This window comes from Lutjanus erythropterus, chromosome 1, assembly GCF_056507025.1.
Source record: "Lutjanus erythropterus isolate fLutEry1 chromosome 1, fLutEry1.hap2, whole genome shotgun sequence".
Lineage (NCBI taxonomy): Eukaryota > Metazoa > Chordata > Actinopteri > Lutjaniformes > Lutjanidae > Lutjanus > Lutjanus erythropterus.
The window spans coordinates 27,609,863-27,883,849 of record NC_139317.1 but is presented as its reverse complement, the minus strand read 5'-3'; the positions used below and the strand labels follow the sequence as shown (position 1 = coordinate 27,883,849).

Here is a 273,987-nt window from a genome sequence, read left to right as displayed (position 1 = left end):
CATTTTCAATTCATTATACAAGTAACATAAACAAAAAGTTACACAAAAACAAAATGTATATTTAGGGATGTAAAGGTAGTTCACGTATGTCCAGGTTCATTATGCATTAAAGTCATACAAATTAAGTAACCAAATTAAAAAATCCATCTTCATCGATCTGAATTTAAATCTCTGGTTAAATTGTATTTTTTGTAACAAGCGCAAAAAAGACCAAGATTGCAGTGCATGGTCAAGATGGTGAGTTGGGCCATTGGGTGCGATCAGATATCAGCTGTTCCGTTGTGTAAAGACGTCATTATGAATGAAGGCTGAGCACATCTTCAACAAGCCTGCTCATCCTGCACCGAGCAACTGAGTCATAAAGGCGAGGGAAGGTTTCTGCAAAGGAAAATAAGAACAGCAGGTTTTCTGACTGTTACGTTAGAGGGACAGTACAAAAATTTAGGATTTGATGTTCATTAGTTTGTTCAGGTGCAGTGATAATCCTCATTAAATACTAGTAGTTGATTAAAGTTGCTGTAGAGTTTGTTCTCAGGATTCCCAGCCCACTGCATGTTTCTGTGTGTGTTAAGGAGACTGCAGACATTGTACATTTTTATCTGTTTTATGACCAGTTTGTGTATTTTTGCACCTCAACCATTCAAATTTCCTTATCTTTGATAATGAAATTCACTTGAACTTGAACTTTTGACAAGTTGATGATTCTGGATCTGGATCACATCCTCCTTAAATGCATACCTTGGTGAATGTCTGAAATAGATGGTGTCAGGACTAATATCCTGTTAATAGAGAGAATATTTCAGCGTGTTCATGCAAACACTATTTTTCTCTTTCAAATAGCATGGATAAACATCAATAGTCCACGGTAAATCACACGTGTTTATTTGTGTGTAGCAGGATTTTGGTGACCTGAATATGAAGCTTATCATGAATGGAGGCTTTACGTGGAGTATAGGCTGTTATCTGTGATGTTGTTGCAGCTGTTATCTTCAAATCTAAACAGATTTTCTTTCTGATTACTTAAAATGAGGTCTGTTTATCAGTTGCATTAATATTTACAGCTGGTCTTCCCTGCTCTTAAACATCTTTCCTCCTTTCTACTTATAACCTATACCCTTCCACCTTTTTCCCCCTCCTTCATTTTTCTCTCTCTTTTTTCCTCTGCCCTCCCTCTGGTTTTCCCTTCTTCTTCCCTCTCTTTCTCTGCCTCTTTCTTGTCTTCCTTTCCTCCTTTTTCTTTGTCTTTAAAAGCTCACGACAAAACTTAAATACTTAAAGCCCAACAGTTTTAGTACTGTCATTTTCATCAATTGAATGAATTCTTACTCTGCTGAAGGCCATTATATCGAAGGAGCACGACCAACAGCGATTAATCATATTTTGTTTCTTATTGCTCACCACATTATTCACATTGATTTTAACCCAGTTGCCAGTGCTGAAACTGAAGAATTTGCAGTAATGTATCATCACCATGATAGTCAAGGATTTTTAATAAGCAGTGGTTTGTTATGCTGATTTAAAGAGGATGATTGAATCTCTGAATTTTCACATTAAATGAATCCCTTCCCATCCTATCTCTCCCAGACTTCTAACTAAATGAAAGGCCCTAATTGCCAATTATTCCTTTAATTGAGTAACAGGGTCACTACACATAATGTGATGAAACTATTACCCACAAATCAGTTCTCCTTCCTTAATCCACGACACCTGAAAGAAGTCAAGGGCCTGTTTTGGTGGGTCTACACGTGATAAACGTGATTATCTGATAAACTAACTCCAAGCCCCCACCTGCAAGGAATCAAAGTACTGCCAACCCAATGTGAACAACATATTATGACCTTCTCAGTTCAACAAAACTCATTTGTTCATAAAGTTAGTCATCTATTCAATCACTCATTCACTCCCTCTCATGCTTAAATTACCTGAAAAATCAAAATTAATAATAATTTCCCTTTACCTCTCCTTGTAGTGCTATTTATCCATCTAGATTTCTGGTATGCTTTGGCTTGTGGTGCTGTAAGTGTCAAAAAATACATTAGAAAAATTCAACACCAGTGTCTATATATGGTAGACCTCTAATGAGGTTTTTTCATAATTGTTTTCCCTGAGAATATATTAATGCAGATTATAATCTTGTAATTACTGGATTCTGCCACTTATTATGGAAAATAAATAAAAACAGCAGCAAAATGGATTCAGTAGAATTAGGATTAAATGAAATGATGAAATGACACCTTATTTTATTGTAGGTGTCACGTGACCTATACAACCAAAAGCTATACTGGCACTTGACACCAAACAATTAAGCCATCTCTCTTTATAGTGCCACTCTTACTGTCCTTTTTACAGACACCCAAGAGTCAAACTGTTTGTCACAGGAAGCCACCAATTTTAAAGCACCCGATTTCCAATTATCTGATATTGATACAGCTGTCAAATATTAATATCAGGGGCTCCCAAACTTTTTCCCATGTAGGACCACAGGCCAAAGACAAACACCTATTGTATTGTTAAAGGAATGGTTCTCGCCAAAATAAAAAAGTATTTTATGCCTGGCCTGTAGTTCTATTTCTCCAGCCGGATTGATCTGGTGTGAGTTACAGAGTTTTGCAGATATTGGCCGTAGAGGTGTCTGTTTTCTCTCCAATATAATGGAATTAGATGGCCCTTGACTTGTGGTGCTCAAAGTGCCAAAAAATACATTTGAAAAAGTCTATATTGTTTCTTTCCAGAAATTATGACCCAGTTATTTAAGATAATTTACAGGCCTTGTTGTCAGCAGTTTAATGTAGGAAATATTATTCTATCTCCCAAACTACACCTCCCAACCAGATCACTTTGCAGAAGGAAACATGCATCTACTCATAGACAAGAAGCTCGTGGTTGTGACAGTATGGGATGTAAACATTAGTGGCATCTCCCTGATCTGTAATTTCTTGCCCATGAGTGGATGCAAGGTTCCTTCTGTGCAGTGATACAGTTGGAGGCACAGACACAAAGTGTGACACAAAGTCTATTGTTATTGGTGGTCATTTTTGTTTACTGATGCCACTTATAACATACTTTAAGAAAGTAAACAGGAAGTCATTATAATATGAACACACAACATGACTTACAGATCACAAGCCAGTTGATAAAATAAAGTTCCATGAATAATGAATGAACATGGATAATGTTAGTGTTTATTTCCTTTTCACTTTTTTATTACCTCTGACTTCTCTGTCTTTTTCACCACCACCTATCACCCTGCCTCTTTGTCGCTCCTTATTTCTCTCTCTCTCTCTCTCTCTCTCTCTCTCTCTCTCTCACACACACACACACACACACACACACACACACACACACACACACACACACACACACACACACACACACAGTTTCATTTTTAATTACTTTATTGGCTGCGATAGAAACAGTAGTAGCAAAGTAATTCCCATTCAGCCATCCATTTTCTAGTTGCTTATCCAGGTCATTTTCTAGTCATTTAACCAGGACAAAATCCATTCATTCAGTGGCTACAGGGTAAGAACAGAACAGCAGCACAGATGTCATTTTGTGAGAACCTTTTCCACCTTTTACTGGAGGATTCAGATTCACAGTCAAGGTCATGTGGGGAATGGAGCTTCTCTAGCTTGTTCTGGCCGTCCCTCAGAGCCCCCTCTCAGTCGACTGGCAAGGCATCCTTAACTTTTGCCAGAACTGCTTCAGCTGCATTTAGTTGACATCAAGTTCCTGCTGTTCATCAAACATCTTTCATTCTTACTATCATCAAGCCTGAGACCAGTCACACCTATCTCACCTGCTGGTATGATGTCTTTTTGTCTACTTATTGTCTTTGATTCACACAACTTATTTAGCTACCTTCTTTTTGATTATATGAGAAAACACTTCCTGATCTTCTCTCTGTGAGGCAGCTGCTCATCTTCATGGAACAAGAAAAAACACCTAATCTCAGTCGTGACGCTGTCAATTCTTATTTAAGCAAATCAGAGTTTGTAAACACCTAAAGGGGAATCCTAGATGACAGTCTGTAGAACTCAGAAGAACAACATCATCTGCAAACAGCAGAAATGCTAAGCTAATGTCACTGCTGACTTCCTTGCCATGTTTAATACAAACAGAAGGAAAAGGCAGGGCTCACCCTTATCAGGGTCCCCTGCCTCGCTTGAACAAACTTGATGGCTCTGACACACTATTCTTCTGCAGCATCTTCCACAGACAACCTTGGGGTATAAAGTCTTAGGTAGGACCCTATGAAAAATGTTGTTTCTGGACTCCTGTTTTGTGAAAAAAAAAAAGGTTGGGGGATTCCAAACCGTCTAAAGTCCCCTGGGGTTAGACCTTTAACATTTAAATGCATGAATCTGGTGCACTTTAAGAGAAAAGAGCCTAGATACGTGAAAACACCTTAACATCTTTTTTTTCCCTTTCCGATTCAAGTCAAATATGACAGGAAAGGGGGAGAAAAGGTAGGGAATGACATGCAAAGGGCCGTATGCAGGAGTCAAACCCACGGCCGTTGCAGAGAACTCTCTCTCTCTGCTCTACCAACTGAGCTACCTGGCCACTGACCCCAACAATATCAACCTACAAAATATGATGATAAATAGGAAATCACTGGGGCTTCCCTGCATCAGAAACTCTTGGAAACTTACATGATTTACAGAATCTGCATTATAACATCCAGATAAGACAGATGATGCATTGTTCTCAAAATGTTTATGTAAATGTTAGGAACAAAAAAATATTAACATTTGAAAATAACCCTTCATAGTCTGCGTATAGCAAGAAATGGCCCTGCATTTAACAAAGCCCCAAAATATACTTACCTGTAATTTACACCAGATGCGGCTTTGTGACGTCACATGTGTGCTGCGGTTTTGTTCCGTCATATGAGCGACTGCAATTTCCACCAGCAGCGTTTCAGAAGCGTTTCAGCAGCGGAGCATTATGCCTGTCTGATTAGGTTTTGCTTGCTCTGATTTTGTTGATCAAGTCCTCTTTCCTTGCTCTTTGTGCTTCTACCATGGATAAGAAGGCTATGTAGTTACATTTTTAAATTTTCTGTCTGTCTTTATGATCGTGAGTCTGCATGGGGTCTTTTATTTTGAAAATTAATCGGATTCTCCCTGCCTTTTCCGTGCCTGACTTCCTACCCGTTCGACCTGCTCTGTGCTAACTGACGCGCCAACCGTCAAAAACAGACTTGCTGCGTATTCTCTGCGGAGCGGAGCGCCGAGTCACTTCTGGGACACAGCGCATCTGGTGTAAACAAGAGCATTGACTAGAATGGCCACAAATTGGTTCAAGTGCTGCGGCGCAAGATTAGACAAGATTAGCAAGTACCTATCACTGCTGAAATAACTTGACGTGAATAACACAATGATCCATTTTTCCATGACTGAGCCCACATTAGTTGTCATTCTGTAAATGTGAGGCCTAACAGTCAGGCAGAAAGTTTTCTCTAGCGCCCTGACCTTGGTAGGTTTCCCCAGAAAAGGTTTAGCTGTATAATTCCTTGATCATTTGAACACGCCCTCCAGCCACCTTACTGAAACTTGGGAATGGCTGCCAATTCAAAGGGCGCCACAATGGGCCTGCAGCATCCATGGATGAATCTTTTCTGTCCTCAGTGCCTTGCCATGAAGAGTTCAGTGACACCTGCCAAAGAAATAGGTCCAGATTTTTTCCCACCATCTTTCTGACCCGAATCGCTTCTTTCTTCTCATTTGTTCTTCGTTGGTGTCACTTCGATACGTTCTCCCCTTTAGGTTCCCTTTTTCTGATCATCACCCGCTTTGTCTCTTCCCTTGCTCCCTTTTTGTAACCACCTGCCCTCTCTCAGTCTCTCTCAGCCGCTTTTCTCCATTTTCAAACACCTCTCCTGTCCTGTTATTACATTTACATTTTAAATTATGTTTACTGGCTCCGCATTTGTCTTTGTGTGTGTGCATATCTGTGTGTGTCTTTCTGTGTGAGTGCGTGGGCGTGTTATGAGATTAAAAGTGCCGGTGTACCAGGGTTTTGCACTAAGCACTTGGAATAAACAGCTATCTGTTGTGGATAATGTGCTTCCCAACTTTTCTGACTTGTATCCAATCATTTATTTTTACAGCGCCTTTTTGTCATTTTGCAGATGCTCACATCCACAGGGACACGCAATAAGTGCAGCAGTGGAAATAATGTATTGCCAGCAATACAAGCAGCCAGCAAGGAGGGCAAGGGGCTGGAGCAACAGTGGCTGGACAGTAGAAAGTTATTCTTGTGTCTTTGTGATGTCCATGTATCACCAAAAAGCTAGTGGTCTAATAATAGAGAAATGCTCCAGCAAGCAGAAATACCTCTCTCCTGCTCCTGGACTCCCTCCTCCCCCTCTCCTCTCTGTTTTGTGACTCGGCCTCTCTTCTCCTATTGTCTACTCCTCTCAGGTGTGTCAAACCTCTTCTCTCCTTCTCTCTTATCTCCTCTCTTTTTTAAAAAAATTCTGCAGCCTCTCCTCTCTGCCTCTCCTCCTGTTTTGTTTTATCCTCATGTGAGTCCTTTCTTGGTATGAAACTTTCATTTTCTTTTCCTTTTATGTTCTTCCATCTCATCACTCCTCTCCTTCCAGCCTCACTTGCTTTCTCATCTGTCTCTATCCTTTGCAACCTGGTGTTTATAATGTCCAACCTCATTTAGACTTGCTTCTTTGCGCTCCCTTGTTTAACTTTTGACCTCTCCTCACGGCTTGTGTAACCTCTCTCCTCCTGTTCATTTAATTTCCCGCTCTCATCTCCTCCCCTATGTTCTTCATCCATCAGTCCCTGTTTTCCCTCTGCAGGTTTTTCTCTATTCTGCTTTCTTTCACCTCCTTCTGTCACATTTCTCCTTGTCCTATAACCTGCTTTATCCATCCTGTCCTTCATTATCTGTCTCTCCTCTCCTCCCCCCTCATATCTGTTATTTTCACCAACTAAGTCTGTCTTCTTTCAAACTTTTACCAGTCTCTTCTCTCCTCTCTTCTCATTTGCTCCTTCTCCTTCTTCCTCATTCTTCCTTTCTGCCCATGTCTCATTCTTCTCTCCTCCTCCTCCTCTCTGACCTCTTGTCTCTCCCTCATTCCAATGTCAGGCAGTTGGCCAGTCCTCATGAATAATGGAAGACATGCAGCTCATCTCTCACTTTTTATCTGTTTCTCGCTCCACTTTTCATATTCCCCTATCTTTTTGTCCTTCCCAACATGCAATGACTGTATTGCTCTGATTTAGTTCAGCTTATTTGTACATCAACATGCATCCTTGTAGCTCTATCCTTAACTGAAGTCCTGACTCTATAAAAGCCATTTGAAGGGGGCCTGTTTTTCAGCAAGCTCCCTTGTTAAAGCTGCAATAATTGATTTCTTACCACTGGAGAGCAGGAAGGAGACACCAAATCACCAGAATGTGCAAAAAAACACTCATTTATTAAAATACAGAGGCTAAACAAGAACAAATCTTCCAAAGCACTATGCATAAAGACCTCCCCTGGGAACGACTTATCGCTCTTAATCTTTTTGAAACCGTTGAGTTGCTGGCCATTAGTGTCTGGCAACTTGACACACCGAATGTCATTTCAGCACTTACTGGGTCACGTGACGGGGCAAACTTATCCCCAAAAACCTTTGAGCTAATCAGGTCAACCAAAAAGGGAACTGGTTTCCCTTAATCGAATTATGAGGTGCATAAACGGGTCTTTAAAATTGGATTATATTGTTGAGACATTCATTGTTGAGGCGTATCCTCATGTGATTTATCGGAACAGACATACTAAAACACTTGTACCTAAAATTAGTAAATTTGCAACAATATCACATCACCACCGGCGCTTATAAATAGTATTTTTGATTACATAACCACCATTTTGCAGAATCAAAAGTCCTGAGGTGGTAACTACAAAACAAGCAGTTATTTCCCAAAGTAATACTGAACAGGCAAAATTGTTTCTCTTTTGGACAGAAATGCGCTGGTAAGACCTCACAATCAAAAATGAGTCAGCACCACACATATTGTTTCAACTAAATCAAACCACATCAGAAACAGAAACAGGTTTATTGCACGTACAAGAAATTTATTTGAGTTTATATCAAATCACAGAATATTTAAATAAATACATAATATTTTCATACAAATAACATGGTATGATAATGTCATAATAATGATCAATAATTTCTGTGGAGAGGACGCATTTCTAACATTATTAAGGCATCAATCTATGATCATCACGACATGATGCTTTAGTCATGGTCAACTTAACAGTGTTGTCCATCTAACAAATATAATAATAAAATAAATAAATAATCTTAAGCCCTATTCACATGGGACTATTATTACCCAGGGACCTCTCATAATTTGTAATAGTTCCAAAGGTCCTCTGTGACCTTAATCCTGTGTAAATCTACCATATCTGTAATTTGTAAAGTAAAAAATTCCACAGCAAATTACTAACCATTTTTCACACAGAGGTCATGTCATATTATTATTCCTTTGAGAATTGTTGTATTTTTAAAAAATCTTTTTTCTGTTGTCAGACAACTGACCAAGTATGAAATCACAGCTCAAAAAAGGGGGAACAGCAGTCAACAGCTGTGCTGTGAGATTAGCTATAGTGATGTTAGTTGAAATTAGTGATGGTGATAGACAAGTTTAGCTGCAAATAAATGCACAGCGTCGTTAAAACAACTATTTTGTTAATATGGCTTCTGAAGAAAAGATGCTCCACTTCAGTAACGTGTTATTTGGAGCCTTGGCATCATGTCATTTAAGGGATAATGTCAGTAAATATGAGTAAAATACAGACTTTGCTTATCATGTGTGAATGTGCTAGTCTCATGTAAATAAGGCTTTAGATGTTTACAGCAAGTTGAAGTTTTTTGTAATACAGCGTCATCATTGCCAACCTCGACTTCTTTCACTGTTGTTGTCAGTTTACTTCCATTTTTACACGACTCGACTATGGAAAAACCTGAACTTCTTGAATTGTTTTTTCATTGACTTTCACATTTTCACTGAAATATATTCAGTTGTTATCCCAACTTTGATTTAAACGTAGACTGACTTTAGTCTGAGACAAAACAGCAAAGTTCAAGATTCTGTGGTTACATAACAGTAAGCCGCTTCACCATATAAATCTTTTTATACCAGACAGTTTGTCTAAGAACATTTTCTTTTACCAGCCTGATTTAGCAATCACACACTTATGTATGTACCCAGGGTAAAAGTGCACTGAATTTTGAAAAAAAAAAAAAAGCTCTTACTAGACTAAAAAGCCCAATAATATAATACTTCATTGCTGCCTGCAGGGATGTACATCAGTTCTGCTTGAGCACCTGCCCAGGGAGGTCATAGGTCAGGCTCTGGGGCAGAACGTTTGCTGTATCAGAATCACTGCCGACAGCTTTTGCCCTCTGTTCACTGTACGCATTTTTTTAAGTGTTACTTTTGTGAATCACATAATGGCCTCAAATTCAAATAATTTTTCCTCTGGTTTTCAACCTAATAACTCGCACATTATTATGTAATACCGCTATGCATGTCTGTTTAATCACGCTAACTGTTAAAGGCCAGTAGTACTCTGCTGTATTCTCTTCACTGTGTGTACTACAGTTAGATTGCCCTCAGGGAGACAGATTGGCAGTGCTTTTGTTTCATCTGACACACCGGTACTTCATATTCTTTTCCTCTGATTTTCTCAGGCTGTCTCTTTCACAGATGCAGAAGTTTGTGTCTCAGATAATAAGCATTCAGTAAGGTTCTCTAACAAGTGTTCTTATATATACATACACATATTTTTGTATGTATATTTTTAACACTTATATATATTTTTTTTCTGTCCTTTTCCTTATCTGTGTTTCTCCTCCCTCACTGTCTCTGTCTATCTACTCAGCACACCTGCGGCATTATTAAAGGGCAGTTACAGTGGCTCTCGTTGCTCTAGGGAGATGGTAGAACATTGGCTTCCAGGCAGTCTCTTACATCATTTCCTTTTTTGTCTCTGTGCACCATTTCCCCCACATTTTAAATTTTTATTTTTACCACCGCCTTGGTTGCCGTTGGTAACGAAATGCGAGAGCGGCTACAGCTGATGTAAGACTTACCATAGGCAACCAACTCGTCGTCTCAGCGGTGATGCTTTGGAAACCGTTTTTGAAGATGTGAACTTTGCTGACTTTCTACTGCCTTACTATCTTCATTTACCTCTTTTACTTCACTGTTATTCTTCTCTTTTCTGCCTCTGTTACTTTTTTTATCACAAATAGCTGTGACACATTACAGTGGAAACCTCTCATAGTGCTCACATCTGTCCCGGTCAAATTTATCATTGTAAACAGCTGATTATTATATAACTTTTTGGTTTTTCTTTCCTTTTTTCAAAAAAAATATTTTTGGGCTTTTGACTTTATTGAGATAGTGACAGTTGAAGAGCAGACAGGGAAGAGGGTAGAGAGGGGGGATGCCATGGAGGGCAACAGGTAGGAGTCAAACTGGCAGCCCCTGCAGAGGACTGATAACCTCAGTACAAGGGGCGCACACTCTACTAAATGAGCTACAGGGGAACCCTGGTTTTTGGTTTATTTCAGCTTACCATCTAATTCATTGGTTCCCAGCCCACAGTCTGGACCCGCTTAGGGGTCAGCAAAAATCACAAGGGGTATCCAAGGCTGTGTCTGCTCTGAGGTTGTCAAAATTAAATTTCATCATGTTAACTAAAATCACAGTTTATACAGAAGAGTGTGTGTGTGTGTGTGTGTGTGTGTGTGTGTGTGTGTGTGTGTGTGTGTGTGTGTGTGTGTGTGTGTGTGCAGGATGGGTGGCAGAGCTTTTCTTAAATAGAAGTGTGGGGGGGTACCAAGGATAAAAGGTTGGGAACCACTAATCCATTTGTATATTTATTACATGAATAAAAAGTAATGAAATGGACAGTTTCACTATTTACAGAGTTTTATCAACTGTTTCAAAATACAGGACACATTAAATTACTGCACCATGTTCAGTCTTGGAGTAATAGGTTTCTGTAATTCTACTACTTTTGACTACTTTTTTAGTAAATAGGCATGTAATTAATTAGTTTTTCAAGTTAATCCAGCAATTACAATTAAGGTTATTATGTCGTGAAAACATACTTCATGTCAATGTCATCTTGTTTTCATGTATGAATAGACCCACAATGAACTCTGAGGACTACTTGATTACTTTATGCAAATTATTTAAACAGCTTTTCTATATGAATGATTCTGTTGCAAGCTTTTGATCAATATGAGTGGTTGATCACTGTAACCGTGATCACCAAACAGCTTCCACTCTAATTTATTTTATTTTGAGCAAAGAACCCTATTCTCAAAACCCCAAACCATTATATCATAATTTAGACAGCTTCACAATATGGCTTTCTATTAATCAGAGCAGTTTTTTTTCTATCGTTGGATAGATTTGCTGAATATTCCCCCAGTTGAAGTCGTGCTTAGACGTGGGAGTTATACTGTACCCAGTACAACTGCAGTGCTCTGCTTCTGGTCAGTGGTGATCATTATGGGAAGGGATAATATCACTCATTCAATTCCCACATCCACACTTTCCAAGCCAGCGGAACAAATTGCCTTTCAACTAAAACCTCCTTAAATTACAGCCAGCCTCTGCACCTCAGAGGACAATGCAACGTGACATCAAAATCATACTCTGAACTCTCTGGAAAGTTTTGCTTCAGAATTGGGATTTTTTTTTTATGTACAGGCCCTCAGATGAAGCAATTTGGATCCTGGAGTTGTTCACACTTCTGTGTTTTGCACTGTATGCTATGCTGTATTTACGATTGTTTGTGACGAGTAATTTCACAACAGTGGTTGGTCGTGCTGCAATCTATAATGCTGCAATCCGTAATTACATTGCAGCAATTTTAAAGCACTTTTCCGCCAACAACTGCATTTCGTTTTCGCTGCCTCAAATTGAAATATGTAAAGCTCATCTTCCATGAGCATATTCATGAACTGAGTGCACGCAAAGAAACAAAAAAAAGTTATGACAAACATTGTACTTCTCTGGCAGAGGACGTAATCTCTCTTTCAGTGTGATACTCACCAACAATGTGGACCATACAGAAGCATAGAAAACATTACACAGTAATAACATACTGCAACACAGTTCATTCACTGGAGAGATCTTGTCTCTAAGTGCAGAAAGGTGAATGGTGTGGATGTACAATAACAACAGCCAGAGTTTCATTACATCATACAGACTCTATTTCACATCTGCCTTGTCTTTGTCTGCTGTATTCTCTATAGTATAGCATAAAAACACAAAGGAACAAAAAGTAAGTTCAAGTAAACTAATGTAGAAAGGCTGACACATTCCAGATAGAAAATCAGAATATCAGTAGGTATTAAGTTTTGCCCCCACTCTTGCCTCCATTGCCTCCACTCTTCCTCTGCTTCTGTTTGTTTTTTGTTGTGTTTTTTATAAATAATTTCTTATTTGCTTATTTCCAGGCTAACTGGTACAACTCTGCCCTCACCAGTGATATCAAGTAAGAACTGGCTTCGGATACATTTCACCTCAGACAGCAACCATCGAAGGAAAGGATTCAGCGCTCAATACCAAGGTATATCACACTCTTTGAGCCTCATTATGCTGGGCTCACACTGCAGGAGTTTTGGGCTGATTTACCTCAGATTCACCCCTCTCGAGAATCAGAGGGGAAGCTGGAAGACCCAGACCTCAGTTGGTGCTGAAATTCACCCTCGGATTACCCACTAATGTGAGGGGTTTACAGATCCAATTAACCCAGCCAAACTGGTCCTAGACTCACTGGGTCCACCCTAATAATTTTCAAACATTTTAAGTTAAGATCTGAATGATTATGTCAGTATGGAAGTGAAAAAGAGGAGTTGCCAAGCAATGGTAAACATTTTAGCTTGTGGTTAACTACTGTTGACAGATTTAAAAACTGACAATTAAAATCTCACCTCCAGTTCTCTCTCAAAAATAGATAAGCCATGTCTCCCCAAACATTTTTTCATCTAGGCTTGTTTAACTTGTGCTTTTGCTTTTTTTCTCACAGCAAAGCATTAATGTTACTACAGCAAGTTGTTCCGCTACATCTGTTTCCATTGTTTGCATCTGCTTCCTCATTAAATCATGTGAAATTGTGCTCTCTCCTCTGGCACAGTAATCTTGATATTATCCTATAGTATGTGATGTGCCATTATTTATTCTGTAGCATGTGCATGTTTGAGATTAGACAGAAGAGAATCTGTAAAGTTTCTCCTCGTGTGCGTGACGCAGCTAGTTTTCAAAATTGGTTAGGATTTTAAAACTCCTGTAGTGTGAGCCCAGCATTACTTAACTTTTCTCTGCCTCCCTGTCAGGTTTCTTTAATGGTGATTTCATACCTATAGTTGGGTTCATTTGGTCCAGACCATGGGGGGAAAAAGGTACCTTGTTGTATTTTAGGCCTGTTCTGGTTCCTGTTCACACTGATGTTTTACAAACAAACCAAGATGACTAAACATGGAGTTAAACAGGCTGATGGGTAACTTGTTGATTGATGATCTTTTGACCTATGAATCAGGGGAAATACACGCTCCGATGTGCATACATGTTACCAGGGGTACCAAGTGATTTGCATAAATATGTACATGGCTTACACAGATCAGTTACTTTACATAGGATCCTTTCCGGAACAGATTTCACAATCAGCAGATGGATTTATTAGTAGTTCAGCTTTTGAAATCATGCTAAAATCACACACCTACTATCATAAAATCCTGTGGTTGGTTCATTTGCTTTCACACCACAAATGAACAGCACCATTTAAAATCCACTTGTTAAAAAATCTTTTTAACAGATTTAAAATCCACTTGTACCCAGACCACCTTTTCAAGCGTTATTGGTCTGGCTGTTCGGTCCAAACCAGGTTTCACTTATTTGTATGGAAATATTATGTATTTATTCAAGTATTTATTTAGTTTTTTGGTATACACTTAGTTTTTTAACTGAACCAAACAGGGTAGGTGTGAAAGCCCCTTAGACACATTCACCGTACAAACAGATCTACACATAAAAACACAAACAAGACAGTATTTGGAATGCAAGGTCTTTGGATTGGTCTTGCATTATATATTCATATACTGTAATTGAGAATAGCAATTATTGAGGACAGAAGTCTGAAACCACCTGACTGGTCTTTCTAGACCTTTCCTGTCATCTAATTGACTGGTTGTATGACTTAATTAGCATATTAAAGTGCATATTAGTTTCCACGTGGCGGCTCAGATTTAATTGGCTGCTTCCAACACAAAACACAGGGATCCTAGACCTGTCTCTCTCCCCGCACCTCTGCAAGAGAGACGGGTCTTGGATCACTGTGTTCTGTCCGTCCATCTCTTTTTCTATTCACTTTATGTTTTTTCTCGTCTTCCTGACTTATCAGTCTCTTGCTCTTGCCATTGGTACTTCTGTCATTTCCTCTCTGTCTATCTATTCTGCGTGTGATGTCTGTGTGTGTGTGTGTGTGTGTGTGTGTACGTGTGTGTGTGTGTGAGTGCTTTTCATGCCAAGTCTGTTTCTCAGTGGAATGTAGTTTGGTTGTAGCACAGATTTTTCTGTTATCCTCTGCAATGCTGCTACTTAGGATAAAATAGATGGAATAAATTTTAATGCTGCTTCACTGCTTTGCTCTTCTCCCTCTTTTCTCCTCTCTTGTCGCCACTGCTCTGTGGCTTTTAATGTCTTCTCCTTTTCACTGTTCTAATTTTCATTTTTCTGCCACTGTTGCATTTAGTGTAGGTTTGTTATAGGAGGAGGGAGTGTGAAGCACTTACTGGATTGCACACGTAGTTGATGTGTACTGTATGGCAACCCTGATAATAATAATCAGTTAAAAGATATACAGTAAGAGCTTATAATTAAACTAATAGCCTCTTCCTTCCTCCGTTTCCTGCAGTGAAGAAAGCAATAGAGTTGAAGTCCAGAGGGGTGAAGATGATGCCCAGCAAAGACTCCAGTCACAAAAATGCTGTCTGTAAGTAAACCACTGTCTGCTGTGTGTGTGTGTGTGTGTGTGTGTGTGTGTGTGTGTGTGTGTGTGTGTGTGTGTGTTTGTAGATAGTGGGACTGTATGTCTTGTAAACTTGAAACCCATTTGGTTACACACATACACACACACACACACACACACATACTGTATATACACCACAACACGTGGCCTGCATCCATCTTTGATGTGGCAAGGGCAGTAATTTCATCTATTTTTCACTATGGTTGTGCTTCTAGGAGAAAATATTTTTTTCTGTCTTTTTTCTTCTTCTCTTCAAAGGGTCAAAGGTCAACATTAAACCAGTTCTATAAATAGAGTTTATTTGTGTTTACAGAGGGAAATACATATTTAATACACACTTGGTATTGCAAAAAAAAAAAATTTTAAGCTACTGTAGTCATGATTTGAGTCATTTGAACTATTCTTGAAATTCAGTTCATTACAAACCAGCCAGCGATGTATTTTTTACTCAAAATGCCACAAAGCCATGAAACATATAAAATCTATATATTTTTTGTTGATACAGGAAGAAGTGTTTTGTGTAAGTGTATTTTCTGCTTTCCTGCTTGGTAATCATGTCAGTGTGTCAGCTCCCTGTACAGCCATCATGATTGGATACCAAAAGGCATACTCGTGAGCCTCTGTTTTGTTTTCTGTTATGATGGTGTCTTTCATTTTACCTTTGAAGAGATGTCTTTGTCACACACAGTGAACCTCCCTGTGTTGTTGTCAGGATGATAATCTGACTACAGTCTATAATAAACTCAGCACAGCTCAGTGACTCACTCTCTGTTGGCTGGAGCTACTACTTCCCAGAGGATAAGTCCTTGTATTGTCCATTTCAGCTTTTTATTATTTTCTAACTTTCTAAATTTCCAAAAGCTAACTGGAGGCGTTGTGTTGGGATTCTTCGTGGCCAATGCTGGAAATACGCCCACTGCATCTTATTCATTCCCTCTGGAGGTGCAGCCAAGAATCCAGAAAGAGACAGTGTAGTCTCCGTCAGGTGAAGTTATTAATGGGTACATTTTTGACAGCCCACCTCTGAGACATATTGTACAGTAAGCCAGTAGAGAAATGATGCAATCCTGTAGTGAACTTCAGTGATGGACTGTTTGCTGTATAATGCAATTTATGGAGCATAAGTTAGAAAGTGCAAAGTGTCCCTTTAGTTTCAGTCTTGCTACAATATTTTCGACTCTTCTCTTTCCCCTCCTGTCCTCTTTTCATGTGCTCAGCTCTTTATTAATTATTAATTTTTATATATTGTATAAAGCACATACTGCACATGTATCATGTCCTACATGGGGTTTAAATGGATGTTGTGTTGCTTTTCACCACAGCTTTTGTGACATGGTAAAATGCACTTCTTGTACTTTGAAAAGTATCTATATAAAAAGGAGAGTTTTTAATGCAAACCATGACTATATGTCAACATTAATCCTTAGATCAATATGCATTTTTGGGCTGTAAATGGTTAAAATAATTTTAGCCGTAACTTTCTGCTCATCCTTTTATAGTTTCATTTTTTTCTTTGACAGACTGAACATTGAACACAGGCTACATTACATGCATAGACAATGCATATGTACAAAACACAAGTGACATACAACAACAACATATGTGCACAAAACAAACAAAAGAATATAGGGGTTGGCATCAATAAATACTTTTTTTTAAAACAAAAGATCACTGAAAATCTTGTAGCTTGTCATATCATATGTCATTACACATAGTCCAGTAAGGAGTTCATACTGTATCCAACAGTCCCTCTAGACCCGATCAAGGTGCCCTAATGTGACGCAGCTCATTCAATCCCTGTTAAATCTATTAACTCTTTCAACCAACTGCTGAAGCTGAAACAGGTTGGAGCTCTTCTTGCTTTCTCATCCATGTACAATAAATAAGAGTGAGTTGCTACTGTAATTTCCTGTTGTTCCTCTAGTAAAAATATCATTAGCCAACCAGCTAACCAAGTAAAAATAATGTGATGTTTTCTGCAGTGATGAACAGGATTGACATTGTCAACCAGGGAAACTGTCCTTGCAAGAAAAACAACAGCAAATGCCCTAAAACACATCACGTTTACGTTGACTTGACAAAGCCCTCCGGCAGCTGTTGTGTTGTCCGCTGGGGCAACGTCCACAGAGGGAGGACGCTGGGGTGGTTGGATGGGTCAACAAAACATCTGATACTGACACAAAAATAAACTGTTTGCTTCCTGTTTCCTTCTGACGGTCAATGTTGGTTTGTGTTAACTGTGATAAGAATTTTTACACAAACCACCACTATGCTTCTATTTTATATACCATGAATTGTGTTATTTTGTTGTTGTTGTTGTTGTTGTTCATTTTTTGTTTGATGTAGCTCAGAATTTTTGCCTTTGTTAGCAGACAGTTTTGAGGCAGACAGCAAATGAGACATACCCATATAGACATAAACTGAACAGGTACCAATTACAAAGAAGTGTAACAAGGAAAAAAACAAAAACAAAACAAACAAACAAAAAAAAGTGCAAAAGAGGCCCGGATATTTACCTGACTGCACTGAGGAAATGGCTGAGGCTACTTCTGCCTGGGATATAGGCTCTTCTAATCTCTTATTTAAGTCTAATGAAAGTCTGGGCATATTGAGACCATTTAGAAAGTCAGAAATTACACTACAGTCAGCCTGAGATTCTGAGGTGTCCCTGAATGCTTCATTAATTTGTGAGTGATCCGCGGTTATGTGGCCATTTGGCAGCTGAATCTTAGAGATATTTTGTTTTGCTGTAAAGCCTTTGAGTTGATTGGCTAATAGTTTGTCAAATTCATCTCCATATGTATAAAACATGGTTTTACTTTTTAGAAGTGATTGTTCAATTGAATGAGTAGTTAGCAGGTCAAATTTGGTCTTGAGTTCCAACCGTTTTTTTTAAAGATCTGGATACTTAGTCTGGGCGAAATGTTTGTCGATCTCTCTGATTTGGTGGGCAAGGTCTAATCGTTCTTTGTAGAATTTTTGCTTCATTTGAGTGGTGTAGGCTACAATCTGTCCCCGGAGATAAGCCTTAAGGGCAGCCCATACAGTTAGACTAGACATGTCTGGGGACACATTAGTAGTAAGAAAAAAGTCTATTTCTTCCTCCAGTTTGACAAAATTATCATCAGACAGCAAAGCTGAATTAAATCGCCATTGCCTGTTTCTTTGAGGGAGACCAGGAAGGGACATAGTCAAGACGACAGGAGCGTGGTCAGAGATGACAATACTCTGGTAAACACAGGAATGAACCAGGTGAATAAGATTGTTATCAATAACAAAATAATCGATCCTTGAATAAGTGTGATGGACATGTGAAAAAAATGAGTATTCCCTGTTGCACACCACACATCACAAACACCATAGTTGAAGAGAAAAGCTTGAATAAAACGGGCTGACCTACCTACTGTGCTGGGGTTGGAAGAGGATCTGTCCAAAACCAGCTCTAGCCAACAGTTAAAATCATCCCCAAGTATAAGAGCATGCATATTAAGGTCTGGAAACAATGAAAATAACTGTTCAAAAAAACCTACGTCATCCACATTGGGAGCGTAAACATTAACGAATACTACTAATGTGTTATATAACCTGCCAGAGACAATCAAATCTCGGCCGGACCTGTCAGAGATCACATTATGTGGTTCAAAAGAAATGTCCTGACTGATAAGGACCGAAACTCCCAGAGCCTTGGCCTGGAAAGAGGAGTGAAATCTCTGCCCCAGCCATCCTGACAGCAAACCGTCATTGTCTGAACTGTGAATATGGGTTTCTTGCAGGAAGGCTATTTGTGCTTTAAGTTGTTTTAGATGTGAGAGAACCTTTCTTCTTTTAATAGGGTGATTTAGACCCTTTACATTCCAACTCAGTAGTCCCAAATGTCTATTCATACTGCTTGACACTGAAGGTTAGGACATGAGCACAGTGACCAAAGCTGTGGACTTTAAGGAGATTGAGAGTGGCTAGAGCGTTGTACTAGATTTAAAAAGATGATTAAAGAATTGCTGGCAGTGACATATCCCCCTACCCCACCCTCCCCAACCAAGACAGCTGCTAAACAAAAAAGCAGCAAGCTCTTCAAGACAAACATTATACAACAACACCTCTTCCTATCTCACTCTAAACTGAGCGTTGCTCCAGTGTCCTACACGTAAGTAGATTCAGCACCTCAAAAACAACACATAGTCCTGAGCCAACAGCCCTTCACAAAATAGAACTTAAAAAACCAGAAATGAGCTCTGAAATGTGATTGCAGATAACATAAAGCATATATGAAATTCCAGGCCTTAGTATTGTATCATTAAAGCTGTCATTTAAAATTATTTAAGAGCTCACAGGTGCAAAACTTATTACTGTTGCATTTTTAAGGCTTGCAATGCAAAATTAAACTGGATATTAACAGCACTCTCCAAAGGACCAGGCTATACATAAAAAACAAAATAAAACAGAAATCGTTTTTTGGCACATCAATTGTGCAGTGTAGAAAAAAAAAACATGGAAGTCGCTTGTCCATATTAATTATAGTCTGTAGTAGTTTTCTGACAAGGGGAGCAAAGCGAAAATACTCACGTAGGAACCGAAGGATTGAACATGTTCACCAGTGTAAAGTCATTAAACAGGTCACAGTGACGCTGTTGATGTACAGAGACGGAGCCAGGTGGGATAGAGCGGAGCAGGCCTCAGACCCAATTTATAAAGTTCTGCCATTACGTCTTTGTATTCTGCTCACAGGTTGAGAATTTCGGGACTGTAGTCCTCCACAACCCGAACCGGCTGTCCGCAATACTTGAGTTTCCTTCTCCGCCGTGCATCTCTGATGAGGAGATCCTGTTTGGTAGCGGTGTAGTCGGAGGATGACTGGCTGCGGTCGCTGTCCAGGGGCCAGTTTGGATGCTAGGGAGTGATGAGCCCTGTTGATTTCTGGCGGAGATGGCAGTGCGTCTTTCCCAAATACCTCTTTGAGAAGAACTCAGTGGGACGTCCACTTTCGGTGGACTCTGGTAGACCTAGTATACGTATGTTCTGGCGCCTGCTTTGGCTCACCAGGTCAGTAACTTTAGCCTTCAGCCTAGCATTATCGTCACTCAGAGTAGAGCAGATGCTCTTGAGGTCCAGAGCTCGCTGACTGAGGTCCTCTGCAGTGAGTTCAAGGGACGAGACACGCCGGCCATGGTCCTCCACTGCGAGCCTGGTTTGGTCAAGTTTCCAGCTGGCTGAATGTTGTTCAGTGCCACGCGGTGCTGCTCAAGCAGTGTAGTGATAGCTTCTTTTTTGCCCGACTTGCTGCCTTTCAAAGCCATTTCAGAAACAACAGGGCTTGTTCAGGCAAAACAAAAGGACAAAAATAAGAAAGGACAAAAAAAAATTCTGGTTTGTAAGTTGGAGGGCTGGGTGGTTTTAAAAGTTAAGTGTTCACCGGAGCACCCACACAACACGCCTACTCCATCTGCCCGGGGCCTTTCTGTGTGTTCTTCCCTGTGTTTGCATGGGTTTCTGGGGATGTTAATTGTCAATTCTTGTGTCATGACTCTCAGAACTGGAGCTAATCCCCTGGTGCTGCCCAGTGGATGCCCACTGCTCCTAATACTTAGGAGGTCTTAAAAGCAAATAATGAATTTCCCTCAGTCAGTGATCTTTCTCTAACCAGGGTATTTTTGTACCTAACCTTAACCAATACTCAACCAAAAACTATAGCAACAGAAGATCATGTAGAAATTTTATTTTTGCAGCAGTGACTTGTAATGGTTTTGTAAAGCACAAGTATATAAAAAAAATCTTCCTGCTGATACAGTCGTCGGATCAGAGAATCCTTTTTTCTGTTGTTCTGAAGGGCAGTTACAAGTGATGCATTTTGTCATTTAATTTTGAGGACTCTCATCTTTCTTCTAGGACAGATGTGACTTGGAAAACTGTATGTTAAAATATGTTCAAATATCGAGTAACTATAAAATGATTACAACACTGATACTAATTCAAAAACATGTAGATTTTAAGATTTCCAACTAATGATGGTAGTTTTACATTCGTTAATTAAAAGAACTACATCCATCTTTGTTGATTCTTCCAGTGTACAGAATGTTACAGAAACAAAGCTATCTCTCTGTCACTTAAATTTTTTTCTGTTAAATCAGATTTTTCCCTGATCTCCATAAGCCAATCATACTGTTGTTGTGAAACTTAAAGTCTTTCTCCTCCTTGTTGCTGTCAGCTGTTGTTTTCGAGAATTATCACTGCCTCTCCTCCACCTCATTCACCTCCTCCACCATTGTGTCCAGTGCCAGATCGAGCTCATCTGAAGACCACTCCTCATCATGTTTTAAGTGTTTTCTTCCTCTCATCATCATCACCAACACCAGTGTCCACATATCAAATAAACATATATGTTCACTCAGAAAGAAGTCACTCCTGATTGAAGTTAACTTTGAAATAAAATGTTTTTAGTTATAGTGAGATATGAAAACTCCATTCTGAGTGCCTCAAACCTCAAAAATACAAATCAGTTAAAGTGTAAAAAAAAAAAAAAAAAAAAAAAAAAAAAAAATTGGCACTCCATCAAAACAATCCATGCCTGTAGAGCTTCTCGTTTTATGAATATAAAGTAATAGTCGTGTTGCTGATGTGTTTTGGCCATAAGATCGTCACAGGCAAACAAAAGATGAAATGCTTTGTGTGGATTTGATCTCACATCAAACCATTAGTTTGATATGAAGAAAACTGTCTAAAGTTTCATGGTTATCTTAAAAACTGCACAATAAAAAAGCAGAAGTTTAGTCAGAGAAGGTCTCAAGATGATTCATAACTAATACACCATTAGTTTGTTTTGGTGCTGGCAACTAATGTGCACAGTAGGTGTCAATTTTTGTGGTTTATTTTGGAATTCAGGCCATTAAAATAAACCTCTTTGATGGCCATATTTGAGCATTTAAGTATTTACTCAGTTTCAGTTTCTTTGTGATATCTTCACACCTGATGGACCATCTTTGCTACCTACTGTTTGTGCAGGGAATAGAATTCATGAGTTGTTATTTGGAGAGTCACATTTTAAAAGCAAATAAGCTCCTCCATTAATACTGGGAGCAGCTGAAGATCTGCTGTGTGTACAGTGTTTGTGGTCGAGGCTTACAGTGTTTTTATGTGGACGTCAGGAAAAATTGTTTTCACCTCAGTGGCAGCTAATGAGAATCTAAATAAACTTAAACATTATATTGACCACAAGGCAGTAAAACGATGAATTAATTGATGAAAGTGATAAATATCTCTACAGTCTGGGGTGGCAGACATATTTCTTGGCGACGTCTCTAAAACAGTATTCAGATCATGTGACGGGCTTTTAATTATCACAGAAGCACAAGCTCATACCTCATCTATTTCTTAGCATTTAGCTTCATAATAAAACCCTCATCAATAATTCTGCTGATTTACACGCTCAGCCAAGCATGTGCTGCTGCAATTAACATTAGTACGGTGTTTGTGTCTATGTGAAAAAGAAAATCTTATGTGCTTATGTGCTTCTCCATGTGTTGTGGCAATTAAAATGAAAACTGGTTTGCTCCATGTGTGTTTGAGTGTGTGCATGGATATGTGAGGAGTTCCCAGGGCAAGTCAGTTTGTTATATTTGTCAGTGATGTGGAGGCTTGTGAGCACACACATGCTTTCTTTTTACTCTCGCTTACACAAACTCAGCATGCACACACAGATGCACACATATATGCAAACACATTGCATGTGAGAGAATTGCCTGAAGTCAGTCTGCTGAGCCCAAAGTTGTTGTTACAGTAAGGGCCAAGCTAACAAAAACATCTTGCTATGAAGCAACTCTATTACCATGGGAGTCTGTAGAGGTTTCTCTCTTGCTGACATGTAAATGTATTATAATAAAGCTTTTGATATGCGATGTTCTGTCCACCTACTAAATAAATATTAACCTAAAAAACCAACTAACTCTGCAAGCGGCTGCAGTTAACCTTATGACTTATAGTACACATTTGCTCAGGGGGTCCAGATCTCATTGCACAATGCCCTGTGTGGATTTTATCGTGATGTAAAATCACACTGAGCACCAGTGGTTCTTACGTGTCTGCTTAAACTCTCTCAAAAGTAGCTATCCCACTTGTAAAATTATTTCTGCACTGTAGAGAACCACGCTTTGTTATCTGTTATCACAATGTAGAGCCAAAGAATGATGATAATGACTGTTAACTCTGTAGTCCAGGGATCCCTTAAGCTTTCACAGCCCTGGACCTAAATGAGACATTTAGTTTCTCACCATGGGGCCCATGCTCATTAAAACATACGAGCATTTTTATCATGGGGACCAAAAACTGTGGGTTTTCAAACCTGAAGGCTCAGTGAGGTTACCTCAACACGGTACACTGAGGCCATCAGGCAGGGAACCAGGATCATTAAAACATAAAATAGGTAAAGCCAAGGTCCACTTCTGGTCCCGAACCAGTCTTTGAACAACACTGTATGAGTCCCAGTGGTAATATTATAGCTGTATGGCAGAGAATGTGCAGTCTTTATGCAATATATAATCATTACAAAGAACCAGAGAGTGATGATAATGAGTGTTACCTGTCTGGAGAATGGAGTGCTTATGAATCATAATCTAAAAGACCGTCTGTAACAGCCTCTAGCCTATATTAAAGCACAGGCTAATAGATACACACACACACGAGAATAAGTTTAGATCAGTTAACAGTCTGTTTATTGATAATTTTCAAATTGAATATTCAGTAAATGGATGGCTGGATAGATAGGTAGATAGATAGACAGACAGACAGATACATACATACATGCATCTGTGCATGCACAGATACTTACATAGATCGATACTTACACACAGTAGCTACATAAATAGATATTTAAGTGACAGTCAATTACAGACAAAGAAATAAACTAAGACTTGTAACTAGAGCAATTTAAAATGGCTCGACTGAAGGCACCCCATCCTGTGGTTACCCTCTCTCAGCGGTAACATTAGCTTACTGCTGAGGATGTGTCATAATTATAGAGAGGCTGAGAGATTGTGATTAAGGAGTTTTACTCCCTAGACAATGACCTAGAACTGTAATGAATCATCATTGTGAGAGTGTGATTTATAATCAGTGTTTTCTTCAGGATTGTCAGGCAAGGTGGTGCTGGGTTGCAGTCTATTCAAATGAAAGTGATGTGACCACTTGAAATTTGGATGATGCACAGTGATGCAGCACCACAGCTAAATAGTTTGGTGGAAAATCTCACAGTAATGTTGTCATATGAAGGGATAGTTTGGAGTATTTGAGATAGTACTCATCAATAGTCAGTATGCTGGTTGGCACGCCCCACTAATGAGAAACAGAGAGGGGAATCAGCACTGAAGCTAAGCAATGTATTAGTGTGGACAGGGTCAGCAACAAGAAGGTATTTTAGTCACTTAAAAAAGGTCCTCCTTAAAAAGATCAAGATCTCTTTTAGTGTACACTATATTTAGAAATGTTACCTTGCAGAAAATGGGAGTTGTTGCCTCAATTTATTAGTTACTGAGTGACTAGTGAAATGGAACTATCCTTTTAAAACACCAAATTCACACAATAACACAAACTAACAGATTGAAGCAGTGGTAGACCAGTAACACCCATGTTCTACGAGGTAAAATTACTGAATTTACCTATGGAGTTTGGTTGGTTTGGAGAGAGCAATATTTGGCTTATATAGCAATGCTGGAAAAGCAAAGTAGTGGAACTATCCTAAATTAAAAACTGACATTGAATTTTGAACATATACATTTTTAATGGCAATACCTTTTATTGCTAACCTGTCCACAGCAGTACGTTGCCTAACCTCCGTGCTAGTGCCCCTCTCTGCTTCTCAAAAGTGGGGGGTGCTGACCATCATCTACTGTGGTGGCACATGCAACCCCACATCAAATAATACGAACCATCCCTTTAACCATCCAAATTTAATTTTATGCACATATGCTTATGTGTATTTACGCTGAGAATCTTGTGGGCTCGGTAAAATGATGCTGGGAATATGGCTGTAGACTCTCTAAACTCTTGGCTTGATTGACCTGTGAGCATGAGAAGGTGGGGGAGAAAGAGAGGGCAGAGTGGATAAGAGGCAATGAGGAGAGCAGCGGAAGAGAGCATATCAACAAACTGCACTTCACACATTTCTCTCCTCATCCAGCAGGCATCTGAAGAGCACCTCAAAAGCTCTTACCTGAGACACATGTCAGCTGACACACACAAACAAATACTCTCCCACGCTCCCCGTGACTCTCCCTTTCTCCTTGCACCGTCCCTCATTGACTTTTTGACCACATTTTCTTTTTCATGGTTCATCCGTCCGCTGTTATAATAACTGAACTTTTGTGCTACACGGCTTTGCATTCTCAATGCAAATGTATTTTGTGTTTATCCATCTTTACGTTGCCCTCTAAGCCAGCAATTGCCTGAGCCAGTGGTTTGTAACTCCGTGTCTTGGGAATTTCAACGACAGTTTCACAACAATGAAGGGAACAAAACTAAGAGCAGAACATACATAAAACTTTATATACGCCCTTATAGATATACAATATACACATTGGTTATGACCTTGTTTCATAAGCTTTACTCTGTTTTAAGACTCTATGAAACAACTTTTTTTTATTAATTTAACTCTGAATTAAATAGCTCCCTGTACTGTAATGTAACAGTGCCTGTAGTACCGCCTAACCTGCTACTGTATGTGTCAACACCAAACACTGCAGCCCTGTGCAGCAGACTGATTAAACAATGGAGACAATAGTATTTCTTCATGACTTTCAGTTTGTAAATTAAATCCGCCCTCACCAGCAGAAAGCCTCGGAAAAGGTTTCCAATATTATTTCATCACCAGTTGAAAATACAGTGATGCCTTCCATACTTTTAGGAAGGATAATAAAATAAAAACAAAAAACAAAAAAAAAAAAAACATTTTCAAGTATGTGTCACATCTTCCTGAGTATGTATGATGTTCAGAGCTAATAGCTCATGATAAAAACAGGTGTCATGTCTAATCTGGCTGCATTGAGGGCTAATGGTGATGGCAGCAGCCACATAATCTCTTTATGCTTGTTGGCATGTCAAATACTGTTGTAACACTGGCTGCTCAGTGGTCTCTTTCATTTCTTCATTTTTTAATCTTTATGAAAATAACATCACTTATCTTGACAAGTCATATGTAATAAGCAAATTTCAGTATCAGTGTCAGTAACACAGAGAAACACAGGGGAATAATTCAACAAATACAAACAGCAAAGGGACTAATCTTAGTTTTTCCATGCAATCTAAAAGGAGACCCCAAACTTTACAGAATGAGGAATCTTGTCTTGTTAAGGGGTATGACATTAGCTCAGTGGTAGGGGCGGATTTTTTTTTTTTATTATTTGATAGGACAGCTGAAGTAAAGACAGGAAAGAGGGAGAGAGACTTCGAGGATGACGTGCATCAAAGGGCTGCAGTCTGGAATTGAAATGAAATGAAACACTTGAAACAAACACTGGCATGATAAACCCTAAAATGACAGACACCATCTTTAGGAAGAATTTATTTGATGTGTACCTTGATGTGTGGTTTGGCCCAAATCCTATCCATTAACACTGGGGGGTTAAGATTTATGACCTATACTGCAGCCAGCCATCAGGGTGTGATTGAGATGCTCTGGGTTTACGTTTGGGAAGCTCTCATGTTGTCTGTTTATGTATATGTCAATGAAAAAAAAACAAATTTTTCAGTAAAAAAATGTCTCATGTTGTCTCATGTGTAATTATATCATTGGATTATTATTAGCAGCACATTAAAGTTTAAACTTCAGTTTATGTTGCAGCCAGTTAACCTATATACTCTTTGGTAGATTCATCTAGAGATATGCATTGTACTTTGTACTTTTGCAATGTATTGTGTAAAATAACTTTACCTATTAAGTAAGTTACTAAGTAACTAAGTAAGTTAATTCCAGCTGCCTCAGTAAAACTTCCTGTAAAACATGGGACACATTAGATACATCAGAGTGAACGCAACTCAATTAAACATGAATGAAACTTTCATATATTACCTCGTCTGTGAACATAATTTCTGCCTGAGTCACATCAAATACATTTTCATTAGCAGTGGTGATTGACAATGAAGACAACGACTCCCACACTACATCGCAACATCATCAAACTAGGGTTGGGCAGTATGACAAAATTTTCATATCACCTTTTTTTTTTTTTTTTAATCATATCGGTTTCACAGTATTTGATGGTATTTTTTTTTTCATGCAACAGTGTTCTTGCCCAAAGTGTGGGGACATTTAATCGCATAGTCATCCCCGCCATGTGATGATAACCATACCTGATACCTGGCATCATGCATGAATGAAATATCTGTTGCCTCTAAGATTTTATGCAGCTGCACGTGACTAGTCGGGGCTGCTAACGTTAGCCACACTGTGTGTCAGGCTGGCAGCTAACGTTAGCTCTGGGTCCTTTACCCACAGACACCGTGACCCTCTTTGGTCTGAAAAGGTGAAGCGTTTATTGAGTTGTTGTCATATTTTGTACATTAATGTGTAAGGTTTGTATTACACAGCGCAAAGTAGCGCGCATTTCAGCTGCATTTAAAGTATGATTTGGTGATTGTAGACTGTGATTAATGGCTTCAAATGGCTCTTAATAAACAGTATTTTTTTCGGACAGTGTTTAACATTATAAATTAATAAATTCTGCTAAATTTTAACTGCTTTCTGAGTGTTTTCTTAGTATCAGACTAGTCGACTAGTCTAAATTAAATTTTGTGTTTAATCGACATGGAAATTAGTTGCCAGGAACATCCCCAGTGCACACGCTCAAGTAAGCACGCCTGTGGTGTTTGTGTGCAGCAGTGAAATGGGTCCCCGCTGAAACACTTTCCCACCACGCACATTCTGGAAGTTGTTTGGGCTATTCACCAGTATGGCAGTATATGAAAAATTAATATCATGATGAAAATAAAGACCGGTTTTCGGTACAAACCGGTATACCACACAGGCCTACATCAAACTATGTCTTTTGCTATTTTTTTAATATGAGGAAGACCCCTAGTGGTAGAATCTACATAGTTCATTTAGTGGTCAGTGTAAGATATGCCTTTTAACACTCCCCTTCAGAGTACTAATATAACAATTTATGGCATAGAATGTTACTTACTCGTAAGGATGATTGTAGGCAGGAAGAACTGAGTAATTTAGTTGGTTAAATATCTGTCTATAAGAGTGGGTGACTGATGTGAAGTGATGGTCTATTACAGAAGTCAAAGATGCCAAACATACTTGGGCACCAATGAGAAAATTAATCACTTTTTACGAATTCCTAAAAAGTTGACTTGTAAGATGAAAGGTTTGCTGAAGACACTTTGATGATATGGAAATGACATTATGCATTATAAGCTTGTGTTTAAATGTTGAATGGTCTTTTAAGTGCAAATATGGGATTAAGTCAGCTTCAGGATTTTTGACATCAGCCCAGCAGTGATATTTGGCAGCTTTTTTTTCCCCCTATAACAATCTCATGTTGTTTGCATGAGCTGGATTTGTTTCGGCAATATGAACCTTTGTATCCGGTGCCAATGAAAGCCATTTGAACACGAGTGAGAGAGAAAGGGATGAGAGAGTGCACCACAGAAAGTGTGTTTTTGAGTGTGTTTGTGTGGTGATTTTTTGGACAGAACATCAAAAACACAGCAGAGCAACAAGACAGCTTGTTCTGTTTGCATCATATCTCACACAAACACGCATAAACAGCGTCTATACACTCACAACCCCTCAGCACACATAACACAATCACACAAACGCAGCAAATCATTCATCCATCTTTTATGCTGGGGTGCACAAAACTTCGGCATCCCTTTGTAAATTGCAGCTAATGTGTTGAGAGAGGAAAGAGCGGGGTGAGCAGGCAGAGAATACAAAGGTAGAGAGAAGGAGCGAGTGGGAGCAGAGGCAGATGATGAAGACAGGAAGAGAGACGCGAGTGAGAGAGATACAAGAAAAGAGACACGTTGAGAGGTCAGATGTTGCTCTTTCTCCAGGTCATATTTTATAACCCACTTTTTTCCTTTGTGCTATTGTAGTCCCTTTCCAGCATTCTCTCCATTTCTATTTTATTTATTGTCTCCTTCTTTCCCCTTCATTTTTGATTTCTTGCTAACCACCATTTTTCATCAACAGAGTTCCATTAAGACAGAGCTGGTCTGAACTGGTTTCTGTCATGTTGTCTGGTCTCATTTACATTTACATTACGTTTTAGGCGTGCAGCAGATGCTCCCAGCCAGAGCGGACTCTAAAACCGATGCAAGATCCCAAATATGAGCTGGTCAAAAATTGTTGTGTGTTTTGCTTTGGAGTTCTTTTTTGTTTGTTTTGGGGGTTTTTTTTAGAAACAGAACAAATTGTGCAGATAGATGAGAAAAAGGGAGGGAATGAGAGCCTGAAATGTGACAGTTCATTAAAGCTAGTTTTCATATCCACAATGACAGCTGTGCCACCATTTTGCAAAACCTGTTTTTTATAAGTTTCTCCCCAAAATTTCTTATCTTCTTTTAATTTTCAACACTACATTATGAATATTAATGTGTAATATATTTACAAATATTAGACATTTCAAATATTTAAACTTGACTATGACTATGCATAGTTTATTATAAAAACCAGGCAAATGAGGCATCATTCTTGAAACAACTGGTGTTAGTGCACACATACTGGAAAACTTTAAGGACCATGATATAAAAATAACCCATTTAAACTGAAAGTCCTGCATTCAATATTTGTATCTTTGGCTTATCATTATTGATGTATCAACCTGAAAAACAGTATTTTAAAGTAAAAGCAGGAGATTTTATGTAGCTTATAGTTGGGTAATTTTGTATAAAGTTCAACATTTATAAGACTTTCCTGTATTTTTGGATATGAATTTAAATCTGTATAATGAGTAGTGAGAATAAATAAGGTGACTGAACATAGTTCTGAACGAAAGTGCAAAAAAAAAAAAAAAAAAAAAAAAAAAAATCAATAAAAAATTGTTAAACAAAATACACGAACAAATAAATAAATAAAGTGAAGCAGACAAATAACATTTTCCATATGAACTTTAGTTGAGTTTTAACAAAAAAAGAAGCAAAAAATGTAAATGCCAAACACAAATAAAGAATCTTGAAGATTGCTACAGTTCATGAGTAAAAGCAGGCCTCCGGTACTTGTTACATATTTTCTGTTTTTTAATCTTAGAGCATCTATCAAGTGTCTCCGTAACATGTGGCAGATTAAATTAGATCTCTGTTCAGCAACAAGCTAAAGTTCAAAAGGTAGGACCCGTTCACAGCTGTTTAGTAAGGCAGTGAATGTCTCACAACTGTCAGCTCTCATGTTGACCTGAGGCTCGTCAAGCTATGGTTACTGCACGAACGTTAGCATGTAGGAATGAAGAAGAATGGCTGAAATACAGGACAGAGAGACACTAAAGAAATGTAAGTTGTTGCATTTTGTACAGAAAAAAACGTGTTTTCAACACTTACTAATCTACTATTTGTCTCAAAGTTGTCTTAAACTAACGAGTAGTCATCAAAACGGGAGCTAATGTCATTGCTGCAGGTGTAGTTTGACTGCCTGTAACATGCTAGGTTTGCAGTTAGCTATGTACGTTAGCGTTATTAGCGTTTTACCATCGTACTGTGAGCACATTAGCCTTCCGAAGTAGCATGCAAAGGCTTTTGTTTTAGTGGTGAATAGAGGCTGATTTTATTTTTCAGGAACCTTAATTCTTTTTGTTGTCATTTTACAGTATTTATTCAATTAGCCATTCAGTTATAAGGTTAAGTTAAGTTGTCATTTGGTTGCTCTAATTATGTTGATGTGAGGACACTGATGTAGCGTTACATTAGTGTGTTTTTTGCTAATTGGCTGCATTTTATTCATGTTATTTTCTAATATTTTCCCCACATTACTGTAGCTTATACTGTGTAAGAGAGCAGGAAAAATTACAATATTGGTGATCTACACGAACTGTTTTACATGTATTTTATTAAGTGCAACAAACCTTCCCCAGCCTCTCAAGCTTTCTCACACCAAACATTTTGACTTGTCATAACAGGAGAAGCTCAGGTGTAGTAGACCTTTTTCACTGCAACCGCTTGGAAATGAAATTGTAGGGTAAATCCAGGTGTTACCAATGATACTTATTATGGTTCTGTTCCATTCAGGTCAAACAGAGTCAGGGTGCTGCTATTGTGCATGTTGGCTCACTGGAAAGGCTCTGCTACACTAAATGGAATACAACCTGAATTAGTATCATTAGTAACACAAGTGTTTACCTCACTATTTCATTACAGTATGGCTGCCCTGAAAAGGCTCTATTGATAACATTAAAAATGACTACATTCCATTTAGGTCTGCTTCATGACTTTGAAACACTTAATGGAACAGAGCCGCCATTCTTCCTGATCTGACAAATCAAAATGTTTGCTGTAAAAAGGTATCTACTCAGAAATACTAAGGTGAAATTTAGTTTCAAGATTTTTGTCAGAACAAATCACTGCCCACACTGTTCAGGGTTCTTACTGGTACTGGAAACACTCAAATTTTAATAAAGTATTTTTAAGGTTTGAAAAGTGCTTGGATTTTGGATAAAGTGCTTGAAACCTCTTGAAATTGTAATTGTACTTCTTTCATAATAAATCGCCGTCTGACAGAATAAGTAATTTTTTACATGAAGAAATGAAATAAGTTTGAGAGCTTAGTTGCTCTTGACTTTCACACAAAATGGAGATGACTCTGCTCGAGCCACGGACGCCACTCTGCATGTGTGGCTACATTTAGTGTTATCTGTCAGACACTGTCGATGTGTGCCCTCTTCAAAGAACAGTGAGTGTGAGCATAATAAACAGAGCAAGGTTGCCAGGTGGTTGCCTCAAAAATGTAAAAATTAAAATAATAAAAAAAAAGAAACACATTTTATTGAAATTGAAGTTATCTGTCTAGTACTTGTTTTAGTGATTATTTTATATTTGCTCAACTGTGTCATATTGGATACCAAGTCTGCTTATTGGCTGTTGACACATTTTTAAACATGAAACTTTGTTGTGTTTTCTTTTAATTTGTCATCCTTCTATAGCATTTCATCATAAGGTTGCTTAAAGTACAGTAACATCTGATTCACTGTGATGAAGGAATGAAATAGGGCCTAATCATTTTGAGCATATATATATGAATATGTTATTTTATCACAGCTGAAAGGTGGCGGACGAGGCTTGAATTTGACCTTTGAAAAAGTGTAGGAACCCTGACTGTTACCTCATTTTTTCTTTTTAAGGAGGGAAACAAAAAACACAGAGAGATGTTTGAGACTTGTTTATTTTGTATTTGATGATCTCCGTGGACAGATAAATTACCAACATGCTGATCATAGTGTAGGTGTCCATTGCTGCTCTTTGATGTGAAACTTTTTATCTTTAAATCTTTTGTATTATTATTATATCTGTCAGCTAGAAAAATGAACACAAAATGGAAAGCTCTTTGTTTTCATATTGAGGCCTGTATATTTTTCATGTTTGCGAGTCAGCCGAGAATAGATCTATTTTAAAATTCAAAGGGTGAGTGCCTCATTTTGTGAATTCTCAACAACAGTTGGGGATATTTCTCACAGTTGGAGTTATCCTTGTTTTGCTTAACCACTTGACTGTCATCACATATTGAAAAACACTCAGATGCTTGTGGTCACAATGACAAAAACGATTTTTTTGCCCCTGTCACTTTTATCTTACTGAAAAAAGTGGTATGAGGAGAAGTTTAATGATTTTTCTGTCAGCATAATATGATGCTCTGCATGCCACAAGCGATTACGAGATATCCCTCAAGTGTGAAAAAACATTCTGATCAAATTCACATCCATAGCCTCAAAAAGACAGACACTGCTTACCATATATTTTTCCCTTTTTTCAGTGAGTCAGAGCGGTCTTGCTGGTGATGTTTGTCCAGATCCTGGTGTTCCAGAAAATGGCAAGAGGATGGGCTCCGTCTTCCAGTAAGTTCACTTTATTCCCAACAAATGCCTTGGATATTGTTGATCTTTTGACCAACACAGGGGTTATTGTATGTGTATCAGACATGTAGAAACCAGACTACAGAAATGATCTCACTCAAAGGTCTTTTCCTACAATATATTACATTTACAAGCCTGGCACATGTGAGACATGTGAGAAGAGGGATGAAGAAGAACCTACGCTAGCCACAAAACTCATGAAAAATGTGAAAGGCCCTCTCTAGAGCCACTGTTGGTTTGTCCGTTCTGAGCTACTGTAGAAACACTGTGATACAACATGACAGCTTCTGAAGAGGACCAACACCCTCTGTAGAGCTCACGCTAAGGTAATGAAATACAGCGATTCTTATTTTCCGATGATACAATTGAAAACACACCTGTGAATATTTTATTCCATCTCTGTCATATTCTACAAACAAATCCTTGTAAAATTTGCTGCAAAAATCACTTTCTCCCTCTTTCACATTAGCAAACGTTATACACACAACACGCTACAACATGCGATTAGTATATTGCAGTGTTTTCTGACTTACCTTTGTCATCTGGACTAAATACATTGTACTCCCACGGCAGAGGCATTTTTCTAATTAGTCCTGTAACTTTATCACCCAGACATCATGTTTCTCAGCTCAGCTGTGTTGCCGTGTCTACCAGTAGAGAGACTGACCATCACCTCAACACAGCATTTCTGTATCGGTTTAATTAAAAGATGGGTGTCTGTATTTATGATGGTATTGAAAATCATATAGTCAGAATTTCTTAATACCCTGCTATACTCTAACACCTTTATACTTCCAAAGTGTAGGACAGGGTTGTAAAAAAGTCACTTAAAATATTTGATGTCCCTGTAATGAGCTTGTGATTGTTTGACTAAAGATTTCTCCGTCTTCTGTATGGTTTAAGGTGATCTCTTCTTTGCTGCAACTGTCAAACCACTTATTACAGTAGATGGCCCTCAGTGTTTTGATCTGACAAAATGATGGACAGCCTTCAGATTTTTCCATCATTGTTAAAAAAAAAAAAAGATGAAAAATATTGTTATATGTCCTGCTTGTTTGCACAGTACAACCTAGTTTACTATGTGAGTTGCTTCCCCTCCCACCCTGCTTTGACTTTACAAAATACTTGTCTATGCTACATGAAAGATTGACAGTTGGTGCAGCGGGGGACTAAACTACAGAGCTTAGTTTAGATCTGATGACTCACTGACTCTTTATGTTTGAAATGGGACTCTTTGTTCAAATTATCTTGAGGTTACAGACATTGTGACTTCAGGGCCTATTTCAGAATCTGAGTTAGATCTTCATAAATCACGATGTGTTTTACTGCTTGATTCCACTGGGCACGGCTGTGACACGTTCTGGCTCCGCCGCGGCCCCCGGAGCTGATTGCGGCCATTCTTGACAATGCTTATGATTCCACCAGAGCCGCCTCAGAGTGTCCCAGAAGCGGAGAGGAGAGGGTCTGTTTTGACTGAAGCTGCGTCAAGCTGCACAGAGCAGATCCAGCCGGGCAGGAAGTCAGACGCAGTAATGGCATAGAGAACCTGGTCAATTTTCCAAATAAAAACTATGCAGAAAATAAATGATTTAACTACATAGTCTGCTTACACATTGTAGAAGCACAAAAATCAAGGAAAAAAGACCAAGTCAACAAAATCTGAGCAAGTCAGTATAATCAGGAGAGCAAACATGCTGCTCTGAAACGCTGATGGTGGGGCACGAAGCTGTGTGGAGGATGGATCAAAACTGTGTTGTAGATGTGATATGTGATGCGGAATCAAGGCCCTAGTTGTCCCTCTTCTCTTCTTAGCTCATGGGCATCCTTTAACTCCCAGGCTGAGAGTGAGTGCCACTCCGCCCCTGTTCTGGTCCCTGAATTGGTCCACTGAGCAAGGAACTTCCTCACCAAATTTCCCCTTCGTTTTTCGTTGAGACTGAAGTGTTTTGTGGTTTATGTATCATTATGAATAATTTATGTCTGTTGGGGACCTGTCGTTACAGCGCTGGCTTTTTAGATGTGAAGCACCTTATGTAACTGGCTTGTAACAAACTTGAAAACTCATATATTCACATTTGCAGTCTTTTAGAGCTGAGCTGTTCAGTGCTTGTTGGGTCAGCTCCACACCTGTCAACCTGTGTAACCTTATAGGAAAGAAAATTATTATTAGCAGCACTTTCAACCTGCAGACATAGACATACACACACAAGACAATGGTAATTACTAAGAGAGTTTAGCTGCTTGAATTTTGCATGTGTACCACCTGCCGGAAAAAGGTGTTACATTTTCCTCTTTTATAGCTGCTGTTTTCTATGTATGTATGTATTTGGAAGGACTGTGTGTTCATCCTTTGCCCAGGGTGCCATCACTCCATACATCTTTACATAGCAAATTATTGTTTTCAAAATGACATATATTGAATCTTGGATCGTTCTTTTAACTACAGGGAATCCAGTGATCCAGTGATGAATTCCAGCATAGCTTTGTCCGCTTTCAACCTGAGCACAGGTCTAATCAGCCAGAACAACTGAAAACACCTGTGTGGGTGTGCAGGGCCTTTAATATTGAGCTTGGCCTTCTTGACAAATGAGCATCATTTTCTGTAGAAATAATCTCTCCTGCGCAAAAAAAACTATTCTACTACAAAAACCAGCATATGCAGTATTTAATGGATTCTAAAAATACCCAAGGTTATATATACTCACTTAGCTAACTTCTTTCTATAATTCCATCATCTTTAGCTTTTTTTTCATTTACAGGTTTAAAATGTATTTGTACCATGTCAAACACAAAAACAAACTAAAATTTCAGCAGCTATTATTTTATTTGCCAGCAGATTAGATCTTTAATGATTATTCAGTTAATTGATCACTTGATCATAGGAAAATTATTAGGCATCTATTTTTAATAAACAATTGAAGAGTTTGGGAAATTATTATCACATTTCAGACATTTTTAACTAAAACAATTTAACAGTTAAACAATCAGCAGATTAGTAAATAATGAAAAAAACACTGCGAGCTAAGGAAACATGTCATTCACTCTGGAAACTGTAGCAAAACAGTGCACACTGTTTTCAGGTTGATCGTGCCCCAGGTTGACAGCAGCATTGGCCCTCCCCACAGCTCTGATTGGCTAAACCCTGCGTTGCTTATTGGATCTTTTTTTTTTTCACAAGTGGAGAAACCAATATTTCATGTCATGATTCCAGACAAATTAGTGGGTAGATTCAAAGGTCTGGACCCATGTAAAATAATTGTTAGTTGGAGCCCATCAGTAGATACCGTACATGTCTACATCTGCAGTTCTAAGCTGCTGCCGCTGTTGTCAGTAGGTGGTGCAGGTTGGTCTGTAACTGTTGGTCCAGAACTGCAGGTCTGAATCCTCAGTTCTTCTCAGCCAACATAGGCTGAGCCTGTTATGCATTATTCAGTGAGTGTCCTTGATTATAGTCATTTTGAATCAACATCAGTAGCTCCTCTGTCGAGAGACATGCTATTAACCATCAGTATTTACCAATTTACATTAATCACCCTCCAGGTATTTATAAGTGTGCTTACACATATAGGGGTTATACACAGAGAATGAGAAGGAATGTGTCAGAGGTAGCATCGTGGCTAATAAACAAGGTCTTGGTGGACACAGGGATTTTTAAGTGCTTCACTCCATGGTGTCTGTCATCATATCAGTAGAAAGGGAGCCATAATTTCATTTAATCAGGAGTGAGCAATTATAAAATAATCACCTCTCCCTACGACTCATCCACTTAGCATCAGTGGCAGCTAAATCGTCCTTATGTTTCTCTCGTGATTATGAGAGAATCAAAATGGGCATTGCATTTTTACCTTTATCTGAGTCTGTTTTAAAGCCAAAAAACTTTTTAACGATAACCATCTTTAAATCCCCAGCTCCTGCTCCTCCTCTTTACCATTAGCAACTATGATTGCACAAACTCTGTAGGACTATTAGTGTAGACGGCTGAGTTAGTTAAAGGTCATTACCTCCATGTGTGTTTGTCTGCGAGCGTTTATGTGTAAGTGTGCATGCATGTTGGCATGGATTTGTTGTGCGTGTGTTACAGATTTATATCTCATCATCATTAAACACTGAGATGCAGGAGTTGGAGCAGAATCATGGTGTGATGAAAGAAAACAGGAGAAATATAGAGAGAACATGAGCTGCAGAGAAAACAAAACAATTTTCACTGTAGAGCAGTGCAGATGTGCAAGATGGCTGTAACTTAGTGTGTCACCGCAGTTTCGAATCTCAGACAGCCACATACACAACTGCGATGGAAAGTTCTTTTCAAAGCAGTAGCAATAACAACAAAGTTTTCTTTCCTGTAATTGTAAATTTCACAGTGAGCGGCTGGATGTAAGGTATTTTCAGTGTCATCAGCATCGCCAAAGTAGCAGAAGCTGTAAAGTGAATGACCCAACTCTCCGTGACAAAGGCACTAACAGAGAGATTTGGCCAGGCTGTGCAACTCTTCAGTGTTTAACAACAGGGTGGAGCCACTGAACAACCAGAACCCTACGTAGCGAATGTTTGGCCAGGTGGTAGACTGTGGTGTGTGTCAGCGGGGAAGAGACATTAAGCTTTACAGACAAGACACCATGCAGACTTCCACTTAGATGGCTGAATGTCCCTCTCACGTGTTAGACAGCAGGATGCTGCAGAGAATGAGAAAACAAGAATGATCAGAACAACTGATGAGAGACACGGCGAGAGGAGTGGAGAAGAGAAAGGAGAAGAGGGCAAAGGAAAGCAGGAAATAAAAAAGGCACCGGTGAAGAAAAATACAGGGTCTTACAGAAAGAGAGGAATTATAGATCCTAATTGGATGATCTGTGGTGACGGTTGTCTTCCACAGGGATCTAAAAGCCTCTGCATCATTAATATCATGACTATGATTCATACATTATTTCTACAATTATCTCCTGGAAGAGCTCAGTGATGTAAGAGGTTTCCACATGTATCACAGTATCACCTGTCTGTGACTTCTATTTTTTACAAGTGTTTTTACCTTTGTGTCTCCTTAATTAGAATTGGCTCCAGTGTCCAGTTCAGTTGTGATGACAGCTATGTACTACAAGGATCTAAAAGTATCACCTGTCAACGAGTCACTGACACACTGGCTGCCTGGAGTGACCACAGACCCATCTGCAGAAGTAAGTTTCAACTGTCATTCTCTGTGAAGCCTGTTATGGCTTGTTAGTGTACGTGCATAACAATGAGAGAAACGTGGTTTAATATGGTAAAAAATTAAAGGGATGGTTGGGATTTTTTTGAGTGGGGTTGTATGAGGTGCTTCTCCGTAGCATAGTGACACGTCCCCAGTTTGGAGAAGCAGCAGGAGTACCATTGTAGGAAGCTAAGCTATGTAGTGCTGCGGGCAGGGCTAGCATATATATATGTATGTATATATGTATGTATATGTATAGTGACAGTTTTCTGTCAGAAGTGGTTGTCTTAATGCAAGGGGAAGTGGTTAAAATACTGTAAATACAGTGTGCAGTCAAACTGATATTGATTTCTTTAGATGGAACTTTTTTTAGGGGATTAAAATACATTTTTCTGCTCACGCTGTCCACAGCAGTACTTTGCTTAGCTTCCTTCACTGGTACTCCTGTTGCTCCTCCATACTAGGGGTGTGCCGACCACCATCTACTGTAGGTGATACACTGACATTCAGGGATTTCACAGTTCTCCAAATCAGTGATTCAATTGAACTTCAATTTTAATTGATTTGATTGTCAATATAACCATATATTTTTTGCACTGACAGCCATGCCATTGTTAGAATATAGAGTTTTGATTTGTAAATGTTAACAGACCATTGGCTTTATACCCTGACAACTGCCATTAACATTTTCTAATTATTCTTTAAAATTGTAGAAAAACTACTGGGAAAACTGCTGATTCTGCTTTTGATTTTGATCCATTTTGATTTAGAATTGAAATTGTGACACCCCTACTGACTATGGATAAGTACATCATACAACCCCCTTCAGAATCCAAACTATCCCTTTAAATATCAGCCATCACTACATTTATATAGTACATTCAGGCTGAGACTAGTGCAAAGAGCCTATCTGGGATTCAGTGTTATGCTCAAGGACACCTCAGGGTGCTGTTAGGAGGAGCCAGGGGTTACACCATCAACCCTGATGACCTACTTTACCAACTATTATTGAGGTTCACAGGGTCAAAAAGCCTGTCATCAGAGATCTCACTGCTGTAGGCGATGTAGCTCTCAAACTAGACTTGCGTGTCCATTATAAAGCAGGATAATGTCACCCAAATGTAACATTACGTATTTTTAATGACTTCTTAATAGTTCTTAGATAACAGCTGATTTACATGGCAAGGCCATGAAAGCTTTATCAAGATTTGGTCACACAGATAACAACATATTAGTGAGATAAATTAATTGTTAGTTTAGTTTCTTTAGGGGATTTGTTTATGATAATAAAATGGTAAAGTAACATAAACTTTATCCTTTATAATATGGTATTTACTGCACCGTGAGAGACAAAGTCCAAATGGCAAAAGCCTGTTCATTAGCCTGGACACTGATACAGTTCCTCCAGCAAGGAATCATCTGCTCATGTGGGATGAAAAGTTCAGAACAAGCTGGGCCATGCAAAGCCATAAAAATAATCAATAAAACAAAACAAAAACATATAAACTAAGCCAATATAACCTCAGAGCAAGGTCATCTTCCTGTGCTGAAGCCAGAAAAATGGTGATAGAAAATGATCGAAAATTTCAGAAAAGTCATAAACTAAGTTGAAAAAAATAACAACTCTTAGATTTCCGTGTTTCTTTGTTCAGTCTGAAAAACATGAAATGCTCCTCGCAACCACTACTGCAACAGAAAATGACAAAAATGTACACTTGGACAATCTAATGCAATCCTGATGCCTATTTTAAAGAAAGTATAACATTTGTGGTTATGTTATTTAGCTAATGCAGAGGCTCTAAAAGTAATCACGGACAGATAATAAATATTACTACTGTGATATACATTTTGTTGTTTGTTGATGTGTTAAAATCATGATTCACTTTGTGACTGACTTGGCTGAGTGACTAAATAAATAACTGCGTGAGTGGCAGTGCAACCATGCAGGGGCTCTCACTGCCCACATGTTTACTGACAATACCCTGTTGGGTTTATTGCTCCACAATGAAAAGGCAGACAGCTAGCATACACACCACAAGTGTGTGTGCACACAATACACACTTACATTGACAGCAAGTGTCCAAAGGACAATGTCACATACCTCATAGCTGCAGCAGTACTTGCCTTGAGCTGTGTGTGTTTGACAGACAGTCAGTCCCAGTGCTCAGACACGCACTATAGGGTCCCTGTCACATCATATTATGGTGAACGTGTGCGTGTGTGTGTGCCTGTTTTGTGTCTTTACAGTATGTCTGTCTGTGACTGCGGGAACCCGTCTGACTTCATGATACTGGCCACTCTTGTCTGCTAGAGACAATAGAGATGGAGGAAGAGTGAGACACTGAGAGAGATGGAAGGACATGTGGATGTTATTTCCACAATTAGCCTCTGAAATGCTCCTTTACACTTCTTGTGTTTTCATGAGATAATAATTGTTACCGATATTTGGTGCTGTAAAATCTTTAGAAATAAAAGAAGAACATCTTTTTCTCACTAAAAAGAGTAAAAATGGCAAGAATTCAGAGGTATGCCACATGGATTTCTTTTCCATTTGTAATCCAAATGAAAATAAGACTGTATTAACCAATATTTTTAACACAGAATAAAATAGAACAGGCTGAACAGTTTTTCAAGTGATTCTCTGTGCAACGAAGGATGTGTAGAGTTTCTGCTGTCCTGATGTTGGTGGGGGGTTCCACCATTGAGGAGCTTGGACAGTAAACTGTCATGAATAAAACCTTAATTATCCACAAGACTGGAAAATTTGTCCATCTGGTAGCATTAAAATATTTCTGACAGCACTGATGGTATTAATATTCAAATTGATAAGAAAAGATTCCAAAAAGTTTAAAAGAAAAAGATTAAAATCAACTTTGTATGAATTTAGCAAGCCATTTGTTTATGGTATAAATAACTTCGTATAGACATTTTTTGTAACCATTGCGTCAAATGGATCGTCTCTTATTTAAAAGTGTTTCTGTCTATAAATCACAAAATATTTTTAATCAACTTTTCAGCTCTATGGAGCTTTCTAGCCTCTTTTTTTTAAATGTGCAACTCTGTGACACATAGATAAAGTTATCGAGTGATGGGTGAGCATAGTGGGGGTTTTTTGGAAAACATTTTGAGACATGGAATGGAGATATAGGTCACAGCTGACTTTACTGTAAAGCAGGGGTGTCAAACTTACGGCCCACTAGAAGGTCCAGTCTGGCCCACGGGATGACTTTGCAAAGTGTGTAAATTACAGAGAAGACATTAATTTTAGGGTTGAAACGATTCCTCGAGTAATTTGAGTAATTCGATTACTAAAATCTGTTTAAATCTGAACAACTGTACAGCACACTGTGTTTCGCATATGGGGGTTATTAAAGACCAGAGTACTGATGAGGGCTGACATTTAAATTTTGATGTAATTTATCATCACACAGCAGCATCTCTCCTCTCTGCGTCAATGCAGCTCCTCCATACACGCACGTCCAGTACAGACACACACAGAAGAGGTCAGTAAGATTCTCTTACCCTGTCTGTATCTGATCTGTTGACTTTCTTCATCAGCAGGATGGTTTATAAAGCCAAAAAGACAAAACCTAACCACCATTTTTTCCCTACATATTAATCCACCCGCGATTCAGTTTTCACAGCAGCAGAGAAGCTGCGTGTGGAAGAGACTTAATTACGGTGTTTATTACAACAGTTGAAGCTAACGTGATGGTTAATGACGTCGATACCAACCAGATGCACTTATAAAATTAAACAACTGTCTGTGTTTCTCTGTGAGAAACTTTCAGACCTTCTCACAGCAGAGTGAACAGGTGAGGGAGGAGAGGAGGACAGACTGATCACTAATCAATCGTGGATGCTGTCGTCCTCTCGGACTGATTAAAAAATAAAAATGACAAAATTGGTGACAAACCAAACCTGGGTGTCCACACAAATAAAGTCTTTGTGTAAAACACTGCAGAGTGTAACATCGTGCTGTTTACAGACAGTCTGCTGTCAGTAGTTTGACAGAGAGACAGAGAGGGTGGTGTCTAGAAGGGAACCCTAGACCCGCGAAAGATCGCGTGAGTTTGATTATTTTAGTAGAAATAACGAACACAAATCTCGCAAGAGTTGTGCAAATAAAGAGTTCCCTTCTGTGCAGCACCAAAAATAGAAAATCCTGTCGTGGTGCCGATGTTTTTAATGTAAATAAATAAATAAATAAAACAGTATTCACTGATCCACAGAGTCACTGAAATACTGATCACTGACCTGCTGTGATGGAAAAAATACTCTGATTTTTTTTTCTTCAGTAAAAGCACTAATACCACAATGTAAAAATACCTAATTACAATTAGGATTAAAATCTTGCATGTTATTGTTTCCTTTTTTGAAAAATCAACATTTTTATTGCTGTTGTTGTACTTTATGTATTCTTATCGTTATTTTTTGATGACTAAATACAGACCTGCAAACTCATAAGAGGAGAAAAAGGTGTCATGTTGGTAAACCAGTCCCCTGTTGGGGGTCTGGGAGCGTCTGTCCTGCTCCAGAAGAAAAATGTTGTGATTTTAACATGTTAACAAAATATTCTGGTGACTGTTTCAGTTATAAGAGTTAGTTCCATCTTCTGTTTGTGGTTTCTGCAGACATTACTACCTTTACTTTTACCGTTGTACTTGAAAAAAAAAGTAAAAAGTAAAGTAAAAACAGTAAAAGTAAATCTACAGTAAAAGTAAAGTTACTTTACTGAGAATTTTTACTTAAGCAATTTATAGTTGTTCATTTAATAGACCTTTCTTATCTTCTCTTTTGTATATTGCCGTTGTTCTTAAATAAAGCAAAAGTAATGTAATAGAAAAAAATGCAGAACACAAGATATTTCTTATCTGAATACTCGATTAATCGCCAGAATAATCAATAGATTATGCTTTAATTTTACTGGTCTGACCCACTTGACATCAGATTGGGCTGTATGTGGCCCCTGAACCAAAATGAGTTTGACACCCCTGCTGTAAAGTAATGTACCATTTGCCCTGTTACCACCAAGCTATATCTTGCTGTTGGCTTATTATTATGAAGAAATTTCATTAGGAGAAATGTTGATAACTTTAACTTTGTCAACAAATTACATGGTGCATGAACAGTGCTAAAACAAAGTTTATTTTATTTCACAAACACTGTATTATAGTTATTAATGTCATGTAACCACAAGTAAATACACCACCTCATCGCTATGCGTCCTGAAAACAGCTGTGTTTAAAAAAAAATACTAAAAAATAAGCTTTGTCTTTCTTTCACTTTCTTTCAAAACAAATGCATGTTCTAGCCGGAATTAAATCTCCTGCTTTGTCTACAGGTGCCATCAGAATCAACACAAAATAAAATTTCTTTTTAGATGCTTTAAATTGCTTCAAATCACACTTTATACAATGTTAGTATCTTTAAGCACTTCAATGCAGCTAGACTCACTGAAGATCCATTTAAAAGAATGTGGTGTAGAAAAGCATTGTGTAAACCCGACTTATAATTATAGACTTATATAGTAGATCCAAAAGTTTTCAAATATGCCTCATATATTAAGCCAAACTAGAAGAAAATATGTTTAAAGATATTGACAGCAGAATATTTCCATTTGAATAGTTCTGCAGCATAGACACTCAATAAGCATTACATTTCGTATTCTTTAAATCAAGTAGTAAAAAGAGTAGACAGAAAATATGTGTCATATTTCTGAACTGTAGAAAAACATGTTTTTCTTACCTTGAAACTAGAGAAGGAAACATTTTAGGGGAAAATCATAATTCAAGAAGTGAATTTTCAGTTTGACAGTGTACCACAGTTGGAAATTGCACATTCAAAGTAATGTGTTTGACAGTTATTTATGTCTTTTGATATTTTTCACATAAGTGTCCTTAATTAGATAGAGGGATAAATACAGAAAAGATGGAAAAAAGAGAAAAGAATAAAAGAAAGCTTTTAACACGCAAACAAGTAGGCAGGCAGAGGTTAAAAATTGCTCTAACTCTGGTGTATTGTGTTATCTAGTATGATCACTCTCCTGGGATTCAAACCCATGAGCCTCTCACATTCTCTGCTGAGACTTTAATGTTAATTAGAAGCTGGTCTCTGGGATGAATCGCCATGAGTGTGTTTCTTTGTGTCCGTGTGTAATCGTGTGTGTGTGTGTGTACCTGTGTGTATCACAGTGTGTTTCAGCTCTCTTTTCTAATTAACAGGCAGATCAGTCATCTGAGGTCCTCCTCTCTCTCCCTTTCTCTCATGGTATTTTGTGTCTCCATCTCTTTCTAGCCTCTTGCCCTTCTTGCTCCACTTTCTTTTCTCTTTCGTTCTCTCATTATTATCCTTTACCCTCTCACCTCTCTCCACTCCTCACTTTGGCTCTCAACCTGTCTGTATTTGCAAACTTCTTTTCTTTATTATTTGCACCCTTCTCTCTCTAACTCCTCATCTTCCACTGTTATTCTGCATTATTCTTATGTTCTTCTTAGAGCATAAGAACCTCTTAGATACCCTGTCTTGTCTCAGATGTCATTGGCCTTCCCTCCTGCTAATGGCAGTGATCGCCTCCAGCTAACTCATTATGACAGATAAAGGGCAAATATATGATCAGATAAAACTTCCTCCGCAGTGTGACAGTGCTTGTTGACTAAAACTGACTGAAAATGTCAAGTAAGCCCTTTAATATTACTGCGCTCGAGAGAAGGTTTTTTAAGGGGACTTTTGACACCACACTTTTTTTTTTTTTTTGCCAAATATCCCTTTAAGGCAATAACACATTGGTGACTTTATGAGGTACTGAAGACAAGAAATATTACCTTGAATATCACACAGGACAAAATCAATACAGATAAAATAGAGCACTAGGAAGAATATTATGAAAAATGCTGTTGATAACAGGGATATGCAGGCTCTTCAGGAGGAAAGGTGCTGAAGGTTTTAGCAGCAGAGGGGGAGGTTTGGGGGTCATATATTTTAAAAAATACCCATCTTTATCTGTAACATACCTATTTCATGAAATAGATAAATCAAATTGTTAGCAATTTTAGCTATGCCAGCAGCATGCCAGCTGGTCAGTCTTTCAGTCTGTGGTGAAACAGTTACTGGCTGCAGCTTATGATTATTTTCATAGTCGATTAATCTGTCAATTATTTTCTTGATTGACTTCCCAATTGATTAATAGTTGTTTGTGAAAAAGTAAATTGATTTTTTCTAAAGAGGAGTATAGAAACAAACAAACAAACATAAAAATCACATTTAAGAAGCAGAATTTTTATTTATTTTTTAATGGAAAATTACTCAAAACAATTACTTGATTATCAAAATAGTTGATGATCAGTTTCATAATCATTTAATTGCTGCTGCTCCAATGGGTTGCTCTAAAATTTAGTACAGACATACTGTGCATGGACCCCCAAATCCAAGGGATTTTGATGATCCTGTGACTTTTCATCTAGCACCATAAAATGATCAGTGATTACACTTATCCAACACCCTTACCCCTGTACTGATGTCAGGATGGGTGAAGATCTCGAGTTCACAAAACACTCCTGGACAAAAAACAGCATTGCAGCTAAATCCAGTACAATTGAAGTGAATGGTGACCAGATTTAAAATGTAAAAAAAGAACACAAAAAACACAAAATGTCTCTATACTGCTGATGTGGTGTAATCCAAGTGTCTGTAAACCGCGACATTAGAATCTGACCCAAAAATACACCATTTACACCATGTTTTTAGCCTAACTGTCGACTGCAGCCTCTCAGACCAAATCCACATGCACATGCCTGAGGCAGGTACACAAGCTCTCTCAAAATAGCAAGAAGCATCAATAAAAAGCAATAGGCAATAAGTAAGTAAACAATCAATATAAAGAAGAGGAAATATAACAAATGGGAACAATATAAACACAAGGTAATATACTAAATGAAATGTTTTTATATAGTGTAGTTTTCTTTAAGATATGTAAAGTCGGGTAATGGTATTGTAACTAGGGATGCGCCGATACCGAAACCAGCATCGGGTATCGGTCCAATACTGTCCTCACGTACTTGTACTTTTACTCATAAAATTACTCAGATACCCCACACCCAATACCACATCACGAAGAGTAGCCGCTCGATACAAGTAAACATATAAAGATCCAAAAGATGCAGAGTTCAAGGAGTTTGCTGATGCTCTATTTTTGGACGCGCCAACATCATCAGCAAGAGACTCTCTGTCCTCAACATCATCCACTAATGACCGTAGAGACTTTGGAAACTGTCCATAAAATTCCATGCAAGTCCATGTAAAACTGAAATAAATGCACAGAGTGCAGCTGTAGACCGCAGCCTGCCGCTGTCCTGGTGGGCATAAACTAGTTGAATGCCTCTGCAAATTAATCCGAAGACGAAGAAAAACACCACTGCCACTAGTCTGCAACCCTCTTTTCTTTGTACTTGGCTGCTACCATTTCTCTTTGAGTACTTAATCTTCACCAAAACGGCCTGACAGCACAGTACACGCAACTTCACTCTTCGTGGTTCACAGCAGGGTCAACAAAACTCTTGCACACATGGCACCACACTCATACCTGTCCCCCCTGAACAATGACAGGTAGGAACTAATTAGCTCTTATATATAATGTAAGTGCTTGTACTTGTACTCGGTCTGAAAAAAGTGGTATCAGTGCATCCCTAATTGTAACCAAGTGCCCTGGATTCCCCCAACTGTAATAAAGACACAAATAATAGAACAATGGCGGCCTGAGTTCAAATCCCCAAGCCAGCTGGGGGGCTGGGGAGTTTGTGGCTGGGGCAGGGCTTTTCTGTGCGGAGTTTGCATGTTCTCCTTGTGTCCATGTAGGTTCTCTCCAGTTACTCCAGCTTCCTCCCACAGTCCAATTACATGCAACATAATAGGTTAATTGGTGACTCCTGATTGTCCATAGGTGTGAAAGTGAGAGTGAATGGTTGTCTCTATGTGTGAGCCCTGTGATGAAGTGGTGACTTGTCCAAGGTGTACCACGCCTCTTGCCCAGTGTCAGCTGGGATAGGCTCAAGCCCCCCTGCGACCCTTCAAGGATAAGCGGTTACGGACAATGAATGAGTGAATAACAGAACAATAAATCTTAACTTCTAGATGTAGAAATCTTAATTTTTGGAGAAATTGTCAATACTGAAATTCTGAATCATTTACACTTGACATTTCCTTTTTATAGGTGGGAGCCTGCATGTCCCAGTGGTTGCTGCGGTTAATGTTTGGCATAGAGCTGTTTAAATCCACCCCCAGTAACTAAATTTAATTCCAACAAGTAACCAGTATCACATTTAAATTTCAAATTACAAAAAGATGGATAATATGGGAATATTATGACACTTAAATACAGTTTGGACTTTGAATCAACAAGAGTCTCAGCTTCCCAGTCATACACAATTTATGCAATTCCTATGCACAGGGACCTCAGTATGCAGGAATACACCATTTTTAGAATAGACCAAAACAACACCTTTACACTACGTGCAAAAAATGTATTGAATACACACAAATTGGGAATTTCTATAAAAAGACTCTTGTTTACCCATAAAACCCATTTTCAATCAGATATCTTGAGGTAAGAGGTCAAGGGACACCTTTGAAAATGGCTATGACTGTTTTAAAATCTCCAGTTGACCGTTATTTAGCCCCCTAGGCATGGCTGGTAACAAGGGATGCTTTAGGTCTAGTTTCATATGATACCAAAATAGTTATTCCAGCTTAAAAACTGAGGCCTCTACAGGCTCTGAAAGATGGACAGATGTACTGTCACACTAAAACACGGCCACATATAACCAAGCACATGATTCTCTCCAGGCTTAAATCTGGGGAAGATAATAAGTTGTATTATTGCCATCAAAATGGCTTCAGACCCCCCCTGATTGTCATTATACAAATATTGAGCAATATATTTTGTATTACTGGAACATTCTTCTTGAGAGAAACCTCAAGTGTTTTTAGGTGACCTGACATTTGAGTTAATCCTGGATTGTAGTTCTTGAATTCTGTTCTTTACTTTTGGGGTCATTGTGACCTTACAGAATTTGAACATCATGAGGACACTTTGTTTGCTGGACTTGACCTGACCCGATGGCAAATCTGAACATTTGGTTCAAATGAATCCCCATATGATGGATGCTGATAACATTTGCCTCATCGTTATCATGTATGGCAGCAGATAGTTTGGACCAGAAGGCTATGGCTTTCTCCAGCACCCAAATTTAGATGTAGGGAAAGGGATGGGAGAAAAAATCAGACTGCAGCCAGTAGTATTGTTTCTTCCGTTGCATAGGGCTGTGGGTTTTGTTCTGATTCTAACATATACATTTTTGTGTTTGTATCCTATGCAAACGGTTTCTGAAAGGCAGCACTCCTGTGAATTCTAGATTTATGGTACTCATTTCCTTTTTGACACAATTGGATCCACTTCCTGCAATATTATTCTCTCGTTTCCTCTGTGGCATGAAAATATGGCAGGTTGTCCTTTAAATTTACATTGTCACAATAATGCAATTTAAGCTTTTAGTAAATTGATAGTTGGGAGTTACAATTTTGATGACCAATGTGTTATTTTTGTAGTTCCAGTGGTAATCAGCCATGATAATACTACCATTAATACTACTAATTAACTTTATTTATGGAGTACTAATCAAAAGAGCGTTACAGAGTGCTTCACAAAGAAAAAATAAAATACCAGGAGAGAGATGAACTCCATTAAAGGCCATGATGTCATTTTACTCATCAGTTTCATTGCTGAGAAATGGCTTTATGTTTGAGTGCATTAGGTGATTGCAATAAGATTTGCACAAAAGAAATCCCTCAAGAATAAGGAAATGTGGAAAAGGAATATAATGTATTTGATTACAGGAAAATATGATATGGAGATAACTATGTATATGTGTCTGCCAAAAGACCTGAATTGTCTACAGACCATTGTTTCAGTTTTGGTTGCATTGTATGCAATAATTTGCCTTTCCCTCTGTCACTGCCACACCCTCTCTCTGTCTTTCCTTTTTTAAGGTAAGAAGCCTTTTGCAATCTGTGAGCGTAATTTTAATTACCCCATAAATCTTTTTTAAAACTCTGTGTCCCTCTGTCTCTCTCTTTTGCTGTCTTCCTCTGTAGCTCGTACCTGTGGCAGCAACCTAAGGGGGCCCAGAGGGATCATAACTTCTCCTAACTACCCTGTTCAATATGAGAACAACGCACACTGTGTGTGGGTCATCACTGCAATGGACTCTGGGAAGGTGAGCTCATTTTCATCATTTCAGTCCTGCTTGTTTCACCAGGCTTTTAGATCAGAAAAAGTGATTATAATCTGTTGTGGGGAAAATAAACTACACATATATCACATTATATCAGTTACAATTTTTTTTCTGTCAAATGTTGGCCAATCTGTGTAATTTCATCAGTCAATAATGTGTAGTATTGCCAACTTAAAGTTTAGTATTGTTCTTGAATCCTTATACTGCTTGTAATTCAAAATGGCTAAGATATCTACATAGTGATGAGAATATTGTTTAATAAATTTGCCCCTGAAAGAGAATGGATTACTGATTCCTGCAACCACTGGATATTCTCTGTTAAAGATCTTTGGCAAGAGAAGCAAATTGTCCACAAGATGGATATTAAGAGTGTGCCATTTTCACTCTTTTGTTATTATTATTATTTTTATTTGCTTAGAAATCCAAGGTGTGAGTGAGTGTATCTACATGACTGTGAGGCAGGATATTACTCGGAATTGAAAATGAAAACATTATTGCATTCCTTCCTGTGGTAAATAGAAGGGAAGCGCAATCATGTCGGCATATCATCTGTATCGGCCAATAAAGGCTTGAAAATTAAATATTGTATCGGCCTGAAATGAACATTTCTGCTGGTATAACAGGGCAATAAGATGACACTTTAATTATCCACACATGACACAACCAGGTCTGCAGTGTGGAGTTTTTTTTAACAGTGCCTGAAATGAGAATAGCAAAGTTGCTATTTGCAAGGATTGGTCAGTGGTGGTCATGCGTGGAGGAGCCAAATCACATTCCTTCAACGCTATATATTTAATTGCCATCTTAAGATCCGTCATCTGGATCATTACCACTAATTTGTGAAGAACAAAAGAAACCAGCCCCAATGAAAAAACCTGTCAGCAGTAGTTATTTTTTGCCCAGTGAATTTGTACATGTTCAAAAACATTATATTTTATGTCTGCATCTGCCAGTTGGTCATGATTAGAAGAGATGGTGTAATAAAATGCTAACTTTGCTACAGGAGAGGCTTGAGTTACATGGAAAAACATATGTGCATATATCTGTATAATCATGGGCAATCGACCAAAATGAAAATGCCAATAAAATATTGGCATATTGGACATCAAAAATTCAATATTGTGCATTGCTGGTAAATAGAGATTTAAAAATGCAGTGGAGAGGGCCAACATGACTTGCAGTATAAAGTTGTAAGCTGGACTAGAAACTACACAAATATTCTCTTATGTGGTCCTGTGTTGGGAAAGTTGAAGGGCTGTTTCTTGTTTTCTGTCTGAATTCTGTTTCCATTGCTGAGCCCATGGTCAACACACATCCCCAATTTTGTGAAAGCAACTTTGTTGTGAGTCATTGTTATATAGACATGAATAATTCATCTACCTGCGGTACAACATCTCAAGTTTCTCTATCTACAGTTTCTTTTGTGGTATTATCTTCTCTTCATGTCTCCTCACATATCTTGTCTTCACTTCGACTCCCCTTTCCCAGCTCCTGTGCTCGCTGCTCTCCATTCTTTCCCTTCCCTCTCCCCCCTACCCTGTGCCTGCCTCTCATTTTTTTCCCTAACATCTCTGTTCTTTATTCTCTACTCCTCTCTCCTCACCTCTCTCCCTCATCTACTCTGCTCAGCACCGCTCTCTCCCTATCTTTCTCTCATTCATCTTTCTCTTTCTATCATCTTCCTTCCTCCTTTCACTTTGATTTGTCTAAAATGTTAAGTTTGAAGATGGTGAAAGTAGAGAGAGGGAAGAGCAAAAAGAGAGCAAGATGGCACTGAGCTCATTGAAAACTACAGAGGAAAATAGAGCATAGAGGAGAAAAATGGGGCTGAATATTTAGCTAGCTACTTCACAATTAAAAAGTGAGCGCCAGGAAGAGAGGAAAGGGGAAAAAAGACTGAATGTCCAAGCAGGTGCTTGACATGTGACACTGAAGTTTTCTCTAAAGATGGATGGAAATGGAGTCTACTCACCTCTGAGCGTCTGTGGGCGTAGGATGGAGAAATACTGAGATATAATTGAAGGGAGAGTCCAAAAAATAAAAGGGAGCAAGAAATTGTCTTTTTGTTCTCGTCTCTGTGTCGCTCTGACCTTGACAAAAAGAAATAGCAACATGAGATGACCAAGAGCTTGTGTAGGTCTGTGTAGATAAATCTCATTCACCTTGCAATGATTTTGTATTTTCAGAGAAGTTTGCACTTTGGAGAGTCTTTTCAAATCAGCATCTGGCAGTTGAGAGTGGTCTGCATCTGAAGGCATTTCTGTTGAAGTGACATCAGCTTTGCAGCCATTGTCACCTGTTCTGTTTTTAAGTGTCTTTCAAGAAATCACAGCTGTAGGTAAAAGGAATTTAACTGACACGGCTGCATTTGTATGTCATGACAAATGTACTACATATTATTAGTGATTTTGCTTGGTTTCAGGTGACTGATGTAATGTCATCCTTGTCGTGTGTGTGTGTGTGTGTGTGTGTGTGTGTGTATGTGTGTGTTTCTTGGGGTTTAAAATAGAATACAATAAAATAGAGCATAATAGATGTACTTTGCTGTAGCTTATGACAGATGGAACATCTTTTATCTGCTCTGTGTACAGTCTGTGCATGTGTGCGTGTGTTGAAAATGCTTGAGGTTTGAGAGCACTTTAAGAATGTGCTATAATGACAGATTATCAACTACTACAGCTGCTGGCATTTGCAGAATGTCACTATCTACATACACAGAGGGAGAGACAAGGACAGAGACGAACTGGAGGATAAAGACAGTTATGGACTAGAGTAGACTGGAGTAGAAAAGAATCGAAGAGAATAGAATCTAAATAAATGACACTGTAAATAAAATTAAATCCAATCCAATCCATTCACAATACTGAAACATCAGGGCACTGTATACAATAATATACTCATATGTTGAACAATTGTTTTGGTTTTCTAACAGTTTTGCTTTTCTAATTTAATAATAGAAATTAAAAAAACAACCCATAGGGTTCAGCCGATGGACAGTACCATCGTCCATACTGATGGTGGACAGTCATTGACCGCTGAGCCCTCTACCATCTTAACATTGTAATTCAAAAGTCTTCTGTATGGGTGCTGAAAGAAAAGTTTCAGGCATCCTACTTACTACTCTTGAAATTTAGTTGGCTTGAAATCAGGCTTAACGTTTCTTACACAGTTTTCTCTTGACTGTCTCAGAATTAAGACATTAATCCAAATTTGCCCCAGCCCATTTAAAAACAACTGAATTATGCCTGTGTAACTCCAGCAGGGTTTTGTGGACTAATAAACTATACTTGACCTTCAATCAGCATGATTTTTGAGTAGATAATGACTAATTTTTCATCTTTTGGGTGAACAGTCCCTTTAAGACCTGGATACACAAATGTGGGAGAGTGGCCATTGCTTGTCAAGGCAAATGCTTTTATTTGAGGCTGTGCCTCTGCTCCTCAAAATTCACCAAAGTTACATTCTATGCAATGAAAGGACACAAATTTGTGGCCACTCCCCTTTATTTGCATTTGTGTGACAGGGCCTTTATAAAACTAACAACAGGAACTGTCTGACCAAAGAGCGTGTTGACCAACTGATCAGAAAGTGTCAGCACTATTCAATTGCATGTTCCTAATTTGCATGTTTTCAATGGGCCACTCTGCGCAGTCAGAATGACTGTGACTGTTGTGTTCATAGTGTATGGATCAGTTGACCATCTACAATGCAGAGCTCACACAAAGGCAGCTATTTTTTGCAACTCTACCATGAATAGAAAGTAATGAGAAAAAAAAATAATGTTGAGTTGAAGATGACAGTGAAGTTCATATTTTATATCCCAGCAATATTAAAATTACAGTTTTAACCACAAAATGTGAAATACTATAATAGTAAATATAACCTGACTGATACAGGATTTTTGAGACCGATGTTGATATATTGGCCAATATTAACTTTGTTTACCCAACACATAACATACATAACAAACATTTTTGTATTGTGAAAACCAGACTGTGGAACTGCTCAAACTGCAAGACAGCTGACCAAAATTTCTGATGTAACAGTTTGTCCGAGAGCCAGATTGCTCAGGGTTTTCATCCAGTGTCATGACCCCCCTCAAATCAGTGCAGTGTCTGCCAGGCGTTAGCCACACAGTTCACAGAAAGGTTTCCCAGTGTAAGAAAAATGGCATGACCATAAAAGTTTCTTAACAAGATTTGCCCTGATCCTCGAGACTTTCTCTGAAATGTGGAGCAGAGATTAGACTCAGACTTGTTGGCTCTGTTTACCACTTTGGACAGTTTAGTCCTGTACCTTGATATTACTGTATTGCAAATGAAGAAGATGTCATTTGGGTATACAGATTGAAATCTTAATCTGAGTGTTTTAAAAGGTAAAAACTTGAATAATATTAACAATAACAATAAAGTTAATCTGACAGGTTTCTAAGAAACTACTGTCTAGGAATATCCCTGTGTCGAGGAGCATTCCTTAATATATTCTAATTATATAGTATTTTTGTCTTAATGATCAACAGAGCCTCAATTATTTAGGTGTGAAGAGTCCATAACATGTTTTTTAATCAGCAAATCTTTGTGCGGACACCCTGCTGAAAGGCCTTTCACTTTTTTTTTTTTAACCTGCTTCCCAAGTGCATCTTCCTTAAGTAGAAGACATATGTATTCCTGCTTGAACATTGATCTTTAATCACGATTTAATTTGTGTATACAGGGAATGAGACAGGTGATTAAACACACCTCTTCAAATCCTAAGTGTATGTTCCCCAGAAAAGAAAAAAATATGTTTGTATGTGCTTTCTGTGGTCAGTTCAAGACAAAGTGCAGTTAGATTTAGTGCAGAGAGAATACAATATTTAAATAGGGCAAATGAGCATGAATTAAGATGAGTAACATCATATTTCGTCTTTCTGTCGACCTTTCTTTTTTCTCTTTACATTTCTCTGATCCCATCTCAGACTCCTGCTCTGTCGCTCTTTGTCTCGACTCCTCTTCTTTATTCCCTCTCTCGTTTGCGCAGCCTCTGACTGACCATTATTTCAGATGACTTCTTTCATCGATAACATGTTATACAAAATTGAGATAAAGACGAACGTTTTCATTGAAGTATGCATGCCTTTTGTTCCTTCTTTGTGTAGTTTAACGCACACAAGTCTCAATAGGCAATAAGTAATTCTGGCTGGTTGTGTGTCTGTTGTCATTCTGTTAAGTTCTGACTGAAAGCTGCACAATCAATATAGTTTGTAATGGCCTAATGGCCTGTCTGCAAAATGCTGTGAGTGTGCTTTGTTTGTGTGTGTGTGCCTGTGTTATTATTTGTAATTGTGTGCACAGACAACAGGGTGTGTGTGATTTTATGAATGTTGACTGTGTATTTTGTATCTGCCAACTTAATTGCTAACTGCCAGAGGTTGTGAAAATATGTTGTAGGGTAAACTGTCAACTTTCAGGTAGTAGTGAGGGAAAATAGCAGAAAAAGGACTCAGTGTGTGTGGGTCTGTGTATGTATGTGTGTGTCAGTCATTTGATTCATCAGTATCAAGCAGATAATTATTTTGTTCAAGTCTGAACCATGCCTGACTGCTCACACACGTACACCCTGAAACGCATCGTCACACATGCCCATTAGGCCTCTAATCATTGCTGTCTTTTTCCTGATGAATACATATTAGTGTGTGTGTGTGTGTGTGTGTGTGTGTGTGTGTGGTATTTCGCCATTGGATGTTGGGTCATTCTCATGCATTGATCATCATCATCACTTTAGTGTTGGCAGGACACATTCTGTGACGTTCTATCAGATTCTGTTAAATTTTACTTGATACAAAAATTGAGGCCAATAAAGACCGATAAAAACCTCAACCAGAATGTTAAAGTCCTGTCTGATTCTCCAGCAGAGCATTGTTTTGCAACATGACTACACAATTGCTCAAACTGTTATATGATGAAGACATAATACCAGATATTCAGTGCATTATCATAATGGTATGAGTGTAAAATTAAAGTAGACATAAGTTTTTACAGTTAAGTTTGGTGTATAACTGAACTTAAAGGGAAAAAAATGGTTTATTACAGCTTGTTTTTGCAGCTCTGGCCATTTACTCTATGGGATAGGTCACTTTTTGCTGCAACCAGCAGTTCTATAGTTTGTTCTGTTGGTTGGTTTGTCCACAAAAATTTCCCTACCCTTTGATGGCCAGAATTTTCAGTTTTGGCATCAAGGTCAAGAGCGTTTATGTTCATGTCAACATCAACTCAGTAGAGTTCCTGTTTCATTTGTGACTTATACTGTCACCCTGTAAACTTAAGCCATGCCTAGCTGGTAACAGCTATTGCAGTTTTGCACTTGTTTTAGTGATCTCTCTAAAAATAAGTCCAACAGGGCAATAATCACAAGTTCTTTCATGTTGTAAACAAGCCAACAGTTTTGTCAGATTAATGATTGTTATGACAGACAGTTCATAATTGGGTCATAATTTTACCTTTCATTGTATTTTCTCTTCTAAATAAGTTGTTTTACCTGGGGTTTGTTACAATTACAAGATGTCTAATCCTCTGTTTGTTGTTGCCCACTCGGACCTATTTTTAGTTATGTTGCTTTTGGAGAGTTCAGCAATTGGAGAGCACAATGTTATCATTACAGCTAGAACAGATAACCCAAGCTACAAAAAAGTTGTAATAAATTTATTTTTTCTTTAAATGATGTGGGACTAACACCTGAATTTGTCCTTTGAACTCCTATATTTTACAGAGTTACTGTAAGTTTAAGCTTGGTTATTCCCTATTGTATATCCAATACTGTACTTCATGTCTTGTTGTGGTGGTAGGACTTCATTACTACTACAGTGATTTATTATGTAATTTCTGAATCATTACAAATTATATAACATACACCTCATAGCTCAGTGTGGAAGTTGATCACATAGACTGAGCTAAATGCATCAGTAAAGTGCAGAGTAAATAACCATCAGTGTCCATGGTAATGGAAAGACATTCACCAATAGCTGCCTAATTAGCACATTATCTCAATTCAAGGCTTTTTGCTATTCTGGCTTTTGACTGTAATTTGGCACTCTGAATGACCATAATTCACTGTATTAGCTCTGTCTTTGGCTCTCGTTCCTGAACCCTACACCTCTCTACCAAAGGAGGCTGTCCCTGGTGATGCATGAATGTCCTGAGGTCACGCTTTTTAGTTCTGTGCACTGGCCTCTTCTAATGGTGCTAATACATAAATTTGATTTTATTTTTAGAGCTGTAATGTGAAACATTGCAGAATAAAACATCTGCAAAATCCCCCCCCAAAAAAGTCGGTCAGGTAGATTTCTGGTGTATTACAGAACATTTTATAATGCGGTTGCCACAGAGCTGTCACACAGCTGTTGCTCAAACATAGTATGCAGTTTATTTTCCTAAATTGTCCAGCCAACAGGTCAACAGCACTCAAAGGTGCAGTAACACCTCGATGAGGGAGTTATTTTATCAGACAGCAGCCGTTTGCTTTCTTACCACTTAAAGCAAAGGTCACCTCGGGGCAGGACTGCAACACATAAACATGGCACATCTGGGTACTTTCAGGGTACAGCCAACAGGCTAGCATCCTCGACAGTCTATTTTTATCATGACTGGTACTTAAGTTTTTCCTGCATGAAAAATCTCTTGTCAGAACACGTAACAACACTGAGACATAACTAAGCTAAAAAAAAACACTGACATATAAACCTAAGATGGAACAATCACAAAAATTGCTGTACCCCATACACCATAACAAAAATATTTTATTATTGTGCAGATGTAATGACCATGCATCACCTCTGAGGAAATGAATCTCTTGTGGCCACATGTCAAGGACTTCAGTCATTCTTCCTTTTATCTTTTATCTCTATCACCACTTTGTTCTTGTCTCCACTGAGCTGAGATCAAGTGGATATACTAAAATCTTGATTGGCTGCACGGGTTCCCAGGGTGTCAGTCACTACAGTTTGGTTAGAATTCTGCATCACATGATTTGTTGTCATTTATGAGACTTTTTTGTTTTCTTCTCCCACTTTTGTCTGAATCAGAAAACATTCAGCACCGTCTTCAGTGGTGTAGACAGGTGTTTAGATCTGAGAAAGGCACAGTGTCTCAGAGCAACAGGGTCCTGGGGACAGTTAGCAGACCTAGCCTTCTATCTGTTGGTTTCATTTTCTCCCTGTGCTGCTCTGTGTTTCCCCTCGGTGATCCTGTTTCCTGACACAGTCCAAAGACATGCAGGTCAGGTAGACTGCTAATGAGTGATTTTATATCTATGTTAGCCCTGTGATTGCCCGGCCATCTGTCTAGGTCACTCTCTGCCCTCTGGTCGGTGCATACTGAGACAGACTCTGGCCCTCAAGACCTTGAAAAACAATAAACATCTAAAGAAAAAAGCATTGAATAAATGCTTAAGGGCTTTACACACTGAGAGCAGCAAATTCACACCTCGATTTATTTTAATGAGAGGCTGGTAATAGACCATGGGAACCACCCACATTACAATTAGTGTAAGAGACATAACTTCTGAAACATTTTATTACTTAAGAAATAACAGTCTGTCAACTAATGAGTTGACCCTACAGCTAATCTACTACGGTAGCTCATACTCTCACCTAATGGACTGCATGTGGCGGTGGCATTGGACTTATTGTACTAAGACCTCTGCTGCAGCAGTCATTTCTTTATAAGTGGTCACAATGCCAGAATTTTAAACTTTGATAGGATACTTAGCATAAAAATGATACTGTATGCCTCTTTTGATAGTACGACAAAAAGAAATGAAGGTTTGAGGCAAACAAAATAAGAATATTCTTTTCTTCTTTTAATTAACTACCTGGACATAGTGCTGGTACAGAAAGAAGTCACTGAACACTGTCAGGTTTTGCTGCAGTGTAAATTTCAGGCTGGACAAAAAAGACTGACCTGAGGTCTTGAATGAGCACTTTCACGTAGATCTTTTATAGGTACTTTTGAGACTATAATTAACGGATATTGGGCCTGATTTACTAAAGGTTCGCATGTGTAAAAACGTGTGTGAACTTGATACCACCCGCAAACAAATGTGCAATCTGGTCTGCTAATGGTACTCACTGAGGATTGTGTCTTTCGAATGTGCAAGACAGCATGCACTGTTCATTTAAGTAGTAGTAGCGCAGTATGGGGCATTTTCTACGCTAATGTGCAAAATATAGGGAGGAGAAAATGCAAATAGGTAAATTTAGCACACTCACTGCTATTTACCAAGCCTGAAAATAATTTGCGGTGATTGTGACTGCATCTGTATTTAATACATTCGCTAATCAGCCCTGCAGTGCGCACTGATCACTGCTGTTATTGTGGTGAGGAGGAAACACTCTGACTTAAAGTAATTTCTGATCAGCTGTTTGTGGGAAGCATTTATTTTTATTTTCATTTAATAATCTGTAACGCAGAAAAACATCATGATTAAACAAAAATTTATTACAACCTATTTGCAGCCAACAAAACTGAACAGTCACAACCACTGTACCCTGAAGAAAATTAACTCTGACCTTTACTATCTCTTCCTATTTCCTTGTTTTTGCCAACATTCCATTTTGAACTGTTTTTTTTTTTTTTTGCCAGGTTGTGCGTTTCTGCCCCTAGCGCACTCCTCTCTCCCACTATGCTCTACTTTGGGACTGCTTACTTACTTTTTAGATTGAGAGACCTCACCGCTCCCTGTGCCCTGTCTTCGATCTCTCTTGCTAGGGCATTTATGGCCACAATCAGACCAGATACAGTGCTGACCAGCTAGCTTGCGTGTGCAACAATGCCCCAAATCTATTCATTTTTTTCTTCTTCTTCCTCTTATCATTATTATTATTGTGTTTGTTTTGAGAAGGAGAAGTTGAAGAAGTTTTATTATAATTTTTCTTTTGTTGTTTGCCTTATATCTTGCCATCTTAATTTCATTTATTGTTCTTGACTTCTCTTACTGTAGCTCAGCAGTATGTTTATTTGCCTCTTTCACTAACACCTCCATGGAATCGAATTTCATTTTGCTCTTGCTGTCATTCTGCTTTCCGTCCAAACTCCCCATGGCGGAAACCTGTAACCTGTTATGTGCAAACCCCTCATTTAAATACTGCTGTCTGCACAGTGTTTACACCTGCTGTAATTTTAAGTAATTATTCTTAGTTGATCACCTGCAAAACGCTCACCAACCAAACGTACAATATGTTAGAATACACACAACACACAACGCAATTTTGTACTCTTTATTTGGAATCTTAGTAAATCAGGTCCTGAGTATCATTTTAAACACAGTATTGGAAAAATATTAAAATATATATACTTTTGATAACCTTACTTCTTTGTGTTGGTCAACAGTTTGCAGAGTCTCTTCACTGCTGAGCTAAATGAATTGTGTGGATGAGAATCTGCAAGCAGTGGCTTGGCGTGCGTCCCGCTGCTGTGTTTGCCCCTCATTGCCCAAGCTGCACGGTGTGAAGGCATCGTAAAATTCACTGTAGCTGCAAGATGCATCACACTGTAAAGATTATTTATAATGCTCTCTTGAGCTGCAGTGAGCAGAAAAAGTGCTGCTAAAATTCTGATTAGATCGTCAATGAAATGTGCTTAAGAAGTTGAGTATAGAATAAAAGACAAAATGGAGTAATCTGATAAATCGTTGATTACAGGCAGTTTGTTTTCTGTGACTGATTACATTTTGAAAATAGCTTTCCCAGGCATGAAGGGTGTGCTGTGGGTCATGTCCTCAAGCAGGGTTTCAGGTTATTCTACACTTGTTTATTTGGCTGAAAGGCTAAAAGTAATCTATTGGAAAAAAAGGCCCCAAACTGCCATTGTGGCAGCTCACCAATGACTCAACATAGCTGCATAATCTCAGCAAGGGAATTCTCCTGCACTCTGCTTTCAGGACAGCTGTTCCCTCTCTGTACTACTTTTGACAAGAGGTCACCTCAGTACGTAGTTTTCAACTTTTTCTTGACAGTTTATTTTTGACTCAGGGTTATAGAAATGCATCAAAGCTCCAGTGGGCTCAATGTTTATGTAAAAATACACCTCTCTTAAGCCCAATCCCACTGGGCCTGCGGCAGAATAGAGTTTTTCAACCCTGACTCCACCCCCGTTAAGACGTGTACGTTACTGAAATTGTGGCATTAGGAATGGTCTGTAGTGTGACACTATACATATGGATAGGAAGGGAAAAAACTGATGAAACAAGTGTCCTAACAAGAGGAAGTCATACAACATGATTTTGCCTCGCTTGTCTGTGTAGCACCCTCAATCTCAGACAATCCAAGTTTGCAATCATCAGTGCTGTGCAGTTTACTGATGCCATGTTGTATAATTTCTGGGCACTTCGGTGTTTAAATTATAATGCCTTACTTGTCAGTTGGGGTTGCCAACTTGTAAAAATGTGCAATCTAGCTTCAAAATATTGAATTTTCCATTTTAATTTTGCTTCTATCATGCTTAGAAGTTTGGGCCTGTCTGGTGACACACACACACACACACACACACACACACACACACACACACACACACACATACTTTTCAGTTTACAGCTTTTCATACCCTCCTACTGTTACAGTTCAACAGGAGGAAGGACCCAAAAATGCAGACAGGAACGGAGGAGGCAGAGTTCAAAAGGGATTTAATAGTGAACAAAAATGTAACAAAAGCACAGGCTTTCTTGAATGACGTGGGTATCCCAAAACACAAAATAAAAGTTGCAGAATTCCAAGGCAGGGTTGAAAAAAGTCCAAAAAGAACACGAAGAAACGCTGACAGGGCTCAGGACTTCACAAGAGACAACAACAAACTCGCAAAGACACAGAGAAACACAGGGACTAAATAGACTAAACTAATGAGACACATTTGGGCAAACAGGAGAAACACAGGACAATCAAAAAGAGTGGGAAAAGAACAAACACAGGAAGTAAAGACTTGACACATGAGGGAGAACCAAGACTACCAAAATAAAACAGGAAATCACCCACAAAAACCAAATACATGATACTTGAATTCCTTCAATACAATTGAGTATCGGAAAACACCCTGTCATTTAGTGCAAAATTTCAGTGTCAGTGTCAGTGAAGCTACCTGTTTGTACTAAGATCTAATAATGCTGGTGATTTACGCTCTAACGTTAAATGATGTGGAGGCATGCAGGAAAAACATTATGATGTATTTGGAGAGGCTTGACTACAGTGTGCATCACCAGTGTGCCTCTGTTTTATCACACTCCATGCCAATAGCATGTTGCTGTAAATAGGTTTAATTTGTAAAACTGCTTTGAGTTAAAAAATGCCAAAGTGCTGAAAGATAAAAGTAAATAGTTGAAGCAGACAACTTTTTGTGGTGAATATGTTTATATTTTTTAATCTTATCAAACTGTTTTGAGTGAGCAAAATTCCCAAGGAGCTGAAAAATGAAACTTTTTGCTTGTACCATAGTGTAACGGAATTGGTATCGGAAAAAGTGTCATTCAGGAATCGTATCAAAGTCAAGGTACTGGTATCAGTACCAGTGATGAATACTTTTGAGTGATGAAAAACAAGAATGACGAAAACAATTCAAATTTCAGTGTACTTTTTCCTTTTTTATTTCATTTTATTGTTTACTATTTTATGGTATCTTCTGTAGCATATATTTTATGTATGGGACTTTTTGCTATGGCAACGTGTTTGATCCAAAACGTATTACCAATAAAGCCAATTAAATTGAAAAATAATACCAAGCCCTATTTATGGGTTCTGAAAATTCTCCTGCTTCTTAAGCTAAATTAACACTTAAAAAGCCCTCTTGGATAAGCTGTAAAATGCACTGTCACAAACCTGAAAATAGGGATGTTTTTCTACCAATGAGAAGGCTTTGCAGAGAGTACATTCACCGCAGATTTTCCTTTATTTAATAGGTAATTAATGACTGTTGCTCAGTCAGCAGCTCGTCTCATCCCTTTGCTTCTTAAACGATTAGCAAAGCTCCTCCTGTTGCAGCAGGAAGCCCTTGTCCTGGCACAGGGCCTCCTTCTACACTGATGAATCTTCTTTTTTTTGAGAGCCTCCACAACCTCCATGGCCTCCAGTTTGTAGTGTTCTGCCAGAACCCTTAAGGTCTTTTCTTTATCCAGCATCTGAGTAAGCTCCACGATGTCTCCAACAGGAGCTTCGCGCCACTTTTCCTCCTTCTTCAGCTTGTTGGCGAGCATCTGGCTTTCAGCTGAGAGCTTCTCTGCGATCATTTGGGCCTCCTCCAGTCTTTGGAAAAGAACCTTTCCGATTTCAGTTGCCTCCAGTTGGCTCCTTTATGCCTCCACCCTCAGTTTCTTCTCTTTCTGGAGCTGCTGGTCGACCTCTTTACAAAAGGCCTCCTTATACTCAGAGTTGGTGATGTTTTCAGCCTCTGCTTGGTACCTCAGGTCCTGTTCTCTCTGGAGAGTTTGCCGTGGCTCCAGGATCTTGTGATGAAATCATGATGAAAGCAACTGGCTCTCCTCTGAGACCCTCTGCAGGCCTTCCAATTTGTGGAAGAGAGTCTCTGCGACCTTCACAGCCTCCAGTTTTTCGGTCTCAGCCTGGGTCCTCAGGACTTTCTCTCTCTGGAGTTCCTTGTTGATATCCTCCAGCTCCTGTTTGGTTTCAGCGAGCTTGGTGATTAGCATCTGCCTTTCAGCTGAATGCTTCCCTTTTTCCTCCTCGAGCTGTTGAACAAGTTCCTCCACTTTGAAGGGACATGCCACCTCCTCTCTGCTCAGCTCATTGGTGTTCATGGCTTCAACTCTGTGAAGCTTCTTCTTCAGCTCCTCCTTTTCCAGGAGCAGGGCTTCCTGCTCCCTCCTTTTAGCTGAGGTCAGAACTTTGTAGTGGTGTTTCAGCTCCTGGCTCTCCAGCTGAAGGGCCTCCATGTACTTGGAAAGGATGCTAATCTCCCTGCGATAGATGGTACAGAGTTCACTGTGCAAATGTTTGGCTCTCAGTTTCTCCATCTCTGATGTGTTGAATTTGTACCTGTAACTGTGATGAGTGTTTGTCTGTAAAGACCCGTGATTCTCCTACTCGAAAGTGTCACAACTGAACCAGATGTTTGCATCTCATGTACCTCCCATAGAACTCTAGAACATTACATCAAAGCATCAAACACACACTTACTATACATCATCACTGCCTGCTCCTCATTTCAGTGAGTCGGTTTCGTAAATGTGCATTTCGTTGGAAAATAATGTACAATCATAACCTCCTGTCATGTCCTTAAAAATCTGGACCAAGGAAATGCCTCAGCTTTATTAAAGATACATTTTGTTTTCAGTAATTGATACATTTGATTGACCTGTCAGTTGACAGATCAATCAAATCCAGACTGAAAACACTGACTGTGGTATTCAGTTAGAAATCACTGTGTGATGTGAGGAAAATAGACTGTTTATTGTAGTTTTGTTGGGTGTGATAGTAATAAGGAAGTTGGTGTTACTGCCACCAAGATTGAAATAAAACCTATACCCTTTTGTACAACCCTTGGCAGGGGTCATCTCAGCTTATTCTGTAGTTGAAATGGCTGACTGAACATAATTCATTAGAAGTGCACAGAGTGTTGACATTTTAACAGGGCCCAAATCAAATCTTATTTTTTAGGAGAACATATGGGCTGCACAACAGCATAAGTATGGTAGGGAGACTGCGCTCTGACCAGTAAAATAAATAACCAGAGAAGAAGATGAAGACCAAGAAAATAATCATAATTAAACAACAAGTAGTTCTGACTAAGCGATCTGGTTGGTCAACTCAACATTAAGAACATGGTCATCACTAAAAATATTACTACGCCAAGACAGGAAATGTTTCTGAAACATTTTTATTCATGAAAATACACCATTAACCACAGTGGGCCTGAACAGAGTATGACCTCCTGTTAGGCTGTTTTTGTCAGCTGCTGAAGTAACATTTATAGAATCATTAAATCAACTCTTAAATTTATGATGCTGTTAGATTGCTGCAGACAAATGGGTCACACAGAAACTTTGTTTAGCATCCTCCATCAGCTGTGCCAGTGAGTCTGTGACACAGTGCTACTAGCTTGAAAATACATGTGATGTTCACGGATGGGAAATCCCACAGTCTCTAGAACGCATGAACGTTAGCTCAGTTCAGCTGACTGACTCAAAAGGGACTAGAACTCGTCTTGTTGCGAAGTTGTTATTAAGGGTTGGCCTACTTGCTGGAGTGGTAAACGAGGTTCATTACTTAGGGTCATCATTACATAGTCTACTGATGTGACTGATTGTTTTCCCGTTATCAGTCAGGCCCAATATGTTTCCAGGGAAACAGAGATAACACTAGCAGGACATATTTTTTTGTTTTGAAAGTGATTTGCCCCACAATATGAATACATTTTGATTACATTTTTTGATTTTGTTAGTTATCGTATAATCAGTGTTACACTCGAGGGTAAGCTTTACCGCCACTATTGGAACAGCAGTGATGCGGTCAGGACTAAGACACCCTTTTGCGTACTATTGTCTCATAGTACTCCTTCTACTTCTACAGAGAAGCATCTCTGAACTGAAGTGCCTTTGAGCAGGACAATAAACCTTTACCAGATTGTCCGTAGCTGAGGATGGCTGTATAGATAGTTAAATAGATAGGCAAACAAACCGTCAGAAACACAGGTTTAAGGATTTATATTTACATAATAATTTCTCCCCTCCGTTGCTGCTCAGCAGTGACTCAGCACTGCTGCAGCCTCAGCTCACCAAGGGAATTCAGGAACTAGTCCACCCAATTATGGCTGTGTGTTCTCCTGCACTGCTCTGACGTAAGGTCACAACAGTGAGGCCAAGATCAGCAGGCAGAGTAGAGTTTTTCAGTTTCAAGATTTTTTTTTTTTCTGGGGCAATGGAGGGAGCATCTCAGGGTAGGTACGCAACCTAAAAGGCTATTGTTCTGCATAGCTGACTGAATGGGTAGAGTGTGCATGGTGTGTAATGTTTATAAGACTCTGTTGACTGACAATAACCAGCAAAAGTATGACCTAGATTGTTTGACCTAAGTGGGAAAAGAATATCTGCTGTGAATTTAGAACCAAAGAGAAAGATTGCCACCGGTTTTCCCTGGCTGTGAGCGTGCCCTGAAGAGACCCTAAAATTCACGGCACTACAATTTTACTGGCTGACTGACTGAAGGTATTTCACTGTAGGTTTGGATTGCACACTGCTCTTAATGTTTAAATAGCCTATTGAGCTGCTCTTAGCGGCTCTGCTGCTTGCTAATGACCTCAAAGTGATAACGCTTCACTTATCCTTTCAAAGAGCATCCACCCTTAAACAGAAACACTGTTTTTTTTCTTTTTCTGATCTAGGATCTGTATGATACCTAATTTGAACATGAGAAACACTGTCCTGAAATACTTGGTAAGCACTGCAGGAACTAAATGATAGAATCAAAAGAAAAAATACAGAACTGCAGACATCAAACTGAAAGCAAATTTGTGTTTACTGTCAACAGTGTCTCAGGTGAAGATTTGTAAAGGCCTAGATTATACTAGATTATACTTCTGTCCTTTTTTCTTTTTGTCATGGTTGCTTCCTTCCTTCCTTTCATTCTTTCTTTTTTCTTTGAGAAAATAAAGATGCTAATCTAATGTAGTTTGAGGTTGCAGGCTGCTCTTAATGTCTTTCTAAATGGGCCCATTTGGATCTATTGAACAGCACTGAGCTTCTTGCTAATGACCTTAGTGTGATACCGCTTCAGTTGCTTCCTTTAAGTCTGCTGCTACTATGCAATCTGGCTTGACTGTCTAGACACACATATACACACAAGCATATAAATAAAGACAAACATGTAGGCACAGCCACACTGTGCTCACACATTCAGTGAAACTGGCGTGCCTAAACATCATTCTGCTTCAGTTGTCAAGACAGATATACCTGAGAAAATCACCTCCTATGCACAGACAAACAACAACACACATGGATCTGAAGAAAACCAGTCTGTTTCTGATTCTGTTCTGCTTCACTCCCTTTCTTTATGACCACAAGCTGCTGTACAATCTTAAAATGACCTTAACTACTCTGACACTGACACACATACAGTCTGCAACACCTCATCTTTTACTCTTCTTAGTCTGATTGTTATGTTTTCACGTGGCTCGATTGAAATCCAACTAAAATCCCTGTCATCTTTTTTGTAGTTATCATGCTTCATGCCCCCCCCCACCAAATAAAATGTTTTTTTTCTTCTTGTGCCCTCAGTTGAATGTTGAAGCTTCACTCTGCAAAATGATATATGAACAGAGTTTAACTCTAGAAGGTTTACTCATTAGTAATGCTCCTGAAATCTCAAAGCTTCTGAGTGGACAGGCACTGTGTACAGGTTTAATTAATAAATAAAAAAAATATATTTCTCCCTTGTGGGCTCTTAAAGAAAAAGAAAGCAGAAGACATGCAATTTACAAACAAGATATGTATGCAGTAGCCGCCCCAAAAACAAAACAAAACAAGCAAAACAGAACAAAACATGCATTATAATTTGGGCTTGGTTGTAAATGTGTTTATGCCTGTGAAAATGTATTTCCATTTGTTCATACACTCTTGAGCTGTCTGTTATGTTAGTTATCAAACCAATAGTTTGACTTATGTTTGACAGCCAACAAATGGTTTCTGTATCCCTCGTAATAAACGTCAGTAGAATTTAACAGTGATGATGATATATCTTTGAAAAATCTACAGAAACCCATGTGAACCTTCAGATAGAGTGGATAAAAAATACAGAAGCACATAAAGTGCAATGGTTTATTAATGCTCCCTGTGATCTGTTGTTAGCCAGGAGTTAATACCTCACAATGTTGTTTTGCATCTTTTTCTAATTATTTGTAGCCATTTGGAAGACTAAACATTGCCACAGGCTGTAACATTCAGTGTATAATAAGATAGTAAAATGCTTTGTACAAGTGTGAGTCTCATATTCATTGAGGTGCATCTTGAATGTAAGTTACTGATGTCAAAAAATAAACATGTTTTTTCTTTTAAAAATTAGCCTTTTGACAGGCTGTGAGGTTGCCCTGTTGTGGAGATTCTGTGTGTGTGCATGAGTGCATTCATACAGATTTATACAGCCATACGTGGCCTCTTTGCCATTCCTGTCATTATGGCAGTTAATCCCTCAGATAGCTCCATATCCTTTTACATTATTTGAACATTTGCTCACCATTTTTATTTTTGACAAAGCACGGCCAAAGGCTTAGCTATGCATTGCTGATTCTGGCGTGTTGAAATGGTTTCTACATCCTTATCACCTGCGGTTAGGTTTTTCTTCACTGTAGTGTGATTTGCCGTGTGATGGATTCTCATCATCCACAGTACCACATGTTCATGTTTCATTTTAGTCCTCTAATACACCACAAACTCACTGGTTCAGACCAGCTCTTTTCTCTTGGAGGTTTTCTGAACACAAGTCTGCCATCTCCCATTCTGTCAGGGATATGATCTACAGCTAATAAATAATGGACAAGCAGCAAATAATAGAATACCAGTATTACGGCATTTTAGAGCGCACAGTAGATTGATGATCCTGTGCTATATGCATGCAACTACAGCCACGAACGTGCCTGCAAGTAAGGCATTTAACACCAAATTTCTCAGTGCTCAACAGCAGAGGGGCATTTTCAGGGTGCTGTGTGCAGTGTGTGAAGCTCCCAGAGGTGGTTTCTGTAACTATGATTGTAAAGGAGGATGATGCCAAACAAAAGCAAGGGTGCTTTCAGTTTTAGAGTTTTGGTTCTTTTGCTCTTCTTCCTTTTATTAATGATGGATTTTTAAAAAAAAATGTCTGTCAAATTAATAGTTATACCTATGGCATAGCAGCTCTAATTAAATAAGATGATGGTAGGGACTTTCACATGCTGTTTTTTTTAATTAGTAAATCATAGTTTTAGAATACAGTATTTCCTCCCATACTTGTTGTCTTCACCTGCCTTCATCACCTTTTCTGCTCTTTCTTTGTACTTGGAATAAACAGGATGACTGTGATTTCCCCTTTGTATGATTCATTTCACTCTCTGGCATATCGGGGGTCCATCATAATTTCTGGGTTTGATGATGCTATCAGTTTTCAATACGTTTTCTCTGTTATTTTCAAAGAGTGTATGCAAATGCACTTTCAACAAGTAGAATTTAGTGCTTCAGAGAGTGTTTTAGTGCAGTACCATTTGTTCACCCGTGAAGGTAAGCCCTTTATTGTGAACAACTGTGAAACTTTAGGACTGTTTGGACTGGGATAATAGAAGCCTGCATCCTATTTTCTGCTCTAAAATTATTTTCATTCGTGCTGTAATTAACTGTGAATGGCATGAAGTCATATTTAATTACAGGAGTCATGAGGTCATGAGGTTGGCAGAAGCTGCCACTCTTTTCAGGAAGGACCTTTATTGTTTACTAAATGCTGTTTTATAATAGATGTAAATTTGTTGTTATTGACATGCAGCCCGTAATGTCATGTAAGAATTTAATTGCTCAAAGGGCAGTTGTTTGTGAAACAAAACTCCCATTTCAATACTATATGTAAATAGAAATTCTAAGAGGGAAAAACACAGGACCATCCCTGCAGGAAATAATAATAAATCTCTTACTCTACATGTCTGTGTTTATAACTGGTTTATTGTTTGCTTTTTGTGTTCTTCTAGGTGATAAAGCTGTCATTTGAAGAGTTTGACCTGGAAAGAGGATATGACACACTAACTGTGGGAGATGGAGGGAAGATAGGTGACACACGGAGAGTACTCTATGTGTAAGCATCACTTACTGTATATGTTCTGGCCTATAATATAGTAACATCGACATGCTGTATTGAACAAGCTAATGGTTACGAACTGAGAAACAACTGGAGACACCTGGATGCTTTCCTACAGGTATACATTATATATAGATGTTGGGTTGCGTTATCAATTTGTGATGTTTTGATGGAATTGTTGGAGTACCGATGGTACACTACACTACACACAGAACAGTAGGAATGTGGACTTTTTACAGGGCTTAAAAACAATGCTGTACATCAGTCATATTTTAGGCCATCTAAACATTGGTATGTTATTTAGGTATGTAAATAGTCTCCTTTGAAATTATAATGTTAATGTAACAGTTCCACATCAAAGTGTCTAAAAAGGCAAAACCTATGTTATATATTTTGTTGAGTTGTGTTCTTGCATTTTTCCATATGTTTCTGATAATGTTCCAACCCAGAGAAATCATTAATTTAGTCAAAATAATGGTAAGTTTCCTACTAAGCACATTCTATAACTTCCAGGAAAGCACAGGATGTGTCGGATACGTTTGCCTTGCCATGTCAGATAGATTATCATCGGCAATGGTGGTCGTTTAACAATGAACACAACAACTCCCGTGATCCCAAGTTACTTCATGACGTCGTCGAATTACGTCTTTTTTTGATGTTTAAATGTAAAGAGACTCCTAGTGGCAGAACTTAAAAATTGTGCATTTTAGCCAAAAGTCGAAAGTGATAAACCTCCTTATTGATTGTTGATCCTTATCGACAGTTTGTGTTAATGTGAATATTGTGTGTGTGTGTGTGTGTGTTTGTGCGTAGACTTACTGGCTCCAGTGTCCCTGACCTCATCGTTAGCTTGTCCAATCAGATGTGGCTACACCTGCAGTCGGATGATACAATCGGCTCTGCGGGGTTCAAGGCTGTGTATGAAGGTATGGGCTCCTTTTCATAATGAATACAGCAGCTTTAACTGAAACATTTCAGCCATTCTTCTTCTCTCCTTCTCTTTGTTTCTGAAACACACACACACACACACACACACACACACACACACACACACACACACACACCCCGATACTGTATGTAGACTCACATAATGGAGTGTGAAAGTCATGGCGTTGCTGACGTGGTGATTCAGTAGTAAACACAACTGGTGTTGTCCGCCCTTGTGAATACATGTGAATGTGTGTGCGACTGTGCATTACAAGAAGGTAATAAATGAATTATGAGTCAATCAGTTGATCGTTTTGCTTGGTTATTTTTCATATTATACCAAAGCTGACACTGATAATAGAGATAAAGACGGTGACAGTTACAGTCACTGAAGGTGAGAGGGAGAGATATAGTTATTCCTCTAAATACTTAGTATTTGGAACAATCCATTTATTATATTTATATATTTGATTATATACTGCATCTTACCATGCCAGTGCGGCTCTTTAAATTGAATTGAACTAAATGGAAGTGAACTAAATCTAATTCACTTGAGACAAAGAGGTGAGACAGGTAGAGAGAGAGAAGTAATTTGATAAACTTAGAGACAGAGGAAGAGGGACAACAGGAAATTGACAGAGTGGGACAGAAGGACACAAAATGACAAATTGAGTGAGAAGAAATAAACTGTCTCAGAGAGACCAAGGGGGTGTGAGAGAGCGAGATGAAGGTTGTGCTCTTGGTTCTGCGTAGCCATGTTTGATGTAATGATGTTGCTTACGCTGTTGTCCAGGTTCAGTTACTGTTCAAGGGACAGTCTAGCTACAGAAACGTGTGTGCCTGTACGTACAGCTATAACTGTGAGGAGGTGATGTTCAGCGTCATGTTGCAAAGCTTCCTTGGCTTCAACATGAGGCTAAGATGGTGCTGAGCTTAAAAGAGGTCTCCTTGATTTTGTGTGTTGAAATGTACAACAAGAGGTTTTTAACAGGTTATGAAACAGTCTCAGTTTAATACTGATGCCTCTTTATGACCTACATAAGTAAACAAGACCATCAACTGAAAGATTGGCTATTTCTATGTAGTCATATTTAATGCCTGCCACTGGGTTAGATTCTCATTGAAATTAGATGAATTGCTTAACTGCATGCTGACCATAGGAACCTATGTTTACATTTTCCTATTCAGTTGTAGTGAGTAATGTGTTAGCAGCAAAAAACGACAATCTTAATATGTGTGTGATGTACCATTATTTTAAAATCTTGTAGTCAGTGTTTTATTGACTACTATTTTTTGTGTATGCTGTCAATTATAGTTCTAAGAAAGAAAGAAAATCAGAAATGGCCAAAATCTTAATTGGCAGGTCAGCCTTAAAAAACTGGAAATTGGTATTGGCCCTGGAAAATTGCAATTGGTGCATCTCTGCCATTAGGACAAATATTACACAGAACAGTAATATTGTATTCACCTTGGAGGCCATCATGGAGAAGAGTTGTAGCGTTTTTTTCACCGGCATAACCACAAAATATTGAGTCAGGAATATAATTTAGTATGGACCTTTTTATCTGATGTTGTACGTTTTATCAAACACGTGTACATATGAAACAAAGACAGAAATAAAGCAAGAAAAAAAAAACAAATAAACAAACAATATTTAATGACCTCTAGTTGATCTTGTAGTTTCAGTGTTTTCCCTAGGATAACCGAACAACCGCCTGGAGTGTGTTTTGTGTGTGTGTCCTTGTATATACATATACGTGATGCTGTCACACTCTATAATGTCACCATGTTACACACTTTGATCAGTTACCCCCGGAGAGCTCTTAGGTTTTCAGCCCTGCAGGAAAACCCGACATGTGTGTGTGTGTATGTAGCTGTCTTGTTTTTGAAAGCTGTCATGTTGCACTTGTTAATAACTGGAGCTCTCTGTGTTTTTTTTTGTGTGTGCATGTTTAAGAAAAAGAGAGAGTGACAGAGAAAGAAAGAAAGAAAGAGAGAGTTAATATCATAAACACACACACACAGCCCATTATGATAATTGAGGCTTTCAGTGAAATGCTGCTGCCAAGTTTTCAGGCTGATGGCAAGTGGTTGTGAAAAGAGTAACGATGTAAATAATGTATTTATTTTTTTTTTTTACCTCATCAAAGGACTGAAAATAAGCCTTAAATGTCTTTAAGATTCTTCTGTAGAATCAACAGTATCAGTATGCAAAACTAGTACATCTAGATACCATCCTTGCTTCATAACTACAGATTTAAAACCTTTATTTTGACTTGACTTTGTTGTTGCAAAAATCAATCAAAATGCAAACAATAAGCACACATTAGCGTTGTGAAAAAAAAAATACTTTGGTAGTTGTTTGCAGTGCAGTGATTGCTGTTTGACAGATGATGCTCTAGTTTTACACAAGCAGTGGGATAAACCAACAAAACACTTTCACGTGATGATAGCAGAACTTTGTTTTGTGACCTACATAAGCAAATCAAATCATCACTGAGAAGGTCGGCTATGTTGGATTCTTCTTGGATTCTTCCTGAGTAGTATGTTAGCCAGTTAAAATGAAGCAGGAGGAGATTTTTCTTCAGATAATTTCATTTTAAACATTATATTTTGTGGTTATGGCAGAGGAAACACTGCTGCTTTTGTCCACAGGGCCTTCTAAAATCAGCATAAATTGAAAGTTCCTGTGTAGCTTTAAGACTGTAAATTGTTCACTGTGATTGATTAACTACTTCAAAGAATTTCCATTCTCTGCAAGTTGATTTTCATACCGTACTGGCATAAACTGAAATCAAATGTGGCTTGAACATATTGAAATACATCTAAACCTTAGTGCTATGCCTGTGAATATGGTTGGCAACAATGCAAAGTTTATATGATTTGTAGTTAATGAGCTAAGAAAGTAGGTCCCTTAGTATCCATCAGTGTACTTTTTCTTCCTTTTGCTTTATAATATTTGAATACATTTATCGTCCCTGTTTTTCTTTTCTTTTCTCAGAGATGTAGATTATGTTGTATAATATGCGACTGTTGGACAGGAAAAGAAAAAGAAGAATAAAATGTTGCTTTGAGTTGTAAATCTATAATCTGCACTTCAGTAAAAGTCTTCAAACTTCGAAAAGACAAGGAAGAAAAAACATGACAAAAAAGAAAAGAAAGGACTAAAAAAAGACAAAGAATGAGTGAGGGAGGCAGTTACCACCATAATGACAGACTTACCAGGGGCTCAAGATTGCTGATATCCATCCTGACACTCGTCAGCTGTGCGACAGCTAGCTGTGGGCCACACACACTCACACACACATCCACATACACACACATGCCCGCCGCTTCTTTGAGTATTCTATTCTTGTGGGGCGTACTTCCACCCCAACAGATAGTAAAAATGTAGAACACACACACGGGCACACACTCACACATACATTGCTCACCTTGAGATGTATTTGCCCAAAGCGAATCCAGGAGCATGGTGGAGCATGTGTTACAAGATGACAGACGTCTGGTAGAATGTCAAATTTTAAAGGAGGCGAGCAAAGGAAGAGCAGTGGATAAAACCACACTGCCATTAAGGGAAGAGGGGATAAAGAAAAGGGTGACAAAATGAATGGAATATGATTGCAGGCCAGTTCGGCAGTACTGCTAATGTGACACTCATGCCAATAAAGCACAGTGTACTGAATCAGATTGAGAGAGTGGGAGCGATAAGAAGAAAATAGAGCACAGTGGGAGGGAAGGACAGAGACAATTTAAAAGGAGCACAGACAGAAACGAATGGATAAAGAGAGAAACAAGCAGAGAAACGTGTCTGAAAATGTGTGTATATGGAAAGCAGTAATATTTTACACAATGTCACAAGCATCGTGTTGCTCTCCTCGATTTTAACCTCCTGCTGGCTTGTTACCTGTGTGCCTCCACTTATTGTTTTGCCTTTCACAATTAAAGCTGAATTACACTACAATTATCCTGATGACAATTAGCTGTGAGATGGGAAACAATAAAATGAATTTCTCATAGGTTGAGCTTCATGTCTTAACTGGCAATTTAAAATAATAGACTCCACAGAGCCGGATTCGCTCTTTTAAGACTTGTCGGTTCTTTCTATTTGTCAACCTGTTGACAATCAGGACTGCTGCCAGCTCTCTTCCAAAGAAAGCAGGATACATTTTAAATATGGCTCCTATCTTCTCTGATCGGATGATTTTGTGCTCCAGCTACAGGGACAGTCTAGTGTGAGGCTCGAGAAAGATCTGTTCTCTGGCTTCAGACTCATTCAAAGATACGCCCATATTAATCTTAATCTTAACCATAACTTTTTGACACAGGCAATGAGTCCTATCTTATACTGATCTGAAGCACAGGTGGAAGGTGCGAGGCACAATAGATTTAATTTATTCAAGGTGTTTCCAAATCCACCATTCTGGGCTTGCGCCAGGGGCGCATGGTTATCCTGTAATGTCCCTCCACTTGTGCCACCAGGTCCACAAATGGCAGACAGATACCTGTGAGCAGCAACCAAGATTTCAACATTGATTTCTAGTTGGAAACTGATTGCTATTCAGTCTGAACATCTAAGACCTCTTTTCACCCTCTTAGGTAAAACGGAGTTACAACACCAATCTGTCACAAAACACAAATTTGTTTAATCATTTTCATAATTTGTGCAGTCGTTGGTTGGAACAGATAGACTGTCGATTAGTATGAAGGTATTTCTCCAAAGTCATATTTCACAAGTAGGTGAAATGTGGTCCACATGAAAGGATAATTTTGTGGCATTTAATGTTAATGTCATAAATATGAACTCTGCAGGCTGTGTTCTGCGTACAAGAAGCTTCCAGGACATCATAATGGGAGAAGTTATTAATGTAAAATAAAGAAATTGCACTTCATGCTGTATCCTAACATGCATGTGCAGATACTTAGGTGTATCGGTTATAGCTTCATCTACTCTAGGATATATGCATTGGGATGTAACAAAGAATGACAAAGTGGCTGTGATGAACAAGATGTGGTGGATACGTGGGTTAAACACTCATCCAGGCAAGTCGGGTATGAGTCCTTTTTGTGGCAGAATTTGTTTTCTGGCTTTCAACAGAGAAATATGTATCCACTTTCTTGGTGAGGGTCCAAAGTGACAAGATGCCTTTACTTGCACATTGTAGTCCGAGTTTCAAAATGGCAGTGTTGCAAATCCTGGTGAAATACGGTCTAAAGGTGAATGTTCAATCAATGCCTTCAAATAGTTGGTGAAAAACCTTTTGAACCTTTTCTGAACATCTTTTCATTGGTGACCATAGTCGTTTCAACAGAAAATGCTCACTGGAATCCTTTGCATGGCCTTGGTGTGATCAGCCCTTTTGAAATTGAGGTGGATGTATCACAAATATATCAATATCAGCTGTGCAGTATTCTGTTGCCTAGTGCTTTTATTAGTACTCATGGTCCAGATAAGTCCGAAAAATGCTGGAAAAAATCATAGTTTAGTGACAAAGATCTAAAAAGGGCAACCTCGGGAGACAGAAATATATGAGAGAATTAACATAGCTTCGTTAGTATAAACACCACATGCATAATTTTACATTTCATTATCTAAAAATCAATGTATGCACGTTTTTGCCATTTAACCCCTCCACACAAACAACAACAGACCACCCCTTATCTGAATGTCACCGTGTCACATGTTGACATTAATTATCAATGTAAAAACATGATTGTCTTTTGGTCGTGTGTGTGTGTTACAGAGATTGAACGAGGAGGCTGTGGTGATCCTGGGGTGCCAGCATTTGGTCGCCGTAGTGGTGATCGCTTTCAACACGGTGACACGTTGACCTTCTTTTGCCAGTCGGCCTTTGAACTAGTGGGAGAGAGGACTATCACATGCCAGCACAATAACCAGTGGTCTGGCAATAAACCCAGTTGTGTCTGTAAGTTCACACACCTTTTATGTCGGCGTTAAGTTGTTTTTTTATGCCTTTTTTTAAAAAATCCTGTATTCTTTTTTCCGTCTTACTCAGTTTTATATGTCTGTCTGTGCCTTTCTGCTTGCATTCTTGCCCAATTACCTTATCAGCTCAGTCTCTTTTCTTCCTGCCTTTCTTCCTTTCTTCCTTCCTGTTTCAGTCTCGTGTTTCTTCAACTTCACGGCTCCGTCAGGGACTATCTTGTCCCCAAACTACCCAGAGGAGTATGGGAACAACTTGAACTGTGTGTGGTTGATTATCTCTGAACCGGGGAGCCGCATTCATCTCCTGTTCTCTGACTTTGACCTGGAGCCACAGTTTGACTGGCTGGTGGTTAAAGATGAAGGTAATTATATCTTAATTTTTCACCATATTTTTTAAAACTTAGTTCCTATGTTAAGACTTAAGGATATGGATATACGCATTTTTTATTGTGTAAAAGTGGTTGGGTATGTGTCTGCAGCCTAAAAATGGTCAAATAATTTGGAGGGTCAATTGAGTGGGTAAAGAGAATTTCAGATTGATTTGGCTGATGAATGGCTGGAGTGAAGGCTGGATGAATAATTGTCATGTTTTTTTTTTATTGATTCATTGTTTTGTTTTGTTTTTTTAATCATTATTTTTACACTACACACAGACCATGGGGCAATTAGATCGCTATTCCCCATTGTAATAAAGGTTATTGATTTAAACTGAGTCAAGTAAAGCCCTGGTTTGACTGGCTGGTCATTAAAGATGAAGTTGTGTGTAATTGACTGGCTGTAAAGCTGTCTCTCTGCAGGGATGTTATTTTGTAGCAGCGTTTCTGAAAATTGCAGGGCAATTAGTGCTGTTGGACTGGGCAAACTGAAATGAAACATGTCACTTCAAAGTCTTCCAGTTTGTTCCACTTTTGATAGTTCACTGCTGTCACATGGAAATGTATGTTTTCTTTTCAGAAATTAGAATTAAAAAAGTGTTCTGTAACATGTGCCCTGTCAAAATTAATCAGGATTTTAAAATCTTTCTGATATTTTGTTTCTAAAAGACTTGTTTGTGAACTTTATAGTGAGGTTACGAAAGTAAGGTGAAAACTGCAGGTGTCTTTCTGTGATGTAAGAAATATTGCTTCAAAAATCATGTGAACTTTTGTAGAGATGCACCGATTTCAATTTTCTTGGCTGATTCTGATTTCCAGGTCTGACGTGCTGATTCTGATTTTCAGTTTCTAAGAACTATAATTCACAGCATTCACAAACATTTTTAAACTTTTCTTGTAAAAATTAAATTGAATGTTCATAACAAAACACTTATTATTAAATATTCATTAAATACTATTTTACGTCTTCTCCAAAGTCCTCCAGGTTACAGCTGACTAACATTAGCCTGAAGAGCTACAAAGTTTACGGCTGTTCTGCGACATTAGGTGCGTTTGAGATGAGCCAGGCCTATGAAGAATCGATCAGCGATTTGGTGGTTGGCACACAATGCATGCTGGTTACATTTGTGTCCGACTTGATCCTGACTTGCTATGACGTTATGCAGACGTGGGCAACGATATTACCAACACCACGTGTTGTATATAATACAAATTTTCTGTTTGATTGTAATATTTAACACTGGATATATTAGTCTTCTGTTGTGCATTGAAGTTTAAATCTGTCAAGATATTTTGTGTCAGATAATAATAAAGGTTTTATGTATTACTTATCAAACGAACAGTTACAAAGTGCTTCACAAGGGAGATAAAAGAACAGATGTTACCTGTAACAGAGGGGGACTCTCTTCTATTTCAACCTAAATCATGGGGGGATGCTCCCATAGCTCAGTTGGTGGAGCGTTTGCCCCATGTGCTGGGGCTGTTGGTACTCTGCAGCGGTCGCTGGTTCGATTTCTGCCTGTGACCCATTTACTGTATGTCATTCCCCCTCTCTCTGCCCCCCTTCCTGTCATATCTTCAGCTGTCCCTATCAAAATAAAGGCAAAAGCCCAAAATAAAGTTCGACTTCAATCAGCGACCAAGCACATATTTCATCTCTTTAGTTTAGGTCTGCAAACTACAGGAAACCTACAGGTGATCTAACAGGATGTTAGTGTCTCTTGCTGTACACTCTCTTAAGTCTGTTGGAATCTGTCCAACTTGACTGCAAATTTTCGTCACCGCCTTGTGCTGCAGCTGTCTGATCTCGTCTACCCTCCAGGCGAGGCGCAGTTCATCTCAAACGAGCTTATTGTCAGCTGCTCTGTCTCATTGTAAGCTGCCTGTTTTTTCTTTATCCCGTTCTTGGAATCTGTCGCTGACACCAACTTCATGCAGGCATGTGTCTGAGTGTGTGTAGCTGTGATCAGCGCTGTGGTAGGTGTGATATCGTGGTCAGTTTGTCTGCTGCACGCATGACATGACCATCGTGCAGAACACGTGTGTGACAATGACCAGTACAGAATTGGATATGTGACACTGATCGATCGGTGCATCCCTAAACTTTTAAGTAGAATTTTAAGAAATCAAATGTAAGTGAAGTGAGAGCCACAAGTGCATTTACTGAGTTAAGTATGGCAAAAGTGGTTTCTTTTCCACCGACTAAATCAGCCATGATATGTTGGTAAATAGGATCTGTATTCACTAATATGACACCCATTACAGTAAATGATTACTGATTGGCCTTGAGAAGGTTAACTACTGTATGAGAGTGCCTCATTTAATACTCTGCTTTTCAGAATCACACAGAATATATTTATAAATCAATTTGAACTTAAAGGCTGCACCACACTTCTCAACAGGCTGATAGATAAGAAAACTGGTTTAAAACTAATACAAGCTGGCACTGTGATGGTACTTGAATTTAAATCATTGATACAAAAGTAAAAAAAAGAAGATGGTTATTTGGGAGTTATTTGAAGAGGCAGTTGCAACTAGATAACTAGATCTCTTCAGATCATATACATCAATGACTAACCGACATTATGTAATATTCTGCCTTTAAGTTACACATTTGAAAATAAAAACATTCAAATCCGTGTAATCAACAACTTTGCAGTCATGCAACCAATGTGGTGACCCACAGTCCGCTAGTATGCTTTTAAAATATGCATACATAAAAGAAAATCAAAAGAGATGCTTTAGTCCAGGAAGAAAATAAATCTGCATCCAAAAGCAATAAAATAAAAGTTTCTCTGCTTTAAATACTGAAAAGCTTTTCCATTCAACAAGAATTTTATGTGACCTTCATACTCATGACTTTCTCTCATTTCCTATCCTTGATAATATAACATTGAAATACAAACAAAAGTGAACAGAGCAGCCACAGTAATAACTCATAAATATCCTGAGCAGGGGAACAGTAGCATGAAAAAATCTAATAAAGCATCAAGGCAGGCTTTTAAAAACTATGTATAGTAAATGGTTAAGATAATCAGAAAGCCATTGTTGTCATCTAATATAAGAGAACATAGTGATAGAGTGTCGCAAAAGGCTTTTCTCTAAATCTCTCCTCTTAGATAAGACAACATAGGACCTTGTCACTCTTTCAGCTATTGTCGCGTTGATTCTCTTTTCACTCCTGGTCTCTTGCCTATCAATGCAATAATGACTAAGTGAAAGAGCTTTTGGATTGCTGAAGAACAAAGAGACTGGCACTTTGAAACTCAGTCGCTGTGTGACTTAATTGCATCTAAGTGCATGGGATCCAAAACTCCAAAGTCAAGGAGAAAATAGAAAGAAAACTTTCTGTGCAAGTGTTGGTGAAGAATCCCCACCTCAGATTAGTTTTATTACTGAAGTGTTCTCAAAGCCCCTCTTCTGTCCCTTGCAGGCTTGTCAACTCACACTGCTTTCATTGCACCTTTTGTAGTTGGATTCATAAGAGGATTTTGAATATTACTTTCAATAGAGTGTGTGTGCTTAACAGTGTAATCTAAAACATATTGCAGTGGATCATACTGATTGCTTTCTGTTATGTTTAAAGGATTGCATCTTACCTCGGCAGAGGAAGTAGCACATGAACAAGTGTGTGAAGCAACAACTTAGATACACATTTTTTCTGTATGTGAATGGATTAGTGAGAGGGAACTGAATGATTGTTGTTAGATTTTGAAAAAGACATGATTGGAGATGCCAGATGGTGAGTTTGAGCATCACTAAGATGACAGATTTTCTAGAAAATCTGAGAGTGGCATTGTCAAAGGTAATCAATGGCCCTCTTGCAAGAAACTATTTACAAACAAATTTTCTCTTTTTGTTCATATCCATGTTTTGTTTGTATTTTGTTAGTACACATTGATTTCTGGGATTTACCAGTGTTTTTAAGAGAAAAACATTTTTTCACAGTCCACTAATTGTTTGTCCACTGCAAGGAAACACACGTTTAAAGAATATTTGAGTGTTTATAATTATTGTTTATACTAACAGTTATTATTATTAATTTATATTTTTGGTTATAATTTAGTTGTAATTATCTATAGTTATATAATAATAAAAAAAATAAGTGTTTCACCGAGGTGGACACCTTTAACAGTTAATCGTTAAAGGTGTCATATTTCACAAGTCTTTCTGCAGCTATTTACTGCTTCATACATTTGCAGCTTTTATCTATTTTATATAATTTGATATGCCATAGTTACCAGCTGATGTGCCATCAACTGATAAAAAATAACAAAAAGCTTTTAATTTCTTTTCCTTTACCACCAGCCACTTGCTAAAAAATAAATAACAATAAAACTAAATTTATTTAATTCTAAGTCTTTATTTTTTAAATGGCTTCACTTCTCTCACCTCAGTTCCTTTGCATCTCTCTGCTGAGACAGCTTCTTGATAGTTGGTTTTCATTACTGGTTTAGTTCTTTTTCTTACAGCTTTTCATCATGTTGTCTCTCCAGTTCTTGGGCATGAGTCAGAGTAGTTGCACATGGCACAACTCCTGCCCTTACATAGTGTTAAGGGGACATTGCCTTCTTAACAGAATATTAAGAGAAAATATAAGAGACAATTTGAGAGAATGTTGCTGCATGAGGCCCAATGAATGAACCAGAACACAAGGTACACACATCAAGCCGCGTGGGTAGGTGGCCCATAGTGGGTGAACATGGGAAATGTCTCCATAATGAATAATCACTAGTGCTGTTTCTCCTACCCATGCAAAACTGCAGGTGTTTTCTGATGAATCACAGTTCCTACTGCAGCACCAATCTGCTAGACTCCTGGTGGGCCATCGACAACAACCAGCATTGTGTTAATTCTGGCAGTGCCCCGGAGTCGTGCATGCCAATAGCTTGTCAGCATCCGTTGACATTTATAATCACCAATCACACTCAAAATAAATTTCCAATCACATTCAATCAACACAATAAGGCGGTTTTTATAATCCCAAAATCTCTCTCACTTAGTCCTGATCATTATGGCGCTGCTGCTGGTGGTTAATCTATTTATTTCTACCTGCTACAAACTGCTGTTGCTGGCTGTGGCGATTGATTTCTCTATCAACCACCTCAGCCTCCTCCTGTTCAAGTGTCTTATTACCATATGTGGGGATGGCATTTCTTTCTGTCTGCATTGTGTATACTCCATATCTCACTGATATGGGCCTGCTGGGTTCTGTTCTGTGTGGCTCTTTAGGGTTTTATTGCGCATCCCACTGAATCTGTCGCTGCCGGTTGGATCATTGGGGAGCCCCCTCACGAGCCGAGTGTATTCTGCCAAACAAAAGTGTACAGCCATTTGTAGCAGTAAATGGTCCTATGCTGTGACACAAATGTCTCAGACAGAAATGAGGTGATGCATGGTTACAGCTGTACAGGCCAGTGGGGGAGGTGTAATGGTTTCCGGCCCATTCAATTGGTATATAGTGGGTCTTTTAATGGCTACAGAGCGGTGCCTTAATGCCAGAGCTCACCTTAACATAGCAGCCAGGTTCAGCCATTCATTGCAATCATGTACCCCCAAGGGGATGATGGGTACTTTGAGCAAGATAATGCTCCCTGCCATGGTAACAGGATTGTCCAGGAATGCATGGTTCATGACGCATACGGGTGAAATAATGTTAATAACCTGGACACCACAATTCCCTGATATAAGTCTATTTTGGATTGACTCAAATGCAGCATCTGTAGAAAAGAGAATCTATGCATCAACCTTTACCAGTTGTGTGAAGCGCTGATGCCTGTCTGGTTTACTTTAACACCAGAACTGGCTGGCAGGTCCCACGCTGAGTCACTGCCAAGACATGTGGAAGATGTTATTAGGGCTAAAGGTGGTCCAGTGGTCCACTTAATAGGGATCTGGATTTTTCAGGTCGCTGCATTTATATTTTATCTGTTTTAAGTTAGAGATGAAATTAGAGCTAGGGAGGTCAAATTTGATTCATCCCATGAGTTGGTTCATGAGACAGTCCTGTAATAATGTACAGTTATACAGAATAATTGTTTCAGTTCTCTGTATATTATTAGCACTGAAACAGAGTGAATCGCTGTTTTAGAGACATCTAAAGGTATATTCTTTATTGTTCTGTTTTGTTCATTTGTTTTTCTTCATTTGTAAGCTTATACATGTTCACTTGAAACAGCAACTGTCATGCTTTAGTAGGTTTATTTGTGGTTACGATGAGTATAGCTCACACAAGCACTTTGGGCAGCTTAGAGGTCCTTTGGGTAAGATGCAGGAGGGCACCTGCATCATTCAGTAGATCTAGCTTTTAGTGTGCAGCCACGTTACATTGATGCACTTGTGTTATTATATTTCCAGTTGAGCAAAAGTGGTGAAAAGATGTGTAAAAATAGCAAAACAGATGTATAATGAATCTGTAAGTGTAATGGACTGTTGGCAATACAAATATGAGATTTATATCAAAATCTTGCATGTGAAATACAGGATAAAAAAATGAATAAGTATTTCATGTGGTAGTGTTTCATCTAGTGATTCACTAATAAGGAAATCAGTATCACCTGTAGACTGCTAGAGTACAAGTACAAGTTTGAGTCTGCAGAATATTGTCAGTGTGAGTGTGTCTTGAAGGTTATAGAGTACGCAGACATTTTACTTACCATGTAAGTTCAAAAGTGAATGTGAATCTTCGCAGGGTAAGTGATGTGCCTGTGTGTCTGTATTTCCAGAGTGAAATAAAGGGAAGAAACTGTTTTAAACTTATGCACACTTGGAAGTCTGTTCTGTGTCCAAGAGTGAAACAAAGTGCATCACTTTGGATGAATGTCTGATTATATTTATTTATGAGTTAATATAGACCTAATAATGTGTAATACATCTCTTGAGGTCTCTCAGGGTATATTTGGTTCTTTCCTTTTCAGGAATCCTTCACTTTCCAAATGTGTTCTTGGCCTAATGTTAAACAGACATAATTTGATAAGCACCATTAAAACATGTTTCTAAAATATTGTTTAAACTCTCTGTTCTATTTTAGGCCTGTCTGAGCCAACAACATTCGGGACGTTCTCGGGAAAAGACGTTCCATCACAGATTGCCTCAAATGGACACATCATGAGACTGGAATTTCAGTCTGATCATTCTAATACTGGAAAAGGCTTCAATATCAGCTACACAAGTATGTACTACCTACCTATTCTACCCACCTATCTCTGTCACAGTCTGTCTATCTGTTTATATATCTTACTGTCTGCCTGTGCTTCTGTTTGTGTGTCTGTCAATTAGATTTAGCAACATGTAACGCAAAACTGCCACAGATTAAGTCAAAATATATTATTTACAGAAGATTTAATCGCATCATGACCATCACAGTGCAATGTGGGTGATGCCATTTTGCAAGTTAGTCCTACTGAATTCAGTGCATCTTGTCTGAGAATCATAAATCTGTTGCCTTAGTCACCACAGTCTTAACACTGCCAGAGTATTCAACAAAAGCCTCACCAGCTTTCAGTCAAAATTGTTTGTATTTGACTTTACTGTAGCTTTTTCTATAGCTAGGCAAGTCTGCTAGGACAACTTTAAATGGAGCTGTTAGTGCACAATCACATGCTCTGAAATCAAACTTAAATGCATCTTAAAATTGTTTAAAAATAGTTATTTGTGACGTGGCATTCATTTGTATGCCAGTTTTGTTGTGCATTTGTGTATTTTCTTTATTCCTGCAGTTATCCAGTCAATCGTCAGCATGACATCATGTTTGAGATATTTCCAGAGCAGCTACAATGGAGTTTTGATTGCAGAAAATTGTTCAACAATCTAAAAATGACAGCAGTGAACATAAACAGCAGATTTTTGAAGTCAGCTCCACAGAATGGATTAGAAAGGGCTTCTTGTGAGATACAGCAGTTTGTCCTGGTGTATGATCATACAGAGAGATGGAAACAAAAGAATCAGTTCTCTTTATTCCAATGGAGTCAATGTAATGACAAAGTATATTTTGAATGAGGGGAGATGATCTCACCTTTTCTTGACCAGAGAAGCACATATAGCCCAAGTTTTGGTATTATTTTCTGGCTGCATGTGCATGAAACCCACAGTACAAAGGAACAAGTTAATACCTCTTCCTTCAGCATTACCATGAGGCATTTTGGCAAATGGATGAAATTATATGTGAGCTAGAAGTAGATAGCTAGGTAGAAGCTGGGTTTGAGTAAGGACATTATAGTAACAAAGTGATCTAACACCCTGCTTAAAGAGAATATATGATGCACTGGTTATAAAAATTGGTATCAAGCTATATTCAGGGGTGAGTTTTCTGTTTGAATAAAAGCTCCTCCGTAGATCACACATCAGTCATCTGAATATAGCTATCTAACTTTAGAAAACTTTGAGAAACCTTAAAAAAACAAAAACAATTTGAAATTCTTTGTTGCCTTTATGTTTGCCTAGTGAAACTTATTATTAGGCAATAAATTTCTGACTATCAGCATTTCAGGCATTGGCTTGAAATGTCTGTATAGCTTCTATCGCTATATAATATCCATTAAAGGCCATTCAGGCACACATATTAAATAATACAGAAGTACAGTAATTGGCTCAGGTTTAGCATACATTAACCAAAACTAAATAATACTTAGATGACTAATAATTAAACACCCATGCAAACTGTTAGTCTTCCCTCCGTCTGTCCTGAGTTTGCCTGGTTCTGCTTGACTGATGCTTCACCCAGTTAAGCCCATTGTCAGGTTTGAACCTGACTGCTGTAGCCTGTATATTTATCTGCTCTAAGCTGAACTTGTTCTGCATGACTCATTCTGATTAATTCCCTGTGATTTCCATGCGGTTTTCCATTTCACACACTGCCTCCCAACTGACCTTGTCTCTGACTCTTCCTTGAGAGGTGACTTTTGACAAATGAAAGTAGTAAGTGATATTTTGCCTCTTCAGCACCACAGCATATGTCCTATCTCTAATCAACACAAACTTTTTTTTCGTACTAATCCTAACACAAATTGAAGTTTTGATGCAGCATTGGAAGCAAAGATATGCCTTTAGAGTCACTCTCAAATATTTCTAAAGGTAATGTAAGGATACATAACGACATAACACCATAAACCATAATCTCTTTCCCTAAATGCAAAAAGCCACAGCATAGTGGTTTGCTGACCTTGTCTGAGTGAGGCCAGATGTAACAGTTGGTGCAAAAGTACAGCAAAATTCACCTTGTCCATGGGAAGAAATCAAAATACAAGAAAAACTTTGTACACGGGGGAAAAAAAACTCCTCACCCTTTGCCAACACAAACCTGCACCTTGTACAGTGCTCTTGCTTAAAGATGACAAAAAATGTGTGACATGATGGAGTCAAAGTTTGAAATCATCTCTTAATTTCTCTGTCTCTGTCCCAGCCACATTCTCTGTTTTTCTCTGTGTTTTCTCTCAAATCCATCATGTCATCTCTGTCTCTCACTTTGACCTCCTCTCTGTTGTTTCTTTTTCATTCATTCACACAACCTTGTTTCACACTCTCACTATATGAAACAGTCAAAGCACACCCTCTCTTCTCCCTCCCCAGAGTTTACAGATATAATTTGAATATTCTGTGTATCGATATGATGATATACATGTATGCACCTCTCGCCTCTTTTTATTTAACACCACTTCCTTTTATATCAGGTGTGCGAATGAGTGCATGGTTATTTTGTATGCAGTATCTGTCTGCTCTACATGTATATTTGAACACATGTATGCAAATGTTTCCATCTATCTAACAGTATGGTCCCTATCTTATGCTGATCTAAAGCACAAGTGGAAAGCATGAGGGACGATGAATTTAATTTATTCAAGGTGTGTCCAAATCCATGTTTCCCGTCTTGCGCCAGGGGCCCAAGTGGTATTTTGCCCTACCTCGCCACCAGCAAGTGGGATACACCTATCAGGTGTGCCTAAGGGCCCTCATTAATTCACAGGCGAGTTTAGACCGAACATGCAATAAACCAATCAGAAAGTCAGCTCTCAACACCTTTAAGAGGCAGGTGCGCCAGCAGCGCAAGCGATGGCAGCATGAGGGCAGATTAACCAGGAGGAAACAGAGAAAAGGTTTTCAAAGCAAGGAGACAGATCTCCTGGTTTGAAGAGTGAAAGTGCGAAGGCGCACAATATATGGAGACAACAGGACGTCTCCAAAGCAGCTTTATGTGTAAATAGTTTACAATAAATAAATGGCAAATGTCATGCAGATATGTAACTGGTTATGTTTTACACTGAAGCACCTTGAAATTGTGTTGTATTTTATAATTAATTATAATCATCATCATCATTATTATGCAGTTCTGCTGGCTGAGGAGCGGGAGAGAGATGGTGCAGTAGAGAGGGGAGGCAAACCAATCCAGTCTAGCTGCAAAGCTGCCCAGTTCCACTGGCCCACCTGGGCTGGGTGGAAGAGCAGTTACATGGCTGTCTGTGCTCCTTCCTCTTCTCCTCTCCCACCTACTCCTCATCTCCTCCTCCCATCCTCGGTCCTCTGTCCCGCAATAAAACAATCAGAGAGAGTTTCTGAAGTTTGAAGTGCACAAGTTACGCACGGATATATCCAGTCAGCTCTGACAGAAACACACATACCTTTTTCTCTCCGAGTCGGGCCGGACTTGTGCGGTCAAATATAGTGTCTTATACATTTTGTTCGTTTTAGATCGTAATTGATTAATCCTTGTTTTTCTGGATCACAACAAACATGCAGAAACAAACACTACAGCTGCTCCAGCTGTCATGCTGACTCATCTGATAAAGGTGATCTGACAGCCGTGATCCCGTCCCGTGTGCACTTTGCAGGTCTTATTAGATTTATTAGGCTTTATAATCATAAAATAATTTCTTTTTCCTTATTAGTGAGTTTATCTCTAAAGACACACATGCGTGCATGGCTATTTAACATTAATGAAAGGTGTTCTGTGATTGTGGAGGTGTGTGTGTTTCAACCAAACACGCCGGGTGCTATCTTGTGCTGAAAGACCACAGACTTTGTGCTTCAACCAGGTTTTAGCTGGTCTAAAGTGCAAGTGATTTTTACTCCAATGTGCCAAGCACAAGAGAGCAAACGTGCCGTACCACGCCTTCGTTTTGCCTTCATGTTTAGACCTCCTACTCACACTCACACGGAACAGGCGTTTAAGATAGCAAAGCCACTTGCGCCAGTGGGGCAATGACTTTGTGCCAGGTGTAAGATAGGGCCCTATATGTGATATTTGTGCATCTACGTTGTGTTTGTGTATCTGACATTTCCTCTCTGGCTCTCATTTTTTTCTCTCTCCTTCCTTTTCTTTCTCCGCTCTCATTTCCTCTCCATCAGTAGCTAATCAACCTGAGACATGTCCAATCACTGGGTGTGTGCTCTGGGTAGGATCAGGTTAATCTCTGGAATAAGAATAATATAAGCTAAACATGACAGGGTTGAATCCACGTGAAGATAATTCCATTCCCATATTTCCATATCAGTGGAGATGTCACATTCACTGACAGAGATACAGCGGTGCGTTTTTCCCCTCTGGTAGGACACAATTTCAGGTATTGAAATAAATTGAAAAAGCATGGAACAATCAAAATAGGAAATACATTGTTTTCTTTTCTGTCACATTTTCTCTCTGCTCGTTCAGTTCCTGAGTCATTTCCCTTTGTTTCATACGGTGTATTTGATTTGCTGGCTCCGTTTTGAATTTGTCTGTCTTTGCTGTGTTTCTGTAGCCTTCGGTCAGAATGAATGTCATGATCCAGGAGTTCCTGTCAATGGTCAAAGGTATGGAGACCAGTTTCAGCTCGGCAGCTCCGTGGCTTTTCGTTGTGATCAGGGATTCATTAGGACACAGGTAAAAATCTGACATCTATTCAAATCTACGTTAATATAGCATTATTTACGCAAGTTAAATACCAAAGTATTACGTTATTGGCATGAATATGTCTTTTAATATTAGTCAGTGTTGGGGAACGTTACTTTAAAAAGTAACTTAAAAGTAACTGTTGTTTGTACTGAGAAACAGATTTACCTATTGAGAAAAGCAACTTGTTGTTAACGTACTTTTGCAGTATCAGAAATGAAAATCCCTTTGTGATTCCTTGCACATGTTGGTTCTATTGTCCTGACACCAAACTGGACAGAGGCAGATCACACAGCTGCCTCTATGAAAACAATAAAACAACCCACAGTACATCATGTTTCAAGAAAGGAAGTAATGAAGTAAAGTGTCATGTTACTCGTAATCGTTATCTGAGTACTCTAATGAGTTACTTTGCAGCATCTTAACCCCAGCACTGATAATAGTAGTAATAGAAGGTGTACTAGCATAGATGGTAAAATGATACTTACTGTGTACTCACCTGTACTTAATTTATATTATATTCTTGTACTACTGCTACAAGTACTTTTTAAATGGTTATGAAACAGTTTCAGTTTATTACTGATTACATATAGATAGATTACTGTAAAGTTCTTCTTAATGCCTGCAGCCCGGTTGGATTCTCTATGAATCGGATGAAAAGAGCCAGTGTTTACATTTTCTCAGCCAAAATCAAAGTGAGCAATACAGTAGAAATTTAAAAAGAAGCTTTTTATTTAGATAAATTTATTTTTTATGTTATATTTTATGGTTATTACATTGGAAATGCTACTGCTTTTGTCCACAAGGGCCTACAGAATCAAGACGATATTAAAATTTGTTATAGTAGCTTTAAGGTGTGGTTATCCTAATGACTCATTTCCTTTCTTTTGTTTTTATCTTAACTTAAAACAAGTTCAATACCTCATTATCATACATTCATATCTTATTTCCAGGGGTCTGATCAGGTTACTTGCATCATCCAGGATGGAAATGTTGTTTGGTCTGCGGCTGTGCCTCGCTGTGAAGGTAAACAAACTGTTTATTTTATGTATGAGCAATGGGTAATCATTGAAAATGTTCCACTTGCCAGAATACAAGGTGACAAAGCATCCAGCTATTCGGCCTTCTCCACTTATCTTAAATGTGCGTATACACCTTTGAAACTGTATAAATTCCCTCTTCTAACTGCTTTAGCCTTCAGCCTCCCCACACTTATTCAGCCTGTTTGCATGCATCTGTCTCTTCCAACAATAATCTTAAATAAGATTGGCACAAATTCTGCTGAAACGCATTCAGGGAGACATGTTCATTATGTGCAGACTCTAATATACAAAGATATATCCATAGTGTACAGATAAGCTAATATGTGGAAGTAATAATGAAAGGACAGTGAATATGCTGTTATTTCAACACTTTTGAAAGTCCAGTGGCAACCACTGGCCTGTGAGTATTTGTCTTTTTTTTGGTGTCCCCTCCATCTTGATTGTATTGTTTAAATGACATTATCAAATGTTGCCTGTTGTTAATAAATGGGATGGAGGAGACAATCAAATTGAATAGGGTTGTCACATTATTAAATATGTGAGCAAGGGAAAATATTATTCCCCCCTGCTGGACAAGGAAGGATAATTATGTTTTATTTCTAGAATGACTTTCTTCTCCCATCCATGAGTACCACTGCTTCTCTGTGCACAGAATCAGCAAAAGAAAAGTGATTTCTTTTAAGCTTACAGAAAGTCTGGAATTATGAGCGCAATTAGAAGGGCAAAGGTATCAGATACTTGAGAACAGTAGAAATGGTAAGAATGTGAAAGATATGCCGTTGCAAATTACATTTTGTAGAAAGAGCAGTGGATGTTGTCGAGATCATGAACTCTGTGTCTGAAGTTTTTTTCAAGGCTTTTACTCTACACCAGGCCTCTTTCAATGTCTTTATCATTGAATAATAATAATAGTGATAATAATAATAATAATAATAATCATGTTGTTGTTGAATCCAACCCTTTAACAATGTCAGCCATTTCATCATTTCTAAATATGATAAAAAGTATATCATTGTGATTCTGATTTAAGTTGTTTATTAGAAGATTGTCATTTTATTTGGAGGCTAATTAGCCTGTTCATTTAGGTGAGTCAAACTGAATGAAAATGATGTTATATGCAACTTCTAATCTAGGATTACTAAGGTGCATTGTCTCTCTTATTTGTTTGTACGTTTCTTTTCCCACTGTGAACACTAACAAAGTGGAGAAAAAAGGCACATTGCTTTACATGTTATTCCTACCTTTCAAATCCTGCTCATTAAATTTTTACCTTTGCAGTTCAGATACTGGAAATGTGAACTTCTGGCCTCTTGGCACTCTCAAATCTGGCTTTCTTAAACAAGTGATTGAAACGACTTGCTCTACATGTTAGCTTAATGATAGACAGACTGCAAAAGGAGAGAAACTGTGAAACCCAGTGCTAATATAAAGTTCTTGATTAAAATGGCATCTAAACTCAACTAAAATAATTCTCACATTTTAATGTGCCATAATTGTGATTTTGTGACTCTAAGTTAGTTATAAATTAGTGTCAGGATGTGCCAGCTTTGTTGCCTGCAGCCCTCTGAGTTGCAGGGAAATGAGGACCCATTTCCTGGCATCATTTAATGCGTAAATATACTTGATTTCCCCTATAAATTATCACGCTATAATTATTTTTGCCTTTTTCAAACATGAGCAGCTCAAAACTATTTACTGTAGCACACGGGTGGTGCAGCACATTTTCTGAAGGTAAATGTTTATGTATGAAATCAAAAAATTCAGAAAGGATTAGAGAGCTAAAATAAATTGAGCAGATGATGAATCTGCTAACTCGGTGTAATATGAGCGTTGTGCTCATGCCGTAACATAGTTACAAGAAAAAATGATTAATTTCTGTGTGTGTGTGTGTGCGCACTCGTGTGTGTGTTTTTATTTCCCTGTAGCTCCATGTGGAGGCCATCTCACCGCTCCTACTGGTGTTCTGCTCTCTCCTGGTTGGCCCTCCTTTTATAAAGATTCTCTGAGCTGCCAGTGGGTGATTGAAGCACAGCCAGACCATGCTGTGAAGATACACTTTGACAGGTTAGTGATTTTGTTATGTAGCCATAGAGAGATGTTTTGTCAGATTTGTTTAGGTTGGCTCATCAGTTACTCAGAAAATTACTCAGATTGTTGCATAACATAGTCATGAAGTATGAAGTCATTTTTCCACTTCTTGTTTTTCATCCAGTACATAATTTAGTTACTCAGCTGGTCAAGTCTTTCAGAATCATTATAATTTAGTCAGATATAAATGTAGCTGGTGAGTTACTGCAGCAGTAAATGATTAATGTTAGCTTTTTGCACATTTTTCTGGAAACAACCCATGAGCAGATGCAGCATAGCTTGAAATTGCTATAACTGAAATTTGTCTTTTTGGGAAGTGATGTAAAGGCCAAGTTATCTTCATCGCCTGTGAGGTGATTCATTTATGTTGCATTCAACATTTGCATTGCATGCAAATTGAGGCTGGTTAATTGTTCAGTTAGCTGGTTAGACATTCACACTGTGTCACGGTGTGTCAGTGGTTCCCGACTCTTATGCTGTCTATCCCACCAGGCAGTTAATTGCATTCATATGATGCCCTTTTTGTAAATCAGTTACTGCTGCTTTTGATGGGTGAAATTATACCCAGCAGCACTCAGAGTCTTAAGGACCAAGTGGTTCTCAGGGCCCTGCAGCCACAACTGTAGGTAATTGCTCAGTCAGTCAACAAGTCAATTTATCACATTGGAGTGCAGACAGACAGCAGAGTCAATTGTCCAGTTAGTTAATTACACAAGGTAGTTATATGGTTATTTAAGTGCTCAGTTATTTGTGGTAAATAGGCAGGTAGACTTGTGATTTTAAGCTACATTGCGTATTCCAAGACGGGTTGTCAGTCTGTTATTGTTCAGTGTTCTGTGCTTACAATGGGTGCCTTTAATAAAATGAACATTGCTGCAGAGTCCTCTTCTAGCGTTAATATTGTGTTTATTATTTTAAAGGGAAAGTTCACTCAAAATCAAAAATACATGCTTTTCCTCCTACCTGTAATACTCTTTATCCATCAAGTTTTTTGGTGGGAGTTGCTGAGTTTTGGAGATATCAGCTGTAGAGATGTTTGCCCTCTCTCAAATAAAATGGAACTAATAAATCTAAGTGGCAAGAAAACATATAAAAAACTCAACCTTCTTTCCAGGAATCATGATCCCATTACTCAAGATAATCCACAAACCATGTAGGAACTATTTCTGTTCTACTGAACAGCACCCTCCAATTGTATCACCACGCAGAAGGAAATGTGCATCTACTCATGGACACGAGGTTACAGCTCAGCCAAGGACGGCTTTAATGTTTACAACACACACTGTCATAAGCAAGAGCCTTTAATACATGAATAGATTAATGCCTTCTTATGCATGACAGTATAGTTGGCAGATGGTTCGTCTCGCATAGTCAGACCTCTCTCCGCAGAGCTCAGCGCTGGAGAAAGGTCTGGCTCCACACATAAACATTCTGCTATAATAGGAAAAATACGACTGCCTTGTTTGCATTTTTTTAAACCAATCACAAACATCTTGGGTGGAGCTAAGCCCAGGATGCAGCAATGGTGCTGCTGCAAAGTGGCGATGAGGAAACTTGTCTTGGTGGAACATTTGCATGTCAGGAGGTGAGTTCTGGCATTAAAATAACTACATCACTGCAAAAGAAAAGGTAACAGCTCTGTATGTTCATATCATTAGAGTCTCGGGCACTAATTTACCATTTTCGGAGTGTAAGTTGCAGCTAGGAGGTTGTTCTTGATTGCCGGGAACTTTGAAAATGTAGATAGTAGATGCTGTGATGCGGCTTGAAGCAAGTGACTTATGACAGGACTTATGACCACAACGTGTATCCAGTAAGTCAGACTAGCAGATGGTAGAAAGAAAGTAGTTCCTACACAAAACTGCTCAAAACAGGGTCTGTGGATTATCCTGAGTAACCAGGTCATGATTTCTGGAAAGAGGCGTTGCTGTTACGCTCTTAGAAATCTATTTATCTTTTTTGTGCTTTGAGTTAGGGCTTGGACGATTCGTCAGCATTTCACAAGCTGCAGAGAGCAAGACTCTCTCTGATCATCTAAATGTGTGGGAACATGTGGAACATGTTTCTGTTCGTAGATGTCACTTTAAATAGATTTTCTAGATGTTTTTACATCACCCCCATGTTAAAAGTGATGTCTTCATCGCTGCTGTTAACTTTATATCATGTGTCATCTAACAGTGTTTTGCTGTTTTTTACTTTATCAGCCACGTATGAGTCAGAAATTGCTAAAACTAACGTTAAAGGTTGTGTGTAATTCATTTCAGTCTCAAGAAAAACAGCGAAAAGTATTTCTTTTTTTGCCAGCGATCATCTTATCTGCATATAACTCCAGTAATGAAGTAATTCCATGTCATAACCAGCTTAAGTCTTAAGTCAAAATACTGATTGTCCAGTTCAGTGAAGGGTTGACAGTTATCAGTTATTAAATTAATATGCGTCACAGCTTCTTTTGAATTTGAGTCTCTTAAATGGAGTGGAAATTAGACATACTTTAAAATAAGCCAAATTTAACATTATTCTAATGTGCTTTATGTGTCTATTTCACAGGATTCTAATTGAATTAAATATTGAAATATTAATGAGACAAGTTTTTGATATGTTTTAGGTAAATTAATTGTTACAATTGTTATAATTGAATAATAATTAAACTAATTATTGATTAATTGATAAATTAATTGTGGATAAATCGATTAATCAAAGAAGATAATCTATAGATTAATTATTTAGAAAATAATTGTTAGGTTTAGCCCTACTTTGAGCACCACAGGACTAGTGTCATCTAGTTCCATTGTATTGGAGAGAAGGCAGTCATCTCTGTGGCTGATATCTCCAACCTCACTTGGCAACACTGAAAACAATCTAGATGGATAAATAGCACTACAGGTATGTTTATTTGTCTTTTTCTTTTTTTGGAGTGAACTGTTAATGTTTTTGCTGCTGATCGCAAAAAACTCATTAGCTGGTGTTTGAGGTATCCTGCACACAGATTTTATATGCCAGTCATATAAATGTTATCTCTGTGTATGTCAGTTTATTGAGCATGTTTTGGCGTGTTTGTTTTTTGTGTGTCTGTCTAGGTTCCAGACTGAGGTCAACTATGACACACTGGAAATCAGGGATGGCCCCTCCGCCTCCTCTCCCCTGATCGGCGAATACCACGGCACCCAAGCGCCTCATTTCCTGATTTCCACATCCAACGTCCTGTTCCTGTTATTCACCACAGACAACAGCCGCTCTGCAGCAGGCTTCAGCATCAGATATGAAAGTAAGACTGATTGACTGACTGATAGAAATGTGTGGTAGATGCGCGCTGAATGGCCAATTGGCGACACTGTTTTGCTGGTGTAATTACCCCATACACGCACTCACCCTCTTGACTCTGTGGTATTTCCACTTCTGTGATGTGATTCTCAGGTGTGAAAATGGAGTCAGACTCTTGTCTCGATCCTGGTATCCCAGTCAATGGTCGTCGCCATGGCAGCAGCTTTTCCATTGGCTCCCGTGTGTCATTTACATGTGATCCAGGATACACACTGAGTGATCAGGAGCCAATTGTTTGCGAGCAGAATCATCAGTGGAGTCACGCTCTTCCCAGCTGTGATGGTGAGAATCTTTCTTTAACACTCTTGATGAAGACCTGTCGGAAAGTTAAACCTTTTGTGGTCCTTTCCATTATATGAATGAATTATGTTACAATGTGTAGAATGCATGAATCCGTGTCACGTGGAGATTGAGGTTCTCTGAACACAGGGAACAGTGAAAAAATAGGTGATCAAGGAACAGCTGAAGTTGGTAACACTGTAAAACCTCTTTCAAGAAAATGGGGAAAAAAAACAAAGTGGTACAGCAGGTCAGTGTGGTCACCTTGTTTCTTCTCCTCAGAGGACAAATACAGTTTGTTCGCCCAGAGTTGCTTTAAGCGGCTGAAAACTGCTGAAAAGAGGTTTGTAAATACACAAAAGCTGCAAAATTAAGTCATCTTGATCTGAATTTAATCTTGGACAAAAACAGTGGGTCTGATTGATTATGTAATATTTAATTTTTCCAGCTAAACACAGCAACTAGGAAAGATTAGCTACAACTGACTGTATGGTATTTTGGGGCCTGCTATACACTGTATATTTGAATGTGTTATTTGATAAAAAATAATCCAGCACTTCAGAATAACAGTGGGACATTGACAAACATTGCAGTTTGCTTGATCATGACATTCATTTAGCTCTTTTCTTCAGATCCATCCACTTACACATGCAGGGTCACAGAGGGGTTGAGATGACACAGGGTCAGTACACTGTGGACAGGTCTCCAGTTTATCACAGGACTGCCACATACAGACAGACAACCAGTCATATTCACAACTACCAGCAATTTAGAATTCCCACTAATGTAATACACGTCATGGGAGCATGTGAAGGAAATCCATGCAGGCAGAGGGAAGAACAAAAGGCCCCATCTGTCAGTGTGTTCCAACCCAGACCCACCTTGCTGTAAGCTGATAAAGTTAACCGCTGCGCCATTCTCACCCCCTCTCTTTTTTTGGAAAATACAAACTTGAGAAACTACTGAAAATCAATATTACATTATTAGCAAAATATTTTTTTAAAATAACACTTGAAAACAGTGTGTAAGATTTAGTGGCATCTAGCGGCGAGCTTGCAGATTACAAACATCTTGCGTCACCCTCCCTTTCTAAGCGAGTTAAAGAACCTATGGTGGCTGTGGAACTCACCCAAATTATGAAAGGCTGTTTCTGCAATCAGTGTTTGTTTTTTTCATTTTGTCCTCTTCAAACATGTACTGCTGCTGCAGAAAAAAAAAGCTTTGGTCCTTATCTGACAGAACAAGTTTGAAATTGGGATTGTCAAGGCAATTTGACGTGCCTCAGGATGCCTTTAGTGCGTCTTCTGACATTTCAAACAATGGGTGTATTTTGTGAGCATTAGTCGCTTTTGACATGTTTGGGCTTTTACTTACAAATATTATAGTATCTGAAATTTTGTCATCAAATTCTGTATTTAATCTGATTTTACTTGACACATGACATCTATTGCATGTCTATCCATCTTGGCGGGGTGAGATCCTTCCTTTGTAGCTCTTCCTTCAGTCTCTTCCATTTTTTTTTCCTTGTTTAAAGGGTCTTTTGGTGGGGAGTTTTTCCTTACTCATTCAAGGGTCTAAAAGTCTAAAGGACAGAGGGTGTTGCACAAATTGTACAAATTGTAAAGCCCCTGAGGTAAATTGTGATTTATGATAATTGGCTTTATAAATAAGATTTTACTTGACTCATATTTAATTTCTGCTAATTTCTGCCAATAGATCCCCTGTAAACCTCAAACACTGGACCTGTAAAATAAATTGCCTTCTGACTTGTTTTGACGGAGTTGCTGATGGTGCCCAAAATATAAAATGCCACAAGTCACATAGAACTGGAGCCCAAATACAAAGACAAGACACAAGGCAGATGCAGTTAGAAGCCCCTTTTTATGGTAGTCAGACAGGCTTATATTTGGCAGTAAGCAGGCAGAATCTGGCAAAGAGCAACCAGCACAGCAGCAGCGTCATTATCACACACAACTGTGCCCTGGCTTCACCACAGTTGCATTGTCCACTAAAAATGATTTTTCACAATTCCCTTTTGCAAGCCGCCAGCTGTGTGGTTGCTGTGTGTGAGATAAGTTATGACATAGTGAAGTGTTGTAAAGTAGTTAGTTTATTTATTTAAATATCACAATACAAACATATCACGTAACTTTATATGATCAAATTAAAACATTAGGTCCAAAAAATATTCCATATACAATAGAATTCTGTCACCTGTATAACCAAATCTTATTTTATTTTATTTTAAAATTATAAAATCCACTACTGTGATTAAAGATTGAGATTATCCCACCAATATTGATTTCTAATCTCTTCCTAAATTAAAATATTAGTGCTGAAAAAATGTTCATTTTACTCAAACACATACCTATAAATAGTAAAACCAGAGAAACTGATCATTTTGCAGTGGTCTCATATACATGGCATATATACGTATACATAGAGGGCTTTATAGTCCACTTCATTTCCCATTTCCATTTTTAACTGGTTTGAGATGGCCCTGAACATGTTTCTCCATGAACATAAAATCAGAAGTGGAGTGAAGAGCACAAAATAGCTGGAAGAACCAGAGGCTCAGAAGCAGAAGGGGTGGGAGTTGATGCAGGTGTTCCCATCAGTAACTTCTGTCATCCATATGAGGATATCAAAAAATGCTATTCCCAGTCCTCTGCTTTTTACCCATTTCACTAGGTGTAACTGGCAGCCATTGTGTTAACTGTACAATCAGTCCCCACTCCAAAGTACACACCACCACAATGGCCCAAGTTGGACATTCAGCCTCAGTGAAATCACGAGGGTCAACAGGAACTGCTGAAACAGATACTTACCGGCCACTCGCAGGCCTCGACATCCAGTGTTTGCCCACAGCTGATGCTGTCATGGGAGATGAATACACAGGGGCTGTGTCAATCTGCTGGCTGAAAAGAATCCAATTTGAATGCCAAAGTCAGGATGTTTCAGCTTGGGAGTGAGTTCATACCAAGACAATCTATCTTACAAAAGCGGCCATATAACATAAGCAGTTTTGAACAGCCACTGTGACATTTTCAGTATTCAGCCAAGCATGCCATCACAGTCTGTAAGCCTTGACTGGAATATAATACTTCATAGTTTGCCTTTTGAGAAGATCATGGAGGTAGAATTATGTGTCCGATATGTTTTAGCATGACTGGCTCTTTGATTAATCAGATAATTATTGTCTTTATCCATTCTGTCAGGTTAGTCTTTTCTGACCTGCTGTATTGACAGTGTCATATGTCCAATTCAGAGCTGCTGCTGCTGCTTGCTATTTGTGTGTCCTAAGTGTAATTGCTTTGCCGTGTTTTAGTTAGTGCCTATTTATGTTGACAATATAGAGTGTTTGGTGCACAGTTTAACATTTTTTGACTTCTTGAGAATGAATGAAAATAGTGAAAAATCCCCTCAAAATACCACGTGAAGACACCAAGCCCTTAAGGTACACCATAGAAAAATCATGCTGTGGTTAGAAAAACTTGAAATTGGAAGATTTCTCTAGAATTGCATTGAATGATGAGGACCCCTTACTTATCACTCTTCCTCGGAAACCAGTACATCTTCTGACTGTACCAGGTCTCTAATTTGTGGCTGTGGAATTTCATGGCTGTAATTATTTATTTATTAGGTTACTATAGATAATTTTATACAGTGAGGTCAAGTTTCAAAAAATGGTCTCTGTGTAATGAAATGGCTACTATGGGCATTAAATTCCCAGTTATACCCAATTTAGGGACCTCAGTATGCAGAATTATTCAAATACACAATTTTCAGAAAATAACACATTAATTGCTGCATGCAAAAAGACTGCATGGTTTTTGCCCAAAACTGCATGGGATTAGAAAAAATGAAACTAAACTTTAAACCACAGATATTAGCTTGTGAACTGAGAGCTGAACACACAGACACTTATAGAAACGCCTTTCTCTTTGCTAAGTGTGGACGAAAGTACCAGTGTAAAAGCCCCACTAGTTTCATATGTTACCTCTTTAGTGAAACAACTGAGCCTGCAACAACCTCTGAAAGAGAGTAATGACGGCCAAGGACGAGGGCACCCCAGCAGAGTTTATTATTGCAGCTGTGAAAGGCTGTTTTAGTGCCCCCTCGGGCACGTGGCGCCCTGTGCACAGTGCAGGATGCGTGTGTACGTAGTGGAGGTGCTGGTTCAGTTCAGTTCCCACTCAAACACAACACTTAACTTACAAAGTCCCCTCAGAAATAGAATGGACATCTCATCAATTTTTAGGAGAAGGGAAATAATCTTTAAAAAAAGTCCCACAACTATACTCAACACAGCTCATACACACAAATGCACACATTAACGACAATAATCTTATTTACAGTACATTCTCAGAGGCCAAGTTAACATTTTAAAAGGAAAAGCCTAACCTTTTTCTACCCTTACACACACTGCATTACACAGCCAACAAAATTCATTATTTTGACAATATTGTATCTCAAAACAAAGCCACGGTGTCTGTTGGACCCAAGCTGCTCATTTTATTTCCTGCAGGTCAGTTAAATCACCAAACAGATCATACAGAAATCTGGCTGCTCTTTTATGTGTCAGGGAGAATATTGAAGGGGCTGCCGTGACATTTTAAAGCTTGCAGTTGGTGCCAAGACAACAACTTGTTAGAAATGACCAAAGTCACAGTATCTCTTATGGTAAAAAAAAATGCCATGGCATCCTTTAAGAGAGAGATAATTAAAGATAGAGAAAACATGGAGGCAGGAGAGCTGAAGTCTGCCATACTGTCTTTTTCTGTTTACCTGTCCCCCTCCCTGAAAAAAACAAGCCATATCTTTTCATATCTGCTTTTTGTTCAGCATTCAGTCTCATGCTCCCTCTCTCAACAGCGAAGGGCGCCACACTTTGATTTGCCTCTCAAATTTTTCGTTAGAGTCATGAATAGTCCTTTCTGTCTTATTCTGCTCTTCTCCTCACATTGTCATACAGCTCGCACTGTCTCTCACACATACATCGACAATCTGTCTCTTATCCTCTTGCACACAGATCATTCATATACACTGAAGTATGTGCTCTCACTCACAATAGATACGCGCACACAGACACGCACACACGCCTCCCTCAGCAAGGGTCATTTAGTCAGACAGTGTCCTAGTTTTAGCTGAATCCTGATGGGAGTGTGAAAAAAAAACTGGTGCTGGTTACCACAACACACTCAGAAGGCAGCTAGTCAGAGAGAGAAAGAGAGCAGCTCTCATCACAGCTACTCAACTCAGCTCCACCTCTGCTGAAATATGATATGGAATGAGACAGAGGGAAAGACATTGATGGACACAGAGATAGGGAGGGAGAGGCGGACACAAAGCCTGCTCGCCGAACACACACTGGAATAGCTGCAGTTTGAAGAAATAAAGAGAAACTAGAACATCTGTCTTCATAAAGCCAAAAAAAAGTAATTTTACAAACCTTTCACCAAATGAATCATCACAGTGTTTATTTTAGGAGCTGAAAGAGTCTTGTGCACCAAAATATATATAAACCTTCAACTATCAGACAGGAGGGACGTTAACAATCAAGAAAATATGTTATTGTCTCTGTTCAGGTTTATAGTCTGGGATGTATTTGTTTCGTGGGTGAGAAAAACAATCCCTTTTTATTTCCATGCCAGTCAAGCACCTTGAAGCACTTTAATTGAATTAAATATAACTGAATTGAGCTGAATAGAATTGAAAGGAGTGTAAGCAAAGTCAGAGAGAAACAAAGAGTCAATATATTATCTTAGTTCAACAGTCTCGAATGCACTGCAAGCCGGCTTTTACTCTCCATTACGTTACTTTAGTATTTTCCCATCTGCTCTATCCCAAATGAGTTTGTCCTGTTCCATATCAGTGGTCTGGCTCCGTGTGGTGGCTAGGTGTCGGATAACACACACACACACACACGGATCTCTCACCCTTTTTCAACAAATCACTCTCTCTTTGTCACATTCTCCCTGCTCTGTTTATTTTTGTTTGTACATCAAGTGCATCCCTTTGTTTCTCTCTCTGTAGCTGCATGTAGAAGCTGCATTTTGTGTCCTCTACTCCCTTTAAAGTCCTACTTTTCACTGTAACACAGTACATCTGGTGAAATTGAGTCTTCGGTGCATGTTAAATACTGTACAGTATCTTATGGACAGACAAAAATGTCATGTTCCTCCACAACAAATTGGATAATATCTTGAACCGAACACGTCAGTTAAAAACGATTCAGACCAAGTTTGGAAAAGGTTTGTGTCTCTGTTTAAAGTGGCTACAATGGGGCAAGAATTAATTATTATGTGATGACTGTACTGGAGATATATCGTTTTTAGGTGTTAAACTCGGGTAATTATTCTGCAGAATTTGTTGAGGTCTGTGTTTTTGCTCAGTGGTGAAATAGAGATTTCTTACCCTCCCACCCTTTTCTGTCTCTCACTTTCTCTCTGTAGCCCTTTGTGGAGGCTATGTCTATGGTAAAACAGGAACAATTTTGTCTCCTGGCTTTCCTGACTTCTACCCCAATTCTCTTAACTGTACATGGACTATAGAAGTGTCTCATGGGAAAGGTAAGAAAACACCTACACAGACATGGAAACACCAATTAATTTGCTTAGGATTGTTTTTTTTCCTTTTTATGCTAATAAATTAGATTTGCACATTTTGGAGGTTGTTGCCTGAGATGTGTTCCTGATTTCGTTTCTGTGGTCATTTGCTGCTATTTATGTATCTATGACTAACTCTTCGTCTCTTACTCTGTCCATCCATCCATCCATCCATCCATCCATCCATCCATCCATCCATCCATCCATCCATCCATCCATCCATCCATCCATCCATCCATCAGGAGTCCACCTGGTTTTCCACACTTTCCATCTTGAGGAGAACCATGACTACCTGTCCATCATTGAGGATGGCAATTTCCAGGTTCCCGTAGCTCGACTCACTGGCTCGGTGCTGCCCCCAAGCGTCAAAGCAGGACTTTATGGGAATTTCAGCGCCCAGCTACGTTTCATATCGGATTTTTCCATGAGTTATGAAGGATTTAATATTACTTTCTCAGGTAAGAACACGGGATCAGAAACTGATATTTGTTAACATGGATGTAGCAGCGAGTAAATCTGCCTAAAAACTGTGTGATTCTATTTACAGAACAGACAGAACTAATATGGTACATTATTCTAATATATATATTCTACATTAACTAATATGGTACATTATTCAGACATACAAAGGCAGAGAGGAGTACAGTAACTACAGAAACTGTGATGTTGACAAAAAAGGGCATAGTCAAAGCAGATATATACATTGTAAAACCCCTTTTTTTATGGCTTTTAGACTGTTAAAAATTAAAATCATTGTAATAGACCTCACATGAAACCTAAAATAGCATTAAGATACTGCACTCTTAGGGCCCTTAATCTGCTTTAGGACTGTCTCATCCACCGCATGACTGACAGTCCTGGCTGATTTCATAGAAAGATCATAGAAGTCGCTATGTGCTGTTCTTTAACAGAGATGGGTCAGTTATACATTTTATCAAATAAATCTGTTGGTCTTCATTCTTCTTCACGTCTTTTCTCTTGTAAAACCGAAAAATACTGTTAGGAAACAATCCCAATAAAACATAAATATTACCTGTGAACATGGGACTACTGTACGGGGGAAACTGCAGTCTTTGATAATATATGACAATCTAAATGTCGCACAAAGAACACATCTACAAACAAAATATGTTCTTGTTTCTTCTCTATTATTCTTGAACATTTGAACTAATGAGTTAGTTAAATTAATCTTTTATCAATCACATTTAACTTTCAGTGTAACTATTTAGATATTGTGTAAGCTGCAAATCAATGAATTTCTCTAAATCAAGAGGCTGCAGTTACTTCGCTTCTGCTAAGTTAGGCTACTTACCTTCTAGTAGGACAAATTTATCTAGTGTTACTATTTAGCTATTGCTATATTTATTTGGTATAAAATACTTAATCACTAAATTACTGGCATATCAGAATCAATCTGTTACAGGAAACAGCAAAAGTGGGTGCTTTAGCTTTAGCTATGGTTATCTCAGTAGCAGTGGTTAGCTAGAGTGCAGAAATTGCTGTTTGGAATTAACTGTTGTTTTGTAATTCTTCTAAATATAATAGGCTGTTTATTCCTGAAAATAACTGTGGCTCAACTTTTATGTATTAGAACATATGTTTTAAAAAAGATTCTGATCTTGATCTGAAATGTAGTGACTGCATTCTGATAATGTTGGGAAATATTGTGATTAAGATAATCGGCTCTGAAGATTTAGCAACCACACTTCTTATCCATTACAGTCTGAGGTTTAAAGTTTTCTTGACCCCATTTATTTTTTACCACATATTTAGTCTTGGCTAACTTAACAACATTCCCACTGTCATTTTGCACCACTGAAGTCTTCTCATAACGACTCCTCAACAATGTTGTTTATCTTTCCTGGATGTACAGAATACGACTTGGAGCCCTGTGAGGATCCCGGCGTACCTGCATTCAGCAGGAGGATGGGATTCAGATTTCGAGTTGGTGACTCTCTGGCCTTCTCTTGTTTCCATGGCTACCGACTTGAGGGAGACAGTAAGATCACTTGTCTGGGAGGAGGCAGGCGAGTCTGGAGCAACATACTACCGCGATGTATAGGTAAGACGGCCAAGTAAACAGACAGCCTCGCTGAATAGTGAGTAGTCACAGTGAAAATGAAAAATTACTATATGAAGTATAGTTTAGGTCATTCGTTGTCCAGAGTTTGAACATTATAGTGAATGCTCATTGGACTTTTCTTATAGAACTTTGCTTTGTTACACAACATTATATATAGTGATGTTGTAACAAGCCTTTGAAAGTATTTCTGCCTTCAATATTTATAGCTTTGGAGTGGTTTATCTCCTGTGAAAATAACTGGCAGCATATAAAGTAGAACTTTCAAATTAACTTCTTCACCGTATGAATAAGCCTTAAGGTAAAGTATCAGCATTTTCCTGGTTGTAACTCACCAGTGTTTTATTGCTGACACAATGGAAATTTACTATTATTTGACTGGTTGACTGTTAGTTTTATTTGCCAGGATTCGGGCTGTTAGCAGGTTGTAATTTGCTGGTATTTGATGAGTATCAGTGTTTCCTTGGATGCTACTAGTAATTTATGAGAGTCTGACTGGTGGCTGCTGGTAATTTTCAAGCCCCCAAAAAGAGCCAACTGAAAATGCTATAATAGCGTTATCTGTCAGGAGATCAGGCCTGACTAAGAGGAAACTGAGCAACAGCAGCTGGCAACGTTCACTGGGTTCATCTCTCTCCCTCTCCATCTTCCCAGATATCCCCCTCTGTAGCTCTCTGTCTCGCTCTTTCTAACTTTCTAACTGTTTCTCGTCCTCTCCCTCTGTATTTAGACAGTCCTTGGGTAGATAATTAGGGCATTAGCTGCTATATGAAAAGTGTTAATACTGTGTCTTTTGTTACTCCCCTTTTCCCTTTTCTAATTTCTCGCCGCATATTTTCAAAAGGCCCTTGTCTGTCTTGGTTCATCTGCTCATCTTCTTTTCTTTTCTTCCTCCTCCAGCTCTTTGTTCATCCCTTTCTTCTCCCCCTCCATTCTTGCACTCCTAATCTATAGTGCTGTCTTCACTTTCAGAAGATTTATGCTCCTTATCTCCTGCCATAATCTGCTTTAAAAACAACAGAACATTTACAAAAAAATGTTGTTTTGGATTTCAGATTTGATAAACACTGCATCTATTTTTTTTTTTCACCGAGTTCCCTGTTGTTCCACACCAGCTTCTCTCTTGTCTATCTCATTACTTCCATTTCCTCCGTCTCCCTTCCGAGTAGTGGTGGTCCTCCTCAGTGGGAGTTAAAAACCTGCACGTCTGTCTTCTTTTTTCTCCTCTCCACATTTGCATATGTCAAAATTCTATTTGCACAGTGTACCATTTATTTGAATTTCCAAACTTTGATAGCCACCGCACCTGCTAGATAATTCTGTTTAATTTGAAACACTTTTTTAGCACAAACTAATCCAGATGGACTTTTATGCTATGTTTCTTTCACTTTTCTGTCTTTTAATCTTTTGCACTTTGTCATTTGAAGCACATGTCAAACAAAGGCTTTTAAGCTATGTTGCACTGTATGATTCAGTATTATCATCATTATTATTGTTATCATGTCTACAGACTTCAATAAGATTAGTGGTTATACTGGTTATGCACTTTTTTCTCTAATCTCTTGTTTTCCTGTAATTGTGAGTCCTCTTCTCTCTTTTCACATAACAAAAGTTAGATATTCAAACTGCTCAAAGATAATTAGGTAGAAATGCTATCATTTTGATCCACGCTGTCCCGGCCCCCTTTTATTCTCTTGCTGTAGCTGAGTGTGGCGCCTCCTCACTAGGACCAGAAGGCGTTCTTCTCTCGCCTAACTTCCCCTCCAACTATGATAACAACCATGAGTGCATCTACCGCATCACTACTGAAAAGGGCAAAGGAATCAGGCTGAAAGCTGAGAGCTTCTCACTGCAAGATGGAGACTATCTCAAGGTACGTGCGCACACACATTCAAATATGGCAAGCTTTTCCCAATCAGGCGGTATAAAATCCATAAATGCATAATTTATTTACAGATTCACATACACAGGATTATAGTCATAACTGAAAGCTGTCTATATGCAAAGATGCATGTGCATTGACATATATATGCTTGAACAGATTATTACGTGTTTCCGTTACTTCAAATTATGCTCGAAAAGAACACATTGAATTGTGGATGCTGGAATAATTGCAAACAGAGGGAAAACATGCTGTCAATAAAATAAACCACAAGTGTGTTGTAGGGACCACACACTTCCACGATGAAAGTACAAGATCCGGCATGTGTTATTAAAGTTGGCATGCACAATATAATTCACTCATTGCGCCATCCGGCACCGCAGTATATGCTTTTGCAAAGCTTTTATCTGTTTTTCACTGTAAAATAATTGTCCATCTTGGCTTCAACTGCCAATACACTCTAACAATTCCAAGTCTTTTCATCTAAATCAATTGTCAGAATTCAGAGGAAAGAGCTCAGGGAAAACAGTCAGACAATATCTCTAAATTTGATTATTCTGCTGTGTAGCTATTAGCTATTTGCTATTTTTGAAGCAGGTAATAACATTGCACAGCATTTGTTAGTTTTTATTGAAATATGTGGGATTTCTCTTAGTCAGAGATATCAAAGAGTAAAGTTTGTATTGCCAAAAGCATGTTACTTTCATGATCAAAGCCAGCGGCCTCTGGTCAACATGATTTCAGATATGATTCAACAATATAACAAGAAATATCAGAATATTAAACCTTGACTTCACTTGCATATGTAGTTTCATGTTAACCACTTCCTGTGCCATCTATGAGTTCATTCACTCATCAAGAGACACAGTGACTGACCTACGATGACCTATGATGTCAGATCAATTCTTAATTGAACATAAATTTCAGGGATGCTTCCATTGCTCCCTCCTCTGTGTCTGACACAAAAGCAAAAAAACTGCCTTGACTTGGAATTTCTCATCTGCGCGTTTTATGTCTGGGTACTCAGTAGTCACGTTTATGTTGCATTGCGGCGCTCTAACTTCCTCAATACAATCCTCGAAAACCCACCACTTCTGCAAGCTTTTGTTCCAGGCCACGCACACCTGGCCTAATTAAGGTGTCAGGGAATGCAGCCCTTAATTATACGAGGTGTGCGAGAAAAAGACTACAGTAAAAACATGAACAACGGGAGAGTCATTGAATCCTTGGTTTAGCCAGTATGTAGTTAAATTGTATTAGCAAGGTTTGCCCTAGCTGTTAGATGTGTTAAACATTGTTGTGAGAGGCAGTAACATCCCTGCAGGGGTTTATTACTCATGTTCTCTATTAGTGCTGATGGTGCTCCTGCTGCAGAGGCCATCCATGGCTGAATGAATACACAGGAAACAGAGGCGCAAGAGGATCAATTCTTCCTCTGTTAACCCTCTAACGAACCCACTACAGTGTATTATTGTTGTATTAAGGGTAACCTTGGTGTTTATAAACTTTTATTATGTGGTGAGGAAAATAAATAGCTATGGAACAGGCTACTATGCAGCTAGTATCCCATGACTGCAGCAAGGACAAATGTCTTAACTATCAGCGCTCTTTTTCTCACCAGAAAAATTCCACCATATTCACAGAGAATGCGTCCAGTGTCAGCTGTAATTTATTCCAGTCATTATACTGGTCAACCTCACAGAAACTGCAACATAAACAAACTTAGCGGATTTTATGTCCTCAGTATGTTCTTAATGAGAGAAAAGGAAAGTCTTAACAAATTGGATGAAAGGACAGTTTGGAAAATTGCCTAAATATGATCCAACCAAAACCTTTTCAGTATAGGTGTTTTGTGAGAAAAAAAAATTAGGGAGCTCACACAAATTACTACAGAAAATCTGACAAATGTTTATTGCTCAGAAAAGTCTGCTCTGTAACATGAAAAGTCTTAAGAGATCCAAATGGTGTTTCAAAGGTGTTTCTTAACCATATTCTAATTTAATACTCAAATTTAATTTAAATAAATATCACACTGTTAGTACAATTGTATACACTTGGCACTAATCCACATGAATGCTGGCACCGATTTAAAAACAAAACAAAAAAAAAAATAAAACAAGATTATTTCAATATTACTTAAAATAGCACTTTTATTTTATGTTCAGAATATTTGTGACTACGTAATTGGCACCAATCAACATAAATGGTGTCTATAATGAACATAAATTTGTAAAACTCATGAAAAAACTTGTTTTCATTACAAATATATTGTAAGGAAACAAACCAAGATGGGCATTTTGACCCACCGAGGCATCAAAGGGTTAAAGGGCACGATAAAACATTTTTAACATACGGACAACTGGACTTACTGGGTGACACGAGTTATAGTTGAAGTCAAGGGGAGGCTATACAAACTTGATCTGCGATACATTATGTTTTTTTCTGTCTACTGATGCCCCTGTATATTTAAAGGGTCTGGAATTGTCACAATGTATGTATGAGGAATTCTTTGAAGTGTTTACATATCACAAACTTAGATATGCATACTTGTGTACGTCTGAACTATAAAGAGAATTTCAGATGTTCCCAAGGCTCATAATTCCTCATAAGTCCTCTCTCAAGTACACGTGCCCACTTCAGTGTCAGAAAGGAGCAGCTGTGTGAGCTGTTTTACAGTCTTGACGCTGTCCTCCAGACATCGTCTAAGACTTTTTCTATTCACAATGTCTCTTAGCGGTATTAGGCCTGAGGGCATGGTTAAGCCAGTATGTGGTTAGAGTGTATTATCAGTATTAGGCCTAGAGCACCGGCTGAGCCTGTCTGTGGTTAGATTGTATTAGCAAGGTTCTCCCTGACTTTTAGAGAGGTATGACATCATTGGATATTTTTCCATTGTGATAGGTATTAATAAAAAAGAAAAATCCCCTTAAAGGAGAGGAAAGTGACACTGAGATGGTTAACAGACATAAACATGTTAGCATTTTTCTTACACAGTAATTCCGTCATAGCCTGAATTCTGAAAAAGCCACGAAAAAAAGATCCAGCCCACTGAAGTTGTTTTTTCCTCAGTTTTCTAACATGTCTTGATTTACAATGCAGCCCCTTTCCATTACGTAACTGTGTCTGTAATTCAACAAAAGGATGGAGAGCAGAGAGAGGCATTTGCTCTTTTCTAAATTATGACACACAAGGCATTTGACATAGTATTTACTGTAATAAATTGATTCCTTATCAGAAAATAACAGGAACAGAGGAGCAGAGTACAGAGAATGACTGGAGATCACAAAAGTTAATGAGGACGTACTGGATGCTAACATAGCAATCAAAACATAATGGGAGGCCCAAGACTCATTGCAAGATGACACATCACGTTCAACGTAGAGCTCACAACAATATTACATTTCTAGCTTAAATTTTGATGCTTCAGGGTGTAAATTACTGCTATCCTTTTAAATTAAATGAAAGGTAAATGTGTGTTTGCAGTCATTTCCCTTCCGTGTGAAAACCAGCTGTTGCAATAGAGTGATGTAAGTACAGTAAAGTACAAAGTACTCTGATGGTAATACAAATCACAGATTTTCATTAAACATGTAACATTACATGTAATATTAAACACATGCAGGCATTAGAGTTAGTTGTATGACTATACATACAGTTTAAATAATTAAATGTACTCTTGGACTAGCATTATACTTTTCAGAATTATTAATTCCTCTGCCAAGGAGGTTATGTTTTCAGTGACGTTTGTCTGTCAGCAGGATTACAGAAAAACGACTAGCCCAATTTTCTTGACATTTGGTGGAAGGGTGTAACATGTGCCGAGGACATTACATTTTGGAGCTGATTTTGGAGATTTTTTTTTTTTTTAATGTTTGTTAACATTGTGAGATAAAGCATTTGGTCTTGGCTGAGGTCTGCACCCCCTGGATGTCCTTCTAGTTACTGTTGTTTTTAATGTATTTTTGGGAAAGTGCAGACAGTTGGAAACATCTGTCTTTATACACAAGTGTTAAATTAATATGCTGATCAAAATGTATCAGAGCGGCACTCAGAGTCTTGGAAATTTTTAATTTTCCTACAAGTTTCCTACAGCTCATGACCTTTACGATAGCAAAACCCTCCAAAAGTAAGTAGGCCTGTCACTTAATCTGAACCCTTTAATATTCACCAGAGTATAAATACTTTTCACTTCTTGTTAAACTCTCAGGGCAAACTTTTACCTTTGTGCCTCACCAGAGGTAAGAATAGCTAAATTATGTGTTCACTGTATGTGGTGGCTAAATGAGGCTGCTAGCATGACTATTGACCTTTAGTCATAAATTATTTAGACAAAACAGTACAATCAGACAGTTTTGGTAGTTAATAATTTTCCAACTGAGCATTCGCCATTTTAAAAATATGTGGTTTGGACAAAAATTTGTCATGTAAAAAGTAGTAATTATGCAAAAGCAGGTGTGTTGGTATAGAAATGAGTATTCATAAGGGCAATGACTAGTAATACATAGCATGTCTGTTAATTAGAACTTTGCCAAAGAATTAGCAGAAAGCATAACTATAATGAACTGGAAGGAAAGCCCCAAAGTGCCACTTAGGCTAGCAATTAGCATGCCACTCCCCAGGCTAACGGTAATGGAGCTAATGCCTGTTACCGCCGCAGAATACTCTGAACACAAACCATTTGTTTGACAGCTCCAGCGAGCTTCAGGCTAAAATCTCCTGTAACATATGAACCAGCTCATTACAATCCCTTTTGCTATTGGCTAAGTTGTCATCCTGGCACTGTTAAAGAAAGGGCTTACCAAGCTCAATTTGCCTAAAAACGCCCTCTAATACAGTGCTTCACCAAATTTGCTCAGATGTACTCGAACCCTGAAGGAAAAAAAAACGAGAGGGTGAGGAAGAAACAAAGTGGGGGTGTGCAGGAATTGTTCTATGAAAATAGGGGTGATAGGAGAGCAAGTGAGAAAGAGGGAGAGTCAGACAGACACAGAGAGGAGGGTTGGCAGATGGTGACATGTTGATTTATGAGCCGCAGGGCTTTTCATTAACCATACTGAGTTTTACTGAAACAGAGAGAAGAGGAGAGAACGATAGAGAGACAGACAGACAGCGAGATTCAAAACTGGCCGAACGGGAGGGGGGAACAGGGAAGGAAAATTAAGTTTAGGGGAGTAATGCTACAGATACTGTGATACCAATCTTCTATTGTAAAGGCTTTGCTCATTCACGTACTGTCCTTCCCCATGTCTCTGTATCTTCTTCATATGTATGCTTTCCCTCACAACCACACACTCCCAACATACTGTAGCTCCTACTTTAGCTTCACGTAGAGGCGTCTCCTCTGACTGGCAGTACTTGTAGAGATAGAAGAGAACAGCGCCTCAGCCCTTTTTTCCTTTGGCATTCCTGCCACCTGCAGACCTGTCACCACCAATCTTTGGAAATGTCCCAGGCTTCCAAATATAAGCATGAGCAGTTCACATTTATATCCCAGCTGTGAGAGAATATTATGAGGTGCTTCAGAGTCCTAATTCTCCCCTTCAAACTGCAGTCAAAAGTAGACTGCGCTTCCCAAACTACTGCTTCTACAGTGTTCACGTTAAAGCTACAAGCAGAATTTCGACATAAAGAAGTAGGAAAGTAGAGTACAAAACAAATTTAAATGTGCAGTAACCGATTCTGGAGAAAGATAGTTGATAGTTTTGAGTTATCATATCTTCATACCTTCCTAACAGTTTACTGGGGTATACGGTATTATGACGGTATTGGTGCAAAACATGTTAAATGGCTCAAATCCACTCCACTGCAGATAGTCCTCCCTTGAGGACTGATTGTCAAAGCAACGCTATTCCCATAGTGGGAAAACAATGCACACTCAGGAGCCTGGCTTTGGTCTTTAGACTCTGCAACCTACACTGTACATGTACTGCCAAACCGACAACCTCATTGGTTACCTTTTCCTCTCCTAAGCGCACATTCAAAGTCACTTGCTCTCTCACTTTCGCTTAACTTAAGTGACATACTGACTACTGACTGCTCTGACCAATCAGTGGTCCGCTGTGTGCTGACTCACCTTTATTGTAAATACAGTCAAAAATAATAAATCTTAATACCCTAGTATACTGTAATACCTTGTTACTGCCCACGCTTATTGTTGAGTCTCACTCCCAGGTCATCAGTTCCGTATGTTTTGGGAATGAGATTCAACAGTCAACCATTTTACCGAGCTGTGACTGGCCAAAGTCTTCCCTTACAAGCTAGATTTTCTAAAACCTGAAAACAGAGTCAAGAGGAAGAGCAGAAGTATAGTTTTCTCTCAAACCACTCGAAATGCAGTAAGCTTTAAGGTTATTATCAAACTTTTGCCCAATGATGCCGAAAAATATACTGCCTCTCCCAGCTCTCTCTCAGAATCAAATGTTTACCTGTAAGCTTGAAAAGTTGTTTTTGAAAGTAAATCCATCCACATGCATTTCTTTAACACCTACAATCCCTGACTCTGCTCTGTATTCTCTCTGTATATGATGTAAGCAATGTTTTCACCAAAACATGGATCAAGGCACAGCCTGCATTTGTCACTAGCACAGGTCTTTTTGTAACATGCATGTATATATGCATATATGCACTGTATATTGAGACACATTGTAGAAAAGTATTGAGAACATAGTGGAAGCATATTTGTGAAGTGAATATTTCTCAATGATTTGTGCACATCAACCCTTCAATTGGACACTGTTTGTTTTTGCCTTTTCATTTGGATGATATTAAACTCTGCTCAACTTTCTTGTGTTGCCAAGATCTCTCCGGGAGCCATTACTCCACCCTCTGTATCTCCTCGACTCACAGCGCTCATTTGAAATAAATGACCCCCAGCTGTTTTGTCTCTTGTTTGTGATGCCAGTGTGAGTGCACAGTTACAGGTTGATGATCGTAGTGTAGATGATGGGAAGCAAAATTGGTAGGAGACCAAAAAGAGAGATTGAGGCTCACAAAAAAAAGGCTAAAATGTCAACATCTTCATCAGTTTCATTATGTCCACAAATGGAAAGGAGAAAAAGCTGATAAACAAAGGGAATAAAAGCTAAGTCTTTAATATTAATCCAGTCAAATGATGTTTTTGTTCTGTAAACCTAACCTATTCTGTGTCTGCTCGCCTGCTTTTCACTCCCACTATTTTCACCTCCTCTAATATGGATGACAGCATCTTAAACCAAGTCTCTCTCTCTCTCTCTCTCACACACACACACATGCATGCACACACACACACACACACACACACACACACACACACACACACACACACACACACACACACACACACACACACATGCATACATACACATGGACACGCTTAGTTAACAGTGGAGAACATGCATGCTGAGACTTGTAGCTTTGACTGGTGATTTCTAGGAAACACACTGTATTGTTTAGGGTTTCCTCTGCTGTAGTGAATCCACTTAAGGAGCATAATTTTTAAAAATATAAACAAAAATTTGGAGCACTTATCACAGCTGGAGACAAACTCAACTTTGAATAAGCTCTATTTTATTTTTCAGTGAGGGCTGCAGTACACCCTCTGCCAATATGCAGATCTACCGCTTCCCACAGGTGCTTGACAAGGATTAAACTGCAATATTCAAGTAGTTTTGTACAACAGTTTGATTTCAGTCACTTTTAATTGTTACAAAAAGCATTTTAAGTAAGGTAACCCAATTAATTTACCCACCATGAAACCCCTCAAAATTTTGTTTCTTTACTTTCTGGAATTGTAAGAAAATAGTGACAGTTAAACACAAAAAAGGAGGCCTCATCGGTTCTGCTGACTGTGTTAGCCCCCTTATCCACTCACTTGTAACCTCAGCAACTTTCATGTGATATTTTAGGCTCTATGTTTTTGGTGCCTCAAAAGGTCCATGCTGATACCAAGCAAAGCAAAGTGGCTTTTTGCTAAAGCGTAGTGAGGTTTTTTGCATCACTTGCCTTGTTTGGTATTTTGGTGACTCACTTGCAGGGGAGAGGCACAGGCAATATGGCAGCATCCTGCAATTTTGGTTTCAAGACTGACTATATTTTATGCAGCCCTTGTTTTCCAGACCAGGTCAGCAGTGTGGACGTGCACCCACATAATCCTCTATAAAATCTTTTAACTCATGTTTTTATTCATGTTCTGTGGTCCTGTTGCTGTGTTTTGATCGACAGGTGTATGATGGAGAGAACACCTCATCTCGTCTCCTTGGCAACTTCACACGTGACAGCATGATGGGTCATGTCATCAATAGTACATCCAATCGCTTGTGGCTAGAGTTCAACAGCAACGCCTCTGGAACCAATCAAGGTTTCCGCCTCACATACACAAGTGAGTTGTTAACGTCACTGATCAGCTGATTAAACTGATTAAAAAATATGGCCATACAGATAGTTTTTTCTGATTTCTAAATGGTTTATGATTAGGTTAATAAATTACTTTGTAAACACTTTATAACTAATTAATAAACTAGTTATAACGGCTTCAATACGTTGATGTGAGCTCACTACGTGGCATGATCCAGTCACTGCTTACTGCTAATTAATCTTAGTAACTAGTGGAAACACTTAATAATCATTCATAAGGGTAGTCTTATAGTAAAGTGGTTCTGTTGTTGCTCTGTGTTCACTGTTTAAGCCATGGTTTGTTCAAAGACAAAAGGCACCGCTCTCTTTCACTCTCTCTCTCTCTCTCACACACACACACACACAAATCGTAATTTCCTAAATTTTGAGTAGCTCATCATGCCCGGCCCTCGTAAGGAGATGTTTTTAATTGAAAACTAGAGTGGTCGTGACTGTGTTCGATTGCACTCATGGATATAGCTTGCATCTGTCCTGTGCCTCAGTCAAGTGATTCTTGAGTGCTATATACCAGAACAAAATAGGTGTCATGTACTACAAAAGTCTAGAGACTAGTCTCTCTCCGTCAGCAAATTACCGAGCTTTTTCTTTCATTTCTGACGGCTGAAAAGAGAGCAACAATCAGTTTTCTGTGCAATTTCTGGCAAAGGTGGAGTCCAAAGTGCAACAGCAGTGTACCAAACATACAGAGAATGGAAATGAGCATATGAATGTTTCAAACACGCAGCTCTCTCTTTCACACACACGCACACACACAAACATGCACACACACACACACACACACACACACACACACACACACACACACACACACACACACACACACACATCTTAAAGGCTCTAAAGAGAGTCTGTTAAGAAGGCAAGACCAGCTGCTGTGTAAGTCAAAGAGGCTATTAGAAGGAGCATTTATCTGCAAGTCATTAAAAGAAGGTGAGAAAGTGACACATCTGGAGTGTAGGAGCGCCTGGACGGAGGGACAAACGGATGAAGGTAGATGGTATATGCATACTAGATGGATGCTCTGTATGTCAGTTAAACCATTAGACAGCCGTTAATCTGAAAGTCATTAAACTGGAGAAGGTGACACCTTCTGTAAAGTTCTGCTACAATGGATGAGCTGATGGATAGATAAGAGAGATTGATAGAAGGTTTAAACAGGAGAGAAGAGAGACAAGCATCTAAGCAGGAGAGGCAGCGATGGTTTCTTAAGTAGGGTCGGCGACTGAGTAAAACCTCTTTAATACTACACAGTGTTAGAGGCTATTTTAATAGAGTAATAAGACTTCAAACATCTGCTCGAGACATTAACAAGAAAGGTTGACAGACGCAAGATGCATCTGTTTTACTGAAGCTGATGCAGGAAGGGATAGAGAGTTGCAGACACACCTCACAAAACTGGAGACAGCTCACTTACAAAGTTTCTCGCTGTGTAAAAGATGTTATTACGAGGCTTTATGGAAGAGTAAATTGTGATTGGACAATGAGTGCATTTTGATTTTGTGTCCTGATTCTGTCTTGAAATAACAGATAGCAGGTATTGTTTTACATATAATTACCTCGCTCAAGAGAATTGGTGGAGATTGTTGTTGTCTAATCAAATAATGTAGTGACACCCTCTGCCAAAAAGACATTACACAGTCTCCACGGACAAAAGCTTAATTATTCATGAAAGAATGTTTGATGTATCACTTAATTTATTTTGGATAACATAAAATGTTTCACTACTAGATGAAAAGCCTCCAGCGTGAGCCTGAAACCACTTTACTCTAGTCATAGTTAAAGGATGTTTCTGTGTATTCAGTAGATGTGGTTGTTGTTAGCAGTGTACACACAAGTTAGTTTTGTGATATCATTAAGTCTGTCACGAGACAATTTTGATTTGATTCAATTTCAGTCATCTTTGATTGATATGAGACAATATCATCTGCTCATTTAACACAATCAGTCACAGTGGAAGCTGCTACCCCCTTCCTTTCGTTTTTTTTGCAGTAATGTTTACTTTAAATTAGAGCCAGTTTGATACATCGGTCGACCATGATCATTGACTTGATGTTGGCCTATCACAGCTATATTGATCTATATTGAGATCAGCATATATACTGTCTGATATGCGCCAATTTGCTTTTCAAATGGATGGATTGTTATACCCCTGTTGCTGTGTGGTTTGTAAATTACATTACACTTTTTATTTTGAAGCTATAGGTTTGATTGATGATGTTTTTAGTAAGTTGGATAATATACTATATACAGAGCCAAACATTACTGAAAAGAGTTTACAGTAGTCAGCGCTTCACTGTTCATTGTCCACTACATAGCAGCTAGGGACGTTTCTTATCTGAGGGAGGACGTTTTGTTCATAAGAGGCTGACCTGAGGGAAAGAAAATATGTTTGTGACATTTTTGTGTCTTTGTTTATCCATCTGTCTTTGAGGCGGGAAACTTTCTTGTTCTTTGTTATCTTCAAAACACACTGACGTCTCTGGCAGTGTGCTCGTTCAAGTGTACAGTATGTTTGTGTTGGTGTGGGATGTGAAATTATCATTTGATGTGTCCCCACAGTTTCATATAGGAACCGCATTTTCAATCCATAAATATAATCACCGTTGCTTTCAGAAAAGAGAGAAGCCTGCACATTTTTAAAACTTCATAGAAACAAGCAGCTGAGAAGAATCTTTAGAAATGTCCAGTAGTTTCATTGCAGAAACAGTGAGTTAAATTTGACATTTTTGTTGGACGTTGTGGGATTCAGGAGAGGGATGGTATGAACTTTTGTCCTCTTGTCCAAAACTGCTCTGAATCACCCTGTTCATTTATGCAATGTTGTCCTACTGCATGGACAGGAAGACTTAATCTGTATGTGTGTACATGTCTGTGTGTCTGTGTCTCTTTCTAGGTTTTGACCTAGTACGTTGCGAGGAACCAGGTGTCCCCAGCTATGGCTATAAGATCCAGGACGACGGTCATTATGCCAATACTTTTGTCCTGTACTCCTGCAACCCTGGCTACAGTCTCCACGGCAGCAGTACGCTGACCTGCCTTAGCGGGGACAGACGTGTATGGGACAAACCACTTCCATCCTGTATCGGTTAGTATGCCAACACATGTGTAGGTTCTATACGCATCAATAATTTAGAACTACGAGATCTGAATTATTAACCTCTGGGTTTTTGCATACAATTCAGTGAGAAATATAGCAGGGGGAAGAAGCAGTTGTAGCTCATCATGTCTGTTTCTGAGCTTCAGCGAGAGCACGATGATTCAAAAGAGAGAGTGAGTGAACAAGTGATTGACTCAATGTAGGTGAACACTTTGAAAAGAGGGCATGGGGACTGATTCAACACTCTGTGGGAAATATTCAGAGTGGCATTAACACTCCTCTATGCATAAAAAAACAGCCCTTGATGATCCATCAAACTGTGCACACAGGACTATCTGCGCTCGGACAGCAGGATGTCACCGAGCATGAGATTTTAGTGCACCAGCCTGTCTGTATATTTTAAGGATCGCACCGTTAAGGTGCAAAAATAGGGGATGACTGTCTGAATTGAACTTTGATAAATTTATAATGTGAGCCAGACTACTTTCTTGTACCCTGAAGGTGTGCACAGTATTTTATGCCGAGGACCTTGACAGAAGCCTTAGCTTTCTGTTCTATTCTCAGCGTGCACAATAAATAGAATATTCTATCAGCAGAGACTTTTTTTTCGGATGCCAGAAAGTGATTTGATGTAAAAACAATATTGATTCATCTGAAATTGTTGCGTGAGTGTATCTTTTTCAGATACTGGACAAGAAAGACAGAATGGAAGTGCACCCATACGCACTTTACCGTGACAACTCAAAACTGATGACTGCATTCTGTCTTACTTTCAAAAGTTGTAATAATTAATTTCCCTTGCCTGCAAGCTTTTATGTCAATATATTCAAAGTAGTGACAATAATTTCACCTGGAGAAATTAAACTTTTCTCATTTAAGCCGGTTTACTGCACACCCACATCAACTGTGGTAGGATGACTAATTATGATCACAATTACTTTGGGAAAAGGAGTCAGATTTTAGATAAATCTGACTTAGTCTTGAACAGAAAGCTACACAGTGTGATGACGAAAGTAACAGTTTAACTTATCTGTAAAAAATATTAAATGCCAATCATGCGTCCTGCTGGTTAAATGATCAAAATGCTGTGATTCTTATTGACTTAATAAGGAAGACAGCTCATATATGCATGTAAAAAAAGGAACATATAAAACAGGAGGTAAATCCCCCCCCAAAAATTGTTGAAGAACACAGCATTGAGAAAATTATGAGAACTGCCCGAGGCGTCATGTAATAATAAGCCATCTATGTGACTGCTGCTGTGCACACCCACATTATTAGGTTTTATTTTCCAGACAGTGTGATGACAAAAATAAAGGTTTCTCATTTGGCATATCTAAGATATATTTGAATATTTCTCTGGTTTTGAGGCAGATAAGCTGTCAGAGGGCAGATTTAGCTTTGGTTGGCACTTGGTAGCTCTTAATTAGGTTGGAGAGGAGTGTGCCAAACGATTCAGGTGCTTTAACATGGTGATTGTTTTTCTCTTTTGCTTATGGACCTGTGAAAGTTGTTTTGTGTTTTAGCCACAGTGCAACATGTACAGCTGGCCATTCTTATTCCTTATTGTCATTCAGCAGCTGCCAGTGAAGCATGAACTCGATGTTTGTTTGTATTGTTCCCAGCTTTGAAATCCCTAAAGCAAATTCCCAATTTTTAAAGTCCATAATTCCTGCCCCTCCGTAAATATTTTGTGGCTTTGCATATTTTACAAATTAAAGCACTTTCCTTGTAAGTATTTCTACCTTGTTGGGTAGAAGTGGGCACATGTTAATTTGGAATTCCCTGCTGCAGAGCCAAGCCTCGTGTCTTTCTAACCTGCCAGCACACCTGAGCTCTCCGAGGTGGGATACGGCCTGATGTGGTTGCTAATGGCAACTAAAAAGAATGTGTGTTGATAGGTGTGTGCAGTGAACGTATTTATGCGGACGTGAATGCGAATGAGTTTGCGTTTTTTTTTGTTGGATGTGTATGTGAATCTCAGTGTGTGTCCCTGTATACCTCTGCAGTCAGTCATTAATTTGTAGCTGCTCTGTAACTGCCTTATTTCAGGTAAGCCAGCAACTAAGAGAATACTTGCTGGCAGAGCCCTGGGCTAACTACCTCTATAGCTACCGTTGCATCTTCCTCCTTTGTTTGTCTGTTGGGGCGTTTTTCTTTCTGCCTCTCTGACTGTCTCCTTCCCTGTCTGTCTGGCTCAGTCCCATGTACTAGCGTGGAGATGAGGAGATGGCTTTGCTTCTAGCTGTTTCTATAACGTCTTTCTCTCCCACACCAAGTCAGACAAAGTGGTGGACTACCTAAAAATCTTTTTGTCCTCTTTATGGCTCTCTATTCATACAACATGTCTATCTTCTTCTCTATATGTGTGTGTGCTTGCTATTCTCTTTTTCTTCTTCCATCTCTGGGAAATTGCACTTGTCATTAGGTCAGGGTTACTAAATAACTCTCTTCTTGTGTGTCTGTGCCTCTTCCTCTCTCTACCTGCTTCTCATGATAAAATACAGTATAGCAGAGTAGTTGCCTTTCCTCCTATGTTTTTTCTCACTAGGGACTGAAACAACTGGTTGTATGGTGTGTATTTGGGTGTGCACATACATATATGTGTGTTTATATGAGTGTTTTCAAGTGCGTTTCTGGCCTTGTGTGTGATTGTGTCATTATCTTCTACTCCCTTTGTATTTGTGTGCACATGTGACTGTGTATTTGTGTGCATTCTGCCTAGGGTAATGCAACAGCAGTAGGTTGTCATTGTATTGTAGATTGCAGAGCCGCGTTAATGGCGTCCTCTTAACTCGCACAAACATACAATGTGCACACTGATATAAAGCCTTCTCTTTACCAAAACATTTTCTAATCAACAGCAATCTGCTGGCTCAGTGGGGCACCATGTGTACCATATACTACTATGATGAGTTCAAATCTGCTCCCAGCCTTTTCCCCTGCTTCCTGTTATCTCCCCTGTTCCTCACCACTCAAAACAACATAAAAATAATACAGAGAGCCGCTTCTCTCTTGTGAATTAAACAGCACCCCTCCCCCCCATCATCACCAACTATGAACACTATAGGGAGATCCTTAAGGGAAAACAGCCATCAGAGTTATTCACCAACCTTGAAACTGTATGGCCAGAGCTTAGATAATTCAAGGTTGATTTCTCAAGCCTTTCTTAACCGATTCTCCTTTCACTCAGCCTTCGCACCTCAGAGTAATTTACAGCAAAGTAGAGGAGCTGCTTCTTATAGAGATGAACTGAAATGCTAATAGCGCAGGAAGAAAGACCAAGAAATATGATACAGAGAATATGGTTCTGTTGAGGGTAGAGACCCTCACAGATCCGAGATGCTGGACCAAAAATCCAACCCAAGCCTGATGCATATGAATTACTTTTCAAAAATGAGAGACCAAGCAGGGGACCAGAATATACCCAATGATAAATAGGCCCAATACTAAATTCAGTTGATCTGAACAGACCCAAGAGAACACTAACACTGGCAGCAGCATTGTGCTCTATTGATTAATAACCTACCGCAGTTGAAAAGAGCAGCAATATAATGATAATGTCCTGCGAAATTTTCTCAATATTTTTAACCAATATTCAGTAGCCAATGTGGCGATAGATAGTCAGAAGATAGACATTTTTTTAAAGTATACTAATAAAATGAAATAAACTGTACATTGTATCAAATTAGACAAAAATTAGAAATATGTTTTTTTATTAGACAGAATTAGACCCTTTATTAGACCTTTATTAGACTTTAGAGGATAATTAGGGAGACGTCACAACAGAACTGTACTGTACAAACAAACTGCCAGCTCCTTTCAAGGCACTACTGCAGGATGACCTGTGGGAAGAATTTGTTGCGGAGACATGAAACTATTCTAAATAGGATTTGCTCTTCTTTTAGTGTAAGACACTATCTTACACAGTTTAAAATAGTGCACCACGTTTATTTGTCCAGGGCTAAACTTGGAAAGATATTCCCCAGTACTGACCCTACCTGCCCTTGTTGTAAACTCGAACCAGCTAGTTTACTTCATCAGTTCTAGTGATGCCCCAGACTCTCAGATTTCTGGGGGTCTATTTTTAAATTTTTGGGTTTGATTTTCAACCTTGCCCTTTTACAGTTACCTTTGGGATTTTTCGATGGGCTACAGTAGCATATACCTCTCTTTCGGCAAGATGGGTCATTTTGCTCATTTGGAAGCTTACCTTTCTGCCCTCTTCCTTCTTCCTCTTCATTGTTACAATCATTGGGTCAGACTTATTAGGCTGCCTTAAGCTGGAGAAACTTAAATTTAGTTCCCGTGGAAACCCTGAACGTTTTTATAAGACCTGGTCTCCATTCTGGGCCTCCTTCGAGCATGTCATCCCGCGAGCCATTTTACTTTCTCCCCATTCTACACCCTCCCACTTCTGTCATCTTATACCCAATGGCCTGTACCCCTAGATGTGGTATGAAATTTTATAGATATGATCTGTGAATCCTTTTTTTTTTTTTTTCTTTTGTTTTGTTTTAAAGTGTATTATTTCCCACTGTTAGACCCTTACTAGACTTTATTAGGAGGTAAATTTGGGACACTGCAACTTGAGACACACCCTCTTTGGCTGGCCCCAAACAATTGGCAGACTAGCCAGGAGAGATGCCTATTTCTTTGATCAAATAATATTCTCCCAAAAGTATTACAGTAAGACTGTGCAGACAGCCATAGCCAAAATATTCCTCTGCCTATATAATTCTGGGCTTTACTAGGTAGAGCTTGTTTTGCTGTAATGTGTTCTAAATTACCCTCTATTAAAGTCTAATAAGGGTCAATCAGAGGACAATAATACACTTACAGTTTAGTTTACAGTACAGGTGTACAAATTTACAATAGTTCTGTTTTAATGTGTTGCTGCTTTCCCCCTAGGAGAGTCTAATGAGGGTCAAATAAGGGGTTTAATACTGTCTGATAAACAATATATTATTTCTGGCTTTTTTCCAATTTAATACAAAATACTGCTTGTTGGCATCTCATAACTGTACATATATTGTGCTTTTTACAGTGCCATGTGATCAGAGCTGATGTGCTCTGATGCTTTCCGACTCACTAAGATATTAGAAGCATTTACATACAGACCCGAAAGCTGTGGCAATAAAACAAGACCCTACTCGACCTAATTAGACAGGGGATAATTTTAGCCGGTCTAACACAGGTCTGTGTTGTGAGAAACTGAGTGACGTTGTGAAGATCTGTAATTGTGAGAGATGCTGTAAATGGATGAAAAAAAAACACATCTAAACCAGAGAGAGCAAGATCTTGTAATTCACATGATTGTAACTTATTCAGTTTTATTATTACAATGGTGGTGAATTCTTTATTATGCCACCTTATAAAAAGTTATTTCAGGGACTCCAATATAGTTCAGATCTCTGTATTAACGAGACATTATTGTTATGATAGTAAGAGTGGATGTTATGGCTGAGAGGGCTGGAAGGTGCCAACAGTAGCTACTGCAGAGTTTGTAATTCATAGTAAGTCTGTGGTAATCACAATATATAGTTTTGCCTTCAACCCATGCTTTGTTAAGGGCTTTGTTAAATTCTGTGTTTGATCTGCCCAGTTAAGTGTGTGTAGTAGTGTCAATACTTGCTGTGGTTTTATGTGTGTTTTGGTTAATTAGGTTAAGATGAAAATGTGGTTGTTTGTATTTCTGACTGGATGGATATATTTTAACTGTTAATACTTAGAACATAGATAAAAAGAGGAGGAAAAATGTTTTTTTCCCCACTGATGATCATTCCTTTGTCTCATTGTCCTTGTAGCGGAGTGTGGAGGTCACATAACTGGAGCAGTGTCTGGACGGATTCTGTCTCCAGGATATCCTGCTCCATATGACAACAACCTCCACTGTACCTGGACTATAGAGGCTGATACAGGCAAGACTATCAGGTAATTATGAAGCAGTTGGATGTACACTGAAGCCACTGTGAATATGATGATGGCCTGCAGTTATCTGGAGGGGTTTTTGCATTAAAGGAAACTAGCCAAGACATTTTTTTCATAAAGAAATAAGACAACAAGTATACTAACAAGAATAATTGCTTTGCACATACTGGGCATACTTGTTAGCTTTATATTTAATAGGAGCGTGAATGCAGTTGTTGCATTATATAGAAGACTCCCACATAACAACCCTCACTCTGCATTACTACATTACACTACTATTATAGAGGTAAAAACTCACAAGACTGTCAGGTAATGATACATTCACTAATTATAGATAAATGTTCTCTGTCAAAGCCACTGGTGTGTAGGAGAGTACACCACATTAGTCATTATGCCAACATGGTGGTTCTGAACACTTTGCGGCCACTGCTGACATTTGTGTGCGTGCATGTGTGCGTGCGTGCATGTGTGCACACTAGTGTGATCTGTCTGTTGTGAGCCCTGCTTCATTTAATTTTATGGTTGACTTGATTTTTGGTTAAACTGCTGAATAAAGAGCAGTTGTTAATGTTTGTTTTGGATCTCCTGTGTAATTTCTGTGTTTTTTTTCAGCCTCCACTTCATCGTCTTTGACACTGAGGTTGGCCACGATATCCTGAGAGTTTGGGATGGTCCATCTGGGCCGTCAGACGGGGGGATCCTGTTGAAAGAATGGTCTGGCCCAGCCTTACCGGAAGACATCCACTCAACTTTCAACATACTCACACTGCAGTTTGATTCTGATTATTTCATCAGCAAGCAAGGATTTTCTATACAGTTCTCCAGTAAGTAGCCTTATCTCTAAATCCAAATTATTAAACTTGAAAATCACACGGTAAACTCTGAATCACTGAAATAGCTTAAATAATGTGCCTTGATTCTACAAAATTGCTGCTTTGGGTGGTCTGCCCCACTCTATCCCCCACATCCATTGATGAAGGAAAACCAATTACTGAATTAGCAATTAAATTAGCTAATTTACAAAGTCATCACACATATAGTTTTAGTTATTATATAAACCTCATTTATATTGGCTATGAGATAATTAATCTGGAAATAATGCTGCATTAACAGGATTTTTGAAAAACCTTTAGCCTAAGAATCAAATGAGAAATTTAATATCTCACCCTGGGACCCAGGCTCACTAAGCCCTGAAGGAGCCCAGCGGAGACCTGTGGCTCACTTTAGGAAATCAGGAGATACATTAACAAGACTATAATCACTGGGCGGTTTTTCATACCTTCATACTTTACTTTTTATCGGGGTATGCAGCATCATGATGGAGTTTGTGTGAAATTTGTGTAAAAAGTGCTCAACTCGACTCCACTATAGACTGTGCTCCCTCAGCATAGAACGCTACTCCAGCTTTCTGGAAACAACACACACTCAGGAGCTTCGCTTTGGTCCTTCGTATATTTACAGTGTTTTCGCTGTACATATACTGCCAGGCTGTCCACTTCACTGCTCACATTTTCTTCAGCCCAGCATGCATTCACTGCTCCTCTCTGCCACTCACTCGCTCGCTCAGATGAGTTAAATACGTTAGATACACGTTTAACACTCCCAAAAAGGGGCAGAAGTATTTTTTCTTTTTCTTGTTAATCTTATACATTGCATCGTTTACCCTGACACCATGTTTCTGGGATCAGTTGCGCTGCCTGGTCTACCAGTAGAGAGACTGACCTCTGGTGGTGCACACTTTGCGCTACAATACATTACCTACAGCATCTCCGTGTCGGTTTTATAGAAAGAGCAGCGTCTGTATTTTTGACTTCAATGCAAATCATACCATTGTGATTTTAATACCCTGGTATACTGTGATATCTTTATACCAACAAGCCCATAGTATTGTGACATGTTTCTTTGATAAACAGTAGTTTTGTGATATGGATTAATAAAAATAATAAAAATGTATGCTATAAATCATTTTATAGGCCACTGAAAATGTGATTTGTAAAATGATCAACTATAAATATCAAAATTGTCTTAAAAGGTAAATTTTATCATCAAACTCTCTTAAAAAGATGTCAGTGAAAATAAACTATTGCTGTTGTTTCTTCCTATTTTTCTTTAAAGAAAGGGCAACCTGTACAATAACTGTACCCTTTGGGTGTAGGAATGGCCTTTGCTGTTTGAGCCACTGGACCCAAAAATGTCTTTGCTTCATTTCTTCAGAATCGTTGGCCAAAGTCAATGTGATCCATTGTAGCAGCAGAATCAATCAGAGGAACACTGAGTAAGGAAAGTTAGACAGTTAGGAAGTGGGAGAACAGACAGTCAAGACCATCTTACCTTTACAGCTGCTTATTCAACTGCATACGCACACACACACACACACACACTTGCGCACACTGTTCTTGTTCATCTTTACACAGCCAGTTATTACCAACACAAAATCCTTGCGTAAGCCCACACACCTTCACTTGCTCTGCAGTTCACATACATCTGTATGCAGAAGCATGCACATGCACACACACACACACACACACACTCACACACACACTTCAACACACATAACTGTCACTTCTCCCCATATTTAAAACAATAAATATTTGCAGTCACTAACATGCTAATCAGAGCACTGTTATCCCATTACTATGGTAATGACTTATATTTACCTTCATGTTGATTTACTAAAGCAAAGGTAATGCTATTTACCACCACACTCAATCATTTAAAGTAAGGGTGGTGTATTTATTGAACAAGTGGTGATTTTCCTACAAATGTCTTTCTTTTGTAGTTTTTTTTTTCTCTCATTCTGTCCTCTCTATTTCCTTTCTGTGTCTCTATCTGTCCACTGACCTGATGGAATAAATACTGTTTTGTACAGGAAAGATATAATAAACGTGATGTTATAATGGTATGTTTGGCCTTACACCAGCTGTTGGAAAATTTGTGCAAAAGATAATTTGTATTTTCAGTGTGTGATTGTTATTCATAAGGCTGGCCTCCATGCACTCATGTTCCACTATTATTTTGGCCAGGGCTCTGGCCAAGATCTGATCTATAATTTTCACTGAATCTGAAGCTTCATGACTAATTGTTGAGTCTGCTGTATAATGAGGATTCAGGCTGCCTTGTCAATTTTTTGGCAGATGACGTAGATTGGATTGTTTCCAACCTTTTTGGCTCGTGACCCATCATCAGCGGTTGCATACTGTACGTCTGTGGGTTTTAAGCAAGTAGACCAAATAGTAAACATAACTGTATGAAGAATTTTTAGCAGCCTGAAGAAAAAATTTAGAGTAACTGATTTCTTTTTTTTTAATTTTGCAGAGCAAATGTTTTTATTTTTGCTGTTCATCTGTTTGTTTTTTTTATAAGCTCACAACCTCTTTGATTTATTGCATGATCTCTTGAAATGTTCTGACCCCGATGTTGGGAACCACTGACGTAGAGTGGATGACAGATACAGATGATAGAAAGGAATACATTTAGTTACCCAACATTTCAAACCTCAGCGTCTAGAAAGCACTGGGCGCTGACAGAATTAAAAGTACCATACACAATAACCATTAGCGTACATTTGCACATATAGATTGTTGTATTTTAATTAATAGTAATGTTATGAATTATTTATGGCTGACCAGAATGCTTTTAACCTTCCAAGCCCGTATTGTTGCCATGGTAATCGATGTCCAAATCAGTATTTTAATTCTGACTGAATCATTTTTGCTCTTATTTTTTATTTATTTATTTATTTTGAAGAAAGGAAGGAGACGTTGTGCCAGTTACACACTGAAAAAGAGGCACAAACTAAAAAGTGTGAGAAATGGAGTTCCTTTGTGGCACCAGCACACAGAAAAGCCTTGTCAGGGAGCATTTCTGCTCCATGTGCATAAATGCATGAGCTTTACCCCCTGTACATGCTGTGGCTGATGTCTCCCCTCCTGTTCTTGTCATTAGACTCCTAATTACAGTAATTGCAAGCTTTGGATTTTCATTGGTAATTCTCACAGAAGTGTTAAAGCCCCAAATGTGGTCTGGACATGTATTGCATGCAGCACCAATGTTAATAAAATATTTCTGAGTCTACAAACACCAATAAATCTGGCATTTCATTACATTTAAACAGAATTGCAAACCCGATTTGCCGAATCTGCTAGACACAGAGGCCAGTTGTTGTGAATCCCTACATAGCACTCTGCTTAGCCTGAAGGGGGAGCCACTAATTATAAGTCAAAAGACAGCAGCAGGCCAAATTTGATTGAACCTGGAGGGAGGATCCATTTAGTTACTAACTGGTCAGGCTGAGCATGTGTTTTCACTCCCAGCTACCTTTTAATAATAAATCTGATGATTTGTTGGTCTGTCTAAAACTATGTCGATATCTGTCTGTTCCACACTCCCCAGCCACCACAGCAACGACCTGTAATGACCCAGGCATCCCTGTGAATGGTTCTCGATATGGGGACAGTAAGGAGCCCGGGGACAGTATGACGTTCCAGTGTGATCCAGGCTACCAGCTACAAGGCCAGGACACTATCACCTGTGTACGGATGGACAACAGATTCTACTGGCAACCTGACCCTCCAACATGTATAGGTAGGTGTTCATTACTCTGTGGAGAGGAGTCAGACATATTCCACGCTAAAAATAAGAAATATGAAAAAGGCGCTAGATATTGAGATTTTTTAGAAACAGACACTAACATGTGCAGCAACAATACATCAAAAACCAGAGGACTGAATGCGCTGCAGGTGAAATGATTCCACAGTTGCATCTTAAATCCGAAGTGTGGAGAGTAAACAACAAACATGACAGTTCAGGTCCCTTAGGTGCCTCTGTGTTGTTGTGCCACATCTGACATACTTCTCTGGAGGCAAATCAACTGAAGCTTGCTGGTGAGGTGATCGCTAATCCCAAATGATGCTGCTGCTCCGAGCATCAGATGGTTTTCCATACTGCAGGCATGCTCTTTAAGATCAAGGAGAAGTTGAGCAGGTGCCGAAGAAACTGCACAGGGGCTCAAAACCTCCTGAGCTCAGGATTTGGATGGGACAGGAGAATAAGGTCAGAGAAAAAAAAAAAGTGAGGTCAGATTCAAAGCATCAAAATTGTTGAAAATCCAGAGCTTGTTGCATCTTTTTCTCTATTATCACCACCATCAGGCCCACCTGCTGCTTATAACCCAGTGAGTTTCCACATCCCACTCCACACCTCATTCACACTATTCTGCTGCAGTTTGTTTTTCACTCTCCCTCTTTCAGGTGTGCCTTCTCCCTTTATTTTCCTCCTCACCTCCTTCTGACACACTTGACTCGCTCACTAAAGGAAGGGAGTGACTTCTAGCCCTGAAGCCTGTCTTTTTTTGAGTCAGAAAATGCAGGAATAGCAGAGTCAGTGCAAAAGAAGGTACAAACTGTAATGCAGCAAGAGCCCTTCAGTGTCCTCACTGTGCAACCTACAAATCACAGTATGTCAGTCCAAAACAAGCCTGGAGCACATCCACAGATTTCTGTGACCAGTTGTGTGTAGACTGCTGCTGAACTAGAGATGAAGTGGTATGAAATTTTCATATCACAGTAACGTATTATCACGGTATTGCAAAAATGTGCTGAAAATGTTCAGAAAGTGCTGATGCACAGACTGAAATCATTTAACTAACTTTTATATTGAAAACCACAAAGTTAGCAGCAATATGCACTTTTTGTTTGCATAAACATTAAAATAATAACACAGCCGTTGGCTAATACGCACGCATTGATACAAAGACACACACATGCACGCACAAGTATGTCTTCTGGGTTGCATTTCAGTAGGACTATATGCAATAACACCATTCAAAATTTACATAAAGACAAAAAAGGACTTTAGAAGATAGTGATAGTAACTGCATTGAGCCACACAGCAGTTGACAGGAGCCTTATGAGTTCATATTGTTTCTGCTGTTGGAACCAACCAAACAGACAAACAAAGTGTTGGCCCCTTTTTGCAGCAACTTTTTTTTCCTCAGTGTTTTGCAGACAGGGTTTACATTTTCAATCAAGTTTCCAATCAGCACTTTTATAAAAAACAAAATATGATTGCACTTCAGACTTTGTCCTCATAGGTTATTTTCACGACATCAGACAGCAAAAAAAAAACTTGCTGTCCACTGTTTTCATTACCCCAAACAAACAAACAAACTGCACATGTCCACCTGTATTTAGGAGACTGTGAGTGACTGTGATGCTGCCAGTCTTTACTGTGAATTTTTTTATAACACGGTCGGGGTTCCTTATGAAGGGTTTTATCACCTCCCTGACCAGAAGTCTGCTTGCCCAAAGACAATTTTAACTTGCCCCTCTACAAATTGTTTATTATTTATTAGCGGTTATCAGATAACAACAGAGACTGAAGTTAATTGTCATGTTTATTCTCGGGCTGCAACTTCTGTAAACTGTTGGATAACAGTGAAAAATGTGCATCTCAGTTTTTCAAAGCCCAAGGTGATGTCTTTAAATGTTTCATTTTGTCAGTCTAACACCCAAATATATTCACTTTAATATGACAATAGACAAAGAAAAGTGGGAAATCATCATATTTGAAAGGCTTAAAATAGCATTTTCTGACATTATGCACCAAACATAAACCAATTCTCAAAATAATTTAATAGTTAAATTACTTTCTACCTGACCAGGCAAGTGAGTTGCCAGATTTACCTGCCTGACATGGCATTTAACTTGCCCCAGGCAAACGGTAATCCACGTTGTTGAGCACTGACAGTAAACATTGCGTTAATGCTAATTAGAATTTCAGACATTAATACTAACGATTGGGTATTTCACTGTGGTTTATCATTAAACTGGCTATCGCGCCAATCTCTGTGCCAACCTACATGCCTTAGTGGGGGAAAAAGTATCTTCTTTTCCTTGATAAACTGCTCCATCCAGTTCAATTTTGATTTGCACATGAAATATCATATCAAATTAGTCAGAGTAGATGGATGCTGGGCTGCTGAATTTTTAATTATGCAAGGACCAGGATGAGGTATGACATCAGACACAGCTGAAGGTGAGATGTAAACAATGCGAGCCAGCTGCTGGAAATCCCTGCAGCAGGGAGCAGGACTTGCTACAGACATTTGGCTCTCTGTTAGATGCCACAGCCTCCCTTTATGTTGCCATCTCCTTCTCTTTATCAGCCAGCACTATCGGTGAGTCCTCCAGCACAGTCACAGAGACCAGTAATTTGCCTTGTAACCATGCCTGTGAAACACATTATGTTTTGTTCCTGATGTTGCCTCTGACTCTTTGCCAGTGACCTCATGTGTAGATAAAATGTAGGGCTTTAAATCTCCCTCTGTTTTCTCTTAGCTTAGCCTGCATATGCTTCCCTCCCCTGCACTTTCACCTCATGTGGTGATTCCCTGGGTGCTGGAAAGCTCCTAAGATTAAACCAACATTATACACAATAGTCTAGTGTGTAAGTGTGTATCTGCCTGTGAGTGATTTGCAGCTGTTAATGCCTTTGTTTACCTCTATTTCGCTGTTGATAATCCATTCACACCCACCTGCCACCCCCAAGACACCTCTCCATGTTTCAAATTCTTCCTTCACATCACTAAATTGCTGCTTGAATGCATCTATCTGTCTCTCTTGCCAATATCTCTTTCCTGCTCTCTGGCTTGTTGTGGGATAACAGGACCGCTAGGGGTGATTCTCCCCGCTAACTACCCCCAGACTTACACTCTGTAACTAAATCTCACAGTCTCTCTCTATCTCTCTTTTGCTCCTTCACCCTCCCCAGCTACCTGTGGAGAAGGTGAAAGAGCAATATCAGTGGTCCACCAGGGGTGATTCTCTCCCTCCTAACCAACCCCTGCCATACTTCCCATCACTAACTAACTCTCTTCCGCTCTGCCTACCTGTGGGGATAATGTGAATGGTCAATCAGGGGTGATTCACTTTCCAAATTACCCCAAGCCCAATGCTGTGTAATCATATTTATATCTCTGTCTCTCTGTCTCTCTCTTACTGTTCGTGTGTCTTCAGCAACATGCGGGGGTAATGTCAGCGGCCCTTCTGGAGTAATTCTGTCTCCTAACTACCCCCAGCCTTACCCTCCGGGGAAAGAGTGCGACTGGAGAATCAGAGTCAACCCTGATTTTGTAATTGCTCTCATCTTTAAAAGGTAAGGAAGGCTCTGTATCTGTGTACACAACCACTTGTATATACTATGTTTTTAGGACATTGCATATTAATAAACATGAGTGCTTGAGTCCATAAATCTACCAGATTTAGACATACAGGCTAATTTTCATCTGTAGTCGCTGGCAGGTTGATGCTTATAGAAAAAATCAAAGAATACCTACAGAAGTATATAAGCATGCAACCACATAAGAAAGTTAAAGGAAACGCACTGTTCAAAAGCACATTAGCACATAAACACAATTTAGCAAAAATAATGGCATAACCACTTCTCCAGATTATGACAGCATGCTTGATTGTCCAGTATCAGTGTTTTATAGGTTTTGAATTAAGAGATAAGATGTTTTGTATTAGTTTTCCAGGTATGTTCTGTATGGAGCTTTTCTGTCCCTGTAGAGACACTGCTGCACTACTCAGTTGGTATTTCTGACATTTTCATTCTACAAATTAAAGGTTAAAGAAAATATTTTTTTCTGTCTACAATGGTCCAAATAAGCCAGCGCATTTTTTCAGCAGTGATTTAATAGATAAACATTTCCTGTGAGTGCGGGGACTTTTTCCTACTGGATTTGCTGTCCATGTTGTTTTGGTGGAAGACATACAGTATCTGCAGCACGAGATGCAACGATAAGAAGTGTCTAAAATAACTCAATACTCAAGCTAGAAATCATGTGTCAGTGTCATAATGTTGCCATAATGGTAATTTTTGTCATTAGGAACGTAAACCATTGGATTACATTTTTTTTAATCGAATCTGACCACTTCTGGATCACTTTTGGATTTTAGTACTTCAAAATCAAACAATGAGAAAAATCGCACATAATACTTTAAACAGTGGATGCAGCCACAAAAATGTAAGTTCTTTTTTTCTCTTTAAACGTCTCAAAACCTGTTCAATGCAATTAAAATGCATTTTGCATGGTGTTACTTTTTCCCCCTCCAGGTCTGTCACAAAGCGGAGCAGCTGTCTAAGAAACTGTATCAGATGTGCTGTTCATGAGTCAATAGAATTTAAATTTAATATTTTTAAAACTGCCATATTTTAAATATGTAACTGAAAATGTAATCAAGAAATTGTTGAAAATTAAACTGTAGTTTAATTACACATTTTTTTTCAAATATAATCTGGGTTGATTACAGTAAATATTTTTTTGTAATCGGATTATGTAATATAGATTATATGTAATCCATTACTGCCCAACCCTGACAGTAATTATTAAGTCAGCATTTCAAATATGCTGATGTGGGATGTGAACTTTTTTCTGACACAGTACTGACACACGCCTTGTGTTGCATGTGTTGCTAAATTAAGTTTTTGTTAGACAACCATAAATAACACCACACTACAATAAGAACGGTGTGTTTTTCTTTATTTTTTGTGGAATGTGGTTACAACAAACACGTCAGGGCAGAGCAATGCTCTCACTCATGATATTAATCTTTAATTAGCTTTTCCAAATACCTAAGAAAACATTAAAAATTACAAACTTAAAGATTTAGTGGATGGATGAGGGCCCCAAAGCATTTTCTGAAATATGTTTTCTTCTGGCTCAAATTTAAAAATGTATCAGTCTCCATGGACATGGTTCATGAGTTTAGTTTAAATTTATTTTTAAGTGCAGACTTTGCTGACCTGCATGACTCACTGTGGCTGCACACTGGGTAAAACAAAAAGTCTGTGCTGTCTAGTCAGGGATCAAGCCCACTTCAGTCTGGTGTTAATTAACACACAGTTAAGCATCATTAAAGTAATAAAACCATTTCAGTGGGGAACACTCCTAATGAACATTACATTAGTTTAAAACACCACTATAAAAATCACTTCTAGCATAAGTAAAGTAGCTTAATGGTTAGTCTCTGGTGAGATGATCTCTATATTTATCTTCTTTTTGTTTTAATCATGACCCTAAATATGAAATTAGAATTTTCACACATTTTTGTTTTGAATTTATTGCCAATTCTTTATGTGCCTTTAATGATAAATTGGATTGTTCAAGAACTTTTTTTGAACACTTGCTGTGATTTGTAAAATGAAATTCACAAGTAAATGAAAAGGGTTTCAGACTATTTCCAAGTTTTGTTTTTTGATAATAGGGCAGTGTTTATTTACATTTCACACATTTGATTGTCCCTCAGTGGTGAATATTTTGCAAGTCTCAGTGGTTAGGGGCTTATGTCTGAAGCAAAAGTGAAGATTGGAGTTTCACATGTAGCAAAGGAGATAAAAGCAAAGCGGACATTATCCAGATTGCCAAAGGAGAAAAAATGACCCAATTTTGGTTTCATGTTTTTCAACTGGAGAGATAATTCCCTTCTGATGTAACAGTGAGATGATTTATATTTTACTATTAATTACGTTGTATTGATATTGGTTGTTTTGGGAATGTTGTGTGTCATTTATTTGTCGTTATTTATCTCATTTTAACCCAGTAACAGCATTTTATAAACACTGAACTAGACTTCTGTTGACCCAATTACTAATGACTTTGTTGTTTGACCAGTCTTTGAATCAAATCAAAGTACAATTCTTGTTTCTCTGATGCAGTCAGAACTCATTTTTTTGTAATCCATCTATCTATAAATGTACCGTCTACGTACTGCGTACAACGCATGGTACTAACCAATCTCAGATGTACCTTCTCAAGTTTGCATGATTGCTCTTAATTTGCATTCAAGTCTTAACTCTTACCAGACTCTTTTGTCATTCTTGTTCGGTCATGAGAGGTTATGATGATGCCCCATTTCTGCTCGGTGAGATCTTCATGTTTTTTTTATGACATTTAGTAGCTTTAGCATTCAGACCCAGAATGTATCACTAATGCAAAAGGTATTAGCACGGATCATTTTAATGCTTTGTCAGTGCAGAAGGGGCTTATGTGCAGTTAAGCCCATTCTGCACCAGATACAAACACAGGGCTTAAATTTGAGCATTCTTCACACTTATTTTGACTTTGGTAATGATTACATAAGGTCTTTTTAAGTTCAACAATAATAAATATTGTTGTCAGCCAGATGTCACTAACACCTCTTTGCCTCAAAGATTTTCTTTTTGTGTCTTAAGGTAAAGAGAAAAAGTAGGGGAGACATTAGAGAAGAATCCTGTAAATATGTCAGACAGAGCAGCAACTATTAATGAATTTATCTGTTAGGCAAAAGCAAAAATGTCAAACATTTGCCAATTCCAGCTTCTTAAATGTGAGGATTTGCTGCTTTTCTTTGTCATTTCTGATAGTAAGTGAAGAGTCTTTGTGTTTTAGACTGTTGGTTGGACAATAGAAATAATTCAGAGATTTCAGTTTTGGCCATGGGAAATTGTGATGAGCATTTTTCACAATTTTCTGACATTTTGTACAGTGAACAATTCATCAATTGATTCAGTTGTTTTATTATTTGTAAAACATCACATTTCAATTGAAAAATATATTTTTTCTGTATCAAAATCTCAGCCTGATCTGTAAGGAATCATGTAGTGTTTTCAGTGTAAATAAACATGTTTTAATACATTGTGGATATTGTAAAGGCCTGAGAAACTTATGAAATGTATTTCCAAACTCATAAAATGTCTGCAGACCCATTGTTTTAAACATTCTTTGCAGAACCGTGTATATATAGTATATACAATACAGAGATATAAATGTTGATTGATCCAGGTTATACTGTAGCTTACTGACCTGAATTGTCACAAGTTCATAAAGACACTGAATAATTTTGCTGTTAAACATAAATACTAAATAAACCACACAATTTCAAAATACAAATTTCAAATGGACCCAAATTTAATATTTTTCTGATATCTCATATCACAATCTGAAATCTAAAATCCACTGTCATTTAGGAGTCTGCACATAGAGATGATGAGTGGTGATCTTCTGTATCTTTCAGTTCGACATCTTTGGATGGTCAGTTTTTTTAGTTCCTTGTCGGACGACCTATGAGCTCCTCCCTCATGGGGGATACCCAGTCGTTAAAATCTTTCTCAGCCGGGGGCTTAGTGGAGGAGCAGATTGTTTAAGCCTCTTGAGGATTTCCATAGAGTACTTTAAGACAGGTACTATTTCTGCCAGAGCTAATATATACATACCCACTCTGAAAACAATATAGGTGTATATATACAAATTTGTCTCTATGTGACACACGGGAGAAAAGACAAAAACAACCATTCTCAGAGCCAACACTGAGACCTTGTGTGAGTGTGTGTGTGTGTGTGTGTGTGTGTGTGTGTGTGTGTGTGTGTGTGTGCTTGTTCCTATACTTTACCTGAGGACCAAATGTCTTCATGTATGTGTAGAGAGATGAGGAGAAGCTGTCAAAGTGAAAATCAGCTAAACTTTCATAAAGAAACAAGCATTTTGGCTGAATTCATGGTGCATATTTGTTTTAGGCTTTCACACAAAAGTATGCACTAGCACACTGAGGAAACAGATTGAAATAGATCATGACATGCATCTTCATGATGAGACAAGAGGATGATTTCTAGCTCAGTTAACTTGTTTTGACTATATACTGCTGTCTTAGATTGAAGAAGAAGATAACAACAAACATTTAAAGTTTTAATTTTTAATGCAGTAAACACATCCAGAAAACATGTCAAACACGTCAAAATGAAAGTAAGGAGATTAGCAGACAATTAAAAGAGAGATCGCACAAACTAATTGGCATTCATTAAATGAGGCAGTGTTTGAATTTAACACACATCACTGGATTAATTGTTTGGAGAATTTGAACAAGACCACACACACAAACAAACAATACAAACAATCTCACTTGATTCTTCAACGCAAGTTTCTCTGTTCTGTTTTGTTTTGTTTTGTTTTTTTTTACCCCAGTTTCAACATGGAGCCAAGTTACGACTTCCTGCACATCTACGAGGGTGAAGACTCTAATGGGCCGTTGCTAGCAAGTCTCCAAGGCAACCAGGCCCCAGAGCGAATAGAGAGCAGCGGTAACAGTCTCTTCCTGGCATTCAGGTCTGATGCCTCACTGGGCATGTCTGGATTCGCTATCGAATATAGAGGTAATTGAACCCCCAAACTTTTCCTCAATATAATGTCCTTGTACACTTTTCTGCAAGGTCACGTTTAAGGTGGAGCTCTGTGATAATGACCAAATGCTTTAAAACAGTCTAATCTGCAGACTATTGATTTGACATTTTTGAGAGTCTTTGCAAGGCGCATCTCTGTCCTCATTACATTTTGGTTGGGTCGTGTTCTGTTACCACAGGTCCCAGGTCTGTTTAACTTCATGTGTAATACCTGAGTGGATCTGAGAAGACCTGCCATGATCAGCCACGAAATTTCCATCTCCTGACCTTAAAGTGTTCTAGGTGCACAAGGCCAAAAGTGAACAAAAAAAGATGGCTGACTGTGACAAACTGATAATTTTCTTGAGCAAGCATGCAGCAAATTAAGTCTCAGCAGTGCAGCCTCCTTGCATGTAGGCTATGAATAGCATAGAGTAGGAAAAACGATGCATGAGATAACTGACATCATTATACATTTTATTTAATAATAGAAAATAAAAATAAATAATAACACTGGCAACATATTTAGACATCAATTTACTTGCAGAACATATTGTACTATATGATAGTATGTATTATTGTTGGTTCCTATTGTTATGGGACATCAAACAGCTACTACTTCATGATGTCGAGGTAGATGGATTTACCCCGAGTTTACAAATAGTAGCTCCAGCTTTGCATGTCAATTTTTCTGGCCGGAGGTCAGAAACACTTGAGTTCTGAGTTGTCTGGAGCTCAGCATTAGTCCCCCTGGTCAGGAGTTGAAAGGTCAGAAAACAGAGGTCAGACCTGTCACAGATGATAGCAAATTAGACAGGCTAATGTTAGCAGCCATGGCGACAAGCAAACAATTATTACAATAATAGGATTGTGTCTGTGTCTCCCAGCCATGTGCAGGTATGGCATTTTTCTCAGTTCTGTACGGGTCCCTGTCTCAGCTTCCAAATAAGAGATGGGTCTAGTTCAGTTCCGAATAGTACATATCCTGGACTTTTTGGGTTTGGACATGAGGTTTTTGGGCCTGTGAAGACCTCTAATGTTAATAGCGGCTGCTTTTGTTCTAATATGATCGTGCAAAGTTTTTTTCAGGTGGCCTAAGTAAATGTTTTGCAGTCAAGATCACTAGGCTATTATTTCTTTTCTGATCTCATATAAAATCCTACTGCTGATCTGCTCATACGAGGTCTGCATGGTGTGTCTCACTTGAATGGTATGTCTTGAAGGGCAGTGCTAGATTCAGTCCTGCAGCTGGCAGTGTAATGAGCTGCTGTCTTTGTAAATCAGTCACTGAATACATGCAGATTGCAGCCCTAAAGTCAATGAAAATTGCAGTGCACCTTTGTGCAACGCCATGTTCTTCATAAATCTGGCCCCGCATTAGATCTTGAATGGGTGTGATGTCGCTCAAATAAAAAACAATCCCTGTCACTAAATTCTGTCTTAATGAAGTGTAATGATTAAAATTTAAATACTGGAGTGTTTCTTGTGCCGACTGGATAATATTTTAAGCTGCCTACTCTATTAACTTCACCCTTACTGTACATCATAAGTGTTTTTCAGTTGATGGGGCATGCTGTTCCATGTCAGCTCATGAGTTGTTTACTTCCACAGATTGTGACTCATCTTGGTTTTACAGATGTTGCTTGACTGGGGGTGATTTAACAGCTCGAGTCAATGTGGAACTGATGATTAGTTGTTCGACTGACTAGGGACTAGATCTGCTCTGTCAAGTTTTATAAACTCTATTTTTCTCCTGTTTCTCTCACTCCATTTATCTCTAATTAAAAAAAGATTATCTCCTTCTCTGTTGTCTGTCTCCTCACGCTACCTCACACCTCTGTACTTTTGTCATTAATTCACTACCTTTCATCTGCCATCTCTCTAATTAAAATACAACCTTAATCATCTCCCTGTTTCACTTCCATCTTGCCCTCCACCTTTCTCCCTCTCTGTGTGTCTGTCGGTTTCCCTCTGTCAAGCCCGATATCTCATTCTTATTGGGCGATCACAGTAAAGCAAACAAGCTGGCCCAACGCCATGTCATAAAGATGCGAGACCGTTTTTGACCGTGGTACTCCTTTTGTTCCTGTCGTCTTCTTTCTCTTGACTCCTCTTTTATCCTTATTTGTTCCTTTCTGTCCCATGGGGGAAAATATATCAGAAGTTAATCAAATATATTCAATAAAGCCTAAATTAACACTCAACAAATAGCAGTCTGTTGACTAAATTTGGCCCAAAAAAGTCTTTCCTCTATTGAAATCTTAAAATTTCCTTTGGGCTGTATTAAGGATTTAGGCTTGTTTTAGAAATGTACGGCTGTAACTGCTAGCTCTAAATATTCATTTTTAGTGTAATAAAAATGACATGGAATTAGCAATAATACCAAATCATTAAATTGCCTTTTCCTGCACAATCTGACTAGTGCTGAAATCTTCGTCAACTTATTGGATGTCTTTCTCTCCGATTTCCACAGAAAAACCAAGAGAGGCCTGTTTTGACCCTGGTAACATTATGAACGCCAGTCGAACAGGTTACGACTATAAACTAGGATCTCAAGTCTCCTACAACTGTCACCATGGCTACACGACAGTGGGCGGGGACACCATCACCTGTGTCATGGGGCATGATGGGAAGCCAGTGTGGGACAAGGCTCTGCCATCATGTAAAGGTAGGTGAGATACACATCAAGAACTGCATCCTTGTAGTAGGGCTTTCACAAATGCTGCATTTTAGTAGTCATCAACTACTCCCAAAAAGCGGTTGATGAGTCACAGGAGATATATTGCGATTTTTCACCCAATAGCAATGACCAGTTCCTGTCCAAAAGATCTAAAAAAAACAACCGGTAAAGGATTAACTTATGTAGGTGGGACCAACTTGGGGGTCAGTGGAATAGTCCTCAGTCGGCTCTGAGAGTGTGTTTACAGATGAGCTGCAGTGTAATCGGACTAAACCCTCATCAAGCTTGTCTGAGCTATAGATGCTGTTTGACTGCAGTGAGAGCATGGTAGCTTTCATGCAGGAGTCTTTCCTCCTCTAAATACTTTAAATTCTGTTCATTCAACATGGAATAAAATAGAAAATGATTGTTCAAAAAATTCTATGTTCAACAACAACCAAAATTCTGTCCACCTTCGACTGTTAAAGGGCCGTCTCCAAGGCACTGAAAAGCCTGCTATGATGCAATACGATTACATGCTCAAACAGTCGGTCATCTGCAAGCGATAGGTGTCTGTTTTCAAGCTCGCTTGGAACCTCAACCTAGATCAGGGGTCTCCAACCTGAGGCTCCAGAGCCACATGTGGCTCTTTAGCTCCTCTCCAGTGGCTCCCTGTGACTTTGGCAAACAATTATATGGAAATTAATAAAATTATATTTTTTAAATGTTTTTCATGTTTCATTCTTGTAGTTCTATGAAAAAGTTGAGACAGCTCAAAATTTCAAACCAACATACTACATACATAGTACATCACTTTTGAGCCAAAGTCAAATTCTTCAGTTTTGAAAAAGTTTTACCAACTACTGATTTTTTGTTGAGATAGTTTACTTTTCTTCTTTAGATAAATTTAAATATTTTAAAAACCCGAAAATGTTATATTTAAAAAATTATAGCGTAAACCATTTAATTTTAAGGCAATAAAATAGTAACAAATCAGGTTCACGGTTAACTGTGACCAAATTTTGAAAAACAATTTTTTTTGAGTTTCTTTAACTTTAACTCTTACTATAAATTTATCTATGAGAGAATAGTAAATTATCTCAACTAAAGGTCAGCAGAAAGTCTGTAAAAGTTTGAGTCAAGGACAACACTCAAAAATCTATTGCAGTATGTTGTACACCAAATTTCAAAAAAGTGTTAATATTTCTTCAACTTTTTGGCCAAAAATGTCTCTTTTGATGGTAAAGGTTGCAGACCCCTGATCTAGATGATACAAAAGAAAGGACCAGTTGTACCAGGTACTATCCACAAATCTTTCCAATGCCCCCCCCAAGCACCCACCCACCCGTGGTGAAGCGTGGCAAAATGTAGTCCAGTACAGCACCAGATGTAAACTAATAAACACATTACTGATTTGACAATTCGAATAATCAGTCAGAGACCCCACAGTTGAATGTTATTCTTCAAGTTGAGCCGTCGAGTCTTGTTAAAAAGAGCAGTGCAACAACATGTCACGTTGTAAACTTAGCAAAATGAGTCTCATAATCACCATAAATGACAACTAATTGTTATAGAAAGGGAAGGCAAGTGATGCACTGTGAGCCACTGCAGCGACTGATACGACTCACAAAATTAAGTCATACAAAAATTCTGAGTCAGGTTCAGCCCTACATTGAATTTACACATTACCGAAAATGTCAGCAAAAAAATAACATTATAAACTTTGAAAAGGTAGAGTTTATAGTTCACCTGTATTGAAATGTAATGGTGTGTACAAGTGTATCCTATAAAATGGTCACTTAGTGTATGTAGTACACCATAGCATTACTCTCAAAACTGAATATTTATGGGCACCCTGGTAACCAAATGGCTAATTTGCAAAAGATTTGTTCAGTTTGATTTTATCTAGGGATCTTTGTTATAAGTTATACATCTGTCTCTTTCCCCATTTCCTATCAGTTATTCAATAATGGTGAAAATGCCACATAAAACAATATTTACAACAACACTTGCTACTGTGGAACGCCACTTAAGTAATGATGGGATGGAAAATAATGACAACTGAATTGTGATTGATATGATGAGATTCTCTGTGTGTGTGTGTGTGTGTGTGTGTGTGTGTGTATGTGTGTGTGTGTGTGTGCGTGCGTGCGTGCGTGTGTGCGTGCGTGCGTGTGTGTGTGTGTGCGTGTGTGTGCGGGCCTCAGAGACAGAGTCTGTCAGGGATTGGAAGGCTGAACTGTCTAACTGATTGACAGCTCAGAGAGCCAAGGAAGTGACACCTGCCAAACTGCCATTCAGAGTCTATATGTGATTTTGTGTGTGTGTGGGGGTGTGTGAGTGTGTGATCTCTGAAGTGACAGCGACCTGGCCTGGTGCCATGTGGGTAAAAAAATTCAAATAAGCCACAGAGAAGGTGGCAGGACAAGGAAGGAATTTTAAGATGAGCACGAAAGACACACATGCAGAGACAATACACACTTACTAATACCGCTTAACGGTTTAAAAAAGGCTCCTGTGAAAGCTCTGCTTAATAATGTCTGAGAGACAGTGAAAAGTTTGGGGATGGGAGAGAATACGGATGAGATAATTGCACTCAGAGTAGCTTTGAGAACAGCAACGAATAACAGACAGCAAGAAAAAAAAAAACTCAAGTCATTTTATCTCATGTTCACGTTCATCTAGTTTATTGCAAGATAATACCACCACGAATCAACTTGAAAATGTAGAATTTCTCTGTAGCATTTTACTGTCCTGGGCTGGTTTTGAACAGGGAGTTGTGATAATATGTTCAACATATCAACATGAAATCATTTTTCTCACTTTATATATTGACAGAGAAGAAAACAATATAACTTTATGTCTTGAATGAAGTAAGACATTATATTTGTCATCAGAGCACAAGAGGTAACTTTGCAGTGTTTCCATCTAATCAGCTAGTATGCCACCCAGATAACAAAACAGGAAGCCAGTCAGTCATTAGGGACAGAATTTAACCAATCAGATACTTAGTTGGTCATTTGGTCAAACCATTAACCAACCAGTCACTTCATCAGTGAATAAGTTAAATTAAGCTTTTCCTGTGTCGGGTAACATGAAGAACTTGTGTTCATTAGCAAATAGAGGTGGCAGGCAGAAATTGATTTCATGTAATATTGAGATGCTTTCCCCCACAATAATCTGTTTATGAACAGAAGCCAAGTATTGACATTTTAGTCACATTTGAAGGCTATTAATGGAAGACCACATAATGGTCCTCGATCGAATAAAAAATGATCTGAAACTCTGAAAGGCATTGAACTTTATCTGGCAATTGATTTATGTCTTTTTACTGTGATTGATTTTGACGCAGTACACTGCAATGTTTTAGCTCTAATACACAGAATATCAAGAATTAAAAGAATCATACTGTTCTGGGTAGATTACAGTGCAGAGAGTATATTGCACAACTGTGTATTGTAGATTTCAGAAATTGTCAAATTTTTATTCAGTTTCATTCTAGGGACTGTGCTGTAGATGGTGTCTTAGAAGTTCTTGATTGACCCAGAATTCAAAAATATCAGTCATGCTCTTTGTTGGATGAGTTGATTTCTGATTCCTCATAGTAAGTAAATCTGACAGGGATAAACACCAACATTTGATAGTCACTGTACACTTTTACAGATGTAACCTGCTGTGAAAACAATACAGAAAAGGCCACAGCCTTTTTTAACTGCGGCAATTGTTGTCCAATTCGTTTCACTTAGTTGAGGAAACTGCCGGCACACACCGCAGTACTTTATATCCTTAGATGTGTTATATTTATCCACTTAAACTCCTGCTTCCATTCAATCCTTAATGATAATTGCTGTTTTGTTTTTTTCATAGTCCACCTTTTGTGTATCAGGTTCTTCTGTAAGGATCGCATTAAGGCTCATTTATGCTCAACATTAGAAAAGCATATGGATACGACTGGAGCCTTCTGTCTGTACTCTGCGTTAACTTTGTCCGTATTTCTGCACGTTTCTCAAAGCTTACAGATGTGGGCGAAACTGAGCAGTACCACCTGCAGTTGTAGAGGGCAATGTAGCATTGTAGCCAATATTTGAAACAGGCACAACCACAGGACACAACAAAGAAGTTTAAAAAATCGGAAATTATCGGAAACAAATTTTGTCTTGAATTGTTTAGCGAGTAGGATGTAAACCCATACTTCAGTAGCCATGACAAATTGGTAGCTAGCCGGTGAATAGTACTGTTTGCTCTTTTACGTAGAGTATTGAAAGGTGTAAATGGATTTGCATGTTTGTACAACGTTAAAACTGTGTTGGGGATAAAACTTTGCAGCCACAGAGTAACCTATTGTGACCACAGGCCATTGGGCCATGGTTAATGTTCGAGTTCGATTCCTGACCCGGGCCCTCTCTGAGTCCCAGGTACATGGATTAATCTGCCAAGGTCACTCTCACCTACATTATAGTACAATTCACATACTCACAGTAGAATAATTTAACTAAATCCAGTCCTACCCAGTAATCTTGCTCTTCTCCTTCCCTTGGCTCATATTGCACATTGAATTTTCTCACCACATAGTTAGGGAAGTTTCTCTGTCTGTCTGTCTCTCTGTCTTTGGGCAGCTCCTGGGGCTTTTAGACCAAACTCATTAGACAGGGTGAGACCTCTTTAAATAATACATCTCCACTTACACTCCCTCTGTCTCCTCTCTTACTCCCTTTTCACCCCCCCCCCCCAACACTTTTCCTCTTTCTCCTACTTCTCTTTCCTTTCCTCTATAACTACTTCTCTCTCTTCCTGTTTTTCATCCTCTTTCTCTCTCTTATTCTACCTTCCTCCCACCACCTCTGTCTGTGTCTGATTTACTCTATATTTTTCTCTCACCATCTCCCACTGCCTCTCTCTCCCCTTCTTGCTCTCTCTCTTACACACACATGCACACACGCACACACACACCTCCCATCTTAAACCGCTCTTTTATTGGTTTCCATGGTAACTAAGAGCTGGTGCGAGAAAGAAGGAATTCTCCGTGACTGTTGATAGGGATGTGTGTGTGTGTGTGTGTGTGTGTGTGTGTGTGTGTGTGTGCGCGTGCACACACGTGCATGTGCGTGTGTACGTGTGTGTTTGTAAGGGAGAGAGACACACAGAGAGGTAAAGTGAGAGAGAGAGACGTAGCTATTACAGAGTGCCGCCTAGAGGCAGTATTCACGCACGCAACCCCTCACACAAAGACACACACATACACACCAAACAGGATAACACTCATGCTTATACATGCAAACACACTTGAGTACTCCATCTTTGAGTACACTATATACGGGGTTGTCAAATGTACAACCCGTGGGATAGAGCCGGCCTACCAAAGGGTCTGATCTGGCCCATGGGATGACTTTGCAAAGTGTAAAAAATTGCAGACCACAGTATGCAGTGCAGAATACAGTGTGGTAATATTTAAGAATTTGTAGATCTCAACAAGTTGTTTGAAACATAAAGAAGTAAAATATCACATTGTTATTCAGTTCCAAAATACAATAATAAGTGTTTTGTTGTAATGTGGATGTAATGATAGTAGACTGAATGTGGAAAAACTGAGACATTGTCAAAATTGCATTTATTTTCCTAAGATATTTTAGGATGTTTGGTCATTTGTTTGGTAAATGGATGGCTTATTAATCGTGAATATTTTCAGAATGTACTTGTGCTTCTTGTCATTTAAATAATTATTCAGTGGTTTTACTTCTCTGGCCCACTTGAGATCAATTTAAGCTGTATGTGGCCCATGAATTAAAATGTGAATGCAGATGATTTCTCCAACAAAATACATATTGTGTGTAAAAGAAAACTAGGTTGTATGTGTAACATTTGTTTAGATTTGAAAGTTTCCCAATTCAAATTCAGACAAATTTTCTCACCTCTCCCTGGTTGTGACAGAACAGTCAAGACTGTGGCTTTTATGAATATCAGCTCCTGCACCATGTATAAAATAGCAGAGCAATGTCCAATCACAGCTCTGGTTTGTCCTCCTCATACATGGCTGCTGGTTGTCTCAGCACTAACCTGATAAGCAGAACAGAAAAACATCATCATACATGTACAAGATTTATTTCCCTTCAGTGGCACACATGAACACCAGACATGGGTTTAATGTTAACTGTGCCATATTCAGAGCTTAACAAGATATTTAGAGCTGACCAACAGTACAGCATGACTCCGACTGTGTACTGACACAGACACACACACACACACACAACGGGGAGTCTCTCGTAGTACAGCTGCCAGCTCAGCTAAAACACAAGTACCCACACAGTAACTCTCACAACAGGCCATAAATGTGTTTATAGTGACTGTCAAAGCGAAAAACGGAGTTTGTTTGTTTGTGTTTTTTATTGACCGGACTGAAGTAATTTTCTTCACTCTGAAATTGCCCTTTTCACCTGAGACTTAATCACTATGCATAAATCTTTTTGAGGATTTTTATTATTTGTTTTTTGAATCACTGCAGGTCAGCAAAGAGCCAAAATGCCCTCTTTCTATCATCATCGTCATCATCATCCTCCTGTCCAGACAATTCCACTTCACTTAATCCATCACTGTATCAACACAGACACATCATACCTCGCCACTCCGCTGCTTTGAGAGAAGTCATCCGCTAGCTTCTGTAACTCAGTGCAATCTCTTATTCAACATCTCTGCCAGCGGTCTTTTTGAAAAGATGAAGCATGCTCCCAGAGTTTATTTCTTACATAATCTAAGACAAATCAATGTCAACTACAGCAGTCAGCTATTATAAGTATAAAGCTTCATGATTTTAAGTTTTAAGTTAAACAACACTTAATTTGTTGGCATACAAAAAAACTACAGCTCCCATTAAAATGTGCCATTGCAGCAGTACATGTACTTGCGTTTTGTCACGCTCTTGGTGATATCACAGGCATGTCTGATCTCGATGGGACCCCTTGACTTCCCTGTGAAGCCATTGCTTTTGTCAGGCCTTGCTGTTGTTCCAGTCACTTCCGTTTTACCATTTCTCAGTTGCTGTTATACTACTCTTAATAAAATTCTAGTAGGCTTTTAATTTGGAATATCTGTAGAGAGTGTTGAGTTTCATTAACAGTTAAAATAGGTCACTTGAGACCATCGTGTAATACCCCATCTGTGATGCCCATCACCATGTTCACTTTCCAACCCATGAGTATTCTGTAGCCATTACTATGTTATTACACGAGTACTTGGACAAACTTGGCCTTTATTTTGATCACAGCCCCTGTTGTGGCTGGTTAAAAACATATAGAACAAGCCACTGTAATTAATTAGTAACTGAGCGCTGTATTTGTTTTAAGCAGCAGATTGGTGAGTTTTAGATGACTGTGTTGTTATACTGGTGTAATTAGTGTTGCTTTAAGGGACAGGTCACCCCAGAATCAAAAATCTATATTTTTTTCTCTGGCATCTAGTGTTATATATCCATCAATACTGTTTTGGTGTGAATTGCTGAGTTTTGAGGATATCAGCCGTAGAGATTTCTGCCTTCTCTTCAGTATAATGGAAGTGCCACAAAAATACATTTGAAAAACTCAACAACGTCTCTTTCCAAAAATCATGGCCCAGTTACTCACAACAATTGGTAAGCAGTTTCATGAACTGCTTTCTATCAGAAAGAAAGTAGTTCCTACATGAAACTGCTCATAACAAGCCCTCTGAATTTTTTTTTTAATTAATTATTATTATTAATTTTTTTTATTACTTTGAGCACCACAAGCCAAGCGCCATCTACTCCCATTATATTGGAGAGAAGGCAGACGTCTCTATGGCCGATGTACAGGCCAGAGGGAAAATATAGATTTTTGATTTGGGGGTTTGGTTACACTGACTTTACCACATGTACTATTAGAGTTCAGGGAATACCACCCCTTCTCAATATACTTTACCAGACTTATATTTGTTACATAACACTGTTCATGTCTCAGTTGTTGATTAAGAACAGTGAGTCCCAACTTTGATTTAAGAATAGACAGTATTATTGTTGTATTAGTCCAGAATATCTGGGATGTTTCTTAGTGTTTTGGCAGTAGACATTACTCTTGTTTGCCCCTCATCTCTCATGCTCATTCAGGTACAGCTGAGGTGTGGGAGAACGTCTGCTGCACCTGCTGGTAATGACAGTCTGAGGGTCACCATGCCTTCAATCAGAAACGCTCACATTTGTCTTTCAATATGTGCGTGGCCTCTTTTTTGATATAGGCTGGAGCGTTGGAAGTTTGTTTACAAGTTAAGAATCCCACTGTGACCCTATAGAGAGCATATATTGTGTATAAAAATGATTTTGAATAAACTGATCTGCCTTTAAAAGTAGATAGATACACATTGATCAACCTCTCATTAGTTTGTAGGTGTGGACGCATTGACCGACCCATGACACACACACACACACACACACACACACACACAAACACATTGATTGCCTCTACTATTTCAATAATCCGTTTTGTGATAAGAGACAGTAGAGGTCTTATTCTACGTTCATGGTTGATCTCTAGAGACAGCGGTATACATGGCAAAACCATTTTTCTAAGGTTTCAAGGAATTTTACTCTGTGTTTTAGGATGAAAATAAATAAACACTGTTGTGCATATGTAGCGTTTGCTCAAGAGTTTTTGGTTATTTACATTGTTGTGATAAATATGCTCTCTGAAAAGTAGAACTCTGTATAACTGTTGTGTTTATGGTTTTGAAAAAACTCCTGGAATAACTGCAACTCAACTTTAAAAAGTTTAGGACATTTCAGAAGTCTTTTCCTGTACTCTCTCTACAACCCCAAAGCCCTGCTGTGTCTGTGTGTGTGTGTGTGTGTGTGTGTGTGTGTATTTGTGTGTGAGTAGAAAAGGAAAATGAGGCGCAGACAGTGAGAGGTAGGACTACAAAAGTGTTGTGTATGTGTGTGTTCTTGTGTATGTGTGTGAATGATCAAAGCGCGTGGATGTGTGAGGGAAAGAGAGTGACTTGCATAGCATTTTTTGCATTTATTTGTGTGTGTGTGTCAGAGGGTGTGAGTGATCAAAGCACACGTGTGTGAAGGCTTTTGATAAGGCTGACACCTGAGCCTAGAGCAGCACCACTGGGGGATTGTGGGTAGATCAAGACAAGACCTCTAGACCTGAGGGTTTGAATGCAGAAGCACAACAAGAATCAATCTGAAAAAAATATCAATCGATATCAGTGCGCGGGATCAGGAGAAGTGGAAACAAAGAGGGTGATTACTCTGATGCTTTAGGAAACAAGAAGAAAGTAGGAAGGGATGGAAGTGGGGAGGAGGAGGACGAGTGGGCGGGAGTACAACAACTGTCTAGCAAAGGAGTAGAAACCAAACCAAGTTTTGCTGTATTTTTCATTCCAGGCATGTAAATCGGTTTTAGTGAGCAAGGCTCAGCCAAGAATACGCGCCCAGTCTTAATGTCCACGCTCACGGTCTCACAGACTTTGACATGTGTTCCTGATAAGTCCACAGGGGCTCAGGGCTGTCCCACTGTGAAATCGCAAAGTGCTTCAGGGCTCTCTGGTGTACTTTTTGAGCCCTTTATACACAGTTTCCACAAAACTGAAATGCCGAAGACTTTGCTTGAGGGAATTACCCTCAAGGGGGATGTCTGAAAATCATCCAAAAGAACAAAAAAAAAAAACATTTGAAGAGTTGGAAAATGGCAGATTTCATTTTCATAGCCCCCGTGATTGGTTGATTTTCAAGTAGGGCATGATAAAGATAATTTGTTTTTATCTGTTTTGATCCAACATTAAAGTGTAAACAAACATCTTTTCAGCTCCCTAGCATTTCCAAGTGGTATGATTGCTATTCCACTGTGCCAAAGACAACAGGTGCTATCTCAAAATCTGTTTACCTGTAAATATGTATTCCCCCTTCACCTTACTCTGCTACACCCAGTGAGAAATATTACTGTAAAATTATTACTTTTTCCAATAATATGTAGGGTGGGGGATTATTTCAGTAATAAAACACATTAACACAGTAAAACAGTATTAGTTACAGTTACTGACAATCAGTTACTGAATACATTTTTTGATCTCTGTAGGTTCTTATGATGATACGTACATGTGGCAGGTCAGGTGAGCTTTTAGCCAAAAAAGCCAAAAAAGCCAAACAAAGGATGGAGGATGAGGGAGAGGGGAAGGGGCATACTTTCACAGGTGGAAGTATTGTCATTATTTTGAGTTTGTTTAGCTACTTTGTTTTCACCACAGCTGACATCCGGGCAGCTAACAACAAAAATTTTCTGAATTTATCAGTTCACTGGATCAGCAGTTCAACTTGGAAACGTAATAAGGCTGCTAACAAGGTACAAAAGTAACGTTCGATACTTTTGATTCTAAGTAATAAGTAAAGTAATATTACTACTTTTTACTTCTTCAGAGCCAATCTCTGTGGAGAAATTCTCAACAGCACTTTGGAAGTAAGACGTTAATAACGTAATGTTACTCAAACTATGTTAAACATAGCAGGTGCTTAATGGGCAGCTGTGGCTCAGGAGGTAAAGTGGTTCAATCCCTGGCTCCCCTAGTCCACATCTCAAAATGACTTTGCAAGATACTGAATCCAAAGTTGCCCCTGATGGCTGTACCACTGCTTTGTGATTGTGTGTGTGAATGCACGATTGTTACATGTAGTTGTTAAGTGTTTTGAGTGGTTGATAGACTACAAAAGCACTATAAAATGCGGCCCAATTATTTATTCCTTTGCACAAACAAATAGCGAAAGTCCTTTGTTGGAGTCCAGCGGAGGAGGAGTAATGTTGGAAGAAAACCCTGGGAGAAAAATACATGACTTTGTTCATTAAATTAGTCTTTAGTCTTACTGGAGACATTATTTTCCTGAGAAAAATCAGTGGTTGACAGATGCAAGTGAGGCTTATCGGGAACCAGTCTAAATGTGAATGGTGTTATTTAATAAACACTGTGTAATTAACATTTACTTCATAATGATAAGTTAAAACAAAATATTGTCTATTTCCACTTTAATAATAACATTTAAGCTGTGATTATATTTAAAAAAAAATGAGCAACAGTCAACTTGATTAAAATCACATCCTCCCACCTGAGTGGCCACAGACAGGCCGGTGACCCAGGCAGCATATTAATTCACAAAGTCCTGTCCCGTTTATCATACGGCGTTTTCAACCTTTGCACCCTCCTGCTCTCACGTTTTCACTGAGCACAGAGGTGATGATAATTAAAGTCTGCTAGGGATCACAGCTGATACTGTGGGTGGACAGTAGGACTGGACCACTGAGATACACACACGCAAAACAAGACAAGAGGAGAAGAGGCCAGATGAGGTGAGAAAAGAAGTGATAGGAATACACCACAGGTGTATGTGTATGTGTTGTGGTGATGACATTGACAGATGTGCTTGTCGCTGATGTTTTCCACACATACACACCCCCCACACACACATTCCCAGACACTTACACTAATTTCATTGACCTCCGCTGGCCTAACCTGTAGTATAAATGTGCCCACGCCCACATACTGTTTGCACACAAGGTTTGTAACTCTCTTGGGGGTGCTGGAGATGGATCAAGCTATAGTCAGGGCTGCCTCTCGTGGGTCATACACTGGTTGTAGGGATTAATAGGCCTTTTGAAATTGCAGTACGCTGATACTGGGGAACCCACACTGTGCCATAGCTCAGCACCACATAAATTCATTCAGTAAAGTTTTTATCCTGCTGGGTTTTTGTGAAGAGGGAGGAAACTACTCTGCAGAGTGTGCAGCAGAACTGCCATCTCATCTCTTAAAAACATGTGCCACTACGTTCATTTGATATGTAGAGTTGTGCATGCAGCCACTACAAACCAGAGATGCGATAGTTTTCTATAATTCAGTTTTTTGTTGTTGTTGTTTTTTGGTTTTAGTTAGTGTCTATATTGGGTTTGCTTGTTTTAGTTTAGTTTTTATTGTTTGTTTTTTATTTTAGTTACCTTTTTTTCTCATTTGGTTTTAGTTTAGCTCAAGTTCATTATAATAACCTTGCTTCACATTACCACAATGTGTGTCGCTTATAAGTAAATGTGTTTGCTTTTGACTGCTATCTGTCAGTCAAAAACATCACATCTTTTTATAAAAACAATTTTTCATTAACTTAATATAATAAATCATAAGGAAACAACTGGGAAATAAATCAGAGTTTATTTAGATACACAACTAGATCTTTGGTTGGACATTATTCACACGCACAAATACACATGAACACACATGCACACGCAGATCAAAAGCACTACATTTTTGCATTATATAACAATGCCCTGGAGCCACAAGGGTGCAAGTGATATTTGGGGACAACATGAATTTTCTGCTAAACTAAACAACTTTTGAGCCAAATGCAGCCAGTTGGATTAAAAAAGAAAAAAAGAAACAAAAAATATGAGAATAACAGATTAGGGTAGTGATACGCTCGCCAGCTTTGAGTGCAGTGGGCAGTGCTCCCAGCAGCAGGAGGAAAAAAATAAGACACATGATTAAAATCTGAATACTTCATTTCAACATGATGTCTCTAAATGATGGAAGCAACAAAGTGGAAGAAACTGAACGCTGTTGCCAGAAGTGTTGCTTGCAATATTGTTACCTTAATTCTACAGTAGCTATCAGTACACTGACATTTCATGTTGTTTTGGCTTTGTATCCCACAAACTGGATTAAAGTGAAACAAAGACAGTGATGTTAAAGTGCCTTACTTCAGCGTTAAGGGTATTTAAGGATGTTGAACAATGATCCTAACATGCAGACAAGACAACCAAGGAGTTTTTTTTTTTTTGGCCAAACAGAGGAATGTGCTTCTCTTGCCAGTTCAGCCATCCATCGTCAATCCAACTGATCATACTATTCAGGAAACATACAATAAGTGAAGCTGGCTGCGGTTCAGGCCTGGCAGGGCATCATTAGGGAAGATTCCAAGTGTATGCTGATATCTGTGGGCTTCAGACTTCAGTCACTCACTTATTTATTTTAACCTTTATTTATTCAAGGGAGTTTCTTTGAGAGACTCTCTTTTTCCTGGGACACCGTGATATCTCTCACATGCATGCACACACACACACACACACACACACACGCATGCACACACACACACACGCATGCACACACGCACACAGTTGCACACATTCACACCTGGAAGCTGCCCAGTACAACCACAGTCTGATCTGTCTGCCACAGCACTTTTGGGTTAAGGACTTCGCTCAGTGAAAGTAATGAAGGAGGGGCAAGTATTTCTCTTCAATTTTTCCCTTACAGATTTATCCCAAAAAGTAAAAATCCTAATTTTAAGTTTCCTCCAACTTGCTGGATACATTTCAGTCCCAATAAATTGAGTAAATAGATTTAGAAATTGCTACAATCCCTGTGAAGTTCATCTCAAGTGAATGTAAACCTCACCAAATATAAGCTGAACATAAAAACTTAAAATACTAGTCATTGTTTCATTTCAAATTTAATGTGCTGTTTAAGTACTTTTTTTTTTTTAATCCATTTTTTAACCCAAATGGGGCACATCCACTAGGTGAGAGGCAGTGTACTCCCTGGACAGGTTGCCAGTCTATTACAGGGCTAACACACACAGAAAGACAAACATTCACATTCACATTCATGTCAATGGACAATTTACAATTTTTCAGTTCACCTAACCTGTGAAGTTCAGTGGTTGGCACAAAGGTGAAAGAGGTGAGCGACGTGATTCGCTTACAAACATACCCAAACTCCCCGCCGTGCCTCACAAAAGCTAAATCTAACCATGTGTGTCTCCCTGTGACTTTAACCCACATGTATTGTGTGCACATGAAAGCACATTGCAACTTTGCACTGCGCCTTTAATTCAATTTGTGCTTGCAGTCCGTGTGAAATTTAATCTGGTTTACAAAGGCGATAGCATATTACACAGTAAGTGACTCGGACTGCTTTTTTGAATCTAAAATGGATTTTGCGAGGAGCACTCAAAAGGTACAGACTACAGCACCCTTTTCTGAGGTCAGTAATGTCACAAGATGATAAGATTCAAAAACATTTACCAAAGCTGCAACTAAGAAACATTTGAGTGTATGACTCAGACCTCAGCAGTGATGGATGTGACCATTACAAGAAAATACAAAATATAAGTTGTGTATTAATGTCTTATTAAAATTGAAGTAGATATCAAAAGGAAATCAGTTGATCTTGGACTGGTATTGGCAGATACTCTGTGTTGTCATTTCAGTATTGATCTCTTAACATTTCTTTATTAAAATAATTGCCAGTGATTAATTCTGTGCAGGCCTGGCTCATCTCGAGCAAGTCTCTTGATCCCACCTGATCCCACACCACTAAAGATGTCATGAAACTACACCTTTTGCTATTCTTTTAATATGAGAGAGACCCCTAGCATTAAAACTTACGTATTGTGTGTTTAAATGATACAGTTGATTGCTCCTCAAAATCCTAGGTAAATACAGCCACATACACATTTGTAATTGCAATCACCTAAGTGCATTAGTGAGCATCAATTTGAGTTCAAATTAAATGGCCACAGCACCATAACTCAGAGTACCCTCTTTGTTCTGTGTTATTAAATCCTCAGATATCGTTTTCATTTACTGCGTTGTCTTTATTTCTCAAAAGCTGATTTTTACTTTGGAAGTAATTCAGTGCGGCTCCCCTGCACATCTTTAAATTATGTGTTTACGCTTTGTCTGCTGAGATTTCTATAGAATATATTATAGGTTAATTAAATTTTCTCTCTTCCCATCACAGCCAGCTACTTTTAATACATCTACAAAAAGTTGCACCTGCTCTTTAAAGGTGAATAATTTCCCACACATGGCCCTTGCAAATTGTGTGAACGTTATTAAGTGCAGGAGATCCGCACTTATATCATCCTGCCATATGCGCAGTCCTTCCCTAAATGCATATGAATAAAGAAAAGAGAGACACTTCAAAATGGCCGTATGTGGTTTATAAACTTTCTTTTGTGCTGAAGTTGTAAATTATGTGTATTTGGTTTTAAAAAAGTAATGCCCCCTCTCTGTCTCTCTATAGCTCCATGTGGAGGACAATACGGTGGATCTGAAGGAGTTGTTCTGTCCCCAAACTATCCTCTAAACTACACTACAAGACAGACCTGCTCCTACCACATCACTGTGTCCCCACAGTTTGGTAAGTACAGAAGTGATCACATGCATCATATATGTCTAGAATGAATATTGTGATTGACACACCAACACAAAAGCTAACTCATGTCTTTGCTTATTTCTTTTTCTTCAGTGGTGTTTGGTCAGTTTGCTGTTTTCCAAACAGCCATGAATGACTCAGTGGAGCTGTTTGATGGAGCTAATGAAAATGCTCGATTGCTCAGCTCCCTGGCCGGGTCACATTCAGGTGAGTCTCCTAATGGCTCATGCCGGTGTCAACGTACCTGAGACAATGCTGCTGTTTTTTTTTGTCTGTAATTAAGCTCTAATGTTTTTAAGTTTTCTCCCTATTTCCTTGTTTTGTGCTCTTGAGCACATCTTTGAAAGAGTGAAACAGTGAAATCGTCCTTAAGAAAGCAGCTCTTGGGGGCTGTAGAACACAACACCAGTGGTCGTTATCACAATTTATTTGACAGTGATGTATACGGTGAAAATCCATTATGGGTTATCTTTACAAGAAGGAATCAGCAGTGGAAAGCGTCTCACTGGGGCCATACAATGTACAGTAGCACTTATACCCAACATGGGTTTGCTTATCCTTCAACTTTGAGTCATCCCTACTGGGCAACATTTTGAGATACTTCTCAGTAACACACGGCGCTTGGATGGAGATTGAAAGATGAGGCAAAATCGATGTAAATGACATGATATGAAGTAAGAAATGTGGAGAAATATTGATTAACATAGTTGTTGGCAAAATGTGCTCTTGTTGCCTCAGAGTTTCGTGTTCTTCTGTTGTGTGGAATGGCCAGGGGGCACGCTGCAGGGGAATCACACTGGAATTGACATTTAGTTTCTTTCTATAGAAATCAGGGCTCTTGAAATATTTTCTCTGTAGTGTTTGTTCAGTTGTGTGCGTATGGAATCATGAGTGGGGAAAATGAAGCTCTTTAATAAAGGATAAGCACTGCGACTGCCAACAAAATTACCTCTCCAGTATTGAAGCACAGTCAAGTTTTATGATAAAAAATAGTAGTTGCTTAGGGTATTTCTTTCTATTTTTACACTATGTTTTTTTTTCTCTCTTTTTTTTTTACCATCCTTCATTGAGTGGATCAGGGAGCTTTCAATGTCATATTCAGTAGGAGGTTGTGACAGTTTTCATTTGGCTAAATGGACCTCCACACTATGCATTTTTTCTCTTTCCAACTACTATCCATCTAAGTTAGTTTAAAGAAAGGAGACCTGTTTATATAATGTAAAATGGGTGGCTTATTCCTTAAAGTTAATTTGGGTTTGAAATTCCCTTTTGGCTAAAACTGGCAGCGAAGAATGAAACACACCAGGCTTTACAAAATAATGTTAGCCGCATCATTACCCTATCGCACTTGCATGCATGCACGCGCGCACACACACACAGGCAAACAGCTTTATAGCACATTGTTCTAGCTAACTGACTGATTATCCTGACACACAAACATATTAACACACATACACGCCTGGCAAGCTTAAGCATACACACACATCCCAACGCAGCTAATGATGGTTCTAAATGTCAGCCATACCAGACCATGTTCTTCTCATTTATCACTGTTACCTCGTTTGCTTGTGTGTGCGCGCATATAAATCCCTGTGTGTATGTGCCTGTGAGTTGGTGTGTGTGTTTGTTCTGGCATTCTTATATTTGTGAGGACTACAATTTACTGCCAGGCAAAAACGAAGTAGAAACCCTGCCAAATGCTAAGTTATGAGTGTAAACCAGTACAGCTAAATGTATGGTTGTGAGTGTCTGTGATGCAATTATGTCAAAAAATAGGGGAAAAAACAGTTGCTGTTTGTTTTCAGGATAGAAGGTTAAGCTGTTTTTAGCATTAGCATTAACATTAATTTTGAAACCAATGTGTGTGTGTGTGTGTGTGTGTGTGTGTGTGTGTGTGTGTGTGTGTGTGTGTGTGTGTGTGTGTGTGTGTGTGTGTGTGTTTGTGCATGTATCTAATTGTTTGTCCTAGGTGAGACTTTGCCATTGGCAACTTCCAATCAGATCATGCTGCGGTTCAATGCTAAGAGCGGCCAGTCAGCTAGAGGCTTTCATTTCGTCTACCAAGGTAACGCTCACTCTGTTTATTGCTCTTTCCCTCTCTGTCTCTCCGATACACACACGTACACACTTCCATTCACTTTAGGGCTGTCACGATATACTGGTAATGATGATAAAAAATCAAATACTGATTGTGTTACATATGTGATAGTATTGTGTACATAATCCAGCACTCTCAAACATTGTATGCGGACAATACTCACCTTGTTTTGCCCAGGGGCCACTTTTGCAAAATAATGGGAGTTGATGAACAAATATTAATAAGGATTGTTTTGAAATGAAAAAAAAAAAAAACATTAAAAGGTCCATAGCTCCTCTTTTTCAATTTAATTAACATGAACTTAACATACTATATAAATTAATTCAAGACTGACAGATAAATCTGATATTTTACTGCATTTATTAACCTCAAATGTGGTTTTGTTGTAAATACTTTGGTTACATTTGAAATAGTTTATATAGCTGGAACCTCTTCCATCATGAAATCACTGAAATGTTTGAATGATTCATAAACGTAAACATAAACTGCTCCTTCCAGAGACAGAATGAATAGTATATTTAAGCTCTTTTAGTATGAAATACATATTTATGGGATGAGAGTTATCCTCATTTCCATGTAACTTTTGCTTCACCTCAGCTAATAGTTGTCTCCCCTCCCTTAGCTTATTGTCTGATTCTACTGCACTTTGCACTGAGAGGCCGCCACACAAAGATCAGCATTCTCTTTTACCAACAGCTTAATTTATCCTATTCTACAAAACTGGCATTACTGTTCCTCCTGCCCGGGAAAAACAGTGTGAATCATTTTATTTTCATTTTGAATTAGAAAATGGTTGGAGGGCCAGCCTGTACCTTACTGAGGGGGACAGATGTGACAATGTCACTGCTGTTTGCTCCCTGAGATCACGTGTTCCTTTTTGTTCTTGCTTTGTCTCCCTCCCCCAAAGTCTCCCCACACATACCTTTTCACTATGCATTAAGCGTAATCACACTTTTTAATGCACTTTTGTGCAGTTATGGTTACAGACTCTCTCTCCACCTCCTTACACTCATATTTTTGAGAGTAATTCATTTGCCAAAAAGGAGACAAATTACACAATAAACCAAGTTTAAAATGAATTTGACTTAATTAATTCCCTAATTCCAATTCAAGTGCAACATGAAAGTCTCGCTTTGTGTTTTTTTTCTCCTCCTTCTTATATTATTTAATTCTGTTCGTCATCGTAGCTGTTCCTCGCACCAGTGATAGTCAGTGCAGTTCAGTCCCAGAGCCTCGGTACGGCAGGCGGATTGGTTCTGAGTTCTCAGCTGGCTCCGTGGTCCGGTTCGAGTGCAGTCCCGGGTATCTGCTGAAAGGATCCAGTGCTATCCGGTGCCAGGCCGTACCAGGTGCCCTTGCACAGTGGAATGCAACAACACCGACATGTATAGGTATGACTAACCGACCATGAAATGTATAGAGAATATAGCCAAATAACATATGCAGCTCCAAATTAAGAAATCAGTCCTTTCTATGAGCCATCAAGTACTGTGCAGGTTGAGATTTTGACATTAATTCTAACAAACTAAACGTATGCCTGCATGAGATCTTTCTATGCTGAGAGCAAGTCTTGTGCAAACAGCTTCAACTGTCACCTCAGTTTATACCATAAATAATGTTTGTTATCATATTTTCTCTCTCTGGCTCCCTGTAGTGCTAATTTGAACACCATATTGTCTCTGAGTATGCGGAGCAATATTCCAACAACCTGTCCTATCTGTTAGCTATTTAGTTAATAAACTTTGCCAAGAAATCCATATTTTATGTCTTCATTCCAGTTCCCTGCAGTGGCAATTTGACTGAACGTCGCGGTACAATACTATCTCCTGGTTATCCTGAGCCCTACCCAAACAGTCTGAACTGTCTGTGGAGGATCCATGTCAGCGAAGGAGCTGGGATACAGGTACACATATGTATTCACTTATAAATAAATTGAATACTAATAACAAGTTTATTTATACAGCACTTTTCAAGAGCAGACATTAGACAGTGCTTCACAAAAATTAAAAAAGCAAATGAGAGACAGAGGATACATTAAACGCAGGCACCCAACTACAACTAAAATAAACAGAACAGATTAAGCAAAAGCAAGTCTAAACAGATGGATCCTAAGCTCCTTTTTAAAGGTGTCAACAGTGTCCACAGATCCTGAGTTCAATGGGAGAGAGCTCTAAAGTGTAGGACCAACCTCAAAAGCAGAGTCTCCTTTTGTCTTGAGCCTGGAACGAGGAACAACCAACTTGCCGTGATCAGAGGACCTCATCGGTAACTTACAGGGCACGACTGTCAGATCACCCGCGGCTACTGTTTTGTGTGGTCCTTTAATGTTCATTTGATGTTTTTATATCTACTGTATCGCATCCTTATGTGTGCTAGGCTCCAGCGAAAGACACATTTTCATCACTGCCTGCATTAATGGATTTTGAATCTGGATAATATGACTGCCGTAGCTTTTTAATGTAGGCAGGGCAGGGCTTGCAAAGCTGTAAACGTGATTACAAGAATCTTGAGCTGGATTCTGATTTGATGGGAAGCCACCGTAAAGATATCAGAATTGGTGCAGCGTGACACCTTTTGGAGGACTTGGTAGTAACAGTTTGGACTACTTGTAAGCATTTAAAACCATCTTGCTAAAACAGGTGAAAATGGAATTGCAGTGATCAAGATGGAACAAAGTAAATGCAAGTATAATCGTCTCCATCTCATCTCTTCTGGACAAAATGGTTCAGAGTTTTGCAGAGTTTCAAAACTGGTAGAAACAGGAGCAAACCAAAGAGATATACTGTATATAATCTATGAACAACACAAATACAATGATGAAGGATGCACCAACTTAAAGACTGGCGTGTTTGTTAATTTTCACTGTTTGTTGTTTAGATCCAAGTGATGACGTTTGCTACTGAGCACAACTGGGACTCTCTGGAGATCTACGATGGAGGAGACATGACAGCTCCCAAATTAGGGTCATTTTCTGGTATGACAATATGCTCACACACACACGAACACACAAACTCGTGAACAGACACAAACACTCCAGAGATCTATGATGGATGAGATATGACAGCTCCTAAACTATAGATACACACACACACACACACAGATTGACAGACACGAGCACACACACACAAGATCTATGATGAATTGGTTATGACAGGTCTTAAACTATAGACACTATAGACACAGATACATACAGCATACACTGGAGATCTATGATGGATGAGTTGTAATACCAGACAACATGATATATGTCTTAAATAATGTTTACTGTTAAATAAATAATGTTTTTAAGACAGAATTCTTCCAATTTCCAGGCAGTCAGTGAGCGCAAGAGAAGAAAGGAGGAAGAGGAGGGAGGATAGAGGGAGGGGAAGAGTTTTACCACAAGGTTGAGTGAAGGATGGAAGAAAGAGGGAGAGAAAGACGACAGGGTGGGATAAAGAGTGATCTAACCTTTTACAATTTCCCAGCGGAGTTTCCCCTGTGACCTGCCCCAAGCACATACCTGTCACACACCTATCACACATAAAACATGCCGCCCATAGGGCAACACACACACACCCATGTGCACATGCACACACACACACACACATAAATGACTGTGCCCTTCTCAAGAAGGCACACCGGGGAGCTGCCCACTGTAACCAAAGTGATCTGGTGTTGGCCACTGAGCAGCTTCACTGGGGCAGATGAGGGTTGCTTCACATAAGGACACTAAAATGCTAGCTGTCCATGGAGGGCGGGGGGTCGTTCACCTTCTCTGCACATAATTTCCCAGATGGTCTCAAGGTTTAAACAAGACTCATGTTCAAAATCTTGCTTGCTGAAAAAGTGTCACCATGTATTTTAAACAAAAAACTTGTATGCCCAGTGTTGTTTTTATAAACACTCAACAGAAATCTAAAATTTGCTCTCATTGTTCATGAGTTGAAACACTTCTTCAGTGCACACAAAAAAAATATTTATCTCAAATTGTGTTCACAAATTTATTAAAACTGTCTTAGTGAGCACTTCTCCTTTGCCAAGATAATCCAGCCACCTGACAGGTGGAGCATAAAGTGCTGGTCACAATCAGGAACTACTCTAAAAAGTGCAGGTTTATCTTAAGGCATTTATTTGGCACTGAACTATGACTATTTCACATAGGGCTACAGATACCAGTATTTTTTAACCAGGAGGGCAAAGTCATGACCTGCCCTGCCTCTGACTGGCTAGTACTTGTTGCCTTCATTGGGTTAGGGTTTAGTTTAGGCATGAAGAGTGATTGGTAACGGTAAGATTAAAAGGGTAAGACAATCATAGGCAAAAATAAAAGTATTGTGTTTGTATTTTTATTTTCCCACTGATGAAGCGCTACCCTCTTTTCCAAATTTATTTATATTTTTATCAACTGGTGAACATTTACCTGTAAAACTCATCGACTGTTCTGTCGTATGTTTATCTGTGTCTTTTACAGGAACCACCGCTCCCGCCCTCCTCAACTCAACGTCCAATCAGCTCCTTCTGCACTTTCAGAGTGACATCAGTGTGGTAGCAGCAGGGTTTCACCTTGAATACAAGAGTAAGTTAAAGCTTAGATGGTTGGGTATATTGATAGATGGACGGACAGACAGACAGAGATAGATAAAGAGAGAGAGAGAGAGAGAGAGAGTGAGAGAGGGAGAGAGAGAGAGAGAGAATATTGGCTGCCTTCTCACCAGAAAGCACAAATGCACACAAACTCACAGACACACCCATACACTTGAGCACACACATCACTGCGGCCAAAACTTCAACATCAAATAACAAGAGTCAGTGACCTGAACTGGTACTGCCTGAAAGCATACACACACGCTGAGACCCACATTGGAGCACACACACACACACACACACACACACACACACACACACACACACACACACACACACACACACACACACAGAACACACACCTAGAGGGACGTAAACAGAAACTCGTAAACTGACACATGCATAACCGTGCACACATGCTTTTGCTTGTGTCACACATGCACTTAAGTTCAAAGGCCCAAATATGTAGACTGACAAAGGTATAGACATAGACATTACCATCATGCATTTAACACAAGCACACCTGTCAGGGCATGGTTGTGCTTTTCAGTCCTTTGTAGTTGTTTTAGCTTAGAATCACTTCTAGATCAATGAACATGTCCCCTTTTGTGAGTGTGTGTGAGAGTAGTAGTGTGTGTTTTTACGTGCATTTCTCTCTCCCTCTCTTTCCCTGTGTGTGTGTGTGTGTGTGTGTGTGTGTGTGTGTGTGTGTGTGTGTGTAGGTGAGTGCACATTTTTGGCTCAGTGGTCTGCATGGTCTTTTTGTTGGCTCTTAGTGTCATCATGCCATCGATAGGAATGAAAACTTGGAGGACTGGTCACTTCTGAGGACATCTCACTGTTTCTACGTCTCTATTTTAGCTTCAGTGTACCTCTGACTGTGGTCACTGTGATGTTTTCAGTGTGGCTTTTATTACACTTTATAACACTTACATTTGAGCTGGGTTCCCCCCTGTGGAGTATCATAAATAATCCTCAGGTTAACGTGGTACTTAGGGTGGGTCAAGCCACTCTTCTAATCTTATGTTTTGGCATTTATTTTGCTCAGGCCTGCAACACATATATTATAGAGTTGAGAGCAGGTGGTAGTCTTTTTGGGTGAGAGGACTTTGGGTCAAACTGTGCTGGCAAGTTTTGATTAGAGGTCTTCATGTGCACTCTCAGTCCTTTGTAACCAACTTGAGACACAAGTCAGGCTGCACCCAAGTTATATTCAGTCAAATGGGGTTGTGTCTTGAGTGTGTGTGACTTTGTGACTGTGTGTAATACCTGGATCTGTGCGTATTAGTAGGACAAAACAGGGGTCTGTGAAATGCAGGAAAAACAAGCCAAATGGCATTTTTTGATCATGGGTCATTGTTGATTTGTGGCTTATCATGCTGCTTGTTGGTAATATGTCTGGTTCAGATCAGGTCAGACTGTACTTGGATTCATTTTCTCTCTTGTTTTTTTCTTCAAAGACTTACAGTGTGCACAGTATGTGAATTTCTGGATAGATTTTCTATACAACCATGTCAGACCCGGTCCAAATTTTTGTATTTACAAAAAGTATTCCCATCTGTGTTTAGTTGTCTTTCTGCATTTTACCATAATCCGACTGATCACCAATTTGAATTCAAAATCTAAGATAGCAAATATCAGTCATTCATTCACGTTTGAATCAAGTGCTAGCACAATGGCCCTTTTTAATACCTTAGACCTTTTTAATTACATTAATACATTAGTACACAGATTATTAATCTAAAGTGCGCCTTTCCAAAACAAACATAACCCAAACCTTTTGCTTAAATGTGTGTACATGGATTTGTATGTCCAGATCACACAAGCTGTAATTTTTTTGATAAAGGTAAAATGTGTGACAAAACAGCATATTAATGAAGTACTGTAGTGCTGCACAGATTCCCTGACCTACAAATCTTCTTCTCCACATTTAAGAAAACATGCTTGTTTGATACAGACTCCAAGTCAAATTGAGAATTGTGATGCAAAAATGATCATTTCCACTAATTGTGAATCATATTGTAATCTCAATATCTGTCAAAATAATCCCAATATGATTTTTATTTACCATATCTTGCAGCCCTTATTTTAATGCATATAAAGTGATTTGATTTGATTTTTATTGTGTCACAATATAGTAAACAAATGATATGGCAAGCCCAAACAGACTTAAAAGATACTAATATTTAGGAAATTAGACCAGTCGCAACATAAATTACAAATAATACTAAACAAATAAGCCATCCTGACATTTGATTAATATTGTATTCTTTGCTCATCATGAACAAGGACAGTACAGATGAAAATGTGATTCATTCTCAACTTCTCCAAATTTGCACAATTAACGCACCCGCATCATCCTCCTGGATGTTTTTAAGTCTGTCAACTTTAAGGGCTGGAGGAAGTACTTTCGATTTTGTTTTCGATGCAGGTGTTTCCATGTGTGTTAGTCTGTGTGTGTGTAGCTCGGCTCTTATAATGGTCGCCTCTGCTTTATCACCTATTCACATTGAGAGAACCAGTTGTAAAGCAGTTCAGGGGAGAATAGAGATGTGGAGAGAAGGGAGGACAGAAAGGGAGAGATGGGTTATGTGAGGAGAGTGAACGGCAGAGGGACAAAGCGAGACAGAGAAATCTTTTATACCATATATATTATAAAGAATAATCATCTGTCCTCCTGGTGTATCCAAGTTTTTGAGTAAGTCAGTGTCTGCTATAATGTGGCAGGACCAACACAATGCATGCAGTTTCATAACGTAAGTCAGCAAGAAGGCTATTTGCTGTTATCACAGAAACCAAGTCCAAGTACAGCCTGCTGAGCATTGAAGTTCATCCAAGATCACCTTCAAAAAATATATCATACATTAAACCACCACAAGAGCTCTTACAGGCCTCAGATGGTCGCTCTGCTTATCTCAAAATGAGTGCCAACCCTTTAATCTGTAGCAGAATTTGCTCCAAGTCTGCCTCAGAGGTTCTTTACAGGAGGTCTTGATACAAGTAGGCTTTTTTTTTTACTTTTTAACTGTTTAGATTTAACACAATGTTTTGCCAAGATTGTTCCAATGGCCTGTTGGATAGGTGATAAGAACACCAAAATTATAATTTGCCCTCAGATGATTGTTTATTCTGATCCCACTCACAAGCACTTGAGTAAAGGCAAATATTACCACAAAACGACTTACAGTATGTTTAAAATAAAGGCTCTTGCTGCTCAGTGTCACTTTATTGTCTTTAAATGTTTAGTGTATAACATTAACATGGGTCTATTGGCAGAAAATAGCAGAAATGGAATAGAATATTCATACGTATGTTTTCATCAGCCTATTTGTTTAAAAAAAAAAATACACAACACTGACTACCCATGACTCTTGGTGCAGTCATGTGAGTTAGTTAACCTACTAAATGACTGTGGCACTTAATCACATATTATTGAAACACATTGGCATATTAGCTGCTAATTTTCATTTTATGTTTTTTCAAGGGACAGTTCACCCCAAAATCCAAAATACATGTTTTTCCTCTTACCTGTAGTTCTATTTATGCATCTAGATTGTTTTGTTGTGAGTTGCTTATTTATGGAGATATTGGCTGTAGAGATGTCTGTCTTCTCTTGAATTTAATGGAACTAGATGGCACTTGGCTTGTGAAGCTCAAAGTGCCAAAAAATACATTTGAAAAATTCAACTCCAGTGTCTCTTTCCAGAAATCATGACCCAGCTTTGAGCACCACAAGCTGAGTGCTATCTAGTCTCATTATATTAGAGAGTGGGCAGATTTCTCTATAACTGATATCTCCAAAACTCAGTAACTCATACCAAAACAATCTAGATAGATGAATAGCAGCATAGGCCAGAGGAAAAATATATATTGTTGATTTTGGGGTGAACAGTCGCATTAAATTCACAAATCTTTAACTCAGAACATCTGGAATAGTGAAACTGTGTCTGGCACTGTTGATCTCTGTGTTGTGCACTGATTTTTCACTGCACCGTCTTCAGTTTTCTACTATGTTCCCCGTAGAAACAGGGAAAATAAGAGCCATCATTGAGCCATGCTTCTGCTGCTAAAACGTCTCCTTGTCAGTTTTCAGTAATGTGGTAGCCTGCATGAGAGAACAACATCATCTGCTGGGGACACGTGAATGATTGTGGTGATGATGTCCTTATCATTTTAAGCTGACTAAAGGGACTTTCCTCTTAAGGGCAGAGTGAGACATCTCTCCCTCTTGTCTGTCCTCAAGTAAACTGAAACAGAAGTATAGTAAATCCAGTCAGTTAGACTTAAATGCTGACACCGTCGAGTTGTAGTCTAGTGGCCCTAGTGGGGTGGTTTGTGGTGCTGTCAGCATTTTACAGAGCGTCGCTGCTCTGTCATAAGCAGGGAAAAGAGGGAGCAGTTTGCTAGCACACAGAGAGAGGGAGAGAGATGGTCAGCCAAATGGAATAGTTTCATTGATCAGTTGTCCTGACAGCCTGCTGATGCTCTGCCTAATAATACGCTGTGTGTGTGCATGCATGTGTGTGTCTCTGAGTTAGAGTCTCATGCAGCTATTTCAGTTATGCTCCATCCCTCTCTGCAAGAACACACTCATGTAACAGTCAGTCACAAACATGCACTCCTCACAAATGTCATACACCGGGGCTGGGCCACCTGGCTGTGTGTGTGTGTGTGTGTGTGTGTACATGTGTGTGCGTGCGTTTGTGAGCTCAGTGGGATCACATCGTTTTGCTGGTGGGAAGGTAGATAATGAACCAACAAGACCAGAAGCAAACACACACTCTCTCTCTCTCTCTCTCTCTCTCTCTCTCTCTCTCTCTCTCTCTCTCTCTCTCTCTCTCTCTCTCTCTCTCTCTCACACACACACACACACACACACACACACACACACACACACACACACACACACACACACACACAAACATTCACTTCTCTCTCTCCCCTTCTTTTACTCTCTATCCCTCTTCCACCCCTGTGTTGCCATGGTAACCGCTCTAGGGCAGTCTCCTGCGGAAGTTTCCAAGTGAAACACACAAGCACACACACTTACACACACACAGGAGCACACAGATACACCCCTACTGATGCTGTTTGATAAAGGGCTGGCTGCTGTCAAACTTATTAAGGATGTGTTTAACCTTTATTGTGTTGGGAATACACAACCAAAGTCATTATGTTACCTTCACATATTTTTAAGCACATTTCAGAGGCCACTGTCACTGCCAACGACGTACAAGCTTTGTTATTGTACGAGCCGTCAATTCATAAATGGGCTCTTGTATGTCAGGAAAAAAACACTTACGTAGAGAGAGAAGACAGGAATGGTAATGGTGAAGCTTTTATTGACATTTACTAAAACAAAAACAAGGCAGAGAACTGAAGAGGCAAAATTGTTTTGCAGCAATTATAATGCAGAATTATGATTTTTTTTCTCTCATGTTAAGTTTGATTATGACAAAGTCAAGACAGCAATGTGAGTTTAACTGTCTAGAATTTAAACAAGTGATGATCTTGTCACATTTATTTTATTTTCCTGTCCATATCTTGCTAAGATCTTTTGTCTAGATATCACAACTTCAGGCAAAGAAATGTTTACATAAAAAAAAATAGTTAAAGGCGCAGTTCATCCGAAAACCAAAAATGCATTTTCTTCCTCTTACCTGTAGTGCTGTTTTTCCATCTAGGTAGTTTTGGTGTGAGTCGCCGACTTTTGGAGGTATTGGCTGTAGAGATGTCTGCATATAATTGAACTAGATGGCACTCAGCTTGTAGTGTTCAAAGATTCAAAGTCAGATCAATTTTAATAATCCCCATGTTTATTTCAGTGCTCCAGACAGACACCATAAAATCCACAGTAAAAAATTAAGGCACACAAAAGCACATGCTCTAAAGCGTGGACCTTGTCCCCACAAAACTCCAGCAATGTCTCTTTCCAGAAATCATGACCTGGTTATTCGAGATAAACCACAGACCCTGTTCCTACAGTTTCATGCGAGAACTATTTCCTTTCTAGTAGAAACAAAGTAGTTCTGGTAGATTCTACACAGAAAGAAAGTAGTTCTTGTACATTCTGTCATAGATAGAAAATAATTCCTACATGAAACTGCTCACAACAAGATCTGTGGATCATCTTTAATAGGATCATCATTTGTGGAAAAAAATATTGCTGTTGATTTTTTCAAATGTATTTTTTGACACACTCCAGTTCCAGCTATATATGAGAGAGTGCAGATATCTACAGCTGATATCTTCAAAACTCGGCAACTCACACCAAAACAGTCTAGATGGATAAATAACACTACAGGTAGAGATATATAAATATATTATTTTGATTTTGGGGTGAACTGAAAAATTAAAAAACAAGAAATAGTAATGTCATAGTTCATTGTATTTATGTTTTGTTTGTTTTTTCTCCTTTTTTGCAGCTGTTGGTCTTACCACCTGTCCAGAGCCAATGGTCCCAGCCAATGGCATTAAAACAGGGGACAGATATATGGTCAATGAGGTGGTAGCATTCACCTGTGAACCTGGGTACACATTACAGGTAATGAAAACAGACACAGAAACTACAATAATAACCAATAATAATAATAACCAATGTAATGTATGTATTAATACATAAACACATGTATTAATATATACAAACATTTATGTTTTAGATACTAACTACACATAGTCAACGACTGGTTCTCCCATAATGTGGCTAGTATTAATACAACAGAAAATTTGATTTTCAGATGTTTGTGAGGCACAACTTGAGTCTATGACAACTAGCAAGCATGTAATAAAAAGCAATTTCTACATTTAAAGGTAGAATCAGTAGGATTTTTTTTAACTGTTTATAAATGCAGCAGAAAGATGCCAGTAGGTTAAATACAGAGATTCTGGGTTGGCCCTGTTTGTTGTGAGGGTCTCTGGAGATACAGCTACCACCACACACTACTGGTGGGTCATAAGTGATGATTTAGGGGGATTATGTTTATATGAGCTTATACATTTTTTTAAAGGAAAATGCTGCATATTATATCTTTACATACACCAAAATAATTGTCATGTTCCTAGATAAAGTTGAAAATCTAATTCCCAATCTTAGAGAATGTGAAGGTCTCTACTTTTTTCTTCACTATTCATTCATTTAAAAGGAAAAAGACACTTGATGAACACTGATGAACATTTTCCACAGTTCTTTACACTATTATATCAATAGTTTATTGAAACCTAACCTATTATGTTATTACTTTCAGGGCCACTCTCACATTTCCTGCATGCCTGGGACTGTGCGTCGATGGAACTATCCGCCTCCGCTCTGCATAGGTGACAAACACACTGCTCTGCTGTTATAAATGATCCATCCAATGGGAAAGAAATAACTCACATGCATACATGCATAAATTAAATAGTAGTGACTGAATGAGAAAGTGTAGTTCTGACTTGATTAGTATCTTTAATGTTATCACCCTGGAATCAGATTTTTGGAAGTACAACATCTTGACTGACACAGGGTCAGCGATCTATAGGATCAATATACTTGCAGGGGGCAAACTGAATTTTGTACCTTGTGCCGCTGAGCGCCAAGTCCTCCTAACTTCTGCAATAGTGTTAAGGCACCTTGATTACATTGATGTTTGTGTTTAGGCTTGAATAATTCAGTTCTTGGTGAAACTTGTAGCAGGTCTGGGAAGCCAATTCCAGTTAAAGTCAACCTTGACATGTCAGGACTAGCTTAACTCAGCCCTGCCACAGCCCCCTTCAGTATGTGTCAAATCCAGTATTTCCTATTTCTGTCAGAAACACTTCCATCAACCAAAAGATGTGGAAAATCTGTCAATAAAGCGGGGGGTACCATAATAAGCTACCATAAGATTTTTAATACATGTCTGTCACCATTTGTTTTATGGGATTTCCAGAAATTCATCACACACCCCTATGAAGGCTAGATTAGAAATTTTTGAACATGATATCCAGTCTCCTAATAATTGTCATGACTTTGCCCTGCTGGTTAAAAATGGTATCTGTAGCGCTATTTCAAATAGCCACAGTTCAGTGCCTAATAAATGTCTTTTTTCAAGATAAAATTGCACATTTTAGTGTTGATTTTAATTGCGACAGATCCAAAGAGAAATAAACATTTTGTGTGCACAGAAGAAATTTAAGATTTTTTTTTCTATGACTCATGAAAAATGGAAGGAAAAACAGTTTTGCATTTGTTTTTGTAGAGTGTACTTCAGTAAACATCAAACAAGTGAACTCAATTACACTGTTGAGTACTGTTTGGTACCTCTAAGCTAAGAATACTAGACAAATAACAAAACAGTAAAGCAATGTTTTTATATCAGCAGTGGTCATTCACATCACCATAACCCTAAACATTAACTAAATATTCATTTTATTTTTAAAATAATGTGGAACTTTAATAATACATACACTCAGTTGCAACTTTATTAGACACACCGCTACAAACTATTGCAATTCAATATAGCTGTTATGCCATATTTTTATGATGCCTATGATGTTCTGTTTTTTTGACACTGTTACAGAGGTGTTAATTCATGTATATGTTTTAGGTCAAAGTTACAGGTTATGTTGTGCTGGACTGCATTATATTCAGAGGTGTTTTGAATATTCTGAACCCTTCATGGACATAAACAGGAAGAACAAAAAAATAAGAAACACCTCTCAAAAAAATGTTGTCCAGTGCAACACCACCAATTAACTATGACCTCAGTAATACATGTATGACTGTATCTAAACATTAGACTAGAAAAAAAGGACATTATAAACTTTGTAAAGGTGGAATTTATGGCAGGGCTGCTCGTTGAATAGAAGTGGTCTGTACAGGTCAGGTGTACCTAATAAAGATGCCACTGAGTGTACATATCGATACAAAAAATCCCCCTGTTCCCCCAAAAGGATCTCAGAGCCCTTTGGTTGCTGCTTGCAGCTGTATTTTCTAACATTTTTGGCTTTTTGCTGCGGTGTAACCTTCTCTCTGTTGGAGCAGAGAGGATAAAGGGATGATCTCTACTGTACATTGCTCATGTGTTGCTTGTTTTAACAATGTGTTTTCTGTGCTTGTGTTGTCAGCTCGTTGCGGCGGGGTGTTGTCTGAGATGAGTGGTGTCATCCTTAGTCCAGGTTTCCCTGGCAACTACCCAGGCAACCTGGACTGCACCTGGCAAATCACCCTGCCAACTGGATATGGTAAGTATTATGGGATGGAGGAGCATTCCTAAAAAGACTGTGTCATTTTCTGTACATCTGTTGATGTAGTTGGGGGACACAGTGAATCTACAGCAGTAACACGTGGTTTTTTGAAGGCTTCACCACATGTTTAATTGGAGGCTGACACATGGTGTGTGCTGTTTAATCACTACAGTAACTGATGGTTCAAATAAGACACAGTTTCTATCTTTTTGTATGCATGGCATGCATGTCAATGTATATAATTATACATATATTTATGTATTGATTTTATCTTCAGAAATGATAATAGTATACTCAAAAGACAACAAAAGTAGACTCAAGACACCTTTATTTATATTATTTCAGAAAACAAATCTGCAGTTCTATCTTTGGTGCAAGTTGTCAAAATCTAAAAATAACAATACACCAGAACCAACTAAAGATGATAATAAAAATACACATCAAAGTGTGAAGTACTGTTAACATATTGCACTTGGCGTCTATGCAAGCAATATGTTTATGTTGTGTGCACACGCTGAAACCAGTGTAAAATCTCAGTCATTATTCTCAGATCCATAAAATTCAGCCCACCTCTATGACTTGAAATGAAAGATCCTTTGGCTGTAAAAAAAAAAATCAGATATATAGTAATATTGTATACAGTCTTATGTGTTCTGTGTTTGTATTCTAGGAGCCCATATTCAGTTCCAAAACTTCTCGTCTGAAGACAACCATGACTTCCTCGAGGTCAGGGCTGGACCACAGCACAGCTCTGCTCTCATTGGACAGTTCACTGGCTCGCAGATACCACCGACTTTGCTGAGCACTACTCACCTTACAATCATCCACTTCTACAGTGACCACTCGGAGAACAGGCCGGGGTTCAAGCTGAACTATCAGGGTGAGCTCATATGTGATTTTAGACCAATTAAGATTTGTTTTTATGGTGATGACTACAGACATAAAAGGCCACAAACCCTGAGGTGTTACTGCAGGCGCTTCCAGTTGAAAGCTGCCCCCCTCAAGGGTCGCTGAGGGAACAGACCTGTATTCAAATTGAGCCTACTGTTTAGTTTATCCAGATTTGAAGGGAACACAAGATGGTTATTTGAATGCTTTAGAAAAAAAAAGAAATGGTCTCTTGAAATGTTCTGAATAAATTAATATCCAAACCTAGTTGCCAAATTACAAAGCTTTCCCAACTCCAAGAAATGAAGGCTAGGATGAAAAAAACGTATTGCTATGAGGTTTTGAGCTTTGATCCGTGGATGAGTCATGCTAAAGACTTAAAAAACCTTATGGCTTTCCTCTCATCATTAAAAGAGATGGATTGTTAGTAAGCCCCTGTGAGAGACTGGCATCTTGTCCAGCAGGCTTTACTTGTAGCCCTAAGTGCTTCACTTCAAAGACACAAGAGATGCACTGTGGGCCTATATGCCAGCAGAACTAGAACAAGGCTCACTAACTTACACATAAGCTAACCCACATTCACATGCACGTAATAATTCTTCGTCTTTTCTTCCCATTTGCAATGGCCAAGTTCCCTTACACTGCAGTCCTTGTCACTGTTAACTTCCACTGTTGGAATGTGGATGGTGTAGATGTTGTGTCCTCATGTACAGTTGCCCCACATGCTTTTTTTTCCCAAGTTACAACAAAGATCTTCAGTAGCAGGATAGAATACACGCAATGTCTCATGATGCTACCTTACCTTGTGTTGAATGAACACAACTGGTTGCCTGCGTGAATGCTTTCACTCCTGCCCCACACAATGATGCAAGCTCAGGCTCTGCATTCAAGACCTAAGAGATGATGTGTGCACAATTGACAAAACCTCAGTGGGATAAGTGCCAGGACCAAAAATGCAGTGTGAAAACAATAGAAAAGTACCCGCACACTGAAGTTTCGATCCAAACGTTGCTAAACAAAAGCTTAAGGGAGCTCCGACTCCAGTTTAAGTGCTTGACACTCTGACACTGCACCTTGTTGGTTGTAGTTTCACAGCTGCAGGTACCACTACCACATGGGCAGCTTAAAGCCTGTATTTTCAACATTCTCTCGAGTTTTGTCAATATTTGTTTAACTGTTAGGATCTGAAAATCCCACAGGAGCTTAGGCCTGATGTTCTTAGCATCCTTTTTTGAAATTCCCATCTGGACTGTCTAACACATACCTGGCAGCAGTACAGGTGGTCCTGTACACATCCTGTGCCTTGATTGTGTACCATGTAGTGTTGTCACAATAATATTTTGACTTTGATACCGACACCAAGTTTAGTATCATGATACTTGATACCGAAACAACACTTGAGACTGATTTGATGAAGAATACCTAATAGATCAGAATCAGGCTGTCTCCAAGGGACAATAACCCTGGACGTAAAGCATGCTGTTGCAAAATCATGAGACCTACAGAGTTTACAAAATGCATTTACAATGAAATCTTAAGTATTTCATTTTAATGTTATGTATTAAAGACCTGCCCTGCACAATTCCCATGTATGACTCAATGAATAGTTTTCTACAAACCAACAGGTCATTTTAAAAGACACCAGTACAAGACCCCAAAATAACTTCTGCCTAATACAATGTTGCAGGTGGCAATGTTTTACTTGTGTGTTTAAAGTGCAAATTGAAAAGTTCAACTTAAGCAAAATTTTTAAAAAAATTGCGCATATCAGAGGGATTTTTCAATATTGTGTGTGGCGGACCGGGTGGAGCAGTGGGACGGTCTAGTCGAAGATTCTAGAGGAAGAAACACCCACCTTAATGAATGAAGAAGAGAAACTGGAGGGAAACAGAAAGAACTGGAGTCTCTTGAGGTCACAGTTCAGTCAGAGGCTGAATTCAACACAAACACATACCCTTGGGTGCTGCTCAGGGCACAAAAGTGCTTCACTTTCTGTGTAGACGCACCGAAAAATACCTAAATTTCTGTGTACCCTGCAACACTAGTTGTATGCAGTTCCCTCCTTTATCTTAGATCCTGCTATTACCAGCATAGACTGTCTCTGAGATCAATTTGCACAATCACACCTCGGGTGCTGTCTAGTGCTGCAGACCCTGTTTGTATTGACCTGGCACTGAGTGCTGTTCTTCTCTCTCGCCTTTTCTACCAACTAGTTTTCCAGAGTCAGCCACCTCTGCCCTCTGTTAATAGCACGTCTAATGCAGGGCCTTGGCTTACGACATTCATGCAGAGTGAGATGTGCCCTAAATAGACCTGTGATACTGATATTTCCTCAAGCAAGTGCTGGCATGCCATGCATACATGTGCCAGATAACTGTGTAGGAGATTAGAACTATTGATGTCGCTGCACTTACTGCAGGGAGCCTCTGTGGGTCATAGATTTTTTATGCTGCTTGAGGTCCATTAGCTGTAGAAGGGAAAAAAATGTTCAATACAATGAATCACAGCTGTCATTTTCTAGTTACAGACTCGGGAGGCAACCATTTAAGGCTACTGTGTAAGACGTAACAGTAGAATAGAGAGGAACAAATATACAGCTACATCATATTTATTAGTCTAAGTAAGAGCAACTTATTTTATTTTCCTGGCACCTAAAAATGAGGTAAATCTGAAATAACATTTGAGTAGTTGTCACAGATGTCAAGCGGACTAGCAGGAATTTGAACCCATGCTGGCTGAGCAGATACAATTCAAATGATTTAATAACGAAAAGTCAATATATAAAAAGGCTTACAGAATTGTTGGGCAGAAACAGGTTGAAATCAGATAAGCAGTCCAATAAGCAAGCAATTCACGGGTAAGAGATTTTAAGTTCAGCAAAATCAGCCAAGGTAAAAACACAATGTCCAACACTGTGTGAAACACAGGGGTAAGAGCTGGAACGCTTGACAAACTGACAGAGACAAACTGGCATAGAAACAAAGAAACATAAGGACTAAATACACAAAGAACTAATTAACTAGTGAAAACCAGGTGACGTACAGGACAGGAAGGAAAGAACAAAGTAAGTCAAATCAACCAACACGTATGAGAAGATTGTTTTAAAATAAAAACAAAATGACCAAACAAAAACCCAAGACCATAACAGTACTTCCACACTCTCATTTTTCACTCTTTAGCCTATCAACTTCAGAACTGCCAGGACCCATTTCCTTTCCCCAATGGTGACATCATCAACAGTGACTACAGCGCTGGCCAATCGATAACTTTTCAGTGCTACCCTGGTTACGTTTTGATCGGACACCCAGTGCTAACGTGCCTGCACGGGACCAACCGGAAGTGGAACCACCCATTTCCACGTTGTGAGGGTAAGAACAATCAGAATGTTTTTTTCACTGGCCATATTATGCCCATTTTCATGCTTATACTTTTATTTTGGGTTTCTTCGACCGTAGGTTTACCTGTTCAAAAAAATACATTGTTTCCCTCATTTTTCTACATCTGTTGTTCTATTTGCTACATTCTCTATATTGTCTGAAACGCTTTGAAATATTTTATGACCAACTAACAGAACAAAGGCTGGATTGCAAACGTGGCATTTCAGGCAGGAGTGTTTTCTGTAGGAGGAACTCCCTTTGGCATGGACCATGGTCTTTGTGATTTTGCAGACCTTTCAAATGGACAAAATACTATATAAGACATTAAAGGAAAAGGAAACCCAGGAAGCATAGTGTAGCCACTTTAATGTCTGCTGATTGATGTTAAAAGATCACTCATCGCTCAATTTCTCATATTAACCAGTTTATGATTTGTCTTTGTGTTTCTACAAATGCGTTATTATCAATTTTGCTCTAGAAGATCCCCATCACTCACATACCAATTGTAATTTAAAATCTAGGCCTTTACAGAATGTTGTTTTCTTAATTGAATTTTAGTAAATTTAATCTCATCTTTCATTGGTATCACAAGCCAGTGTGAGCAGTTAAGTAGAAAGTAAATATTCCTGTGTCACTCGGATCATTTACTCCATACATCAGTAGCACAATCATTGCTCTTATTAATACCACTACTACTGCAGCTGCTCCTACTTCTACTACTGCACATAATGATGATAATTGTATTCCTCACTGTCTGCAGTTCAACAGTTGTTCTTGTCCTCTTCGCCTGATCCTCGCAGGCCTGCTGTGTTAGAAAAAAAGTGACAAATTTGCAAATAGATAATCTTCTAACTCTGCTTTTTACAGCTCCTTGTGGCTATAATGTCACGGCTGAAAACGGGACCATCTATTCACCTCAGTACCCCAATGAATACCCTAACTCCCAAGACTGTAGCTGGCTCATCACTGTTCCCCATGGACATGGAGTTTATATCAACTTTACCTTATTACAGACAGAGCCTGTCACTGATTACATCGCTGTCTGGTAAGTCTGGGTGCACTCAAACTTGAACGTACTTGCACACACACACACACACACACACACACACACACACACACACACACACACACACATACACACAAGAAGCGCATAAGCTTCTTTTCAATGTTGCCCTTTATCCTGGGATTGATTGCATCACTGACGGGTAAGTTTTGAATGTACTTATTGCCTATCTCCTCTTTGCACACTAATAAGAAGATGGTGAAGTTGTATAAACTTTTACCTCTATTTTGCTATTCATTTCTTTCTGTCTCTCTCACATACATACACTCTTGTCTCACGCAGACTTTTTGGGATATATTTTATTGGTGATAACCTTAACCCTGCACAAATATAGTCTTGGCTGTTCAAAGGTATATATCAATATGTGTCAATTGTTTGTGACTTTATCATACAGGGAGATACATACAAAGCCATATGTATGTGACATGGTTATTACATAGGGATCACAGCTGCATTGGCTCCTAATACATGTATACATGCTCTGTGCTATGCAGACTCTCCTGCAGTAATAATAGGATTCAGTGTGAAGGTAAGAGTGTAATATAGGGAGTGTGATAGTAATGCATTTACAATGGGAACACTGACCAGTTCAATCTTAGTCAGCACCATGGCCACACACAGACCCGGAGAAGACTCAGGAACTCTAGCAGTAATGATGAGATTCAGTGGGGAGTGGGGAAATGTAATGAAAGGAGCGGTGGTGCTGGGTTCACAAATCCAACGGGGACTCAGCTGGATCTGACAAGCTTGGGTCAATCCAAGAGAAATTTCTCACTTAATAGATTGAGTCACCACCATGTTTGCGGTCAAAAAATAATACTGGGCTGTGAATTTATTAGGAAGTAAATTAATATCAAGTAGGATTTGGAGGGCTCTGTCATTATTTGGTGTTGGTTTGGTTTGGGGAAGAAATATTTGGTGTGTGGGTGTGGTCAGTCTTTCATTTTCCAGGCTCGGGAGTCAAGCTCTAGGGAGTGAGCAGTTGAAATGCCAGCACTGGGAAAGTAATACATTCACAGTTGGTGACTACTCGCTTTCAATCTCGCCAGCCACCAGAGCCATGGATATAGCTCCGGAGAGGCTGGGCATGGAGTTATTTTGCAGTTGCAAATTGATTTTGGTGATTCATGTGTTTTTGGCACATTCCATGTGGAACAGAATTATAAAATCAGATTCATAGATTATCGACTACCAAAGGACATCTGTAATGTGAGATCAGTGCATGCATGATGGACTGTTGCACTGCTCGATCCAGCTATATCTCAAACACATGAATATATCTGAAAGTGACTGGGGGCTGACACTGAAGAGAGGAGTGCTTTTCTCCGACCCAGTGGGATACCATCTACCTTCCAGGGCCTTAGACAGATTTAGAGTGGATGATCCAAAGGTCTACTCCCTCCATATTACAGCCATGTAAATACAAGAGTACTGAAACCAACACTCACAAGACAGTCTCTAAACGCTTTGCTCAGTAGAGACTGAGGACAGCTTTCGTCTGGGTGGGGTGGAAAAGCCTGCACTGCAGAACCGTCTGGTAACAGATTTTGGCTGTGGCATTTTCATCTGTACCGGCCCCGTCCAAACCTTTAGACCTGCCTTAAGGTGCTTTTCAGCCATCTTGCTGCGTATTCTCTGCGGAGTGAAGCGCCGAGCCGTGACTGGTGTAAATTATGGGTTAGTGTTCAGTTCATTTTTAATCCTCCTGGATAAGTGTCATACCAAAAAGTGATTGCCACATATGTCAATATCAGCTTTTATCAAACACTCATAATTTGCTAATACACATCACTTTATGTCCATGGTAAAAAAACAAAAGTAGACCCATGTCTTTGTGAAACTTAAATGTTAACCTCTGTTAACTTAACTGAATAACATTAATCACAATTGTGGCTAAAGAAGTGTTCCCAGTTTATAGCATCAGCTCACTAGTGGACCAGCCCATCTGACATTTGCCATAATTGCCAGTCCGAGCCTGGTGACATGCAAAAGTCATGTACCTACTTCTGAGGGGAATTGGGGGGGGGTGTTGTTTCTGGTTAGGTGTGTCCTTGAAAAAACGTGATGTAGATTTTTTAGCAACTGTTCTCAAAGCCAGTCAAGCAACTATTTTGCATTTAGACATCTCCAGACAGTCAGTGGGCAGCAAGATCTCTGAAAACCACATCAGTACACTGGATCTAAATCATTAAAGATGCAGCCTTTATATTTTATTTGACTATGCAGTTTATCTTATATGTTTAAAATAATAACTCATTTTAATATTATAGATTTTACTGACATTGATAACTGCAAACATTCTGCGGTAAAATATTTCTTGTTTTACTCCAGACAGCTGCACTGTCAGTGATGATGTGAGCACAGGGGGAAACATCCATTATTGCCTTTGCAGTGGTTGTCAGTCAGATCAAAGGTCATTGCATCAGTAATTCTGACCACCTTTCTTTTTTGACGGGGATGCATTCACGGCTCAATCGTGCTTGAGCAGATTTCATATTCTTTCTCATATCATTGTGGTTTAGGAGAATTTCTTTTGTCTTTTGTTGTAAGGGGATGTTTTTTTGGAGTGAGGGAATGATATTTGGTGAGTGCTTTAGTGTGAGTCTTTTGGTCCTTTCCACTCACCCTGTTAGAAAGGAATGTGCTTTTCATGTGGATGGTTGGGGCAGTGTGAGAGGTACAATGATTTACAATGAATTAATGGCCTACATTTAAACTATGAACACAGGCTTTCTGAAAAGGCCTCCTGAAACCTTTTAATAATGGAGTTTGTATTTGGAATGCAGTTAATTATGTGCATCAGCGGCGAACTGTTAATAAAACAGAATAACTGACATTATCTCATTGTACTCATAAAAGGCTTAAGATTGGGGCCACTGCATTTGTCATCATTTGGACATTCGGCTGTTTGGATTTTTGAATTCAATTGGACAGAGAATGTAGAGAGACACAGTATGCCCTGTGTGAGCAGCAAGGTTAATAAGAAATTGATTGGGAGCATAATTTCAATTAAATTTGGAACTCACAATGGTTAACTTCAGGAGTTTGAGCCCAAAATGAGTCATACTGGATTTGTGGTCCAAAGCAAGTCTATTATTAATGACGTTTACAGAGGAAAGCTATCATTCAAGATTTCACATAGTTACTGTATATATAAAAGCTGTTTTGTGTGTACATCAAATACCGACATAAAGAGGCTGAGAACTGAATTTGTGCAATACCATCAGTAACAGCTGACTCTTACAATCACTAGTCAAATTTAGACAAGACAGAGAGATAGCATTTTACCATCTAAGAGCCTACATTCACACATTGCCGATCATTCATTGTACCACTGCTGTCAGTTGTTACGCTGATGTCCTCCTTCACCAGCCTCCTCTCATTCTTGTTTCTCATCAGTCAAACTTGTGAGGGACGTCTTTTGCCTCGTGCATCACTATGTTCTGTATAATCCATATCTCAGTGATGTGAGTCTGCTGGTTTCTGCCCTGTACACCCCTGGGATTTATGTGACGGCAGGCTGCATCCAGATGTCAGGGACTGAAGCCAAACTGTCTCTGTGGTCTGCCACCAGTTGTGTTTGGCTTATTGCCTAATATCACTGAACCATTTCTAACAGTGGGCTGTGGATCTAAGACCAGAGTAACAGTAGTTCATGATTCTGTGTACTCACTCACATCTGACAAAATCAAATACAGTATTTTTTTGTATAACACTGGGTCTCATGCAAGAACCACTCATACTAATAGATTTGTTAATAAGTGATTTTACAAATGATTAAAGGGAAATTACCACATTCAACAGTTTTTTTGTATTTTGAATTTTCTCTTAGGTACAAACACAATTTACAAGTGGTCCACACCTGCCGTGTGAGTCATGTACAGTCTGCTGTCTTTGCGATATATCAAAGTTTTTCACTAATGGATTGTATGTTTCATTTCTTTGAAGCAACTTTGAGTTTGAAAATAAATTACACCTTATAATTATGTTGACATTGCCTGTCAATGTCATACTTAAATTAATTTAAATTGGCTGTTACCATTACGGTCAGGCCTATTGGTTGTATCTTAACATGCGGGTTTATGCAAGTCGCTGTTGCAGTGCAGGACAGTGTAACATCACCTCTTATGGCAGGTGGTTTTTCATCCATCTTTGTAATGGAGACTTTCCCTTGACCCCTTCCTGCTGTTGCAGTCATTGATTATCTAGCTGTGGTGAGATGTTTTCTTTTCTTTTATTTTTTCATGTTGATGTCAGTAACAGTACAACTCTCAGGTGACATAGCATTAACAGCACTGGTCGTTATTTTTTCCCATTTCTTGGCTTTAGCGGGTCCCTTAATTTCACTGCTCAAACTGTTAAAGTGATAGACTTTCTTTTGTGGATATCTGAAAGCAGGACTTTTCTCCAAGATCTCATAAAATTCTTCTTTTAACTCTTTGATGGATTCTTCAGGAATCAGGGTTTTCCCTGCCTCTTTAAGGTGGGCCACCTTTTTATTAATGGCTGCCACTTTTTTTAAAAATAGCAACTGAAATGCAGAGGTTTTTATTTTTTACACCAATTTCTTTGTTCTGACATTCCTACTGACATTAGTGACAGTTATGACTGAAAAATTATACTAAATTGGTCTCATGTAGCAAACCTATTTTGATTTATGATGTGTAATTAATTTATTTCCCTTAAATATTTGAAAATGAAATAATTTGATTGTTTCTCAACAGCTTGTGAGCAATACTAGGTATTATTAGACCTACTACTGTGGACAAATAAATTAGGGACTTTTTTAAATTTGATTTTAGTGCTTCACCTAGTTTATATTATTATTTCTTATTAAAATATAGCATTTTTTGACCACCTCTTGGTACCTGTTCACTGTCACATTAGAAAGTTATTTTCCTTCATCATTTTTTTCCTCTGGTTTATCAAAAAAATTGAGACATGGGAGTAAGATGTGCACAGAAAGATTGCAAAAGAGTGTTTTACAGAGTCCTGTGTTAAATAATTATTTGTTATTTGTCACATCCATCTGTCACATCAATCTTCATCTGTCAAATCATGATTTTTTCACTAAAGTAAACTGTGTAGATTGTGCATGTCACACATGTTCTTCAGCCTTTGCCATCTTTGTCTCAAAAACATCCAGAGAAAACCCCGTGAATGAACACTTAATGACATATGGGCTGGACATGCAGCTTTACATGGTATTATTGGGGTGTTAATTAAGCCAGTTTTCAACTCTCAGGAACGTGTGCTGAAATACAAATGTGGATCATTTACACAGTTATCTGAAGTCAGGAGCATTTGCTGAATCTGACATGTCACGCTGGCACAAGAAAAGTAGGAGAAAGTTAAGATGAGAATATGAACATGTTCTTGCATGAGGCCCAGTATTAAACAACGCTGAATGTATTTTGTGCACTGTAGGTGCTATTATATAATATTCTATCTATCCTAGTGCTGGACATCAAGCTCTGAAAAGTTCAGCACTTAACTCTAATACAGCCTTACAGAATAGTAAGAGATAAAATTGAAGATACATCACAGTATTTTGATAAATAAAGTCCCAGAAATGTCTGCTGTAATATCAGAGTGTCAATGCACTGTCTCTTCTAACTCTTTATGTGATCATTTTTCATCTCAAGCATGAAAACATAAGTTTACTTTTAAGAGGTTTTGCAGTGGATCCACTGTTCTCTCCAGTGTTATGGCAAAAGTGACCTGCTTTAACCGCACAGGGAAGGAAAACAAATGTTTGGTGTTGAATCAAGTGAGCCTCTGTTAATGTACCAGCAGAGTACATAAATAGACAGCGATTGCAGGTGCAAGTCCAATCAAATCAAACATATTTTTAATCTTCATTTCCCAAGATGAGGCTCATTTATAATGTTTGGGAGAATATCTCATTCACTCCTCCTGACCATGTTGTTTCAGCAGGTGTTGAGATTTACCACCCCTATGACCTAAAGGTACTGACATTATTAAATGGTTTTCACTGGTGCACATTCTTAGTTTATTAAGGGAAAGGTCACAAACCAGGTCTATGAGTTAAGTCCAAGTTTTCTCCATGCTGTTGAAGAGTTTCTACACTTTTCCAAAATACTTTTAAATTTTAAATACTGCCCCCAGATACATGTTTTTTTATTTAGTGTAAATAGAGCCACAAAATTCTTTCTCAGTTTTAATTTAAATGACCCAAATAGCACATTTTGATTCTCCAAATGAGCTCCAACACCTTCAGAAGACCTTGACTTATTGAGGAGCCAAGAGATCCCAGGCACTCTTCATGAATTAAATTTTTAAAACCCTTGTTTAATCCAATGGCATGTTCATTAAAAACCTAAAACTGAACATTTAGTAACTTTAGAAAATGTAACCTTTCAACAACATTCAATATTTAATGAGTGAAGTTAAGCCTTTAATCCACGGGCTTTGTTCAATGAACTTGTTTGAAATTGGTGGAAAAAAAGCAAAGCAAATGGGGGGGGAAAAGCTAAAATGTTTTTGCTACCCTTTCAAACGAACAAGCATGTGGACTTAGCAGATATGTGTTTTATTTTATTAACAAAGGCTGCTTTTGGTTTCTCTCCCCTCCTGTAATTAAATCCAGTCAGTGAAAGAAAATCCACAACCAGCATTTCATCAGAGGTGCATACTGATTCAGAACGCTGACCTCCTTTTAGACCAGTGGCAAACACATGTACTAGCACATTGTTGTTGTCCGACGCCAGTCAGCAGTTTGTTTATTCAGTACGATTTTAGTAAGCAAATCACACCTGAATGTAGCCATTTAAGTTTTTCATCACTTATATGGATTTCCATTATAAAGAATCTACAGAGGGAGTTTTGGAGATAATTTTTAATTTGTAATAAAATGTATTTTAGCCTGGGGGATTTTTGCAAGAAGATCAATGAGAAAAAATCTATATATTTTTACACCGAATGTAGGAGAAGACAAAAACTGATGCAAGCAAAACTAATGGAAGTTAAGTCAGGCAGATACAGTGCAGGCTCCTTTTGTTTGTTTTATGTAATTTTAATTCACTATAAATCATAATATTGCAACTTTATTAAATGGAATTGTCAACTACTCCAAGTCCAATGTGAAATCATTATTCAGAGCACCAGTTGGTTTTATTTTTATTTTATTATTTAAGTTATTTGCACAGATAATGCACATTGATCATTGTTAATGTGCCAGTGTTAGCCAAAAGGGTAATTTTCAACTGTTGTCCCTCGTCTGATGTTAAATTAGCCATAACAAAAACAAATAAAACACAACTTATAAGGTTAGAGCCACAGGGGGCAAAACATCAACAATTTAACAGTTCAATGTTGCCATATGCACCTTGTTTAATAAATCACTTTTTATTCTTCAGTAGCTAATTAGTTCAATCTCTAATGCAAAAAAATATGTTACTGAGGGTCACGCTGCTTAACTCGATCAATAGCATCTTGCCTATCTAGTATAAAAAATGTTAATACTTAAATGTTAGTACCTAAGTAAATATTAAAAACTATATACCATAAATACTATAGTCTGTGGCAGCGTGTGATGAAAACAATCATGAACTTTTTTATGATTTTGCCATGCAGACCTAAAATATTCCAATCTTCTTATAGAATGTAAAGGATATATAATATAAAGAAATGTCAAAAAGAAATTATAATTCTTATAACTTTTCCTAAATTATAATCATAATTGATATTCTTGAATTATATTGTAATATACAGTATTAATACCACACTACAAGTATTTATATATTTTTTTTACCTGTGAAGTTTTATTTTTTACATTCTTTCTTTCTTTATTCTTTCTATATTTACAGGAAAGGGTGCAGAGGACTGACAGCCTCCACACATGAGGCAAACGCTCCACCAGCTGAACTAAACAGCCGCCCCACATTCTTTATTTTTAATGCTTATTGTGTATAGTTATTTTGATATAACTGTACTTAAGAATTTTAACAAATCCTCTAGTACAGCATCCCATCCCATTTCCCTGCTCATACTGAAAATATGAGTATGTGACACATAAATTTGAATATTGAAACTTGTTAGTTTAAATGTGGAGTTATCTTTATAGATCCTGCTTCTAGTTTAATCAAGAGTTGTCTTTGTTGTCTCCTTGTCTCTTTTGTTAGGGACGGCCCAGATACGTCTAGTCCTCAGCTGGGAGTCTTCAGTGGCAACACGGCATTAGAGTCGGCCTACAGTACCAGCCTGAAGGTCCTGATCCGCTTTCACTCTGACTTTTCAACTGGAGGATTCTTCATTCTCAACTTCCATGGTACAGATACACACATAAACACACACACAAACTTTCACCTGAAGTATTTTTCTTGTATGGTTTTTGTTTTTATGAGTAGCATAAAGATCTGTAAATCAAATTAACCTTGTAAACAATTATAATCAGGCTACATGCAAAAGAAGACAATGCACATAAAAAAAAAACGTACTTGCCAACAGTTGGTTCAAACTAAGGTTCCGACTGTCCCTGGACAAATAACAAGTTATACTTGATGATAATGGGGTGGCCAGTCAGATTTCAGTGGTGGCCCTCCCACCCCAACCCCCAAGAAACGCCCCTGTATAGTGGTACCTTCAAATGTACATGAGCAGTAGAAACACACACATATGAACAACCAGGTGTAGGGACAGATATACCACTTTTCAATGCCAAAACTTACTTAAGACATACTACAACTTAATGCACAGAACTTGTTTTTGTATTAATATTTCCATATGTCATATGTGTTTGTGAATGCCCAACTATTTTTCTTAAAGAAAAATACATCATTATTTAGAACTTGATATAGTCTTAGTATGAGTGTGTGTAGTGCCTTTCAGTATCTACTTCAGGTATCAGCTCCATAACCAGTGAATAGTTATTATCACTGAGAGGCCTTTCTACAGTGGAAAAAAAAGAGATGCTAGAGTGTGTCCTTTTCTTCTTTCACTCTTTTCTGTTACTATCTCCATTACTCTGCTACAGTTCACTATTTTTAAGAATAAACAAGTTCATATCTCTGAATAGGTCCATCTCAGGGTCTCTCAGAAAAATTTTCTAAGGAATCACTGGTAGTTTGTGCACCCTGAAGTGTAGCTTTTGTTAATGGGGCTCTAAAGTTTTGTTGCAATGATACAGCCCCTGTGACAACTACACCCTGTTACCCAGTGTATACAAACAAACCTCAAACAGCTGTCTGCAACTCTGTTTTTAAGGATATGATGCTTTTAAAAAAAAAAAAAATTGCTACCTGACGTTATCTTCATTTAACATCCAAATATAGTTTTGTTTATGAAACTAGTGAATCATCATTTGAAAAGAAGGCATATCATCTACATTTTAAACACCTGTTTCACATTATAGTAGCTGTAGAAAACCATATTTCTCCCTCAGTATGCAGGTTGAGAAATAGTGGTTTAAAATGGAATTAATAATTATGCTCTTGATAATCATGGCATATGTTTGTTATTCAGGTTACTGAGAAATATTTCTTGGTAGTGTGAATTCACTTCCAAAGTTGTTCTGAAGTTCTTGTAGTTTGACACTATTGTTTGCTTGTGAATTAAATAATCTAGCATGTCTTTGAACCCACAAGGCCACCCTGAAAGACTCAGCACCATATGTGAGAGTTTCTCCTCTTTTTTCCCTTCAGTTTTTATTGAAACTATTGTTACTATTTTATTCTGTATTTTCTTTGCTTCCAGGGAAATACATACTCTCATGTCTTCTACATTTTCAGCTGTCTGACTAGCGATTGTGTGCAGGTGAATTGGGCTGGCTAGAGACCAGACACATGTTCCATCCATCCATCCATCCATCTATCCATCCATCCATCCATCCATCCATCCATCCATCCATCCATCCATCCATCCGTCTTCAACTGCTTATCCAAAATCAGGTCACAGGGGTAACAGTTCCAGTAGGAGACCCTAGACATCCCGTTCCCCGGCTACATTAGCCAGCTCTGACTGGGGGCTCCCGAGGCATTCCCAGGCCAGGGCAGAGATATAATCCCTTCACCTAGTCCTCAGTCTGCCTCGTGGCCTCCTGCCAGCTGGACATGCCTGGAACACCTCCATAGGGAGGCAACGAGGTGGCATTCTTACAAGATGCCCGAACCACCTCAACTGGCTCCTTTCTATGCGAAGGAGCAGTGGCTCTACTCCGAGTTCCTCACAGATGACTGAGCTTCTCACCCTATTCCTAAGGGAGATGCCAGCCACCCTCCTGAGAAAACCCATTTCGGCTGCTTGTATCCGCGATCTCGTTCTTTTGGACATGACCCACCTTTCATGACCATAGGTGAGAGTAGGAACAAAGATTGACTGGTAGATCGAGAGCTTCGCCTTCTGGCTAAGCTCTCTTTTCATCACAACAAACGCAATACCACTCCTGTTGCTTCGGCCCATCTCACGCTCCATTGTCCCCTCACTCAAGAACAAGACCCCGAGATACTGGAACTCCCTCACTTGGGGTAAGGACTCATTCCCTACTCGGAGTAGACATCAGAACCACATCATCTGCAAAAAGCAGCTTTGCAATCCTCAGGCCACTGAGCTTCACAGGGTTGCCGCCCCTCGAGGCACCTACGACCTTGAGACCATAGCTCTCCGTCGCAGCCTCAGCAATGGACGTTTTGAACATCGACCACTGTGGTTCAGTGTCCCCAACCTCCACAGGGATGCTAGAGAAGCTCCACTGGAGGTGGGAATGGAACGTCTCCCAGACAGAGGCCTCGTCCACACGTTCCCAGCTCACCCGCACTACACGTTTGGGCTTGCCAGGTCTGTCCAGTGGCTTCCCCTGCCACCTGACTCAACTCACCACCAGATGGTGATAGGCTGACAGCTCAGCCTCAGATCAGATGATACGATAACAAAATTGATCAATGACCTTCAGCCTAGGGTGCTCTGGTACTATGTACACTTATGAGCATCGTTACGCTTGAACATGGTGTTCATTTAGGACAGTCCATGACTAGCACAGAAGTCCAATAACAGGACCAAGGAGGCCGTTCCTCCCAATCACACCCCTCCAAGTGTCTCCATCATTGCCCATGTGTGTGTAGAAGTCTCCCAGTAGGACTACCGAGTCCCCTACCGGAACCCCATGCAGGACTCCATTCAGAGTCTCTAAGAAGGCCGAATTCTCCGAACTGCTGTTCAACAGTCAGACCCCAGCGGTTCCTCCCGCAGATGGTGGGCCCACGAGATGGAGAAGCGTAACTTTTTTGGCCTGTGCCTGGCTGGGCTCTGTGGTGTGCCCGGCCATCAGGCGCTCAATGTTGGGCCCCCCTTCCAGGCCTGGCTCCAGATGGAGGCCCCAGGCTTCCTCGAGGCAGGGTCACTGCACTCCTTCCTCACTTTTCCATGGGGTCTTTGGACCATCCTAGCCTGGACCCTTGCCTGAGACCAATTTGCCATGGGAGATCCTACCAGGAGCACTAGGCTCCAGACAATACAGCTCCCAGGTTCATAGGGACATGCAAACCTCTCCGCCAGGATAAGGTGATGGTCCCCCAGAGAGGCAGACACATGCTACTGTGGGTTTATAATGTATTGTTCATATTAGATAATAATAGGATGTCAATGTACAGTAAGCACAAGGTCATCTAGATTTAGTATACAAAAGACGTGCACACTTAACATTTAAAGCTCTAGTTCAGGTTCGGTGAACAGTGGCCAACCTTTACAGCTGAGACATTTTGAGGCACAAAGTAGCCTCATGTCAGAGTCATATCTCCTGTGACACCCTGATACAAGCATGGCTGCCCCAAAAGAGCTGCCTGGATATTGTAACTAATAAAGATCACACATTACATCCACTGTCCTATTCTCCACATGGATGCTCTTTCCAAAGAGGCAACTGCACTGCTTCTTTTTAATGATGTCAATAAACTCCTTCACATCAATAGAATGAAGAACAGTGAAGCAACATCTGTTTTCTGGTTCATATTTCTTTGGTTCGTGCATATTGATTTAATTACCAAAAGATTATAAAAGATCCTATTCTGTTCTTTTCTTACAATCAAACTCTCATAAATCCAACCCTATTATGACAAACAGAAAAACATATCAATGCAGTAGACTTCATTGTGTTCTTTTCAACTGAAATCTAAGGCTCCTTGTTAAATTTTTTGCACCTCTCTGCAGCCTACCGTCTGAAGAAATGTTCTCCTCCGCCTGCTGTAGAGAATGCAGAGGTGATCTATGAAGATGAAGACTTCCAGATAGGTAATAATCCAGATAAATAATGTGACCCTTTGATACAGTGAAACATTGGCTGATGATAAAGAAACTGAAAGCACTTCCAAATAATGACCAGTAACCCTAATAGAAACACCTACAAGAAAGTTATACTGATACCCAGACAGCTGAACCTGCATGAGAAATGTGGCTAATTTAGTATTTTTTCATTTACTTTGTTTTTTTGTTTGTTTTTTTTTGTTTTTTTTTTCAAAAAGCAAGCATTTTCAGCCTTTGCTAGTTTGGTGCATCTTAAAATCAAAACAACTTTTACCTGATAGGAGCAACAAACCTGATCAGGCTCGTAGGTGGTCATTATTTCTGCTGATTGTAAGTTGCTCCACTAATGGGCCACATTTATCTAAATATCGTGACTAACATTCATCTATCATTGTTCTTTTTGTTTTGCTTTATTACTGAAGCTGGGCTCAGTCTGCCAATCTGTGTGCGTGTGTATGTGAGTCTGTGACACACAGAAAGAACACAAGACAAATAGATTCACAAAAGAAAATTATGTTTTCAAAAAATATTTTAGCATTCTTGTTTGAGTTTTTTGTATAATCACCCTAGCAACACAAAGAGTATTATTAGTTGATTATAAATGATGAGATAGCATCCATTCTGTCAACTTTGGCAACCAAAAATATGATGGCTGATAAATACTCAGGCAACTTTTTCTGACTGTAGCGGTTCCCAAGCTGTCAAACTACCATGGGCAGATGAATCTGATAGATCGCAAAAAAGATAAGAGAGCCAGAGTAAATCTTTTTTTCTCTCTGTGATTTATGTCACATTTCTCCATGAAATATTGGAAATTTTTACTCCTCCTGGCCTTAACCAACAGTTTAAGAAGAGCACTCTTTGTGGAAGTTTTGTGTCAGATGCATCTCTTTGCAACCAGTAGCGAGTACAGGGGTAAACAGCTGGTTCCATCAATGGAGAGAATATAAGCCTTCCAGCATCTCTAAAATTGTCTTAATCATTATTCACAGTAAATGCACTATCTCCTGAGCTAGCAAGATAGTCTCCAATACATTTAAATACCAGTTTTATATATAGGTTTTATTGACAAGTGTGCAAATTAATTTCATAATAAGGACCGAGCTTCTCAAATGCTCAGTGAATAACACTTTTGCATAAACTAACTGCTTATATAACCTAAAAGTCTTGTTTTCCATTCATATTGTGTGAAATATAACACCAAATATGTTCTCCCAAGCTTTTGAAAAACATCCATTTTGGGAAAAATAATCACTTGTCAAGTTCTCCATTTTCCCCTCAGCTCTGTGTGATGTGATTTGCTCAAAGAATCTTACTCTTAGGTTTGGTGACCTTTTAGATCAGGAGCTGTAATGTTGAAAAAAGCAGACATTTCATAAAAGCCCACCAAGATCAATTTACCCTGCCAGGGCCATGCAAAGCCCAGATGCTTCTGGCAAAACATATAATCATTTCTCTGCAAGAAAACTTGAAATGTCAGTGTTTTATGAATTCAGAAAATATTTTTGACTGATTAATTGATTTTGAGATTTTGTTCATTTGGATTCTTTAAAGAAACATTAATAGTGTATTAGTTAAATTCCAGGGTAATGAAAGACCTCAATTTAATATTGAAAAAATGGTCTAACAGGACACAGGCAAATATAACAGTGATTCAGAGGGCAATAGTACTACTCAAGAGAGTTGATTTACAAAGATGAGGCTCAATTATTGCCACTTGCACTACCCCACAGCAGCACCAGGCCTGCACCTGTTCACAGCAAGAGTGAAGCCATTTACTCTGACAGCGTAAAGACCAAAGGGATCTACATTACTTCGGGATAATCATACATAGAAATATCACAAGCCCTCAGAACATTGGAGTGCATGTATTGCAATTTTACATTCATAAAACCTGGCAGAACAGAGTACCTCAGAGACATCACTAGCTTTGTTGTCGGTCAGTCTAATAGCCAATTATACAATCTTTGAACAAGCTCAAGGAAAGGTTGAACGTTCTTGTTTGTTCTGTTCACCATTTTAAAACTCTGTGCACCATGCTGTGAGCTGCATGCCAGGGTATGCCTCCTGGGCAAATTTTGAAGCGTGCATTACGTCTCCCTGACAGGTGGTAGATATCCACCTCTTTTAAGATGGCAAGCCTGTCAAAACTTTGCCTCTCAAAATGGAGCAAAAAAAAAACTGACGTCTTAATTTTTTTTTTAGCTTTCTGCTTACAAAATAAACATTTTTCAAGTCAAGGTTTTTGTAGTAATTGTTTCCTCTGTCTGTACTAGCTCTAAAGAGATCCCTACTACTATAAATCAAATGTAATAGATGGGGCCAAAATCCACTTTGTGTCTTCATTCTAGGCAACAGTGTACTCCAAAGTTCAGGAAAAGGCCATTTTAGGAGATTTTTCTAATATCACAGTCTACAGTCTTTGAGTATGAGTATTAACACGGACTTAACCATCTGAAAATCCTGTTAATGTATAATCTGTGGTGAATTAATAGATCTTTTATAATTTGCCTGTGTTAGGTGATATTGTGAAGTACCGCTGTTTACCTGGATACACATTGGTCGGAAAGGCGGAGCTTATGTGTAAACTCAATTCCCATTTGCTTTTTGAGGCCCCGCCCCCAACATGTCAAGGTAAGACGACACTCGGTCTGACTCCTGAACCCTTTACACAATGTACTGTCTGCTGTATGTGACTGTCTGTCTGAAAATCAGATGGTGATGATTTATTGAAATGCTTTGAATCTGTAGGTAAATTAAGTTGTATTGTTTAAATCTTTTCCCCAAATAATTCTGAATTAATTCATCCTCACCACTAAGCTTCTCAACACTATACCTCAACATTTCTCTGAGCAGTGAGCATTTTTGTTTTCCTTAGCACAGTTTCTATAAAAAGCCTGTTGTGTTAAACTGAATTCATAGTATGCATTCTTGTGTTTCATTTGTTTATACCAACATTGTAGATGACCTGTTAATGTGAGAATGCTGTACTTTGCTCACATGTGAAAAGCTGTCAAAACACATTTTCATTAAAATAGTATCACAGAGAGTTACAAGAGCATATTCATTAGGGAACATTGGGGAACTCACAAGAGAAAGACTGACAAAAGAAAAGTCTTGCTAAAAATAAAAAAGGATAAGATATCCTGACATTTAATTAGACTCTAATTCTCAAACTAGCAGATTAATACACTTTCGCTAGAACAGGTTGAGGTGTCTTGTCAGGTCCTCCTTGCCTGGTAAAGACCCACATCTTTGCATGCTCACAATTTTGTTGCCAAAGTTCTCATGGCAACAGGAAATATTATACAGCTGTCTACAGAGGCTGAATTGTTCTCTATATCAGTAGTAAGCTGATAAAGCTGTAAAATTGGTAGAGTTGTTCAGTCGGTAGAGCGTGCATCCCATGTAGTGCCCACAGACTTGTACTACAAAGCTATGCTGTTGTAACTCATTCAGCACATGTCTTGGCATTGTCTTGCTGAAATAAGAAGGGACATCTCTGAAAAAGACCACATCTGTTGCTCCAAAACCTGTATGTGCCTTTCAGCATTCATGATGCCTTCACGGATCTGACAGTTAGCCATGCCATAGGCACTAACAAACCCCCATACCATCACAGATGCCGGCTTTTGAAGTCGGCACTGGTAAACATCTGGATAGTCCTTTTCCTCTTTAGCCTGGATGTCACGGCGTCCATGATTTCCAAAAACAATTTGAAACGTGGACTGCAAATCATTGCATTCTGTTTTACGTTTTAAACAGTGTCCCAAGTTGGTGTTGTTTATCTCTCTATAAACTTTTTAACAAAATCACATAAAAATGATAGTATGTGATTTTATTAGATTTATTATGGTTATTTACTTATGCAAAACATGATCCTAAAACAATTTCCCAAACATCAGCTGAAGTTACATTCAGCAGCCTTGAACACCCTTCATGCTAATGTGTGCATAAATTGGCCAGTAAGATTCTTGTGTCTGTTTAATGATAATACTCATACTGTATTAATCCTACTACTACTATACACAGATGAACCAAATATTTCAAGAATCAAAATAAAATCCATTACATAGAAACAATACAGTGCTCCAACAAATGTACCATTAATTGCTGAGCAAACATGTGTTCTTACTAAAACCCACCATTTCCAGTGGGTTGTCACTGGCCATTTTTGGAAATGTTAGCAAATCATTAAGTATCACAGTGGACCTTTTTCACAGCCGACAGTTTGACTTGTCATAGCGGGAAAAGCACAGGTGAAACGAATTTCTTTATCAATGGCCCAGTTCCATCAAGTCTCTCATTAAGCCATGACAGTGAGCCTTCACACACAATACTAGGACCAATGTTATCAATTACACCTGTGCTTTTCCTGCATCGACAAGCCAAAATGTCATCTGTGAGAAAACTCCATTAGGAAGCTTGAGAAAAGTTAATACAGTACATCAAAAGACATTTTAGACGTTGAAAACTATTCCAGACATTAAAAAAATGTCTTGTTTTTGCCAGGCTGAATCAAAGCCTCTTGTTTAATGATAAATTAAACAACCAAAAAGCATTGAAAAGATTTTCAGCCCATTTTCACACAGTTTTTTTATGGTCCAACAGTCCAAGTGTTGTGTGTTAAAGTTGAAAATGTTAGATAGAATTAATGGAAACCTGTTGCACTCATCGTGTCATTTCGTCCTATAGTTCAAACGTTGCTGATAGACTTGCACCGATTTCAACTTTCTTAGCCGATTCCGATTTCCGATTTTTGGGGGGGGGGGGGTCTGACCTACCGATTCCGATTTTGGCCGGTTCCGATTTTCAGTCTTTCTAAGAACTGTAATTGACAGCATTCACAAACATTTTTGCAACTTTTCTTGTAAATATGTTCATAATAAGACACTGACTATTAAATATTCATTTAATACTTTCTCCAAAATCATCCAGATTACAACCAGGCCTAATCATAATTTTATATTAAGATTATGAATTGGGTGAACGTGATCTCGCGGGATTTCGTGGGACGCGATTTCACGTGATCTTTTGTGGAAGCGGATGTAAACAAACCGGAGACTAACGCGGTGCAACAGTTTGAAGTAAAACTTTGCCGTGAGAAAAACAAACACAGAAGTTAAACGAGTCTGGATGACAAAATGTCTGAGGAGACGCATCAACACAGGTTGTTTATTCTTCAGCCAGAACAGGAGGTGAGATTTTAACTGTCCTTCTGTGAACAGCAGTCTGCTGCTAGCTTGCTAGCATTAGCCTGAAGTGCGAGAGAGTTTACGGCTGTTTTGCGACATTGTCAGCTGCTCTGTCTCGTTGTAGACTGTCTGTCTTTTCTTTATCCTGTTCTTGGAATCTGTCTCTGACACCATCTTCAAGCAGACATGTGTCTGAGTGTGTAGCTGTTATCAGCGCTGTGTTGACGTCACGGTCAGTTTGTCTGCTGCGCGCATGACGTGACCATCGTGCAGAACGTGTGTGACAATGATGGGCACAGAACCGGATTTGTAACGCTGACCGGCCGGTCACCGGTCAGGGCCGGTCACGTGAAAACCGGCCCGATTCCGAGCATTGCCGATTAATCGGTGCAAGTCTAGTTGCTGAATATATTTAGTCGCTAGTGTAGCAGCTTATTGTGGCAGGTATATGACTTGTAAGACTAGAGGCCTCGAGAAGGAGGGACTTTTCATGTAGCAGCATTACAACATGAACTTTGGGAAGTGCTGGTAGCAGCTCCTTCTATGAGACAACTGATTTCAATATCTCTTTTGAGAAAATTATTATTTTTTTCTGCTATACCTGAGTGTTGAAGTGATGCTCAGCCTTCACCATCATGTGGGATGAACAGAGTGTCCTTTCCATTATAAAGCAAGAGAAAAAGAAGCCAGCGCTCTTATAAGAGGACATGCAACGAAAGTGCTCCCCCACACACCTTAGATTTCAGCTTCTTTTGTCTGAAATCCTGTTGCCTACCAGTCATCACATACAAAGATATGGGAGAGGCTTCCAGTTTCTTGCCTTGTGCTCGAGGCTATTAAATGAGTGCATTGTAACGGCAGAGAACATGGGCATGTGGCCGTCAGGTTCCAAACAATGCTGTGTAAACCCCAATACCACCCCTACAAATCTGGCCAAAGCAGCTGCCAATGCAAGCAAGTTGTATAAAATATAGATTTCCCCAAGTGTGTGTTTTAAAAAGTACAAGTACTGGAAGTTTGCAGATGAACTAGAAGGGGGGGGGGGGGGAGGACAGAAATTAGGAAGGAAATGTACAAAAGAAAACTCAGAAGACTTCTCACAGTTTTGTTCAATCTGACTTGTTTTTGTCTATTACCTCTCCAGCCCAGTGCCCAGCCAATGAGGAACGGTCTTTGTCATCAGGGGTGATACTAAGCCCCGGGTTTCCTAGCAACTACCCCAACAGCCAGACATGCTCCTGGTTGCTAAACATGGTTCCAGGTACAATGTGTGTCTGTGTCAGGGGGGTCCATCCAGTATATATAGGGTGATGTGTGAGGGGAATGAAATAATCATGTGTGTACATTTATGTTTGTGGAAAGTGTATGTATGTGTGCATGTTTTATAGAGTGGGATACTGTCTACTGCAGGGATACTCAGCTTGCCTTGCTCAGGGCCACTTTTGCAAAATGACAGGAAATCAGTGGCCAGTCAATAAATAAACATTAATATTTATCAGATAAAACAAATATGCATTAAATGACTTATTAACTGAACATAATAACTAAATTAACTCGGTCAAGATGACAGATAAATCAGATATTTTACTTTATTTAATAGCTGCTACTACATTTTAGGTCAATATGCAACTTCCCAAGCCACATCCAATCACTGAATATGTATTAATTGGTATAAACAAATACATATTACAGGCCAGATTTGGTCCATGGGCATTAAGTTTGAGTATCCCCAGATCCTGTCTACATAAAATGTGTCATAGATTGTATTCACAGTGTATGGAAGTGCTGGTATATGATATGCAAAATACTCAATATGTCAAAGTAATGTTTGCAAGGCTGTGTATAATATATATGTGCATTTGCCCTTTGTGCATAAATATGCATAAAAGTGTGTGCATATTCCCTGGTATTTGTTTGTATGTGTTGTATACAGTTTATGTTGCATATTGTAGCTTGTTGGTTGGAAATAATTTTGTCTTCTTTCACAGGTTACACCATTAACATCTATGTAGAGATGTTTCACAGTGAGAAACAGTTTGATGAGCTGGAGATTTTTGATGGTATGCAAAGCTTTCCCTCTCCACACATACAGCTAGACACACACAAACACACACATACTCACACACAACGTTAATTCATGTTTGTTTATGAAAAGTAGCACTACAGTTAATAAGATGCACAACTCCTAATTCTCATTTGTGCTGTTTCCCCCCCAGGAGTTCCAAGTAGGTTGTGTATCAGCAAATGTAAAAATGTTTAGATTTCTTCGTGTTTATTTCTTTATTTCTTTATTTATATGTATTTACATTGTATATTAAGAAGTTTACATAACTTTCTAAAACTATACTGAATTCACCCAGTAACACTTAAATATATTTTGTTAGAAGGATCAGGATCAGATTACCACTTCCTAAAGCCATTATGTGTGTCTGCCACATCTTAGTTTGTACAACAGCAAACATCATAACAAGCCAACAAAACAAAAATGAGATCTTACTTGCTTTTGAAATATGTGATTTGTATTGGAATCCACAAGCAGGGATGAGCATACTGTATATAGTACTATGTGTATCCCACTCAGCTCTGTCTATTTGTATTTATGTTGCCTGGTCCTATACAGACTGTGGCTGCCTTTGATGTTGCCAGCAGCAGTCACTGTAGAGTAGGCGGCTGTGGCTTTTTTCTGATTCCTCGTTGCATTGTTGAAAGGAACAAAATGTCAAGAGGTGTCAATAGTACAGCTGCCTCAATTTGTAAATGTTTATATAGACTATTTAAAGGATAGTTTTAATGAAATTGTCATTTGTATATTTAACAAATATTCTTTTTTATATTTTATAATTTTTTTGTTTATTATTTTTATAAAATATACATGAATGTATTTTTAAAAGCTCATAGATGCAAGATGCATCTTTCTAAACATGACCAAACTTAGTTCAGACAACAGACATTAGCACAGGTGGAGGTTTGTGGTCTGTAAACCTGATATGGAGCTAAGTAATATGCTTCAGTCAGAACACATGTACCTCAAGTAATTTGGAGGTACTTAGCAACTTAATGATGCTGTCATCCTCATGGGCTGCATGTCTCAGAAACAATAAAACACATTCTGACTCTTGCATATTGTTCATCTCTGTCTCAGGTGAGGCTACTAGTCATCTGGGAGATTGTAAGATTATTAGATTTCTTGAACCACTGATATACAAACATGAAAGAATTAATGTTTGTCTATTTTGTCCTTGTAATGTACCTACCCACCCCCCCACCCCCCCCAACAAACACACACACACACACACTGAATACTACAATCACAAAATTGCATATTGCATATGAATGCATATATAAAAGAACCTTGCAAATCAAGAGTGGATCAGCAAAGGTGGATCGATGCTTCATAAAACACAGTTCCAGCTGCTCCTGCACCTAAGCTGGTGCTTTGCATTCCTTTGGATCCCATCAGCAAAGCCGAAAGGGGGATTCTGATGACTGGGCAATCCATCATCTCCATACTTTATGCCCAAGCTTGCACCCACTCCAACCTCAGTCATGTGTGAGTGAGGAAACAATACGAAAGCTGGCAATTATGGGTTTTAAATCCCGTCTGATTGTCATGGGAAAGGGGCGCCACAGGTCAGCATTATTGGTCGGAGGGATCATTATGTCCCCAACCTCACCTTACTGGTCTTATCACTGGCATCAGCTTGACCTGATTATAACCAGGCGCTCTGCCTTCAACAATGTCCTCGCCACCATAAGCTACCACAGTGCAGACCGCAACATGATCACTCCCTTGTGAGCAGCAAAGTGTGCCTTCAACCACACATATAACATGACTCCAAGTTAAAGTGTCAACCCCAAGATTGAATATCCCAGCCTGGACTGGTTCAGCTCATACCTTCCAAGAATGGAACCAGCAACCGAGGCCAAGTGTGAAGCAATCTTCACAAGACATGTCCAAATGAAGAGACACTCACACTCACACTCACTAAGCAGCACTTAGAAGGGCTTGAAACACCACACAGTGCATCAGCAAACAGTGTGCCAATGATTACTGGCAACAACTGTGTGAAGTAATATAGCATTATGCAAAGTCTGGAAACATTTGTGTTGTGTGCAACAGCATCAAGAAGGTCCTTGATCCTGTTGTGAAAGGAATTGCCCCTTTGAAATCTCTGTCAGTGGAGAAGATCACTAACCGGAAGGAACGGATGGCCAGATGACTGGAGCACTACTGTTACTACCCAGCACTGTACCCCGTATGTGCCCAGTATGGAGGAGCTCAGCAAAGCCATTGATGCCCTCCCAAATGACAAAACACCAGGAAGCATTAACATCCCACCAGAAGTCATCAAGTGTGGAAAACCTACCTTGCTTTAACCACTGTGAGCTACTCTGTCTCTGCTGGGAGGAAAGTGCAGTCCCCCAAAACATGCATGTTGCCACCATCCTGACATTTGATAAGAACAGGGACAATCACAGGAATTGTAAGAGAGATCTCCCTTCTAAGCATCATTGGCAAAGTGTACGCAGACATCCTCCTAAACAAGCTGCAAATACTCGTTGACCATGTCTACCCAGAATCCCAGTGTGGCTTCAGAGCAGGCAGGTCGACAACCAACATGATGATCCATCCAGAGAACAAGACCAGCCCCTCTACATGATGTTCATTGACCTCACCAAGACCTTTGATCTGGTCAGTAGGAAGAATCTATTCAAACTTCTCAGGAAGATTGGCTGCCCCCATCAATCTCTTTCCATACCAACGTTAAGATTACAGTCCTGGACGATGGATCCTCCTCAGAACCCTTTTCCCATCAACAGTGGTGTCCAGTTGGGCTGCATACTCACATCAGCCCTCTTCAGGATTTTCTTTTCCCTGCTCCTGTCCTACATTTTTGACAGTGTCTATCTGCACACCAGATCTGATGGTAAGCTGTTTAACTTGGCACAACCGCACTCTAAGACCAAGATGAGGACAGTCCTCATCAGGAAGATGCCATTCGCCGATGACAGAGCCATAGTGGCCCACACAGAGGATGCCCCCCAGAAACTGGCTGATCACTTTGCTGACCCTTGCAAGCAGTTTGGGCTCAAACATAAGCTTGAAGGAGACCAACGTCAGTGCACAAGATATCAGTACTGCCCCTTCTTTTACAATTGACAATGTCAAACTGGACGCTGTGTATGAGTACACCCACCTGGGACTGACAATCATGAACAATCTCTCGCTTGATGATTAACTTGACAGGTAGCTCGGGAAGTCAGACACCATCATGGCTGGACTGACTAAGAGCATGTGAGAGAACAAAGCGCTGACAGAAAACACTAAAATCCGAGTCTATCAGGCTTGTGTTCTCAGCACCTTATTCTATGGGAGTGATTCTGGGACCAGGTATACAAGGCAAGAGCACTGGCTCAGTGTTTTCCATATGCAGTGCTTCAAGGGCATCCTCGACGTCAGCTGGCCAGACCATGTCCCACATAGCAACATCCTAAACATGGCAAAATTCTCAACATGTACTCCCTGTTGACTCATTGCTGCATGGGGGATGGGAGGCTGCTAAAGGAAATCCTATGTGGACACCTGACCACAGGCACCAGAGGAGTTGGTTGCCCCTTACTCTGATTCAAGGACTCCTGCAAGAGAGACTTGAAAGCCTGTGACATCTCCCCAGGCAGTTAAGAGGTTCTGACCAAAGATCATGACACCTGGGGTCAGTCAGTCTGCATGGGCAGTACAGATGCAGACATGTGGAGAAAATGAACCAAAGAAAGCGTGCTGCAGCAACCATTGCAATCCAGGCTCCCTCATTCATCTACATCAAGTGCAACAGAGACTGACACTCACACATTGGACTGTACAGCACAGCAGATGATGCCAAGACCTTTAGATCAACCTCAGAGGCTCAACAAGCTTGGTCTCCTCAGATTGAGCTGCTGATGATGATGATATAAGAACATAAAAATATACGGTATACTGTCAACACAACACATATTAAGTCTTGTTCACTTGTTTCTCTAGGATCATCAGGACAGAGCCCTTTGCTTGTTGCTTTAAGTGGTAACCACTCGTCTCAGCTGAACTTCACATCTAAAACAAACCAACTCTATCTACGATGGTCCACTGACCATGCAACCAACAAGAGAGGATTCAAGATACGATACTCAGGTATGTACAGTATCTGTCATTTTCTACCTTTCTTTTTGTTCATTACTCTGTTTCTAATTGTTACCATGCAACCAATATTTTCAGCAAACTCAAACACCAGCTATCTCCTTCTATTCCCTCTAACAGCTTCAACATGTGATACATAAGTCTGATTACTGGTCCTTCTCATTATTCCTCTGTATTTTCTTTTATTTAAATTAAAATGAAATGTAAATATGCATTGCTTACATGACAGGGAGAAAAGCTACAGGCAAATAAGGCTTTAACTCTGCCTTTACACACAGTACATGACATTTTACCCATGCTGCTTTGCAAATGTTGCCTGAAATGAATTGTCTCTACTTGCATGAATAACCAACCCCAACCTTCAACCTTTCTTGTCATTAAAATGAATGAAAATGAATATATCAAGGATGTAGGTACTAGAGCCATGATCATTTAGAGAACATTTCTAATTGGAAACGTTCTTTTAAATGCATCCAGCTAATTAAGAGAGAAAGAGAATTAGTAAGTCCAATTTGTTAATTTGACAATTTTGGTTCAGAGTGTATTATCTCTGCAGGTTCTTGCCAACACTGTGGTGTTCTGACCATTAGCTTTGTTCGATTTGGGTTGTGAGGGTTTTTTTTAGCTGCCCTTTAATCATGGGTTTTAACTTGTGAAAAATTTCTTGAAAATGACCACCAATCTCAGTCATAGAAAATTCAATTTACAGTGACACTGATCCTGTTTGGGCTTGAGAGGAGTGAGTCACAAGGTCAGTCTCCTGGCTCTCTCTACTGAAAAGAATGTGTGATATATTTTAGTTTGTGGGTTATATCAGCACAATGGCCTGAAGTAATGGTATTGTCTTTTCCCCATGGTGTTGTATTGCCCTGACAACGGCAGCTATACAGAGAACAGAAATTTATAGCAGAGATTTTTCACTTACAGTACACCACTAATGCTCCGGTGTGCTGGATATTGAAGCACCTCATACATATAATATAGTATGTATTCCATGTATGTTTATCAATTGCTTATATCATGAATGCCTTCTATGAAAGAGAAGGTTTACAATTTAGCTAAGGTAGCAATTAAGATTAAGACTAATGGGCGAGGAATGTGTTATGTCTATCAGGGTCCTCACAAATATAATATGAATTTGTGTGTATGTGTCGGTCTGTGCTGCCTGCAGTTTGCGCTGCATTTTTCTCATCACTCTTTACATTGTCCACACATACTTTAGCTGTGAACTGACCTTGGTGCCATTGTTCATCATTGTATCACATTTATAACCGTATATCTGCCGCCATTCTAAACGCAGCGATAGCCTCACTGCCTGTCTACATGCTTCATGGTGATTCACTTTAAAATTCCACACCTTTTTCTGTCTCTGTATCTCCAGTGTAAGCATGCTTGAATGTGTGTGGGAGGCAATTTGGTCAGGCTGTAAACAAGTATGGGACTTAATATGTTTTATGTATGTTTCAGCAATGGTGGTAGTATCAATAATATGTATCTCACATTATTATTTCACCTTGCAGCATATGTAAGAACACAGCTATTATATTTTTCACCTAAATATGTAAGGTTTTGTGCTAATCAGCTGAAGCTATTTAAAACTGATCCAAAGGCAAAATAAACAAGTTCGTCAGTATCTCAGGGAAGCATTGTTTTTGGTAGCTGTCACGGGTGGGTGAAAATAAGGCTTGATAATATAGCTGAAAAATGTATCATGATAAAATGTTTCATTTCAGTCAATATTGATAATTATTGGTCATTTTAATTAACTATTTTTAATGAATATCAGTAGAAAAAAGGTTGAATTTAAAAACTATTTTAAATTCAAACAAGTTACTTTGAATTTAAACACTTTATTCATCAAGGCACACATGTAATACACTTAGTAAACTTTACCAAAACACTGCCATAATTGTAAGCTGACCTGTCCTTCTTTTATTAACAATTTCCTTACTGTCTGTACTCATTTTCTCATTCCACACTGTCAACAGTGCGACCAAACAACACACCTGTCAAATGATTGGCTGTTTGCATGTCACTCATAGACTGCTCGATTATCAAGGGATATGATGGGCTGTTTATGAGCCAGGGCACATTCACTATGTGCTTTAATGGTGGTTTGCATTTAATGCATTTACGTGAAACTGTTGAACATTTAACTGAACAACTTTCTTATTGCTATTGACAAAGTGTCTGTTGGTATCACTATTGTTTTATTGCCCTGGCTGAGGTAAAAAGATTCTGACAAAATAAAAATGAAAGCAGTCAGCATAATTGTAAAGATAGGCATTTAGTTAACTCTTCAATAAACTAGTATACATTTTATAGTTTATATATCAGATTAAATTAGGGACATGAAATTACTTGGTTATTGCAAGAATAATAAGTAAATAGATATGCATTGATGGTGGTTGGATGCTGGAGTGAGCCAAGGCATTCACACGAAGCTGGCTGTCAAGCCAGTGGTACCAGCCACTGTTGTTCAGCCTAAGCAGATACGATGTAGATATTAGGCCGACTCTTATCTCTCATATCTGCTTTTTGCTCGAGAGAGGATTCAAGTTTGGTTTAAAGGTGCATTAGTTAGGTCAGAGAATGGTGTGTAAAGATCTTTGATGTAACTAGTAGCTATTTGAAAGCATGAACAGCAAGCAAGGATTGGACTGCTGAGAGGGTCATGACCTTCAAGATGAAACTGCCTAAACAAACCAGTGGGGCCAGCCAGAATTTGTTAATCGAGCAGAGGCAGAAATAGATACTGGTCGAGTCAAGACGCAGAGTATCTGCGCTTTGCTTTGGTGAGAGGAGCATTCAAAAAGCAGCTTTAAAAAGCTATGTTAGGTCAGGGCTAGAGAGTGGTGTCACCTCTCAGAGGAGTCTGTAGGTTTATGATGACACACCCTGATAGCTGATGCATGAACTAATGATCATTTAACATGCATTCTGGGCTTCCATAGGAAAGCTCTCTCAGCTTTTGGTACATAGTATATTGAACTGATTGGCTGACAAATGTCTGTTAAGAGTATGTATAATCTCTTAAAGTAACCAGAGCAACGGCACTGATGCTTTGTGTCATTTTAATGGTATAAATGACTTACTATGAGCGAGTGAGTCATGGTATAAGCGCAATAATATGCTCCAAGGTGCCCCAGTGTAATGTCTCTGCATCATCCATTATCCTGCAGCTGATGGACAAAGACACTACTAACTATTGCTATTTTCCAGTCTTGCAAAAGACATGTGATTTCACATCACATGAAAGAATTTACTTAAGCTTGTATCTGATTGTCCTGTTATTATGAGAACATACATCTGATACATTTGAATGATAGGAAATTCTCTACAAAACTTCTCTCTTCTTCTCTCTTTCCTACTGGGATTAATGAAGTCCTGCATCCATATTTCTGTCTATTGTAACCCAATTAAATACAGGTGTGAATTCTCCAACATTTAGTTTTTTTCTTCCAAAGATAATTTGATATTTTTCTTTATGCAGGAATTCAAATTTTAATGTGTCCTGCAGACTAGAAGGGAAGTAATTTCTACCAGACAGTCCCGTTAAAATTGCCAGTGCAATGCAGTATTAAACAACAACTGATCCTCTGATACGGAGGCCCTGAGATAAAATCTTGTCCAGGAGGAGTTTGTGCCCCTTTATTAAAATTGCAAACATGCAGTAGTAAGAAATGCAAGAACCAGGCCTCCATCCCCAGACTGAATATTTCTGCCACTGCAGAATTAGAGAGAAGTGCTATGATAAGATATAAAATTAGTGGTGCAGATAGAACAGATTGATTTTTCGAGCAGATTGAGTGAGCAAAAGAAAGGCCATATTTGTGTGAGAGAGACAGACATAAGATACTTTTTTGAAAAGAATAGGTATAAAGATAAAAATTAAAATTACATAGTGACTCTGTTGTCCTGACTGGAGTGGGAAAGTCATTCCTCCAATGTGAAACCAACAGGGAGAAGAGCCAAGACCAAGTTGAGCAATGACCACATCGGACAGAGGAGGGAGAGCCAAGTGGCCATGGTGGTGTGTTCTGCTGAATGTTTAGATTGTTCTCCATGATCTAGTAGTTACAATTTTATACTCAGGTCCAGGAAGCCAAAAACAATGCGTTACTTGGAAAGGCTCCAGAATTCAGTATTCTCTCTGCAATTGTAACTTGTTCACAGTGTGAATTGTTCTGTGTTGTCTAGACTCACAGACACTTCAGGCCGCAGATCACATTACAACTTAGGGGCAGACAGTGGTGTACGGGGAAGGCCCTTGGACTCCTGTCTCTATTTTGATAGTGTTTTTTTCTTGTTAAGCAACGTTTTACTACAAGCCAAGAAAAGTAGAAAACAGGCTGGTTTCAGTCCCACTTCCTGCATTACTTTATTCTGTTTACAAGGTTCAGTAGAAGATACGTCAGTTCAATTTATGTGAATTATTAACATTAAATACCCTCTGCTCCAGGCTGTCTTGAATGGACAGACTGTTAGAACTCCATTCACAAAGCAGGTATTTTAGGGTAGGACTGTGTTTTTTCACAATAAAAACTTTAGACACACCATCACTAAGACTTTTCTGATTCGCTTCAATCTACAGGCACAATCGGCACACATCATTTACTCAGTAACAATAATAATCAGCTTGTGGTGAAGTGTGTGCCACAGACATACACAGTGCTTGTTTTTATCCTGCAACAGAAAAGTGATGTATACTTGCAACGGTTTAGACCACAGAGCAGGTTACATAAGGGGTACATAAACAACACCCACCAAGAGTGTGTGAATTATGTCAAAAGTGGAGCCGGGCTCTATTAAATATATTTTCAATTACATAATTAAGTTAGAAATAATTTACTTGAAGGGTCATAGATGATAGTTGATAGGTCTTCTTTCTAAAATGCTTCTTAAAGAGAGCATCGGTGTTGTAATTTTTCCAGATTCACCTTTTTTCATTGAAAAACCCTTGGAGCTAACCTTCAATTGTCTCTCTTGCTAATTATTTTCAGCATATAAAATGAATTAGATTGGTCTGGTAATTTGTAGCGTTTCCTGTGAGGGGAAACACTTTTTAATTTAATTTTCCTTCCTCTGTGTCTCTCTACAGCTGCCTACTGTAGCATTAATGATCCTCCGCTGAACGGGGGCGTTGTCAACCGAACCAAACTGCGTCCAGGTAGCAGACTTCAGTTCTACTGTAACCGTGGTTACCGCCTGGTAGGCTCAAGCAACGCCACCTGCAGGCTTCACCCCAACGGGCTCTTCCAGTGGGACACGCCACCACCTTTTTGTCAAGGTAAAGGTTTTAAACACTTTTTACATCATCGAGGTGATGAAGAAAAAAGAAGGATTTTTACTTACTTACTTACATTTCTCCTTGTGTTGCCACAGCTATCTCATGTGGAATCCCTCAGTCGCCGGGAAATGGCAGCTTCCACGCCAACCAGTACACTGTTGGTAGCCAGGTCACCTACCACTGTAACCATGGTTACCACCTTGACCCTGGCGTTCAGATGACAGCAGTGTGTTTGGAGGACAGCAGCTGGAGTAATGTTGCCTCAGCTCCCAGATGTTTACGTAAGTGTTTTTTTTTTTTTTGTAACTACGATTTAAGGGCAGCAAAAGAGTATGAGTTGAATTTTAATTCAAGTTCCACTCACTAGCTATTTCTCAGAGCTTTTCACTTTATCTCACGACCTCCCTTTTGCCGTATTTCGGCTAGTATAGCTCGACTCGACTCTCCTGGCTTTCGATCCTTCTGCTTTGTTTTGCCACTGCCGATAGCACTCCCTCCCCCAATATAGGCAGAGCTAATCGTTATCTTGATGCTATTCCAGAGGTTGGGAAACTACACACATGCCCACACACACACACACACACACACACACACACACACACACACACACACACATGTGCTTTGATCTTGAGAAGCTGCAGTCTTTATTCACTGATAAACTGTGACCTAAACTATACATTTACTTTGGGTCCTGACAAGATCACTACTCACCTTTTCCTCTGCCCCGCTGCATTCACTGTCACTCTCTGCTGCTCGCTCTCTGTCTGTCCCTCAATCCATCAGTGGTCTGCAGTGTTTTCAAATCACCATTTAGTATTGGCAGGAGTCATGGTTGTCATGTTGTCTCTGTGATAACTGAGCAAAATCATATTTGCTGAGGAAGACCATAGTTAAATTACCTAGAAAAGCTAGCAGTGGATTTTAACTCAGGATTTTGTCAAGGTTCGTTCAAAGAGTATGACTGATACACACACTAAACAAGTTAGTATGCACAGTGTCTACTCTAAGGTTTCAAACAATGTTGATAAAAAGTAAAATAACTCTTATAGCTTCAAAATTGTCCCATGTTGCCAGTGTGTGATACATGACATTATATTTAAAAATATTATATATTTAAAAAAAATGTCATAAATCAAAATTTAAATCAAACTGTTGAACGAGGGGTGTTATTTATCAGATTAACTAATAATACAATTCATGGCTTTTGGAGGACCTGTAATGATGCAGACTTTAGAAAATTTAAATTTATATTATTTTATAAATTTTCTGTATAAAATTAAGTAAAAGATTGTGTGTAGAGAAAAGTGGGAATAATAATAATAATAATTACAATGAAAGAAAATACAAAAGAGGATGTTCCATTTAGACCTAATACTCACCGGAAATTGACAGATAAATTCTGGATTGGATCCTTACACAGTAAAATTTTACTTTGTGGTCCTCATAGGTGTCTAATGCCTAATGGCTATGACTTCTGATGACATTACCTATATATAACATAGATTTTTGCTATCAATAATTTATAGATTTTAAATTGTAAAGGCTTATGTGTCATTTAGTGCTGGCATGTATGTAAACTGAAAGCATACAGTAGTAAAAAAAAAAAAGAATATTTTAATTTGATGAAATTTTGTTTTCCAGCAATCCACTGCTCGAGCATTGAGGGCATCCTGTCAGAGCACATGACCTACCGCCTCCTCTCTGGTAGGCTGGGAGAGTTTGGTTCTATGGTGATGCTGGAGTGCTCAACAGGGTACTATTTGGGTGTGGGGCATCGGACTCTGCGCTGCCTTGCCAACGGGACCTGGGAGGGGTCAGATGACCCAGCAACATGCAAGAGTAAGTATTTATACAAATATTACCATCATATACAAATAAACACCATCATGGCTGTTCTATGAAAAATGAATCACAACTGCTACAGTCGAGATTTATTTTGTTTGAACTCGTCTGACCCCTTCCCCTCTGAACAAGATAATAAAACTCCACTATGATATTATGTTTTGTGTGCTTGGTCAACTCCCTTGGCACTCAGGGTGAACTATATTTATAAGCCTACACAGACTTAGAGGCATATCTAGGATTTTATGGCAAGATATTCCTTTTAAGCTGAGTTCATACACATAATCCGCATATATTCACATACATGAGTGCTTCACATTCTTTTGTGCTCCACACCGCACAGATCATTTTTACCTTTTTATATGATGTCAGATACTGAAATCAACGACTTTCGTGTATGGGGAAGAGAAACTATATAAACCAAGAGATAAAAAAGAAGCCCCATACACCCTCACAGCGACACACCTGCTTGAGTAGGAAACATATGCACACAAAAAGACTATCAAAAGAATAAAACTGCACTGCACTTGCTGCCACAACCTCTCGTGAATGAGTTATCAAAACAGCATACCAACCCTGGTACAGCTGGAAAAGTCAGAGAAAGTGTATTTCTCTGATAGAGTTAGCTTCTTTTGTGTCAGGGAAGCATGTGCTTTTCAATTTGGTTTGAGTGGAAGCATGGCCGTGTATAATACTGGCTGCCACAGGTCTAGTAGGTCTGATAGTAGGAAAAGGACAGCATAAGAGAGAGCTACCATCTGAGTGAGTGTGTGTCTGTTTATGCATTCCCCTTACTACTTCTTTTTACTTACTACTTCTTGTTCATTTCTTGGGACTGTGATAGCTATTTTAAGCAGAATGCAGCCTGTGCTTCCTAAAGTGGGGTATATGTGGGCAATAGTGGAAGATTGGTTTTTCGAATAGACTGTTACAACGAAATGTGCCTCTGCTGCTCATTTCGTAAAGAGAAGTTGTAAGAGTGCATTGTGACTTTGAAAACTTTCCAATAGGCTGCAGAATTTCTTAGTGTTGCATAATATATGACACGCCAATGAAAAAAGTAAAACGTGTACATTTGAAAGGTTTAAAGAAATATTGAAAATTGAAGTCTATCTCACATTAGGCCACTGGTTTTCAAACTTTATTTTGCTACATTTTCAAATACATTCTTCATTTTTTCATGATCCAGTATTTGAGTTGACCTACCTAACACTGCAGCAGCTCTGAGGGATTTGGCAATGCAACAGAGGTGTCTATTCTTCAACTTGGCCGATGGTTTGAAAACAGCGTCTCTAAAGATATTAGGGGAAAAAGGTCTTAAATCTTCTGACCTAAATCTAATTCAGCCATATCTTGTATTGAAAAACTAAATCTATAGAGTTAAAATTCGGTATGAGAGGCTGCAACAGCTTGGCAATATAATCCACTTCATATCCAGATTTTTGAAAACACAGAAAATAGTACCATAGTTTATGCAATATCTTATTTTCAGTGTCTCTCTGTAATAATCTCATCATATTCATTTAATTGTGTAGTCATCTCCTGTGGCGAGCTTCCTTCTCCTCCTTTTGGAACCAAACTTGGGACGCTGACTACATTTGGAGCGACTGCGATCTTCATGTGTAACCACGGTTACACGCTGGTGGGGTCACATGTGAGAGAGTGTGGCGCTAACGGGCTGTGGAGTGGTGCAGAGACCCGGTGTCTAGGTAAGGTCCATTAGATGTGATGGGATGTACAATGTGTTGGCATCTGTCCAATGCCACTGTGGGATAAAAGTGAGCAATCTGATCCGAGTACAACAGCTTGAATGGTGTGAATCCTTGAAACCAGAAGAAAGGACACATTTATCGGGAGTGAATTGTACAACTCGTAGGTTGTCATACAGTACAATCAAAGGCTTGGGCTCACCTTGCATTAAAGATCTCTTGTATCATTTTTGTACATTTCTGTATAACATCCAAGCTAATTAGTACTTATTATCAACAGTCAGGCTGGTTGGATTATCAATCTTATATAAAGGCCTGTATGTGCAAAATATTATAAGGCATATAATGAAAAATCTTTCTATTTTTCTGCCTTGAGCAGTGATATCACTATATTGTACAAGCGGTGTGTCAAGGACTTTTTATAAAGACTTGATTTTTAATGGAAATGTCTGAACATTTTATACCTACATTTTATTAATACATGGGGTTGCTACAGGTGCCTAGGTAAGGCCGTGGAAATTAGACCAGCAATAAGTAAGATAAACTGTGCACATGCCCCAGTAACTCAAATGATCTACTACTGAGACATTTTATTACTTAATATATTAAGGGCTTGATTTAGACCTTCAGTGCGCACTGACCAAAAATGATTAATCCTGATTTTACATGCACACTCTACTCCAGTGATTCGGCCTTGGAGCTACATGCCTGAATAAGATGCACATTTTATGTGATGAATGTATAAATCAAGGCGTGTCCACCTTCACATTATTATTCTGCGATTGAAAGGGTGGGCAAAATATACCCATAACTTGATGTAAGAAGAGTTACTAAATCACAGTTTTAACACTGCTACAAATGTGGGTCTTATTTAGTGAAATTTAACATCAGAATGTTGTACATTACAGGTGATAAAATATGATTTTCATTTAACCTAAAGTGAATACCCTTGATAGTATGATTGTAATTAAGCTACATGAAGTGAAGTTTTATGTACCCTTTTTATGTACCCTTTTAAAGGTGAAATATGTGTAAGTGTCAACTGTCAGTTGTCTGTCAGTGTAAAGCTAAGCCTGCTGCCCTGAAAAGAAAAGTGTTCAGTGACTGCCTGCCCTACTGTCTGGAAGATTCCATTAATGTATCACACAATTGAACAGTTACAAACATCTGCTCTTCTAAAAGACTACTTTTGACTTTTTACAGTGAAATAGACACTTCCTCATTCGACAAACACTTGACGTTAATTTTAACTCTAATAAACATGAAACAGGCAAACAAACAGAAGTCATGTTGGCCCGAAATGCTAAATGAAATGTTGTCAAAGAATATTATTTTTATATTATTGTTATTATATATTGCCAAAAATATTATGTGTAGAGCCCCTGGCGGTCTCATGCTGAATATAAAAAAATCAAATGTTTTGTAATGAATAGATTATACGGCCAATTATTTTCATACTGGAGCACTTGTATTTATTTTAACACTGGTATTGAAAGTTTTACAGTCCCTTTACACCTCAAATCTAGATTTTATGGAATTTTGTTTAATTTTTTTTTGTTTAAATCATGTTTCTCTTTAAAGTAGGTGAAACATTTACTCCTCAGTTTGGAAATGCTATAATTCACAATAGTTCATTGTGTAACATTTCACACATTCCTCTGTGTATTCAGGAGGCACAATTATTGATGACACAGTAAATCACAATTTGCTTCAGAAGAACTCTGACATGTTTACTGCTGTAAACAGTTTTGGAATTCACAATAGAAACCCTTTATATCTGCTGTGTTCTAGTAATTTAATCAAATTAGACATAGAATGATTTTGAGTAGATGGTGTGTAGAAAAATACAGTGTAAATATCTGCATTAAATCAGCCGTAATCTCCAATGCATTTTGCAAAATAATCAATTTCCAAGATGCCAGTGTTTGCAGCATTAATCACCATTTGAGCAAGTGTATTAGATTATTTAAGAAAAATCTGTATTAAATGCCCGACGGATCAAATAGTACTGGGCCGCAGTCAGTGGGTCCATGAGGCACAGAAACACGAAGTGAGCGATTGATTGTGAAACGTGGGTGATTAGTCTCTTAATAGCTGAAATGGTATTGAATACAATGTAATGATTCTCCACACCTCAAGCCCATAAGATGTGTCCTGCAAGTTATGTGCTCAGGTTTTCAGAAATCATGAAAGGACGTGGTGCTTCAAGGCCGCTTGGAGAACACAGACAAATCGTTTAAAATGTGCTGAATTTTACAGACCGTTTGTGCATCTGTAGTTGGTTGGGACTGCAGTCACAGAGCTGTGCCGTCTTTGAACATCGATTTATAGATGCACTGATGATGTCACTCTCCCAACATTCAGTTGCAGTTTTGAGACAGCACCTTACCACTTTATTTGACAGCCTTAACTGCTGGAACAATAAGCAGACTAAATGTTTTATGGTTATAACTATGGGAACATTAGTGGCTTTAAAGCCCATGATAGGTTTAAGTTGTTTTCCATTAAACAACATTAATCTCTATCTCTTTGTCTCTTCTAGCTGGTCACTGTGACTCTCCAGATCCTATAGTCAATGGCCACATTAGTGGAGATGGCTCTAGCTACCGAGACACAGTGGTGTACCAGTGCATGTTAGGTTATCGACTAATCGGCACATCAGTCAGAATCTGTCAGCAAGATCATCGTTGGTCTGGAACAACACCTGTCTGCGTCCGTAAGTACTTTAAAATATCAAAACCGTTCAGTTCATCTGCATTTCATGATGATTTATTATTTTCTCTATTTAATGTGAAAAACTAAATGGATTTTCCTATATAAAGTAAATCCATTACCCACAAAAGTCTGGAAAGAAATCGCACATTTAAATTGTTGTTTCAATGACTATCTCTGCAGCATCCATATGTTCCAGCAAAAAGCTGGAAATATTACAAAATATCAAGTGGAAAATGCCACAATGCTGCACATATTACTTTTTCCACACCTCCAGTTTCTCATCACACTTCTCTCCACTCCTTCAGCTATTACTTGTGGTCACCCTGGCAACCCAGCCAACGGACGGACCAATGGCAGCGAGTTCAACCTCAATGATGTTGTCAACTTCACCTGTAACAGAGGTTACGTCCTCAGTGGAAATGCTCGCGCTCAGTGCCGACTCAACGGACAGTGGAGCAGCCCCCTGCCTGTCTGCAAAGGTCACAAACATGAGTATTAACACAGAGTTACAGACTTATACCCGTGTACATCACTGTAAATGCTTCAGTGGAATCGGCTCTTCAACTGAAAATACACTGGAGAAAGATGGTTTTTCTTCTGTTTCACCTCTAGTATATGTCAGAGGGATATTTTGGATTATTTTCAGTGGAGTTGTATGGAATGCTTATCAATAGTAAGTGTATTAACTATTAGTATATGGCAGTCAGCACACACCCAGCCAGGAGAAGCAGAGAGGGGCACCAGAAAGGAAGCTAAACAATGTGCTGCTGTGGACAGGGTCAGCAAAAAAAAGGTATTTTAGACATTTAAAAAATGTTTACCTAAAATAATGCCATCTGACAGACTCTCCAAACCAACCAAACTCAGTAGGCAAAATTAGAAATTTTAACTTGCAAATTCAAGAGTTGCTTGTCTACTGCTTCCTCGGTCTCATAGTTTGTCTTGTGTTATTGTGTGGCTTCTGTGTTGTGAAAGGATTCACTAAAGTCACACAACAACACAAACAAACTAACAGATCGAGGCAGTGACAGGCCAGCAACTCCCGTGTTCTGATAAGCAGAATTACTGATTTCACCAATGATGTTTGGTCGGTTTGGAGAGAGATATTTAGAGATATTTGGCTGGTCAGAATAGGTTGTCTGACAGCAAAGTAAAACAGAGAAAATATTCTAAATATAGTGTACACTTAAAGTGATTCTGATTTTTTTAGGTGGATTTTTTTTAAGTGCCTTTTGTTGCTGACCCTGTCCGCAGCAATTCATTACTTTTTCTTGTTCTTAGAGGGATAGTTTGGATTATTTGATGTAGGATTGTATGAGATACTAGCACCAGCACAGAAGCTAAGTAATGAATTGCTGCGGACAGGGTCAGCAACAAAAGGTGAAGCCACTTGATGCATCCATCAAAGTCATCCACCAAGTGGCTTCACCATTTTTTCACTTTGGAATCATTTAATTGTAGTTTTATTGATGTTGCCATCTCTGCCAATTCACACAGTTGGTGAGTAAAATGTCATCATAACCAAATGGAGTGACTTAAGACCTAGGCTGTACAGAAAAATGGATTTTCCTCTCAAGTCATGAATTTTAGATGGTCAGCATGTATTCAGTGTTTGTTGGCCCAATTTGCTTCTACCTACAGTATGTCAACTGGAACATTTTTGGCTGATTCGGCCGCCAGCAGACTGAAAAATTGAGAACTGAATAATTGTAGCATAAACACACACTTAACATTGAGTTGTATTCAGCCACAATCAGTGTGCGTGTGTGTGTGTGTGTGTGTCTCTAAATTCTCTAGGAGACATGCACACATACAGCTGGGTACATGTCCAGAGACACGTTCCTCTCCTCTGCTAACCATGCGTGGTCGTTACACTACAAGCCTCCCTAGACCTCTGGTAGTGTAACAGTTATGATATCCTAAAACACAGACACACACACACACACACACACAGGCATTCTGCACAGTCATGAGAGCAGATCAATACAACATAGTTGCTCACATGGGTTTTCCATTGAAGGGATTCATCCTCGCTTGCCTGCTTTCTCCATCTCCCTCACTTTTTCTGTCTTCTCCCCCTCTCGCCCCCTCTCTCCCTCCCAGCAGCAGCTGTCAATTATGAGACTGAAACTTTCTTTGTTCCCATAGGGTGCCAGACACGAACACACACGCACACACACATACACACACATATCCTTGTCCCCCATGGACTTGAATTTGAGTGAATGTCAGTCTCCCCTGTGACATGTGGAAAATAAAACTCCACTCTTACTTGACTGGCATCCACCCAGAGAGCAGAGCAGACTAGAAGGGACCAGAGGAGAGACGACAGAACACCAGAAAACAGGGTTTGACAAAAGAGAAGACCAGAATGGAGCAGCAACAACAATCTGTATTTGTTACACTCTGATTCAGGGTTTACTACCCAAAAAATACCCAAACTAGTACTTTTTTTTGGTGGTAGTTAGATTGATTTTGATTTTTTTTTTTTTTTGACTCAGTGCACTTCATCATTCACAATAGCTGTGTCTAAAATCACTTTCTTGCCCAAAGTCTGTGTGAAATACAGGGCAGGATTTTCATGGAGGGTGCACGGCGGCCATGACCGTCCATTTGGCCTTATGCCCCACCTACACCGCCCCAGCTGATTTTGCTGTTTTCTCCTCTGCCTCCTCTGCCTCTACTGTTATGTGGTTTACTCTGCAGACTGGAGTCTCTGTTAACAATGACAAACAGCTAGATCTGTGTTATATACATTTTTCTCTTCGTTGCTGTGCTGGATGCTTTGTCAAAATAATGATTTATTATCTCAAAATAATGTGTTAGTATCCCAAATAATAACTTAGTGTCTCAAAATAATAACTTACTGTCTCTCACATCTAAGTGACTTCTAGTATACCTGTAAGAATTTCAGTTTTCATGGACTTGAAATCATTTTTATTTGATGGTCTTGCTGCCCTGGCATTTGGCCTTTGTGCCTAAAATGATGAAATTACAGGCCCAGTGAAATATATGCGCTACATAGTACCCTTAGAAAGTCCTACAGCAGAAAGAAAAAGTAGCACCCTTGGCATGGTAAATAAATGGACTGCATTTTTACCTTCACAGACAAAACGCTTTACAGTTGACCGTTTTCACAGAAGCCATTTGGACATGAAATATGTATACCAATGATATTCATTAAGGTTCTGTTCTATTCAAGTCAAACAGAGTCAGTTTGTTGCTGTTGTACATGTTGGCTTACTGGACGAGCTCTGCTGCACTAACTAGAAGTGACCATAATCAGTATCATTGGTAACACTTGTGTCTATGCTAGTATTTCATATTAATGTAGTTTCTGAAAAGGGTTTTTTGGCCTCTTATTCACCCATTTGTACAAATGATTACATGCTGACGCCATTTGAGCTGCCATGCAAAGCGCTTGTCCGTCCATTCTGAGCAAGTTCAGTGTCTTGATTTTTGAAGTTCTCTTCTCTTCTATTATTATTAGTATTAGCAGTAGTCTATTGGCCAGGACTCCTTTGAAAAATAGATTTTTAATCTCAGTGGGACCTTTCCTGGTTGGATAAAGGTTAAATATATTTTTAGCGCAATCCATATCTATCTACAGTCTATTCATGTGAAGCATTTTGCACCTAAAGAAAGTAAAGACACGTTCCTATCGATCGAGACGATTTCAATAGACCCTAACAGCGTCTGCTTTCTCCTGCAGTGGTGAACTGTTCGGACCCTGGCCTCGTGGAGAATGGTGTTCGCCAGTCTGGACTACGTTACCCAGAAGTCTTCAGCTACGGTGTAACTGTGGCAATCCACTGTAAACGAGGCTTCTATCTCCTCGGCTCTGCGCTCCTCACATGCCAGCATGATGGACGATGGGACCGACCAATCCCTCACTGCCTAGGTACAGTATGGATGGACAAATACAGGTAGTTTGAGAATCATTGACCATATAAGTTCAGGAGACAAATGACAGAGATGTAAAGATAGAATGAGCAAAAGATGGACGTCCATAGGCCTTTAATGAAAATGTTTGTCCTATTGTGAACAGGTTACAACTTTTTGGATTTTTGAGGGGAAAAAAGAAAAAGTTTTGTCATGCTGAGCGAAAGTAGCCATAGTTGGATTTCTATTTATTTTTCTTTATATTTGTCAGGAAAAGCCATTTGAGGAGGAAGATGAGGTGCGAATGAGAAACTGAGAGAATAAGAGAGGGTTTCAAGACAGAAAATGGGAGGGAGTGATCATAAGAGGAGGGCGAGACCGTGAAAGAAAGAGGCTTAAAGGCTTGAGCGTGTGTGTGTGTGTGTGCAGGGAAAAAAAGGTGTGTCTCTTCGGGCAATAGGCGTTCTTGTCAGAGAGCTACCATGGCTGATAGAAACACAGAGATTAAACTAGAGAGCGATAGAGAGAAAGAGGCTGATTCAGAGCTGGAGAGAGCAACACACAGAGGCGAACAGGACGACGATTCAGTAACAGAGAGGTAGAGATGAGGAATCAGACAGAGAGGAAGAGGGGCAGACTCTGGTGAGACACTGGTGTCTGTGCATCGAGCATTACATTCGAGAAACAAGGTCTTATCGGAAAATTGGGGGGAGAGGGCTGATGACTGAGGGGCAAGGAGAGGATGGAGTAATATAATTTGGGAGTAAGGGGAGATATCGGAGGACCAGTCGTTTTGCAGAAATAGAAAATCGAGAGCAGTTTCATATCTGTGTCCTCCAGAAACCTGTGCTCTGTAAAACGTCAATTTTTCCAAAATTGAAGAAAAAACTAGAAGATTTTTTTCACTGATGTCCGTTGCTTTGACTCCGTGGAACGATTTCTGCTAGTTCTCTACACAGACAAGAAAGAGAGAGACTCCTATGTTTTCTAGCTAAAGGGAATTTAATTTGAGATGAGTTATTGGTTCTCTCTCTTTCTATCTCTCAGGCGATTCAATTAAACTCAATAAAAATAAGCTTTACTGGCATGACTCTATAGTGCCATACAGTGTAAGCAAAGCAGTAGAAGTTATATTTTATTGTAGAAAAAAAAATTAAAAAGGGCTCCCAGCCAAGGACCTTTCTTACATGTCATACTCAAGTGTGAACCAACCGTGACGTTACCCATTAGTCTGTGGACTGCCATTTTGAAGCCTTGAGTCTGGCATTTTGGGGGTTGCCGTGTTAGGTTTTTTGCAACAAAAACACTGCACACTACCAACAAGAGTGTGACGCTGGTGATGTACTGCAGCTTGGTCACTGCTTGGTTTTGGTTTGTCCATTCAGCAGGAAATAATGGCCGGCAGGTCATGATCTTTCTCACATTACAGCTGAACAGTACATGAAAATATGTGTCTGACAACATTTTAATGAGAAATAGGCAACGTAGAATTTTGATCAACACTGTCAAGTTTTACAGTTTGATCTGACTGTTTCCAAAAAACATGTTTCCAGAAACAACACAGCAGAAACAGGCAATGTAGTAACAGAATATTGATCCATATTTGAGCAACACTGCCTAATTTGACAGTTTGATCTGAGTGTCAGCTTTAAACTTTATTGGAAACTACCTGGTCATAATCTTCCTTGTATTCTAGCTAAATTGTAAACTAAAACATTTTTATGAAAACATTTTAGGCCAGAAATAGGCACCACAGTAGCAGAATCTTGAGTTTGACTTCAGTTTCGGGAGGCTCTGTTGGAAACATGAAACACAATGCAGGCAGCTTCCTGGTTTTGATCTTCCTCATAATAACAGCAAAACACTAAAACATATTTCTAAAAACATTTTAGGCAAGAAATAGGCAACACAGTGATGATCCATATTTGATCAGCACTGCCCAGATTTATGGTTTGATCTGAGAATGACCTGTCACTCACAAGGTAGCCACACCCTATAACATACCCTGCTTTATCGACTGTTTTGCTCTAAACGGGACCATAATATATAACGTGACCATCATGCCGTGCAGAGAAAAACTTGAAACAAGTAATTAAGACAAACTCATTAGTCTGAGGTCATAAATCAAGTGAGAGGTAGGGTAGATTTTCGGTCGAACTTTTTGTAACCAGTGGAGTCGCCCCCTGCTGGTCATTAGAAAGAATGCATCTTTAAGGTACTTCAGCATTTGCTGCAATTTTCTAGACCTAGAAGCTCTGTCCACTATTTAATACACAGTCATGGTCATACCACCCCCCCCCTAATTTTTCTGTCTACCTCTACATCTAATAAAGGCAAAAATACACCCCAAAAAGTGGTAAGCAAAGGAACCATACTGTGTGATATTCAAGTTGATAACAGATTTGGAGAAGAAATGTCTGGTAAATTATTATTTTAAAGACATCAAAAGTGTTTCATGCTCAGATAAAAGATAACTTTAATAGAACTTTTTTTTTTGCTTTGTTTTTGTTCCGCACTTGATGAATATTTATCTGCTATCTGTTTATTTTAGACAGTAAATTACAAAAACTAATTTAATCTTTGATGTAGTTCACAGACTCCTCTTAGTTTTTCTATTGCTTATGTGTGTAAATTGACTGGCACACACACAAACACGCACACAAAGACAATAGACACCTGCGTTAATCCCACCTCCTCCCTCACTGTCACCCTCTTCCTTAAGTTGTCTCCCAAAATGATGAAGCTGCACCATCTAATGCAGTTGTATCTGTAATCTATCAGTGGACAAAATCACACACCAACTCCCTCTCTCTTTCTCTCTTTAAATCTGTCACTGTCTCTGCAGCTATTTCCTGTGGTGACCCCGGTGTACCCCCTAATGCAGTAGTATCTGGAACCCACAGTTGGACCTACAGTTCAGTGCTGCAGTACTCCTGTCTGCCTGGGGGGGTGCTGGTGGGCAACGCTACCCGCCACTGTCAAGAGGATGGCACGTGGAGTGGAGCGCCACCCTACTGCACTGGTAAAAGCACACTGGTCGATAAAGCAGCATGCCAACTGGTTTCCAGCTGGTAGAATTGCAGAGCGTAGATCTTTAGTCAGTTACACTGCACACTTGTTACAATGCATTTTCATACAGGCTGCTCAATATGGGAGTCATGTTGGCTGTCTGGTTCACAGAGTGTTTTAAATCTAAAGCAATAATCCAGCAATCACTCCCACTGAAATCAACAGCATCTATGCTGAGACTGCCAACAGGAAAATATCATGAAACTACAAGAAATGCCTTTCTGATCAAAGTATTGCCCAGAAGTAGTGTATGTATATCTCGAGCAATAAAAGCAGTAGTCTAAGTAAGCTTACCAGTAGATGATGCTATACATAGATCAGACCACATAAGTACAGACAAAAAACAACAACTTAAAACAAAATCTTCAGTGAGCTGAAGAATAAAACCTGTTTGGTTAGTGTGCAGGAGATAAAACTTGTTCAGCTGTCAGACAATAGTATCATCCCATTTAGTATAAGAAGAGATGAGCCATAATCACGTGGACACATCAGTATGAAGATGTCTTCAGCGTTTTACTGGTCCAGAATAACATAATGTATAATGTCACCTGTAGTCTATATTGTGCTATATGACAATAAGAGATGCTAACAAGAACTGACAACGAAATATAATCGGCAGACAGAGGTTCTGTGTGTTTTAGAGTTCCAGATAAATGTCAGCATTCACTTCTTCAACTGGATTTGTTTTTTTATTTTAGATCAGTGGGTATGATGTACTGCAGTGATACTCAACTTGTGACCCATGGGCCAAATCTGGCCCCCGACAGGGTGCTTGTGGCCTCAGACCATTATCTAATTTTAAATGAAAATAAATTAATTCACACTGGGGAAAGAGGGACGGATACACCAGTTTTGTATGATGGGAAAAAGTCAGATCTTTGTGTGAGGGACTTTCAGGCTGTGCAAAGTGCAGCAGAATTAAACGGTGAGCACTGCAGGGGAAGACAACTTTTAGCTGAGAGGAAAAGATACACAGACATGAGGATAATTTTGATCTCATAAATGTGTATTTGATACTAAAAGAGCAAAAGTATGCTCTTAATTCATCTTTCAGTGATTGCATGAGACGTTTCACCTTTGCTTAATACTGTATACACTCTTTCAAGTGTTACCAAAGCATTTACAACTAAAATGCAGTTGCAGTTCTTAAATGCAGTAAAATATCTGATCTATCTGTCAATCATAATACCAAGTTAATTCAGTTAATAAGTTAAGTTAATACGTCAGTTAAATTGAAAAGAAATAATTTCATACAAAGTTTAGTTATTGGGCATTTAATGTCATTTAATTTAGATTTTATCTGATACATACTGTGATTATAAAGATTATAAAGAGATTATGAAGACTATTCTTTATGATGGTATCACAACTTATAAATAGAACTAAGGTTTGAGTCCAGCCACATGAGCATTTTTTACAGGACTAGACTTTTGTGGTTTCCACATTTCCAGACATTTCTAATTTAAAATCAGCTAACATGTTTATCAAGTGACAAACTGTAGAGATATGTTACAAGCTTTGATTATAATTACCCACCTTCTAGCTTACTGCAAACAAGCCACACCCTTCCTTGCACATCACATCCTTTTTGCTCCACAAAAATGAGACTTCCTGTCCTACCTACACAAAACACAGAGAGAAAGCATTTTAACATTTTCTAAATCTTTTTAAAAATAATTCAAAAGCTTGGTAATTAGCAACTCACTGGTGCTTTGTTTGAAATAAGTCACTATTTGACAATCAAGCATGTGCAAGTGATCTTTAGAAAGTATAGTATGTTTCATTTACACAAGTACTGGTATGGGTCAGTTAGGGCTGGGTATCTCCTCCATACCTTAAGGTGTTGACCAAAGTAACCCTGTGCCAAGTAATTTAAAAACTTCTCCAAAAAAACTGTCAAACAATACCTGGTCCTTTGATCCTTTGATCCAGCCAATCACAGCAACAGTTCTTTGATTTAATGTGTGATCAGCCGTAACATCCCATACAGTCTGTGGTTTGGTGACGTCAAGTGCAGTGACTTTTTGTCATTGTAAAGGCTGGCTGTACTACACACCTGTGTTGTATGATAAAAATAAATGCATAAGGTGGAAGGATTGTTTCAGGGATGCTTCTGTTCACATGATGAGTATTGAATGAAGTGGGAAAAAAGTATTGTATGACTCTAATACGTTAGAGTCAGCATCACTTTAAGGGTATTTCTCTTAGTACTGATATCTTAATTCTTAGACAATACCCAACCTCGTTTCAATTTGTGAACACAGAGAAGATGGACATAATGTGTTATTAGTATAAATGTCCAAGTCTTCTGTCCTGAATGTGACCTGGTTTGGGTTGCAGTATGTGTAAGAAATGGGCAGGGTAAAGCAGGTGGGAGAGTCCTGGTTTACTACTCACGTTCTAAGTGCTGCTCTACAGTAGGCTTACACAGATCCACAACACTACAACTGATCATTTCCAAACTCAGCATCAACTGTCTCAACAGCTGAAATGCAATAAGCTTACTCTGCTGGCCACAGAACAGAATGCTCAGCAGGGCAGAATCCATCCTGCAGCTGAAGACCTCATTGAGATGCAAGACGCCGCATTTGGAGCTGTACCCTGTTAAACTCGCAAATCCCCACCGATGGAATTTAAGCTCCTAAAATTGTGACACGCTCAGTGCTTTTAATGCTAGAACAATTTGGTATAGCCTAAATGCAAAGTACAGTTCGACAAAGTTTGCGTGTCGGCGTACGTGCGTGTACCGTATGTGTGTGTGTCACTGTATGTGAAAAGACTGAGTAGGCAAAATATGTGTGCACTTTCTGGAACAGGGGTTATGAGATGACTAACATCACAAATGCTTTTTAGTTGATGTTGTTGGCGTGTAGCATGAATGCACACATATATTTTTAGCATGGTGGCCCCAGTGAGAGATGCTCTCATCACCCTCTGTTTTACATAAAATCACTAAAACCTATTAGGAGACTGATGTGCATCAGCTGAATGCAGCTGTATTGAGTGTGTTTGGATTTTTTGTGCCTGTGGTTACATGTATTTCTGTGTTTACTGTAAGTCTCATCAAGACTGTGTGGGGGGTCCTTGATTGCTTCGGTGGTGTGCATGTGCCAGGCTGTTGACTTTATGTCTCCTTTCTCACTGTAGGTATAAGTCCAGGGATCTGCGGAGACCCAGGGATGCCTCCCCACGGTACCCGTCTAGGAGGGGAAGAGTTTAAAACCAAGAGCCTGCTGCGTTTCAGCTGTGAGGCGGGATATAGTCTGATTGGCTCAGCTGAGAGAACCTGCCTTCACAACGGCACTTGGAGTGGCACGCAGCCTGTCTGTCAAGGTGGGGATGAATGGCAAACAAATCACCATTATTTTTTATTGAGATATCATTACCCTGCCCTTGGTTCTGTAGTATTAAATATCAAAACAGTGAATTTCTCTGAGAATAGATATTTATGGGGCTGTTGTGCATGGTATTCTATTTATATGCTCCCTTTATTAACCCTGTTTTATAGTAAAAGACTGCTGATTGCTTTATACAAGCAATCAGCAGAGATTGGATTTGACAACATAGCATTACACTGAATTGCCATTTTAGAAAACATCATACATTATGATACCAAGCTATCCTTGTCTCATTTGAGGTTACCTTTGGGTCTCAACCCAGATTCTATAAAACATCCCTGTAAAAATAAGCATTGCTGTAAAACGTGGCCGTGCAGATTTTGCATAAACCCACAGTGCATTTGTGGCATATGGACTTAATTATTCAGCATTTTATGTGAAAATAAATCAGCTCAGGCTCCAGAGTTGAACAGCTTAATCTCTTCTTTGGAGAATACAGTAGCATCAGGCTACTTGGCATGTTAGTGGCAGTAAGCAACTAATCCACAACCAAAAATAGCTTAAAGCTCATTACATACATTGTACACTATATTGTACATTATACAGTACATCTGAGTCAGAATCAGAATATCTTGTGTAATTGAAGTTTACACATTGAAATGGATGTAATTCAGAAAATGAAGAAGAAACAAGTGTATACAGTTCAATGAATTGTATAGTAGAAGTGCCCAGACATGTCATTATTTGTATCTGTATCTGTTTAGCCATAAAAAAATATTTGTCTCTGTATCTGTATTCTGATAGAGGACCAGACATAGGCGTGGTTCACACTGCAAGACACATTAAATCTGGCAAATGTTTTATTTTTGAACCTAATATTCATCGGCAAAGAAATTGTTGTGCCTTCAGAGCATCAAGTTGATTTAATATTGGCATATTATTAATTATTAAATGTATTTCCACATTCTTTTTTATTCTTATTTGTAACAAAACTGTGTTTTATTAATTGAATTCCAACACCAACACCCCTTTACTGTGGGACACTGAGCAATAAGAAGCTGCAAATAAATTTATAAATTGAAAGATTCCATTTTGCATTGAGCATAGAAATAACACACACACATATATAAAATAGAATGTAATATGATACAGTTTTAAAATTAAGGGCAATTTATATGTACTATTATATGTACTTAAATAAAAGTTTAAAGTAGTACTCTTACCATTACTTACTGTTTTTTTTTCCAAGCAATAACCAGCAACCTCAGTTAGAAGCAATATCTGTAATATCCACTGCATTATTTGTGCTTTTACAAATACTGTGTATTCAGATTCTGGGGCATAAACAGCAGTAAGTTGTCCTTCCTCAGCTGCTTTTTCATATAATCACCACAATCTGTAATTCACTCAATACAAAAATAAAACATATATAGTAACTTGGTGATCTGATATGTTGAAAATGTGGAAAATTCACAATTGTCATTCAACAGAAAAAACTCAACAAGTTTACATAATGTAAGAGCTTTATGGAAGCAGCAGTTTGTAGGAAAAATATAAAGATTCAAGTTAGTGTGTGCGTGCGTGTTTATATGTGTGTGGCCCAGGTATAAAGGATTGAAGTGTGTCACTTCTAACTGACTGAGCTGGATCTTTCACAGTGCTGTGGTAATAAAGCGCATCCTATACAACAGCAGTTTTCAAAGACGCTCTTTAAGCCCATGGGGTTTCAGGGGAAATTAAAGTGGGTCCCCATAGGGCTGTAGAGACACCAGAATCCTAAGCTGCTGCCTGTGTTACCTTCCCCTGTTCCCAGCTATGTTTGGTAGGCTGAATAAAACACTGCCAACATTAACTCCATTGTACTCTGATGCAGATTTTAGATTCAGTTAGATGGATGGGCTTGTCTAGCAGTAATTTGAGTGGATAAGGGGAGGAAGGAGTGAGTCATACAGTTTCAGTGTACACTTCTGTGCGCTAACAGCAGTATACTAAATATAGAATACTGAAAAGCATTAAGGTCACACTGACTCAAATGAGAAAAATCAGCAGGTTCTCTATTCACATAAATATATTTGTCAGCCAAATGGCAGCTTTTCTCTGAAGCCTTTCATGCCAAAATGTCACATATTTTATTCAATAATTTTCATCTTCTAATTTATATAGAAAAGTAATGCCAATGTTAAGAATGTTACTTCTTAAAAATTGTTTTTTAAAATTGCTCAGAATGTTAATGGAAACCTATAATGTGATTTTGCTCCATGCCAGCAATCAATATTTTCAGATTGTATCTCATTTTGGAAAAGAAAACTCCCCAAACTCTCCCAAAACTAGAACTGCAAGATGCACAACTGTAAACTGTAATGACGTTAGGCAGTTGTGGGCAGTGTTTGGTTGAGACTGTACGGCGACGACTAAATTTTCTTTCACCTTAGAGGTGTGTGTCTGATTGTGTGTACACTGGTGTCTGTGTTTGTGTAACACGAATTATTTATGCCTGTCTACAGTTGTTTTTCATTAAGCTAATAGTGGTTAAAAGCTGATTCAGAAAGGATGAGACATCTATCACTGAGACACAAACACAAAGAAATCCATACACACGTCCATACACAAACACACACACACACACACACACACACACAGACTGTTGCTCACAGCAGGTATCCTGATAACACTCACACAACAGAAACAGTAAGCTGCCATAGACACACACCATTTTGCATGATGTGCTTCACCCACACACACATACTCTTGGACGAGCTTTTAAGGGCTCTAACTAATGAATCCCATCGATAGATGTTTGATTGTTAAAGGCTGTCAGCTGTCATGATCTTATTAGTGAAATGTGCTGTGGTTGGTTGCTAATTCCTGTCTGCTTTGTTAATGTGCTGTGCCAGCAAACTAAAGATCAATGAATCACTAGTTTAGACAGGAGGCACGGTCCTTCCCTATCTATGTTCCTGTGTCCTCCCAGATAGATTTGTCTTTGAATCCGCCAGACCAGCACTGGTTCAAAAACAAAGAAAGCCAAGGATGGATAAAGATCCCCGCCATTAGCTTTCCAAAAAAAGACTTGTTGCTGCTTTTTGTCCTACATGAATAAAAAGGGAACCCCTAAGATTCACTGAGAGCAACGCATTGATACGGGCTTTAGTGTTGAGCCTGTGGAAGCAGCTGTGAAGATGAACACCAGTACGTCTTAATGGTTGCTGCATGTCAAGCATACAGCCAGTCTCAAATTCTAAATATGTATTCGTTGTGCTCCCATCGCTGAGACTTTGTTCTCCCCAAGATAACTCAAGAAGGACATTGTCCACAAGTTCTGACTGATAATTAGTCTCACAACCCTGCTGCATGACCAATGCTTCTTCATACTCTTGTTAGTTTTCTCTGCAAGCGTTGGATGTCTTACTACTATAGTCTTATTTAAAACACTGTCACCATACATATTTGCAGACAGTATGTTTTGTTTTTTAACAAGAGGCCGAGCCTGACAACAGGAGCTGTTCTTGAAACTGTCAGAAGGGTAACTTTTTTTTTTTTTTTGACCCTATTTTCCCATGTTTTTGTGTCTAAGTGACTAATGGGGACTACATCTTTAAATAATTGGTCCAGTATTGAGGGAGAGAGCTACAGTTGCCGGAAGCAAAACTAACTTACAGCGTAATCTCTTTGGCAATTGTGCACTGTACGTCCACTAAAAGTGCTTGTTTTTTCAACTGACCGGCTCAGATTGTTATTATGTGTCTGACAACATCATGGAAAGGATCGCTACAAAAATGTCATCACAGTGAGAAGCAGTGGGCAGAAACGGCATGTAGAATATTTTAACATCTGCCTCGCTGAATAAAGGATTTATTTCGACCAGGCAACCAGAATCTGTGATTGTTGAAACATTGGAAGGACATTAGACAAGACATTTTTTGAGAGGTTCATTTTATTTCTCTCCAGTTTGAATCATGATTTAAAATTACTCAAATTAAAATAAAAAAAAAATAAAATTTTGCAAAGGGAGGTCAGTTCGATGAGAACAATGAAACAACTGTTTCTGGTTAAACAAAATGTATCTTCCTCTTTAAAAATGGTCTTCCTCTGCAGCAATCCCTCTCTTAATGTTGTCAGATGCTTATTATAACAATCTCAACCTGTCAGTGGCAAAAACCAGCACTGTTAGTGGACATACAGTACACAGTTGCCCGGGTGGACTACGCTTTTCAGCTCAGTTTGGCTTCTGCCAGCTGCAGCATTCTCCCTCAGAACTGGACCAATTTCAAAAATCATTGTAACCATTCGTCAGTGAGACAGAAAACATGGGAAAATAGGGTTCAGGTCGAAAAATACCAAAGTTACCCTTTAAGGCTCACTGCTTTGCTCAGTGGCACTTTGGCAGTTAAAGCGGGCGCTGCAGATGTATTATCAGCCTCTAGCACACAACTGGAATACTTTACATCTGCCATTCAGTACTGGGAATCAGTCCAACAACCTTTAGTTATTAATCAGCCTGACTACCTCAAGGACACATTTAGAGTTATTTCCAGCAGACTCCGGTGGTAATCTCATTATTGCTGCCTACAGCTGATCAGCCGTGAGTGACAGCAAAGACAGTATTGCTCACACTGATATTATCACTGTGATTAATCACCGCTGTTTAATATTTCCTCACTTCTCAGCTGTATCCTGTGGTAACCCTGGCACCCCAGCACATGGCAGAATTGTCTTCAGTGACGGCATCACCTTTGGCAGCTCGGTGGCTTATGCATGCTGGGAAGGCTTCAAAACATCCGGCCTGACCACCAGACACTGCACAACTAATGGGACATGGACAGGACAACCCCCAGACTGCACTGGTAAGATAGGTTCAGTGTCATTTAGTGTATTACTGCTGTTATTATTAGTGGTAACAGCAGTCATTATCTTGAAAAGTTAGCAGATGCTGAACTAGCTTTATTAACTATAGCTACTGCAAGTAGTATCAGTGTTGGTACATGAATAGTGGTATTTTTTTAGTGAATGATCCGAGAGGAGTATAAATTGTGCATGAACTGGGCAACCTGCTGCTGTGCAGGTGCAGAACTGTACAAGAGTAGGTTTGTTGTGTCTGAGATTTCAACTTGTTATGTTTAAGAGAGCCAGTCAGAGGTTTTGGAAAAAGGAGAAACAGAAGGTGGGAGGTAGATGAATTGAGGCAGGGATGTACTTCAGGGAAGTTAGGGAAGGCAGTCTCTGAGAAAGTTGAGTAGGAGGATGGGGTTAAAGGGCAGGTATAGAGAAGTAAAAACATCAGACTTTGTTAGAAAGCACAGTGAGTTGTAGTAAAAAGATGAGATCAGATTGATGTGATGATGCACTTCTCCAGTACTACAGAATGTCTAGAACAACACCATCAGACAGGTAGATATACTCTCTGCATACTGTATTCATGACGTACATTTTCCCTTTTCTCCTTCAGTGATCAGCTGTGGAGACCCCGGACCAGTCGCCAATGGGATTTATCTAGGAAAGGAGTTTACCTACAACCACACGGTGACTTACCGCTGTAACCCAGGTCACCTGATGGAACCACCTGGACGCAGCATTCTGCGCTGCACTAAAGATGGAACCTGGAACCAAACCAAGCCCAGCTGTAGAGGTAAGAAGAGCTGACAACCCATATAACTGCTTCCAAAGTGATGCTGGACAAGGGCAGCAACTTTTGAGTTTATCTAAAGGTGATGGATCCACAGGTTCAGTACAGTGTGTCCTATGGATTTTATTGTTTACAGTGCAACTAATACTTGTTCTTGTCTTTGATACCAGTTTTGCTTTCGCAGAGTTTTAAACTTCAGATAAGTCTCCATGCACAGCCAGTATTTGTGCTCAGGTGCTGGTCACAGGAGCATCTTAGGTGAAAATCAAAATTAACCACCACACACTGAAATGACTTTCGTATGACTTTACTAAGAGCGAACAACGTGCTTTGCCTGCTGGAGCCTCAACATTTTTTTAAAGGTGTACAGCAGACCAGTAGTCTATTTTTCTGGAGATATATTTAGCATATCTTATTTAGTCAGTTGTGTACTAATTAAGTTAAAATTATGTAAAATGGTGTAATAGTTGCAACTCTGTAATATTAACCATGCCATGTCATTTTGAAAAATGTAACTTTGTGTAATAATCATGTCATTTTCTTTGATAAATGTTCACCTTTGAGAAAATGTTGAAATGCTGACTGACTCAAAAATATATATGTATATTTGTGAAGGAAATTTGAGGGGTTTGTAACACATTAAAATGATTAATGAAAAATAAAAATAATGAATACACATAAAAAGAAACAAACAGTTCTTAACTTTTTTTTAATCAAGCAATTTGTCATTTGTCAGTTTTTCAACATTTAAGATTCTCAGTAAGTTGGTTATTTTTCAACCGAAATATGTACAGAGAGACATTTTTAGAATAAAAAATAAACTAATGAAAAACAAAACTCTAACAGAAAATATCATATTCATTTTTCAGAGTAATAAAGTCAGTTTCACTACTAAGCATCAACAACATAAACTAAAAAGGACTCAAATATGCTTGAGAGTTGATATTAACATCCCATCTAAGGACCAAAGAATAATTAATCTTTAATTAAAATATCCCTAATTTGCTGCTGCTTTTTGTGTTTGCCTGAAATGCAAGCTCCGGGAAAACTTTTTATTGATCTGAAGAGACTGAACCTGAATACAAAGTATATAAGCCAACATTTTCTTAGATTCTACACCGCAGTTGAGAGGCATATATAACATGAACTGGAAGAGGATGTATCAAGTCTCAATGAGAGATCTTCTGATAACAAGGTACTTAACAATGAAGAATAATAAGGGTGGTTATTGTTGTAGATCTGTGCATGTGCAGCAAAAAAAACCCCACAGAAACAAGTGACAATTTAAATAAGAAAATTAGTATTTCAGTGTGAGCTGGCACGCTAAAATAACAGATTGTGACTTTAACAGTACATTAGAAAGAGGCCAGGGGAAGTTAACATAACTCCTTACAATAAGTGAGTGTTAAGTTAGGGTTTATTTCCTGACATGCTTCTCTTTTCAACAAACACAAAGGGGAAAATAAAAAAGAATGCATTAAAATAAAATGAGTCACAGTTTTACAACAGCCCATATTTAGAGATTAGACTGTGATACTCAACAACAGTAAAAGGGAATGTTTCCTGAGATCCTCCCTGCCGCTTCTTCCCACAAACAGAAAATCTCCTGCTGGCTCCTGCAGTTGCAGAGGCTTTGAACTCAGATGAAAAAAACTTAGAAAGCCGGCAGAGAGGCTACTGAGAGGGAACCGGGGAGAGATGCAGAGAGAGAAGGAAAACAGAGAAGGAAAAGATACTGTAGGTGATAGAGAATGAGACCGAGGCCGGAAATTGAAAAGAGAAAATTAGTGGGAAGAATGAAAAGGAGAGGGAGAGACAGAGGCAGGAAAATGCTGCAAGTCCTCTGTCTCTTTCTATTTCTCTTCTTTTTGTCCCTCCTGTTTTTTTTCTTTGCCCTCCTTTACTCCCCAATTTTCTTCTCCTGTTTAGGTTCTACTTCTACTGTTTCACGTGTTTTTGTTCAGCTCCCCTGTTTTTTTTTTTATCCCCTCAGTTTTATCCCACTTCAAACAATCCACAAGTCTTCATTTGATCCTGTTTTGGAACAACAGCTTCATCACACAGGCACACACACACAAACATATTGAATGGAGGAGTTGTAAGCCATAAACGTGTAGCTTGACAGGCTAAATGAATCAAGTGAGGAAGACGGGGAGAGTGAGCAAGTGAAGCAATGAGGAGCAGGAGGCATAGAGGAAAGAAGGGGTAAAAGAAAGAAGGAGTAAAGGGAAGAGAGAGGAAGAAGTGAAGGTGTGAAGAGGCAAAGTGGAGGAAAACACTAGATAACAGCAAGAGGAGACACAAAAAAGACAGTGTGATGCAGAGATTATGGAAGAAGGAAAATGGGAGATGGGGAAAGAGGGAGTCAAGTGGGTGAATGAAAAGGGAAAAAGGAGAATGTGATGAGCCATCAGCGGGGCTACAAGGAGTAAGCGATGGAGCAGCGAGGGAGAGAGAGGAAGCGAGTGATGGGAGAAACAAAGAGAGGCAAATCAATACCTGCCCCCAAACCTGTAAACACACAGTGAGAAAAGGGATTAAGCCCATAAAATGTGTTGGCTGGGTGAATTGTGCCAAGAGAGATATGCCTAAAAGACGAAGGGGAAGGGAGGGAGAGGCAGTAATGGTGCGAGGAGGAGACCAAGAGAGCAATGGAAGGAGATAAAAGAGGATTGGAGCTGGGGCAGAAGGACGAGGAAGAAAGGTGCAGGGAGGAAAAAGAAGAAGAAGAAGGGCTGGAGGGAAAGACAGAGGAAAAAAGTCAGAAAACACAGAGGAGGCAGGGGACCAAAGTGTAAAAAAGAACAGCGCGTGGAGACGTGAGAGGAAAGAAGAAAGGGTGGAGGAAAGAGAAAGGAGTCAATGATCGCTGTGACGGAAGGGAGCGGAGGTGTGCAAGCAAACAGGGTTGAGAGTTACTCCTCTAGACTCGTGTGGAGCCAACCTAGTCTATTCACAACAAAGCAGAGACACAAAGAGAAAATAAAAGAGTTCAGAAACCTTCAATTACAGACACGAGTGTTCTTTGGGCATCAGAGACCTGCAGAAATATTGCTCCGGAATATTAACCGCTAAAGTCAATAAGAGTGTTTTATTCTATTTTTAGACAGCCGGAGTTTGATCTCTAACAACAAAGTGGTTTTTAGAAAACACTCATTCAATTATTAATTTGAATCCTTATTAGCTGCTGGCTAGCCACCAGCTATTGTTCCTGGAGTCGCACAACAAAAAAATAATGAATGGCTTGATTTAAGAAACTGGATTTATAAAAAGTGTGGTGCGCAGATGTGTCGATTTTTTTTAATGACACTAACAACAAGCAGAACACGTTGCAGAGTGAAGAGAAATATCATGGGAAAATGAAACACTTTTTTCAAGTCTGGGTGGATGACTTTGGGGAGATGCAAGGCTTCTTCAGGACACTGGCGACATACAAAGCCAGAATTAGTCAACTGACTAGTTTGCTGCAAGCGCCCACGGTTGCCTAGAAACCACAACATTGCAAACAAAAGATGTTTTTTTTAGTAGTTCAAAACAATTTTTTGTTAATGGCACTTTGATTCAGCATCCAAAAGGCTGGTTGTAATGCAACAGAGAAACAGCGAAGAGACTGTAAAAAAGATTGACAGGGAAAAAAACAAAATCAGGAGTTGGAGGGAGAGGGCAGGGGCCGAACAAATGCAATAAAAAGGAGAAGTCAAACATGGAGACACGGAGGATGTCCATATACAGTGGTATATATTTTAGGAATTAAGGTGCTAACTAGAATCATAAAAGGTTCTTCAGTTTTCCCCACAGGAGAACCCGTTTTGGTTCCTGTAAGAAGCACATAGGACCCAACATAAAGGGTTATAGTACCTAGATCACCAACTGTGAGAGGTTTCACCCAGAACCCCCTATGAGTTTCTACAGAGAACCTGTATATAGTGTCATGGTTCTTCCCAGAACCCTCTCTGGAGGTTCTTTCCAGAGTGCCAACAAGAACCCACCCAGGAGGTTCTACCAAAAACTTTTTTTTTTATATATTCCAAGGGTTTTATCTAGAACACACTCAGGGGGTTTATCAAGGATTTCAATAATCCTCGAAGACCTCTTTCATCTAAAAAGGGTTCTTTGGATGGAGTGGTTCTTAATGAAACCCCAAATCTTTCAAAGAACCCTTGACCAGCCCCTTTCTTCTAAAAAGGGTTCTTCAGAAGCAAATGGTTATGAGTAGAACCTCAGCCCTTCAAGAGGAACCCTTTTGGAACCCTTATTTGTAAGAGTGTATTTGTTACATTATTGCATGCTGTCCATGAATCGATCTGTATGTTTTTCCTTTTCATTTCAGCTGCATCTTCTGTATATCCAGCATGTATGTGTTGTTTGTGCATGTATGTGTTGTTTGTGTGTCTCTGTCCATCTCTCTGTGTGCTTGTGTGCACTGTATATCATCATAGCAGAGTGAATGGAGCGTGAAACCATCTGTCTCCTGGTTAGATGAGAATTACACTGACTTTATTAGATGTTTGAAACCATACAGATGGTTATCATTATCTTAGGGAGTTAGGCACACTCATGCACACACACACACAGATGTTATCAGGGTGTTATGAAGTTATACACACAGGCATCTGTGCTCACACTCACATGTGTGAACACACGCGCAGGTGTGTGCAGTTGTACACACACATAGCGGTTTTCTTAAAATCTTTTGAAGCTGCTATAACATCATCAGGCATAAACAGTATGTTGTCATATTGTCACAGACATTCTCTGTATATAATAGATGCTTTTTTATGCAAATTAATGGATTTGATCCACTGGACCAGTTTAAATCAGTGCTGGCTATGTACAGTCAGGAAATCAAAGTACATGTAGGTTTGTGTGAATCATTAGTATTACATAAATAGCAATCCCACATAGTGAGTCGCAAGTATAAATATGTATTTCTTCCTAAAATCCCCAATGTAGGACAGCATTTCCAAAGAAGGAGGTTGATGGGAAACTTGTCTTGTGGATAATTTTGCCTGCATGTAATTTAGCAGATTTGAGGAAAACAATATCACAGTGAACTCATAATCAGCAGTGTGGAAGCAGAAACGCCTTCACAGACAATGCAGTATCCCCAGATGTCCTTTCAGAAACTCTCAGTCCATATGTTGACCATGGTTTGTCTTTTGGTTAAGCAATTTAATGTGGTGACCTCAGTCATGTGCTGCTCTAAGACAGTAAACACCCATATGGTGACCCTGGCTGACTGCTGCTTTTGCTGTTCTTTGTTCTTACTTGATGTCCCAACTGCAGCCATCTTGTCAAATATAAAATTGTGAATCCCTCACACTAAACACATTTTTACTATACATCAGAGATTGGACAAGGGAAGCACACATCTTCATATCCACCCGGGACAAGTCTTAACTGTTGTTTGGTCTTTGTGACTTTGAGAGTCTGTGAGCTCATCATGTTAATTTGGTGCTGATCTATTTGTCTCCACTGAAGATAAAATTGCAGGTATTAGCAAATGATCAAATCAAGATTAAATATCTGAATGTAACATACTAGACTCACAAGTGTCAATCTCTAAACGCTCTGCTTACTAGAGCCTGAAGACAAGCTCAGGCTCTTTGCTGTTAAAACTGCCGTGGAAACAATCAGAGTTTTAAAAAAATACCTCTGGTGCCAAACCAATCCAAAGTCTTTGGGATTGCCCTTCATACCTGAAGCGGTGACATGCAGAAGTCATGTGCTTACCACTGAGGACACTGCGGGAAGAGCATTGTTTCCAGTAGGGATGCTGCTGGCGACTAATTTCCCTGTCAATTGAATGCAAAATTTAATTTAGACTAATCAACTGGACTAACACTAAGAAAACACTACAATTGAGCAGAATTTAGTCATTTATAATGTTAAACACTGTCTGAAAAAATTGCATGTATTAAGAGCTGTTTGAAGCCGGTAATCACAGTCTGCAATCACCAAATTGTACTTTAAAAGCCACTGAAATGTGCACTACTTTGCGTTGAGCAAAACAAACATTACACATAAATGTACAAAACATGGCAACAACCCACTAAGTGCTTCAACTTCTCAGACCGACGAGGATCACAGTGTCTTCAGTTAAACGACCCAGAGCTGATGTAAGCTGCCAGCCTGATAAACAGTGTGGCTAACATTACTGGTGCTAGCAGCAGCAGCTGCTCTGCTTGCAGGTTAATGTCCATGTCTGCGCTGAATTTTGTCACGTTGCTCCAGCTGATTATATACCAGTTTATTCTGCCACAGTCTACATTAAACATTATTTCCATTTTCTAGATTAAAACACTACCAAACCACGCTGGTTTTATGAGCTGTCATCTTTCCATCTTTGTTGATATAAACATCTGAGGTTGCCTAGGCGATCGGGGCATATGCACTTGCAGCGTGTGGCTAAGAGGGGCTGCTGTCTGATGGGGCCACAGCCCTGACTTGTGGTGGGAGGCTGCATAACATCTTGGAAGCATAGATAACTGGCATTGTGCATGAATGAAGTTTTGATCAGTAGTTTAAACAACTTGTATTTCTGGTGGTAATCGTAAGGTCGACTAATCGCACACATCCATACTTTCCAGGAAGTCCTTGTCCTTGAAAAAAATGTAGGCATAGGTTTGTTAGCAGATGTACTCGCTGCCATTCAAGTAACTACTTTGCATTTAGAAATCCCAGTTTGTTGTCAGGGAGATCTATATAATCTTGTATCAAAACTTGAACTTATTTGTTTAACAGTTTATCTGTTTTGTGCTATTAAGAGGTGGAATAATTACTCAGTTCTTGTACTTAAATATCACAGTTACAAACAAAGTCATGTATTTAAATTTTTACATTAATAAAAGTACAAAAGTATACTTAAAGTACCAATATTAAAAGTAATAATTATGCAGATCTGTCCATTTCAGAAAAATGTAAATTACTTTATATTCTTTATCTGCTGGGTAGCTTGTGAATATTCCTTAAAAGATCTAAAAGAACTAAAGTTTTATCTTAATCTATGACATTACATCATTCATCATACGTCACATGTGGAGTAGATGTAAAAAGTAGCAAAAATGTAACTACTCAAGTAAAGTACAAGTACTTCAAAAAATTGTACTTAAGAACAGTAGTTGAGTAAATGTATTTACACACTTGACCAATGAAAAGTCAATTAAGATATTTTGGTTTTTTAAAAAAAGCAGTAAAAAAAATCTAAGCAATGTTCATTCATTTACTTGTTAGAGCTTATAGTACATCCATTATACTGTATGTTTCATACTGTAGAAACTAAATCAAGACAGATAAGATTAAATTGAAAAGAAACACACCTACAGTCACAGCTAACAGTTGTATTTGGATAGTCAGAAACCGAGCACCTGTTGGAGAGAACATGCAAATTCTGTACAAACACACACAGACAGAAGAAGGACCAGTGCACAGATTCCAACACATGACCCTCCTGCTCGTGAGGCAGCAGTGTAAACCAGTGAACCACCATATTGTTCCTTGAAACATGCTGAGTTACATTAAATGACATCATCAGTACTGAAAGTGATCTTTTGAATCTGTGTGTGTGTTTCAGTGATCCAGTGTGGACCTCCTCCTCAAGTACATCATGGAAAAGTGGAAGGAACCGACCATTCATGGGGATCCAGTGTCAGCTACAGTTGTTTCCACGGTTACCAGTTGTCCACTCCTGCTGTGTTAACCTGTGAGGGGAACGGGACATGGACAGGAGATGTCCCACAGTGTCTGCGTAAGTTAGCGGGCCTTTGTACTTAATAGCTTTAAATGATGCACATCACTGTTTCCCTTCATGTTAGCAGTGAACACAAGGTACTAACTGTGTCTCCTGTCTCATTGAAGCTGTCCTGTGTGGAGATCCTGGCTCACCTGGAGGAGGATTCAGAGAGGGGAACATCTTTTCCTACAGGTCAGTGGTTAGATGTAGCAGTTACTGACTTACACAAACACTGTTTTTCATATTTTCATTTATGTGTGCAATAATAACACAAATGACCATTGCAGAAAGGCTCTGAAGCTTTTTGAAATATCTGTGCTTCATTAAATTTACTTTTGTGGCAGCCTGCTGTGGCTGTCTTTTTGATAACTTTACAGATATTTTGTCACTCTAAGAGGATTTTCACATTTGGTGTAGTAAACTAAAACTGATGCATAAAGATAGTGTTGATAATTACTCAAAATTTGCTGCACATGCTTCACAATACATGTGTTTTAATGGAAAGCATGAAGCCCGTCTTTACTGTGAAGCCACCCTGGGAGAAGTGTTGTTTGTTCCATCAAGGTTACCAAATGTTGACTCGATAAAGTGTATCTAAAAATAGATTTGACATTTTTTGCCCTCATGTCTGGATGTCAGCTTGAAACATTGCAAGGACAAAATAGATTTTGTGAGCAAAAACAAGAAAACAATACAGGCCAAAGGTGAGGTAGTTAGACAAAGAGCTGCAGAAACTTCTTACAAATCACACCCTAACCTGTCCTGTGGACACCAAACCACGCTTAAAACGATCAAGTAGAAAGACTGAAGCTGTGTTTTGTTATCCCAGCGAGCATTTTCACATGCCAACATTGACTGAACGTTTTCATTTAGACCATGTTTCACTGGGATTTGCTCAAGTGACATTTTTCATCCTGTGGAATGTAAAAATAATAGTGTGTTGTCACTTTTGAAGCCTCACTAAAAAACTGCATCCAAATTTCACATTACAGTACAGTAAACATTGAATGCACAGACATGACTTGGTCCACTCATCCCTCTCCTATGCACATCTTTACAAGTAGATACAAAGTGGTTTTTTTTTGTTTCCAACCTACAACTGAACAAATTATCAAAATGATTGATGACAAATTTGTGTATTGTGACACGTTGATATTGTAGCCACATTTTATCGGGTTAAAAACACCAAAAACAACTCTTAGACCTTCAGACGAATAAAGAAATCAATGTTAAAATCCTGCTTGGGCTTCAGTAGGCTTGCTCATCACCTGTTTTTGTTTTTCTTTTTTGTTTATTTTTTTTGTATGTACTTATATATTTGTTTTCCTATGCAGGTCCGAGGTCAGGTTCTACTGCCATGCTCCCTACTTGCTGGTTGGCTCTGTCTCCAGAGTCTGTCAAGCTGATGGGATTTGGAGTGGCCAACAACCAGCCTGTATAGGTAATTAAAAAATTCTACCATCACAAGATCACTCAATGAATCACTGCTGTCCTCAAACACACTGTGGGCCCTATCTTACGCTGATCGAAAGCGCAAGTGGAAAGCGCAAGGCGCAAGGGATTTAATTTATTCAAGGCGTGTCCAAATCCACCTTTGCCAGGGGCGGGAGTGATATTTCACCCTGCCCCGCCCTTTGCGCCAGCAGCACAAAGCGGAATACACCTATCAGTGTGCCCAAGTGCCCTCATTAATTCACAGGCGAGTTTAGGCCGAACATGCAATAAACCAATCAGAAAGTCAGCTCTCATCACCTTTGAGAGGCAGGTGCGCCAGCAGCGCAAGCTGAGGCAGCATGACGGCGGATTAACCAGGAAGAAACAAAGAGAAAAGATTTTCAAAGCAAGGAGACAGATCTCCTGTTTCGAGGAGTGAAAACGCGATATATGGAGTCAGCATGACGTCTCCAAAACAGCTTCACGTGTAAATAATTTATTTTACATTAACGCCTGCAAAAAACAATACAATAAATGAACCGCAAATGTCATGCAGATATGTAACTGCTTATATTTTAACCTGAAAAACGTTGAAAGTATGTTGGATTTTATAATTAATTATTTTCATCATGATCATTATTAACTCTGCTGGCTGAGGAGCGGGGAGAGAGATGGTGCAGTAGAGAGGGGAGGCGAACAGATCCAGTCCCGCCGCGAAGCTTCCCGGTTTTCGCTGGCCCACCTGAGCCAGGTGGAGCAGATATGTGGCGGTCCGTGCTCCTCCTTATTCTCCTCTCCCACCTAATCCTCATCTCTCTCCTCCCATCCTCGCTCCTCTGACCCGCTGCGAAATAACCAGAGAGAGTTTCTTAAATTTGAAGTGCGCAAAATTACGCACAGATATATCCAACCAGCTCTGATAGAAGCACACATAACTTTTTCTCTCAGGTTGGGCCGGAGTCATGCGGTCAAATATAGTGTATTTTATATGTTATAGATCATAATTGTTTAAACATTGTTTTTCTGGATCATAACAAACACGCAGACATAAACACTACAGCTGCTCCAGCTGTCATGCTGACTCATCTGATAAAGACTATCAGACAGCTGTGATCCTGTTTGCAGGTCTGCTGAGATTTATTGGGCTTTATAATTATAATAATAGTACTGTTGTACTTATTAGTGAGATTAACTTCAAAGACACACGCGCGTGCACGACTTTTAAACATAAATGAAAGGTGTTTGGTGATTGTAGAGATGAGTGTACGCACCTCAGCCAAGGGCAAGACACACATACCTGCACTATTAACTTCAATATTTACACTTTTTTGCCGGTAGATATGTTCAAAGGACACTTCACTAATCGACACTCCTGTGGAGAATAAAGACTCATGTAAATTAAGGTGTTTGGTGATTGTGGAGTCATTGCGCCGCCAGCGCAAGTGATTTTGCTATCTTGTGCCAGCGCAAGTACCATTTTTGCCATGTGGGTAAGATAGCAAACGCGTTTGCGCTGGGTCTGTGCCGCTGTGGGCGGGAGGTCTAAACATGAAGGCAAAACAAAGGCGTGGCCGGGCGCGTTTGCTATCTTGTGCTCAGCGCATTGGAGTAAAACGCGCTTGCGCTTTAGACCAGCCAAAACCTGGTCGAAGCGCAAAGTCTGTGGTCTTTGAGCACAAGATAGCACCCGCCAGGCTTGGCCGAAACACACACACGTCTTTACAATCACAAAACACAGTAATTTATGGTCATTCTCTTCCTCCCACGTGAGTGTGGATTAGTTAAGTGTTATTCGAACATATTTTTTTTTATCAGCAATAAAATGTAAATATTGAAATTAAAAGCGTTCGTGTGTCTCGCGCTTGGCTGAGGCGCACACGTCTCTACAATCACAGAACACTTTTCATCAATGTTAAACAGCCGTGTGCGCCTGTGTCTTTAAAGATAAACTCACTAAAGAGGAAAATAATTATAATTTTAAAGCCTAATAAATCTAAATAGACCTGCGAAGGGAGCACGGCCGCGATCACACCTGTCTGATCGTCTTTATCAGATGAGTCAGCATGACAGCTGGAACAGCTGTAGTGTTTGTGTCTGCCTGTTTGTTATGATCCAGAAAAACAATGATTGAACAGTTATGATCTATAACATACAAAATATACAAGACACTATATTTGACCACAGGACTCCAGCCCAACAGAGAAAAAAGTTATGTGTGCTTCTAACAGAGCTGGTTGGATAGATCCGTGCGTAATTTTGCACACTCCAAACTTCAGAACAGAACAACTTGTTTCGCAGCGGGACAGAGGAGGGAGGATGAGAGGAGAGAGATGAGGATTAGGTGGAAGAGGAGGAGAAGGAGGAGCACAGACAGCCGCGTATCTGCTCCTCCACCTGGCTCAGGTGGGCCAGCGGAACCGGGAAGCTTCGCGGCTGGACTGGATCTGTTCGCCTCCCCTCTCTACTGCACCATCTCTCTCCCCCTCTCCTCAGCCAGTAAAATTATTAATGATGATGATGCTGATAATTAATTATAAAATACAACACAATTTCAAGGTAATTCGATGTAAAACATAACCAGTTACATATCTGCATGACATTTGCAGTTCATATTTATTGTATTGGTTTTTGTAGGCGTTACTGTAAACTATTTCAGCGTGAAGCTGTTTTGGAGACGTCATGCTGACTCCATATATTGCGTACTCTTGCACATTCTCTTCTCGAACCATGACATCTGTATTCTTGCTTTGTAAATCTTTTCTCTTTGTTTCCTCCTGGTAAATCCGCCGTCATGCTGCCTCAGCTTGCGCTGCTGGGCACCTGCCTCTTAAAAGGTGATGAGAGCTGACTTTCTGATTGGTTTATTGCATGTTCGGCCTAAACTCGCCTGTGAATTAATGAGGGCACTTGGGCCCACCTGATAGGTGTATCCTGCTTTGCGCTGGTGGCGCAAAGGGCGGAGCAGGGCAAAATATCACTCCTGCCCCTGGCACAAGACGGCAAAGGTGGATTTGGACACGCCTTGAATAAATTAAATCCATTGCGCCTCCCGCTTGCTTTCGATCAGCACAAGACAGGACCCTAAGGCACAAGGCGTTTTACTCCAATGCGCTGAGCACAAGATAGCAAACGCGCCCGGCCACGCCTTCGTTTTGCCTTCATGCTTAAACCTCCCGCCCACAGCGGCACAGACCGAGCGCAAGTGCCTTTGCTATCTTACCCACATGGCAAAAATGGCACTTGCGCTGGCATAAGATAGCAAAATCACTTGCGCTGGCGGCGCATTGGCTTTGCGCCGGGCGTAAGATAGGGCCCTGTGAGTCTAAGTGTCAGTTTTCAAAATGTAATCGGTATACTGCTATGATAATGATTAGCTTTAGGCTTCAGCTGTATACCATACCACTTTTTTTATAATACAGTGATTATAGCAAAGTAAGTAGAAGAGTTTTTTTTTCTGCTGCAACCATTATAGCAGACTCAGTTTCTCCTAAGAGTGTTGTATGTCAAGAGAACAGGATGTTTAACGTTTAGTAGCATGTCCACTATGAATCCATAAATCAATATAATGCATTAAACTTGGTCAAATCTACACTGAACATCAAAAAAGTGCACCTAGAAAAATCTGCATACATTTGAAAAACATTACCATGATTGAGATAATAAGTTAATCTGAAATATTATATATTACACTCTTTCCATAATCATGAGGAACAGACATTTTGTTTACTGCACAGAAAAACATTTCATGCACAAGTTATGAATAAAGTTGTGTGAAATCAGATTATTGGTAAACAGGATTGTGGAGCTTACTCTCGTACACATTTCAGCATTAGTATTCGTGTGGAGACTGAGCTGTAGATATTATCTAATCAATAGATGAAGTGTGTAGTTTTGATGTCAACATTTGGTTCCTCTAAAGATTTTATCTTGGAAAGCAGCCCATCATTTTTTAAAGTGAAATTTCAGTTTTTGTGGTAACTGTTCAGAAAGCATGAAACTTATTTTGGAAACAAGTTGTGAAATCACTAGATAAAGATTAATTATTGTATAAGAGCTGAAGTGGAAAGCAGCCTTGTAGCAAAACTCTTGCTATCACACAATATCTCTGTAACTGTGTATCTGTCATACATAACCAGAAAATGTATCCATAGTGATATCAAAATGCTCTGACCAGTGTTAAATTACTCCTTTTTTTTCTTTCATAATTGCTGCTGTTTGATGTTAGAATTTTTTTCTCGTATACATTAGAAGCTCTAGCTGAGGTTCAAAGTAACAAAGAACATTTATTTAAGTGCTTTGTTCTACTGCATTTTTCCACTATTAATACTTTACTCTACAACGTCCACTTTATGCAACTTCATACCTTTGCTTTATATTTCAGTGGGAAATGTTGTGTCTACTTCTGAATCATGTAGCAACAGTTTACTTTGCAGATTAAAATATAATGTGTGTTAAATTTATAGAATATAATACAGTGTGATACTGTTAAGACTCTGAACCGCTGCACTATGCTAATTTTAGTGGATGGATTAAAAATTCAACAAAAACAATTATGTGTGTGTGAAAGTTGATGATGCAGTGAACTGTAGAACACTGGTATGTTTATGCATGAAATATCAGGCTAAAGCTGCAACAACTTGTCAGTTAACCAGTTATTCAGTCGATCGAAAAGTTAAGTAACTTTTCAAGCAAAAAGTCAAACATTTGTTGGTTCTGGTGAGGATTTACTGCTGCTAGTAAATGAAGAGTTATAGACTGTTGGTTGGACAAAAGAAGCAATTTGAAGACATCACTTTGGGCTCTGGGAAATTGGGATGAGGATTTTTTTTTATAGACGAAATGATTAATCATATAATAGTGAATATGAAAATATAAATCAGCAGGATAATTATCTACTCTAGTCGTTTAGTTGCAGCCCTATATCAGAATGTTTATTTGACGTGGAGAATGATTATAAAAATGTAATGCTCAATGTGTATGTTTGTGTTTGTGTATAGACCCAGCCTTCAACAGCTGTCGTGATCCAGGTACTCCAGCCTATGGTATCCCTGTCATGGCTCAGGGCTTTCAGGTGAGAAATATATCAGTTGACTGTATTCTTTGTAAAACTACTGGATAATCCTTCAAAAAAGACAAATGAGATACTGCCATGCTGACATTTTATATAAAATGCATGCATTTTATGGTTTTAAAATAAAATGATTATGTTAGTAAGGTTGTGTTTCACTGTTTAAAACCTAAACTTGTTGTGAAGTCGGTAAAAGGATGTAAATATGATTATTTGAAAAGTATATGTAAAAAAATAGCAGCAGTATTCTACAGCTTTTATGTGATCCAAGGATGCACAGAAGAAGTTGCAATAATGCAAATGGAACGACTAAATGCATGAGTAATAAACACCATCTGAGATATAATGTTTCACACAGTTCCTCAGCTGGAAAAGTAGGAGCCAATCAAACAATGTACATGCAAAAGTAAAGACCTGGTCAAAAGTGGCACCCAGATTTCTAAGGTTAGACTTTACAGACGACAAAGAGAGGCAATATTTTCTTTTGTCTAAGAAACCAGGCTGTCTGGAGCACAGATAAGAACCTGTTGATGGAATATATTGGCTGTTCAATCCTTAATGGAATTTAAGCAAACATGCAAATCCTTCAATTTGTGGAGGTAAAATTGGATTTTATCCACATATCATATTTCCCCTGACATATCCAAAAAGGGAGGAAGAGGTTTACTCCCCACATTATGCAGGACTAACATCCACTAAAAGAGACAAAATGATAGAAGTATGCAGTGTTAACCAGGAATGCACTAAAATATTTTTTGGCGAGTGGTGAACTGAATGTGTCGGTTTGCAACTAATGAATGTGAATGTGAACGTTGTTTACTCCCGAGAGTTCACAACACTCACGTTGTCAGCTGATGAAGAAGTGTGCTGACTCGCAGCAGGGAGAAACTCATATGGATGTGAGAGAGGGAGTGTGGAAATGTGGACAGAAGTGTCAGTGTGACATAAACACTTTCTTTGATCATGAAGCATAGTGTTATTCTACAGTTTTGTGGTGTATCAGTGAAGTGAACTACACTGCAGACTCGAGTCTCCGTTACAGTGAGAAACAGATAGATGCATATTATATACACTCATCTCTGTATGATGTTGGGTTTGGCAGGTCTTAAGAAACTGCAGGTTTACCAGCAGATAAAGAAGACTTTTTATTGTGCTTTAATGTTACATAGGTTGGAAGTAAGATTTCCTTCAAGTGCCGCAAGAACTACCACATCCTCGGTTCCACAACAAGAACGTGCCTAGAAAATCTAACCTGGAGTGGAACTCAACCTGAATGCATAGGTAAAGAATAATTATGTCTGTTATTGTTTGCTGTTACTCTGTGCACTAATATTATTTGTCCTTTTTTCTTGAGTTGAGTTTTTCTTGAGACGGGAACACGTCACAGCACATTTCAGTACTAACAATGTGTTTATTTTTCACCTCCCCATCACTCAGCCCATTCATGCAGACAGCCAGAGACCCCCAGTAATGTAGATGTTCGATCTATGGATCTGCCTACCTTGGGATATACGCTGATCTACACCTGTCAAGACGGATTCTATCTGGCCGGGGGATCAGAGCACCGAACCTGCAAAAGTGATGGGAGATGGTCGGGCAAACCCCCGCTCTGTAAAGGTATTCAGATCCTATCTTGAAAAAGCAGTGCCTGTATAAAATGGCCTGATGGGCATAATCCCATATGGTTTAAGATAAATACAGATTATCACCCAGATATCATTGCCATGCTCTCTTAAATCAGCCTCTGGCAATCATGAATGATGGGGTGATGTTTTATCTTTTATTTTTTATATGACATACTCATAGTGTGGTTGGTTGTGAATACCGTCACGTATGACAACAAAACAATCAAGTTTATAACCAGACTGCCAGCTGTTTTCTGCTCTGTGTTTTTGTCCTTTTTTGTCTGTGAAACACCAGAACTGACAGATATCAATGTAGTAGTTGATTAGATTCTAATGTTTATATATTAATACCTATCACACTTTCTTAGTCTTATCACACATTAAATCAGTCATATATTTCCAACCCTGTCAATACCAGATCTACTGTCAGCAAGCTTAATGAGCTGAACTAGACTCATTGCTGTTTTATGTTTCAGTTGGAGTGAAAGTCAATCCCAAAGCCAGAGGAGAGTCAGACATCCAGAAGAACAAGATTCGAGGTATGCAGAATAAGCACACACGTACATTGTTGCGCTCAAACCAAAGATGTAATGAGTATTTGTACTGATTGCACATGCATATTTCCTGGAGACCTTGTTTTTCCTGACAAGTTGAAATACTGTTCATCATACTGTTTTTGAATAGACAAACGGGAGAGGGGTAGCTCTTGTGGTAGGAGGCTGACCACATGGGTCTTCTGTCTGGACAAGCAGTCTTGTTTCAGATTTATCGGACGAATGCTCAGATGGAGTAAATAAATCAGCAGAAACATTCAGGTGCAATACCATGTAATACCATGTAAGTTTGAAGTGGGATTCTATAATCAATATATGTATTTAGAGGGAGCCAGTGAACCAACACCAGAGAAAAAGACCAAAGTTGTACGTTTTTTGCAAGAATACTCAAGCTGTTGAGTTTTGAATAAGACATAGTTGTAAGTGTGGCGATCAGACAGAGACTCACTAACTCACTGGAGCGGTCGATTATGAAGAAATCAGAGGTAGAGTTGTTCTGTCTGTTTCTTGGCAAATACAAAGAGACACAAAGACTTTTAAACATGTGGTTGGGAAATGTTGGAAAGGTTGGATGACAAGAATGCTGAAGTTGATCCTCTTAAACTAAGAAAATCACCTGGTGTTGCTGCTCGCACTTTGAGGCAGTGGTGGTATTGTTAGCAGTTGTTTTAATCTTTTGATCAAAAAAAAAAAACAGTGAAGCAAGCTTTATATCTCTTGTTGTTTTTGTTTCTCTCTGTTTGTCTTCACTGTAGTTCCTGTGGATGTGTTCTCTCCAAATTCTGAGTGGAGCGGTTTTTACGAGTATCTGGGGAAGAGACAGGCCACCACCTTCACAGTCACTGGCTTCAACGCTACCAGCGGTAGAGTTAACGTCACATTACTGGAAACCAGTGGAGTGTCAATCAGACTGTCAGGTAAAAAAAAAAAAACAGAAAAAAATGATATTATTAAGATACACTTTGATTGTTTTTTTGCCTGAGTAACTTCAGAAAAGATCTGTTAATATTACAGTAGAAATTTATGTAGTAATCACCTCTGGTTGGGTCACATTGATCACTTTTAGCATATAATTATATTAGAACATTTTTAATTTCTCATGCAGACCATATTTAGATATTAATTACATCAATATAAAGTAATGGAACAGACAGCTTTTGTTGACTGTTTCAAAATACAGTACAGCAGTTTCAAACACTTTTCAAATTACTGTACAAATTGACTGACTGGTCTGTGTATAGGACTAATTCCAATACACTATAATGCAAAAATAAAAATATAGCTTACTGTAGTTTCGCTGCTGCATCACATTGGCTTGTTTTTGACAGTTTGTCATTGGCTTCAAGGTGAGAAGTTTTTCAGCAACTGTTGAAAAACTAAATTTACTGTGCACACAGCACCAGCCTCAGATAACCAGCTGAAAGATTTATATATATATATATATGTTGTCATGTATGAAAAGACTCCAAATGAACAGTGCAAGCAGACTATTTGGTTGCTTTCAGCAAATTATTCAAACAGCTTTTTATACAAGAATGATTCTGTGCCAAGCTTTTTAATCTATATAAGTGGTTGATCACTGTAACCGACATCATTTGGTTTCCACTGTATTTTATTTTAATGCTTTCAGAACTTAAAGACACGATACATAAAGTGTTAACAGTCATAAACAGTACATGAAATAGAAAAAATACTTCCCTCAGTGACCCTGAAGAATCCGAGAGTGAAAAGATGGGTAATACTTTATTTCATATGGCACTAAAATGAGCGCTAAATGAAAGTAAAAATCTCTTTTCTGAGAGGTAAAAAGAGCAATATCATGTCAGAAGTTGACTTAAAATGCAGTGTAAATAACACGAGCAGAATTTTTACCGTAGGTGTAAATACACAGCAAGTTAATAAAAATCCAGCTTTCATTCACACTCATTAAAAATGCATCATTGAGATCTATGTAGATATTGGTGTGATTCTTTATATTTCACCTAAGTACATTAATTTTTAATCAACATTCAGTCTGCAAGAAAGAAAAAAAATGGTTTTGTGCATGAGCTGTAGAAAATACAGAGAAGAGAAACTGGGCATAAATACGTTCAATAATGTAACATGCACCGCCTGGCAGGTTGTATGACTGAGCCCCTTTACAACGATTCATGCTGAGTCACCACACAAGTCTGAAGGGCCAAATTATTATCTGAGCAACATAACCTCCCACAGCAGCGCTCCACAGTTATTAAAGTTTTGTAATTTTCATTAGTTTTCATTTTTAATTTTTATTTTCAATTTAGTTTAGTTTCACTTAGTTTCTCGAATGGGTTTGCTCATTTCAGTTTAGTTTTTAGAGTTTAAAATCTTTCTGTTTTAGTTTAGTCCTTATTGGTGTCACTATTAGTTTTATTTTATTCATTTTTTTATTTATAATTACATTTATTATTTTTCATTATTCACCAAGACAGTAATCATACACAGCAATCAACAAAACAAGTAAATACATTCTAGTGTTAACAAAACAACGTTAAAACAGTATGTTGTAATATTTTTTTAATATAATATGGGAGTCAAGATATAAGAAACTCAGAATATGTACAAATACAAACACAAACGCTTTGTGAAGACAGTGGACTTATAATCATGTAGACATCCTGGTCTCACTAAACAAATGCACTAATGTCCCCTCATGCTGACTGTGCTGATCAATTTGAACAAATTGACAAAAAATAAAACTTAAGACAAATCCTGTATAATTTTGTTTTATTTTACTGTGTTTTGTAAGTACACAATGTTATTTCAGTTAGTTTTTTTTTAATGACATTTAGTTTTAGTTTTATTTTAGTGAACTAAAATGATTTTGCACATCTTGTTTTAGTTGGTAGTTTAGTTTTGATTAACTATAATAACCTTGCACATTATTCACAGTGTTCGTACAAAGTTTTGAAAGTTTTGAAGATGCTTAATTTTAACCAGTTTTCACCAGGTTAGGAATATGCTTGAATTTAAATATACTCCTTGAAAAATGCAACGTAATCAGTTGTTTCATCTACACAATCACTCATGTAAACCAAAATCCCTTTAATATTTGATCCTGTCGCCATATTTGTCATTCATAGCTAGATTAGTTGTTTGTTTTCCCTTACTTTGAAAATGATGAAACAATAAATAATCAGAATCAAAACATACAATCAAAGTTAATATGAACAGCTGGTAAAATAGATAAAGTGATGACTTGCACTGTTGTGGGTATAAAGGAATTTGCAGTTTTATTCATAGTAACAATTTAGATGTGGTGATAAATACTTTGAGAGTCTGGAAATCTTTTGTTTAGGTACATGGAATTGCTTGAAAAGTTTTACTCTCAAAAAGCTTTCTGACCCCTGTATTCATATGTACTGGAGACACTTTATGATCATGTTCTGTGACTGGCAGGCTCACAAACCAGGTAAAGCTGCGCTCTTGAGTGAAACTCCAAAATAGTAGTGTTTAAGAAACTGAGAAAAACTGTCTGTGATTCACTCACCAACTGACACTCAGGCATGTTTTGACATTTCACAATAACATTTCACAATCAATAGTTCAGCTTGATCCCAGGGTCATGAAAGATTTTATGCAGGGTAGAGAGACAACGGCTCTCAACGTGTAAAATTATTCATTTTGAATCTGTTATATTTCTTTTACATGGACTTGACATATTGAACAGCAAGAGTTTCTGTGTTGGTACTATACTTAACCAAGTAGAGACATGTAGCTGAAGGGTAAATGTCACTTTTTTCCCTAGTAATGTGTCAGGTGCTTGGTGAAGGAAATGGTATGATAATTCAAAATGTCAAGGTATCTCCTTTTCTCTGTTTGTCAGTCAGCCTGTCTGTCTGTCTGTCTGTTTGCCTGCCATGCTGTCTGTCTGACTTTCCGTTTGTCAACCTCCCACGGTGCCTTTGCCTCAATGTTTTTCTCCTTTTTCTTGCCAAGTGCCAACACAAATTATATGTTACGTTGCTTTTATTTAAATTGCACCAGGTTCAGGCACTAACCCCATTCTTTGCCCCTATGTATCTGTTCATCCAGGTACCTATAAGTCAGAGGAAAACCAGCTGCTACTGAAGGTCTACCAGGTGAAGGGCCCAACAGAGCATTACCTCAGCAAGTTCAAAAACGACAACTGGGCTATGGATGGATATGTAAGACAAACATCCCCTTATTTTTCTGTATCAAGCATTTTAAAATGAGTAGATGTCTTTTTATTAATAAGCAAAATCAATATCGCAATATTACTGTGAGTATTTTTGGACGAAAAGATTGCAGTACCAAGATGTAAACCAGTCATTAAAGTCACATTACCGACACCCACACCCACTACGCTGTTCAGGGTCTTGAGAGAGAGGTGTATTGAAATTCCAGACAAATCCTCCATCACATTATGCAAAACAGATTTTGAAATGCAATGAACTCTAATTAACATCTTTTCAAACAGAGGAAGGATGTGGTTTACCAAGAAGCTTTTGTTTCCATATCAAAGGTGTAAGAAATAAATTATTCCATAAAATTATCACCATTAGATGAAGTTGCTAAAAGTTATCAGAATCCAGAAATCCCAAATACATGTCAATACATTAGTTACTACGCATGCAATATGGTTGAAATGAAAGTGCTGTCATCTTCTCCTTTTCTTAGTCCATTTACAATGTTTACTGTCATTTAAACAGTTGAAGGATAAATACTATAAGTGCAGTTCAAAATGAAGATGTCCTATAATTAACGATTTGCAAAGTCAGTCATTATAAAGAACAGATGTTTATCTCCTTCATGTCATATCTAATTGCCATCTGTCATCTGGGGTGATCATTCCTGCCCCGTAGACACAGCAGGACAGCATCTCTGACAACTACATCTAATATTCCTCCTCATAAACTGTGGAAAAATAGAAATGCGGCATCAGTGACTTCAAGCGCTGAATTGAAGAGGCATTTTAAAGGAGCAGTTATTTTTCACTCTCTTGCCGAGAGTTACATGAGGACATCGATGTAACTCTTATGTCTGTACTGTGAATATGAGACGGTTAGCTTGGTCTAGCTTAAAGACTGGAAAGTAGCGATGGGAAAAGCTGTTCTTTTCAGTGTAATGAATCATTAGGGTCGACATTTAAAAGATTCATTCAAAAGACTTGTTCACAAAATCGTTCTGTGCTCGACTGGGGCTCTGACTGCATTGTCCCACTCACTGACCTGGAAACACAGCTGACCTTTCAGTTAAGTTTGCTAACTAGTGAACTGAAAACAGTCGTTGGTAAAGGATAAGCCAGTGAGCTGAGACTTTCGTTGGATAAAGATGCCATTTGCAAACTGAAAGCTCAGCACGTATATTTCCCAGACACCTAGCTGATAAGGAAATGAGTGTGGCAGGCTTGAGTGACTGAGCAGCTGTGTGACACTCAGGGCTCATGTTCACTGTGTCGTACGTTCAGTGAATGAATTGTTAAGCGTGCACCCTCGCAGTCAAAGGATCTGAGACGGTCAGGCTTATCCCTCTGGTGAACAAATGACTTGAATCACTCTCTCCCTCTCACCTAGTGAGTGACTGTATCGCTGTATATTCACTCGCAACTGAGAGTTCAGCTGAACTGACTGAGAACAAATTGTTTCAGGAAGTGATTCATTTCTGTTCGTTCACTGAAAAGTTTTTCTCTTTTTAGCAAAACATTGGCGAACGGCACATAACTGCTGGAAACAGAGGGAAACAGCCAGTTTGGCAAGATTAAAAAATCTCCCTGCCTCACCTCACTAAACCTCACTAATTAAGATGTTACATCTTGCTTTTACAAGCGTAAAAACAACAGTTTGTGGTTTTACAGAGTTACATGCTGGAACTATTTCTTGTCTGGGTACACATTATTTATCCTGTGCTGAGTGTGAAGTTTATCCACTATGTCTTGCCTACAAATTATAACAATAGAATAAATATGTTATATTTTAGCATGTACACTGCTGTCTGCTAAAAATCTTTGCAATGCTTTGCAGTTAATAGATTTGATTAGATTTGAATAGATTTGATTGCTGTTGTGCAAGGTAAAGGTTATTTATTTATCATTCTACAACAAAACGCTGTACAATAAAATAAGCTATTCAGAAAACAAAAATCTGCAAATGAAAGAATAACTCATAAAAAAAAACTATTATTTATGGTGGAGTGCAGAGAATAAATCAAGGAGTCTCGGTCTGAGGAAAGAAGCTCCTCTGTAGTCTGGTGATGTGGCAGTGGATACTCCTGTATCTCTTTCCAGATGGCAGCAGGTTGAACTGGCTGTAGTTGAGGTGGGTGTTGTCTCTTAATATTTAAACCTTTGGGTTCTGCACAGCCCCCTCACCTCACTGATGCTCAATAGATGGATAGCAGCAAAGTTCTGGGAGGTTTTAATAAGTCACTGCGGAGCCCCCAACGTGACACCTATCAGTAGTGATGTAAATTGATGATGATTACTAATGAATGACTGAAATCTGGGGCATGTGGATAGCTCAGCTGGTGGAGCGTGCGTCTCATGTACGGAGGCTGTGAGTCCTCTGCAGTGGCCGTGGGTTTGACTCCCGCCCATGGCATTTTGCTGCGTGTCATTCCTCCACTCTCTCTCCCCAGTTCCTGTCACGTCTTCAGCTGTCCTGTCATTAAAGGCATAAAATGCCCCCCCAAAAAAGGCTGAAATCTCCCTTTATTGCTTATTAGACTAAACTGTTATAGGGTGATAAGTAATGCATAAGTAAACAAGGAACAGATTTGGGACACAGCCTTGTTGTTAGGTTGCAAGGCGTCCTGCAGACTTGAGGACGTTACTGGCCGAGCCAATTAATAGTTTGAGCATGCAACTCCCCATAAAACCACACATCTGGAGCTCAGATATTGTTGAATTATTGCACATTTGCTCTGTGTATTCATCATTTTTCTTTGATGTGCATAAATTGTATTTTCTTTCTGTATACTAATGAATGTATTCAATCATCAACATTTAATTTCATCAATTGAATTTGAATACTGAAAGCAAAGAGTGTCTTGAAAGAAAGACAAAAGAGAAATAAAATAAAGATATAAAGTCAACTTTGTAGGGATTCATGTTCCATGTAGACTTTTAAACTTTGCTTGATGTGATATTTGAAACTGAGACTTTTAAGAAGCATGTCTACAACTGGGGAATGGATTACAAATCTGATCCCGTTTGAGTAGAGAGGGTGGGACGGAGGAAACCGAGTAGGGAGATTGTAAAAGATAGCAGGCAGCAGGCAGGGATGGAGGAAAAAGGAGGAGGGAAGGAAACACGCAGACAACCAATTTATCATGTCACGAATGACAGAAAGAGTGAGAGAGGGGAAAGATCAGGCTAAAAATGGCCAAGTTGTGATTCCTGGAAAACAATCTTTTTACAGTTAGAAGATGAAATTTCGATTGTCAATTTGTGGTTAAAACTTTGCTGCTTCAATCTCCAAACAAGAGATGGTGGAGAGGGGAGCCGGGGGGTACAGGAGAGGCCAGAGTGTGGATGAGCAGAGAAGGCTTAAATCTGGCACTCACAGCACCTATGACACAGTGTAAAATCCTCAAAAACAACTTGTTTATTGAGTTTTACAAAATAATTCATTTAATATCACAATACTTATGGTATAAATAAAACCAAACAACACATTGAATGTTTTTTTTTTTGTTTGTTTTTTGTTTTGTTTTTTGTTATTCATTAGCATTTGTTGTTTTAAAGACTACAGATAAACAAAAGTGATACATCTGTCAACGAGACAAACTTTTAATTAACTCTTTAACTTAACAACTTAAAATAAAATAACTACGATTTAACCTAATAAAATACTATAAAAAATAATACTAAAAATAAAGGGAGAGTCCATTACTGAAAACAAACAACAAAATCTACATATTTGCAAACACATACCTATATATATGAAGACATCTACTTTAATTCTCATGGGTGACAGCATTAAGCTTAATTAATGCTTATTAATGTATGAATCTGATAATTGTATATGTTAAGTTGATATACCAAATGGAACATTTTGATTGTTGAGATATGCTGACAATGGTTAAATATTAACAAATACTTGATGAAGCTGACAAATATAAATGCTGCTGATGGAGAAGACGATGTAAGCTACCAATAATATCTGAGGCTTAACAGTACAGATAAATGTTTCCTCACTATTTGGCAGGCACAAGTCACTGTTGCCCTTTTTATGTAATCTTTTTAACAGCTTATTAATGGTTTATAAAATGTTTGCAAACCTATTAATAATAAAATAATAATAAACTATTAACTTCTAAGGCTAATCTTGTAGTAAAGTGGTTCCCATAATCCCCAAATGCTGTAAAAACAAACAGAATCTCCTGCTGTCTGTGCTCATGTTAAACTGTATGTTTTGTTTTTCAGGTCACTGCAGAATCAGACCAGAAGACTTTTGTCTACCAGGGACATATTCATAGTAAAGACTTTGGCAAGTTCCATCTGACGAGGCAAGGTAGGTCGGTCTCTCAATAGCAACCACAACAAACAGTACAGTCTTGATCTTTCTAGAAAACACAATCATGCTGAAAGTGGGGCATTGTGGAAAGGCTAAAGAATTCAGTCCAAATGAAGAAATATTATGGAAATGTTTTGTTAAATTTCTAAAATAGATTTAACTTTGTACTGTATACCTCAAGTATACAGACTAATAATGCATGAAGCATCTATTACACATGCACAAAAGGGTGTTGCGCGATCATGCGTGTGTGGGTTTATCTGTGTCTGCATCCCCAGGCCCTGTAACCATGGCAATGGACCCATCCAACCCCTACACAAACAGCAGCTCTGTGGCAGCAGCCATCTTAGTCCCTTTCTTTGCCCTCATCCTGTCTGGATTTGCCTTCTACCTCTACAAGCACAGGTAAGCTATATCCTCAAAGTAAATCCATCAGAGAAAAACAGACAAGCAGCAGAGTAGAATACAAAACAGGGGTTTGTCTTTGGAGCTCGCCGGCTATCTCTGGTAGGTTTGGTGCCTTCAGTCAGAAGTAATGTAAAAGCATTGAGTATAGTAAAGAAAGAAAAATAAAATAAAATAAAAATAGAAGTGATAGCCACAATTTTTAAGAATAACAAACACAGGAACAACATCTCAATCACTTTTAATTGGTTCAACTGATGAATAAATCTAAAACAATATCCACCTTGAACTGTTACCTTATGCAGATGTAACTTCATCATTTCCAGTGCATTTGAGGGGTTCCTTTGAATATTTTATTTTCTTTTTTCGCTGCACCACTATTTCCTCATTTGTTTTGTCTAATTCAGTATTTTATTTCATATATTTGAAACACCCACTCTGACTTATTTAAAATCTGTATTTGGGTTGCATTGCATTTTTATCTGTCTTTGGGAAAATGTAAGTGCAACATAGTACTCGAGCCTGTATTTATCAAACTTTCCGGACCAAAAAGTCTGTCCTACTTTTAATCTTTGGTGAAAAAATTATCTATGAACTTCATTAAGCTCAGAAAGTCATCCTGCGTTTTCATGATTGAGGAGCGGTGCAGAGTCCTTGTAGTTGGTTAGGAGTTTACAGAAGGTGGCAGCTGAACTGAAAAACACTAAACATCTTTAAAGATAAGGATTTAAATGCCTTCAGATTAATTTTGTTAGAAGTGTTCTGCCCTATTTGTAAAAATTCTTAAACAAATTCTTGTAATTTACACTTAATTGACAATAATGAAATGCATCTATATCAGAGGTACTTCATAAATGTGATGGCTAAAAGCATTAATTAAAAGAAAACTATTACTTTTACTGAGTGCAAGTGTCTAAAACATACTAAATAACTCCTAAATAAAGGAAGTCTCACTCTGAAGGTCAAACTTGCAGCGCAATCCCTAGGAGTGTTTCTGCTTGGTAAATATGAGCCCTGATGCACAGTTTATTATTTATGTTTCAGACAGCGGGAATTCTTCTACAATCTGTTGTAGCTACACTTGAAGTATTTTGAAGTGACAGGCTTGTGTGGCTTTTTGGTTATCCTCTATGAAAAAGAAAATACACCACAACACAACAAAAAAGAGCCCATAAATGCATAATACATGTAGAAATATCTGCTTTTAATAAGTAAACATGTTTTATGGTGGATTTTTTCTTGGCTGTAAGAAACTGTTATACTGAGGACCTTGGTTGCATAAAAAGTTAAAACAATATTGTTGTCTTGCATAGTAGTGTAATCCTTTTTGGCTTTTTCTTTCCACAAAACAAATCATATCCTCCCTATTTTGAGACACAGTGCTCTGATTTAATTAAGGTGCAAATGCAGAGCCGCATGGCTGTTGACTACTCATCTCTGGTAACCAAAAAGTGGTTGCACCACTCAGATAAATCACAGCATAACTCTTACATAGGCTAATAAAAATGGTTGCACACCCCTAGGGAAGGTGTAAATCATAAATCTGTCACTGTATTATTCTCAATAGTGGTACAACAGCAGCCCAAACAATGTTCAGACTAGCCCCAAGTAATCAAGTGGTACAAACAATTTTAGTAGCTGATGTATCTACAAACTAACTAGTAGTGAATAAGACTCAAGTGTCAACCTAACGTAGGAGATAACTAACACCTTGCAGGTGTATCACAGTGCAGCGATGCATCCCTAGGCAGAATGCACTCTACATATGCTTTCAAGGGCAGATATTGTTATTTTTCTAGTTTAACTTGGATAACAGTAGACCCTGAAATCCCTGTGATCATGCTGCTTATGAATAATAATTTTGACGGGACAGTGATACCTGTACAGTTGGATTTCATCTTCAGTTACTTGCAGTACAATTAAAATGTTTTGCCTGTAGTTCTGTAGCTGTTCAAAGTCTTTAGAAATGTAATTTGTTTAATCCATTGCTTGACTGGATGTATTCCTCCCATAAAGATCACATTTACATGAAAAAAATGTAAAAGGGAAGGCCTTTATACATCCTACAAGCAATTGGGGTTGACATTATTGTTCATAAGCACCACCCAATTATCTAACCTAGTACAAATCTTCTTTAATGACGTTAGAAATTGTATACTGAATTAAGTTTAGATGTGAGTCTTCTGTTCGAAACTGAACAGAGAAAATGTCTGTTTGATGCACTCAAACACTATTGATATATTGAGTCGACAAGATAAGAGTTTTTCGTAAGGACAGGCAGGTTTACAGAAATTTTAAAACATAATTATATCTCTAAAACTCAAAGAAGGTTAAATCTGATTGACCTTAGATATTAATTATTGTTCCAAGAAAGTTCACAAAAGATTTCTGATGTCTAAAGATACCAGATAATTCAGAATTATATTGGGGGTAAAATGTCATTATTAATGTTTCCTGTTCAACTGACTTGTCTCCGATCCTGCACCTAAGGGATGTTCTGGCTTTTGCACCACATCACTCTTATTGTCTTATTCATCTAACAATAGTCATTAATACATGTTGAAAGGATAGTTTAATGTGGGGATGTTTGAGATACTTATCAATAGTCAGGGTATTAATAAAGCAGATGCCAGTTGACACCCCTCCAGTTTGGAGAGGCAGAGAGGAGTACCAGCACGGACGTGACTTTAGTGAACACTGAAGTCTCACAACAGCACAAACGAACTAACAGATTAAAGTAGCGATGGATCAGGAACTTATCTTTGGCAAAGTTAAATTACTGATTTTACCCATGGAGAGAACGATAGATATTAATCTTATATAACAGCAGTTTTCCATAGGAAACAGATGTCTGGTCAAGTGATGAAAATATTCTTAATATAGTTTTAAGTGGCTAAAATGGCTTTTGTTGCTGATCCTGACCACAGCAGTACATTGCTTAGCTTCTGTTCTGATGCTCCTCTTTGTTTCTCCTAAATGGGTACAAGCTGACAAAGATGTACTGTAGGTAATACACTAACTATTGAGTACCTCATGCAACCCCATATTAAATAAATCTAAGTGTCCCTTCAATCTGTTGGCTTGTCATTTATGGTATGGCCGTATGCTGTAAGCTGTGAAACATAGAGGAAACACAGACTCCAGTGTCCATTTAGAAACATATTTTGTTAGTAATGTTATTTGAAATGTACTAGTCAGCAACATACATGTAACGTTACATTACTTTACACATTGTTACACAGCCTGCCTGCCAGTTAGCAGTGTGCTTTGCTAGTGGATGTATATTAAAGCTGATGGTTGTATGCAGGACATTGTCTGCTGACACAGATGACAATGAGAGGCCAAAAGACACCTGGGGGCCTGGCGGCAGGTAAGACTGGCACCTGTCATTCACCTGGTTGCAAACAGCAACCAGACCTCCGCCCGCCGCCACATCCTCCGTCAAACTTGTCATACCTTGTTTTTACTTTTTAGATTTTTCTTCATGCTGTTTAGTATGGCTGCACAACTGACCAAAATATGAAAAATTCTAAGTTTTTGAATTTTGTACTTAGTTTGACACTATTGTTCATTTCTGAAGAATAAAAATTAAACTTGTAAACCAAAGTGAATATTCATTAAAAAGGAAATGGAACAAGGAGGCTAACAGTAACTGGGTTACATTTGTACCAGAAAATGAACATTTTAAGTAAACAATTTTAAGTTTTGAAAAGCAGTGCAGCCCTACTGAGTCAAAACAGCAGTCATTAAAGCTAGACAAAGGGCATTTTTTTTTTTGTCTTCGATCTCATTGTCATCTCTCTGTCAGCATGATGTCATCTAGAACAAAAACAGCGTTTGACCGTAAACTGGTCTAATTCAAACATGTTTATTTCTGTATGCTATTGCTTTTTTTTTTCCAAATGTTTCTATTGTTAAGTCTGACCTGCCGATTCTGATCTTCTGTCTTTTTGAGAACTATAATTAACAGCATACACAAACATTTTTGTTGACACGAAAGTTAAATTGTATGTTCATTATAAAACATGGACTATGTGCTTTAGGTTACTGCCAAGCCTTTTCCTCTGTTCTGTCTCCCTCTTCATCTTCTAATCTTTCTTCTCCCATTTACTCTCCTCCTGTCTGCTCTCTCATTTTCTTGCCCTCTCTACTAATGTCTGCTCTTCTATTTCTCGCACTTTTCTTCCCCTAACTCTTCTCCTATCTTTAATGCTACTGACATGCCAGCATGTTTGTGGCTGTGATCAATACCGTTTAATTTGGCTGTGAAATTACTGTCTGTGTCACTGTTTGCATGATGTGAACAATCATGCAGTGCATGTGTGTAAATTTGATCTGCACAGAAGTACTATTTATTTTATCTTTTCCACAGATTGGTAAGATTTAGGAACAAAAAAAAATTGGGGTAGATTTAGGAATAAAAACTGTTTTGGGTAGGTTGAAGAAGATAAATGTACTTGAAGGTTTACAAAAGAGGTTTAAGGTTAAAAGAGACTCTTTCACAACATTAGAAAGGTTCTCTGGCAACAGAGACAGAATCACATCATCGAAGCAACAAGAACTAGCCAATCACAGCTCAATTGCAGGACAAGATGAAACAGTCTGGAGAAAGGAAAAAAAAATAACGCAGCAAAGAATGAGATATGTCTGACAATCAGCCGGTCACTGGTCATGGCTGAGCAAGCTGAAAACTAGTCGATTCAGGTCAGCAGCTGATCAATGGATCAGCATCTTTATTACCTGCAACTTTGTTAACTTTCATCTTGACTTCACAGTTGGTGTGTGATAAAGTTAACTTTGCTAATGCAATGCCTGGTCCAGGATAATGACAAGCCAACAGAAATGATTTGTTCACATAACAGTGTAATAGCTTAAATGTGAAACTAAAAGCAAGGTGTGAGTGTGTACACTGCAGTTTTCTGCTTTGGCCCACATGTCGGCACAGTATCTATAATACTGCCAAAGCAATTATGTGTGCTGTTATTCATTCTACCAATAAAACTAAACTATTGCACCTACAGCCACAACCAGAAACTAGTGCTGCGATTTGAACTACTGCCACGCAGGGAGGTCTGCGGTGTGTGTTGGTGTGTGTGTGCAGTTTTGTAAAGTAATGGGTTGAGCATGTAGGGTAGGCTTAGTGGCTCCCCAGGGTTGGATTTCTACCAGTGCACACACACATGCACGTACACACACTCTTAATGAGGTCAGAGTCAAACAGCGTTTCAGCTGAAGCACTCCTCCCTGCTAATAGTTCCACAGGGTTCGGGAGTAAGTGATTATATCTAACTGGATTATAGGACCTGATTATCCAAAAATGTAATCTGCGACAAACAGACAAATTAGGAGGGGATAGTTATATTTCTCCATGTATCTGTTTGAACCTTTGCAGTAAATTTCTTAAAATCCTCATTCAGGCAAATTGAGTAATAATATATTCTTTTGAACTAAAACCATTGGGTGCCATTTGCAGGATGATGGCAGGTTGTGTGCACGCAGACATGCTCACATTAGAGCAGCAGATGGGCACTGGGCAGCTGAACCACTGAAGCAGGCAGTTGTTACGGTTCATGTTCTCACTCCTGCCATAATTTTCCCTGCAATTTGTAGATTTTTTTTACCAGAAACCTGCTCTTCATAAATGTGTGCCTTTAATCTCAAGGGTAAAACTGCCAACTAACATGTCTAACAAGACAGCTGAAAGGGAAGAAGTTAACTTTTTTGACCAAAAATTGGTTTTTGAATAGGTTGTAGAGCTAAATCAGATAAATTTAGTCAATATTCAGTTAATTTTTAATCTATCTTTTATGTACGGGTCTTTCTGATGCATGAGTAGTGGAAGAACGTTCTCCTGTTATTTGCCTGAAAACTGTGCTTTTTAAATTAGTGAGGTTGAACATGACCTGCAGTGCAGTTTATAACATGGTGTATGTAGTCTGTCTTATTTTGAAATGTTTCAATTTTTCTCACAAATTAAAAACTTTTCACATTGACCCAGATAAGTACTGACATCCTGCAGTCAGCTGAATTTTTTTATACGAAAAGCTTAATAAGGGGATTTTTGAGCAGTTGGGGGTAAAAAGGCTCCAAAACAAATTCATAGACACATATCAAATCCATCAGACACACAGCTTTATGAACATCGCAATAGAGTCTTTTTTTGTGCTTGGTGACAGCTAGTAGATATCGTGCATTAAAACAAGGATGTGAGGAGATTTGATCTTGCTGTACTAAAATGTCTATGAGTTTGTGGTTTATTCGTCATTGATTTGGTGTTTCAGAGGCCTCCACCCTTTCAGATGTTTTCTTTTCTGAAAGGGGTAGGCTGGATTATTTGAAGCGCAGTTGTTTGAGGTATTCATCCATAGTCAGTTTATTACCTACAGTAGTTGTGGTCAGCAGTTAAGAGAAGCAGAGAGGGTCACCAGCATGAAAGCAAAGCATTTGCTGCTACGTCCAGGGTCAGCAACAAAAGGTATTTTAGCCACATAAAACACGTCTATCTAAAAAAAAATCAATATCACTTTAAGTTTACACTATATTTAGACTATTTTCACTGCATTATTTTGTCATTAGACAGCCTTTTCTGACAGGAAACCACCAGAATATGGGCTAATTATCACTCTCTCCAAAAAAAAAAAAAAAATCCATAGTCAGAATCACATTTCATCCATGGAGTTTGGTTTGTTAGGAGAGAGCAATATTTTGCTCATATAGCAGTGGTTTCCTGTCAGAAAAGGCTGTCTGACAGAAGCGTAAAGCAGTTAAAAATATTCTAGATAAAGGGTACACTTCAACTTATATTAATTTTTTTTAGGTGAGCCTTTTTTATTTTGCTGCTGCAGTACACTGCTTAGTGCACTGCAGCAGTACACTGCTTAGCTTTTGCGCTGGTACTCCTCTCTGTTTCACCAAACTGGGGGGGGGCGACCACCATCTACTGTAGCTAATACATAATAGCGATAATTGCCTCATACAACCTCACTTCAAATAATCCGAACTATCCCTTTAAATACAATTTTGCAAATCTTTGTGAAACTAAATATCTGCCTTGACCACCATTATTTCCTTCTCCTTTTGTGTTTCAGGACACGTCCCAAGGTCCAGTTCAATGGCTATGTCGGCCATGAGAGCTCCAATGGCCAGGCGTCATTTGAAAACCCAATGTATGACACCAACATGAAGCCCACTGAGGCTAAAGCAGTCCGATTCGATACCACACTCAACACAGTCTGCACTGTGGTATAGTCCAACAAACCTGCCACTACCTATAAAGTGGTTTAGTCCAACCTCCCTGTTGCAGTCTGCGGTGTGGTTTTAACCAAACAGAGAAGACAGAACAAACTTATGATTTGGACTCGTCACCATGAGCAGTCTGTGTTGTAGCATTGCTGGTCCTCTGTCAGCATAATCTGCACAGTCATGCAGCTCTGCTCCACCACCTACCTAACCAATGGTATCGCCTCTCCCCGTAGTCCGAAAGAACGAGATAAGTTGGAACCAATGAATGAGGGAGCAGACGATGGCACCATCAAATAACAAAAAAATCTGTCGTTCAGGAGCAATCAGAGAGATGGTACAACTAATTCTTCCAAGACAACCTCATTGAACTGTGCTCGTCCAGTGTCAGTTGACTTCTGCAAAATTATACCCCAGCTTCCTTATGGAAAACCCTCGAATATCCTCCCTGCAACCTGAATAATATTTTACCCATCCAAACACCCTTTACCCCACGCCAAATTTGCACAGTGGTATAGGCTTACTAACTCCCCTGCTGCAGGCCAGACACAGGTTTGACTGATGCAAGGTTCTACCCTCAGGGGAAGCACATAGTCTATTCCACCTCTCAACCCCCTCCAGACATCGAATAGTAATTGAATGGTTCCAATATGTCAACACAAAAACCATCATTGGTGCTGGACCAAAAACCTCCCACTGGACTTCCATCACGCTGGACTTGACAGGACTGGACACTGACACAGTGACAGCTTACAGAGTCTGTTTTGGTGGAATCTGATATTGATTGTACAGACTACTGTTAAAGTTGTCAACCAAATGCAATCAGTGCAGCGACACATTCAACCAGACCATTTCCTTTAAACAAAATGATACTCTCATCCACTACTGGATAGCTACTAGTGTTAAATTAGTACTGGGAGTGGAAGACTAGTGCTAGACAAGCCAGGGTCAAATAACAGTTGTAGATGAGTTTAAAATGTTTGTTTTAGCCTACTTGAATGAGTTAGTTTTAAGTTTAGCAGGACAATCACAGAGATTGTCTTTACATCTGCCACTTACTGTATTGCCTTTCATGACAATGTCTACCTACAGTATTTGGCAACTGATTAGGCTAAAACATACATAATCAAGCATTTGCAAAAGTTATTTCTCCCAGGTTTAGAACAAGAACCTGTGAACTAGTTCTAGATGAGTTTTGGACGTTTTCAAATATTCTATAGAGGTACTACACACTTAAAATAAGTCCTACTATATACAATATTCCACACTAGCACTAGGCAGACTGTGCTGAAACAGAAAACCAGACATTTGAGTTACCGTGCTGGTGTATACAATGGACTGGTTTCCAGAGGCCTGTCTAACACAATCAAAGAGTCAGACAACTGATTCTTGTTCTTGGACTAGCCAGGAATCTGTGCTTGGTGGCTGAACAAGTGGAAGCCTGGAGGCAATAAGCTGTCAAGATCGTCGACTGCTGCAATCAGCTGTGGCCAAATCCAGGAAATGATTTGTCTTCTCATAACTGCGGTTGGGATTATCAGTCAAGTGATGACTGATTCTTTTTTTTTTTTCTACAGCATACTCTCCAGCCACAAAATCAGAAATAGATGAAGAGATTAACAGACAGACTGGTTGACCGACAGAAATTAGACAGACGGACACAGACAAATTGACAGATAGACACCTCTGTCAGTCGTGCTGGAAAAGAAAGAGAGACAAGGACAGGTTGCTATGGAAACAGAGGCAAATAGTTGTCTCTGATTGTCTCTACTGGCATTTTTCTTCAGTGAAGATATTGATGAACAGACTCCATGTTCAAAAAACCCAGTGGCCCCATGGGACTTCCCAAACCACTGCTGCTGGGGACCCCAAAATATAAACTTTATATAAACTCTTAAAACCGCACAAATTTTGCACTAGTGTGTTTTTCTGACTGGGTTATGAAAAAATGAATAATTTTTGGGTCTGAAATGGGTTTGAAAAATGAGTCATTCAAAAAAAAGAGAATTTTATTCAGAAACTTCTATCTTTAAAAAGACGACAAAATGACTAAATACAGGGTTACAGAGTGTTTGTATATACACATTTATATTTCACACTCCCTGTTAGCAGAAGGTGTGACCACATGCTATACTGTTGTTTCTTCTGTTGCCATGACAACATGCTAGCCAACCAGAAAGTTGGGATCAGTTTACCTGTGGACCTCCGAGCTTCTAGTGTCGCATAATGACACCACTTTGTTGCCATTTTTAGAACAGCGGCTGTTTCTGAAAGCTCATAGTGCATACTGACACTGCTGTAATATGTGGAAGAGATCTGTAGAGAAAGACTCACATTCATAACACACAGTGTGGTCCTGCTGAAACACTGATGCCACACTTCTAGTTTTATTTCCAGGCATTAAACTTTATAATTTTCTGAGATACTGTGCAGTTCTCTTAAATAGTACGCAAAGATTAAAGGGATGCTGTGGATTATTTGAAGTGAGATTGTATCAGGTGCTTTACAATAGTCAGTGTATTAACTAGAGTAGATGGCAGCCGGCATGCCCCGCAATTTGGAGAGAGGAGAAATGAGTACCAGCACTTAAGCTAAGTAATGTACTGCTGTGGACAGGCTCAGCAACAAAAAGTATTTTAGTGATTTAAAAAGGTCCACAAAAAAAAAACAACCAAACTCTGCAGGTGAAATCAGTGATTTCGCCATGGGAACACAGGAGTTGTTGGCCTATCATAGCCCCAGCCTGTTAGTGTGTCTGATTGTGTGACTTTGGTATTTTAAAAGGACAGTTTGGATTCACCAAACTCACACAAAAATATAAACAAACTAATGGATCAAGGCAGCGGTAGACCAACAGCTCTCGTGTTCTGCAAGGTAAAATTACTGATTTTGCCTATGGAGTGTTGTTGGTTTGGACAGATGAATATTTGACTGTATTGAAAAGACAGTTTCCCATCAAAAAAGGCTGTTTGACAAGAAAGTAAAGCAGTGAAAATATTCAAAATACAGCTTACAAATGAACTGATATTGATTTCTTTAGATGGACCTTTTTTAAGTGGCTAAAATACTTGCTGTTGCTGTCCCTGTCCATAGCAGTACATTTCTCAACTTCCATGCTGGTGCCTCTCTCTGCTTCTCCTAACTGGGAGTGTGCCAACCTTTATTTACTGTAGGTAATACACTGACTGACCTCCGACGATCCGACTTCAGATAATCCAAACTATCCCTTTAAATAGTATCTCAGCTTGGGCTCATTTTTTCAGTTGATCACTCGCAGTGGCAGACAGTGTAAGCTTTCAGAAACAACGTGACTCTTTCTCTAACTCTCTTTAAAAAGATGTGTTTCCACAACCACTCACATTATCATGCATCATCTTTCAACACATGTTACGCATCTGATGCACATGATCTTATGTCAGCACGCCTTTTTAAAGAGTTCACAGTGTGATCTGTTTGAGAATCAGTCAGTTAAGGCAAACTGAGGACAAACTGATACGGTATGAAGACAACATGCACAATTATTGTTGTCAAAAGGTTATCGCCCCCTGGAGCCCCTCCATTGTTTGAGAAATACCTCGTGTGCAGAGAGTAAGTTACATCCTGCTTATCAATGCTGGAACTTCACTGCAACAAATACACAAGCTTAGCGAGTGCGGCTGTGCATTCAGCGTATTTCCTGGTATTTTAAGTCAAAATGTCTCGCTAACACCTGTCAGTCTGCAGAATCCCTGAAAATTCACTAGTTTCAAATCACTTGCCAAGCTTGTTATTTCTCGCAGTGTTTCTCTCAAAATATTTTTATTTTTCGAAAGATGCTGCACTTGGTTTAGATCACAGATGTAACTGCTTTCAATGTGTGTCTTTCAGTGTCTTCAGGCCTGTTTCTTGTTTGTTTCACGCTCCATGCATACCATTCTGGCATTACACTTAAGGCATTTGCTTTAACCTGCATGATTTTTATTGTTCAGATGAATTTTTTTCTTTATGTTCCTCATGTTTTCAAATAATCAGTCAATTATACTGTCATACCTACAAACAATAAATCACAAATCCATTCATCTATTCATATGATATCAAATAGTGAGTTAGATAGTGAAAACTTGCAAATGATAAACTGATGATTTTGTCCATGAAACACATGTTAAAAGACTCAATTCACTAAAACCAGAGAGTGGATTTTCCCCAGAACTCAAATACTGGGAAAAAAAAAAACATTTGGCATGAGAAGGCTGTCGCATCCACCTATTTTGAAATGAGAATGAGAAGTGTGAATGAATTAACAAGAAAATTGTAGTTTTGATTTACATTTTCAGCTCATTTAATTGAAAATGAATCTACTCCAGCTCTGAATGTTGCAAATGAAATGCCCTGAAACAATGGTGATTATGTTTGGAAGCATAACTGCGGGATATTGTCAGTATAATAATATCCATTGTTTGACTGTCATTCACAGCCTCAGTGTCGGGGTCATGGACAGACAGCCAGAAACACACACACCAGTGCGAGGCACAGAAAGTAAAGACATACAGAGACACGTACAAGCTACAATACTGGCAGTAGTTAAAGAGTGCATCAAGACACATTTAAAATCTCTCCACAGAAATAAACAAGACATCTGTAAACAACAGCAGAGCGTCTGCTCGCATGATAGTGAACCTCTACTCTTTTTATTGCTGGAGTGCACCCAGTGCCTCTGTTTTAATTGATTTAATTAATTCAGCTGAGATTTCCTATGGAGTCAAGAGAGCATAATAGTGCCTGAAAATTAGCAGCTGCAAGGTTTCCACAGGCGTAATAAAAGGTATAATTTTTAACAATTAATGACACAGATCTGATCTCCTAGTGTGCCCAAATAAGACAGTTGAGACTCTGCAGTTCACCCATTTGCTCTGGCATGTTAAGATCACAGTCATGCTACAGTGGTTAGATTTCAGAACTTCGGGGAAGTGACAGTGCAAATATAAAGTCTCGTGCTTACAGCAGAAAACTTATTTCAATGTTTTTGTAACTTTTTCTCCTTGATTCTGGTACACAGACAGATATGCTGAGTCATGGTGACGGTGCAGACAAAGAAAGAGTGAATCCAGTCTGGGTGGTTTGCCAGATCACAGCTAAACAGATTATTCAATACATTAAAGTGACCATATTATGCTTTTGGGGGTTTTCCCTTTCCTTTAATGTGTTGTAATGCTTTCTCTTCATGTAACCGGTCTGCAGAGTCCCGAAGAATGCACAAAGTTGAAGGGAGTTACTAAAACACTGCTCCTGAACTGCCTGAAATGTCTTATTTGTGATCCAGCATTTGTTCCATTACAGGGTGACATCACTATGTAACACATATGCATTATGCAGAGCTAATTTGGGACAGAATTTGGATTGTCTTAAGGAGAGAACAGCATGTCTCAAACAGAGGGTGAATAGAGGTGCTGTAGCTATGGCCACTGGCCATATTATAAAAAATATTTTTTTGAATATGAAAGTATATAAAACTATTCTAGTAGAACCTCAAAATAAAAGTTTGAGCTTGAAAATTAGCATAATATGGCCACTACCTGTTTCAATAGAAAAAAGTCTTTAACAGGGTCACAAAAATAGATCCCTAGCGTGTCCCGTTTCTACTCAAAAAGGAAACAGATGTCGTGCTGATAGCTGGAGATAGCTGATTCATTTCCTTGACTATTTAACTGAAATGAAAGGAATGTGAATGAAATGGTAAGAAAGGCACTCCTTTATGAGGTCCAGCCTGTTATTTCCTTTCACCTATAAATAGCAGAAATAGGAGGAGGGTCATTGTTGTGGCCCTGATTAAGATTTTTATGGACATAATCTTGCAACAATGTTTTTATTGAAGTCGAAGGTGCGTCACACCTTATTAGAATCAAGTTTTATAACAAAGAGCACATCCTGTTGTAATGAAATATTATTGTTTGGTATAGCTATTCTTTTCATTTCTGTTGGAAAACCATAGGAAAGACAATGACAAGACTTCACATACTGTGTATGTGCTGATACAGTGTGTGTGATACAATGACTTCTGGCCTCTGAAATATACAGTACAGCAGCACTAGTACCCTCTCAGTCAACTTTTGAAAATGAGATGCATGTTATCCTGAAAATGACACCTTCTCTGACATGCCTTGAAAATTGGGATGATTTTCTCTTCACTGAATACTATTTAAGATAATTTGTGTAGAACTTTCCACATTTGTCCTTCATTTGGCATCGTCAGCAGTCCTCGCTGTTTTAAAAAGAGCGACAGCTGGCTACAAGTTGAAAAAAAATAAAAGTACCCACTAAATTTTAAAATGCCAAGGTTGTTTCTGCTTCTGAGACTTTTCACAGTTTGGGAAAAAGTTTCCACATGCATCCCTCACTTTCTCTAAAGTGGTATTGTCAGCAGTCCTCATTGAAACAGTTGAAAGCCTGAGTTGCTGAAAGCTTAAAGAAAAACCCCTGTACTGTAAATGTCACACACTGCCTTTCCACACAGAGACACATGACAGAGATGAACGTTTTTTTTCTCCACAATTTATTAAAAGAGAAATCCGTAATATATTTGCTGTAATAAATCATAAAGTGAGCTTGATATGTCAACAGAAATTAAGGAAACATGCTAACTTCTCTGACAGCGCTACAGCTGCAGTGTCCTTTGACATTTCTATTCAGGTCTGGTTCCAGCAACCTCTGTTGCCTGTTCCACTTTAATTAAAGATCAAATTAATGTTGAATGTTTGCAGAATGAGTAAATGTCTGTTTATGAATTAGAAATTATAAGATGATAAGAAGTCATCAATAATATTTTAGAAGGAGTAGATGTTTATAAAAGTTAAATTCAGCGATATGTTAATGAAGTCTGACAGAGAGAGTGCAGACAGTCACTGAAGTGTATATTTTCTGAGCAGTGGGCTTTTGTTTTCAGGATAACAGACTTAGTGTTGCATTGACAGACAATTGACAGTTATAAGCATATGACCGACTTGCAGTGTAGGACTCGTCCTCACTTGTTATCGTCAGATTAGTCCTGCGCTCTCGCAGTGTTCCTGCAGCCAACCTGAGCTTCCTCAGGTGGAGGGAGGAGTGGACATGGGGAAACAACTTTCTTCAACCATAGATGGTAGATCAAATAAGATTTCATCCTATTTAATACACTGTCTATGACAACTATTTGGACTGCAGTATTCATTATTGGACGTGACGTTGTTACATATTGCTCCTTTAAATACAGAATGGATTCAGTGACAGTATAAGATGTGAATTACTTCAACATCATGTGGTCTGTGAGTCCTGTAAACACCGGTGCAGTTACACCCAGGGATAACTGCAGAGTGATGTTGCTGAATCTATCCTGTAAGAAAACCCAGTTGCAGTGCTGTCTGGAGAGGAACTGCATCAGACATGTGTTCATATGTGGCTCAACAGCCATATGGGCCTGTATGTGGATGTTTATCTGTGCTAGCGTTTAATTACCTGATGGAAATCGGACCTTTACACATACACTGCATATGCTGCTTTGGGTTTCAATATGTAGTCGAATATTCAGTATTGAAGTCCATTTTTCCTTGACAGGCCTTTATTTCACCTTCTCCTCGGTAGTCTGGATAGGACAAACTTCTCATGCCACACAATCATCAGTACAGCTTTGTAGAAAATCTACAACCTGGTGTGTCTGAGTTGAACATGAGTCGACTGCAGCCCTGCTTCACTCATCAGTGCAAACGATGAATAATAATTGTCATTCCGGCACATGGCAGCTTGTAGATGGGGACACCACACATATTAGTGCTATATTCACGTGTTACAGTGACACGCTTTCAGCAACACATATTGACATGCAGTAAGTTTGTTGCTTATAAATGTGTACTGCAAATGTATTTTTTGTTGTCCCAAATGGCACAGTGATATGTTGAACAATGGCAAGTCCTTACCGGGTAGTTGCCACCATCCTCGTTACTGTTATTGTTTTGAGCATCATAATCACCGTCATCATTATCACTGTCACCTCTCACCATCATCATGTGCTGCTGAACTTGAAGTAGGTGCAAAAGAAAAAAAAACTTTTTTGTACAGAAATCTATTTTTTATGGAGAATTTGTAAAAAACAAATTATTAAACATGCTGTACTTTTTATGATTAATGATGTAGGTACAACAAACTCTTGTTCATTAAAGTCAATGTTTTTACTGTTACACACACCATGTAAAAATCTATGGTTCAAACTGAGTATCAAATATCCAAATGTCATATGATCTCTTTTGTCCATTACGGCTGCTTTTACACAGGAACAGAAAACCTCGCGGGGACCCGGAGGTAATTTTCTCTGTGCTGGAGAGACACTTATCTCTGGGTCACACCTGTAAAACATTTGCTATTCACAATCTAAAACACTTAAATCTTATAAAATGATGTGTCAGTTCCAACTCCTCTACTGCTTGGGGTCGGCAAAATATGTGTCTTTTGAACATCGACTTTTTTAAGTGAGCACTCAGTGCAAAAATATGGTATATTATGGAATTATACAACAATTTCAGGCTTCTAGTGCGGCAGATGTGCCAAAAGAGTTGCCTGAGCATTAAGTGATTTCTCACATTAAAATATCTTGTTTACATACATTTTTAATTGATTTTAGACACACACACACACACACTGAACAGAAAATAAACACCAGATGTTTAATGTCATAATGTCATGAAGAGTATTCATGGATGGGTTGAAAATGACGCTTCCTTTAAAAGACAGTGTTCTTGTGTAACAGCAGCCTGGTGTGGCTGATCCTAATGTCTATATCTGGGAGACGGATGACTTCCACAGGCACAAAAGATTTTGGATGACTTGCCCCCTTATGGCCCAAAATCTGATCTCATGTCTGTCTGAACAAGGAGGAATCTGCTTCTCCTCGCTCAGACACTCTGGGTTCGGAGAGGAAAATGAAACTGTGGTAAATTTAGGCTCTAGCAGCAGCATGAGCAAAATCGGCAACAGTTTTGAAGGCTCCTATATTGACTGATGAAACGACTGGTACTCTGAAGTTTTGAATTAAAAGGATGGAAAATGACACTTTTCTGTCCTCCCATGAGATTGTGAAAGAGAAATAACATGGAGTGTTATAAGAGGTTAAACAACAGATTCTGTATGTGAATGCAGCCTCACGACCTGCTGTTAAAGTAAAGAGACTCACAGTTTATCTATCAAATATTTTGAAAACATTATTTGAGAATAAAGTTTTTGATACAATAATTTCTCCTTTGTACCAATGTTTTTGTGAACTGCTATCCGTATTTATGATCTGCTCCTTAGTACGATTTTGTTGGGTTGAATATAGGAATGCACAATATTATCGGCACATCAGCAGTTCAGAGCTGTACAACAAAACATTTCTGCTGACACCACAGGCCGAAAGTGATGCTTTTTTTAATGTGCGTGTGACACAGGTCTGTCTGTGATGTGGATGTTTTCTGAACACATAGTTGGGATTTCAATAGTGATTTCTCATCCCTATTGACGTTTTGTCACGCTCCCTCTGTGTCTCATACAGTCGCTCAAGGTACATTTCAGCCACTGTATGAGTCGTACCAGGCCATCCATTCACTCCAAGATGCTGTGAACATCCAACCTCATCCCAGCTCATCAACTACCGATGCTGCTTTACTGCACCCCTTAGTGTCTCATACTCATATAGAAGGTAGCCTTTAGTAGCTGTATGAGATGCTGTCAGAAAGCCTTTTTAACAGATGCTAAACATGGTGAAGCAGCTGCAGTTAAAGTTTATGCAACAAAACTACTTGGGTTGGTTTAGGATAAAACCATCTGGGCATTCCGATACCCATACTACCTCTCTTTTGAGTATGCTGGAAAAAGATTTAGTCTGTCCCAAAACATAGTATGTCAAATGCAGTGTGCCAAAAATACATACTGTGCCCACTCACATTTTGCAGTATGCAAACCCACATGCTTTTGTGGCTATTCTGACTCACAGTCCTTTGTGTCAGGCATATTAGCAAGGTTAAAGTTTGGGATGCAATGATATGAGGGAGTAGTATGTCCCAGTTGTATGCATACTGCATCCAACAGTATGTAATTTGTAAGGGCTGCTGCAGTACTGAAAGTAAAAACAAAAAGTATGCAAATTAGAATGCAGGGCATGTTTGGTGCTACAATAAGTGTGTTATGTACATCGCGTGATGTCACTGAAGTAACTTCCAAGATAACAGTCATGTAACACATGTAACTTTTATACCTTTTTTTTTTTACTTTTTTTTTTTTGTTTAACCTATGCAGTAACAATATAAAGGCGTAACAACAAAGATGCAAGTCACATATGCATCGTTCTATGTCTTATCCTTCCTAGCAAAGAATTGAGGAAGAAAAAAGAAAAAAACATATCTTAAAACTTTTAATAACGTTTTGGTTTTCACATGGCTCGCCAACCCCAGCTTCCTTGCTAAAGGTCCTTTGTTTGTTTGATCCATTCTCCCCCTTTATACCAGGTCTAATGCCTGGTGCACGTCATACAGACATGGTCATTTGAAAGCCTAGTGCTTTTTTTGAGCTGCTAAGGGGTACTGTTCACATCTGTATGAGTTGCAGAGGGGCACGACAACACGTCAGTATGTGTCCTGTAGAGAGTAAGAACAAGCTGGATATTTGCTCAGTGTTGGGCATGGAAGAACCAAATCACATTCCTTCAACACTTAAAAATGTAATTACCCATTGTACAAGCCATCATTGTGATTGTTATGACGAGTATGAGAAGAATGAAGAGAAGAAAGCATCAGCAAAAAAAAAAAAAAAAACACCTGTCGACAGTAGTTTTCTTATGTTGACAATTGAATGTGTACATTTTGAAAAGCATTGTATTTTATGTCTGCATCTGCCAGTTGACTATCATGATAATATGTTAACTGACTGGAGAGACTTGATGTTCTTTACCTTTAGGTGGGAAAAAATATATCAACATATCAGCATCGGTCAAAATTTGTTGGAAAATATCGACATATCAGGTATCTGAAAAAATCCAATATGGATTTTCTTCAGTCTGACTTGCTCAGCTGAAACCTTTCTGTGTATATGTTTTCTCAACTTTCCTCCAGGTGCTGCAGTTCGTCTGCACAGTCATACAAACATATACTGGGCAGGGAGTTTATTTTACTGTTCATCTAGGTTTATTAGTCCTCTAACAGACTGCAAACCTGTCCTCAATGTACGCCGCCTCTTACTAAATGTTTTGATAGGCTGCAGCCTGGAGAAGTGAACTGAGAAACATTCTGAAATACAGGGTCATTAAACATGAACCTCTGTTGCTCGTCTATATATGGACTAATTGCTTACTTTTGGATTCACAGTCAAAACCCTGTGCAGGCTGGTCAGTTCAGTGAGGAGCACCTTAATCCTGATATTAATAAGGGATAATCCAGAAGTATGTTTTAAAGAATCTCATGTTTGCCTTTGCATTGTGCGCAATAATCACTGCATAATCTACACTGAGTCCTTCAGTTACTGATAACAAACAATGTGAAGGTTAATTACCACTGATTAACAGTAGGGGCTGGAGTGGATTATCTCACTTGTCACACTGCAACGGATGTTGGTTACTAATATTTTGTGGTCGTACACTTTTTAAAAGTAGTTTTTAAAGGTCTAGTGTGTTAGATTTATGTGCCTTATTGGCAGAATATGGCAGAGATGGAATATAATATTCATAAGTATGAGCCGTTTATATCTGCAGAGGACGTGGCCTCTTCCATGGTTGCACCACCATGTTTCTACAGTAGTCCTGAATGGATAAACCAAATACTGGCTCAAGATAGGGCCTTGCACGTTTGTTGCGGCTTGGCGTGATACATGGTTTGACTCAGCACAGCCAAAAATGTCAGTGTCAAAGACCCATGTGTGTATTTTGTCTCAGTACTGACAATACTCACCAGAGAAGATGATTCTTTCCTTTATATCCCTCCTGTCTTTACTCTCACAATGTGACTTTCAAATACATTTCTCCTCCAATCAGCAGTCAGCATGGACAGACATACTAATTATCGTACTGTAAACAGCGTGGTCAGCTCCTCCGTGGTCGCTGCTGCACACGGGTTTACAAGCAAACATAAAGATAAATCCACTTTTTAATCCCAAAAGTTTGAATCATACACTCTGAGCTCTCCTCCTCCAAATAAAGAAGCTGGCATCCGATTGATCGCAGTGTTTCTTCCTCCAGAAGCTCCAGTCTGCCACTGACCCTCCCCTGCAGAGCTCCCCAGCTCTGAGCACTGTCTCACTGAGGGGACATGCAAGCGCAGGTGCACTGGTAGAACAGCCAATAGGAATGCCCGGTCTGAGATGGCCTGTGATTGGTTTAAGTCTATCGTCATGGGCCAGATTCTCTAAAGGCTGAAAACAGAACAAAGAGAAGATGCAGAAGTCTAGTTCTGTCTCAGACCACTTGATTTACAACATGCTGAAAGGTTATAATGAAACTATTTCTCAATGATACCAAAACATCGTTGCCGACCCTGATCTGAAAAGTGTTAGTAGGCTGTTATCTATAAACATGGTGTTTACATCCCTACATACACAGCGTGGTCAAAATTATTTAATCGGTCTTTATTTTTGTAGAATGTTGGAGTGTTGGAATTTTTGAGAGCTGGTTTCTTTTCTGAACTTGCCACTTTACCACCATGTTACCATGGTTACACAGTTGGTCAGAAACTTTTGGGCCAAGCAAATCATATCACTGAGAAACTGAATATACGCAATACACAAGTAGAGAGATTCCATCAGTGACTCATATGAAGCTAGAGGAGAGCTGGAGCAGTGAAGGGAGACAACCAGTCAGCCGCAGCATGTGACTGCAGGTTGGAAACACTGGGGCAGAAAGATGACTTGTAACAGCTGAAACTTTATCTATGCAGCACCTTAAAAAACAAGGATATAAGGTGGGAACTCGGGATTAAACATTTCAAGACTTAAACAATAGATTGGGAGATAAGGTGCATAGAGGAAGAAATAAAGTAGTAGATAAGTAATAAAAGCATATAATTCAAATGATTAAAAGGACTGTGGAATAAAGGGAAGCAGAGAAAACAAACTGAAATAAAAGCAGATGTTGATAAGAGTTAATGTGGTCGTGTCTCTTTGGATTCAAGACACACTTTAACCGTGCTACCTGTCAGTGAGTCCATCATTATACACTCAGGTTGTCTGAACAAATTCTCTTCATTTTTTAATTTTAAATTCATGTGGCAAACCTATAATTTTGATTTAGAAGACACCAAATGTGCTAGTATGAATTTTAGAGAGAAGTGTAGTGAATGCTGCACATGCCAGGGAAGCTATAAAAATGAGGCATTTTGCTTTTTTAGCCTCAAAAAAGCACTTGAATTAGGATACGATGAAAAAATGTATATTATCACATAAGGAAATAAAAGCAAACAAGCATATGGCTTTCTCTGGATCAATGGGAGACTGGAAAAATGCAACAATGATAAGGATAATTTGCAGTGTTAGGGGAACTGTGGTTGTCGAGATGTGAAATATTACCATATATTTTGGGGATGTCAAAATGTACAGAATAATTTAACACTTACCATTAGATTTCAAAACCATGTATTTAGTAGATATGTTTCTTTATTTATTCTTTGAATTGTAAGGAAATAGACCTATGACTGACTCAAACTAAGTATGAGAGACTGTATATTTGGTACAAGATATTCTCTTATGGACTTTTTTCTATTCTTGAAAAACAATGATGGTGTAAACAGTTAGATAACCATCATATAAAATATTAATATCATGAATGCACAGAAATAAAAAAAACTTCAACAAAAAAATAAATGCAGCACTCTTCTTTTTGCTCCCATTTTTCATTAGTTGATGTAAAAAGATCTAAGGCTTCATCTATGAACACAAAAGGGGAATTTCTCTCAAATGTTTTTAACAAATTTGTTAAAAATCTGTGTCAGTGAGCACTTCTCCTTTGCCAAGATAATCTACCCACCTGCCAGGTGTGACATATAGAGATGCTGATTAAACAGGATTATTGCACAGGTGTGCCTTGGACTGATCACAATAAAAGTGCTCTGTAAAATGTGCAGTTTAATCTTGAAAAAGACATTTATTAGGCACTGAACTATGGCTATTTCACATTTCTCAGGTTTATAGATACTAACCCCCCCAGGATAGTTGGGGTTGAGGGCGATACACTGGAGAGATTTTTCAACTTTGTTGATAAAAGTCAAATTCAAACAACAGTAACATACAAACAACTTTAAAGATGGAGAAAAGTGCCAGGGAAATCATATATTGGCAAAATCAGTAAAATGATTGTTTAGGAAGCTTTGATATTCAGTAAATGCAAAATAACAGGGGGCAGGGGGCATACAATAAATAAATAAATCAGAATAAATAAATAAATCAGAGTAAATAAATAAATAAATAGAGGGGCACAGATAAAGAAAATAGTATCATTAGTTGAGAATTTATATGTTAGTAGTTGGTTACTTTTTTAGTCCATTTAATAGACTAGTTTATTTTTATGTATATGGAATTAGCCAAACATTAAAAAGAGTTGGATTTAGAAAGTTAACATGCTCGTCCATGCTGTGATGGCACCATTTTGCCGTTCTATGTTGGAGGTGATTTGTGAGACAGGAACAGGAAGTGGACACCACACAAACACACCTGCACTTACCTGTCGAACCTTGATTAGCAAGTTAGCCACCAAAAAAACGAATTATGTTTGTTTTTCATGAGTTAAAGTCTGCCAACAGCTAGGAAACAAGATCCCACAGCACACGAGAAAACTTCGGGGCCGAGGGAGTTAAACAAACGTGAATAATTTCTTCAATATGAGGACAAAACGTTTCAGCAGCTTATGTTTAGTTAGGTCCGCCACGTCGGTCATTT

At 38.8% G+C, this 273,987-nt stretch overlaps 1 protein-coding gene and 1 pseudogene across 1 annotated transcript; one reads left to right on the top strand and one right to left on the bottom strand.

The window, feature by feature from the left end:
* The first annotated feature begins 33,016 nt into the window (after nt 1–33,016).
* Nucleotides 33,017–261,756, top strand: csmd1b (CUB and Sushi multiple domains 1b). The gene is made up of 68 exons (XM_084718622.1): nt 33,017–33,098; nt 38,163–38,287; nt 49,450–49,571; nt 69,266–69,369; nt 70,186–70,298; nt 76,041–76,223; nt 76,420–76,605; nt 83,648–83,788; nt 88,350–88,471; nt 89,434–89,506; nt 91,449–91,587; nt 94,689–94,876; nt 95,026–95,214; nt 101,667–101,783; nt 102,062–102,277; nt 103,693–103,881; nt 105,603–105,772; nt 113,981–114,137; nt 117,066–117,257; nt 123,077–123,203; nt 123,813–124,024; nt 127,593–127,784; nt 131,216–131,354; nt 136,198–136,385; nt 138,865–139,059; nt 154,120–154,236; nt 154,345–154,458; nt 156,221–156,316; nt 157,537–157,740; nt 158,128–158,252; nt 159,227–159,323; nt 160,803–160,907; nt 167,341–167,459; nt 168,160–168,229; nt 170,000–170,116; nt 170,790–170,999; nt 174,187–174,375; nt 175,252–175,429; nt 183,592–183,737; nt 187,610–187,690; nt 190,223–190,336; nt 194,042–194,158; nt 194,886–194,957; nt 198,920–199,066; nt 204,174–204,362; nt 204,458–204,643; nt 206,004–206,201; nt 207,740–207,913; nt 210,456–210,629; nt 210,934–211,107; nt 214,341–214,529; nt 217,356–217,532; nt 220,727–220,912; nt 225,585–225,761; nt 226,364–226,543; nt 234,114–234,287; nt 234,398–234,464; nt 235,607–235,713; nt 240,704–240,777; nt 241,944–242,055; nt 242,212–242,391; nt 242,876–242,938; nt 243,709–243,870; nt 247,010–247,122; nt 251,361–251,448; nt 251,730–251,856; nt 255,164–255,226; nt 258,945–261,756. The coding sequence occupies exons 1-68, from the start codon at nt 33,082–33,084 to the stop codon at nt 259,102–259,104; spliced, it is 9,708 nt and encodes a 3,235-aa protein (XP_084574748.1). The 5' UTR covers nt 33,017–33,081; the 3' UTR covers nt 259,105–261,756.
* LOC146333036 (uncharacterized) lies at nt 61,813–64,827 on the bottom strand (annotated as a pseudogene).
* Nucleotides 261,757–273,987: the final 12,231 nt, after the last annotated feature.

Coding starts and splice junctions, on each gene's coding strand:
- csmd1b (XM_084718622.1), top strand. Junction 76,606..83,647: donor GCTGGTGGTTAAAGATGAAG/GTAATTATATCT, acceptor GTTCTATTTTAG/GCCTGTCTGAGCCAACAACA. Junction 251,857..255,163: donor TTCTACCTCTACAAGCACAG/GTAAGCTATATC, acceptor GGTTGTATGCAG/GACATTGTCTGCTGACACAG.